This window comes from Cavia porcellus, unplaced genomic scaffold, assembly GCF_034190915.1.
Source record: "Cavia porcellus strain 051 isolate PalLab524CR breed Dunkin Hartley unplaced genomic scaffold, mCavPor4.1 scaffold_9, whole genome shotgun sequence".
Classification (NCBI taxonomy): domain Eukaryota; kingdom Metazoa; phylum Chordata; class Mammalia; order Rodentia; family Caviidae; genus Cavia; species Cavia porcellus.
The window spans coordinates 2,946,362-3,234,719 of record NW_026947492.1 but is presented as its reverse complement, the minus strand read 5'-3'; the positions used below and the strand labels follow the sequence as shown (position 1 = coordinate 3,234,719).

The 288,358-nt window shown below is 39.5% G+C and overlaps 1 protein-coding gene and 1 non-coding gene across 4 annotated transcripts; both read left to right on the top strand.

Annotated features, from left to right (window-relative positions):
• The first annotated feature begins 61,200 nt into the window (after positions 1 to 61,200).
• LOC111757678 (U1 spliceosomal RNA) lies at positions 61,201 to 61,362 on the top strand. Its single transcript, XR_002791967.1, has one exon. It is a non-coding gene; the product is annotated as a U1 spliceosomal RNA (small nuclear RNA).
• A 13,184-nt stretch (positions 61,363 to 74,546) lies between these two features.
• Positions 74,547 to 194,224, top strand: Arhgap20 (Rho GTPase activating protein 20). Of its 3 annotated transcripts, none has more exons than XM_063255724.1 (15): positions 74,547 to 74,827; positions 89,181 to 89,263; positions 147,397 to 147,561; positions 160,341 to 160,490; positions 166,255 to 166,296; positions 167,123 to 167,207; positions 169,708 to 169,785; positions 172,889 to 172,955; positions 174,770 to 174,958; positions 179,921 to 180,099; positions 181,151 to 181,312; positions 184,114 to 184,223; positions 186,161 to 186,350; positions 187,577 to 187,691; positions 189,346 to 194,224. In XM_063255724.1, the coding sequence occupies exons 1-15, from the start codon at positions 74,723 to 74,725 to the stop codon at positions 191,187 to 191,189; spliced, it is 3,564 nt and encodes a 1,187-aa protein (XP_063111794.1). In that variant the 5' UTR covers positions 74,547 to 74,722; the 3' UTR covers positions 191,190 to 194,224. The 3 variants fall into 3 exon arrangements, with proteins under 3 accessions (XP_063111794.1, XP_063111795.1, XP_063111796.1); XM_063255725.1 differs by lacking the exon at positions 74,547 to 74,827 and adding an exon at positions 74,945 to 75,327; XM_063255726.1 differs by lacking the exon at positions 74,547 to 74,827 and adding an exon at positions 140,651 to 140,737 and having other exon boundaries at positions 89,200 to 89,263.
• Positions 194,225 to 288,358: the final 94,134 nt, after the last annotated feature.

Sequence of the window (288,358 nt, the reverse complement as noted above, 5' to 3'; positions counted from 1 at the left end):
GTCCTAAACCCAAAGCCGCGTGGCAGTCTGGATGAGATCATGAAGGACCAGTGGACCAATGAAGCTGAGAAAGGAGAGGAATGACCACTGACTGAACAGCAGGTAAACATCCCAGGCCCAAAAAGAATAAATATGATGACCATAATGAGATTCTGAGAAAAAGAACTTCATGGACCTCTTTCAGAGAGGAAATGCAGTGAAATCTCAGCCACCTGTTTCTTCCTGGAGAGAAAATCTTCTGAGCCAGATTCTCCTCACTCCAGTGCTAACAGGCACTTTTCACTTGGTAAGGTGCAGCCAGGTGTAGACGACCACTTCAACAATTCTTGACTACAGAATAATTACCTCCACTTTAGTTAAACCTGGCCTTATCGCCATGTACTTATATGTACAGACTGGCTAAGCTACTTGAGTCTCTCTTCAACAGGCTCTAAGCAGTGTGAATAGGGATGGTTGAGATAATGATGTGCAGCCAGCTGATAGTTTCCTGTTTCCTCACCTCACATCTCCCTGTAAATTGTTGAGCTCAGTAAGATGGCAGAGCCACATAGCTCCAGGATTGTCAACTAGTTTCAAGTCTCAAGATGAAAAGCTATGACTTCCACAGGCTCAAAATTTACATATCAGAAACTGAAGCAACAGCCTCCTAAACATTTAAATGCTACTCCAATTGAGTTATGCAGACTGGTCCTTCTCCATACCCTTCTCTCTGCCTATTAAGAGGTGATTTCTGGCCTCCTAGTTAAGCTTAACTCGCAGACTCTCATAATTCTCACACAGCCATTCTCACTGTCACTCATCCTTGAGCCACTCCCTTCTTCACGAGTTAATAAATTCTGAGTGAGACCTTGGATCACGTCTTTGTCTCATGAATCCTCAGCTGGGGTGGACTTAGGACTCTGGCTGCTTATAACTATGAATATGTCTTAGTGTTTTTATTCTTACCATGGACTGCACTGGAGGTGGCAGATTGATCGTAACTCACTAATAACATTTCAATGGGATTACAAATACATCTTTCCTGATTGTGAGGAGGATAGGAAAAGAAGGATCACAATACTGGGATTAAAATAGCCAGGCAGTGACCTCAGCAAATGCCCTGGCCTGCTCTTGGTCATGAAGTGCACATAGGTTTGTCTTGCAGCAAGCCTCCGATATCCCACCCTGATGATGCTGGACCAGCTCTTCCTTCAGTGGTTTCCCATCCAAATAAAAGGCAGAACATCTCTGCAGATAGTGACCTCAAGGAAGATGAAATTCCATGCTACAAATCTGTAAGAACAGTTGTTAAGGGCAAGGAAATTGTTGCAACCAGTTCCTTACTTGGGAACCCAAGTAATACTGACCAACCAGCTATTCTCAAACATGAGAAAAGCCTTGCCATGCCTTGTAGGGGCAGCACAGATTTTGCTGAGTGCTTGAATGAATCCATTCCTTCTGTGCTGAGAGGCATTCTTCTGGCAGGTGCTCGCTGATTCCTATTACAAAAGCACCCTCATTCTGTATCAGCACTATCACATTCAAAATCTCATAGGACAGTACAGACTTTTGGAAATAACTGTGGACGGGAGCTATGCAAATTGAGTTTGGTCTTACCTATCACCACAGTCAGTGAAGGTGCAATTAAATTAACCAAGGAAAGACCATTGAATTCCACGTCTCCAGGAGCTCCTCAGAGAAATTAAAATCATGAAGATTTAAAACCATCCCAGTATAATCCAGTTGTTTGATGTGAAAGAAACCAAAAAGAGCATTTTACTTGGCAACAGAATATGCAAAAGGTCATGAGATGTATGAATATGTGGTGAGCCATGGGAGAATGGATGAAAGAGAAGCAAGAGCTAAGTTCTGACAGATTCTATCTACAGAGGCCTGAATGCATGCAAACTTTGGATCCAGCACAGAATTTACTTTTGACAAGAAACTAGAAACAGTTTGTGGCAGTCCTTTGTATACGGCCCTAGAGATCACCCTGGGCATGAAGTAACATGGTCTGGAATGCGATGTTTGGAGCCTTGGGATGGTGATCTACACTCCAGTCAATGCATCGCTCCATTTTGAAGGACAAAATGTGAAGGAAGTGGTGGTCATCAACATCACAGGGAGCTGGCTCCATCCCATAGTCAAAATCCCACACACCCCACCCCATAAGCAACTCTGGCTGATGCAGAAAAACAGGCTGTGATGATAGCTGATGAGGTAAAACACAACTTAGTATTTCTAGTGTTTCATGTTTCACTAACTTTGTAGGTCTAAAACCAGTAGTCTAAGCATCTATTGAGGATAACAACATGCCGTGTAGCATCTATGGGGATCTCCTTCCTTCTGAAGTTGGTGGCCATTGTTAATTCCCCACCACCTTGTTTCAAAATCCTGTATCATTCTCATTGCTTTGTTGAGTTGGTTTTATTGTTTTATCTTTTTTTATTTCATTATATCTGATGGCACAGGCAACTATTTCAAAGATAACAAGCTATTTTATGGTTTCCATTTTGGATTTACTATTAGCTTGTTTTGAAGTCCTGTATTGAATTCATTGTTTTGTTTTTATTGGTTCTGTTCTGTTCTGTTCTGTTTGACTTTACTATGTCTGAAGGTATGGGCAGCTATTTTGAAGACAAGAGGCACTGTGGTAATCACTGTTGATTTCCTATTATCTTGTTTTGAAACCCTGTGTCACTCATACTGTCTGGTTTTGATTGGCTTTATTCTGTTTTATTTTGCTTGGTTTTATTCTCTTTAAAGTAAAAATTTAAAAACAGAAATGTGATGAAACTTGGTTACTTATATTTTGCTGTGGAGAAAATGTTTTGAACCAGATTCCCTCACTCCAGTGCCAGCAGATGCTTTTGCTTATCAGATGTCACTATGCAGTGACCGCAGCAAAAGCACTGGCCTGGGTCCTGGCCACAACATGCACGCAAGCTTGTCTTGCAGCAAGCCTCAGACTCCACACCCTGATGGTGCTGGACCAATTCCTTCAGTTATTTTCTACCCAAAGAAGAGTCAGAGCAGCACTACAGATAGAACCTCAAGGAAGTTGAAATTCCATTCTACAAATCTGCAAGAACAGCTGTCAAAGGCAAGAAAATTTTTGCAACCAATTCTTTACTTGGGAAACCAAGTAATCCCGACCAACCAGCTATTCTCAGACATGAGAAAAGCCTTGCCATGCTCTACAGTAGCATCACAGACGTGCTTGAAATGAGGAGGCAAAAATCTTCCTTTTCTGATGAGAAACGTTCTTCACACAGGTCCATGGTGATTCACGATATGCAAGACATCAGTATCATTTCCAATGAGAGAACAATGATTGCTTCAGCTCACATTATTAGCTGTGCAGCCACCCACGCTGGCATCCACTTACCAAGAGGCAATACCAGTGCTAGCACTTTGTACTACCAGCCACAGAAGGTTGGAACTACCACACAATGACCCATCTCTACCACCAGCCTCTCCTAGAAAGGTATGCCATGTCCCAGACTCCATGCCTGGGCTCTACTAATTTTTTTATTTCAAGATTCACAAGGCATGGATATTTATTTGCCAAACAAATGTGTGAAATGAAAGAAGGGAAGCCTTGAGCTCTCCACTTCACTTGGGGAATAAAAACAACTAGTTCCATGGATCCCAGGGACATGCTGAGAGAAATCCAAAGAGTTCTGGAGATAAATAATTTTGGCCCCTCTGGCAAATAACTGGAGACAAAAAACTTCCTGTATGAGCAGAGGGTGCACTTCTGTCTCTTCTGCAGCAAGGTGATGGGCCTGGTGAGAAACCTGTGCAGTGGGATACAGAAGTCTGTAGGCTGCCAAGACAGTTTCTGAACGGGGTTCATTTGAAGCACAAGGCAGGCAGATCTGCAGCATTCAAAATAATTGCTTTGAAAATTGCCAGTAAGCTCTGGCTGTAGCCCACTAATCATTTAAATGTTTTCTTCGACACTGATGCAGATGTGTAGAATAATGGTTAGGGAATGAGAACTGTACCTTTTGAAGTATGACTTAAATCCTGAGGATAAGGGAAAAGACATTCTTTTAGCAAACATTCATATTTGGGTTCTCTGTCAGCCTGTCTTTCTGCTATACAGTGGTTTCCTATTCTAGGACATTGGTGCAAAAAGTTTATTCCTCATGTGATCTGTGGTTTCTAAGTCAGACGTGGCATGGGTAGATGTGTCAGGAATTTAATGGCCTTAACTCTCCAACAAGTGGTGGATTGGACACTGCACGTGGTGAAAGTCAGGGTGACGTTCACCTCAGAGTCACGGATGCTGTGGAACTACTGCAGAGGTCTGGTGCTGCAGCGGGCAAGCACGGGGATTGGCAGGTGCATGCAGGAACCTGGCAGGCACTGGCCTAGATCTCCACCCAGTGACCCGGACAGAACCCAAGGAGTCTGACCCACTGTAGCACTGAGAAAGGCAGGTTTTTTTTGGTCCAGTAACAGTATTTGTAATGTGTTTTTCTGTAGCATTTCATTTGGCCAATGAAGAAATTGAGTCTCTCCAGGCAGGTGAGCACATTGACCAGAGTTCAGGGATTGCTCGAAGTCACACAAGTAATAATTAAAAAGCATCAACCTGGAGCCATGATTAATACATTTGAAAGAAGATTGGTCAGAATGAGGCAGAAGAGTGAAGATACCACATTTTACTGATAGTGAGCGTAACAGCGCTGAGCTAACAGGTGTGTGCTGAGCAGAAATGTGCAAGGAGGTTCCCACAGAGATGCTCACTGCTTTCTGACTCAGTTATTTCATTCAACGTTATATTTTCTATGTGTATCTATTTTCCTACAAAAGTCTCAAATGTGTCATTCTTTCTAGCCAAATAGTGTTCCACTATCTATAGATAGATTTTTCCCATCCTGTCATCTGCTGAGAGACACACAGCTGCTTCCAGTATTTAGCTGTTGCATACTGTGCTGCCATATAATTGGTAAGCATGTCTCAGCCTTAAGCTCTTTGGAGAGGATACCTAGCGGGGTGATAGCTGGGCCATATAGAATTCCTAATTTTAGTAGTTTGATAACTGTCCATACTGATTTCTATAATGGTTGGTTTGCATTTCTACGTGTAAGGCAGGAGGGTTCTTTTTCCATCAGAGTCACTACAGCATTGGTTATTGTTTGATTTCATAATGATTTCCCTTCTTTCCGGAGTAACATGGGATCTTAGTATTGTTTTAATTTGCATTTCTCTAATGGCTAGAGACGTTGAACACTTTTTCACATATTTGTTGACCATCCACATTTCTTTCTCTGTAAAGTATCTATTCATTTCTCTTGCCCATTTCTTGACTGGATCTTTAGTTATAGATGGTTTAATTTTTTATGAGTTTTTTTTATAGCCAGGATGATTAGTCTTCTGTCTGAGGAGTTGCCAGGAAAATCTTTTCCCATTCTTCAAGTTGTCTCTTCATTTGTTTTTAAGTCTTATTTAATCCCATTTGTTGATTCCTGCTACTATTTCTTGTGTAATAGAAGTTCTGTTTAGGAAATCCTTTCCTGCACCTATGTCTTCAAGTGTTTTATCCATTTTATTGTCCAGAAGCTTTAATGCTTGTGTTTTAATGTGTAGATCTTTGATCCACTTTTATCGTAATTTACCATATGGTGAGATACAAGAGTCCAGATTCATGCTTCCGCAGACAGTTTTCCCAACACCACTTGTTGAATAGGCTATTTTTGCTCGAACTTAAGTTTTTGGCCCCTCTGGCAAAGGTAAAGAGGAATTAGGGTTGTGCAAATGGAAAAGGGAAAAAATGTAAGACAATCAACATAGCTGTATTATTAGTTCCTCTTAGTTTATTGAAAAGAAAGGTTAGTGCTAATATCATTTCGAAAATTTTTTATGCCCATACCTTATACTCTGTGTAACTACTTTGATGATAAAATATGCGATATATTAACTACTGATATTCTATTATTTTGTTTTGAAAGTTTGTTTCATAAAATAAAAAAAAATCACTGGGGGTAAAGAGAATAAGACCCCACCGGGCAACGGGCCCAGTCGGGGAACCAGCCCCATGTGTGGGCTGCCACCAGACTGGGAACAACCAAACACCAGCCTCTTCTGGTACACGGACTGGCAAACAAGAAGTACCAATCCCCACTCCTCTCCCCGTAAGTGACCAGCTTATCCAGAGAAACACAGGCTGAGATGATAGCTGTCAAGGTGAAATGCAATTGGATGCCTGTGGTGCCTTGGTGTTACACTAACGTTGTAAGTCCAGGGCTAATGGTCTCATCGAAGGGTCAGAGGATAGCGGTACACAGTGTGGCATCTAGGGGGATCTCCTTCTGAGGGTGGTGGCTGTTGTTGATTCCCTGTGATCTTGTTTTGAAGTCCTATATCTTTTCCATTGTTTTGATGGGTTAGGTTTTATTCTCTTTTGTTTTGTATGATTATGTTAAATCCGATGCAGGAACAGCTATTTCAAAGATCGAAAGATACATTATGGTACTAATTCTGGATTTCCTCTTGACTTGTTTAGAAGCCCTTTAATGCATTCATTGTTTTGTTTTTATTGTTTCTATTCTATTCTGCTGTTTGATTTTTACTAGGTCCAAAATTATCTGCAGCTTGTTTGAAGCCATCAACAGACATTATGATAACTATTGTTGATTTTGTAACGTTTTGAAGTCCTGTATCTTTTACACTGGTTTTTTAAATTGATTTTATTCTGTTTTATCCTCTTTAAAATAAAATAAAAAGTATTTTAAAAAATCAAATAGTTGAGTGTGTCTATGGAAGCTCCATTGTAGGAGAAACTCATGTTCACTAACTAAACACAACTGACTAGGATTTAAAGAATTCAAATTATCTATTGTCCCTATTGTAAACTAATTCTCATTTATACTTAATATAAAACTAAATTTTAAATGATTTTGATAGTGTATAAAATTCTGCTTTTAAAAAAAAAAGTCTGTCTTTGCACTGGCTACTCAAATGTTAGAAATTCTTTGTGGATATATTTCAAGAGTCTCTCCATAAAAAACAGATTTTATTTTTTCTATGCAAAATATAAACTTATCCTTGATAATCTCAATCTTTGAAAAACATAGAGGCAGTACAGTAGAATACAGTTCCAGTATGTCAAATTTCAGTTTAAAACTATCCAACATGAGACTTCCTTAATGTAAATGTGCCCTAATAAACAGGTAATTCATAGAATAAATTTTAAATAAGTGCTTAAAGTAACAAAATTATTTTCATAAGACGAATCGAAGATCTGCATAATGATTCTATGCATTTCCTTATATCATTTCCATTTTTCCTATATAATTTTCTTTCTTCATTATGCCAGGAAGGAAGTATTCTCCAGGACTTTCTCTCTTTGTAAATGTTCTTTATTAATCTGTCCATAATAAGCAACAATAATAAACAAAAAATGAAATATCAAATTTATATTTGATTTAGTTCAGAGGGCTTATAGACATTTTGCCAGTGACCTATGAGATAAAAACCATACTCGTGAGGCTACTCTGAGATTTAACTTTCTACCTTTTTTAAAGTCTCTCTCTCTCTCTCCCTCCCTCCTTTGCTCTCTTCCTCCTTCCATTTTGGGAGTTGATGAGGATATTTTTGTTTAAAATTGCAAAGCAATTTCCTCTTGAAAGACACTTTTCCAACACAGTTACTTTCTTGAGGGTTAGGGCTTCAGTATATGAATGAATTTGGGGAAATTGTTTCACCCATAGCAGACAAGCTTATTCCCCAAATCCAGGGAAGAAGAAAAGACAAACACTTTTATATCAAAGCCTTGAGTTTAACATTCTTTATGGCTGAGTAATATTCCACTGTGTAAAAATCACATCTATTTTTTATCCATTCCTCAGTTGACGAATTGTTTCCAAGGTCTGGCTATTAGAAATTGTGCAGCTATGAACATGAGTTCACATATTTCACTGTGATATGATGTTTTTAATTCTTCTGGGAAAATACAAGGAGAATAGCTGGGTCAAATGGAATCTCTAATCCTAGTTTTCTGAGGAATCTCCACACTGATTTCCACAGTGGCTGCACCCATCTACACTCCCACCAACAATGGAGAAGGGTTTATTCCCCCCTCCCCCACTCCTCTAGCATTTGCTATTGGTTAATTTCTTGATGCTGGCCATTCTTCTGGAGTGAGATGATATCTCAGTGTTTTGCATTTCTCTAATGACCACTGATGTTGAACATTTTTTCAAATATTTATGTGCCATTTGTATTTCATCTGAGAATTAACACAAACACTCTTAGTGTATTCTGCTCCCAATGTCCCTGCTAAAGCAAACAAAGTGACAAATAGCAAACAGGTTGCTGTGCTGTCCACTGTACCAGCAGAGCTCAGCGTCTCCCTCTTCAGCTGATCCTCCTGTCCTCATTACCACATAAAATACTACATGAGGTGAGGAGGAAATACATATTTTTCTTTTTTTGATAAACACTGCATCAGATTTTATAGTCTTTGACGTTTTTTCATGTTCATCCCATTCCTCACAAAATTACATGAGGTGAGTGGTACTTTTGTCTCTTTTTATATAGAAAGAAACTCAAATTAGAGAGTTACACAGTTTGCTGCGAATAACAAGGCTGACAAACGGGGCTTCCTGAATTCAGCTCACTCATGGGAGGAAGAAGCACCCAGGTTCTTGTCTTACTGGATCAGAACATTGTCTACTGGGTGCCTATCAGTGTGTACAGTGAGTGCTAGAAGCTTGCTTTGATATCAGAAATACATGAGTTTGAATGCTAGCTCTGCTACCTGCCAGGCTTATTATTTAGGTCACATTTCTCTTTTATTCTGGCCTTTAGCAATACTTACCAAGTCCCAGCTGCTAACCAGGATTTGGGAGCACAGCAGTGAACAAAACAGACATGAACATCACTCTCTCAGCGTCTGCAGTTCAGTGAGGAAGACAGGAATAAGCTGGGCTGCCAGAAGTATTCCAAAGAGTCACAAATGCTGGGAAGAAACTGATCCGGAGGAAAGAAAGCAATGGGGAATAATTCTGGGTAGAAGGGAGAGCTAATTTAAATTGGACTGAGAGAGCTTATTTTAGGAGATGAGATTTGACCTGCAACGTAACTGGCAACAGGGAGCAGAGGAGGAGGAGGCTGGAGGGAGGTTAGATGTGAGCGTCGAGCTCTTTCTGTGTGGTGTACTGAAAACTGATGGTCAGTTTAAACACCAGCTGAACTGAGTCAGCATGGTGCGAGTGTAGACGGCCTGCCTGAGGACGTTGTCAGCATAAAAAGGACACCTAGAGAGGAAGAGGAGCATTGTGGGTCCTCCTAAGTGTTGTTTGGAGTTGTCGGTTCTCCTGCAGCAGCTTGTCATGCTGGCTTCCCTGGTAGGAACTCAGCCAGGATCACTGGAGGAGCTCAGGACCTTGTCACTGAGAATGACTGCGGTTCACCTGGTGGGCACTCTGGTCCTTACACCAAGCATTGCTTTCTGGCTCCAGAGGGAAAGATACGTGCTCTTCAGTCTCCAGGAGAAGTCTGTCATGCTGGCTTCCTAACATGAATGTGGCTGTTATCATCAGAGGTGCTTGGAACCTCACTATCATTGAGAATGGCTCTGGTACTTTTTGGGGAGACCTAGTCTTGATTTTGAGCATAGCTTCTTGGCTCCAGTGCAGAACCCTCAACCTACTGGCACAGCTCCTTCACCCCTCTGACACAGACTTTCTAGCTTCCACCACTGACCTGTGGGCCTTCCCAGTGCAGATTCGTATAACAAACTTGCATGAGTCATCATAGGCTGTGGACCTCCAGTTGGACTCGTGGGAGGCATTGTCATGAGCTCTAGATCTTCAGCTGGACTGCTGCAGGTCAATCCTGTGGAATGCAGGCCCTTGACTAGATTCTCTAGGTCTCTAGTGTGTGGACAGATTTCCTGAGCTTCTTGTATTTGACTCTGGGTAACATAAAATAATATAAATTGTGTCCATTTGTAACTTTTCCTTGCAACCCTTGACTACAACACTATTCATGTACCAAAGTACTATATCTGAACCTTACTAATACGTACAATAAATGTGAATTAAGTTTTTAAATTTAAAAAGGAATCTAGACATTGAAAGATCTGGGCCTAAGATTAGAAAATTCAGGGGCTCTAAAACAAGGTTACTTTCAGGTTCAAAACAAAACTAAGGACCCCAGGACTACAGCAAGATTGGAATATATTGGTAAGGGAACAAATAAGCCAGAGTATTTAATTCAGGGCCTCTAGGTTAGGGTAACAGTGCTGAATTTTACTGTAAGCAAAAACAGAAACCAGTAAATTTTTACGTAAGATAGTAACATCTGACGTATATTATGGCTTCTAACCTATTTCTCTGAGCTTCAGTTTCTTCATCTGCAGAACTGTAACAATAGTAGGTACTCAACAGTGTTTTTAAAGACAGTATGTTTTACAATAACTCAATATGTGTTAGCTACTAAATAGTGGAGTGTACTGTCCATATATCTGACAACTTCAGTTTTTACAACATTAATTAAGCTTTCTATATTTTTTGGTCTTTTAAAAATACAATGTAAATCTTTATGCATAAAAAAACCTAAATAATGTATGTTACACTCTACCTTTAAAGAGATAAGCATAGTTTCCCATTTTTTTCATATGGGCTGTCTTTTGACTTTCTTCTAAAGGCAAAACGTAGATCGAAAGAATATAGTGCAGAAGCCTGACAGACACTGCCTGCACCAGAGACCAAGATAACAACAACCATGCTGGGTCGCATCAGGAGTAAGCGCCTGGGTGTCATGCCGTGAGAATGGCATTTACCCTCTGTGGCCTGCTTCCCCAGCGCCATACTCCCATCTAATCAGGAGAAACACAGACAGATCCCAGCTGAGAGGCACTCTGCAAAATCCCAGACTAACGCTCCTCAAAACTGTCAAAATCATCAAAAATAAAGTCTAAAATACTAGCATAGTAGAGCCTATGGGACAGCCTGTGGAGAAAAAGATGACTAAATATGATGTCCAGGTTGGGATCCTAGACGAGAAAAAAGATATTAGTCTAAGTGAAGATCTTTCATTAATGATAATATATAGGTAGTCGTTAATTATAACAAATATACCATATTAATGTAAAATTTGAGAACACAGAGGTAACTGGATGCTGGTATATGAAAACTCACTGTAGCATCAATATGTCAGTGTTCTAAAACTTTAAAACTTTTTAGCAATCACTGTACCATCTTCATTTCGTCAAGCTTTGATGAATCAATTTACATGCCCCACACCTGGAAATATCTAAAATTAGGACATCTGAATATGATTTTGTAATAATTACACTAGAATATATAGTACAGTTTGCATTAAAAGTTTAAATTGAAATAGACACGTATTTCCTGCAGACCTCATTTTGCAGACTTTACGTGTAAAATCCGGAGCTGTTTGCTGCTTGCAGAGGCAGGCCTGGTACATGGGAGCAGCGGAGAACTTTAACTACTTTAATGAGGTCACCATTTATTTTTTCTCTGCAATTGTTTTTTCTCTCCATTTGGCTACTCCGGTTTATTCCCGAAACCCCCATACATGGTTATAGCTCATCGAATTATTATTCTTTCTCCTGAACTCCACAGCTAGATCACCTTTGCCACGCACCCTTGCCCACTTAACAGTGGCTTAAAGACTGGAAGTGAGCAGACCTGATCCACACCCTTCCTGGACAGCTTACCTCGCAAAATTCCCTTATATCAGGTTTTCTATGCTCCTTTCCTTTACACTGCCCACGTAGCCATGGCTGGAGCAACTTTGGAGACTGCCTATTAAAGCACGTGGAATCCTATTAGACTGGAACCCTAACTGACAGCAGAGCAAAGTCCTCCAGACCTACCCGGAACTACCTTGGATTTGTTATTCTAGTTGTTACAATATCTTGCCTTCATAACTAACATATAATGGTGTGTTCCATCCCTATGATCTTATTATGCTAAAATTTCCTTGAAAACATGTGTGACCTAACTTCTGAAAACACAGTCTTTCATAAACAATCTGTAGTAGATATTCGTGTACCTGAAAGAGACCCTCCGCTTTGAAGGGATGTTTTTCGGTTTCCATCTGCATCTGTCTTCAGGTCTTTCTTTCAGACAGTAGCATAATGACCACCAGAGTGGATTACTGTCTGATTCGGAGATGAGAATCTAGGAAATGAACACAAGGCTTCCATGAGAGGCTTTTATCCGGGAACTCTTCCTTGAAGTCATGTTTAGACTCAGCCTGTCCTGTGCTCCCAGTGCACTGTGCTGCCCCCAGCAGCGTGCTTACCTCACTGTACCTGTTGCTAAGGCTCTCCCAAGGGAACACTGCTCTCTTAATCAACTTCCTGCCCCCAGTACCCAACACAATAACTGCTGCAAGGAGACAGTCAGGGGCTTAAATTAATTTTCCTTTGGGTGAGGTATGGGATCTCAAAACTATTTTGATATTGTTTTAATATTTCCAGTGTGCTGTAGTACTCATTAAATAACATCCAAAAACCATAACTAGTATCTTAAATCCACTTTAAGATTGTTCCTGGGGCAACACTCTCAGTCAACAATACAGCCAGCTAAACTTCAACACAGTGCTTGATGTCTCCTGCAGGCAGGCAGTGGTTTCCTCTGCGAACTGCTGCAGCCCTAGCAGGAGGCAGGAGCCCTGATTCACAGCAGGGGCACACTGTCACCCAGTACCTGCTGAGCACCCCTGCAGCCCTGGCCTCCTCTCAGTGCCCACAGAAATGACCGTGGTGCCTGTCTCTTCATGGGGCAACACAAGGATTCTGAACTGTTGGTGGATCAGCTAAAAAACAATATTAACCCCAATTACGACTATTTCAAAAAGAAATAGTAGAGGCCAGGAGAAGCAGTGGTTTAATTGATAACGGCAAAGCCTTGGGAATTTGATAGATCTTGATTTAAATTCAGATACAGCACTTTCTAGCTTTGCGAACCTGAGCATGTGACTGAACCTCTGCGCCTCAATTTTCTTATCGGTAAAGTTTTGTCCCGAAGGATGCTGACAACAAGCGTAATTCTGAGACTTACTCTGGAGTTCTGTTGATTATAGCATATTTATTCCCATGCTCAGATTTTGGAGAAAATGCAGGGCTTCCCTGACTTGGAATAAGATTCCACTCCTTTCAAGTATATTGTAAAAAAAGGCAGCTGACTTTCTTTCAAGGTGTTCATAATCTAAGCACCCTGTAAGACCTTTCAATGTAGACAGAAGTTCTTGTACTTAATTGAACAAACATGTTCTAACAAAATATCCAAATATCTATAGGAAGCAGCTAGAGATAAATTAGTGCCTTTCTTGTATGAGTAGGGTAGCAGATGCCTGTAATATCAGATATTCGAGAGGCTGAGGCAAGAGGATTGCAAGACTCTTCAGACACTTCTTTCTCAGGCCCCACTGGCCCTCTGGATGGCATTTCCAAGCTCCTATCATTAGAAATCTTTACCTCACTCTCAGCTCTTCTCCCTCATACACAGCCACCACCAAGTTCTGCTGCTCCAGCATGAAAAAAGGAATCTCCATTTGGCAGAGCCCGCCTTCTGTCTGCCCACAGCCACTGCCCTGGCAACGTGGGGAGCCGTCCTCGGAACTGGAACTCACCAATGGGTTTCACTTCACTCCCCTTCTTTCTAAATCCATCAGAGCAGATTCAGAAGACTGGCCTCCTTCAGGATCGCCAGGGCGATCTCATTCTTCCCTTGAGTACTTTTGCTTCAAGTGGAAAAGCAGACGGTGTATGATATCTGTAAGCTACTAGTCAGTGGGAAGGTTGAGTTCATCTTACTTTGCTTTCAAGTAATAAACATCTAAATCTGATCATGCAAGAGTATTTTGGTTCTTAAACTGCAGGAATAACTACCCTGTTAATATGAACTCTCCAGCTCCTCTTAGATCTGTATCATGACACAGCAGTAAGGACATTCAGTGGCTTTCGTGCGGCATGCAAATGAGTTGATAGAATAATCCTTCCGTGAGAGAGAGCATGTAAACCTTTTATCGAGTGCTCATTCCGTGTCTAAATGAACGCACTGAACTGCGTACCAGGTACCACAAGGAGGAAAGAGAATTTTAAGGCTTGGCGCCTGCTCTGCAAGACCCTACAACCTTGTTCTTCTGATGAAGCAAACACAGGTGACATTGCTGGAGACTTAGTTCACTACTTAACTGTATCAAGGCCAAGAAAAGTAAACAAATCCCCAGAACAGAACATGAATCTGAATCATGAACTTGTTCTGGCCTCACAATACTTCTGTCCAAAATATTCAAATTTTATGCAGGCCATTCTAAAACACTTCTGTCAATTTCAAGGCTTTTCTGCTGAATACTACGTTTTGTTATTTCAAAATGTTACAAACATCATCCTAAAAATATGTAGCAGAATCTGTCTAGAATTATGTTACACTGTTTTCATATAATTTTTATGAGAGCCTGATAATGGGAAAAATACTTATCTGTAGAGATCTAAAGTTTACAGCCACTATGGACACCTTGGTGAGTTGAACACATTTTAGAAGCAAATTTCATTAACTTTTTCCTTATTATTAAATAAATCTTCAGGATAGGAAAAGTTAGAAAATGCAGACAAAAGAAACATAAAATATTTATAATTATATTTTCAGTCATTTGCATATATGTGGTTAAAACAAGAAAAGGATAATACCACACACCTTTGTGTAACCTGGTGTTGTTACCCAATATATGATGAATATTTTCCACATCAACAAATGTATTTATATGATATTTTAATAATTATATAATATTCTACATTATACAGACTATGTCAATTCTACTGGTTTTTATAAATTTTGATCTCGGGACTCCTTTGCAGATAAAATTATTGAGGACTCCAAAAACTTTTTAAACAAGTTATATCTAACAATATTTATGATGTTAGAAATTAAAAGTTTTATTATTTTATTCATTCATTTTAACAATGACAAATCAATTACATGTTAACATAAACCATTTTATGAAGATAATTATAGTTTTTAAAATTCAAAAAAACTCTCTGAAATGAGAGAGAGGCATTGTTGTACATTTTTTTCAATATTTCTAAAGTTGGCTTAAATGAAATCAGCTAAATACTCATCTTTGCTTCTATGTCAGTCTGTTGTGATAGCACATATGTAGCCTCTGTGAGATGTTATATATCCATGGGAGAATTAGAGTTAAAAAGACAAATAATGTCACCACATTACTAAGAAGAAAGCAGTGGTCTAGATCCATGAAAGTATCTTAAGGATCACCCTAGTGGGTCCCCGGAATCTCATGGATGCCTGCACATTCTGAGAATTGCCAGTCTAACCAGTGTTGAATCTGTGAACGCTGTGCTACTTATAACCACATTTGGATAACAGCAATACTTTTAAGATGTTTGAGTATTTTTAATGAGATAATTGAATATTTAAATATAGCCTATAGCATAAATTTTAATGATAAAAACCAAAATGACTGCTTTCTACATAGAAGACCCTTTGTTAAGGACATAAGAGGAGCTTTCTTAATACATTCCTAAAGTTAGATTACTCCCAGTTTTAAACAAGGAAATACCCCAGAAAATGTTAGCAATTGTTCATGTTTCAACTTGAGTCCTTCTAACTGGAAAACCAGACTATCAATCCAAATGGTATATACTGCCTTCTCTGAGGCAGAAAACATGGATTGAGACAGAGTACAGGCGAGAAGCAGAGCTAAGTGTATAAAAATCCTGATTTTTAAAATTATACCTTTATGGAAATACCATGATGATTGCTCAGAACTTATCTAAATAACTGTGAGAATTTGATCTTTCAAAAAATTATCATTTTATGTACTAGATACTTGGGTTATTGTAGCAGTAATGAGATCAAAACTAAGTCACAAAGAGCCATCTACATGGTGCATGTCACTTTTGTGTAGATGCTTTCTGCTGTATCCTGCATGTTTTTATAGCACCCTTTATCTCTAATTAGGTGCCTTTACACACCAGTTAATAGATTCATTGATTTCTTTGGTGGTAATAATAATAGCAGTAATCACTTCCTCAGAGAGAAGTTCTTAAATGTCGTCTCTGTATGGATGGTGTCTAATTCCAGCAATAATTCCAAGGGAGAGGAATAAATTATCACCATTTTACAGAGGAAGAAACTGAGGTTTAAAAAAGAAAATTGAACAGGAAAGAAAAAAATAAGTAGAACAGATTAGGACTGAATCAAACCTGTTGGCTTTAATTACTTTCATTCCTAATTTCTTTCATATCCATGAGCCATGAAAATCACATTTTCTCTGAATTTTTATGCTCTGTTGCATAAAGAACTGTGCCAGAAAACTAAGTAAAAATGTAAGTTTGGTATAATTAGCATCCCTAAGTACTGTCATCATCGGTCCCAAACTCGTCAGCTACTTTCCACAGAAGGCAGCACCTCTGGGCTCGGGTTCTGTTTGAGTTGGCTCTGTGGCCAGGATCTGGCCAGTGTCTCACTTCTGGGCTCCTTGGTGACAGTCATAGAGCACAACGTAGACTTTGGTTACTTCTCTCTTTTAAAACAGCATCAGTCATTTCAGAAAGGTCGGATTATACACTGCACTGGAAATTCATAACATTTATTTCTAGAGTTGATGCTGACCATTGGCTTGGACATCTATATCAAGTTCTGGCATTAGGCCATGTTTGTAGAAGGAGAACAATTTCCTGTGAACACAACGAACGGGAGATGGTCATAACAGCCCCATGACAGCTACAGAACTTACGGATGGCGCTTCCAAAACAAGTTGAAATTTATAAAAACAAAAACTCTACTATCGTACTGTGAAAAGCTTTGGAAAGAAGGTTCTATGTAAAATAAAAGAATTTTATGCACAAACAATATAACATAACAGATAGAGATATTAATTTATTTTAACATGTGAACAAACTTTAGGGAAATGAGGGTGTATTTTAACAGAAGCTGTCATATATAGACCAGATATTATCTTGAGTTCTTTGTTCTTGGGAGGTCTGGGTCAACAGGACTGGAACCCTAAATTCATAACTACAGGAACATCTAACACCTCTCCTACATTTTCCATGAGTTCTAAACATTCTTCTCTTGGTCTTTTTCTGCCTTTCCATTTGTATGACACTAATTCTACATTGTATCAACCCAACTAGTAAGCTCAGCCCCTACACCAGGTTCTCCTCTATGTTCCTCCACAGCCCAAATCCAACTGCAGGACATTTGCCTTGTCATGGAGTCTCTGCACAGTCCTCCATGGCTTTCTCTGGACTTTCTAATATCACAGGAAAACCAAGCCTGCCTTAATCAAGCTGAGAGAGCTGGAGCTCTGTAAGATGAGATCAAACACAATCCTGTCTCATACACAGCCAGCTCTTAAGCAGCTGGACACATTACTTCTTTGAATCCTCAAAACCACTTCATAAGATCGGTGGAATGAGTCCCCGTTTGACAGATTGTAACACTGAGCCATATTAAACCATCTCCCAAATGGGAGGCATAGGCCAGAAAGCGAGGAAGCATAGAAAACTAATTTTTATGAATAATGACACAAAGTTCAGCATCTTATGAATTTAAATAGTAAAATAAAAAGTCAAAATGAAGATGGATGATAACGATCATCTTGCTTGTCTGCCAAACTCCTACGTAACCTGTAAGCTCCAGCTGAAATGCCAGCTCTTCAGTAAAATCTTAGATTCCTCCAGATATTGTCAACTCTTCAGTGTCCTCTCCTCCCATATCCCCTTATAGTAATATTTATGTTTTTATTATAATAGATATGCTTGAGTCTTTCTCCACCACCAAGAGACTGTAAGCAATTTGAGGGTAGTAGCCAGGACTGATTTTTTTAGATCCTTCCAGGGGCAGGCATAATGCCTGTCACAGTGGGTGTGGTGCTAGCTGTGAACTCACAAAGCCCTTACTAATAAAAATTTTTTAAATTTTTTTCAGTTTTTCAAGTTAAAACACAGAAAATGATGGAGCACCATGAAACAGTTCTAAGAACTGAAAAAAATTACAAATATAGCAAAACAGTGATTAGGAGGAATCAAGAAAGAAGCATATTGCAGACAAGCAAAAAAAAAAAAAACCAATAATGCCAATTAGAGATTTCCCAGATTTATGTGGAAGGACAGTGTCTTCAGAATTTGAGTAAATTAACATCATCTTTGGTTTAGGTTTGATTGTTTAAAAGACATTTTAGGAAGAGTTGTGGGCTCAGTAAGACCACAGTGGTGGAAGCTGTTTGCTTTGTCACTTTTGGCAAGGTCTATAAATGTAAATATTTGAAAGCTTTTACTTAACACAGATATCAGAAGTATACGAGATCACGTATCTTGTAGGAACATGGATGCTTTTATTACATAACTGAGAGTCGCCAGTTACGAATGGAAAACTGCCATTGGTTGGTGCTTCTGCTGAACACAAGACCAGTGAAGCCTGTTCTCCACGTGCCTGCATCATCTCCTCCCCCTGGAAGGAAAGGTGTCTACTCAAAGCCTGCGTCCACGCTTCTAGACCATGCCTGGGGTCCTTGGAACTCCAGAACTCCTGCATAAATGCTCTAATCCTACTTCCAGGATCAGTGCATACTTCTTGGTCAGTCCTCAGGCCAGACTAAATTATACAAAAGGATTACTGTAAGTAGCTACCAGAAGGCTTTACGGAGGTGAACAAAAAACAAACTAACTAACTAAAAACCAAAAGCCAAACCAGTGGGAATTTTGCCAATACAAGCTATCAAGGGCACCAGAGGACACACTGGCCACAGGCTGGTGCTGTCTCCAAAATACTGTGTTCCACCGCAGATCCCCAAGCTGTCTAACAACTGTAAATTCACATCTGGCCTCCCCAATTCTAATGGAATAATCCTGTCAAAGTGGGAAGACAGGCTCGTTTCACACAGTAGTTGGTCATCCTGATTTATAACTTAAAAATTAAGACCGGCGTGGAAGCCAGACTTTCACTTGCACACTTGCCCTGGGCTGGTGTTAGGAGACAGAAATGACAGTGGTCAGTAAGTAAAAGTGAGCCAGGAAAACAACCAATAAGAGACTAAGATTTTAGAAAACAAAACAAGCAAATAAACAGAACAAAAAAAGTTTTCCTTAAAAATTCACCGTGAATGTGCTCTTGCGGATGAGAAGGGCTCAGAACTTGGCCAAGAGCATATGACCCAAACAAAAGTTTGTTAAACACTGATGGGCTAAATTAATGGGGAGCAAATATACTCTTGGCATGTTCAGGGCCACAAATAGCACTGTGTATATGATGTAATCTCGGGGACTCAGGGAAGCTCAGCAAAAGCCACACCACTCGCAGCCCAGCTGCACGGAGCCTGCACACGGCCTCCTCTCCTTCCCCCAGTCCTCCGGCACTCTGGGTCCCTTCGTGCTGCCAATGGGAGCCTTGCTCTCTGGAGCTCCCAAGCTTGGCACCTCCACAGTCTTTTTGCCCCATCCTCTTGTTCTACCCAGAGCCACGTCCCTGAATAGCAGGAGCTCCCAGTCTGTTCTTGCCGTCTCCTCAATTTCTTGTGGCAATTACTGTGTATTATACCCTCGTAGGGACACTTGTGAATCCTTTTTCCCTACTATACACAGCAACAACTTTTACTTATTTTTGCTTCCCAGAGCACCTCGCATGGGACTTGGAACCCAGCTGGCATAGAAGAACATTTGTTGAATATTCATTGAATGAATTTTGGATGCCATCGAACAATTTTAAACAGTTTTATATTCTTAAAGTCCCACATGAATGCTTTGCCTTGAGAGTGCAGGTTCTGGCATCAGGCTTCGTGGACTCTAGCCCCTGCCACGCTATTCCCTGCACATGTCCATCCTTCTCAGTTTGCTCCTCTGTGAGATGTAAGTGGCCATAACACCTGCCTTACTAAAGCGGTTGTGGAGATTCGTGGAGTTAACACGTATAAAGGAAGAAGTGTTCAGAGCAATGTTTGGTACATAATGAGTGTTCGATATAGGCTGATTCTTGTGTTAATGTTAATTTTATTTAGTAGGCAACGTCTTCCCTCAGTATTGATGGGTCATTAGCTGCAGGTCCCAAACAGAAGCCAAAATCTGAAAATGTCAAGTCCCTTATATAAAATAACATAGATTTGCATATGACCTCCACAATCTTCCCGTATGCTTCAGATCACCTCTGGTTTACTTGAGTTATCTAAAACAGTTTGCTCCGTAAATAGTTGTAGTGTTTAAGGAATAATGACCAGGAAATAAATCTATAAATGTTTAATACAAATGAAATTTTAAAAATATCTTTAGTAGCTTCCATCTGTGGAAGCAGAAGCTACAGAGTATTATTATGTCCATTTTATACAGAAGGAAACGGGTGCTCAAAGTCAGGTAACACACCCATTCTTTTTTTTTTTTTTAATTTTATTTAAGGAGAAAAGAAAAAAAAAGCAGAGAAAGGGTACAAGTTATACAGATTTACAGAAAAAAAATAAACAGCAGGAAATCACTAGTTAATGGATTACATGTTGTCATCTTAGAAATAATTGTTCAAGTCACAAAATTAAAGCTTGTAAAGTGGACATTCCAACAATGATACTGCAAACAGTTCTGTTCAATGATCCAGTAAAACTCTGTGATATCATTTTCTATCTTATACACTTAAATATACATGCAGTTATATAGTTTAGAGCACTTTCTTTTCCTCTCTTTTGTACCATGACTATTACACATTTTGGGTTTCATTGCTCCCACGGTTCTTATTACTTTTTTGGAAGAGAGTAAAACCAAATGTGACATAACAGAACAGAATCGGTCAAGTCAAAAGGGTGGACATAATAGATAATGTAAAAACATAATACAAGGTGATCAACAATGGTTACCATAATGCCTCCCGCTATCTCTAATAGAATTGCCTATATCATTAGTTATAATACAATTGAACAAAACAGTAAAGAATAAAACCAACAAAACCAAAGCATTGGAGACATTGTAGGTCTTCAAAAGTAGATAAAAGTCAACGAGAATGGGCGTTATAATGAATCTCATTATCTTCACAGCTGATACCTAAACACACCCATTCTTGCAGAGCCAGCACGGCCACTGAAAGCTGAACCAGCATCAACCTCCACGCTAGACTGTTTCCCCTGGAAGGTGACGGCCAGTGCTCTGAGCCGGGCAGGGCAGTCACGAGGGCAGACACCAAGAGAGGAGCTGTACTGTGGTTTTACTCTCTGACAACAGGAAAGCCTAACGGGAGTAATTCCCTTGTGAGTCTCATCTGGGAATAAATGTAGACTGAACATTTGCTTCCTACCAGTCTTTGGACCTGCCCACAACTTCTGGCACCAGGAATGCACTAAGCTGGGGGGTCAAGATTTGCTTGCATGGCACCCCCATCCCAGCTCTGCACAGAGCCACGTGGCAGCCGCTGGGGCAGGGATGCCATACAGAGCAAGACAGCTTCATATTTAACAGTTTTAGAAGTATGGGACTGATTTTTAAAATTGTGCACATTCAGTCAATACCAGGGAACTTGCCTGCTTCTAGAATGCTCTCAAACTTGCACTTACCTATATATTTGCCTGGGTTTCACCATCACCGCCATACTCATCCATCCCCGTAATGCTGTAAATTAACCCGTTAATCAAACACTCATGAAAGTGAAAGTAGTTTTATCCAGATATAGAGTTTTAATTCTCCACATATAGAGGATTTGACTTGCTCAGAATATGTGCCCTGCATACCCCACAGCAGAAACACAGACAAGGGTACTTATAAAAGTAATTCTGAGCGCTGTTAAGAAGCAAACCCAAATAAGCAACAGAAGAGTAGATTCTAGAACAGTAATACTGAATCTAAAGCATGGCCTTATTTTAAGATAAAATATCCTAATGTATGAGTTGTTTTCAATATTATTTTAATTGTAGTGTTGGTACTTTGCTAAGTATGTGGGTTTGGGGTTTCAGTTTGGACAGTCATCTCTAAAACATTTGCCATCACTGCTGTAGAATGTGCTCAAATTATTTAGTGGTCCAAGAAGATACTCCCTCTAAGATTAGCATTGACTTTTAAAAAGTAGGCTAGAAAAGGATAAATATAATAGTAAGTATAATTTTTGGAAATTTTTGTTTCCACTATATGTATGAATGCACACACATATTTATTGGCAATGGGTTGTAAAATAAAATGCACTTTTAGTGCAGGTAGCTATTTTTAAAAGCCCTGCTGGAGAGGAAGGCACACTAGCACACGATTACAGTCCCAGCATTTGGGAGGCTGAGGCAAGAGGATCACTCTGAGTTGGAGGCCGGCTTGGACTACATAGTAAGTTCAAGGCAAGCTGAACTGTATGGCAGGACTCTGTTTCAAAAAACCAAAAATAAATAAATTTTTAAATAAGTAAAAGCCCTGCTTGAGAAGGCCTATTCTAGAGGATTTTCCACAGTTGACACACTTTCTGCCTGTTCCTCTGTGCCATGTAAATGATTACTTTAGTATAGCTGGTCAATAAATATTTCTTGAGTGTCTAAATGAGACTTAAAATTCTTGCTCAAGACCAAGTACTCTGAATTAGTTAAAACTCATTTATGTTAACCATTGCATGGGAAATTTCAGCATACATCAAAATGAAAAAATATTTGGATTAATTCAAAGGTAAGCCAAAAGTTAACTAGAAAACCCTATTGTTCAAACATACTGGTTGTTATTTATAATAATCCTTTGGAAAACTTGAAACTGAAAACTACTTCCTTGCTTTTTTCCCCATCCTGTACACACACTGATAAGTTAATGCAGGGCAAGTCATGTTTGGGAAGGATGTGAGTTAGCACAGAATTTTCATTCAAGGGGGAAAAAAAGTACTATGTTTGTTTTGAGAAGAAATGTCATCTAAAAATTACACAGATTTGTAACCTTTAAATGGTGTGTGCTTTCTAAAGCCCTACAATGTCTTTTTGGCACAATTTCTCAGGCTATTTAAATGCTACAAATATTTATCATTATTTAGAAATTTATTTTCCAGTAAAATTCCATCTCTAAGGTTCACTATTGTAGGCCTTAATATTTTCTCTTTAGACTGTAGGTTAGGGCAGTACCCAAACACACTGTAGTGGCTAAAAATAGAATTTGGGAAGTGTGTATCAGATGGTTATTAAAATTTATAAATGACATTTTGGAATTTAAAGTTATTTTGGAGATGCTTTTAAGTAGCTTAAGTAAAATGTCTCATGGAGAGCAAGCCCTCAATAGATGTTAATTAAATCATGCATTTAGAGTTCATAAATGATGGAATTGGACAGAAGCAAAAAACCAAGTAGCTAGAATGTATAGAATACTTGTTATGTGCCTGGAACAGAGCTAAACACTTTACATGAATTTTCTTATTTAACCCTCACAAAGCGTACAAGTAGATACTAACATACGTACCAACACAGATAAAACAAATAGGACTTAACTTTCCCAAGTTCTCAGAGCTAGTAAATGGAAGAACAGTACCCAGGATTTGCGATGGAAAATGAAATTCAACACAGAATCTAAATTCTAAGTTTTGTTTTGGAGTTTTCTCGCTGTGGGTAGTTGCTTTCGTTTTTTGTGTTACTAGGGATTGAATCAAAGGTTTTACACGTGCCTGACAATTGCCTACCACTAACATAAATCCCTGCTCAGATTCTAACAATCTTAAGGGAAATCCCTTGTGCTGCTTTGTCCTTTTTAGAGAAACTTCTCTCCCACTTCCAAGACTGGAATAGCATGCCCACTTACTTTGGGAGTATCTGAGAAGTTGAATATGTTGAAAGAGACTTGTCTCATTTAAAACAGTTATCGGTCAGTGCTCACTAGAGTCACTTACAGAAGAGTGCAAAATGTCTGTCTGCACACCGGATGATCCAGTCAAGGGCCTGGAACCCACAGAAGAATCCTGTGTAAGTTCCTATCAGGTATTTGTACTGGGAAAGCTTGAAGGCCGGTGGTGGAAGCTGGAAAGTCTGCAGCAACAGGGTGAAGGATCAATGCCAGAAGACTGACAGATGTGCTCTGGAAGCCAGGAGATGTCATCCAAGATGGAGACAGGCATTGACGCTCTCAAGAAAACAGCCAAAGCTCTTTTGAAGAAAAACCACCAAAAAGCAGCTTCTCCAGGAAAATCGACCAGGAAATCCTACCCTCCTGTTCTTTTACGCTGTTCCAACAACAACCCTCAGATGGGTCTTCCGCACCCCAAACTACACTGACTCACTTCAGCTGAGTGTTCCTACTCAAGGTGACCATTAGTTAATTCGCTATAGCGAGTAATCTTGCTCATAGTAGAGGTGGCAGGAAGAGTGTAACGTGCAATTGTGAGTCTGAGGGGAGCTCTCAAGCTAAAACATTCATCTTCTCAAAGGCATTTCTTTCCCTTATGTTCCATGACCCTGACACTTCAGGGTCCTGATCGGTCATTCATGTTTGTCTTCAGCTGGAACCCCGCAGACCCTTGGCCTGACTAAGGAGGCAGAGTCAGGCTGTTCTCAGATCACGGGCTGTTGGCTGAGTCACGATGAGGTGTCTTTACTCAAAGAACCTCACTCAACAAGGATAGTGACCTTGAGCCAAACCAGCTGATGTAAGTTCCTTTGAGATGTGGCTTAGAAAAAAATAAAAATGGGAATATTGGAGGAAAGCTAAGATGACAAGACAAAAGCTATAGGACCACGAGAGAGACAAGTTTGTCCAAAGGCTTCTATAGTGCTTCCTATTCCAAATCGAATCCATGCATGCTTGTAAATATTTAATTTAAGAAATTATACAGGTACACTTCTTTTTTCCTCAAAGAACCTAGCGTTCTTTTAACCCATCTATTTAAATTCTCATTGTGAACTTGAAATACAGAATTAAAGTCATGGACTCTACTTGAGCATCTATTAACAGTGATCTCAGAGTAACTGTGTCACAGACATTGTTCCTGTGCTTCTTCCAAAGGGTTCCTGGTGTGTGTGAAAATGTCATAACACTTTGGCACACTGGTAGAGAAGTTAACACTGGTGAACATTCTCACCTCAGGCTTATCGGTGAATCTCTATGGCCATGTAAACTGTGTCCAGAGTTTATATCCAAACTTCCAGCTCTGAGAGAATGTGAAGTTAAACAATACTTTGACGCCTGCTCTGTCAGGCCTCTAGAAAGGAGAGTAGAGTCACACCGGATGGGAAGGACACAGCGGGAAGTATAAGGCAGAGGGCGGTGACGTTCCCAGGGAAGAAAACACTATGTCTGCAGTACGGAGACCTTCAGCAGGTGGCTGCTCAGTTGTGTTGGGGATACAGGAGGGGTGGGAAGAAAGAGGATGTGCCTAATAAACGCAGGAATAGAAAGAAGCAGTGTTGAAGTATTCGGTTTACATTTGTGATGTAATGTACATGTAATGTACATAGTAGATGTGGGTCCTCATAATAGTCTTTGATAGTGAATTACCTCATAACTCAGGTTGTATAGCATCAACATCTGTGTTTGACCTCTAAGTTTATACAAGACTGTCATTTACATCACCACACTTACTTCTTATAACAGCAGGGATGGGGCAATACTGTTATTAATTCAGTTTGAAAATAATACAATGTAGGCCAAGGTTATTAACTTTGGGCAAAATTGGGACAATTTAATTCTAAATCCAGAGGTCATTTCCATAAGACCGCTTTGGAATCAGTCAGATAAAATACTTCCCCAAGACATCAACATTTCTGCCTATGTCCATCCATCCATGTGAACGTCAGACAGAAAAAAATCTCCTATCTCTGGAATATAGAGCTATATTTCAATATAAATCAATGTTTCCATTATAGTTATCCTATAGTCAGGACTTTTAAAGGATTCACCCATAAAAGACTCTATCTCTTTCTAGTTCCCAACTATGCATCAACCCTTATTTTGTCAGGAAACATGAATATTTCATTTAGGCAGGCTGACGGGAAAGGGTAGCACGCTATCTCAGTTGCCCTACTTAAAAAGAGAATCTTTATGCTGGTTTGAAGTTAAAAATAGCTTGATTTTGCAGCAAGAATTTGATACTGCATATTCGACAAATGAAGGATACCAAATTAGGCTACCAGATCTTCATTTCTCACTCTTTCCTATCTCATATTTAACTTTTAGGTATCTTTTCTGCCAAACAGAAACTTTTTAATATAAAATAAATAATTTTATTCTAGTTCTTAAGTGTCATTACTTGTGTAGGAATGACAGCTAACTCATCTGAATCAATTCATGGTTTATAAAACTTTCATATAAATCGTCATATTAATACTCACAACACTCAGAAATTATTTTTACTCTGTTAAATAAATTTACCACCTAGTATCAGAAAAGTTAAGCAATATGCCTGGAGTTTCACATTCTGTCAGTGGCAACAGTGGAGTAGATTTCCTGAATAGATGCTCACTGTCTTTTTAATATTCCATAATGACTTCTTCACCAGTAGGAAATTATAACAGGATATTTTTCTTAGCAATCAATCAGTGAAACTCCATTTATTCATTCATTCATTGAATATTTTGGGGCCCTTACTAATGCTCTTTTCTAGGTACCAAGGATTCAACAGCAAAAGAAATGGACAAATATCTCATATTCTTATTGTAGATCCAAGTAATTATTGAGATACAGATATATAATTACATGTGTGCACACACATAATTTTAAGTAGTGACAAAACATTAAGAAGAAAAAATAATGGGCATACAAGGGGGAAATTCTTAATTCACATGTACCGGAAGAGTATAAGATTTGTTCCTGACTGCTTTCATTTTATGATTTCAATAGTAACCCAGATGTTCCTTTTCCAGAAAAGAAATAAATGCTCTCGGGTATATTCACAGAATGAAGCATTATTAAACAGCAAAGATGAGTGATCTATATCTGCAAACTACAATATGGGTTCCTGATTAAAAACATAACATTAAGTTGCAAAAAGTAGATTATATACATTATAATATCATTTTAAAAAAATAAAAGGAAAACCCTAGGCCATATGGTGTTAAGGGATACATGCACATCTGTAAGGCTAATTTTTTAAAGTTAAAAAACACAAATTGGGAGGTAGAGGGCGGGATCTGAGAACACACCGAGCTACTTCAGTAATGTTGACAGTGTTCTAGTGCCTAGGATGGGTTATAAATTCATGGGTAGTCATTTTATCTTTATGCTTCAGATCTTTACACACACACGCACACACATCTGGTATGAGGATAAAAAGTCATGTTACTCTAGATTGTTAATATCACAAAATAGCATTTAATGTTTGAAAAGTTCAAGGATATGTGTATAATATACTGACATTTATAGTGAAAATGCCCCTAAAACATCATAAATAATAACCAAAAGCTGCTTTCTGGAGAAGGATAAAGGGTCTCATCATCTGAAGAAGCCCCAACTTGGGATATAACATTTGAGGTATGTAACATCTGGTGACAAGAGAATATCAGACTCTTTAATTTGCACAAGATTCACCAAAAATAGAGAAGTGAAGTGTTATATTAGTACTTTAAGAATGCGAAGACCCTCAATGGTCTTTCCTCAAGCTACTTGTCATTCGCAAGTGTTAAGGTTTTGAATGCATGTCTAGTGTGGAACCTGGGGCACGCGTGCCACAGCGGGCTGTTTGTGTGGCTGAAAGCTCTGAAAGGTTTGCCATCGCTGTTACCGTGGACAGCAAATGCATCAGCCTGGGAAACCGTGAGGGAATTGGAAAAGCACTGGACTTGGAACCAGAATGCCTGCACTTCGATGCCACTTCTGTCATTCATTGCTATGTGACGTTTAGAAAGTTGTTTAACTTCTCTGATTCTTGGTTTACAATATGTAAACTACTGATATAATAATAAGTACCATTCAGAATTAATGAACGAAATGTATGGGATTGGTCTCGTTAAGCCATAATGATACAAATATCCTCAGGGACTTTATGCAAATTTCTGCAATCCAATCATTTGACTATATAATCATCCATTCAATAAACATAAATTAAGCACATGTTCAGTGAGTAGATGAGAATTCTTGATGCTGTGGTGTTGGGAGCCGCGGCCAACACCGGTCGCTTTACTTGGCGGACGTGAGGCCTGTAGGAAGGAGCAAAGCCTGAGCTAAATTACCCCTCCCATCGAGTGAGCCAAGTTGGCGCCTGCTTCTTGCCCCCTGATTGCCCTGGTGACGTAAACAGCCCACGCAATAGACTGATCTACCCAGCAACTAATGACGATGACCAATCAGCTCACATGCCTGCTGTTGCCCTATTGGACAATGAGTCCGTATATATGTGTGTGACCCACGCTGCTAAGAGAGAGAGATAGAGAAAGTCCACCGGCGAGAAAGGGCTGGTGGCAGAGCAGAGGCCTCGCGGGGCCCACGCGGAGACAAATAAAGACAAGGTTGCACACCGTCAGAATCTGTCGTGTGTTTTTCCTGCCGGCCGGGAGCGACACCGACACTGTGGAGCATCTCAGGATACACAATATCTAGTCTGGGCCCTCCAGGGACAGAAGGGATTCTTTTCTTTTTGCTCATATGTATAAATATGAACTACAATGCAAAACTTCATGTGACGGCCCTGATGTGATTAGCACAGAATGAAACAATGTGCACAGTAAGGCTGGAGGATACCAGTTCTAACTAGAGGGATAACAAAAGCTTCCTAAGAGAGATAGCATTGGACTAGTCTTTTAAAATGTAGGATTTCTACTGTACTGAAAATGAGAAGATAACATTCCAAAAAGAGGGAAAGCCTTAAGTCAGTGCTTAGAACAAAAAGCATCCTGTCCATCATTACCAAAATCTTTGCCGTTTGCCTCCTGTGTCAGCCCCGGGCTTGAATGGGGGTACTTTGTCCACCAGTGTTCTTAGTGTAAGTCTACCAACCCCGCATACACTGCGGTGCTTGAGTGCCACAGAGTCTCACAGAGCCCACGGCTGTGCAGGGTCCACCGTGAGTGTTCAGGAAGTGAGTTGCTGGTATGTTTTTAAGAAAGGGTTTGTGTGTATTTTCCAGGTGAATGAGCACAGAATAAAAAAAAAAACTTCATAGAAAAGTGCTTTAAATTAATGAAACAACAGGTGTACACGAGCTCAGTCGTTTTTCTAGCCTACCGTTTCCTCATAGGTACTAGTCAGGTCTCCATCTCTGCAACAAGAACGCCGACACCCATAACTGGAAAGAGCTCACAGTTTCGTCCACAGGGGGCTAGCTTCAAAGCAGCAACAGCATAGAAGAGGAACAGGGCTGAGGAAGGGTGCTCGGCCTTGGCTGGCAGGAAGCAGAAACAGAAGGGAAGGGCCAGAGAATAAGTACACCCTCCTCCAGTGACCTCCCTCTTCTGACCAGGTCCCACCTCTTAAACTTTCGGAGAGGGGGGATTTTAGTTGTAAACTATAACACCGTAAGCCTGTGTTTTGTATTTTGCAAAACAATGGTACTGATTTAATTTGGAGAAGCTGGGTATGCACATACACACAAATGCATACACATGCACACACACGTGCATGTACACACATAAACACACTCTACAAAGGCAGACTTACTGTTGAAAGCAATGACTTGTGTTCTGCTTGCCAGTAATAACAAAACAACAAATTTGAGAAATTAAGCTGTTTGAAGGTCTAAAAATTCTTTTTAATAAAGAATCTGAATTCACAGATACTTAAAGCAACAAACCACTGACAGTTTTATACATACTGAAGTCTACAGCATCCTTCTCCTGGTTTTGAGTTCTTTTTCATAGCTGTATTTCATTATTGTCAGGGAGGTCTTTGATCTTTTCTCTGTCTTTTATGTGAGACAGTTAAAATAGTGAATTCCAATATTAAATCCAGACTACATGAAGCAGAAGCTATAAGAATATTCATCCCCAGTACAAAATCCCTGGTAGGAAAAATATTCCAAGGCACTCTCTTTTAAAGTTATTATCAAGTATATTCTCAGTGAATCTTTCTCCTGGTTCCATGAAACAGCAGGAAAAGTATGTTGCCAATAGAAATATTTGTGTTACTTTATTTATATTCCCTTTGAGATAACTCTGAGAGCACGAACTTTTTAGAAGATCTCCAGTAATAAAGAGCTATTTGTCCTATATACCACAAATTATTTTATGGCTTGACTTTATATAAAAGAAGATGAAACCTATATATTTGACAGTTGATATTTTTAAAAGAAAGAAATGCCAAAGCATCATTTATTATTACTCTAGAGAACTTTTCTCGCCTGTGGTTTTAAAAAAATATTCTTATTTATATAAAAGTACCAAGTATGACCAATTCTGTTTTCTTTTCATCAAATAGCAGTAGGTAATTTGTCTGTATTATGTTTGAGAGATGTTTGTCTTACCCCTGTTGGCAACATATGAAATTATCCTTAAAATGATAGCAATGGATAGGAAAAACAAGACATTTCTTCATATTTACAATCACACTGTAAATCTAGAAAAAATACTCTTGAAATGGGCTTCAAATTGATTTTTGACTTTCTAAAAGCAGCCTTTAGTGCCCAAAGTAAATTGTCCCATAATTTAAACTGTAAAACATTAAAGTTAGATAGCTTCACACACACACACACACACACACACACACACACACACACACACACACACACAAACATTTTCATTTACTAATTCTTTCATCCACTCATTCAGCAAATGTTTCCTTAGGGTGGCGAGTACCAGGCAGATAGCCCAACAGTGAACAAGATCCTGCCCACTGGATGCTACATTACCCTTTTAGGATTCTCATTCTTTCCAATCATATGAAAAGTATATTCTGTTCTAAGGGAGAAAGGATGTGGCCCAAAAAGCCAGCTAAAAATAATGAAAATGATAATAATAATTCTATAAGGAGCATTTGCATTTTACGTTTAAAAATATCACACCCTTCATACATTATTCAAAACGTACATTAGTTTGAAAGCTTATAGCTGCCAAATCAAGAGGCTTATGAGAACAATAAAGCCAACTATTAAATGATTGTACTTTGTATATTTGCCATAAATGTAGGCTTATGTTTTCGAGAATATCCTTATAGTGTATTCTATCATAGACAGAATCCTTTCTGTTTGGGCATCTTCCTTCAGGGAATGGGATGGGAAATTACACACAGCATCTAAGGGATATTTCTTTTATTTGTAATATACACATCCCTCTGTATCTGCAAAGGGTTCTTTCCAGGACCTCTAGGATTCCAAAACTGTTGTAGGCCCAAATTCCTCAAATATAATGCTACACTATGTGCAGATCTTCTTGTATACTTTAAATCACCTCTAGATTATTTGTTATGCCTAATGCAATGTAAATCTTATGCAAATAGTTATTATACTTATTGTCTATAGAACAATACGAACAAAATATCTGTAAATGTTCGGTACAGCAAAAATTTTTCAAAACATTTTCAATCTGCAGTTGGTTGAATCTATGGATACGAACTCATGAATGCAGACGGTGGCTATATGCACATAACTTCAGAATACCACCATACAGAGCAAGATTTAGGGAACTTATATAACATGTATTTCTTCTATCTCTAAACTTCAGTTTATGGTGCAGTGTTCTTTATCCTTATTCAATTTAACCTGATCTTCCCGACTTCGCTTCAAAGAGAAAGGGCTGGCATTACTTAGTATCCTGTTTCGTATCTGTTCTCTGGTGGCTGGGATTAGGGAGCTGCTGTTCCCATTTTCTAACTGTTCTGACTGCACCAGAGGAAAACCTTCCTGCTCCCTGACAACCTTGGCTATTTCCTCATGTTTTCCTCCACCAGATAACTATCTGTTTCCACTGTCAGAAGTATAAAACAAAATTTCCATGTTCCTTGAAGACTTTTTTAAGGAAATGAGACTCCTATCCAAATATTCATAACTCTCCTAATCTTGAGAACAGATCAACTAGCGAACTCTAAGTGCTTTAAATAAACAATTGGGAAGCGCAGGCTTATGCTTCTCCAATAACTTATTTTGGGGCTATTTGACATATAGTAGCTAGTATATTCTAAACCTGTAAGACTTTTTTTCACTTCTGGGGTTGAACCCAGAGCTATCACCCATGCTAAGCAAGTGCTGAGTTATATACCAAGCCCCTGACTGTCTCTTGAGCAGACTATCCTCATTGTTTCTCTATGACAGCTTTAACCCTTATAAAAACAGCAGAGGAAATTACTATGCACTATTACAATTTAAGAGCAAAAAGAAAAACTCAGCCGGTACTTTTCACAGATCAGTGATATACAACTGTAGTATAACACCTGTGCCAAAGTCAGATGCTATTTTAGAGTATGATTCAAAATAAGAAAGGGGGTAGTTTACTCACCTAGCATGCACAGAGCCCTGGGTGTCATCGCTAGAACTGCAGAAGAACAGGATAACCTCTTTCAGTTCAAACTGGACAGTCTAGTTTCAGGCCAATGTATCTCAAGTAATATTTTTATATAGAAGAAATATTTACAGACTAATCATTCAGTCTTTTGTTTTAAATGATAGCAGTAATAATATGGGAGTTATAGTACTATCAAGTAATGTTGATGAACATGATATTATTTAATCATTCCTGCACCATATTGAAGAAAGTGGTATCAATTATCTTCAATTTGTATAGAAGGAAGCTGAGGTGCAGATAAAGTAATTTTCCCATAGTCGATAAGTAATAATTTAACACTCAGGCCCAGAGGCTCACCCAGTCTACTTTCATTATGCAACACAGCTCACACCCAGAAAAAAACTTTGGAACTATTTTGTTACAATTAAAATAGAAGATAAAAGTAAAACTTAACACAACTTATAGTTCATGGAAACAAAGAAAAACTTCAGCATTTCTTAAACATTTTATTGAACACTAATTCATAATAGAGACTCAAAGCAGTCTGTGATTAAACATGTGTATGAAATACAGAACTAAGGCAAGTGAAAGTGTGCTTATTGTGGGAGTGTATATTGAGGTCTTCATGTTGACAGGCATAGTGAATCCCTGAAATGTACAAATAGTGAAAAGAAAAAATATTTAATCAGGAGCACTTTTATTTTTGTAGGACATGTCTGAAAAGGAGACCTAAAGTTTCCCAACACAAATTTGAAAAAAGCCGATCTACAGGACAATGCACGGAGTAGAAACTGGGTAAGAGGAAGGGGATGGAGGCCAAGCAAAGCCTCGTGAGCTGCTTCTTCAGTGAAGAAGCACGGCGGCAGGTGCAGTGTCGCCGTCTAACAGGATCACTGAAATGTGGCGATGTAACATGAACCACAGAAAGCTCTGCAGGCATCCGGGAGGTCCCAGAATCACTGCTTCTGCAGGTTGTTGTTCAGTAGGGTAGGATTGGGGCTCTTTGTCCCAACTGAGAGTGATGACAGTACGAGGTTACCCGGCATTCAGGGGTCAGCCGCCTGGGACACCCATGCTGCAGGGAACTCCGCAGCCACAGATGGTGACCGCAGAACTCCGGCCATCTGTGACCTCCCTGTCCCTCCACCCGCTCTCTCACTGCTTTCTCCACAAGGGTTCTGGGGGGCGTTGGTGACGTTTGTTTGTTTGTTTGTTTGTTTGTTTTGAGTCACTCAAAAAGGCCAACACTATTACTGTTAAGCCTTTGTGAGTGCCTCTACCAAACGGTGTGTTCTTATCCTGAATCACTCTTCCTTGTCACTTCGATCTCCAATTAAATGCCCCTTTTTCACAGAAGGTATCACTCTACTGTCCTGTGAAGGCTTCTCTGGTCATTAAGTCAAGCTCCTTAGGTTGGATAACATGATTACCATCACTGTCAGGTAATTCTCTGGCTGTGGAGTGTTGGATTTTTTTCTCCTAATTAGAATGTAAGAATGGATGCCAACCGAGACTATTATGTCCAGCAAAGCTATCCTTCAAAATTGCAAGAGAAATAAAGACTTTAAAAAACAGGCATAAACTAAAGAAATTCATAAACACTAGGCCAACATTGCAGAAGATTGTGGAAGGAATCCTACAGATAGATGAGGAAGGAAAGATGAACTATTTAGAATTTAAAGAGAATCAAACATTTATTTAAAACAACAGAAAATACAAGAACCTACATAACTTTCTTTAGTAACTCTGAAGCAAATGGTCTTAAATCTCCAATTATGAGACACAAACTAGAGGACTGGATTAAAAAATAAGACCCAAACTCTTTGCTGCCTGAAGTGAAATACATTACTAGCAAAGACACACAGACCGAATGTGAAAGGGTGGAAAATATCCCACACTAATGGAATCTAAAAGCTAGCAGCAGGGATATCTATCTGACAAAGTGTATTTTAAGACAAAATTAAGACAACAAGGTAACTACATATTGGTAAAGGGAACACTCCACCAAGAGGATGTAACTGTTTTAAAAATACAACAAACATTGGGATACGCAGTTTCACTAAATGAACACAACTCAACATAAAGGAACACATAAGTCTCACTATAATAATAGTGAGTGACTCCAGCAATCCATTCTCACCAATTTGTAGGTCATCAAGACCCCCCCAAATAAACAGTATAGTTAAACTACAGCACAGATCAAATGGACTTAAGAGATGACCACAAAACATGCCATCCAACAAATACAAAATATACTTTCTTCTCAGCAGTTCACAAAATGTTTTCCAAAGAAATCACATTTTAGCCATAAGCAAGCCTTAACAATACAAAAAACTACTTTCTTGTATCTTATCAGATCATAATTGAAATAAAAGTAGAAATCATCAGCAAGAGAATCTACAGACTGCACAAACACACGGAGATTGAAAAGTTCACTTTTGAAGTAAGTCATTGGAGAAATCAGAAAAAACAATTCTAGGGTATTCAAATGAAAATGAAGACATCTTACTGGAATCTCTTGGAGATGGTAAGGCAGTTCTAAGAGGGAAGTGTACAGCTATATGTCTATATCAAAAAATCAGGGACATCTCAACTAATCTAATGTTGAATCTCCAAGTCTTGGGAAGCAGGAACGAATTAAAACTAAATACAACAGAAGGAGGTGGCTGGGAGCTCCGCCCGGCCTGCGGGAACTTTCTCCCTGACTTGGGGCACCAGACCGGCTCCCCACTGGACCAGAGAAAAGGCCCAAAGGGTAAGGGTAACAGTGGCAGCTGGGAGCTCCGCCCAGCCTGTGGGAACTTCACCCTGACCTGGGGACCCAGGTCAGTTCCCCACCAGACCCGGGGACCAGGCCAGATCAGAGACTGTGGCAGCAGCAGCTGGGAGCTCTGCCCAGCCTGAGGAGACACTCTTCCTGGCCTGAGGAGCAGGCCATAGTTCCCTGCTGGGTCCAGTGAGTGGGGCCATTGCAGGGTACCCCATCCCAGACTGGTGGATCTCTCTCCCACACCTGGAACAACACTTGAAGCTTCCAAAATACAGGAAAATGACAAAACAAAAGTCTAAAATGCAATCTCAAACATCCAGCCCATCCCAAGAAAGCCCAGGAGCCATGTGCATAGAAGAAAACACACGCCACATGACTGAAATACCTGAAATAATGGTAACTGAAATAAAGAAGCAAGTATGGGAAGTCTTGAAGGAATTCAAACTAGAAATATTCTCTCAGATGAAAGAAGAATTGATGAAAGAAATGAAGCAGATGCTAAACATAGCTAAAAAAGAGGCAGTTAAAAAATTAGAGGAACTAAATGGAAGGATAGAATCCCTGGATGAACAGTATAGGAAGCAAACAGAACACATAAAACAGATGCAAAGAGATATACAGGTAATCAAAAACTCCATTGAAAGATGTAAAAACCACCTCAATGAATGTGAAGATAGAATCTCAGACCTCTAAGACAAGATTGCAACAAGTGAACAGAAAAGAAAAGATCTTTTAAAAATAAGAAATCAGGAAATAACAATTCAACACCTACAGGATGACGCAAAGAGAAACAACATAAGATTGATAGGGATAAATGAAAAAGAAGGGGACAACATAAAGGATGTCAAGAGGATATTTAGAGAAGTAATAGCTGAAAATTTCCCAAACATGAGATTGGAAACTGATATCAAGATCAATGAAGCATATAGCTCTCCAAATAGTCACAACCAAAATAAATCTACACCCAGACATATAATAATGACCATCTCAGAAATGGAACAAAAGAATAGACTGTTAAAGGCTGTCAGAGAGAAAAGACAGATCAGCTATAAAGGAAACCTATCAGAATTACAGCACACTTCTCAGCACAAACAATAAAGTCAAGAAGAGCATGGAGTGATGTATTTCAGATCCTAAAGGAAAATAATTTTCAACCTAGGCTGATGTACCCTGCAAAACTGTCCTTCAAATTTGATGGAGAAATACAATACTTCCATGACAAAGATCAGCTGAAAAACTTCATGATCACCAAGCCAACCCTGCAAAGAATACTGAAAGACAGCCTAGATATATTTAGGAAAAAACCACTAAACAAAGCAGACAGTTGAACAAAGCAGAAAGATAAACATGCAACACCAGAAAGATAATATGTCAACAATAAACCAACAGTTCTTACTATTAATGTAAATGGTCTCAATACACCAATTAAAAGAAACAGACTGGCAGAATGGATCAAGAAACAAAATCCAACCATATGCTGTTTACAAGAAACCCACCTAACTCAAAAGGATACTCACAGACTCAAAGTCAAAGGATGGAAAACAACATTCGATGCAACAGGAACTCAAAAAAAAAAGCGGGGGTAGCTATTTTGTTTGCAGACAAAGTCAACTTCAAGCCAATAATGATTAGAAAGGATAAAGAAGGTCACTACATACTGGTTAGGGGAAAACTCCAAGAGGAAGATATAACTATCTTAAATATATATGCACCAAACTCCAGAGTACCCAGTTATATAAAACAAGAACTAACAGAAATGAAAAACCAAATCAGCAGTAACACAATTCTGACAAGAAATCTTAACACACCATTGACACCAATGGACAGATCAACCAAACAGAAAATCAACAAAGAAATAAAAGAACTGAATTGCACCTGTGAACAAATGGACTTAATAGATATATACAGAGTATTCCACCCAACAACAACATAATACACATTCCTCTCAGCAGTACACGGGTCATTCTCTAAAATAGACCATATATTAACTCACAGAACATATTTAAATAAATGCAAAAGGGTTGAAATTATCCCTTGCATGCTACTGGACCATAGCGCCATGAAATTAATAATTAACGATAAAAGATACCGCAAAAATCCCACAAACACATGGAAACTGAATAACACACTCCTGAGTAATCAGTGGGTCACAGAGGAAATTAAAAAAGAAATTAAGCAATACCTACAAACAAATGAAAATACAGATACAACTTACTGGAATCTATGGGATGCAATGAAAGCCGTCCTCAGAGGAAAATTTATTGCACTGAGCTCCCACATCAGAAAACAGAACGAATACAAATAAACAACATGATGCTACACATCAAAGAGCTAGAAAAAGAAGAGCAAGTCAAGCCCAAAGCCAAAAGAAGAGAGGAAATTATAAAAATCAAAGCAGAAATCAATGCAATAGAGACTAAGAAAACAATCCAAAGAATCAACGAATCAAAAAGTTGGTTCTTTGAAAGAATAAATAAAATCAATAAGCCCATAGCCAATCTTATTTTAAAAAGGGAAGAAAGAGCTCAAATCCATGCAATAAGAAATGAAAAAGGTGAAGTCACTACAGACTCAATAGAAATACAGAAGATCAACACCTATTTCAAAAATCTCTACTCTCAAAGGTTTGATAACACAGAAGAAACAGATTCTTAGAAACATATGAAGTACCAAAGCTAGATCAAGAGGATGTAAAACTGCTGAATAACCCAATCTCTATCAATGAAATTGAACATGTAATTAATTCCTTACCTACAAAGAAGAGCCCAGGCCCAGACGGATTCACTGCAGAATTCTACAAGAAATACAAACAAGACCTAATACCGACACTCCTCAAACTCTTCAATGAAATTGAAAGGGAAGCAATCCTTCCCAAGTCATTCCTGGAAGCAAATATTACTCTAGTACCAAAACCTGGGAAAGACCCAACCGAAAAAGCGAACTACAGACCAATCTCCCTCATGAACACAGATGCAAAAATCCTCAATAAAATATTGGCAAATAGGATGCAGCAAATCATCAAGAAGATTATACACCATGACCAAGTGGGATTCATCCCAGGAATGCATGGATGGTTCAACATATGTAAATCAATAAATGTAATCCACCATATCAATAAAGCCAAAAGTAAGAATCACATGATCATTTCCATAGATGCAGAAAAAGCCTTCGATAAGGTCCAACATTCATTCATGATAAGAACTTTACAGAAAATTGGAATAGATGGTCTTTACCTCAATATAATAAAGGCTGTCTACGACAAACCAACAGCCAGTATCATACTAGATGGCCAAAAATTGAAAGCCTTTACTTTAAAATCAGGCACAAGACAAGGATATCCTTTATCACCACTCCTATTTAATATAGTACTGGAAGTACTAGCCAGAGCAATTAGACAAGAGAGAAAAATAAAAGGGATAAAGATAGGAAAGGAAGAAGTTAAATTGTCATTATTTGCAGATGACATGATACTCTACATAGAAGACCCCCTAAACTCCATTGAAAGACTCTTAGATACAATAAATGAATTCAGTATTGTGGCTGGATACAAAATCAATACTCAGAAATCAATAGCATTCCTTTACAGAACAACAAAATCACAGAGAGGGAAATAAGAGAAGCCACACTCTTCACACTAGCAACCAAAAAAATGAAATATTTAGGAATTACTCTTACGAAAGAAGTGAAAGACCTGTACAGGGAAAATTATGATACACTGAAGGAAGATATTGAAGATGATCTCAGAAAATGGAAAGACATCCCATGTTCATGGATAGGAAGAACAAGCATTGTGAAAATGGCCACTCTCCCAAAACTGATATACAGATTCAATGCAATCCCAATAAAAATACCATCAACATACCTTATAGATCTAGAGAAATCACTCCTAAGGTTCATCTGGAACCAGAAGAGACCTAAAATATCAAAGGCAATTCTAAGCAATAAAGGCAAGGCAGGAGGCATCAGAATCCCTGACTTGAAGTTATACTACAAAGCAACAGTAGTAAAATCAACATGGTACTGGAATCAAAACAGAGCAGAGGATCAATGGAATAGATTAGAATATACAACTATAATACAAACACACTCAACCACCTTATCTTCGATAAAGGAGCCAAGCAGGTTCACTGGAAAAACGACAGTCTTTTTAATAAATGGTGTTGGAAAAACTGGCTCTACATTTGCCGAAAACTAAAACTCGACCCAAGCCTATCACCATGTACTAAATTAAAATCTAAATGGATTAAAGATCTGAATATTAAAACAGAAACACTAAATCTATTGGAAGACAAATTAGGTAGAAACCTTGAAGACATAGGGGTAAGTAGAGAATTCATGAACAGGACTCAAACTGCACGGGAAATACTTCCCAGAATCAATAACTGGGATCACCTCTTATTAAAAAGTTTCTGTAAGTCAAAAAAAAATCTCCAGCATAGTGAAAAGAAAACCCACAAATTGGGAAAAGATCTTAGTGAACTTCCCCTCAGACAAAGGACTTTTGTCTAAAATATATAAAGAATTAAAAAAAATCAGACCCCCAAAATTCAAAGATCCAATCCAAAAATGGGCATCTGAGATGAATACACACTTCTCAGAGGAAGAAATACAAATGGCAAATAAATACATGAAAAAAAGTTCATCATCATTGGCTATTAGGGAAATACAAATTAAAACCACACTGAGATTCCATCTCACTCCTGAAAGGATGGCCAGGATCAAGAAAACTACCAACAACAAGTGCTGGAAAGGCTGTGGGGAAAAAGGAACTCTCCTACACTGTTGGTGGAGTGTAGACTGGTACAACCTTTATGGAGGTCAGTCTGGAGATTTCTCAAAAAGCTGGGATTGGAAGTCCCATTTGTTCCAGCTATTCCACTTCTAGGCATCTTCCCAGAAGAACTGAAAGCATCATACCACAGTGATATATGCACACCTATGTTTATAGCAGCACAATGTGTAATTGCCAGATCTTGGAAACAACCCAAATGTCCATCAACTGAGGAATGGATAAAAAAGCTGTGGTACTTCTAGACAATGGAGTACTACTCAGCTATAAAGAAGGATCACATTAAGGTATTTATCAATAAATGGGCACAGCTTGAAACCATACTCATAAGTGAACTAAATCAAACTCGCATCTGTGAACTCCGAATAGTTTCCCTAGCGTAGGAAATGAATCAAATATATAAAAGTACGTGATAACCATGATTCCCCATTACATGGCCTTGAAGCCTTATAAAATTTTCACTCATTAATTGGAATGGCTTTATTCTGGGCTGTTTGGTATTATGGCCGGTGATGCAATGAACAGCTACTTTGAAGAAAATAAGACATAATAATAGCTAGTGCTGATTTAATACCATCTTGTCTTAAAGCCGCACTAAACTATGGCTCTTCTGTCTCCATTGATTTTATCATGTTGTAACTTGCTGGATTTTATATGTGGTAGTATAAACAAAAATTGTTATAGGCAAAGAGATAATATAGAAACCATTGATCATTTTTTTCTGTTAGCTGGTTCTAAATACTCTACAATGCTTTCATCCACTTGAATAGTGTTACACTGTCTTGATATGTTTGATGCTATAGCATATGAAGTTATATTCAAATATTTCAAAGAAAAAGACTCTATGGTAACTAGTATTAAGTCGGGTTATTTGGTGGTGAAGCACTAGGTTGCTGAAAGTGTCATGCTTTAACCTGTATTGTTATGTTGTTATGCCCCCTTTTATCTCATCCTCTCCCTTATTCATTAAAAAATTATTTAATTTTAAAAAAATATCAAACAATAAAGAAATGCTGCTGGGTCTGTAAAGAAAAAGAAACCCTTTACAACTGTTGGTTAGAGAGTAGACTATTACAAACAATGTGGGAATCAGTGTGGAGATTCCTCAAAAAATTAGGATTAGAGGTCCCCTTCAACCCAGGTATTCCCCTTCTGTGTATCTTCCCAGAAGGACTGAAAAACATCACACCACAGTGACATATGTGAAACCATAAGGTTCAAAATATACAATAGTCACTGTGAAATGGGAGGAAAGTGTTCAATAAAAAGAAGAAACTACGATAGGGGAAAAGAGAAAGGATAGAAGGGGAAAAAAATGCAAGTTAGTTATACCATTAGTGTCACTTAGTTCACTGAATAGGAAAGGTTGTGCTAATACTGATTGAAGAAATTTTTATGCCCATATTTTGTACTTGAGTGACTAAAGATAATGATGTGTAATTTATCAACAATTGTTACTTTTTTATTATTTTGTTGTGAAAATTTGTTTTACCTTTTCTTCTTAATATTAACAAAAAAACAGAAGGAAAGAAATAATAAAGATCAGAGCTAAAATTAGTGAGATAGAGACTGAAAGAACTATGCACAGGATCAGGGAAAGAAAGAGGAGAGTCTTTAAAAAAAGAAACAAGATCGAGAAATCCCTAGCATACTAACAAAAAGAAAGAAGACCCAAATTAATACAATTAGAGATGAAAAGTGATGTTACCAGACACCACTGAAATTCAGAGGATATTAGGACTATTTTGAAAACCTATATTCTAATAAATTGGAGGATACAGAAGAAATGGATAAATCTCTAGACACAAATGACCTACCAGAACTGAACTGAGGATATTTAAAAAATAAAATAAACTTAAACAGATCAGTAACAAGCACTACAATTAAAGCAGTCATAAAAAATTCTCTCAATAAAGAAAACTTGAGGGCCAGTTTCATCACTTAATTTTACAAACTCTTAAAAAAAAAAACTAACACCCATGCTTCTCAAACTATTCCATGAAACAGAAAGGGAAGGAGTGCTTCCCAATTTTACTCAGTCAGGGAAACACACACACAAAATTAACACTATAAACTAATATCCTCAATGAACATAGATTAAAAAATCTCTAATAAAATACTTGTAAGCAGAATTTAACAGACATTAAAAAGATCATATACCATGATCAGGGTTGTTTTGTTTTGTTTTGTTTGGGGGGTAGTTTGTGTGTGTGTGTGTGGTGTGTGTGTGTGTGTGTGTGTGTGTGTGTGTGTGTGGTTTTTTGGTACCAGGAATCAAATGCAGGATCTCACATTTGGCAGGTAGGTGCTGTGCTGCTGAGCTACATCCTCAGCCCCAGATTGGGTTTTATTTCAGGGTTACACAGATGGTTCAATATGTGCAATAATGCAATACACTGCATAAATGAAATACAGGATGAAAACACATGATCATTTCCATAGATGCAGAAAAAGTTTCAAGAAAAATTCAACATCTCTTCATGGTAAGAGCCCTGAAGACACTAGTCATTAAAAGATCATAGTCCATTCTAGAACAGGTCATGTACAATAAACTCATAACCAACATCATTCTGAATGGGAATAACTGAAAGCATTTCTCTAAAATTGCAAATAAAGTACAGATACCCACTATCACTAGTCTCATTCAGTTTAATACTTGAAACTTCAGCTAGAGCAGTTAGGCAAGAGAAAGAAATAAAACAGCTTACAAACAAGAAAAGAAGTCATCAAGTTGTCCTTAATTCCAGACAATTTGATCCCATTCTTAGAATACTCTAAACAGTCCACCAAGAGAGATTTACAGCAGATAAATTCACCAAATAATAGAGTACAAAATCAATATTAATCAATATCTTTTATGTACACCAATAATAAAATAGCAGAAAAATAATTTCATTCACAATAGCTTCAAAAAATAAAATAGGATCACTCCAGCCAAGGAAGAACTCCTGTGTGTTCAAGAACTGGCAGGATCAGCATTGTTAAAATGGCCATAGTGCTGAAAGGAATCCATAAATTCACTGAAATTCTCATGAAAATACCAGTGAAATTCTAGAACTGGAAAAATAAATGTAAAATTCATAAAGAACTACAAAAGAGCCAAATAGTCAAAGCCATCCTAGGTAACAAGAGCAAGGCTGGAGGAAGCATATTGCCCAATTTCAAAGTGTATGACAAAGACACAGTAATAAAATCAACACGATACTAGCACAAAAACTGACTTGGACCAATGGATAAACAGATTCACAGAAACAATCCACCCAACTGTAGCGATCTTATTCTAGATGAGGCACCAAAATGTGTATTGGAGAAAAGACAGCCTCTTTAACAAATGGTGGAGAAAGTTGGCATCCAGGTGTGGATTTAAATTAGAACCCTACAAAAATCAGTGAACATGGATAAAGACCTGGGTTTAAGACCCAAAACTTTGAAACTGAGAAGAGAAAATACAGGGGAAATATTTGAGCCATAAGCACAACCAGACATCCTAAGGACCCCAATATAACAGGATAATAGCAAGAATCTAAATGGAACTACATCAAATTAAGAATTTCTACACAAGGAAAACAATTAATAGAGTAAAGAGATAGCCTACAGAATGGGAGAGAATATGTGCAGTTACTTTTTACCACACAGCTAGTATCTAGAATATGTAAGAAACTCAAAAACTTAACAATAAAACGTATCAAATAGCTCAATTAACAAGTGGAAAAATGAGCTGAATAGACCTTTATCAAAAGAAGTAAAAATGGTTCATAAGTATATAAGAAAATCCCAACATCTTTTTCCAATAGAGAAATATAAATAAAAACTACATAGAAATTCCATCTCCTCCCAACCAAAATGACTATTATCAAGAATACAGAAAACAAATATTGATAAACAAATATTGATGTATGGAAAAAGGAACCTATCTACACTGCTGGTGGAAATGCAAATTAGGACATCTACCGTGGAAATCAGTATGGTAGTTCCTCAAAAAACAAATCTAGGGCCGGGGGTTTAGCTCAGTGGTGTAAGTGTCAGCTTGGCAAATGCGAGGTCGTGAATTCGATCCCCGGCACCAAAAAAAAAATCTAAAAATACAGCTACTATTTGATCCAGCTATACCACTCCTCAGTGTACAGCTGAAAGAATTAAAGTCAGCACACTACAGGAACACCCTTTTACCTGTCTAAGTTACCTTCTCCTCGCTTGGGACAAAATACTCAACACCCACAAGTTAAAGAGGGAGAGGTTTATTTGGCTCATGGTTTGTAGAGGTTTCAGTCCATGGTCAGCTGTCTCTGATGTAGGACAGCATGGCAGAGGGGCATCACAGAGGAGAAACCGTCTGTGACACGCAGGCAGGAAGCACTACAGGAGAAAAGGGAAGAGGAGGTATAGAATATTTATATTTTTGGTCATTCCCTTAGTGACCCATCCCTTCCTACCAGGCTTCCCCTCCCAACATCACACCCAAGTATAAACCCATCTGTCCACTAATTCAACATGGTCCAGTCACCTCCAAATACCCCCACCTATGAGCACATGAAGCTTGGGGGGGGGGGCATCTAGATATAAAACACAACAATGCCCACGTTTATTGTGGCACAATTTACAGTAGCCAAGATACGGAACCAGCCTAGGTGCCCATCAACAGATGACTGAAGAAAAAATAGTCTATATACACAATGGAGTATTTATGTAAAGGTAAAGAAGAAAAAATTGTGTCATTTTCAGAAAAAAATGGATAGAAGTGGAATACATCGTGTTACCTGCAATAAGCCAGACCAAAACACAAGTGCTGTATCTTCTCCCTAATAGGTGGCATCTAAAAAATATCATAAGAAAGTAGTCAATCATTTTATTTTCATAAACTTCACAATTCACGAAAAAACAGTAATGACTATTATTAGACAAAAGGAAGAGAGTAAGGAAGGAAAGTGGAGTGGAGGGAGGATAATGAGATGGATATGATCAGTATAAATGAAATGAAACTCTATCTTATAAAATTAATATGCACAAAGAAAAATATTTATGTAAACATCCACAGATATTTGTATAAGGATGGCTATTTCTCCATTATGTGTAACAGAAATAATTAGAAAGCAGTGAAATATCATTTGTAAGGATCAGTTAAATAATCAAGGCATTTAAACAATGTACAATTGTGCAGTCATTTTTAAATTTTTTTTTACTTTAAAAAGGATAAAAACCAATCAAAACAAACCAGTGTAAGAGATACAGAACTTCAAAACTTTACAAAACCAACAATAGTTACCATCATGCCTTTTGATGGCTTCAAAATAGCTGCAGATAACTTTGGACATAGTAAAAATAAAACACAACAGAATAGAAAAGAAACATAATAGAAAAGAAAAAATAAAAACAAAAACAACAAAGGACTTCAAAACAAGCCAATAGTAAATCCAAAAATTTGCTACCGTAATATATCTTGCTATCTTTGAAATAGCTGCTCCTGCCCATGGGATTTGACATAATCAAACAAAACAAAAGAGAATAAACCCAACCCAACAAAACAAAGGAAACGATATAGGACTTCAAAACAAGACCACAGGGAATCAACAACGGCTACCCCCTCAGAAGGAGATCCCCCCTAGATGCCACACTGCACATTGCTATCCTCAAACCTATGATGAGACCGCTGGCCCCAGACCTGCAATGCTAGTGAAACACCAGAGCAGCACAGGCGTCCAATCGCACTTCACCTCCATAGCTGTCATCGCAGCCTGTTTCTCTGGATAAGCTGGTCGCTAATGGTAGCGGGTAGGGGTACCAGGGAGGGAGAGATTGGTACTTCTTGTTTGCCAGCCCACATGCTGGAAGGGGCTGGGCTCTGTCTGTTCCAGTCTGGCAGCAGCCTGCACGTTGCACAGGTTCCCACACTGGGTTTGCTTGCCAGTGTGTCTTTGCTCTCTCTACCCCTAGTCTGCAAATGGTGTTGACTCACAGGGCAGGCTGGCGTCTGTCTGTTGCAGTGCAGAGGCGCCCTGTGCATGGCACTGGTTCTCAGACTGGGCTTGCATGCTGGTGTCTGTGCAGTCATTTGTGGCAATTCTATGTCTGCTGATATGACATACTGATAATAGGAGAAATAAAAGTATAAAAGCATATGCACAATATAATCCCATTCATGTAGGGAAAAAGTTTATCTCCCTGTTTCTTTACATAGATAATATATCTAAGAATAGATAATAATTTTCCTGAGTTCTTAGAAGTTGTGGTAGGACTGCAACAGTGAGATTAGATTGGAAAGAAAAAGACTTTTACTTTCTTCATCTTTAGCCATATTTAGATCTTTCATAGTGAACATTTATCACTTCTTAAATTTTTTTCAAAACAATGATATTTTTATCCGATGGAAAGCTATTTTCTCCAGTGTACTTAAAACATTACAGCAGTTTCTGAAAAGTAATTTTAACAAAGAATAATAAATTAAAAACCTGAAAGTTCAACTGAAACATTTATTCCAGTGAAATTAATTTAATTAGTTCATTGTTTTAAGACAATGAAAAGCTTGTTGCAGAGAGCTTTCTAAAACTTCATATAACCTAAAATGTAAATTAAATGTGTTCATGAAATACAATTCACTGTAAACTTTAGTAATAATAAGTTACGTACGTATCAGAATTTACATGATCTCTTCTGGTTTAACATTGTATTTTATCTTAAGGTCACTGTGATGCAAAGGAGTACCCATCAATAGTATTTTTGGTGGATTTCTATTAAGGCATACTCTACAAAGGCACATGAACAAATAAATATTTTGGAACTCGTTTTTCCAATGAAATTTTCATATTATTTTTATAAAGAATATAAAAGCAGAATAGAGACTTTGTTTACCCAGCTCACTCCCTCATTTTCACCACTTAGAATCATGCCTGGCACAAAGTCAGTCCTCCACAAATATTTGTCAAGTGAAAATACAAAGGCGAAAATTGACATTTAGAGGCAAATCTGATGGCCTGTAGTGGGAAAACGAAACTATCCTTGTAACCCTTTGTATGGTTAGATATGGTCAGCCTACACACAGAGCAAAGACAGTCTGTGAAGAGGACAAGTCATGGAGACTCTTAGGAATGGACTATCCATTAATTTGAAAATTTAAAAAGAATATTCCACTGCAACAGAGCCCAAAACAGTGTTATCTAATTTCACTTTAGCCACGCTTGTTTTGACTCTCGGTGATGAAAGATGGCTAAGGAGTGGCACTGCCCAGGTCTCGCAGCCCACGTCGTGTTTCTGGCCAGGTCCCTGCAATCCTCTGTTTTGCCAGCGTCCACTCCGCTGAGGTTTTGCCCTGTCCAGTCTGGACCTGGACCACAGCCATGTTTGTCCTGAGGCTTTGGGGAAACATGGTTTATAAATGCTTGTTTCCTCTGAGTCACCGCACAGACTTGTCCCTTTAGTACAAACATTCCATTTGGTTTGAAAACTGGGGAAGGAGGACGTGTAAGTCAGCGCTAACTGAATCAGGTTTGAAAGGAAAGGGGAAGTGAGAAAATTAAATAGAGTTTTCTGTGCTAGTGAGAGCCACAGAGAGACCCTTATCTTGGCTTCAGACACACACACCAAGTTCCATCTGTATTTATTTACTTGCCTTAATAAGAAAAGACAAAGTTCAGAGGGTAATTTTCCCCTAAGTTTCCATAAGAATGCTGGAAATGCGGCCACAGTTTCACAAAACAATTTAAGACAATTAGAACGTATAACAATTTTTAAATGTCCTTTTTAAAATAAAAACAAATTTGGCTTCTAATTTCCAGGCATTGTGGATCATATGATCTTTTAAATAACAACCTGTGAGCTTTAGTCACCACTTTTTTTCTATAAATTGTACGTTTCAAGTAAAAAGAATTAACTTTATTTTCTGACTGTTAAATATATCATTCTGCCTCATATCTCAGTGCCAGATTTATCATCTGTGTAACATGGATTACAATAACAGGTACTCAGAATGTGGTTATGAAACCCTGATATAATTAAGATGGATATAAAATATGATTCTTCATTCATGTATTGTGTGTCTTTGTGTACACTATCATTATGATCAATGAGCTCAGGCATTTGAGAAGCACCAGTTGGGTACAGGGTCCAGTGTCTCACACTGGGACCACAGCAGGTGCCAGCCAATTCCTGTTCTCAAAGGAATTATACCTCAGTACTGAAACTAAATATGATTTCTCTAAACCCTAGGTTTTTCATTACTAATTAGAAGTAAATAGTTAATATTTAGATCTTTGGTCCATTTTGACTTTAGTTTAGTACATAGTGATAGACATGGGTCTAGTTTTAGTCTTCAGAAGGTGGAAAGCCAGATTTTCCAATACCATTTATTAAAAAGGCTTTCTTCCTGTGAATATGTTTGACCTCTTTGTCAAAGATGAGGTGGCTGAGTGTGTTAGTAGCTATGTCAGCATACAAAAAACTGTTTCACTGATGATCAGGGGCTTTTTGTTGTTGTTGTTGTTTTTTTGTTTGTTTGTTTTGCTAGTACCATACTGATTTTATAGCAGAAGCTTTGTAGTATAATTTCAAGTTAGGGATTTTGATGCCTCCTGTCTTGTCTTTGTTGCCTAGGATAGCTTTTGCTATTCTATGTCTCTCATGGTTCGATATGAATTTTAGGAATTTTTTTCTAGATCTGTGAGATATACTAATGGTATTTTTATAGGGATTGCATTAGATCTGTGTAACAGTTTTGGGAGTATAGACATTTTCTTATTGTTCTTCCTATCCAGGAACAAGGGATATCTTTCCATTTTCTGATGTCTTCTTTGATCTCTTTTTACAGAGCAATGACATTTTCAGTGTATAGATCTTTTACTTCCTTTGTTAGACTGATTTCTGTTTCATTTTCTTGAAAGCTATTGTGAGGGACGTGGTTTCCCTGATTTCCTTTCAGCGAGTTTGTTGTTTGTGTACAGGAATGCTATCAAGTTTTCAGTATTGACTTCGTTACTAGTTATACTACTAAATTTGGTTATTAATTCTAGAAGTCTTTTGGTGGAGTTTTTGGGGTCTTCAACATAGAATATCATGTCATCTGTGAATAACAATAGTTTAACTTCTTCCTTTCCTATGCTTATTCTTTTTATTTTTCTCTCTTGGCTAACTGGTCTGGCTAATCTTTCCAGAATTATACTGAATAAGGAGTGGTGATAATGGGCCTCCTTCTCTTGTTCCTAATTTTAGAGTGAAAGCTTTCAGGTTTTGTTCATTTAGTATGATGTTGGCTCTCAGTTAGTCAGAGTCGGCTTTCATCAGATTGAGGCGAAGACCATCTATCCCAATTTTCTGTAGGGTTCTTATCATGGATGAGTGTTGGAGTTTATCAAAAGCTTTTTCTGCATCTATTGAGGTAAACATAAAAAATAATTTGATTTTTATTGTTCCATAACACTGTAGAAAGCTATAGAGATCTAAAGCATCTTGATAGTCAACTCTAAGGGTCTTAAATTGAAGTATTTGAAATGTGAACAAATATGACAGTAGGACACAACTCAATGGCCACTTCCTCTTACCTTCTCTTTCATGAAAAAAAACCTGTAATAACACCTGCACTATTACTTTTTTGGTATATAAAAATATCCACAATAGAAAAATGTATATTCTCTGTTTTAGCTAGCGTTACTGAATACTTACTCTATTAATGGCGTGATTCTGGGGCACTCAGTGGAAAGGCATGCCAAGAACTCAGTTGAAAAGAACAGGAGCCCCCGAAATCATACGGGGGGCAGGAGGTTCCTGAGCTTCAGAATTTGTTGTCTAAATTCCAGGGTCTAAAACTATGGGTACTGCAGCATCAACAGTGAGTGGACCCAATAACAGAGGAGTCCAACGAAAAGTAACAGTACACTCAACTGGGCAAAAGCAAAACAGCTCTAGTAACTACAGAATTCCCTTCAGAAGCTGGGCCACAAGCTGGGCGAGAGGGCACCGGTGCCGGTGAAAACGGGCTTTGGGGCAGGAAACGAGCATAACCTAGTTTTTCTGATATGAGCTGTGTAGGAAGTCTTCAGGAAAGGGTGTACTAAGTAAGAAAGTGCTCAGAGCTCCCCCCGGGCATAAAATAAGTCAGAAGGTCAATCCATCACGATTATTTCTAGGTATAAAAACTGACTGAAAAGGGATAAAGTAGGAAGCCTCCTGATACACTTTGAGAAGGGACATTATCTCCCTTAATCTTTTTTCTTAACATTTTTGTTCAGTGGGTATTAATAGTATATATTAATGGGGCTGAGAGTGATATTTTAATACATACATACAACACCTGTTAATGAAATCCAGCCCCCCTTGTGTATCTCCTCTCCCTCACCTGAAGTCTCTAATTTCACTAGTAATCACTGTCACACAGATAAGTTTTTTAAAAGTGTTAACATCCATATGTGAAAAAGGGTATGTGGCCCTTATATTTCTGTGTCTGAATTATTTCACTAACATGTCCTTCAGCTTTGCCCATTTTATTTTATTTTTTAAATTTTTTTTAAAGAGAAAAAAACAAAACAGAAAAAGGGTACAAGTAATAAATTTCAAAAAAAAACCAGTAAGAAATCACTAATTAATAGATTACATATTGTCATCTTACAAATAGTTGTTCAAGTTACAAAATTAAAGCATACAAAGTGGACATTCAAACAGTGAGACTGCAAACAGTTCTGTTCAATGATCCAACAAAAACTTAGAAATATGGTTATCTATCTTGTACACTTATATATACATGCAGCTATATCCTTTAGAGCACTTTCTTTTCCTCTCTTTTTTACAATAACAATTACACATTTTGGGTTTTATTACTCCCACGGTTCTCATTACTATTTGCCCACTTTATTGCAAATGATAACGTTCTGTTCTCCTTGATGACTAAATACTATCTGTTGTATATGTATCCCACATTTTCTTTATCCATTCAGATTTTGGTGGACATATAAGCAGATTCCATATATTAACAATTATGAATAGCAACACAATAAATTGGCATGTGGCTCTGTCCATTATGCATATATATGTATATACACACATATGCATATACACATGTACACATATATACACATATATACCTCTTTTTTTTTTCATTCAGCAATGGAATGACCAAATCATACGGTAGAGCTGTTTTTAGTTTCTTGAGGAAACTCCATGCTATTCACCACAATTGTGCTAATTTACAATTCTACCAAAAGCGTATATGAGTTCTTTTTTTTCTCCACATCCTCAATAGACATTTTGTTTTATTTTTTTAAACAAAGTCTATTCTAACTGGGGTAAGATAACATCTCATTGTAGTTTTAGTTTGTATTTCTTTGATTGCTAATAATATTAAGCATTTTCATGTATATTTTTTGCCGGTTGTATTCTTTTGAGAAGTATATATTCAGATCATTTTCTCATTCTAATTGAACTATTTGGCAGGAGGCTGTTGTTGTTTTTTGATTTTCCTATATATTCAGGACACTAATCATCTGTGAGATGAACAGTGGGCAAATATTTCCTTCCATTCTGTCATTATCTCTTCACTCTGAATTTTCCTTTGCTGTTCAAATTTTTAATTTAATATAATTCCATTTGTTTATTTTGTTTTAATTTTCTATATCTTAAGGTCATAACCAAAAACTTATGGTCTATACCAATGTCTTGGGAGTGCTTACCCTACGTTTTCTTACAGTAATTTCATAGTCTCACACTTCATATTTACTGAGGTGTTTGCTATATTTTGAGTTGATTTTTGCCAGAGTGAGAGAGAAGAGTCAAGTTCTTGTCTTCTGTGTGTGCATATTTAGCTTTTTCACTGTCACTTATTAAGAGAATGTCCTTTCTCCAGTGCATGTTTTTGGCATCTTTGTCAAGAATCAATTGGCAGTATATGTGTGCATTTATTGTTTTTTATATACTGGAGATCAAACTCACGACCTCGTGAGCATATAGCATTGAGCTAAATCCTCAGCCCCTATTTCTCTGCTCTTTATTGTGTTCCATGATCTGCGTGTGCTTTTCTGCCAATTCCATGCTGTTTTGGTTATTTTATCTCTATAGTGTGCCTTGAAATAAAGCGATGCTTGCAGTTTTATTCTTTCTGTGCAAGTGTGCCTTTGCGATTCAGTTTTTGAGCTTCCACACAAATTTTAGCATCGTGTTTTGTTTTTGTTTTATTTTATTTCTTAGTTCTGTGAAGAATGTCATTGGTATTTTGCTAAGGATTGCATTTGATCTGTAAATCATTTCAGTATGGACATTTTGACAATATTCTAATCTATAAGCATTAGAGAGCTTTCCGTTTTTGTTTCTTTTATTTCTCTCGTAGGTGTTTTGTCATTTTCATTGTAGAGAACTTTCACATCCTTAAATTTATTTCTCAGTATTTTTATAGCTACTGTGAATGATATAACTTTCATTGTTTTTTGCAGCAATTTTATTATTTTGTGTGTTGATTTTGCATCCTGCAAGCCTACTGAATTTGTGTCTCAATTCTAATAGTTTGTTTTGCTTTGGTGGAGTCTTAAGGTTTTTCTATCTGCCAACAGGGATAATTTAGCTTCCTCTCTTCCTGTTTGCATTCTTTATATTTCATATTTTTGCTTAATTTCCCTCTCTGAGATTGCCAGCACTCTACTGAACATGAGTAGTGATAACAGGCAGAAGGAAAGTGCTTTGTGAGAACCATGAAGGAATGCATGCCGTGGTCCCTATGTTCAAGGAACTGACAGTCTCCTTAGGGAGAGAGATATGCACCAACAGTGTCAAAGACAATACTGAAGAATTTTAAAACTGAAGGCCAAACATAATGCTTAATGGGAGATGACAAACGGATGATTTTGGATTGTGGTAACTGTAGACAACTTCCTGGCCCTTTGGATTAGGCATGGGTGGAAGCAATAATTACAAACTATGGAAATAATCCTGGAAATCATCCTGGCAGCCAAGGATGGGTGCAGTTTGAGAAATATTATAGGATACCTGGTTCAGGATACCCAGCAAGTAGTTGGAAATGAAATACGCATGTTGAGCCAACAAGTGAAACCGTATTTGGAGATATAAGTGTGAAAGCAGTTAATACAGAGATACAAGTTGATACCGTGGAGGTAGGTAAAATCACCAAAAGTTAAAAGATTTAAGAGAAAATCTCAAAAAAAAAAAAAAAAAAACATGGAAAAGAATAAGCAAAGGAAAGAGAAATGGTCAGAAGAACTGGAAATTCAGCCACAAAAGCCATGGAGGTGCTTTCCAGAAGATTGGGATTGTGGGTTATTTCAAGCTACTAATGTGAATGCAGAGTTAAAAAGAGACTCACGTTGTGAAGTATTTCCACCACAGACAGGTACCAAGCAACAGACCCTTACAGGCCTAGATAGTAGGAAAATAACTAAGAACTTAAACATTTTGGCAGTGTATCACTTTTGCTTTTAACATATAAAAATTTACATCATTTAATTTTAAATAATGGTTATGTTTAATGAACTCAGATAACTTCTGAAAATATAATCACTGATCATTACAAGTCAAACTGAACATGCTCCAATACTCTGGTGATCCATCTTAAAATTCCACAATTAGTTCATTTATATTGATGCTATGCCTGCTGAGTGCCTGGTCTTTGCTGAGTCCTGAGAAGATGAATTTAAGTAGGAAATAGACTCTATATTTGAGAACCCCAGGTCAATGTTAACCTTAACCCCAAACAGACTCTAGTGCAAAGCATAATAAGGATTATAACAGAAGTCTATACAGCTCTGACAAAAGTGCAGAAGAGGGAATAGCCAATCCTGTTGCATTGAAAAAAGTGAGGGCATACTCCATAGAGTGAATTATAGGGACCTCCCTGAACAGTGCCTTTTTGTTTATTAGTTTCAGCTCCTTTAACTCTTCCACTTGCATCCAGGTGACAGTATAACATGATGTTAAGGGGTACAGGCCATGTAGTGAGGTAGATTTGAGTTCAAATTCACATTCTGCTACTTACCAGTATTCAATGACTAAGCAGTCTTCATTTGCAAAATGTAGCTAATTGTACCTGCCTCACAAGGTTTTTGAGAAGATTAATGGGGACAGCATCAATAATACACTTAGCAAGTACTTGATATATAACTTGCCGTAGATTGTGGCAGGTGTTGGTAATTCCTTTGGTCCCCCACTATCTTCCAACCATAGTGTACTGCTTGCAGTTTTCTCAGTACAACGTGATTCTCCAGGATCTGCATATTTTTGCCTCATAAATTTTTGGCCATTCTTTGATAGTTTATGCAAAGTTGTACCTCTTCTGTCATAAGTTAGACCTTCTCTTCTTAAAAACAGACTGTGTCATCACTTTGCAAGTGTATACAAGGTATGACAGACAAATATGTAGAGTGAATGTTTAAAATCTTAAAAATCTATCATAGTGAAATCTATCATACATTGCTTTTAATTTTCTTCAAAATAATCCTTCTTGCTTCGAACACACTCATCTCATTGTTCCTGCCACTCTCTGAGCACTTCTGCAAGTCCTCCTTCATGAAGGTCTTTAGTTCAGCTACCGGCCACTTTGAAGTCCTCAATGTATTCAAAACGTTTACCTTACATAGTCATTTTGATTTTGGAGAAGAGCTGAAGGTCACATGGTTCCCGATCTGGTGAGCACAGTAGATGAGGCTGCTTCCTACTATTTCTACAGCCTGCCTTGGAGAGCAGTGGGAAGCAGCACTGACCATTTTTAAATCACACCTCATAAAGCCTCCATGAAAAAGACTTTCAGAACTGTTTCCAATAGTGGAAAGGATGGTTGGATAATTGTCAAGCAAGAGGCCTGATGATAACATATCTTTTATTATAATAAAGATTCTTTATTCACACATTGATGGTATATTTTGATCATTCCTTGTACCTGATTTTAGCATTAATCAAAGATAAAGTCAAACTGAGGGCTTGACACATAGGGACCATGTGATGCTTATCTTGGCACTCAGGTACCTGATCCTAACTAAGCACAAGATAAATGTTCAATTAGTAGGTTAATTTAATAGGAAAAAGATTCTAAAACCCCAAACATTAAAGATTTTAGTGATTTCAAATGTTTTAAATATTGGTGTTTGAGCTGATAATTAAATTTTTAGGAGTTCATTCTTAACAGAAAATATAAAATTTTTGCAGTGTTATTCATGATATTGCAAATGATAAAAATAAAAGAAGTTAAATGTGTGGTACTAGAGATGAGATTATTTTGAAAATAGGTGTGATGTAACATGTGGTTCTTAAACATGATGAGTTTAAACTTCACTGGGACAAGGAATGTGGCAATGACATAAAGTAAGGGAAAATAGAAAAAAACTTAAAAGTATTATGTGAACGCACACTAAATCTCATACATGTATATATAGAAATGAGAACAGGGATCACAATCGAGTATACCAAATTGTCTAACAGAGCTTGGGTTATAGTCAGGAACTATAGATGATCTGGGGAGATGGATTTACATTATCAAGGAAGCAATCATTTCAAAATTTAGTTTTGATACTTTCTATAATAATGTATTGATTTTATAAAGTTTTTAAATTATACTCTTCAACATGTTGTCCTGAATTTCCCTGCGGGTTTAGCAGATCAGAGAAAACTGAGAGCTGAGTTTCCTCCACAGTAAAGAGATTTGAAGAGTCTAATGAAAGCCGTGGCATGGTTGACAGTGAACTTTAGTCTGGGTAAGGAAATATACAAAATAGAGTAGGTTCACAGTCTGAGAAAATGTGGTCAAAGAAGAAAATTTTGAAGGGTCATATCTTAGAGGTAAAGTCATTCTGACAGCCACGCTGAAATAAACAGGTTGTTTGGTCTTATAATATTATAAGACATTATTCTAAAGAACTGATTTACCTGATTTCCCAACTATAAAAGGTAAGAAGCAGTTAGATAATGAAAGTACAGACAGAAAACCAGGTTGTACGGTTCACACTGCCGGATACAGCTTCTCCAGCAATGAAAATTGGGAGCTGATTCAACAGAGGGAGGGAACAAAGAACAGGAGCACATCCAACAGAGGGGGACCTTAGCAAGGAACAAATATTGCACGCCTCCCAATACACATGCAAGACATCACTGGGTTGCATTGTAGTATTAAATAATAGCACAGTAACTCATATTTGAACCAATGGTTTCTACAAACAAGAACCTATTATTTTCTTTTTAAACTGTGAAAATCAATAACGAAATTCATGGGAAAGCACTCCGTGATGTGCAAACTGCGGCACAGGCGGTGCATTAGCATGTGAGTGCTCTTTGTGTAAGAAGATAGTGATATGATACTATATTGTAAATGTTATCCAGCCCAATTAATTTTTATTAACATTTAAAATTATGGTTTTTCATTTATCTGGAAATTTTATTTCTGTAGAAGTCTCATTTTGTAATACTGCTGAATAAAAATGACATTAATGACATTATTTTTCCACTGGGAAAGGGGTCATACTTCAAACAAATATCTTATTCAGATTCTTTCCTGAACAAAGGAGGAAAGACAGAGAGAGAGAACATGATATCTCAGGACACATCGGGAGAGGGATGCAAAAGATATGGAAAGAAGATGCAGCAAGGTTGTCTAAAATAAACTTTCCTCTCCCCCCACTTTTGCTAAGTACTAGCCAGTGACTGTCTGGCTGCTGCCAAATTCCAGAAAGACAAGTAAATAAACAGTTAGTGCAAGTTATTCTGCAAATTTGAACATGGCCACCCACACGAGCACTAAATTAAACTTTTCCCAAATGAAATTAAGCTGCGGGCAAAGAACTGTTACCTCATTCAATAACCTTATCGTTACTTTAGCTATATTTTGAATATCAAGAAAGGAAATAGTTAATGCGAGCATGCTTTTCCTCAAGTGAGATCTGTTCCTGCACATGGCAGGTTCACTCGTCCTTGAGAAGCTACTGACAATGATGTACTCAGATTTATGTTTATAGAAAAAAAAAACTAAGCTTGTCCTGATTTTGACCAGCTCAAACTGGATTGTATTACACCTGATGTTCATAGTACCATGTGCCTGCACAGTCAAAAGAGCAGACAGTGTTCAGGATGACTAGGGAAATACTGACTCACTGTCTTCTCTGATGGACTCCCAGAACTACCTGCTGCCTGGACTTTAGGGGAGCTGAAGAAGGGCTTTTAACTTAAAGACTCAGGCTAGAATAATTCTCTGTGGTCCTTTTCGACAAAATGAAGCTTCTGAAAAAGAGATGATGAGAAGAAGAGCCCCTATCAACAGTCAGCGGGAAGAGCGTCTGAAGGACAGGAGTTGTGTTGGCGGAAGAAAGCCTTGGGGAGCTGATTGCAGATCAGTGAAGCACATGGATGGTGTAAAGCTCACGGCAACTCAGCTTCTGTGCTCTTTAATGCATACTTTGTGAAAAGCAGAGGCCGCTCAGAGACAAGCGAATGGGCCAAGGATTCCCTAGGCACTTCTCTGAATACTGGTGGTTTTAAAGGTCATCCACCAAAAACGAGAAATAATTCAGCGGGCTGCTGGTAATTCTGCCTTGGGTAATGACAGACCAACTCGAGGACAACTGCGATATTTAGGGTCTCTCTTTCTGTAGTAGTAAATGAGAGATATTCTTATAAATTCTGATTGCTTCTAAAGGAAAAATGAAAGATAACAAATTTTCCTTACAGGGAAAGTACTTACCACTGGAGGGAAATGATCCCTGCTGAGGCACCTCCCAGGTCCCCATTAGGAGCAAATATCCTGTTCTTTTTTCAAGCAGTAGCATTTCACTTAATTTTGAAACTATATCATAATTTTTATAACGTGTATCACTTAGTACACTGCTCTAGAAGACCGCAAAGCATAGACAGGTAGGGCCTCACTTCCAGACAGGACTGAAATGCTGGCTCACACTGTGGCATATCCTACGGAGAGAAACTGGACCCTTGATTTGAGCCAAAGCCAGCACTGGATTTTCCTGTAACCATGGTAACACAATCAGAAACATATTAATGGTAAGCAAAAACAATTGGCAGTTTGCCTAGGCATCACTGAGAAGCATTAGCTTCCTAAGGTGAGCACAGCAAATAAAGTATCTCCAGCATGGCTGTTGATCAGACTGAGTTCAGCAGCATTCACTTGCTCTGCCTGAAAAAATACATCCATCCTACTTTCCAACAGTTCTGGAAGTGGTTCAGATGTGCACCATGTGTACGGGTACAGAAGGCATATGTGAGAGCAGGGACCAGAGTTCATGCCTGGGATTTTGTTCCTCTTCCTCAAAGCGTGTACTCCAAGTATAGACTTGTATTTCACTAATATGGTCTTTCCTGTAATCCAGATTCCGGACACCACTGGTAAGTGTTAGTTCTTGCCACGAGGAGAATCAAGACAGGTATAGTCCATCGAAGCCTAGATATTTGCCTTTGGGAATGCATTAAGTTTTAGACACCCTGTAGTGGAAGTCTACAGATCTGCAATCAAGGATTGAGACTGTCCCTGCGATGTGATGGGTAGACCACAACATTGTCTCCACAATGCCTGAGTTCAAGTCCAGGCTCATTCACTTATTTTCTGTTGTACAGCTCAGGGCAATCTGTCTGAGGCACAGTTACCCCATCTCTCAAATGGGGATAGTCAGTTTCTACTTTGATGATTTAAATAAAATCACGTATTAGGGCAGTTGGCTTTCCCCATAAGAAATAAAACTGCCTTTTCTTCTGTGTTTTCATTGTCCATTTTATTTATGCTTCTTATAAGGCCCTCTGCAATCCGGCTGTTACTCCTAGTTTTATGTAAGCCCATCTCATTAAAGTTTGAGTGCTTCAAAGGCAAGAATATCTTTCAGTTTTTTATATCCCCGGCCCTAGACTTTGTTCATTCATATGGATTAGCATATTTATATTATTTGTATTATAATGAGCTCAATAAATACATATTTAACTGAATTTAGTTCAGCTAAATTGGATTGATTTCAACAGAATTGAATTTATCACCATATTTTCCTTTCAATCAGCACCTCTAGTTGGGAGCGTCTAGACTGGGCCGTAGACAAGGTTAGGCAATTCAGGCAAAAGGGACCTTTTAGTTTCCAGTCAGTTTTGCCTGCAGCTGAAGCAGTAAATCATTCCTCTGGCGAGAGTGTATCTGCCATGACTTTCTGCACAGGTGGTTGTGCAGCCAAATTCCAGCATTTGAGCCATGTTTCTGGTGCCATCACGATATTTCCATCTTTCCTAATCTGTTTCTCTTTTTCTGGACTCAAAATATTATATTTCCTTGCCTCCAAGGAAAACTATACCCCATTGGGCTAGAGAGACAAGCTCGCAATGATAGAAGGGTGTTACGTGAACTGGCATCTTCCTTTGGATACTTGAGTTTACATTGTGAAATTTTAATAAATATATCTGCACTTTATCTTTCATGAGTAAATCAGTGAGATAATGTAAAGAGCTTTTGTAAACTTCAAAAGACTATCTCCAAGTTATTGTTGCGATATGAAGAAAAATGTAGCATGAATTGAACTGCCTTTTTTTCCATCAATTAATTTAAGAAATTTGCAAACTTGGATCCAGGTCCTGGAGCCAGACCCTCTGCCCAGCTGTTGGGAATGTCACAGCCGAGTCAGGGTATTCTCTGGGGCCATCCTCCTATCCCCAGGGTCTTCACAGTTCAAATCACTCATTCGTTGGATGCTTGCCTGCCTCATACCAAGTATGCTCTCAAGCACAGGGCAATTCTAAACCGCGTTCCTTGGGGGCACTTCTAAGGGTTAGACATTCTTGACTTTCTGATCATGTGGTACTTCATTATCATCTAAGAGCATTGCTTTGTGGCCAGGATCACCCCAGGAAGTAGAGTGCCCTGGCTGAAAGTAAGACCCCCCCCAGAGTATATGAGTTCCTCTAAAAGGGCAGTTGAACTCTTAGTAGTAGCTAATATTATGGACTTTGCATACAAGATTCAAAATTCAATTTTTGCAAATTAGTCATCACAATAGCGAACACTTCTACAACACTTTCTTTGTAGTAGGCATTATTTCAAACTATGTCTAAGGTGTGCATAGTTAATTCTCACTACAGCCATTTGATAGATAATAATGCCAAGGCACCTAAAAATTAAAAAAAAAATTTTAAAGTTTCCCTAAAAGTCACATAACTGTGTGGTAGCACTGCCACCATCTGAACTCAGATAGTACCTTCCATACCCTTTATTAATAGCTTATTCTTAAAAGGGGACATAACAAGCAAAAGACAGAAATTCAGGGCCTCATTATAACAAGTAATTTCACCTATTTCCTCCTCATTCAGACTCTTTCATGATGTAAAGTGTCACTTAATTTTTTTCTACCATCTCGTTGGCGATTATCAGCAATCAAATGTCCAGAGGAAAAAATACTCTCCCTGCCTTCCTTCCTGCCCTGCTTCCTGTGTTTACTGAATCTTTATATTTACTCAGAACTGACTAGAGACTGGAACCCAGGCCTAAATAAAGTGTGTTCTCAAATAGTTAACAACCTACAGGGAAAAGCAGACATGTAATAAATAGTTACATGTTAATGAGCATATTCCTCTTATTCCCTCCTTCCTGGTTTTAAATTTTAAGTGTGACCCCTGGCCCTCATCCCTCTCAGATTTATGTCATCGATAGATCTGATGTGCACACCTTTACCAGGTTTATTGAAGAGGACAGCGTGAACACCAAGCCCCATGGTGAAACATATCCCTTCATTTTAGCAGGAATTAATCACCCTGTTGTTATTCAGTGAAGTGTAAATGTTACCTCACTGTACTGCATTCAGTCCATGTTTTCAAGTTTTGCTGACCAGGAAATTTTAGTAGAGCGCCACGTCAGGTAGTAAGGGGTTACTATGTTTTGCTAAAATCAAGATACATGTTCTGTATAGTATTCTTCAATTTACTATGCCTGTCAGAGAGTGAAATCTTTACAAAATTTTGACTCCTAAACCATCACTATCATCTTTTCTAGTGCTATATTACTCTCCCACATCTCCAAGCCTCCATTGTATCCCCTCTACACAATGCGGCCTGAATTGTGAGTTCCTCTGGATCAGAAATATAATTCTTTGTCTAGAGTGCCTATTTACCAACATACAACAGACTCTCAAAACATTGTTGTTGAATAAATTAATGAAACATTTGTCCTATTCATTTATGTTCAAGTTTTGTCCAGACTATTGCTTTGCTAAGTTTCAGTAACATTTCCAGGCCAAATATATGATAACTCTTGGGAATTTATTAAGTTATGAGTAATTAATACTACTAATTCCAGGGATTAATTTAAGAATGATGGTGTAATGTTAATGATGATAAATGTTAACGAAAATAGAGCTCAATTTCTGTTTTACTTTAGTTTCTTCAAAGATAACTATCTTCTGGTTGAAGCGGGGAATAAAAGAGTCAGATGATGGTACTTAGCGGCAGGGGAGATGCCATGATCATGAGGGTGGTTTACCCAGGGTGAGGCGCATCCACTGCACTCCGTATGTGCTGGCCCCTGCGGTTTCCCCAAATGTGGGAAACTCGATGCATAATTTGTGGTAGTGGGGGACTGCATTTGTGCTCCCTCCTGTAAAAAAGAAAAAATGGTGAGATGAATATAGAGAGCATAAATAATTATCTGTTTCCAGAGAGCTCAAGAACCTCGGTTGATTAAAACCAGAGAACTCAGAAATATTGCAAGCAAAACTACTGTATCCATACCAGTGGATGGATATACCACACAAGTGTCTAATTTTTTGAGAAAGGGTCTTAGATAAGTAGAACAGTTATCTAGTAAGTGGGGGATATTATAATATCCTAAGGAGGAGAGTGATTCTGTTGCTGGATATGATTCTTGAACTGTTAAAGGAATACTTTGTAAACATCTAGGAATGGATAATGTTTTCAAGAGGTTCAGTTAAACTCCTCCTATCTCTTCGATGGCACTGGACTGATTTGTGAACAAGGTTTGTGCTGCTACTCCATGTTAGACATTGTGCTCAGTACAGGGAGACAACAGTAAGCAGAACAAATGTAGCCCTTCCCACCCCATCTTAACTAGCGCAAGAGTTGCACACATTAGCTCACAAATCATGCACATCAAACAAACATTGGCCAATACAATGTTTTAAAAGCATTTAAATTAGTTGTCATTATTTTAAATCGGAATATTTCACAATCTATATTTTTTAACATATTGTAAGACAGAAAAGCTGGGGACTCTGATCTCAGAGATCAGTTTTCCAGATGGCTACCCAATTTTCATATCCCATTATCACTACCCAGGTCTCAAAGGCAGAGCCTGGCATTCCCAGTGGTTTAGTGGTCCATCCTGACCTTGCCTCAGAGGGCCTCCCAAGTGTTTAACCTTACACTTGTGCATTGGCTAACGGACAAAAGACAGGACTGCTTTGAACCAGAGACAGCTCCGGTAGAAACTAAGAAATCTCATAGCTACTCATCTCCAGACTCAGAAGGATTAGGGGAAACCTGTAATTGGGAACTTCCTCTGATAAGCACAGTGGATCAATGACTGTCTACAGGAAGCGTATGAATGTCAACAGTGTTATCAAGGAGATCAACTCTGGATCCATCACACCTATTGACACACATAACTTACTAGCCTTGGCACTGTCTGCTCATGGTTGGAATCACTTATAGTTAAAAATTATATTATTAATATGATTACTTAGTTCTAATGATTTGGGGGGGAGGAAGATTAGTTTGTATTTTATGTTGTAGACATGCAATATAATCCTTTCGATACTGATCTTTTGGTAACTATTTTCCCCTCTGTCCTGCGGTAAAGATTTGAAAAGCTCTGTGTGTACTTGAGAAGAATGTAACTGATCACTATTTGCAGATAACAGCCTCATGAATTCATCAACTTACTAGAATCTCTTTGAGACATCGACATCAATACCTGTAGTGCATTCACAAATATCTGAGCATATGTAGGAGTGAAAAATTCAGGTTTCCTAACGCACACATTCCCAGCTAAGGGCAAATGAGGTGACCCCTGCCTATTTCAATTTCATGCTATTTTTTTAAAAAGGTCTTTTCACAACCAATTCAACTATATTTTTGGCATTTTTGTGTTTTTTGGTGGTGACTTTGCTATCTAACATGGTCCCAAAGTGTGGCATGAATTGTGCTCTAGTATCCTAAACACAAGGAATCTGGAATGTGCCTTGTGAAGCATACATGTGTATTAAATGAGCCTCTTCCAGATATGATTTATGATGTGGACCATGAACTCCATGTTAGTGAATCTACAACATATACTAACGTGTCATTAAATAAAAACAATATAAAACAAAGATTGTTGGTTGATGAATATGCTGAGAGAGCTGTAAGAACTTAACTTAGTATTTCCTCCGTACTCCAGTGATTCAGTAAGAACTGATCCAAAGTTCACAGAGACTCCATAGACCACAGCTACCACGAATAGCATTGACTGCATACTCTCTTTGATTATTGAGTAAACTTTCTGATATACCTACTATTTTGTTTTGTTTTGTTCTCTTTTTGAGACTGTCTTGAACTCACTACCTAGCACAATGTGACCTCAAACCCAGTGATCCTCCTACCTCAGCCTCCTGAGTGCTGGAATTGCAGTCATGTGTCATCATACCTGGCACTATGAAAGTTTTTATTTTATTTTGAAGGTAGTAAAATACAACAGAACAAGACAGAACAAAGCCAATTGAGACAATGCAGTGAAATTGGTACAGAATTTCACAGTAGGTTACCAGGATAACGGTAATCGGTATCACAGTATATCTCGTTATCTTTACAATAGTTGTTCTTTCAATCATGTGTAGCAAAATAAAATGAAATACAGAACATTATAGAATTTATTAAAGCAGCATATTGAATAGAGCAGTACCATTAATCAGAATAAAGCAAAACAGTAATAAAAATGTTTGCCTTCAAAGAGACAGTAGAAGGAAATCCCCCTTATTTGCAATATCGCATATGGTCAACCTCCCTAGAGATGCTCAGATCTCTGGTTCCCATTTGCTAATGGGGCAGGGGAAGTGGAATGTTTGATTTTCAGCCCTTGCACCAGTAGGCTCACTATTGCTTAGCACGGAGGGGAGCCGCTTGCTTGGTTTCCCAGCATCCTAAGTTCCAACATGGCGCAGATCTCAGGAGCTGCTGCTGGTTCTACCCCTGGAGGAGTCGCAACCTGCCACAGCACAGCCACTTACCAGGGAGGCAGCTGGTTGCTTGGTTTCCCAGCACCCTAAGTTCCAACATGGCGGGGATCTCAGGAGACGCTGGTGGTTCTCCCCTTGGGGCAGCTGCAGCCTTAGGCACCACACTTTAAGAGGCCAAAGGGCTCTCAGATTTCATCACATGGGATTTCTGAGTAACAGAGGTCACCTGGGCGAGCATCAGACAGGCAGGGAGCAACCCCATCCAGGTCCCAGTCCCTGGCATTGCTCCCTATGGAAGTTTTAAAAAAGAGACATGATCAACAGTGTTAAAGCCATTGTGTATCTAGTTAGTAATAAGCTATAAGGTCTCTTGTAGCATTGGGGATAAGATTGAGCAGGTCCACAATAATCAATTACATTAGCAAATTCAACAGGGGCAAGTTAATGCCCCTATCAGTAAGCATTTTACTAAGAGAGGTTTCCACAACTCATCCCTTAATGCTGACCCTGCAACATACCTGTCACAATATGAACAGGAACAGTTAAATTAAGCTCTCAATGAACTTTTCTAACCCTACTGGCTCCTTGTATTTTTTCATTTTATCTAAAACTCTATCATATTCACTCTCTCCTTGATACTCTTCTTCAGCTAAGACTTTCTACAAAGTCAGAGGCAGTTTCATCTTTTCTTGTTTCTAAGAAATAATACAAAGATTCTCTGAGATAACGGATTTTCAGGCATTATCACTACAAAGAAGATAATCACAAAATAAGTCTAAGAACATTATCTTGTTTTTCCAAGCCAGTAAAAGTTATGGTTTCTAGTCTGTGTTCAATTGTAATTCACTTTGATTTAATAAGCAGGCATCTGAACATCTAGTGTAAGCCAGGCACAGTTCAAGGTGCCTCCAGGGACATAAAGAAGATTAAAAGGTCACCCTGCCTCCAAATGAGCTGATCCATCTGCCTTGATTAAGCCTGTCATGCCTGAAGAGTGTCTAATACTCCTTGAGTGATTCTTCCAAAGGTTAGCTTATGAGCTTTGGCTTTCTGAAGACCTCAGGCTCTTGTGATTTGCTTAGCAAAGGACCCAGTCAAAGAATTGAAGGATTTCCTGTAGGACATTTTTCAGCCCTGTGTACCCATATGTAGATAACCAAGACACACACAAAACAATAATTTATAGGTGACTTGAACATGAAAAAGATGACAATATAAAATGAACATGTTAGGATCCATTCTTGAATCCCAAATATAACAAAACAGCTAGACAGCTACATAGAGTTTTTATTGTTTGATTTTTCTTTGTACTTTTTTGTTATCTGATTTTTGGTTATGTCACCTTTGTACTAACCTGTGTGCTTTCAGTAACGATTCTTTCAAATTACACCAGGTGGTTTCAGGGTCTTGGAGGATAAAGGAATGAAGACTTATTGTTTAATGAGTACAAAGTTTAACTTTTACAAGATGAAAACAGTTCTGTAGATGTAGTGGTAGTTGACTGTAGAGTGATATAGATGTACTTAATACCACTGAGTTGGTTAAAATGATTAGCATTTGATGCTTTATGTTGTAATTTACCTCAATAAATAAAATTTTTAGAAAGCTATATCAAATGTTGAAAACAAGGTAAATTTTATTGTTTTAAAAGTTCATTTTCAGTCTGTGGGAAGCTCCCTGCAATACGAGTTACCTAAACTTGTACTGATACATTCACTTGATAGCTATTAATACAGAGAATGCTTTCCATATTAAAGATCAACTACTCAGTAGAAAAGTAGGAAACTTCGCAGTCTTATGGGTTTTTAAAAACTATATAGAACCTTAATGCACTATGCTTAAACTATGTAGCATAGCTACCACAAGCGTGAGCTTTGGGGATAGGTTAAATTGACTTCATTTCCAACATGGACTTTTCTACTTTCTTAGCGACATTGAGGGCAGGTACTTAATGTCTCTGATCTTAGGTAAATTATAAGCACTAATTGCTACTACTTGGCATTGGTATAAGAACAGTTGAGATAATGCACATAAGGTTCATGGCCCAGAGTAAGCACCAAAAGCAGTGTTGGCCATTACTCACACGAACTATTCTTTATGTGTGGACTTTTCCCACCTCCCCACAATTATCTTAGCTATGCAGATACCTCCTGAAAGCTTTATTAAACCACGCACTCTCGCCCCAAGCCTAGTGCTCCATGAGTATGCTAACATCTGTACTCACAAACTCGAATTGTATATGTCTCTCACACTACATTGTGAAACCCGAAGGCAGGGACTGTCTCGTATCTTTATATTCCTAAGCTTTAGCCATATTTTCATTTAATCGTGAAAAGCTAAAAGACCTATACAGATATAGTGTGTCCTCTCTTTAAAATTATTGTGCATAAAACTCTGACATTGGATGGAACTTTGTAGAAGAACGTTAGCTGTGTAGTTGGATAAGAGCCACACTTCCCAAGTGCCTTCAGGTGTGGCAGGGAGGGGTGTGCTTTACAAGCATTCTTTCTTATGAAACTATTCTGAGACAGTATGTCCTTAAAATAAAGAGAATAATAGTATATGAATATTCAGGAGGTGGGGATTGTTTAGTTTGTTTCAGTGTTTTAACTGGCAAAATTTAAAAGTGCCAACTTTTTCTCCCAGCATTTCCAAATTTAAAAGATTTACTGGTCAGTGAAACCCAAAACCCAGAAACCAATGAACTTTAAATTCATTTCAACTGTAATATTCTGAATGTGATTTAAAAAAATGTGAGTACATGTAGCATCTAATTGAACATGCAGGCACATTTTACAATTTAGGAAACAGAGAAGAGACTTCTCAGTGATAAATCACCATCTTCAAGAGAAGTTAATCCTAGACTTTAGGCCAGTGACAGATTTTTAAAGATGCACTCAAGACATTAAACCTGAACTCTGTGGCAGCAAGGGACTGTGTTTTAGAAGGATGTACTAGTGACAGGAGCACACTGGTGAGGTGGCTGCCCAGCTGACTACAATAAGCCACAATTTTTGAGTTAATTTTATTTCCTAAAGTAAAATCCTGATAGGAAGAGAAACCAAATCGGGCATGATGTGGAAGAGCTGTAGGTGCAGACAGACATCTTTTTTCAAAACTTCATTAAACTGTTGTATGTTTTTCCAGTGTTTCCTTTCCTATCACACCTAACAAGCAAAAAATATTATAAAGGAGGAGGAGGAAGAGAAGGAGAAGAAAAAGACTGGATAGGGAGCAAAAAAAGTAAGAGGAGGAGGAAATGGAGGAGGGAAAGGAAAAAAGAAGAGGAGGATGAAGAGATGGGGGAGAAGAAAGAGAAGGGGTAGAAAAAAGAAGGAGAATGCTTCAGTAATCCTTTCATTTCAAGAACTTAAAGATGTTAAAAGCCAGTGCACGTGACATTTAAGTGACGGTCCAAACACTGAAACTGACTGATGATAAACAGTAGGATAAGGATAAACCTTAGCGTGTGGGGAAGTGGTGGAGGTGGGTTATACTTTAGAGAAACGTAGCGAAACTAGACTGTTGATAAGCACTTGAACACTTCTGATGTTTTAAAATAATCTGTCTGACTAACCCTTGGCCATGGAACGTGGCTTTGCAGATCTCTAAGAAGTTTACTGTGAGTTGTGGTGCCACCCTACCCCCTATGCTTTCCCCAAATCACAACTTTTGCTGTGGAGAAAAATAGGATTCTAGAACCACTCTTGCCTATGAAACTAATATAGGTTTATCTGCACACGACAGGAAGACAGTTCTGATACCCAATTAGATTTTTAGCAAGTGTCAGGAGACTCAGTAGTCAAACTACTTGTCCTGAAAATGATCCTATTGTATTTTCCTAAGAAAATACTTTCATTAGCATTTGGAAAGAATGTTAATGTTTGGTTAAGCTAAGTCCTGCTGATGCTTTTGTCAAGATAACATAAAAATGCAGCATCAGCTATAATTATCTTGACTTCTTTAACACATCCCTAGAGAGCAATAAAGTGCCCATAGCAGTAGTGTGGGAGACTCCAGATACATCTTCACTTGATGTTCTCGTTCTATAAATATTTCATTTTCACTTGTCCTTGGATTCATTGTGAATGTTACCTAGTATTTCTTCCTAACCAAAAGACTTAAAAGAAAATATATTACTGTGTAACTGCAGTGTTATGGTTTGTGTCTAGGTAGCCCCCAAAGCTTCATGCAGTCACAGGGGTTTTTTTTGGGGGGGGGTCAGGTGGCTGAATCTAGAATGTGTGACTGATTTGTAGTGCAATGCTGATTAAGGGTGTTAGGATTAAAGGTGGTTGATTGCTGAATCAGCCCACTGATTAGGTTGGCATCACTCTGATCCCAGTAGACGGGATACAACGTAAGAGACAGACAGAGGCTCGTCTCTCCCTCCATTGTTATATATGCTGTTTTCTGCAGCCATAAATGGTGGTCCATCTGCCCTGGAGCCAATCAATTATGGACTGAAGCCTCTGCAAACCACGAGCTTAACAAACCTTTCCTCCCTTTTCTTTGGACATCGGGTATTTTGTCCCAGTGAGAGAAAAGTAACAAAGAAAGGCAGTCGTCATATATTGCTCCAAAAACGACTGTGTGTTTCTCTCCTCTTGTTACCACACTCTGCACACATCAAAGGCTGTCTGATGTTCTGACCTGATGGGGCTAGCACTTAAGTAATGCCACAGGCTTATGCACATTTCCGTGACATCTAATTTGCTAACAATCCCATTAAACATTCATGTATATTTTATTTCTTTTCATTCCTTGCTGATTAGTAAAGTATTTCTGTGCATCAACATAAGCATTTCTTTTCTCATTAGGTCCCTTTCTGCTCTGTTCTTTGAGTTATGGTGCTGTTCAGTAATTAAACATCCCAGTATTTTAGCACTGGAACTGTGGAGGCAACTTTCAATGCCTTAATGATCGTCTCACACAAGAAAGCAAAATCTTTTCGTATCTAGTCCACAGGAAAATGAATTCCTATTTTTCACTCTGGCAGACTTGTTTTATTTGTTGTTTTGAGTACTAAAGACAGAATCCAGGGAGCTCTACCAGTGAGCTTCATCCCCAGACCTTCTGATTTTACATCTTGAAGGGTTAAGGAGTTAAGCTGCCTAGGCAGGCCTCAGCTTTCTATCACCTGCCTCAGCCTCCTGAGAAGCTGAGTACGGCGTGTAGGTGTGTACCCTGTGCTGGGCTGGTGCTCTGATTTTGTAAGCTTTTGTGCCTGGTTTAGGAAAAGCGAATGGAAGGATCCTTCCTTTTCTGCATCCCCCTTTTTCCCTTTTTCCTTCCTCCAATCTTCCCCTTCTTCTTTTAAGAACAGCCGGTACCTGTTACAAGGTTTAGAGAATCAGGGAACTCCAGAATTAACTCGAGATTCCCAACCTAGAGCTAATATTCAGGGACACCCATGTCTATATTAAACTTTATTTTTTATTATTTTATTTTATTTTAAAAAGAAAAAAGTCAGAAAGGAAAAACAAAAAGCAAAAGAGATAAACAACAACAGCAAACCCAAAACAATAACAATACAGGTTTTCAAAACAGAATGAAAGAAATTTAATAATGGTTGTTATATTGCATAGTGTTCTCTTTTTTTTTCCAAAGGAAGAAAATTAAATAAAATAGAAAAACAGAAAAAAACGTGTAGAACAATACCGAAATCAAAGAAAATTAACATCATAAAATGGCTAGCTGAAAGTTTCCATAATAGTAAATGTCACTTGCACAGTGTTGCTCACTACACAACACACTTTCACCCACATTCATCTCAGATGTAACAGGCCACAAACCTTTGAGGTAAGCACTAAACATATCCAAGTGGAAGTTCACAGCAGTTAAGTAATTTGCAGTATTTACACAGTAGAGTTGTGGATCCAGGAAGCAAAGTAAGATCTTTGACTCCAACTGGAGTTTATTCGCGTTGTGCTAGTGGTTCCTCAAAGGACAGTACCAGCACCAAATTTATAAACGTAGGCATGTTGTTAACTTTGACATTAAAAATTAGTTTCTGGTTTAAATAAAATGCTTGTAGCAAAAAATTATTGGATATAAATATTGTACATGAAAACGATAGTAAGATGCCAGTGACTGCAAAAAATAAATGTGGGTATTCTTGTATAGATTAAAAAATATTTTAGAGGACTAGCTACTTGTTCTTCCCCAGCATAAACACTACCAAGTTTTCTTCAATGTTTTGGAATAGTTTTTCAGATTCATATTTTTAATCAGTTATAAAATATTTCCATTCAAATGGCCACTGCATGCAATGCTTTTGTTTTTGAGCTTCCCACTTGCCTGGCAGGTGCTGTACTGCTGACCCCTGGGTAACGTTTTTGTTAGTCCAAATATCTAGGTCTGACAGTAATAAAGTGGACAGATTCAAGGTTAATTGCTACCCAGAGAAAAACCTATTTGCAAAGCTATAAACCTGAATTATGTAATCCACATTTACTATTCTAGGAAATCAGATCAATTTTTATATTAACCTAAACATAGTAGGATTAACAAAGAAAGTCTTCTGATGTTATCAAAATCAACAAATTTCTAAACTAAATATAATTGATTTTAGGAACATTTACAGTTTGGGGTTATTTATATGCTGGATATATTAATGGTTAATCTAAATTTTACTATTTTTCTGAAATTTGAACAAAATTAAATCTTACGTTCTTAAATTGTCAGAGACACAACTCTGATTATTTTTAAATCTGTGATTCTCAGGGGGCATAGAATTCCCCACAAGAAACTAAAGAAATTCATACCATGGTGAGAGTTTCTTTCTATGGCTCATTGTCTCAGAATATGGGTTTATAACACGGGAGGATAAAAATCAGAGTACAAAAAACTGATATGTTGATCTCTTCTACAACAATAAAATTTACATTCATTAATTTGCTGATTTCATAAGCAGTCCGATAGCGTGTGGCACATAATGCTAAAGACGTATTGTTTTTATTTTTACAGAATCCATCCCAAAGCAACTGCTTCTCCAAGTTATTTACAAACACGAGCTCTTAACTACTGCTCCGTAGAGGACTACTGTGAAACACGTCCACATCTGTCCATTTTGCACTAACTTGAAACCTTATTCTAAAGCTTAAAAAATGTGCATCTAGTGCAATGATGCGCTCTTTTAATCCCAGGACTTTCGGAGGCTGAAGCAGAAGGATTTAGAGTTCAAGACCCACATGGGCAACTTAGTGATGCCCTGTGTCAAAATATAAAAACTGAAAAAAGGCCAGGGTGTGTGTAAGTGGTAGTACACTCCTGGGTTGGATACCTGGTACCATTTTAAAAAGAAAAAAAAAAACAGACAAAAAAGTGCAGTGTATGTGTGTGTGTGTGTGTGTGTGTGTGTGTGTGTGTGTGGTGTGTGCCAAAAGAAAGGAAGAAAACAAAGAAAAAAAGTACCTAACAAGATAGAAAAACTGGAATTTATTAGATTTCTTTTATTTCATACTGTCTCTAAACTGAAGAATTAAGTAGCAAATTACCATTTGGCTGTATTGTATAAACTCCATTCTCTGCCCTTCTCTAATTTCTATCATTTCTGGGGCACACAGCTCTGTAAACCATGTGACCAAGAAGTTCAGTTCTGGTCTTGAGTGAAAACTGCTTCAGGTATGCTTACTAGATTATAAAACTGAGTTGCTAAGTAAAAGTGTGAGCAATCAAAGTTTCTCTTTATGGCATGTTTGCCATCCCCCTTTGGAAAAGGGAAAGAGAATGATGAGAAATCACACCAAATTACTAAATCACCGTAACAGGTACGTGTTTCAGAGGTAGCAAACGCACGGCTGTACAACACACATGCGATATTAACATTTGGCTCTTGGAAAGCTCTTGTGTGATGAAATAAAAAAAGACGTAACTTTAAGCTCTGTCATGCGATCTATAGAACATTATTTCACCTTTAATACTTCAGTTTCTGGTCTTATCAGGAAAAAAGCCACCACAGACTTAGCATGAGGAGGATAAAGGAGAGAATGAATATAAAGACCTCTGAAGTCATATAACCTGTATTAGGATCATGGGTTACAGGGTCTTGGTGAGACATTTAGTGTCACAGAATTCAACCTCCTCATTTTTAGAAGCAGAAATAATACCACTGTGCATCTCATAGGTTTATTGTGAAGACTGAATGAAAAATAAAGGATTTATTCTAGTGCCAAGCACAAAGTAAGGTTTCATTAAATGCTAATTTTTTCACTTACCCTCAGTTGTCAAATGACATCTTCTCACTTTGCAATCATTATTAAACTCTATCAATTTAACTTCTATCAAATACTCCACTATTAAAGTTTAGGAATCTAAGGCAAATTTCATTTTAAACTTTATTCTGAGGTTCACTTTTTGCAGAAGTTAAGCAAAGTACCTAGGTGAAGCGCTTTTTAAAAAAAATGAAATGAATTTCCTAAGATGATCTCTTTACAAAATCTTTTGCCACTTCTTTTTAGCAACAGGAAAAATGTGTGAAGTACAAGAAGAAAATATCCTACATATATTGTTACTACTAGTATTTTAATTACTATTAATATTCTGGTTTTCTGCATTTTAAAGAAAGATCATTCCATTCTTTCTGTAAAGATGATGTTATAATCAGGGTTTGCAAGGGAAAGGATTTAATACAAAACTCATGGTTTATAGAATTACTTTATAATATTCACCCCATGAGTCAAATGCAAAAGAGTGCAAGAGACTTGTCCACACACTAAAAACCCAAAGAATCAAGCTGAGGGCCCGGAGTCCAGCTGGAGGCTCATAGCCCAGGACACTGTCTCTTACAAGTCTATTTCAAGGATCTGCACTGGGAAGGCACAAAGGTCAGCGATGAAAGCTAGAAAGTCTATGCCAGCTGGATGAAGGATCTGCGCCAGCAGAATGAGAGATCTGCACTGCAGCCAGGAAGTGACATTCCAAGACCAGAGCTCCCCTCAAAAGCACGGCAGCCGTCTTCAGCAACAGCAAGGTCCAGGCTCTTCCAGTGAGAACAGCCGAGTTTATATTAGAAAAGCCAGCATAACAAGACTCTCCAGGAGAACCAACAGCACACCATCTTCCCCTCCCGTTCTCTATTTATGCTGTTGGCAGCAATCCCTAGGTGGGCCCTCTGCATCCAGGGCCACACTGGTTCAGCTCAGCTGGGTGTTACAGTCCACAATCAGTTATCCTACCCACAGATGATATATCCTGATAAGAGGGATTAAGCAATTCAGAAAATTTAAAATTTTAAAAATTACTTTAAGCTCCATTACCCAGAAATTACTAATACTGATACTGAAGTCACATATCTGCATTATTTTCTGTACAACTATAATGAATGAACACTTGTTTGTACAGATGGATGGATAAAATGGATAAAAAATTTAATTTCCCTTGACTTTCATAAAAGAAAACAAACAAGTTAACTAGAGAAATTAAGCAATTTAGAAAATTTAAAGTTTTAAAAATTACTTTAAGCTCCATTACCCAGAAATTGTTAGTATTTTATTAACTGTTAAAGTGTCTCTTCCTAAAAGAATTCTGGAAGGCTTTATGCAGGGGGCATATGAGACACTCTAGCATATTAACAAAAACTGTCATATTTAAAACCCTACAATTATCTACTTTAGTCACTACTATGCTTGAAAGACATTAAAAGTCTTTCCTCGACCTTTCAATGTTTAGTCTTTTTATCTATATATTAAGATTTAACTATATTTGCTCTTTGTCTTGTTGCAGTAACTTAATTATTCCCTGTTAGTTTTATCCTAGGATTAATTTGCTGTTAACCAGCCCATCATTTTACCTCTTACCTGTCTGTTGTTCTTAATCTACAGAGTCTTTCTCCTACCCACTACCACCACCATCCCAGTTGCCAGGTTTTGAGATGTTTTGTGCGGTCTACCTACAAAACTTTTAAAAAATCTTCGTATTTAAAATCACAATCTGTAGGCTATAACCTCTAACAATTAAATCAGACTCCCTAGAGAAAATGCCAAATAGTTTTAAAAGCTCCCAAGGTGGTGTCAGTGCTTGAGAACCAGTCTTAGATTATGCTCCTTTCATTCTTTGGTAGCTATAGATGATTTTTAAGAAAGAATTTGCTGCCCTCAAAAATCACCCCCCCCCAAAGTCCTTGTTCTTAAATTCTTTTTCTTATGTATGATACATTTTTCTGAAACTTCCTTCTGCCTTTCTCCTCACTCAGTACATATCTATTTATCCCAGGCAAACAGAACTAAACAAAACCTCTATATGCCATTTATGAGTCATAGAACAATTCTCATTTTTAACAGGAATCAGTCTAGATTACTGTTAGCCATATCCAGATTAGGAAAGGTATAAAGTGACTTGTTCAGCAAACATTTGTGTGGTCTGAGGTCACTGATCGTTCTCTTCGACACCCCGAATGCCCACACGTGTGTTCGCGGAGCACGGGGAGGGTGGGAAGAGGAAAGACTGCACCTCGGCCGTCTGCATTAAAATAGCGACGCGAGCGAGGGCGGGGCGGAGCGGGGCGGGGCCGGGGCGGGGCCTCGGCGGCGGGGCGGGGCCTGCGGGCCGACCGGCGGTTGCGCTGCAGTCCCTCCAGCCCGCGGCGCCGAGCGCTTGGCGGCGCGGCGGTACATGGCCCCGACGGGAGGCGCGGCGCCCGCACCCGGAGCTCGGCTCCCCGCCCGAGCGCGGCGGCCGCGCTCCGCCTAGCGCGCCCTCGCCCCTCCGGCCGCCCGCCCGCCCGCCCGCCCGCGGACATGCCCGCGTAGCCCTTCCTGAGCGGGGACTCACTGGAAGGTCTTCTTCATGGAAGCGATGTCTCCCCAGCAAGAGACCCTCGGGGGACAGCCGCCGCGCTCCTCGTCCCTGACCGGCGTGTCCCGGCTCGCGGCGGGCCCGGGCACTAAGAAGGTGAGCGCGCCGAGCGAGCCTCGCGCCCCACGCGCCCACGCGCCGCCACGCGCCGCCGCAGCCCCGCGCAGCGCGCGCCCCCCGCCCGGCCAACGCGGCGCAGCGAGGAGGCGGCCCGGGCCGGAGCGTTCGCCTCGGCCGCCGCAGCCCTGGCGTCTCGGCCGCGCGCGTGCCCACGGCGGCTGCCGCGCGGAGCTCGGGTCGCGCTGATCGTCCCTCGGAGCCCCTCGCGGCTGTCGCCGACGCGCCGCTGCTCCCCTTCAGGCCGGCCGCGGAACCCCAGCCCCTAGCATTAGAACTGTAATTCGCCTCCGACGAACCCTGCAGTCCCGTCTCCATCTGCCGCTGGGTCCGGGGGCCCCGGCGCTGGGTCCGGGGGACGGAGGTCGCCTCCCTCCGGCCCAGCACATGCCGGGCCCCAGGGTCCCCCGAGGTGGCCCTGGCGGAGTCAGCACCGAAGTCCTCGGAGCTGGTGCTACCTGCCGCGGGAGCGGAAGAAGGTAGGCGCGAGGCTTCGGCGCTGGCTCTGCCCCCTCACCTGGCTGCAGAGGCGCAGCTGCTTGGCTCACTCAGGAGGAAAGAGGGTTCTTATCGCGGGCCGGATGGGGTGAGGTTAGAATTGAAGGTGCGGGTAGGGGATGCTGATGGACTATTTTAAGGGAACGTGAAATTTGGCTTGGCCTAGAGCCGGCCGGGCGGGGATGGGGGAAGGGGGCTGCGGTGGAGAGTCCAGGCCTTGGCCCTGAGCTGGACCCTGGGCTTAGGGATTCTGGCAGAGCTGGAGAGGGTCCGGGCGTGGGCGTGGGCGTGGGGGTGGCGCGCGAGGTCCCTGTCAGAGCTGGGAGGAGGGGTCGGGTAACAACTTGTAGCCTTCCCTCCAGATAAACAGGGCTGCGGTGCGGAGGGAGGATTCCGATTGGGGTCAGGTTTCTTTGGAACGGTTCCCTGAGCCCGTTAGTTAGTTAGTGCACGTGGGCTGGGACCTCCCGGCCTTGGCTCTCAGTCTGCCTCTTAGGAATTGGTTTGGGTGTTTCTGGCCATGCCTGCCTCCCCTGGTCCTTCAGCACTAGACCTTCAGATTTCTGGCCATTTTTGTTCGTTGCCATGGTGGTCCCTTGTCAGCTTCTCCAGAAACAAATTTTGGCGAGAGAGATCGTCTAGCTCTCATGACATATTTTAAGGCATTGCATCGCCATAATTAGAGGCTTAGGAGGTTACGAGGCTCCCTGCTTGTCCAGATTGTACATCCTTCCCTATACCTTCTCACCAAGATGCTGGATTGGCTGAGAGATCAGTTGGAGAGAAGTGAGATCATGCTGCAGGTACAGACGTGTGTCTCTGTGCTCCCAAGGCCCTTGACCTTGTGGTCGATCCATCTAGGGGTGTCCTTCAACTTGATGCATGGGCTGCAGTGCCTGCACAGTCTTTGATGTACTGAGGCTGCTGTTTGTTGGTTTTTTCCCTCTTACAGAAATGGAGGGAATGTGTTTCCAAATAAACCTGTACGTTATCAGGTTAGTGGTACAAAAAAGATGTTAAATGAACGTTCGGTAATTGGCATATATTGTAAAGCATTGTTTATAATTTTGTAAATTTAAGGAATTGTAAAAAAAATCAGAGATTTATTTTTGTGAATATTTTTCTTGCACCCTTCCCCCCAAGGCTCATTAAGGATTCTGGCAAAGGAAGAAATACTAGAATAGCTTCGGCATTTGTCAAAAATGCATGTTCAATAAATGAAGGACTATTTTGCCCTTTGCCCATGTTCTTTTTACTTCTAAGATGGTGGCCTTTATTATAAAGCACAATGAGTTGATATACTACCAAAGCAGTGTCTTGTTCCCAACATAATTCGAAAAATTAAATGTGAATGAGTGGTGACATAAATAGGCACGAAAATGTTAGCACTTACTGTTTGTGATTTTACTATCTGTAATTCATAGCATTGTGTTCCAGTTCAAGCCAAAATTTTTGAATTCGTTTTTAAACTCATTTCCTCATTCTCCAGTAACCAATTCATCAGAAAAGCTACTCTCACTTGAAACAGGAGTTATCTCCACTGTTGCCACCGTAGTCCGAGCACCACCAACCCTCTCACTCCTACCTTTGCAGACTTCTTGTTTGACACTTTTCTTGACCTTCCATAATCCAATCGCTATTTAACACATCAGAAAGATCTTTGAGAAATGGAAAGTAATCGTGTTGCTGACCTGCTTAAATTCCTGGGGTACCTTTCCATCATATTTTTGAGAAAAGTCAGACTCCTTTTCTTTGCAACAGCAGGCGGCCTGCTTTTTTTCTTAAGTCCTCAAATTTGGTCCTGTCTTGAGGCTTTGGTGGTGTACTCCCTCTGCATCCCCCCACCCCCAGTTTTTAAAGTGTTGATTCACATTGTTCAGATCTTATGTCCTCCCAGAGGCCTGTCCTGACTGCCTAAAAGGAAGTTAGCCCTCAGTCATGCTCTGTATCCTCCTTCTTGTCATTTTAGCATTATACTTTGTCTCATCGTGTCCTCTTTACCTTATACCTGTCACTTGAATCAGCAGACCGTGAAAACTGTAAGACCAGGTGCTTCATCTGTATCGTTCCATGTTGTGGCCTCAGTGCACAGAAGTAGCGCCTTCTACCCACCAGGTATTCTGTACATGTTAATTGGGTTACGTGGAGCAGTGAACGGGACAGGCATGTCCCCTGTCCTGAGAATTGATGGGTTAGAGCAGAGTCAGCAAACCTTGCCACGAGGGACCAGATAGCAAATATTTTAGGTTAGCAGGCTGGATGGCCTCTGTTGCAGTTGTTTAGCTCTGCTGTTAAAGTAACGAAGAAGCCATGAACAGTACATGGGAGTGAGTTGACTTTACAGTGTTCCAATAAAACTTTATTTAGGAAAACATAAAGTGAGTGTCTGTTACCTGGTTTTCTGACTGCTGGTTTAAGCAGTCCTGTAGAGTGGGACTTGGTGCCATGATGCAGCTTTATTTTCCACAGTGCCTAGTTCAGTAGGCACTGGCCACACTTGCCTCTGAGCTCTTGGAACGCCCTGAAGATCTGATGTCTGGTGGCGTTTTGTTTGTTTTTCGTAGTGGTAGTAATAGTAGTAGTAGCAGTCCTGGGAATTGAACCCAAGGTTTCGCACTGAATTACATCCCTAACCCGTTTTAAGTCGGAGACAGGGTCTCACAAAATCCTTAAGTTGCCTAGGCCAGGCTTGAACTTGCAGTCCTCCTGCTTCAGCTTCTCAGAGTGCTGGGATGAAGCCACTTGTCACTACACCTGGCTAGGATTTATTAACATCTTCACCGAGGTGTAACTGATACACAGACTGCGCATACTTCGAGTATATAAGTATATAAATCTTTAAATTTTGATATAAGTGTAGTGCAAAACTATTTCCTTGGCAATCACTGTCCTAGTAACTGTAGGTTAACTGTGCATTTTCAGGTACAGATATAAATAGAACCATTCTTTCTTTTTGTCTAGCTTCTTTCATTCGATGTGTGTTTGGTATTCATCTAATCTGTTATGTGTATCAGTAGTGCCTATCATTGCTGAGTAGTAAAGGTTAAATATTCTTTATCTGAAATTTTTGAGATCAAAAGAGTTTTGAGTTTTGGAATTTTTTGGATTTTGAAATATATATGTGTAATGAGATGTCTCAAAGACGACATTGAAGTTAAACGTCAAAGACATTTATATTTCATATCACCTCACACACATAGCTATAAAGTAATTTGTGTAATATTTGTTTTATATAGCATGTTACATGAAATCTGGTGTAGAATTTCCCTCTTGTGAAATCATATTCATGCTTGAGGCACTTTGAATTTTGGATTTTCAGACTAGGAGTAGTCAACATGTGGACCACAATTTGTTTATTCATTCAGCTGTTAGTAAGCACTTGAATTATTTCCAATTTTTGACTATTTCAAGCGAAACCTTATTGAACACTCAAGTACTGTAAGCCTGCACGGACCTGTGCTTCCGTTTCTTTTTGATGTGTTGTAAAATTGGATTGTATTTTAGACATGCTTTTAACGTTTTAAGAGACTGTTCTGTTGCTCTTCTCCAAAGTGATTTTATATTCTGCTAGCTGTGTATGAGATTCCTATTTCTTAACATTCTTACCAACACTTGTTGTTAGGTCTTTTTTGGTCACAGTCATCTGGGTATAAAGTCGTGTCTAGCGGTTTTGTTTTACATCCATGTAATGATTGATGGCTGAGCCTCTTTCCTTGTGTTTGTCATCCATGTATCCTCTTTAGCAAAGTACTTATTTAAATATTTTCCAGTTTTGACTGGGCTATTTACTTTCTTTATAATTGACTTTTGATTTGCTGTGTTGTTTTCAGATGGTTGCCAGGTCTGTGATTTGTGAAATCTTCTCTGTGTCTTGTCTTTCTTTTCTTTATTAAAGTTTTGCGTATTTATTCAAGGATTACAAGTGTGTGCTACCATGTCTGGCTCCTTTCTAGTCTAATAACATCTTTCGAAGAAGAGAAGTTCTTCATTTTAGTAAAGTTTACCTTAGTTATCACTATTTGAATTTAAATATAAATAACCCTGTGTATTTAACGATTACTATATCAGACAGCACCGGTTCAGAGGAAGGGACAAAAGCAGTAATGAACCATGACAATTGCTGTTAAAGAAGCACAATGCTGGTGTAGATGAATATGGATGTGAAGTTGGACCACTGTGCCTTGGATTATTAAGTTAGGCCTTTAAAGTGACCCTTAACTCTTTTATCAGCGAAAAACAGTGTTTTATAAGTTATTTCAGGAAATGGAAACCATAGGTTTAAAGATTCTCAAGTAAATGTGTTTGAGGAACTAGTCTGTAAGTGCTATATAAAAAGTTAGTCTCTTTATTTTATAGCCACATTGATTATTTTAACCTCCAGGAGAATTACCTACCTGAATCACTTATCTTTACTTGCTAGTCAGACTGTCAGTTTTAAAAACTCAAACCCACTCTCAGATAACAAAGACTTTCCATCACTGAGGTTCTTTTAAAGAATATATAATATATATCTACAATACTGTCTAATTCCTATTATATTATATTCTAAAATATAACAGTAACATAAAAATAATACTTTAAATTCCTCTGGAATAATGTGTCCTTGGAGATATCCATATTTTAATGCAATGAAAATATGTCTTAGAATCATTTTACTTAGGGTTGATTTGTGTAAGATTCAAACACACTGACCCTTAAGTCTCACTTACAAATTGAAAAATCTTTAATAGTTGTGTGTTGGAATGGGAAAGAAAGATTTATAATATAGAAAGTCAGTCAAGAACAAATCATTTTAAAATAGCTCCAACAAATTACAATATCCCACTTGCTATTGTAAAGTCTTCATTCTTTTTTTTTTTTTTTCATTGTCTGCATCTAGCTCTATTTATAGCACTATGTAGTACACTCCAGGCACTGACTTTGACCATGTGTGTGTCTGGTACCGGGGTTTGAATGAAGCATCGGAGTGAGGAAGCTTTAATTCTCTCAGCACTAAGAAAAACAAGATGCCAGTGGTTAAGCCAGCATCCTACTGAGCCCTTGTTTGCTGGTGTTTACAATGTGTATGGCGTAAAATCAGGATTGCTTGGTTATATCCACTGCAGCCTCCAGGTAAATGTTAGGTCAACACTGGCTATTATTGACAATCAAGGACACAGTAACTTGCATCTTCATGGTTTTTCTTTGTGTCTGCCACTCTCTGATGTTTCGTGTAAAGCCAGATGTATCTCAGGAGCTCTTTCAGCCAGGACCAATCTCAGTGTCAGTACCTCAGCCCAGCTTGCTGTTGGAAAGCTTGGCATGTTCTCCAGACAGACTCATGGAGCAATATTTCAAAGTTATGTGTGGGTGCACCAAATCCTGTCTTAGGTAATTTTGCTATGGAAAGTCACGTGTGTTGGAAATCCAGCTGAAATGCATTGAGTTCAGTAAACATTTGTATTAGAAATCTTGAGTCTGAGAAATATATATCTTGCATCCATAGTTATTCTTAACATTTGAGCACAATAACACATGGCGAAATAAAAATTAACTTTATAACTCTAAAATTCATGTATTAGAACAGAATGAATCGGTTTTTTATAAAATCAAAGCTAAGGGTAATCTTACTTTATGAATTTATCTGAAAAGTAATTGTTAATGTTGAAAACTGAGTCTCCTAGGTTAAAATAGACAGTTTTAACTCATAGACTAAAAGGTCACACGCCACATGTGCTTAAAATGGTGCATTTTTTGCTGCTGTTTCTGAAATGGTCATCGTGAAGCCATTTATCACTCCCTTGTACGTTCTCCGAGGCTATGATTGGTCAAAGTTCTGTCAGACAAAATGTGGAACATGTTTAGTAGACTGAGAAGTGTGAAAACTGATGGTAGCTATGGGACAGAAATCTTATCCAATCGATAACTTACATACATATCTGAATTCTTTCACAGTTGTTAAGCTCATCTCAAGTGTGTAAATCACAGGACTCTGCACAGGTCCCGATGTGTGCAGAAAGCCTGCAGAGGAAAGTTTCCATTTGGTAGTGGAGAGGGTGATCTTTAGCTTCTGCTTGTGTCAGGGAGACTTCAGCGCCGTTAGGGAGGGTGGAAAAGCAGCAGAGGTCATTGCCTCGGCTCAGCCACCAGCAGTCTGGCGTGTAGGAAACACCATCCGGTTCATTTTAAAATTTTGTTTTAGTCTTCTATTTTTTGTGTAGGGACAAGTTTAGAAACAGCCAACCAATAGCAGAAGCAGCCCCACTGTCACTGTATGTCAGTGTAATGCTGAGTAGCTTTGACCTAATTTTGACAGACACCTGTCACATGGCACAAATGAAATGTAAAACCTGTTTTTAGATGTCTGGTCACTTGTATGTGGGCTCTGAAGATGGAATGTGTGTGACCACATCATCTCACATATCACAGATCTGGAAAGCCCAGCTGCTCTGTGTCCTTTTGCTTTTTCTTTATTTACCTAGGGCCTAATTTATACCTAAGAGAGTTTCTTCCACGCCTGCACTCACCTCCTTGAGCCTCAGGTCTGGTAATAGCCATTAATAGGTAGCATTATGTCTGAAGCTAGATAGACTGGGATTTGTTTTTTACTCTCATTTGATATACTTTTTACCTTTATGTCTTTTGAATTTGATTGCAGTATTTTCCCCCCTCTGTGTGAGAAAAGTGCCTCCTATAAGGCAGAACTCACCATTGCACATGTGTCTGGTATCCACCCCCTTGACTCTCGGGCAAGTGGGTGGGTATCGGGGTAGCCAGAGTGCCCCTTTATCATCGTGCATCACAGTTGTACAAATACTACCATTTCATGTGGGCCGCCATGTAAGCGGAGTGGTGGAGTCCTGCCCTGTAAGGGACTGCTGCATTAGAAGCCATATGGGTGATGGACACTGTACTAGGACTGCTGAAAGGAAATCATCACCAAAGGTTGGAACTGTTGGCTTTGCTAAGGAAGAACATTCGGCCAGTTTGAAGGCCCGTGATGCTACATCAGAATCCTGTATGGGCAGGGTTGGAGCCAGAGAACATGCATAATTTGTGGAGGACATTCTAATATTCTTATGTTTATGTGCACACAGTAGTTAAGTACTTTGAAGCTTACCACAATGTATATTATCATAGTGCGTTTCACTTCAAAGTATATCTTTATTTGATTCTTTGTGATAGGTAGACCAGATGTTATGTGCATTTTAGAGAGAATCTGGGAAATAATGTGGTAGTCCGGGGCCCAAAATTAAGGCTCAGTATCTGCCAGCCCAGAGTGCGTTTTTCTTCATCACATAGATTTTTATGTTTGTTATACTTCAAAGTGATAATTGTCTTATGGAAAGAGGAAAGAGCCAAAAGTAAAACCATTTCTTCCTTAAACTCAGAAAGGAATCTAGATTCCTTTACGTTATTTGTGAAAACACTGTTTTACTTAAATGTTCAGATTGATTCTGAGTAGTGTGATTTATGAGTGGACAGAGGAGTGCACTTACCGCAGGCCAGACGGACAGAGGGCAAGTTTCAGATTACCACGCGGCCAGAATCTTGTTGTAATAACAGCATCCAGAAACAAGGTGTAAGGTTAAAAATAATTTTTTTCCTTCCCAGAGCAAATGCCTTTGAACTATAATTGTTCAGAGGCTTCGATATATCTCTGCAAATAAACGCTGCAGGCATGCAGGGAAGGCAAGAGATAAAGTATTGCTCACTAAATGGCACAGACTAGCCACAAAAATTACCAGTCAAATTTGAACAAGTTAATTTGTAGTTTGAATAGTTTTTCCTAGCCTTGAAAATTTGGTGTTTTAAAAAAGCTTTCCTCAAAACCTTTGTATTAATGCTGTGTTTATTTATTTTAAATGCTTGAAAGTATCTCTAGCACCATTTCACTTAAAGTTGACTGAAATGCTTGGATTTTGTTTCTAAACAATGCATGAAACATTGCGGTAACCTCTGACTTAAATCTTTCATCCTGCTCCTTTCCTTTGATATGCTTTATTTTCTTTAATCACTATGAGAGCTAAGAATTACCAGGCTCAGGGTGATTTAGAGGTTTCAATATAGTGCTACATTTCTTGATTGAAAGAAAGACAACTTGTGGTAAGAGTCTATATGCAAGTTTTTATGTAAAAGGTATTTCCTGAGTTCTTCAAAATAAAAACGCACAACTTGTTTCTTAAGTAACCATGTTATGACCTCATTTTCTTACATAGGCACTCTTGTGCTCTCACCGTAAAATCTCATACACGGTTGATGTTGTTCACTTAATATGCAACGCTCAAGAATTTTTCACCCGGAAGCCCTAGATTGGCCACAGGAGGAGGAGGGAAGGAATGTTAGCAAATCACAACAGGCAGATGAGCAACTTCCTCAGGTTTCAGACGGTTCAAATGGAGAATCATTGAGAATTTTTGTACAAAAATGTATTAGACAAAAATCAAATAATTGTCCACTTCATACATTATACTTCAGAAGATTATTATAAGAAATGAATTTTAGCTTCTGGCTATGAACCAGTTAGCTGGGATAGGGCCCAGTAGGTTAGTATTTAGATAAATAGTTTAACACGTAACAAATATAATTTACATACCATATAACTCACACATGTGAAGTGTGCAGTTCAGTGGCATTTAGAATAGTCATAGACTTGTGTGTCCATCCCCAGTTTAAGGCAGTTTCTTTGCCTCAGAACGGTGCACCCTGCCTCTTAGTGATCGGCGCTAAACCCCTTACCCCAACCCTAGAAAACACATCTGCGTGGAGTGTGTACATTGGTTCTGAACGATTGGTATAGATGGCTTGTTTTCTAAATTATGATGTTAACCTTAAGGTTCATTGGATCTGTAGAATGTTTCAGTTTATTTCTTTTACCACCACATAACATTTCATTGTATAAATACATCACGTTTTGTTTATTCATCACCAGATGACAGGCACTGGGTTGTTTCCATGTGAATGATGCTGTTGTGGAAGGTTGTGCCCAGATCTTTATGTGGGCGTGCAATTTCATTACTCTTGGCCACCTATCTAGGAGTAAAGTTTCAGGATTTATATATGATAACCTTTATGTTTATCTATTTGAAGACCTGCCAAACTGTTTTCACAATAATGCACCATTTTACATTCTCATGTCGTGTATAAAAATCAAATTTCTTTCCACCTTCACCAGTAAATTCTTTTTTTGTGTGTATACTTTAAAAAAATTGGCTGTATAGGTTTTTTTGTTATTGTTCGTTTGGGTTTTTTTTTTTTTTTTTTTTTTTTTTTTTTTTTTCTCGTCTTTTTGAGACAGAGTCTTGCTGTGCAGTTCAGGCTGGCGTTGAGCTCACTTTGTAGTCCAGGCTGGTCTTGAACTCGCCGATCCTCCTGCCTCAGTCTCCTAAGTGCTAGCATGACAGGCGTGAGGCGCCAGGCCCAGCTTGGCTGTACAGATTAATGAGTTTAGTTTGGACAGGCTCCACATGCGTATCATGGTTTTTGACCCTCTCCCACTTTCCTGCTCTTGCGCTTCCCACATCCTAGTTTCGGGTTTGGGGGAGCGGCTCAGGGCGTATGTTTTTCTCGTTTTACAGTAAAAGGGATCTTGCAGTTAATTCCCTTCAGGGTAACTCCCCTCACTGCACACATACTTAGCCCATCATTTTTGCCGCTTCCTAAAGCAGTTCTGCAAGTCCTCTTTGCTGTCTGTGTGAAATACGATCAGATACTTGGTGAATGCTGCTGCCGAGAACTGTTCAGTGGAACGTGAGTGCGCAGAAACATTGCAGACTGTCCTCACCCGCCCTGCTCGCTCCATGTGGCACTGCGTGACCTCCACAAAGTGAAACAGCCGTGAATGGAAACATTTTCAACCCATTCAGGACATCAAGGCCATCACAGCAGTACAGCTAAAGGCACTTGAAAAAAGGGTTTCCCGAACTGCTTCAGAAAGTGGGACAAGTGTTTGATGTGAGGGAGAATATTTTGAAAGGGATCAATGTCAGTGTGTTTTTTATTACAATTTTTACAAAGAACTTAAATGTTCACCGTCATTTTCAGTCAAGCTATGTTTAGGGCCAAGCATGTGATATTTGTCTTTCTGAGTCCGTCTTGTTTTGCTTAACCCCAAGTGGTGTTCAGATCCATCCACTTACTTGCAAATAACGATTTCCTTCTTGTGGCTAAATAGTATTTCGCTGTTATGTGTAGTGGGCACCCAGACGGCGGGCGCCGTGTCCTGGTTGTTGTGACCTGCCCCACGTTAGTCGTGGGTGTGCAGGTGTCCCGCAGGTGCTGCTTTTCGTTGCTTTAGGTACATACCACGGGCTGGGGCAACTGGATCAAAGGGCAGCCCTGTGTTAGGTGTTGTCGTTCTTCCCTGAGGAGCACCCGTACTGGTTTCCGCAGTGGCTGCATTAATTTACATTGCAATCAGCCGTGTAGGAGGGTTGCATTTTACTTACCTCCGCCCAGGATTTATTTTAGTGCTCTTAATGATAGCCATTCTGAACGAGACAATCTCAGTGTAGTTTTGATTTGCATTTCCCTAATGGTTAAAGATGTTGAGCATTTTTGCCATATACTTACTGGGCATTTGTATGTCTTCTTTTGAGTATCATTTTTTTTTTTTTTTTGCTTATTTATTAATTTTTTAGTTTTATTTGATTTTAAAGGGGTTTTTCCTATTTGTTTATTTTTAGGATTTTTTTTTTTAAAGTTTGTTGTGATTCTAGCTAGTAATCCTCTGCCAGAGGAGTTGCTGGTAAAGATTTTTCTTCCATCCTATAAGCTGTTTCTTAACTTCATCTGTTTCCTTTGCTGTACAAAACTTTTAAATTGATTCAGTACTGTTTGTTGACTCTTGCTATTGTTTCCTGTGCTGCTGGAGTCCTAAGCAAGAAAGGGTTTGCCTGTGCCTATGGCTTCTTTTCTTACTATAGTCACTCTAATGTGTATGAAATGAAATCTCATTGTGGTTTTTTCCTACATTTCCTTTGTGGCTAATAACGTTGAACCATTTTTCATATGCTTAAGGTGTTTGTGTAGCTATGGAGAATTGCTTATAGTTAGACCCTTGCTTGTGTTTTTGTTAGATAATTTGTTAGATAGATTTGTAATATTTCCTTATGTAATTTAAATAAGTCACTTATTAGATACATAATTTGCAAAAATTTTCTCCATTTTGAGCATTGTCTTTTTACTTTCTTAATGGTGGTCTTTGAAGCATAGAAGTTTTAAATTTCAAAGAATATCTAATTTGTTTTTATTATTTGTTGCCTGTGCTTTGGGTGTTATATTTAGAAAACTATTGATTACTTCATGAACTTTTTCCCTATTTTTTTGACTCAGATTTTCAGAGTTTTAGGCTTTTTCCTCTAGGCCTTTAATCAGTTTTAAACAATTTTGATATATTAAGACTTAGAAGCCCAACCTTATTCTTTTTCATGTACCCATTTATTCCAGTAGCATTGGTTGATAAGCACTTAACTTTTACATTATCAGCAGATACACGTTGACCATATAGTTTGCAACTTTCGTAAATTCTCAACAGATTATATACCCAGGGTCAACTTGGATGCTTATTCTGTACTTCTACTCATTTTTTTGTTTTATCTTCTTCAAAAGATGCTTACTTTCCTCCATGTGATAATGTTGCATTTTCATGTGATACTGTTTCCAATGAAGAATCTCAGATCATTTTAACTTTTTTCCCACAATCTTTCCTTTTTTTAGGTTTACTCATCGTAAAGCTGCCCTTTCAGCCCTCCCAATTCTTTGTACATCTGAATGCCAGGTAGTCTAGCGTTCGAAGTCCTGCTAATGAAGGCCTCGTTCTAGGCCCTACTGACAGCGATGTCAGAGTTAAGGAAAGCAGAGGTCTGGAAAAGGCCCCCAAGATAGATTAGGCAAACCTTCAAGGTCAAAACAGACAGGAAGTAAGGGGCTAAAATAAAGCTAACACAATTGGGCTCACTTCTAATTTTAAAGAAAAAAGTGGGTCCTAAATAAAAGGAGTAGAATCAAGCCCAAGCCTGACACGGAACAGAGTCCTGCATAAGTCTGGGACATAGCTTGGTACATACGAACAAACTGCCCCCCACATCGTGTTAAAATCAATTCAGCCTTCCATTGTTGAGGGTCTTCATATGGATAGATGCTGCTGCACCCTGAAATGTCAGTATTTTCTCCCAGATTTCCTTTCCCTGCAACCCTTACAGTAGTCATAACAGCCTTAGTATGTTGAGATTCCTGAAGGTTATGTTTCTTTTATTTTGTTTTTTTTTGGGGGGGGGGTTTGGTAACGGGGATCGAACTCACGACCTCGCACTTGCCAGGCAGGCGCTTATGCCGCCTAGCTGAATCCTCAGCCCCGAAGGATATGTTTCTAAGGGCTGCAACTAATGAAAGCCTTGCCCTGAAGCTCGTGAAGCATGGGATATAAACCAGTTATTGCAATCACTACTGTTGAGAGGGGTTAGGCTTTTGGGGGAGTCAGATGGTAGCTGTGACTGTTTCTGTATAAGAAAGGAACTAAATTCACATGCAAACATTTTTCAGGAAGTAACCTGGAGCCTAAAGCTGGTTCATGGTTAGTTCTCTCTGATTAAAGTGTTTGATAGTGTCTGTTTCTTCACCTGTTCGTTGCCTGCCCTTTGATAACGTTTATCTTACCAACTTTCATATAGTGGTCTCTGCTGCTAGGAGATTTGGAGCTGTAGAATCTGCATATAAGCCAAAGGTCAATGAGGGAACACTGAAACTGGGACCAAAATAGTGGTGACCGCAGCCATTTGAGAGCAGTGCCCGGGAACCTGGCGAACCTGTGGGAGAGGAATTATGCTGTGAAGTACAGCATCTCGGTCCTAGTCTAGTGTCTGTGTTTTATTTTACTAACTTAACTGGAAGTCCTTTCGTGAGTCATGTAACAGGATGCTGACCTGAGTCTGCGCATTAGTTTTCTATGGTTCCTCTGAGAGCAGTGTTCTCTTCCTGAGATTGGCTGGCCTGGGCCCTCAGGCCATGGGTGAGACCTGGGAGTCTCGCAGGAGACTCTAGTCTCATAGGAGGGACAGGATGGGGTAACCGGCGTGGTGACACAGTCTCAGCTGCACTCTGGACTAGTGTGGCTGTGACTGTCTTACTAACTTTACTTGTCTGTCTCTAGTAGACCTGCTGGCTCTATCTAGTGCTGTTAGATATGTAAGACTGAATTCAGAGAGTAACTAGCTGGTTAATTCAAGTGGAATAAAGCCTCATTTACCATAAAGTTCAGATCACTGGAAACAAAGTATTCCAAAGGATCTGATGTATACTTATGTATCACTTAAAAAGAAGAAAAATACTACAGAAAAACATCCTTTTTGAATAAGCAACTCTAAAATGTGTATTTAAATTTAAAATAAAATTTAAAGGTTATATATTTATGTAAGAATCTGTCACCATTGGTTTTGCTTTAACTGGCTCTCCTCCCCTTTACTTGACCTAAGTTTTCTTTCTTGAGACTCAACTTGAGACTGTCCTGCCTAAGAGGTACAAACAATACCACTGTGCCTACTCTGATGATATTTGTGGATGTCAGCGAAACACTTTCTGGCCAGTTTTCAGCATGGGACCTGACACTGGAAGCAATGGTTATGATGGTGCTTTTCCTAGATTCTGTAGTCAACTTTTAATCTCTATTCTGTGATCGTAGAGAGTACTATACCTATTAACACTTATTATCCTGTTTTGTGTATTATAGTGTAGTAGCCGTAATGAAATTATAATCTTCTTGATAAGCAATACAAAACTTATTGAATTGGATTGAAAAAATCAACATTTGCCTCTCTCACAAGCCAACTGGTCTTCATCTTGATTTTTTTCTCAATAGAAAATGAAAACACTAGCAGAAAGGAGGAGGAGTGCCCCATCTCTTATCCTGGATAAAGCCCTCCAAAAGCAGCCTAGTACTAGGTAAGTGCAAAGCCTGCAATATGTATTTGGCATGTGTCAGAACTTTATAGGACAGGGAGAGTTTTTCAGATTATGTATTTTTTTGTGTGTGTGTGTGGGGTTGTTTATCAGCACCAGAATTCTCTGCTTAATATAATAGAAACTGTGACTTATGCTGTAATCATAGAAACTTTTAGAGTGCTGTTGAATGCCTGATTGCTTTAAAACTGGTTCAAAAGTGAGTATCACATAGTATACAAATATACAGTTTCCACATTCTGTCAAAAATTTGTAGAAACTGCTAAGTCACAATATTAAAAATTTGCAACACAAAAATTTGATGGTTTTATCACAAGGTGATTTCTATGTGCGAATGAGGTAAATTTTGTAACAGTTTTAGATATAAAGAAAAATAATCATGAAGCTTATTTTTAAAATATTGATTTCTTTTAGGTGTTATTGGCTAACAAGTGACAGTAAAGTGAAAAAGCAGGCAAAAAATGTGTAGAAATTCAGGAGTAATTTAATATAAAATCTGTTGATATATGGAAGTTTTTCAGTGCCAAAAATAAATTATATATCCTAATTCCAGTAAGTGAAACTGGCCAAAATATTTAGGTCGCTATATTTGCAGTTCTCAGATTCAGTATTTTTTTCAAAAAAAGTACCAAAAAGACATACACTTTAGTCATTGGTTTGATTAGGAAATGTAAATTACTTGTAATAGATGCCTAATCAGATTTTAATGGGAGATATTCTGCCAAATAAATATGCAAGAATACATTTACGTGTCATATGTAAATGAGTTTTGGATTTGTTGCTTCAGTGTATTCTTTTCAATGGTGTGTATAAAAGAGAATCTTTTATCTCTTCAGCTTGACCATGATTACCTAGAAAATGCAGGGGAAAGTATTTTTAGGGGCAGTGGATAAAGAGAGGAGGCAGGATCATCAGGACAACTGTCTTTAATTCTCTACTGTATGTATAAAGGTAACTTTATTGTCTATGTTTTTAAAAATGGATATCATGTTAGATGAAGATGCTTATTAGGGGATTCTAGTTTGGAAATGTACTAGGGTTTTTGGTTAAAGGTACTTTTTATATCAAAGAAACTTTAACCTGAGCTCAGGGATCAGAGTTCACCTGCTCCACCAACGTGAAGAACCTATAATAGCATGCATGTAGGTCAGTGACATGTGTGCTGCAAGGGGCAGTTAACACTGGAGCTCTAAAAAGTTTCCCATCATTGATACAGGTCCTGTAACTTATTAAAGTATTTAGGTTGTTATAGAGCAGTTGTTAACAACTAGATGGTAGGAATCTGTATAGAGGACTTTGGGATTCTGTGAGTTACTGAGATTTTATCAGTTATTTAGTGGAAAATGGCCAGAGAGAGTAAGCAGCATGTAAAGCACAGAGCATCCTATACAGCAAAGAATTGTGTAGTTACTACATAGCTTTTGAATATGTCATGTGTGACATATTTGTGAAGGGGAAAAATTCTATACATAATTTTCTTTCTTTCTTTCTTCAAATAATTCTTCCCTCAGGAACTGCTCTGACTCTTCCTAAATAACCTTCAGGCTCTTGTAGCACCCTGTGTATCTTTTAATCATGCCACTCACACCCCATTCCTCTTTAGTGCCCCACCACAAGTTTATTCATAAAATAATGCCCATATCTGCTTGGCACCCAATTACTATTTATTGGATGAATTTGTGAATGAACGAGTGGCTCTATTTCCTAACCAAAAGAGGAGTTTATTTATAATTTGTGACTGTCCTGCCCTCCTGGAGGTAGCCAGCGTACGAGACTTCCTTGCTTGCTGGTTTGTTTCAAGAAAACTGAAGGTTGCTTTTAACAAAATGATTCTGAGTTATTGTTAGGAAGTAATTTTTGTGGCACAATGCTATAGGAATATCTTCTCTCTATATATAGATATAGATAGCTGGACATTCTAGAAATATCACTATATTGGACTTTTTATGGTATTTCTTCATTGTTTAGGAATGATTTCAGACTTGGGTTTTTCTGGTTTTGTTTTGTTTTGGTGGGGTTTCTGTTTGACCAGGAGTCTGTCTGATACCAGGGATTGAATTGATGACCTGGCCCTTGCCAGGGAGGCGCATGGCCACTGAGCTGAGCTCCTGGCCCTTACAGACTTTTCCTCCAGAAATTCATCCTTCTGTTTTAGTAGTCGGCTATCTTGTAGAACTTGTACAGAAATGTATCCACTTTTATTTTAGATAACAATAGATAGCAATATATTACTTTATTATAAATAACAATATATTACCATTTTAAAGTTGGCATTCACTTGTCTCTGTATTTGTGATTTTTGCAAGATTTGTGATACTTTTAAATCTCTGCTTACTGCTGCTGAGAAGAGAGGAAGAGTGACACCAGAAAAACGCTGTGGTAGAGCAGTAAATGCTTGGGCGTTAGATGCATTCGGATGTTTGCTTTCCAGCCTGTTTTTTTTTAAATAATTTCGAATAAGTAAGTCAATTTCTGAGTCTCAGTGTTTTCCTCTATAAAGTAAGGATCATAATGCTTGCATCATACAATAGAAAATGAGAAAATGTTTACAAGATTAGTGTATTTTTTACTAATTACCTTCCTCGTTGCCCTTAGATACACTTCCTTTTTAAGCTTTGAAGGCTCCCCCTCCCCATCTAGTAATGTCAGGTCTGTCAATAAAAAAGCACCTGCTTTGTCATTTTGTAACTTGAACTGGATCATTGAAGCTGGTTCATTTTATAGTAGATATTGAGGCAGAAATTTTCTGTAAGTCACACGGTTCATAAGTGGGAGACATAGATGTCAAATCAGGTTTCTGGTCTTGATCTTTGCATTACAGAAATGGTCTGGAACCAGTATGCTAGGGCTGAACCCTGGTGAATTCCTTCCTCTCTGTGTAATCCTGGGAAGGGTTCTTGGCAAGGGCAATAATGACCCCAGCTCATAGGACTTCAAGGAGGACTAAATGAGCTTTAAATATTTAGAATTCTTAGTCTCCAGCACGTATCGGTGCTACATACATACACATACGCAAGTGTGTGCGTATACGAGTATATCCATGTGTATATATGCGTCTGTATGTATGTAGGTTATTTAATATTACAGTGATAGCTGTAATAAAAGTAGAAATAAAAGTGCACGTTACTCTTGTAGAGAGACTCTTTGAGGACCATGGCTATGGGGAATAAGAAAAATAAAACATGCAGAATATAAAAGCAAGCTAGTATGTAGTATAAATTTTTTGCTAGATAGTTGTATTTTTAGGTCTGGCCTGAAGTAAGTTCTTTGCTTCTAAAACTCTGCTTTGTAAATGTTAGCTGTATTGTCTGTGAGCTCACGCTCTTCTTGTAAGGCTGGGCTCGGTCTTTGGCTTCCTCTTCACCCCGTAGTGTGCCACCTCTGCTGGTGGCATGCCTTGTTTCCTTTCTTTAGGGATCACTATTTCCTGTTCCAGTTAGTCCACTAGTCCATGTTCCATTGTTTGAAAATGCTTCCTTCATATAGTTTTTCCTATTTTTTTTCTTAGTTTGTTATTTTAAGCATAGTTGGGAACAGAAATCTCTATTTTAATCACTTTTGCTGACTTTATTATTTCTTTCAATTGACGTAATTTGAGTTTTATTTCTTTTCCTAGGTCCTAAAATGAAAACTTAGATTACTGACTGTAGACCCTCACATGAAATTTTTTCTAAGCACAGTTTTAGATGCATTAACAAATTTGGATATGTAGGCCTTTTGTTTACTTTCACTTCAAAGTGTTTTGTGACTTCTCTTTGATTTCTTGTATGTATAGATTGTTGTTTTTTGTTGTTTAATTTCCATGTATTTGGCCACTTTCCCAATGTCTTTTAGTTATTATGCAATTATAATTAGAATATCTATTGGGTATTACTTCTGCAGATTAGTAGGATTTTGATTGGGATTACAGTGAGTCTGTAGATCATTCATGATACTGAGTATCCCAAAACATGAATAAAATTTAGCTCTCCATTGTTTAGGTCTTCTTTCATATTTATCAACAGTGTTGTGTACTTTGCAGTGTTGGGTATATTACCTCTTTTGTCATATTTGCCCGTAAGTATTCACTATTTCTGTTTTACTTTTCAAGTATTTGTTGTATGTATGTCGAAAAACAGTTGATTTTTCTATCTTGTCTTATCCTCAAGTTTTGCTAAATTCATTTATTAGTTTTAGTAGATTATCTTTATAGGCTCCGTTAAACTCTCTCCTAGATTAACCAAGTAATCTGCAAATAAGGATAGTTTTAGTTCTTCCTTACGGTGCACATAGTCTTTATTTCTCTTTCTTGCCTTAATCATCTGCAGTGTTGAAGAGAATTGTAGTAGTTACACATCTTTGTTTTATTCACAATATTAGGAAATAAAGGAGAAAAATTTATGACTTTTAGTCATAACTACTGAATTTTGTCGTGTTTTTCACCATCACTATGGAAATGACCATATGCTTTTAATTAGTGCTATGCAAATTATATAATTTTTTAAATGTTAAAGCAACTCTATACTCATAGATTGTTGAATTCAATTTCCTGAAAGGTGTCTTTAAAATTTTTGCCACTGGATTCATAAAAGATGCTTATCGGTAATTTTCTGTGCCCATAGTATCTCTGGTTTTGGTATTAAGGTAATGTTTGCCCCGGGGATTAGTTAGGAAGTTCTCTCTTCGGTTTTCTGGAAAAGTTGGGTAGAACTGTTAGTCTCTGTCTCTCTTCTTCTTTCTTTCTTTCTTCCTTTTTCTGTGCTGTAGAATTCACTTGAGTAACTATTTGGGCCTGGTGTTTTGGTTTGTTTATGTGTTTTGTGGAAATGCTGTGAATACACATACGGTTTGGTTATTTACTTTTGAGTAAGCTACAGAAGTTTATGTAGTTAGGGGTTTTTCCATTTTATGTAAGTTGTCAAATTTATAGCCATGTATTTTTTTCACAATATTCTCTTGTCCTGTTAGTATCCATGAAATTTGTAATCATATTTGTGAAATAAATACTGAATTTTTCTTTCTCTATATCACTTTTAAAGTATTATTTGGTTGTATTAATGATGAAAAGGTCCCTGAATTTTTTTTTCAGCTTGGTGGTTTACCCAGGTATTGCTTTCATACCAGGATTACAATAAGAAAACTTTACTAAATTTAGAAATTCAACTCACTGGCTTTAAAGGGTCTTTTCCAGTTAACTTCTGAGAATGAAATCCTTATCCTCTTGTTAAGTTTTCTCTGCCTTTCTTTTCCCCTTGTGTTTTGATAGACACGTTTTTTTCATTTATTTTTATAAAAATGAGTTCATGGTTATGTTTGTACACCTGTATACTGAAATGGGCTAATTACTAATTTCTGTTGGGCTTATTAATTGTCTGCTTTTTATTAAAAGAAAAAATTGAAGAAAATAAGTTGAAGGAATCAATAACAACTTGTTAGAATTTAGCCTCTGTGGACAGATGGGATAACTTTTAAGTAGAACTACTGGTTCAAGAGTGGTCTTCTGATACATTTCTTTGGAATTGTGCAAACTTCTGAACTGAGTGTCAAAAGTCTATGGTGTAGAAATCTGTATTAAGTTTCCCGTGGGCTAGAATTCTTATGATCTAGTGATAATAACAGGTAGCTGTAGTTTAAGAATGGCATTCAATTGTTTTTCTAACATTTTAATTAAGAAAAATTTTTAAAGTTTATACACTGATATAGTAAACACTCATATTACCTAACTATATTTTATGTGTAATTATTGACATTTACCATACTTCATCTGTGCTTATCTAGATTTTCTCATTTTCCCGAGTCACTTGAAATTAAATTGCACAGAGTTGTTACTCCAAAATAGTTCAACAAAACTCCTAAAAGTATAGCACTTTCCTGTAAAAAAAAAAAACCATTATCACATCTAAGAAAACAGACATAATTTCCTTAATATATAATACATGTTTCTGTTTGAACTGTCTAACAGTTCTTATTTCTTAGTAGCAATCATTTTAAAAACAGGATTTAAGGTTCACAGTTTCATGTGGTTGTTAAGTTTATTTATTCTCTTATAGAATTGTCTGTGCAGTTTTTCCTCTAAAGACCTGGTTGACTACCTTTTTAAAAAGATTAGTACTAAAATCTAGTTTTATATGTAGAATAATCAATGTATTAGTTATCTGCTTCTGTGTAACAAATTATCCCAAGCTTAACAACTGAAAACAACAAATATTTATCATTTCATATAGTTTCTGAGGATGAAAAATTTACCCTAGTTGGGTGAGGATCTCTCCTGAGGGTGCAATCTAGATATCCACTAGCACTGCAGTTTTTATGAAGCTTTGACTGAGGCTGGAGGAGCCACTCAGTCATGCATGTGGCTGTTAACAAGAAGTTCAGTGTTTTTCTATTTGAATTTTTCCATAGCATTGCTAGCAATCCAGCAATACAACATACAGTCTCCTCCACGATAAGTAATCCAACACACACACACACACACACACACACACACACACACACACACACTTGTATATGCTGATCCAGGATGAAAGCTAGCAGGTCTTTTACTATCTAATCTTGGAGGTCACATGCTGTCATCGCACCTACACACTGTTAATTAGAAGGACCACCTTCTGGCACAGTGATGGATAGAATGTATGAGTATAAACATCAGTGGGCATATTATTGTGGCGTGGTGATTTGGAGGCTGACGGTCAGAGCCCATATTCTGAAATAAATATTCCGTTGTTATTATTTATTTCTTTATTTTAATGTTCTTATAAGCTGGATGTTAAAACTTTATATTGTTAAGTAATCAATGTGTACAAGAATGCTGTAGATGATACAGAATGTTTTATATCACTTCACTCCAGGAGACAAATAATCTCAAGTTTTTCCATTGGCTAAGATAACTGAATTTTTAAAAAAAATTTTACTTAAAGAAAGATTAAACAAAACAGAAAATGGGTAGAAATAATACATACTTTCAAAGAAAAAATAAACAGTAAGAAATCACTAGTTGATTATTGCACATTGTTCTCTTACTATTGAACAACTATTTAGTTGTTCAAAATACAAAAGTGAAACATACAAAGTGGGGATTCAAACAGTGAGACTGCAAACCATCCTGTTCAACTATCCAACAATGACCTAGTAATATGATTATCAACCCCATACACTTAAACATACATGCAGTTATCCATATCTTCAATTATGTTGAGGTTGAAGAAACCCAAGCAGGCTAATATCACTCAGAACAATGAATAATAGTATTGCTGGATTTCACATCATGATAACTGCGGGATCAGCACTAGGTACTGTGGTGTCTCCTTTTCTTCAAAGTATTTGTTCATTTCAATGTGCATTATAAGATCAGTTCTCATAATCTGTTTATAGGTTCTACGCATGCATGAGTCTTAACATGTATTTCTATCCTTTCTATATTAGAGGGAGAAACAAAATAAAGCAAGAAAAAACAAAACATATTCCTATAAACACATGAAATGAAAAAGACATATAAAAACCACTATACAAGGAGTTTCTACAATGGTTACTGTGTTCTCTTATTATCTTCAATAGAATTGGCTATATCATCAGACATAGTATAATTGAATATAGCAGTACATAACAATATTAATAAAAATACAACTTTGTAGAGAGTATAAAACTTCAAAAACAGGTAGTAATAAAACCAGAATGGGTATCATAGTGAATCTTGTCATCTTCAGTGTAGTTGCCTATACTCTCAGACTTGATACTATCAATCATGTCAGTTTTGAATAAAATCTGTGGATACCAAACAGCAATCAAACCAATCAGATTTAACTAAGATCAGTCATGATAAAACAGTATAAGTTATACAGTGCTCCAGATTAAGTTAATAGGAAAGTAAAGATGAATACTGTTATTTTTTGGATAGCTGTCTGTGCCCTCAGATTTAGTGCAAGTAGACAAACTGGGCCAGAATAAATCTATCTAAGCAGAGAGGTGCGAGTAATATGGGTTTCAAATCCTGATATACTATTAACAATATCTTCTGCCATCTTTTTAAAGACTATTCCTCCCCTTTCACTCCCCAGGGTGCACAGTACCTTTTTAGGTCTGACCAACACCCTCAGTTTTTAGATTGAGTGGGAGCAACCTGCTGTTTACCTAAGTGATTCCGAACCTTCACCCTCCTGGACTTGCTCTCTGATTGTATTCCTTTACCTATTAAAGCCTGTCTTTCCAACCTATCCACAAATACTGGCCTAGTTGCCCCTATTACTCTCTGGTTCTCTGTCACATAGAGCATTGTTTTCTCATAATTGATTTTCAGTCCATGTACTCTTTTTCAGGTTAATTATATTTCCTATAAAGAACATCTCAGTGGACCCTGCCTCCTGATCTACTCCACGTGTGGTTTTTTGTTTAATTTAGTGTATCAAGGCCATCTATATTAGGGATTCTAGCCAACCTTCTCTGCTTCATTTCTGTTATGCTCTTTTTCTGCCATTAGTTGTCTGCTTTTCTTCTTTATTCTACTTTCTGCTCCATTCATTGAGGCCTCTCTGCCACTGTTCCTGGAATCCTAGTACTTTCCTTTCTCTCTAGAATGTCCTTCGGTATTCTCTGTAGACTTGGACTGGAGGTCACGAATTCTCCCAGTTCCTCTTTGTCTTGGAAGAATCTTATTTCTCCATTAATTTCTAGAGACAGTTTTTCAGGGTACATCAATCTGGGCTGGAGGTTATTTTCTTTCAGGGCTTTGAACACTTTACTCTGAGCCTTGATGGTCTGTGTCGAGAAGTCTACCATGATTTTGATGGGTTTTCCTTTTATAGGTAATCCGTTTCTTTTCTCTGATGGCTTTTAATATTCTGTTCTTATATTGAATTTCCGGGATCTTGATTATTACATGCCTGGGTATTGCTCTGTTTTGGTTGTAGGTGGCTGGAGTTCTGTATGCCTCATACATCTGAGTATCATTTCCTTTTCCTATGCTTGGGAAGTTTTCCTTAATTATTTCTGTGAGTAACCTTTGTAGTTCCTTTGTTTGTACCCCTGCTTCTTCATTCACATTCTTTATTCTTAAGTTATAGATCCTCTTATCGTCTTCTAGCCTTTGTATTGTTACTGCCTGTTTCCTTGTTATTTTTAAGAAATTTTTCCTTTCATGATCCCACATTGCAAACCTGTCTTCCAGTTTGGATAATCTATCCTTAGTTTCTTTCAAGCAGCTTTGCCAGCTTTCAATGGAGTTTTTTATTTCCTAGTAATCTCTTTGAACCTGCTCAGTGTTCTATGTTTTCTTTATATTCTTCATCAAACATATCTCTCCTTTTTTTGTGCTCCTCCATTCTTCCGTCTCTGTCGTCTTGAGAGGTGCTTAGCATTTCTTTCATTCATCTACTTATATCTTGCTTTACTTGGTTAAAGATTTCACTTTTAAACTTGTCTATGAGGTCCCAAAGATATCTCTTTATGTCCACTGGTGCCATTTCTGATATTGCCTGTTTGTTGTCCTCCTTCTCTTTCGTATTTACCTTTCCTGGATCACTGTTCTCAGGGCTGGGGGCTAGGAATTTTTTCTTGTTGCTTCCTCTTATATTTTTTGTTTCTTCCATACAGGCATATAGAGGAGGTCCGAGTCCCTTTCCTTGTTGGTTACTGTTCTGAAGCATGCTGGCTAGGTGATCTTGCCCACTCCAGTGTATATTGAAGTGCAAACAAGAATAGTGTATGCTGGCTCCTCCCCTCCAGGTCAGTCAACCTGCTGAGGCCTTCACTGCATTAGTGTGTGCTGCACGTAGGGAATTGGTTTGGGACAGCTTATTGGGTCTCAACCAGGGGCGTGACCCAGGCCAAACATACCCCAGCAATCTCGTCTAGGAAGGGAACAACTGACTGAAGTCACTGCTGTTCCTTGTTTCTGTCAGTGCTGCTCGATTGCAAAATGTCGTCCCATTGGTGCTCCTTTCCCATGGAAGGGTTTTATTCCTGGCATTCACCGCGGGTCAGTGCAGGTCCCTTGCTGGCTCCATCCTCCATTGGTCTTGCCGACCTCCAACTTCAGTGTGACTGTGGTTCCAGTGAGTCAAAGTGACGGGAATTCGGGCACGCGAGAGCATGGAATCTTAGCTGTCTCAGTAGTAGCCCTGGGACTGCATGTTGACTGGTTCTTTTTGCTTTAGTTTCTTTCTGGGTTGAGAGGATCCCTCTCCCTCTGTCCAGCACTTCCCATGCTATGTTATTTTGGCATCTGAGTTTCTGTCTCAGGGAGCCTCTTTAATCTGCTCTTATCTATCTGCCATCTTTACCAGAAGCCTCAAGATGACTGAATATTGTAAATTTTTTTTCCTCTGTGCAATAAATAATCTGAACTGGTATTAAGGTATCCACTAGATATCCTGTTCAGTCTATAAGACAGGCCTCTTAATGCCCATTTGCAAGTTAGAAAAATTTAGGCCACTGGAGTTTGAAGGTTAAAGTACACAATTTAATGAGAGCCAGGATTTAAAATCAGACCTCTCTGATGCCAGAATCCATCTTATAAGCAATACTATTTGTAGGACGAATGAAAACTTACCACATAGAGTTTTCCACATAGTGTAAAAGGTTTTTTGAAAATATAGGTAAGAACCCAGAAATACAGGGGTAAGGATATTGAACTTGATATCTGTGGTTCATCTACATGGCATAATAAGCATAGTTATTAATCTAAACCCAGAATAATGTTTAAAATGTTATGGGTATCTTGAGGTTCTATACTATTTTCAAGCTTTCTACAAGATACACTTCTCAAGAACTCATTGTTGCCAAAACAAATCATTATCATTTTTAGAAATAGAATTTTATTATAAATTTACATCTGATTCATAGCTCTTGCTTTAACTAAAATAAGGCAGTATTTTGCAATGAGTTGCACAACAAGAAAGAAACACTACCCATCACCTTTCTGCCAAGCTGGGAACCTCAGTGAGCCCCTGAAGGAGAGAAATACCACCCATCACCTTCTACCAACCCAGGAACCTCAGTGACCCATTTGGAAGTGCATAAACCCCACTCATCACCTCTCTACTATCCTGGGAACTGGGTCTGGTGTAACTCAGGTCCCTGGCCCATTCTCCTACATTGTGAGACAGGCAACCAACTTAGGAAGCTTCCAGGACTCAGTAACCTGTGGTCCTACAGTCTAAAGTATAAAACCAGTAGTTACCACAGATTATCAATTTCTAAATTGTGCTTGATGCTGTCATTGTTGCTAACTGTACTCCTGTAGCTAGGATGTCATATCAGTTACAATCAGTTATTCTCCCTTGTATGACAACATTGGGAAGCTCTGGGATAATGACCTCACCACAGCTCTACACCAAAGGATTGGGGACCAAGCCAAACAAAAAACAATATTCAACTCTCAATTAATTGGGAAGGTAGGATCTTGGATTAGATGTAGTTTGGTTATAGCCAAAAATCTCCTACACACAAAAGATAACCCTGAAGAACAAACTTTTCTTAGGCTTTGATATTAGTGATATTGCTACCTGCCACCATAACTCACAAAGATTGTCATAGAAAACAAAATAAAAATTTTTTGAAATGAAAAACGCAGTCTTAGACCTCTAGCCCACCTACAACAATGCCAATACATCAACATAGAGAAAATTGGAAATCACACACCTGAAATTTCTGAAATGATAGCAACTGAAATAAAGAAACAACTCCATGGGCTGTAGAAGTAACAAGATTAGAAATAATCTCTCAGCTAAAAAAGGAAATGACAACCATAATGAAAGAATTGCTGAGCATATCTGAAAAAGGCACAGATAAAAAAAAATAGAGGAGCATAGGAAAATGATGGAAATCTTGAATGAACAGTATCAGAAATAATTAGAATGCATGAAACAGATTAAAAAAGATATCCAGGAAATTAAAAATTCCATTGAGAAATGACAGAATTACTTAAACAAAGCTGAAGATGGACTTTCAGACCTGGAAGACAGGATTGCAGCTAGCAATCATGAGAAAGAAAGATCTCTTAAAAATTAATGAATATGTAAGTAACAGTTCGACAGCTGCAAGATGATACAAAGAAAAACAATACAAGCGTGGTAAGTGTGAACAAAAAAGCAGGTATCAAATGAGTAAAAAAAAGCTTATTTGCAGAAGTAATAGAAAATTTCCCAAACATGAGAAAAGAATCTGACATACAGATGAGTGAGGCATATAGAACTCCAGTTAGCTATAACCAAACTAAATCTACACTCAGACATATAATACTGAAGATCCCACAAATTCAGCACAAGAACAGAATATTAAAAGTCGTTGGAGAAAAGAACCAGATCATGGATAAAGATCACCATCAGGATCACAGGAGACTTCTCAACATAAGCCCTTAAGTTAAGAAGAGCTTGTAGTGAAGTATTTTCAACCCAGACTAATATAACCTGAAAAATTATCTTTGAGAATTAATGGAGAAATAAGATACTTCCACAAAAAAGAACAACAGAAAAAATTGATGACCAACAGACCACCAAAACAAAGAGTACTGAAAGATACTCTAGAAAGAGATAAAAATAACCAGAATTCCAAGAACAACAGCAGAAAGAAACCACCAAGTAATGCAAGCAGTTAACCAGAGTGTCAAAGTAGGTAAGCAACAGCATGAAGGTAACATGACAAAGATAAGCCAATACATATCAGTTGTAGTCATTAATATAAATGGCCTCAATTCACCAATCAAAAGCAATGAGCTCCCAGAGTGGATCAATCAAGAAACAAAATTTGACAATACAGTGTGTACCAGAAACACAGTTAACTGAAAAGGAAATTTATAGACCAAAAGTCAAAGGATGGAAAACAATACCAGTAGCATGCAATAGGAAACCAGAAAAAACCAAGGCTAGCTATTCCATTTGCAAATGGTATAAACTTCAAATCAAGAGTAATACAAAACATAAAAAATGTTACCACATTTGTCAAGAGGAAGAGATAACAATCATAAATATATGCACCAAATATGGGAGCACCCACCTATATAAGAAAAATACTAAGAGACATGAAAAATCAAATAACTAATAACAGTTCTAACACCCCATTGCAACAACAGATAAATCAATTAGATAAAAAATCAGCAAAAAAAAAAAAAAATAGAGCTGAACCAAACCTGTGGCATATGGACTCAGTAGACATTTATGAAGTATTCTAACCAACAGCATCAGAATACACATTCTTCTCCGCTGCAAATAGGATGTTCTCCAAATTAGGATACATAATATCTCATAGAAATGTTTAAGTAAGTGCAGAGGAATAGAAACTATCCCATGCATATTATCTGATCATGGTGCACTGAAATTAGAAATTAATGGCAAAAGAAACCACAAAAACCCAATAAACACAGAAATTCAATACCACCCTTCTGAACAACCAGTGGGTCACAGATGAAATTATAGAAGAAATTAAATGATATCTACAATCAAATGAAAATGCAAATAGAATTTAAAGAATCCTGTAAGATGCTATAAAAGTAGTCAGAGGGAAGTTTATAGTGGTGAATTCTCACATCAGGAAAATAGAACGAGTACAAATAAAACAACCTAATGCTATACATCAAGCTTCTAGAAAAAGAAGAGCAAATTAAGTCCAAGGCCCTTAAAGGCAAGAAATTTTAAAAGATCAGAGCAGAAATTAATGCAATTGAGACAAACAATACAAAGAATTAATGAATCGAAGAGTTGGTTCTTTGAAAGAATAAGTAAAATGATAATCCCCTAGAGAACTTTATCAAAAAAGGAAAGAAAAAACTTAAATTCTTGCACTAAGGAAAGCAAAGGGTGAAATCACTACAGATTCTGTGGATATTCAAAAGACCATGAATAGCTACTTTTTGAAAAGCTTTACACATAATAGGATGGAAAACATAGAAGAAATGGACAGAGCCCTAAAAATGTATAAATGGTCAAAGGTGAACCTAAAAGGTATAAAAATTCTGAATAACCCAAAATAATTTAATGAAATTAAAAGCATAATTAAAAATTACCAACAAAAAAAGCCAGGTCTTTATGGATTCACAGCTGGATTCTACAAGTAATTTAGAGAAGATCCAATGCCATTACTCCTCAAGCTCTTTAATGAAATTGAAAGGAAAACAATTATCCCTAACTTATTCCTAGAGGCCAGTATTACCCTAAAATACCAAAACCACAGAAAGACCCAACCAAAAGGCAGAACTATAGGCCAATCTTCCTAATGAATATAGATGCAAAACTCTTGAATAAAATGCCAGCTAACAGAAGACAGGAAATCATGGAGAAGATTATGCACAATAAACAATTGAGATTCATGCCAGGAATGCAGGCATGGTTCAACATATGCAAATCAATAAATGTAAGATACCATATCAACAGAGCCAAAGACAAAAATCACATGATCATCTCAATAGATGCAGAAAATACCTTTTGATAAAGTCCAACACTCTTTCATGATAAAAACTATACAGATAATTGAGATAGTCTTTGTCTCAATCTGATACAAACCATCTATGACAAACCAACGGTCAGCATCATATTAAATGTACAAAAACTAAAAGCTTTCACTCAAAAATTAGAAACAAGATAAGGATTTCCATTATCACCATTCCTATTCAGTATAGTTCTAGAAATATTAGCCTGAGCAATTTAGATAAAAGAAATAAAAAGATAGGAAAAAAAATTAAATTACCATTGTTTGCAGGTGACAAGATACTGTATGTAAAAGATCCCCAAAAACTCCAACAAAAGACTTCTAGAGTTAAAAACAAAATTCAGTAGCATAGCTGGATACAAAGTTCAACATTCAAAAATTAATAACATTCCTATATACAAAAAAGAAATTGACTATAAATTAGGAAAACCACACCCTTCTCAGTAACATTTAAAAAAATAAGGCTCAGTGTAAGAAAAGAAGTAAAAGACATACATTAAAAATTATATTACTCTGAAAAAAGAAATCGAAGAGTATTTCAGAACATGGGATGATATTCCTTGCTCATGGATAGGAAGAACCAACATAGTGAAAATGGCCATACTCCCAAAACAGTTATGCAGATTTAATGTAATCTCAATGAAAATACCATTAGCATATCTCACAGAACTAGAGGAAACATTCCTAAAATTCATCTGTAACTACAGAGACCTAGAATAAAAAAGGCAATCCTGGGCAACAAAAGCAAGGTTGGAGGCTCCACAGTTCCTGACTTGAAATTGTACTACAAAGCAACTGTGATAAAATTAGCATGATACTGGCCAAAAAAAACCCCACCAGGACTGAGGATCAGTGGCACAGAATATAAGATATAGACACAACTATAATCACATTCAACAAAATTATCTTTGACAATGGACCCAAACATGGTCACTGGAAGGAAGATAGGCTCTTTAATAAATCGTGTGGGATAAACAGGGTTTCCACATGCCAAAGACTAAAATTAGACATATTCCTATCACCATGCACTAAAGTGAAGTCAATATCAGAGATCTTAAAAATAAAGCAGAAACACTAAATGTACTGGAAGAGAAAGGAGAAGACATGGAGTAGACAGTGAGTTCATGAACAAAAACCAGTCTGCATAGGAAAAAGCTCAATGAATCAACCACTGAAGTGTTATCTTGCTACAATGATTTAGTTACTCAAAAGAAATCAACAGAGCTAAAAGAATACCCAGAAATTGGGAAAAAATTTTAGTCAACAAAACATTTCTACCTAGAACATATAAAGAATTAAAAACCATGCTATCCAGATTCAAAGACCCAACCCTAAAATGGTCATCTGAGATGAATATATACTTCTCAGAGGAAGAAATACAAATGGCAAATAAATACATGAAAAAATGTTCAGCATCATTGGTCACTGGAAAAATGCAAATTAAAACAACAATGAGAATCCTGTCACCCCAGAAAGAATGACTATTATCAAAAAAAAAATCCAATAAGAAATGCTGGAATGATGTGGGGAAAAAGGAACTCTTCTCCAATTTTGGTGGGAGTGTAGACTGTTAAAACCACAGTGTATTCAAAGATATAGAGGAAATCAAAAATTCCATTGAAAGTTGGCAAAACTAGTTCAATGAAAGTGAACACAGATTTGAGACCTCACAGACAAGATTGCAGCTAGTGAACAGGAAAGGAAAGATCTTTTAAAAATAACAAGGAATCAGGAAGTAACAATTCAGCCATTGCAAGACGATGCAAAGAAAAACAACATAAGATTGATAGGGATAAAAGAAAAAGGTGGCAACATAAATGATATCAAAAGGCTATTTATGGAAGTAATAGCTGAAAATTTCCCAAACATGAGAATGGAAACTGACATTAGGATTAGTAAAGCATATAGAACTCCAAATAGCCAGATCCAAAATAAAACTACTCCCAGACGTATAATAATGAACATCCCAGAAATCCAACATAAAAACAGAATATTAAAAGTTGTTAGGAAAAAAAAGGACATCACCTATAAAGGACAGCCTGTGAGAATCACAGCAGACTGCTCAACACAAACAATAAAGTCAAGAAGAGCATGGAGTGAAGTATTTCACATCCTAAAGGAAAGCGATTTCCAACCCAGGCTGATTTACCCTGAAAATTGTCCTTCAAAATAGGTGGGGAAATAAGATACTTTCATGACAAAGAAAATCTGAAAAAATTAATGACCACCAAATCAACCCTGCAAAGAATACTGAATGACATAGATATGCATAGGAAAAAAACCACTAAGCAAGGCAAACAATTACATAGAATGGAAAGGTAAAGAATCAACAGCAGAAATATAACTGGTCAAAAAGAAACCAATATATATCAGTTACAACCATTAATGTAAATGGCCTCAATTCACCAATTAAAAGAAAAAGATTGGGAGAAGGAATCAAGAAACAACATCCAACCATATGCTGTCTACAAGAAACACATCTAAACCCTATACCTCAAGCATCTAGAAAAAACAAGAACAAGTCAAGCCCAAAGCCAAAAGAAGAAAAGAAATTACAAAGATCAGAGCAGAAATTAGTACAATAGGGTGCAGTATTTTTAGAACCCTGAGAGGTAGCTGTTAATACCTGTGTTTGACAGACTGGTTAAATGAAATTTAAAGGATTGATCCAACTATATGAAGTCAGAACTTTAAAGTATAGTACCAGGTTAAAATCTGAGGTCTGTTTTGTTTCACAGAATTGATGCTGTTCATTTTCATCTCTTAGCACTCCTGCCACAGACGTCAGCCTGGGGCGTGTGTAAAATCTGTCTCTGTGTTAATAGATTCCCTCCCGTGTAGGTGCGGTTCAGCTCGTGTCTAGTAGTACTTTTTCTGGGCAGTCCTTTCTGTCTTCCCTTTGCAGGCTCACCCCACTCCTCACCCTGAATTCCTGTGATGATTTTCATTTATCTCTCACTGCACCTGTGACAATCATCCCTTTCCGTACTTGTCTCAGTGGCCAGTGATTATGTTATAGCCTGGTTTCCTATCCTCTTTTCCTCATAACTGAAGCCTAAATTTGTGTTTCTCTTCTGTGATCTTTTCAGAATATCAGAACCTTAGGACTGTATTAGTTATAGCTAAAATAATAAATTGACTCATCTTACAGGGTCAAGGACTGAAAAAACATTAAATAGCTGTTAACTCTTGCTTTCCTTAATAAAATAAACCCCCTGGAGACCCTCATTCTCAATTAACCTTCAAAATTATAACTTTCTTGAACTCATAGAGATCTGACTTTGTAAGACAGCCAAGTGAGTGGAATTCTAGTGATAATCCCGCTGAATAAAGCCAGGTCACATGAACTATTTTACTTTTGGAAGAACTCTGGAAAAAGTAAGAAGCAGGTGGAAAGAATGTAAGCTTTGATGCATTTCACGAAGGCCCGAATGTGGACCGCCATGGTAACAGAGGGACACTATCCAGAGGAAGGACGCCGACCGGAACTTTGAATGCAATCTCTTTATCGCTTGCCTTCCATCTTCCTTTGGGGACCCTGGTTGTTGCTGCAGTCATCACAGTTGCTGCTTTACATGCTGGACCAAGCGTCCCCCTAATGGCAGCCTCACGGCCAGGGCAGATGACGTGTGCTCCTAGGCACGGGCCAGACTGCACTCTCAGTGTGAGGCAGCTGTAGGAACTGGCCTTGTCAGTGTCTGGGCAGAGTGAGGAATAGTACACTGCAGAGTGAAAGCTCTGAATCGTAGCGGGTAAATTATTCCTTCCAGTGCTTCGCTCAAAGTCCTTTCTCCTCATACAAGTCGAATGAACACCTTTTGTGTGAAATGCTCTGGACTAGAAACGCTTTTGGATTTCAGCTTCTTCTTCTCACTTTTGGAGCATGTACACATTCAGAATAAGTTACCTTGTGTATGAGACAGTAAACCCAGAATTCACTTAATGTTTTTTATACACCTACACACACAGCCTAGAGATATTTAATGCACCTGTGTTTTGACTGCTGCCTTTTATATGAATCAGGTGTGAAATTTTCCACTTGTAGCATCATGTTGGTACTCAAAACCTTTAGATCTGTAGGCATTTTGAATTTTAGATTTTTGGATTTGTGATGCTAAATTCATATTGTATAAAATGCTTTCACAAAATCTGGGTTCTGGAAAGAATACACACTTTGCCTGTCTCATTTGTCCCCTAAAACTATTCCTGAGCACTGCAAATATTTTAATGATATTGATGTATCAGGCACTTGATACATCATTCCAAATGATTTTGGTATCACTTTTAAGGTTCCTGCTTTTGTGAAGTTTATATTCTAATGAGTGATAACAAAACACACAAATTAGGAATATTAGAACGACATAGTAGAACAGTAATTAAAAGAATAATTAGGATATTGGAAGGCCTTTCTGATTTGAGGCACTTGTTTGCCTCCCATGGCAGATTATTAGGGCAAATGCTGGGCACCAGGGGAAGTAAAAATGTTCATATACCCTAAGAAATCCCATTATAAATTAGGACTTATTCTTCCCCCTCCTTGGATGCCTTCTCATTGCCAGTCCTAAGGTGTGCCAGTCATCTATCAAATAGTGAGGTGTTGGGCATGGGCACTCCTACCCACTTCGGAGCACTGCATTTTGCTCAGTCACTAACTCGGACAAGATCCCTCCAGAAGATATCTGTGAGTGTCTATAAACAGCTTTTTGAGGCCATGAAAAGATACGTAATCATCATCATTCAGTTGGCAAATATTCATTGAGTATTTCCTGTCACCAGTCACTTGTAGTTATATAGCAATGAACATGGCAGACAAAAACCTTGACATTGTGGAGCTTACATCAGTGTTCTACCCAAAACCCTATTAATCCAACTGCAATTCATTGAACTCCAGTGAATATTACTCCTGTTGCCCCCCCACACACCATGTTTCAATTCTAGTAATTGATGACTAGAAATAAACTTTATTCACTTAATTTTGGTCTAGTACTTCTTTGTTAGAAGACAGTGACTCTTCCTGCAGTACTTGTAGTTGGTACCGTCCAGTTTACAATACTCTCGTCTCTAATCACTTCTCGTGTGCTAATCAATAAACTGTAAACTCCATGAAGACAGGGCCCTCGTTGGGCCTGCTGTTACTTTAGGCCCAGGCTCCAGGCTAGAAGCAAGCTTGCTTGCCACCCCACTTTGCTTTGTCGTAAAGCTGTCTGCTTAGTTTCATGGGTGGGGAAGGACGGCGGGAGCTGGGGAGGCGGGGCAAGAGAGGGAGAGAAGCAGGTCACATGGAGGCAGAAAAACTTTTGTGGGACACTAATTCATTCTGCAAATGTGCAGTTGAATTCTGAAAAATAAGAATGAAACTCCCATCAAACTTAATCGTGTTCTGCTTAAAGATTTATTTTCAGATCTCCAGCCCCTGGATTCAGAAGACTCTGGAATTTATGTACATTATAATCTTACTGGAAATAATACAGTTCGGTAGAGTATTTCTCACTAACGGCTCTCCAGCAAGGCCCGCTGGCAGGGACTGTCCCTTCAGCACTTGCTGGGAAGCTCAGAGCAACCACCTCACTGCGCTGAAGTTTTCACAGGCTGGAAATAGATCAGACCTCATGTGTGTTCTCTTAGCTTTACAACCGTGGATGCAGTGCATGCTTTTTACTTTGTTGAAGAAGAGGTCATTTTAATTGTGTGAAAAATGGTTTAAAATGTGGTTTGGTTTTTAACTGAGCCTGTCAGTTTTTATTTGTATAGATTTGAAATGTTGGTTTCACATTTTAGCATGTATTACCAGTTATTTATAAGTATTTATTACTTTTTTAAGTCAGTAAAATAGAATTAAGATGCTTATTATTTAATCTGAGTATATGATCATTATGAATCTCTTGCTAATTTAAACATGATGTGAGAAAAAACATTTTTGAAAACGATGAAGATTTTTAAATGAAGCTTTAACATGGTCCCCCAGGACTGATGTCCAGTGGGTAAGTACTTTAATATTTTATTTTCTTCTTCAATTCATTTTGGATTTTAGTTCAGGAGCTGTTTATACAGTACACATATATACCAGATTGCATTTTATGAAAAGGAGAACTGAGATACTGCGTGAAAATTTTAAAGTTCCAACACCAAGTTGGAATCTTACGTCACTCTTTGTGAGGTGCAGCTCAAGCCTTTGAGTGGGGGGGGTGAGTTAGGCTGTTGGCTTGAACAAGAGAAACAGTTGACTTGTTACTTCTAACAGCTTTTAGGATTTTCTCATTGCAGGACACCTTGATCATTTGAGACAATCTCACTACTGTGGACTAATTACATGTGGTCAAAACCATGTTTCCAGAATTCTTTCCTTCCTCTTTTAATTCTGTTTAGAATTCCAGAAATAGAGCAGCATGGGTTTAAAGATACAACTACTATCATAAAGGTAGATGTAGGTGTGTCTCTACCAAGAAAGCTATATTCTTTGTCCTGTGTTATACTGGCTAGGCCTGTAGTATCATTACCAAAAGAGTAATCTCTCTTACCCTGCCTGTAACAGTTGGCAACTGGAGAATATTAGACCACGTGTGGTGGCACATGTTGGCTTGTAACACTAGCACTCTGCAAGACGATTGCAAGTGTGAGCCTAATCTGGACAACTGAACAATTTAGTGAGATCCAGCGTCAGAATAAAAAAGGGGCTGTGGTTCAGTGTAGACAGATGTAGTTCAGTGTAACGGCCCTTGATTCAGTCTCCAGTACTGTCCCCCCAAAGACCACAGCTTCAAACCAAAGTAACTTTGAGGTTTGACTTTGGTCTGAGTGATTGGAAGAAATTGAGTGATTTCTCTTTTACTTTTGTAGATAAAACAGGAACTAAGGACACTTTTGTTTAGGTATTTCTTCTGCAGATATTTGAGTCCGACTAGCCACAGTTATGGGAACAAGAGAATCAGAAATAGGACATGAATCCCATTGTGCTACACAATGTAGTTAAAATGCCCACCACGGACTGTCCACTCAGTTAGGGAAGCGTGGCACCAAGACACAAAATAGAGAATAGAAGGTAAACGATATAATTAACTGCTATGTAGCACAGTAATGGCTTATATGTGCAATCAAGTATTTATGACTCCTAGTAAAGTCAGATAGCACTGATATATCAGGGACAAGAGAATTTTTTAAGGTTTCACATAAGTTTCTATGTTACTGGAGAAAAAGAGCAAGTAATATATTAAAACTAAACTATGGTATTTTTCCTCTCCCTAGTGTTCTTTTAGCAAAAACTCTTTTAAAATGTTTTGGTCTGTCCCAACCAGAAAAATGGAAAAATAGACAAAGATCATTTACTTTAAGTAAAATTAGATGAACATACATTCAGAAGTACTACTTTTGTCCAGAAGTTTTGCCCAATTCAAAGGCTCCTTGCTTTGCACGTTTAAAAGCATTGTTCCAAGTGTGCCTTTGCAATGTGTAATACTACGACCTTCAGCAAATCACTTGATATTTAATGCTACAATTTTTTATCTTTTGTCTGAGATATAAGAGCTCAGGCTCTTTGTGGGTTCCTGTATGAAACATTTTTTGATTTCTTGTTTTCTTCTTACCCAACCCTCCCTCCCCATTTGTACCACATAGTTGCCTGGAAAGATCCTTTCTGATTTCTAAATTTTAACAGTGTATCATTTTTACACATAATTCCAGTTTTTCAATACAGAGTGATGGCAGTCAACATTTGCCTGGTCAGTTTTGAGTTTTGTTTTGTTTTGTTTCCTGTTTGGATGACAGTGAAATGAAATAAAAGATGGTAAGGCTGTCCAGAGTTACTTGATGTTTGAGGTCTTTTAAATATATTGTATATTTATATCTTATTCCATTCAGATTTTTTCACAGTGGTGACAGCAAAAGGTGAAGAAGATTACTAATTAGAAAATAGATATAATTTCTTGTACAATAGTAAATATAGATCGTTAGTAAATATAGATTGTTTCTCTTTACTGCTTAAAAATCCTTAACATACCATGTGTTGACAGTATAGTTTAAATATATTCTACTTAAAAAACTTTGGTGTTTGGATTTAGTTTTGTTTTAGAATGCAAGTATGCTGAACTTTAATATTTCAAAGGGCAAATGTCACAATTGCATTTCCCTGCAAAGCTTTTCGAAACATCTGAGATATGTTAAAGCAGCCTGATCTAAAACTAAGTTGTCTTTTTACTCTGTTACTGCTTCTAGTCTGTTTAGAATAAATGAACTTTAATACCAAACTATTCATGAATCTCAGACACCAGATTGAATTTTGGGGGTACTTTTATCAGCAAGACCTAAGAACACATTACAAGTTAACATCAAACATTTACTCATTTAGAAAGTATTTCATCTCATGGTGCAGGAGGTCTGAGTCTATTTCTGTATCCAGAATCATAATAATAGTGTCATGCAACTGTTTAATTCTCACTTATAAAGGATTCACACACAGACACATAGTTTTTTCTATTAAGGATTCACACACACACACACACACACACACAGGTAGATAGGCACATCATTCATTCCCAAACATTGAAACAAAAACATCCCTGGCTTTTTGGTAGTTACTCAAATCTTTAAAATATAGGGCAGTTTTAAAATATTAGTTTAAAAAACAAAGGAGACTGGCTGTCAGTAACATGTTCTCTATTCCTTCTTCAGCTGGTTCTTAACTTCAGCACCAATTTACAAAAAGCTGCTAATGTTTTGTAATTTACTGCTGCTGAGCAGAGGAAAGCATGCTTTGCATTTTCAAAGGGGAGATACATTCTTGGCACTGTGGAGAATTTTCTAGAACACATGAAAATACTCCTCTGCTTTTATGTTGTACTAAGTCTGTTTTTATCTGTTACAGGGAGAGGATACTGATAGGGCTTCGCAGGTAATCCTGTAACAGCCAAGTGATTTTATTAGAACTTCCTTGAATTGAAACTTTTTATGTATGTTGTTTTATTTGATATCTTTTTCAACAATTTTTGCAGAAATTGAATATAGTTTTGAACAAGTTGATGACCTTGCAGAATCAGTTACTTAAAATTTGATGTTAACATGAAACCAAATTAGAACCATTTATGCATAAATAACAATTGGAATATTTTATTTTAAAGAGAAAAATCAAGAAGCAAAATGACAACAACAAAAAACAGTGGTGATATAAGATTTCAAAACAAAATGATAGGAATGTAACAGTAGTTATTATGTTGCATATTGTTACCCTCAAAATAGGGCGACCAGATACAAGCATGTACGATTGATTAAACAATATAATTTCTCTTTGAGTAGTTTCTTTCCCTTTTACTATATCTTTTGTAACTTTTGGATCTCATTTATGTTTTCAGTGTTTTACGTTAGTGAGACAATACAGTGTCTGATTATTTATGTTTTTTTGTTTTGTTTTCTTTTTTTATCGGTACTGGGGATCGAACTCATGACCACCTGCTTGCAAGGCAGGTGCTTATGCCGCTGAGCTAAATCCCCAGCCCCTACTTACGTTTTTTAGCTGCATCCATTTACCTATGAAAGCCTCAAGTTTATTGTTTTTTATGACTGAGTAGTATTCCATTATATAAAAACACCAAATTTTTTTCTTGTTAGCCATTCCTCAATTGATGGGCATTTGCGTTGTTTCCAAGATTTAGTTATTACAATTGTGCTGCTATAAATCAGGGCCCTGGAGGTCTCCATAGTGCTTGGTCCAGTGGTCAGATCATATTCTCTGACCTGCTTTCCTCGTTGGAAGCCCTAGTTTCCCCCTTCTCCTGGCTTTTTGGTTGTGTTTACTGATAGGCAGATCATTCTACTGTCATAGTTTTTCCTTCTTTTTCTAAATTCTGGAGTGGACCCAGGACTCGGGGCTTCAGCTTGTTCTTCATCTGTACTAACCGCTCGGTGAACCAGTATGTTTCTGTAGCTTTAAATTCCCCATTTTGATAAATTACATATTCTAAGATGACAATATGTAATTTATCAACTAGTGATTTCTTAGTGTTAATTTTTTTGAAATTCTGTATTATTTCTACCCTTTTTTGTGTTTTGCTTTTTTTCTTTAGATAAAAAATATATATAAAGTCCCCATTTTGATATCTTAACGATACTTCAAATTATGACAAAAACCAAATTCCTTCTCTCTACCCTTAACCTGCTGAAACTAAATCTTACTAAGTTCTATCTTTGCAATGCATCTAGAATAGGACTTAGGTGTATTTTTCACTACTTTGATACCTACCTTCCTTTGCAAAAATTCCTAATATCTTTCAAGACAGTAATATGCAAAACATTCTAATAAGTTTTTACTCAAGGGATTTTTAAAAAATTTTTATTTAAAGAGAAAAAAAAGCAAAACAGAAAAAATGGTAACAACCGGCTAGTTTCTGTGGTTTTCTTACTCAGTCACTTAATCCAAGGTTGAAAAGAGAGAGAAGTTCCTTGTTACTGCTACAAGATGTTGAAAGTGCCCAGAATGGTGGCGCCCTGCTGGCTGAGCTCCACAAAATGCCCAGACACTGAGCTGAAGCTGTGTCTTGAAAGTTACTAAGTCATGCAGAACTACAGGCTAGCAGCACTCCTGGGCCTCCTGATCATCCTCCCTGTGTGGGCACTGCGCAGACAAGACAGCTCGCCAACTGCCTGCTGTTGTGACTGGCTTCTTCCCCGCAGTCAGGTCCATCTGTGTTAGAACACAGCAGAGTTGGTGACAGCAGTGTGAAAATCCCCCAAACACCTCACTGATTCTGACCTCAAGAAGCAGCAGCTGCAGAAATCCAGTCACCAGGGAGCTGAGGTCTTTACGCAGAGAGAGACGCGAGATTACAGAGCAGGCGGTTGGTTGGAAAGCTGCAGCCTCACCGTTTTACAGAACTGAGGGTAGTTCTCAGCAGCAGGGTCACATGCAGTCTGTTTTGGCTCTGACAGATGAAATTTAGCTTCACAAATTGCCTCTCTACATTTGTTACACAGAATCTAATTAAATAACATGCATTTAAAAGATTATAAAGAATAAAAATATACGAATAAATTGATTATACAACCTTTAATGGGGGTTTTCCCCCAAGAAACTTCAGTCAACACATTGCTGTGATTTTCTTTTAAAGAAAAAGTCTTCATGTAGTAGTTCTCCATTATTTGAGGAGGATACATTCCTAGACGCCAGTAGATGCTGAAACTGGATAGTATTTATTCCCATATATCCATAGTGATGATAAAGTCTAATTTATGAGTTAAGCACAGTAAGAGATTAACAACAATCATGAAGTAGAAAAGTTACACTATAATAGAATGTGTGTAAATGTAGTCTTTCAGAATCGCTGCTTTATGTATCTTTGTGTGGTGATGACGTGAGGTGCTGTACTACCTGTGTGATAAGATGAGCATGCTTGTGAGGCAGCAAGGGTTAGAGTCAGTCAGATAACCAAGATAAACACGGTATACTGCTAGACAAAGGAAAGATCCATGTCCTAGACAGGCAAGATGGAAGGGAGTAAGTTATATCCACTACTCAGAGTGACACACTATGTGAAGTTTAGAAACTGTTGATTTCTGAAATTTTCCACGTAATATTTTTGGATCAGGTAACTGAAACCATGGAAAGTAAAACCAGGGTAAGAGGGAGCTGCTCTGTGTTGTTTCTTACCCTGCAGTACACTGTGTACGTAACACTGGGATAGGAAGGTGAGGTTTCCTAGAAATGCTAACACTGCTCCTTTAGCTACAAATCCACGAGTGGTGAAATGGGGTGTGCCTGTAGAGGGTGAAGCTGAGTCCAGGAGTTCTAGAGCAGCCTGGCCACAGGCAGGACCTTACCGCCAATGTAAAACAATGTACTGTATGATTTTTAACTTCAGCAATTTCATTCAGGTGTGGCTCCTCTGTCCTTTCAGTAGATGCTACATAGTTACCACCTGAGCCAAGCCCTAAGGCTACTGGGATGTCTGGGAGGCATGTTAGTAATTTGGTTCATTGTTAAATCGTAAACAAATACCCGTTTGTCCTCTTTATTGTAATATCTTGTCCGATACCATGTACTGAGCTCCTAAGAAATGCTGTTGAATAACTTTTGTGTCAAGGCTATGAAAAAGTTACATAATTTACTCCTTTCTTTGAAAATAATTTGTGTGTGAGTCTCACTCTGTTCCTGTAACACTTTATTAATATCTGTCTCTGACCTTGACTGCCTTTCCATCCTGCTGTTCTGTTTTTATTTAATGATTATATCTTTGTTGGTCTTTAAGTGTTTCCTTTGTCTTTAAGTATTAGCATGATAATTGGTGTAAGGTTGTTGATCTCAGTATATCACATACACTGACTGTTCTGATTAGCATTTTGGTGGTAATTTACAAGTGTGCCTGTATGCATTGATTGCTTTTAAGACCTCCTTCATTGTCGTTCAACCGTTTGTCCATCTGTACTACCAAGCCCTGGTCCTGTCTTGTTCATTTTGATCCTTGTATTAACATCATCGCTAGGCTTTGTTCTCATAATCTAAGTAACAATTGAAACTCTAGTCACTGAAGTTGATTTGGAAGTAGAATTACAATACACTTCATATACTACATCAGGATATAATCATTATATGTAATTTCCTTTGGTAATTGAGTGTGATTTGTATTAAGATAACTATTGAGAACTAACAATACCTTCTTATGTTTTACTCCGTCAATGTGACTCATAATTCCTTTAGATTGTATTTCCAAATAATATGGTTTTAATGCTGAAATATTCAAGATAGCCATGAATGTCACATAAACAAGATAGGTTGATGTTAACTGTGACTTTATAGCTTCAATTGTCATATCTTTTTTCCACTTTGGTTCTAATCTAATTTATTCTCTAAAACTTAGTTATTCCTTTCATAGGCAGTAGTTTTTTTACTTGCTGTAACCAGGTAGGGTAAAACGGATGCTGGGGTTTGCAAGGCTGTTCCAGACATGTGCAAACTGTTATCCATGGGCCACTTGCCATCCTTTATAATTCTTATTTTTTAGTATTATAAGAAAAGGAAGTTTTGTTATTTATATAAAATTTATTATTTATTTTATATGTGACCCAAGTTCCACTTCATTTATTGTGGACCAGGCAAAAAGGTTTGACACCCAGTACACAGCATACACATGAAGATCGTTGGTGCCGTGAATCAAGATTAATTTGATGGAAGGCAGTAACAGATTGGAGAAATCAACACAGTGGGGGGGTCAGTTGGCATTTCAGATTTTCAGAAAGGTTATGATGACCTAGAGTGAAAACATTTTACTTTTAGTTAACATAGCCTTGAAATGTAAGAAGTGACTTTGTATGAGGAGAAAAAGAAGAAAGAGGTCAAAGTAACAGGAGGCTTTTCATGTATTGCTGGTGGAAATACAAACTGGTACGGCCACGATGGTGAGCATTTTGGTGGTTTTTCAGTAAGTTAATCATAGAATCACATGATTCAATGATTCTACTCTTGAATATTTCTCAAAAGAACTGAAAACAGGTGCTCAAACAAAAAAGTGTACATGTATATTTATGACAACACTATTAACAATAGCCAAAAGGTGCAAACAACTCAAATGTCCATCAGCTGATGAATCAGTGAACAAATGTGGTTGCATCTGTCCAATAAAATGTTAGTTGGCCATGAAAGGGAGCGAAGCACTGAGGCAGGTGAGCACGTGGATGCACCTTGAAAAGATTTGAATAAAAGGACATATACTTTATGATATGAAATATTCAGGGTAGTCAAATCCATAGAGACAGAAAAATTAAGTTATTGCCAGGAGCTGAGGGCCAACTTGGGCTCCTGAGGAGGTGACTGCTTAATATATATGTTTTCCTCTAGGGATGGAAACCCATTTGGGGGGTAGATTTGGTAACAGTTGCAAAAATGGTGAAAGCCAAAATGGAAATTTTTTATGTATTTATCATAATTTTAGAAAATAAGTAAAATTAAGCTAGCTTTAAAACAACAGCAAACAAGAATCATAAATGCTTTTGGGGCTCAAGGAGGCACAGTAAACGAAGTAAAAATGTGACCGAGAGGTCACATAATAAACTAGGTCTTCAACATGAAGTTTTTGAGAACTCCGTGTGGGCCAAACAGAGTATGTCTGTGAGCCATGGTTCCTAACCTCTGCCAGAAATTGAACTGAGCAGCTGTACTCAGAATTTCATAAAGGCAGAGAATAAATTAGCTTCTTTATCCCGTATCATCACCATTTAACACAGTGTCTAGCCAACACATATCAATGTTCAGCAGAAATATGTTAGATGAAACATAAATGGATGTGGCGGTGAGACGGTTTTTAACCCTCTAACTGTGTTTTCTTCTGTCTTTCCCATCTTGCTGTCAATTTGGGTCTGCGGTATCTGTTGCCTAAGATACGTAACTGCCTAAGTAACTTGCTGATGGTCTTGTTTCTCTAATTTACCCGCAACTATTTTCCCCAGTATACCCGGGGTACTTTGGTTCATGAACTTCTTTCCACTATTCTGATCACAAACCAAACTGAAAGGACATTTTCCTGGAAGTGGGCTTGGAAAGGTGATTCACGTTTGTTTTCAACAGTGGAGTATTCACTGTGTTCCTGTCACTGTATCAGGCTCTGAGGTTACCCCGCTACTATCTCGTGTCAGTCTTCATAACCTCTAATTGATCACTTCTTATGAACACTAATAAACACTAGCTGTAGCTCAGCAGTTCCCTCGACTGTGCCTACCTAACCGCCTGGTCCTGGGGCTTCTCATAAACGTAGGTATTTCTAATTTCCAAATTTTAGAGTATTTTTTTTTTCTTGAAGCAACAGTACCTGAAAAACTATACCTAAAAGTGAATTCATTTTAAAAATAAGCTTTAGTAATTAACGTGAAGGAATATTACTGTGTCCTGGTTTCATAAAAGCTTTTTCCTAGCTTTAGTAAAAAGTAGATTTAGGATCCTAAAACTCCTTTTTGTATTTCAGGAATAGTTTCACAAACCCAGTGGAAAATGAAGTATTGATACAAAAGTGGCAGCAGCAGATTAATTCTCAGATTGTTAATCATGTTATTTAGATCACATTGGAGGTCTGTTAATTGTAACTTGTAAATCCTAATCAGGCTATATTAAGAGGCAAAACAGAAGGCTATAATCTTATTCCTCTCCTCATTTCCGTACTGCAAGAGAATAAGACACATCTCCACTGCACTGACAATAAAAATAAACACTTCAGAGTCATACAATTCAGAAATACATTTTAGAGTTCTCAAAATGGGGAGAATTGAGTTCTCAAAAACTTCATGTTGAAGACCTAGTTTATTATGTGACCTCTCGGTCACATTTTTACTTCGTTTACTGTGCCTCCTTGAGCCCCAAAAGCATTTATGATTCTTGTTTGCTGTTGTTTTAAAGCTAGCTTAATTTCAGAAATACATTTTAAAGCTAGTCATACAATTCAGAAATACATAACTGTAGTTAGTTTAGTGTTTATTCTTTTAAATCTACTTTATTGGGACATTTTAGATTTACATAACGGTCACAGTAACCATAGGGGATTCTGTTGTCCATAGGGATCTGGATTCTTGGCCCACCCCATCCTTCCCCCATCCTTTCAAGCCCTCTTCTCTCCTTATATACAAAGGCTTGATTTCCATTTCTTGCTCCCTTTTTTGGCCCCTTCCCCTCCCTTTTTCCTCTTTGCATTTTCACATTTTTTACCTGTTTCTCAGTGTCTGTTACACATTTTAGTCCTTACACCTTTTCAGTTTCTCACACCAAAGAAACAATGCAATATTTAAACATTTGTCTGATTTGTTTCACTTAAGAGTATTGGTCTGCAGGTACATCCCTTTGTATAGAAGTGTCTCAAGCTTTTCCTTCTTAATGGCAAAGTTTAAAAAAAAAAATACCCAAGTGAAGTGGAGAGGTGGGTTTGGGGCCTCTGCATCCGCCTCCCCATCCCGGTTGCACTTGGAGAACTGTGGAGCTTCCAACAAGTAGGCGGGCGCACGCTATCCCCTGAGCCCAGCCTCTTTGGGACTCCCACACCTCACCATCCGTGTGCGGAGGGGGGGCTGGGAGGATCTGGGGCGCCTGCGTCAGCCTCCCCATGTGTCTGGAGGACTGTGGATATCTCAGCAGGCAGGGGAAGATCTTAGGTTCCAGAGGCACCGTGGCCAGTGGTGAATGCTCAGCACACTCTGCCCAAAGCCCAGACTGTTTGGGACCCTCCAGGCTTCCGGGTACAGTGAAGTGGAGAGGTGGGTTTGGGGCCTCTGCATCCGCCTCCCCATCCCGGCTGCACTTGGAGAACTGTGGAGTTTCCAACAAGTAGGCGGGCGCACGCTATCCCCTGAGCCCAGCCTGTTTGGGACTCCCGCACCTCACCATCGGTGTGCAGAGGAGGGGCTGGGCAGATCTGGGGCGCCTGCATCAGCCTCCCCATGTGTCTGGAGGACTGGGGATATCTCAGCAAGCAGGGGAGGATCTCTGGTTACAGAGGCACTGCGGCCAGTGGTGAGTGCTCAGCACACTCTGCCCAAAGCCCAGACTGTTTGGGACCCTCCAGGCTTCCGGGTGCAGTGAAGTGGAGAGGCAGGTTTGAGGAGGCTACATCCACCTCCGCATCCCAGCTGCGCTTGGAGAGCTGTGGAGCTTCCAAAGGGCAGATGGGCGCACAGTGTGCCTGAGGCCCAGCTTATCTGGAACTGCAGAGTTCTGAACAGGCAGAGGAGGGCCATTGGTTCTGCAGGCCCAGAGGCTTGGGGTAACGGGGTGCCAGAGTCTCAGGAGCTGCAAACATAGAAGGAGATTTCCAACAGACCCTGAGGAAGCTTTCAAATAACACTTGAAACACAGAAATATAGGAAAATGACAAAACAAAAGACCAAATTACAACCTCAAACCTCCAGCCCATCTCAAGAAACCCTAGGAGCAATCTATATAGAAGAAAATATATGCCATTCACAAAAAAAAAAAACCTCTCCACTTCACTTGGGTATTTTTCAAGTATCAGACACAATGGCTACTGAAATTCACAAGCAACTCCAGGAAGCTTTAAAGAAATTCAAACTCGAAATAATCTGCCAGGTAAAAGATGAAATGATAAAAGAAATGAAAGAGATTCTGAATATATCTAAAGAAAACACAGATAAAAAATTGGAGGAACTAAACAAAAAGATAGAATCCCTAGACGAGCAATATAAGAAACAAACAGAATACATAATGCAGATGCACAGAGATATACAGGAAATAAAAAACTCCACTGAAAGTTGTAAAAACCGCCTTAATGAAAGTGAAGATAGAATTTCAGACCTTGAAGACAGGATTGCAGCTAGTAAACAGGAAAGGAAAGATCTTTTAAAAATAACAAGGAATCAGGAAACAACAATTCAACAACTGCAAGACGATGCAAAGAAGAATAACATAAGAACGATAGGGATTAATGAAAAAGAAGGAGACAACATAAAGGATGTCAAGAGGATATTTAGAGAAGTAATGGCTGAAAGTTTCCCAAGCATGAGATCAGAAACTGACATGAGGATCAGTGAAGCACATAGAACTCCAAATAGTCATAACCAAAATAAAACTACACCCAGACATATAATAGTCACCATCCCAGAAATCCAACACAAGAATTGATTATTAAAAGCTGTCAGAGAGAACAGACAGACCAACTATAAAGGAAAACCTATCAGAATCACAGCAGACTTCTCAGCACAAACAATAAAGTCAAGAAGAGCATGGAGTGAAGTATTCCAGATCCTAAAGCAAAATGATTTCCAACCTAGACTGATGTATCCTGCAAAACTATCATTCAAAATTGATGGGGAAATACGAAACTTCCATGACAAAGAACAGCTGAAGAACTTCATGAACACCAAACCAACCCTGCAAAAAATATTGAACGACAGTTTAGATACACAAAGGAAAAAACCACTAAGCAAAGCAGATAATTAAACAGAACAGAAAGATAAAAATGCAACAGCAGAGAGAGAACATGTCAACAATAAACCAGCATTTAATAGTAATAACCATTAATGTAAATGGTCGCAATACACCAATCAAAAGACGCAGACTAGCAGAATGGATCAACAAACAAAATCCAACCATATGCTGTTTACAGGAAACCCATCTAACCCAGAAGGATACTCACAGACTGAAAGTCAAAGGATGGAAAACAATACTTCATGCAGCAGGAATCCAAAAAAAGGCAGGAGTAGCCATTCTGTTTGTAGACACCGTGAACTTTAAACCAACAATGACCATAAAGGACAAAGAAGGTCACTACATACTCGTAAGGGGGAAACTCCAAGAGGAAGAGATAACTATCTTAAATATATATGCACCAAACTCCAGAGCACCCAGTTATATAAAACAACTATTAACAGAAATGAAAACTCAAATTATCAGTAACACAATTGTAACAGGGGACCTCAATACGCCATTGACACCAAGGGACAGATCAACCAGACAGAAAATGAGCAAAGAAATAACAGAACTGAATCATACCTGTGAACAAATGGGTTTGATAGACATATACAGAATGTTCCACCCAACAACATCAGAATACACATTCTTCTCAGCAGTACATGGATCATTCCCCAAAGTAGACCATATATTAGCTCACAGAACATATTTAAACAAATGCAAAAGAGTTGAAATCATCTCTTGCATGTTATCGGGTCATAGCGCTCTGAAATTAGAAATTAATGATAAAAGATACTGCAAAAATCTCACAAACACATGGAAACTGAATAACACACTCTTGAGTAATCAGTGGGTCACAGAAGAAATTGAAGAAATTAAACAATACGTAAAAGAAAATGAAAATGCAGATACAACATACTGGAATTTGTGGGGTGCAATGAAAGCCGTCCTCAGAGGAAAATTTATTGCACTGAGTTCCCACATCAGGAAAACAGAACGAATACAAATAAATAACTTGATGCTACACCTCAAACAGCTAGAAAAAGAAGAGCAAGTCAAGCCCAAAGCCAAAAGAAGAGAGGAAATTATAAAAATCAGAGCAGAAATCAATGCAATAGAGACTAAGAAAACAATCCAAAGAATCAACGAATCAAAGAGTTGGTTCTTTGAAAGAATAAATAAAATCGATAAGCCCCTAGCCAACCTTATTAAAAAAGGGAAGAAAAAGCTCAAATTCATGCAATAAGAAATGAAAACAGTGAAATCACTACAGACCCAATAGAAATACAGAAAGTCATCAACACCTATTTCGAAAACCTCTACTCTCAAAAGTTTGATAACACAGAAGAAATAGACAGATTCTTAGAAACATATGAAGTACCAAAGCTAGATCAGGAGGATGTAAAACTGTTGAATAACCCAATCTCTGTTAGTGAAATTGAAAATGTAGTTAAGTCCTTACCTACAAAGAAGAGCCCAGGCCCAGATGGATTCACTGCAGAATTCTACAAGAAATACAAAGAAGACCTAATGGCAACACTCCTCAAACTATTCAATGAAAGCAGAAGGGAACCAATTCTTCCTAAGTCATTCTTTGAAGCAAATATTACTCTAGTACCAAAACCTGAGAAAGACCCAACTAAGAAAGAGAACTATAGACCGATCTCCCTAATGAACAGAGATGCAAAAATCCTCAATAAAATATTGGCAAATAGGATGCAGCAAATCATCAAGAAGATTATACACCATGACCAAGTGGGATTCATCCCAGGAATGCAAGGATGGTTCAACATACGTAAATCAATAAATGTAATCCACCATATCAATAAAGCCAAAAGTAAAATCACATGATCATTTCTGTAGATGCGGAAAAAGCCTTCGATAAGGTCCAACATTTATTCATGATAACTTTACAGAAAATTGGAATAGGTGGTCTTTACCTCAATATAATAAAGGCCATTTATGACAGACCAACAGCCAGCATCATACTAAATGGCCAAAAATTGAAAGCCTCTACTTTAAAATCAGGCACAAGACAAGGATGTCCTTTATCACCACTCCTATTTAATATAGTACTGGAGGTACTAGCCAGAGCAATTAGGCAAGAGAGAGAAATAAAAGGGGTAAAGATAGGAAAAGAAGAAGTTAAATTGTCATTATTTGCAGGTGACATGATACTCTACATAGAAGACCCCCTAAACTCCATTGAAAGACTCTTAAATACAATAAATGAATTCAGTAATGTGGCTGGATACAAAATCAATACTCAGAAATCAATAGCATTCCTATACAGAACAACAAAATCACAGAGAGGGAAATAAGAGAAACTACACTCTTCACATTAGCAAGCAAAAAAAAATGAAATATTTAGGAATTACTCTTACAAACGAAGTGAAAGATTTATACAGTGAAAATTATAATACATTGAAAAAAGAAATTGAAGATGATCTTAGAAAATGGAAAGACATCCCTTGCTCATGGATAGGAAGAACAAACATTGTGAAAATGGCCATTCTCCCAAAACTTATACAGATTCAATGCAATCCCAATAAAAATACCATCAACATACCTTATAGATCTAGAGAAATCACTCCTAAATTTCATCGGGAACCAGAAGAGACCTAGAATCGCAAAGGCAATTCTAAGCAGCAAAGACAAAGCAGGAGGCATCACAATCCCTGACTTGAAGTTATACTACAAAGCAACAGTAGTAAAATCAACATGGTATTGGAATCAAAACAGAGCCGAAGACCAATGGAATAGATTAGAAGATACAACCACAACTACAAATACACTCAACCACCTTATCTTTGATAAAGGAGCCAAGCAGGTTCACTGGAAGAACGACAGTCTCTTTAATAAATGGTGCTGCAAAAACTGGCTCTCCATTTGCCGAAAACTAAAGCTAGACCCATGTCTATCACCATGTACTAAATTAAAATCTAAATGGGTCAAAGATCTGAATATTAAAACAGAAACACTAAATCTATTGGAAGACAAATTGGGTAGAAACCTTGAAGACATAGGGGTAGGTAGAGAATTCATGAACAGGATTCAAACCGCACGGGAAATACTTCCCAGAATCAATGGCTGGGACCACTTCTTATTAAAAAGTTTCTGCATGTCAAAAGAAATCTCCATCATGGTAAAAAGAAAACCCACAAACTGTGAAAAGATTTTAGTGAACTCTCTCTCAGACAAGGGACTCTTGTCTAAAACATATAAAGAATTAAAAAAACTCAGACCCCCAAAATTCAAAGATCCAATCCAAAAATGGGGATCTGAGATGAATACGCACTTCTCAGATGAAGAAATGCAAATGACAAATAAATACATGAAAAAATGTTCATCATCATTAGTCATTAGAGAAATGCAAATTAAAACCACACTGAGATACCATCTTACTCCTGAAAGAATGGCCAGGATCAAGAAAACCAACAACGACAAATGCTGGAGAGGCTGTGGGGGAAAAGGAACTCTCCTACACTGTTGGTGGGAGTGTAGACTGGTGCAGCCTTTGTTGAGGTCAGTCTGGAGATTTCTCAATAAGCTGGGATTGGAAGTCCCATTTATTCCAGCTATTCCACTTCTAGGCATATTCCCAGAAGAACTGAAAGCATCATACCACAGTGATATATGTGCACCTATGTTTATAGCAGCACAATTTGTAATCGCCAGATCTTGGAAACAACCCAAGTGTCCATCAACTGAGGAATGGATATAAAATCTATGGTATTTCTATATAATGGATTATTATTCAGCTATAAAGAAGGATTACATTGAGATATTTATCAATAAATGGATGCAGCTTGAGACCATACTCATAAGTGAAATAAATCAATCTCGCATATATGAATACTGAATAGTTTCCCTAACGTAAGTAATGATTCAAATAATAAAAGTATGTGATAATCATGATTGGCCATTATGTGGCCTTGAAGCCTTATAAAGTTTTCACTTATTAATTGGAAAGGCTTTATTCTGGGCTTCTTGATATGGAAATACTTGAAGCTATAGTATATGAAGTTTTATTCAAATATTTCAAGGAAAAAGACAGACACTATGGTAAGTACTATTAAGTCGGGTTATTTGGTCGTGAACCACTAGGTTGCTGAAACAGTCATGCTTTGACCTGTATTGTTATATTGTTATGTCCTGTTTTATCTCAATCTCTGCCTTATTCATAAAAAAATTAGTTATTTTTTATGGTTTTTAATTAAGGGTAAAAATTTAAAAAATTAGCAGGGTATATAATAGTAACTTTTTTGATTTCCTATTAACTTGTTTTGAAGTCCTGTAATACTCCCACTATCTTGTTTTGACTGATTAGACTCTGTTCCATTCTGTATGATAGTATCAAGTTTGAGGGTATAGGCAACTACTTTGAAGGCAATAAGATTCACTAAGATGCCCATTCTGGTTTGACTATTGTCTCCTTTGGAAGTCCTGTAATGTTTACAATGCTTAAGTTTTATTGGTCTTGTTCTCTACTGTTTTGTTCAACTTTATAATATATAATGAGATAGACAATTCTTTTTAAGGAAACAAGAGACATCGTTGATAACCATTGTTGATAACCTTGTACTCTGTTTTACATCATGTGCTATGTCTATCCTTGGTTTGACTGACAGCTTTGTTTTGCCATATTTGACTTTATTCCCCCCCCCAAAAAAAAGTAATAAGAACTAAGGAGTAATAAAACCCAAAATGTGTAAAAAAAATAAGATAAAATAAAAAAACCCACATTCTCTTTATCCCTTCATCCATTGATGGGCATTTGAACTGTTTCAGGATGTAGCTATTAGACATTGTGCTCTATGAAAATGGTTGTACATGTATCACTGTGGTATGATGCTTTTAATTCTTTTTGGAAGATAACAAGAAAGGGACTAGAAGGGTTATATGGAGTTTCCAGTACAGTGTTTTGAGTAATCTCCACACTGATTTTCACAGTGTACCAGTGAAAATTCACATTGTCACCAGCAGTGGAGCATGGTTCCTTTTACCCTACAATCTCACCAACATTTGTTATTGATTGATTTCTTCATAATAATCATTCTTTTTGGGGCGAGAGACAATCTCAGCATTGTTTCAATTTGCACCTCTTAAATGACCAGTTATATTGAACTTTTTCATATATTTATTTGCTGTTTGTGTGTCTTCATCTGAAAAGTATCTGTTTATTTCAGATCCCCATTTTTTAATTGGGTCTTTAAATTTGGAGGAGTGTGATTTTTTTTTAAGTTATTATTCTAAATACTAATGCTTTTCCTGGGAAGCAGCTGGCAAAAATGTTCCCCACACTGGGATGTCTTTTTACTCTGTTGCTGGTTTCTTTTGCTGTGCAACAGCTTTTTAATAAGATGAAATCTCAGTAGTTGATTCTTCATATTTCCTATGTCCTCGGGGTTTGTTCATAGAATCTCTACCTGCACCAATGTCTTCAAGAGTTCTACCTATTCTGTCATCCAGCAGATTTAGTGTTTCTATCTTAATATTTAATTCTATCTTAATTCTATATTTAATTCTATTTCAATATCTTAATCTTTAATCTATTTTGATTTCAGAGAAGTGCATGAAGAGAAATATGAGTCTAGGTTTATGCTTCAACATGTGGAAAACTAGTTTTCAAAGCACCAGTTATTAAAGATGCTGTCTTCCAGAGAAGGTGTTTGGCACCTGTATCAGACATAAGGCAACTCACTGTGTTTCAAGGTGTTTCTGCATGTTTTGCTCTGTTTTGATCCTTGGAGCTTTTTCCCCCCACTACCACGCGGTTTTTATCACAGTGGCTTTGGAGTATAATTTGAAGTCAGAGGCTGTAATTCTCCCTAAATTGCCTTTGTAACCTGAATTTCTTTCACTATTGTAAGTGTCTTCTGGTTCCAAATGAGCTTTAGGATTGTTTTCTCTAGTCCTGTGTGATATGCTATTGGAATTTTGATTACATGTCTAACAATTTTGGAACTGGAACCATTTTCACTATATTTCACATTTGTTGTTCTTATGTAAGAACAAAGGACATGTTTCCATTACTGACACTCTCTTTTCATCTCCTTTTTCAGAGTGCTGCAGTTTTGAATATAAAGGTTTTGTACTTCCTTCATTAGGTTGATTCCTAAGTATTTCACTTTTTAATGCAACAGTGAAAGATATAGTTTCTCTAATTTCTCTCTCTCTCTGAGTTCACTGTTTACATACAGTAAGACTTGATTTTTGAGTGTTGACTTTTTGTCCAGCTACACTGTTGAACTTGTTTATGAAATGTAGAAGTCTTTTGGTGAATTTTGCAGATTTTTCTATATAGAGGATCAGGTTGTTATGGTTTGTGACTGGGTGCCCCCCCAAGCCCTATGCAGTCATGGAGGCAGCTACATCTAGTGTTTGTGATTTATTTGTCGTCCAGTGCTGGGACTGATGTGACTGCTGCATCCTCCCAGGGAAGCAGCCTGCGTACGTCAGCTGGAGTCCAACAACCAATGCAGCCTTTCTTGCCAGCAGAAACCTCCTAAGCCTATTTTTGACAGGCAGGCTGTCTGTCAGCCTTCTGGTCTCCTGAGCTCTGACCAGAATCTCCTATGCAGAACAGCCAAAGGCTTTCCAGCTCAGTACATCCAGGTGACATCTCAGAATCTTCCCAAACTCTTCCCACGAGCCATTCCCAATGGCTCTTGAGCCACATGGTCAGGTATAGTCACAGCAACAACCCCACTCCCAGTACCAAATTCTGTCTTGGTTTCTTTTCTCTTGTTGCTGGGACAAAATACCTTTTCTTGTATCCTTTACTTATTGGATACCAGAGTAATGCTTGCTTTCAGGAAAGAGTTTGGGATTATCGCTTCTCTTTTAATTTCATTAAAGAGTTTGAGAAGTAGCGATTCTAGGTCAGCTCTAAATTTCTTGTAGAATTCAGTGGTGTATCCATCAGGACCTAGGATTTTATTTCTTGGTGGATTTTTAATTACATCTTTAATTGTGTTGACTGATCCTGGATTATTTAGAATTTTTATGTCATCTTGATTCAGGTAGGTAATTCATATCTTAGAATTTGTCCATTTTTTCTCTGTCTTCCATCTTATTAGAATACAGGTTCTTTTTTTTTTTAATTTTTAAAGAGGGTAAAATTAAACAGAACAAAACAGATCATAAGGAAACAATTTTAAGAAACAGAGATTTCAAAGCAAGACCACTAGAGATCTTCACTGTCTATCATATTCTCTTGTTTTCTTCCAAATAGTTGTCCACGTCTTCACACACAGTGAATACATATTGAACAATATAGTACTAAACTAATCAGAACAGGATGATGAAGGCTTTTTAGGTCTTCAAAACCAGACATTAGGGAAGTCAACAATGGCTGCCATAATGTCTCATGTTTTCTTCGAAATAACTGTCCATATCTTTACGTATGTTGAAATTAAACATAAGAGACTAGACTATTATCACTCTAAACAGTGAATAATAGTATTGCTAGATTTTATATCATAGTGCTACAGAATTAGCACTGGGTATCTTAGTGTCTCTTCTTCAGAGTATCTGTTCATTATATAATCTGTTCCTGTAAACTGTTTAGAAATGAATTTCTACATGTATACCTATCTTTTCTGTAGTATACGGAAAAACAGATCAAAACAAGACCACAAAACAAATTCCTATAAAAACATGAAATGAAAAAGACATATAAAGCCCAACACTAGGTGATCTACAGTAGTTACTGTGCTGTCTCGTTATTTTCAATAGAATTGTCTGTATCATCAGGCATAATACAATTGAACATAGCATTACATAGAAACTTTAACACAACATTGGAGACATTGTGGGACTTCAAAAGCTGTTAATAATCAAACCAGAATAGGTATCTTCTTACATCTTGTCATCTTCAGAGTAGTTGCCTCTTCTCTTAGACTTGATACTGTCAAGCATACCATTCAAATAAAATCAGTCAAGACAAAACAGCGGTCTAACAAACCACATTCAAGTAAGATCAGTCATATTAAGACAATGTAAATAATACAGGGCTTCAGTTTAAGTTAATAGGAAATTAGGGATAGTTATCATAGTATATCCTGCTGTTTTTAGGATAGCTGTCTGTGCCCTCAAATCTAGTATGAGTAGACAGACTGGAACAGAATAAAATCAAACTAAGACTAATGTGGCTTTTAAATCCTGATACACTATTAACAATGTCCTCTGCCTTCCTTTTTTAGGCAGTTCCTCCCCTTTCCCTTTCTCAGAGGGCTTTGTATATTTTGGGTTCCACTAGCTCCTTTAGTTTTTAGATTGGGGGGCCAACCTGTTATCTAAGTGGTGCTGAACCTTTTTACCCTCAAGCTTGATCTTGAGCTGTATTCCTTTACCTACTAAGGTCTCAAGGTTTTCCTTCCTTACAGCTGCTGGACGAGCTGCCCCTATTTTTCTCTGGTTCCCTGTCACATAGAGCATCATTTTCTCATCTTTGACTTTCAGTTTATTAACTCTATTTCAGGTTGAGTATATTTCCTATTCAGAGCATCTCAAGGGATCCTGCCTCCTAATCTACACTGCCTGTGTTTCTTTTTGTTAGTCCATCTATATTAGACATTATAGCCAACCTTCTCTGCCTCATTGCTGCTATTCTATTTTTCTGCTATTATTTGTCCACTTTTCTCCTTCATTCCACTGTGTGCCCTGTGAGGCCTCTCTGCCACTGTTGCTGGAATCCTGGTATTTTTTTCTATCTCTCTCTAGAATGTCCTTCAGTATTTTTTGTAGGGTTGGATTGGTGGTCACGAACTCCCACAGTTCCTCCTTGTCTTGGAAACATCATGTCTCTCCATTAATTTTGAGAGAGCGTTTTTCAGGGTACATCAGTCTGGGTTGGAGGTTATTTTCTTTCAGGACTTGGACTATTTCACCCCAAGCTTTTCTTGATTTAATAGTTTGTGTTGAGAAGTCTGTCGTAATTTTGATGGATTTTTCCTTTATAGGTAATCTGTTTCTTTTCTCTGTCTGCTTTTAATATTCTGTTCTTGTGGTGAATTTCTGGGATCTTGATTATTATATGTCTGTATAGTTTTGGTTGTAGTTGTCTGGAGTTCTGGTGTGCCTCATTTTTCTGATTATCATTTTCTTTTCCTATGCTTAGGAAGTTTTCCTTAGTTATTTCTGTGAATAGCCTCTGTATTTCATTTGTTTTTACTTCTGTTTCTTCACTCGCTTTTTAAATTAAGTTATAGATCCTCTTGTTGTCTTCTAGACTTTGTATTATTACTTCCTAGTTCCTTGTTATTTTTAAGAAGTCTTTTCTTTCACAATCACACATAGCAAATCTATCTTCAAATTTTGAAAGACTAATTTTAGTTTCTATCAAGGCATTTTGCCAGCTTTCAATGGAATTTTTAATTTCCTGGTAATCTCTTTGGATCTGTTTCATGTACTCTAGATTTTGTTTATATTCTTTACCAAAGATTTCTCTTCCTTTTCTGGGTTCTTCCATTCTTCCATCTGTGTCTTCTTGAGAGGGGCTTAGCATTTCTTTTTTAATCTTTTTGTATCTTGCCTCACTTGGATTAGAATTTCAGTTTAAGTTCATCTATGGGGTCATGAAGGTATTTCTTAATGTCTGCTGATGTTGTGGCCAATATTGCATGATTGCTGCCCTGGATCTCTTCTGTATTGACCTCTCTTGGACTTATTTTCCCAGGGTCAGTGTCTGAAGGCTTTTTCTTGTTTCTTTCTCTTGTCATGTTTCTGGTTTCTTTCAGACAGGTGTGTGGTGTAGGTCTCAGGCCCACTCCGTGTTGCTTACAATTTTTCTGAAGCGTGCTGGCTGGGGACTTGCTGCCTTCTCCAGGTGGTTGATATCTGAGGTGCACGCAGGGACTGTGGGCTGGCCCCTCTTCTCTGAGCCAGTCAACCGGCAAGTGCCTTCAGCGCCTTAGTCTGTGCTGTGTGGACGTCACAGGTTCAGGACAGTTTTGTCCCTGGCTATTGGATCCCAACCAGGGGCGTGACCAGCCCAAGCAGGTCCCATCAGTCCTCTTTAGGGCAGGGGCGGCTGACTGAGGCCACTGCAGTTCTGGGTTCAGGCCTGTCCTGCCCAACTCCAGTATGTCCTCCAGCCAGCCACACCCGCTGCGGGATCCAATTTCCAGCACTCACCGCAATTAATGCAGTCCTCCACCTTGGCTCCACTCTACACTGTGCCATATTCTCCTGCCAGAGGCCCCAGACTCACCGGCTCACTTCAGTGCGATTGTGAATCGTCTGACTCCAGGGTGCGCCCAGAACAGCGTGGGACCGTCCCTGTGAGCATGTCTGGTTCCAGCTTTTCACCCATGTGTTTCCTTTCTTTTTTTCTTTCTTTTTCTTTTTCCTCAGTTTCTTTCTTGTTGAGGGGTCATGAGAATACCCTTCCTTTTGTCTGGTCTTCTCCATGTTGTTAATTCTAGCATCTGAGTTGTTTTTCTCAGAGAGGCTCTCTACCCTGCTCCCTATCAAGCCGCCATCTTCAGAACTCCAGAATACAGATAGGTTCTTTAATCAGTGTTGATTAAAATCTTCTGGATTTCTGCAGGGTCCACTGTGATTGTACCGTTTTCATTGCTAATTTCATGGATTTGAGTCTTTTCTTTGGTGGGTTTTTTTTGTTGTTGTTGTTTTTTGTTTTGTTTGTTTGTTTGTTTTTGTCTTTTTCCTTTTTATCGGTACCGGGGATCGAACTCACGACTGCCTGCTTGCAAAGCAGGCGCTTATGCCACTGAGCTAAATCCCCAGCCCCTTTTTCTGTGGTTTTTTAAACTTAATCTTTAAAAGGACCAACTCTTTGATTCATTGTTTACATTGTTTTCTTAGTCTTCATTGCATTAGTTTCTGCTATGATCTTCATTGTTTTCTCCTTTGTATGAGTTTTGAGCTTTTCTTTTTCTAGAAGCTTGAGGTTTCACATTAAGTTTTCCATTTGAGCTTCATTTTCTTGATATGGATATTCACTGCGATAAATTTCCATCATAAGACTACTTTTATTGTATTCCATGAGTTCCTTCCTGTATGTTGAATTAGCATTATCATTTAATTGTAGAAACTATTTAATTTCTTCTTTAATTTTATCTGTGATCCATTGGTTGTTCAAGAGGGTATTATCTAATTTCTACATGTCTATGAATTTTTGTGGTTCCTTTTGCCCCTGACTTCCAGTTTCACTGTGCTATGGTTTGATAATATGCATAGAATAATTTCAGTTCCTTTGCATTTACTTAAGCATGTTTTATGAGATTGTATGTAGTCCGTTTTAGAGACTGTCCTTTGTGCAGCTGAGAAGAATGTTTATTCTGTTGTTGGATGGAACACAGTATAGCTAGCCTCTAAGTCTATTTCTTCAGTTTACTTCGGCTCTGATATTTATTTGTTGATTATTTTTCTCTCATTGATCTGTGTATGACTGTGGAGTATTGAGGTCTCTCCATTACAATTGTATTGATGCTGATTTTTTAGTATCTATTAATATTTCTTTTATATAATTGAGTGTGCTGGTATTGAAGGATATGTATTCATGGTTGTAATGTCTTCTTCTTGAATTGTTACCTTGACAAGTATATAAAAAATATGTTCTTTGTCTCTCTTGATCAGTCTTGGCTTGAAATCCACTTTGTCTGCAAATAGCTACCCCTGCTTTTTTCTGGTTTTTTGTTATATGGAGTATCATTTTCCATCCTTTGACTTTCAGTCTATGAATTTCACTTTGAGTTACCTATTTCTTGTGTGCAGCACATTATTGGGATGTTGTTTTTCATTTATTCTTCCAGTTTGTTTCTTTTGACTGGTGGACTGAGACCATTTTCATTGATGGTTTTAATTGGTATGTAATGACTTATTTGCATCGTATTTTTCCCTCTTATTGGTTCTTTTTTTTTCCCCTCTGCTTAACTGATTGCCTTGCTTAAGGATTCATTCTGTTGGGGTTCATGGAATTATAGTTTTCCTTATCTCTTTCTAGAATATCCTTGAGAGCATTCTGGAGTGCTGGTTTGGTGGACATGAATTCCTTCAGGTGTTCTTTGTCATGGAAGTATCATTTCCTCATCAGTTTTGAAAGAGAATGTTCAGGGTATATCAATCTGGGTTGGTGATTGTTTTCTTTTAGGACTTGAAATACTTGACTGTGATATCTCCTTAACTTAAGGGTTTGTGTAGAAAGTATGCCATGATTCTAATGGACTTTCCTTTGTGATTTGTTTCTTTTCTCCTAACAGCTTTTAATATTCTATTCTTGAGTTTAAGTTTTGGGATCTTGACTTATATGCCTTGGTGTAGGTTTTTTTTTTTTTTTTTTTTTTGGTGATTCTTGTTTTTATCATGACTAACAGGTCTATATGCCTCACTTATTTGTATGTCGAGTTCTTTTTCCATACTTGGGAAATTTTCTGCCTACTTTTGTGAACAGTTCTTTTTTTTCACTTTTTTTCTTTTTTTAATTTGTGCTATCTCCTGCCTTTTCATTGACTCTTACCAGCCTTATATTATTCTTTGACTTATCTAGCAGCTGTTGGATCTTGTGTGTGTGGTTCTTTGCTATTTTTAAGAAATCTTTCTTTTCATGATCGCTAATTGCAGTCCTGTCTTCTAGATCTGATATTCTGTCCTCAAATTTGTTCAGTCTGCTGCGTTTGCTTTCAAGGAACTTTTAATCTCCTGGCTATTTGTTGAATCTGTTTCATGGATTTCATTTCTTTCTTTTTGATCATTCATTGTTCCCATCGTTTTCTTAAACCTCTATTTTTTAAATCTGTATCTACTCCAGGTTCATTAAACATGTCCTTCATTACGGTCATCCTCTCTTTAGTTATCTGAGAAATTCTACTTTGATTTTTTCTAGAGCCACATTTATGTGCTTTGTTATTTCCAATATTATCATTTCTAGGAGTTCAGGTGGGTGATTTCAGATTTGTTCCACCTTACTGCACCTCAGGTTTGCTAGAGGTGCCTGGGGTTGCATATTGTTTCCTTGACTTCTCACTTTGTATTTTAAAAAATTTATTTTCTGTATTGTTGCTTGTAACTTTCTTGTAGTAGGTAGCTTTGTTACTAGTATCAAGGACTCTTTAGCAAGTAACTACTTTTCAGAGATGTTTTTTAGGTATAGCTGGAGTTTGGCTTTGAGTCTGTTGAAAGATCTGACCTTTTCAGGTTATTGGGAATGAGAAGCTGCTGCCTATTTGGCCTACTCCCTGATTCTTTTGCACTAGATTATAGTAATGTTTATGACCCTCAGACAATCTCAGTATTGGCATACCAAGAAGAACAACTTATTAAAACTATGTAACTGTGGCTAACATAGTATAATCACTAATAACAAAAGGATGTAGCACAGTCTTGAAAATGACAAGCTGGGTAACAATTTGCCACTTTAACCTTAAAATTTATACTTATCTAACAAAATATAAAGCCATATACTTGCATACATTAGATATCCCCTCAACTGAGTAATTTTACCCTCTGGTGAGAATTTAAAGGTGACAAAAGGAAAAAATAAATAGAAGAGAAAGAGATTAGAAGCAAAGTTGAAGGACAGAGGAAAATTACCTAAGTTTCTGGAGAGCGCTAAAAATGACAGAGGGAAACAAGAAAGAAACAAAAATAAGAATTAAACAGAGGCCTGAAACTAAGAACATGTTCACAAACATGAAGTATATACATACAGAGAGAGAGAGAGAGTTCTCCTGAGATCTCAGATCTGTAGTTACCTTCTAGGGTCTACAATTCTGTGCTAGTGTCCACTTCAGAACATATCTCTGCTGTCACTGGTAGGTGGACAAAGGAGGCAGAGGGAGCCCAGGTCCATCTTGCATTATTCCAGCAAGCCTGCAATAGGATTAGGGCGGGTTGCTGTATAATCCCAAGGAGCCTGCAGTAGGAATAGGGCGGGACGCCAGTTCCGCTCCGCAGAAGTCCAGGCTGACCCTGGTCTCTGGCTTGGGCCTCTAAACCCAAGCTGTTCATCTCATAAAACTGGGTGTTTCTTGCTGGCTTGATCTCTACTCCCCAACCCTGGGCATCTCCCAGGGATGTGCTTTACCGAGACACTGGTAACCCTTAGCTGGAGCCACCCCACAGTTGCTCCAATTCGCAGGCTTAGTGACCCCACCCCACATGGTGTGTAGTCAGTCACCCCGTCTGATTCCCTTAGGGCCAAGCCACTCACCAGCTGATGCAGGCCGCCACACACTGCGCCACTCCACTGGCATGCTTCTCCTTGGAGACCTTGGGGCCTCCGTCATGACACACCTCTGGGAGCTTAGCTTCTCCCTCATGACACCAGCCAGGAGTGAGGGAGGCTGCAGCTTGCCACTGCAGTTTGCCACCTCCCTCTGCCGCCTGGAGTCTGTCACCTGCTCCCCTTGTGACTCCCATCCCCCTTGAGAGCTTTCCTGGCTCTTGTCTCGGGCTCTGCCGCCTCTTTCTGTTCTTCCTCACGATGCTGTGCTACAGTGTCTGGGCTCCCAGTCCTGGAGAGGCTGACTTGCTGCTGCTCACCATTCCACCATCTTCCTGAAACCGGGGAAGCCTTTCTTAGAATGTGGTTTTACAAAGCATATTTGTGCTTTTTTTCTTACTTGTATTGTTTCCTATATTACAAAGGATTTTAAAATGAGATACCACACCCCGTAAGCCAGGTCTGCATTTACTTTTTTTTTAGTTTCTCAGACAAATTCTTTTTAAAATTCTTTTTTTTTTAAATTTTTTTTATTTTAAAAAGCAAAACAGAAAAAGATAAAAGTGATACAGAATTTCAAAAAAAAGTAGAGAAATAACCCTAGTTAACATATTGCATATTGTTATCTGACAAGTAGTTGTTCACATTACGAAATCCAGGCACAAAGTGACCAAACAATACAGCACAAACTGTTCTTTTTCATGAACTGATAGAGATCAGTAGGACAGTTATCTACATTTATAAATGTTTATATATGTCTGCCAGCATACATGTGATCCTGTCCTCTCTTCCTTCTTTCCTTCCCCGTCCTGGTAGTTCTGTCCTTTTGAGCACTTTCTTTCCCTTTCATTATTACAATATCTGTTGTATATTTTGAATCTTTTTACTCTTTAAGGTTTTATACTAAGGAGACAATATAGTGTTTACACATGTGAGTGTGACTCATTTCACTCATGAGTGTGGTCCCAAGTCGCCTCCATTACCTATAAAAGTGCTCTAAAGGGTACAACTGCAATGTGTTTAGGTGTGTTAGAAGAGATGACCACATTACTGAGTTTTTGTTGGATCATTGAACACAACTGTTTGCAGTCTCAATGTTTGAATGTCCACTTTGTATGCTTTAATCCTGTAACTTGAACAACTATTTCTAAGATGACATTATGTAATTTATTAACTAGTGATTTCTTACTGTTTTTTTGTAATTCTGTATTACTTGTACCCTTACACTGTTTTGTTTTGTTTTGTTTCCTTTTAAATAAAATTTAAAAAATTTTTTTAAAAGATTATCATTTTATAACTAATATTCCATTGTATAAAAATATCACTTTTTAGAAAAAATCCGTTCTGTGGTTGATAACATTTTTGTTGTTTCCAAGGTTTAGCTGTTACAAATTGTGCTGCTATACACATGGGTGCACATATATCACTGTGCATGACATTTTCAATTTTTCTGGGAAAATACCAAGAAGGAGAATAGCTGGATTAAATGGAACTTCCAATCCTAGTGTTTTGAGGAATCTCCATACTGATCTCCACAGTGGCTGCATGTCTGCACACCCATCAACAGTGGAGCAGTGTTCCTTTTTCCCTGCAGCCTCACCAACATTTGTTATCATTTGATTAGTGTTGTTTTAATTTGTATTTCTTCATCTGAGTAGAGTGTTCATTTCAGATGCCCATTTTTGGATTCAGTCTTTGAATTTGGGGGACCTAATGTTTTTCAATACTTTATATGCTCTAGATATAAGTCCTTTGACTGAGGGATTGCTGCATAACGTTCTTTCCCATTCTGTGGGTTTTCTTTCACTCTGTTGGTGACTTCTTTTGAAGTGCAAAGACAGAAGAGATCCCAGTTACTGACTCTTTGAAGTACTTCACATGCAGTTTGCATTTTGTTCATTCAACTCATTGCCTATGTCTCCAAGATTCCTGCTTACCTTGTCTTCCCAAAGATTTAGTGTTTCTGTTTTAATATTTAGATCTTTGATTCATTTTAACTTTAGTTTAGTGCATGGTGATAGCCATAGGTCTAGTTTCAGTCTTTGGCATGTGGAGAGCCAATTTTTCCATCACCGTTTATTAAAGAGGCTATCTTTCTTCCAGTGAACACGTTTAGCCTCTTTGTCAAATATAAGGTGGCTGAGTATCTTTGTAGTTGTGTCTGCATCTTCGAATCTGTTCCATTGATCCTCAAGTCTATTTCTTTGCATGAAGATTTTATCATTGTAGCATTGTAGTGTAATTTCAAGTCAGGGATTGTGGTACCTCCTTGCTTGCCTTTGTTGTTCAGGGTTGCCTGTGCTATTTGAGATCTCTGCTGAATTTTAGGAGTGTTTTCTCTAGATCTGTGAGATACGTTACTGGCACGTTACTGGCATTTTGATCGGAATTACATTAATTCTATATAACAGTTTTAGGAGTATGGCCATTTTCACAATGTTGGTTCTTCCTAACAGAGAGCAGAGATATCTTTCCATTTTCTGTTATCCTCTTTAATCTTTTTTTTTTTTAAGAGTAGCATTTAGGTCTTTTACATCCTTTGTTAGGTTGATTTCTAAGTGTTTCATTGTTTTGGATGCTAGTGTAAAATGTGTCACTTCCATAATTATTCTCTCAGTGAGTTTGTTGTTTATGTACAGGAATGCTATTGATTTTTGAGTGTTGATTTTGTATCCAGCTACACTGCTGAATTTGCTTATTAACTGTAGTAGTCTTTTGATAGAGTTTTTGGGATCTTCTATGTAGAATAGCATGTCATCTACAAATAGTGATAATTTAATTTCTTCCTTTTCTATACTTCTTTCCTTTATTTCTCTCTTATCTAATTGCTCTGGCTAATGTTTTCATAACTATAATGAATAGGAGTGCTGAAAGTGGATATTCTTTTGTCCTGATTTTAGAGTGAAAACTTTCAAATTTTGTTCATTTAGTATAATGTTGGCTGTTGGTTTGACATAGATGGCCTTTATGAGATTGAGGTAGATACTTTCTATTCCAAGTTTGTAGGGTTTCTACCATGAACATGTGATTTTTTTGTCTTTGGTTCTGATGTGGTTATTACATTTATTCATTTGTATATGTTAAGCCATCGCTGCATTCCTGGGGTAAATCCCACTTGGTCATGATGTATAATTTTCTTGATTTGCTACATTCTGTTTGCCAGTATTTCAATGAGAATTTTTTCATCTATAGTCATTAGGGAGATTGGCCTGTAGTTCTTCTTTTTGGTTGGGTCTTTCTCTAGTTTTGGTGTTAGATAATACTTGCCTCCAGGAATGAGTTAGGAAGAATTGCTTCGCTTTCAATTTCATTGAAAAGTTTGAAGAATAATGGCATTAAATCTTCTCTAAATTTTTTATGGAATTCAACCATGAATCCATCAGGACCTGGGCTTTTCTTTGTTGGTAATTTTTAATCACATTTTCCATTTCAGTAGCTGATATTGAGTTATTCGAAATTGTTATATCTTCTTGATTCAGCCTTGGTAATTCATACATTTCTAGATAAGGTTTCTAGATAAGGTTTGCTAGAGGTTTATCAGTTTTGTTTATTTTTTCAACAAACAAGCTCTTTGATTCATTAATTTTTTGTATTGTTTTCTTATTCTCAGTTTCATTAATTTCTGTTCTGATCTTTATAATTTCCTCTCTTCTATGAGCTTTGTGCTTGACTTGCTCTCTTTTTTTTCTCGAAGCTTGTGGTATAGCATTACATTGTTTATTTGTGCTCATTCTCTTTTCTTGAGATGACAATTTATTGCTATACATTTCCCTTTTAGGACCGGTTTTATTGCATCCCACAGGTTTTATTATGTTGTATCTGTATTTTCAGTGAATTAGAAGTATTGTTTAACTTCTTTATTTTCCCCTGTAACCCATTAGTTGTCCAAGAAATCATTTAATTTTCATGTTTTCATTTAGGTTTTACAGTTTCTTCTGCCATTGATTTCCAGTTTCAGTGTACTATGGTCAGATAATATACGTGGGATAATTTCAGTGACTCTACATTTACTTAAGAATATTCTATGAGCTAGTATATGGTCTATTTTAGAGAATGCCCCATGTGCAGCTGAGAAGAACGTGTATTCTGATGTGGTTGGTGGAATGCTCTGTAAACATCTGCTAAGTCCATTTGTTCACAGGTTTGATTTAGTTCTATTATTTCTTTGCTGACTTTTATCTAGTTTATCTATGTATGACAATGGGGTATTAAGATTCCCTGTTACAATTGTGTTATTATGCATTAGGTTTTTAATGTCCATTAGTGTTTGTCTTATATAGTTCAGTGCTCCTGTATTTAGTACATATATATTTATGATTGTTAGCTCTTTCTCTTGAATTTTTTCACTGAGACCTTCTTTATCCCTTTTGAACATTTTTGGTTTGAAGTTTACATTATCTAAAAACAGAATAGCTATCCCTGCTTTTTTCTAGGTTCCTGTTGTATTGAATATTGTTTTCCATCCTTTTGACTTTTAATTTGTGAGTTTCTTTCTCAGTCAGATGTGTTTCCTGTATACAACATATTGTTGGATCCTATTTCTTGATTGATTCTGTCAACCTTTTTTTTTTAATAGGTGAATTGAGGACATTTAAATTGATGAATATAATTGAAATATAGTGGCTCAACTTTGTCATGTTATTTTCCTGTTGTTGGTTTCCTGCTTTCCCCATTGTTGTAATTATTTGCCCTGCCTGGTGATTTCTTTCTGTTGTTCTAGAAATTGTGGTCATTTTTATCTCTATCTAGAATGTCTTTCAGTGCTCTTCCTAGGGTTGGCTTGGTGGACATGTATTTCTTCAGTTGTTCTTTGTCATGGAAGTATCTTGTTTTCTCCATTCAATTTCAAAGAAAGTTTTACAGGGCACATTGATCTAGGTTGAAAGTTGTTGTTTTTTTTCAGGGCTTGAAACACTTCACTCCAAGCTCGTTTTGACTTGAGGGTGCGTGCTGTGAAGTCTGCGTGATTGTAATAGGCTTCTCTTGATAGGTGAGTTGTGTCTTTTCTCAGACATCTTTTAGTATTCTTTTTTTATGCTATATGTCTGGGATCTTAATTATTATATGTCTGGGTATAGATTTCTTTTGATTATGACTGTTTGGTATGCTGTGTGCCTTAGTTATCTGGATATCAAATTCTTTTCCTGTTTGGGAAATTTTCTGCTAGTACTTCTGCAAATAGTTTACTGATGTCATTTGCGTTGACTCCTGCATCTTCGTTGATGCCTATTGTTCTTATATTGTTTCTCTTTGCATCATCTTGAAGATGTTGAATTGCCATTCTGTACTGCCTTGTTAGTTTAAAAGATTGCTTCCTTTTAGGATTACTAGCTGTGATCCTGTCCTCAAGCTTCATTCTGTCCTCAGCTTGGTTCAAATGGTTTTGGCAGCTTTCAATAGAATTTTTATTTCCTGGATATCTCTCATTTTTAAGGGTAGAAATAATACAGAAATTTTTAAAAAGTAAGAAATCACTTTTAATAAATTATCTTAGACGCAGTTGCTCAAGCACAAAATCAAGTCATAAAAAGTGGACAATCAAAAAATGACAGTACAAAGTGTTCTGTTTGGTGAACTAACAAAACTTGGTAGTATGGTTATCTATCTAGCACACTTAAACATACATACAGTTAGATATATCTTTCGCACTCTGGATATCTCTTTGAATGTGTATCTATGTCTTCTCTAACTGTGCTGAGCAACTCCTTTATTAAGGTTGTCATTTTTGTGCTTACATGAGAGATTATTTCTAATCTGGTTTCCTCTATGGCCTCATGGATTTGTTTCTTTATTTCACTTGCTATCTTTTCAGAAATTTCAGGTATATGACTTTTAATGTCCTCTATTTTGATGCCTCCTGTACTTGTTCCTGATAGACTGGATGTTTGAGATTGCAATCTTCTTTTTCATTTAGTCGTTTTCACCTCTTGGATTCATATTTTGGTGTTTTCAATCCCATTAGTCTCAACTGTCACTAGTACGTATCTTAGGGTCCTGCTGTGTGGTAGATGTTTGTCCAATTGCTTGGTCCCACAATGAAGGAGAGGGGCAGTCTCCTGAATTCCTCCTGCAGGGTCTGTTAGGAGAGTCCTATATTCTTCCTAGGGTGACTAGCTAAGAGTATTGATGTAAGTGAACCCTTAGTTCCTATTGTTACTACAGCTTCAGGCTATTCCAGACAGCCGAATCAACCTGACTATAGTGTGCACCTCAGCTGGGACCCTACTGTGTCATTAGGTATCTTGTAAGCCTATTTGATTTTCTCCAGGTTGAGGGAGACCTTGTCAGAACTCTCTTCAACCCACCTGGTGTTCTCTGTATGGAAGAAGGACTCACCCACACTCTTGTCAGACTTGCCAAGATCCTACAGCTTGGGGTGGAGGGTGGGCAGGCAGTTTACTGCTTCTCTTATTTACCCACTGAGGTCCTCTATTTGAGCAGGAAACTCGCCACATTGTCAAAAACCTGCTGAGATCCTCTGTAAGTGAGGGTTTGCTGAAGCTCCCACCAGGCCACCAAAGTTCTGCATGTGGTGGAAGGGGTCACTAATTGTCTATGAGCTACTGTAGTCTTTGGGGTGGTAGGGAGGGTGACCAATGATCCCACCAGTCTATGAGGTCATAGGGCAAGGAGGAGGGGAGACCAGTGAACCCGCTTGTGCCCTAGGTCTGTGGAGCCTGGAGGTGTGCAAGGCCAATGATCCCACTTGTCCCCAGGTCCATGTGCTAAGGGAGGGTGAGCCCGATGATCCCTAGGTCTGTGGAGCAAGGTGGGGGCAATGCCAACCATCCTGGTGGCCCCTAGGTCTGTGTGGCAAGAAAAGAGGTGAGGCCTACTATCCAGCCAGCCTGAGGTCCGTGGAGTGGGGGGTGAGATGACAATCCAGCCAGCCCCTAGGTCCGTGGAATGAGACCAGTGAGGCTGATGATCCTAGTGGCCCCTCAAATCTCCATTTATTACAGCTGCCAAGTGAACCAAATGGTTGAGGAGAAAGTTTGTGGTCTCTTATACACTAAAATCAACATGGACCCTTCAAACTTCTTGAATTTTTCTCAAAAATTAGATTGGCAGGGTCTGGGGATTTAGCTCAGTGGCATAAGCACCTGCCTTGCAAGCACATGGTCTTGAGTTCGATCCCTGGTACCGATATAAAAAAAATTAGATTAGCCTCTTATACCCTAAAATCAGTATTGACCCTCGTAAGTTGTTGTTGAATTTTTCTCAAAAATTAGATTGGTTTTAAAAATCCCTTTGTTCTTATTGTTATTCCCTTCACTTGTTTTTTATTTCAACTCTAGATTGTTTCAGGTGACAGTCAAGTACACTGTGTTTATAAACAATACTTTAAGATAGGGTTCATAAAGATGCCTAATGGTATCCATGTGTTGTTTTCCTCTCATTGGTAGTATTTTTGCCCAACAGGTACATGTTATTATAGTGAAAAAAAAAAAAAAAATATATATATATATATATGTAAAATACAACAGAACAAAGCCAGCTGAGACAGTGTAGTGAAATTGGTACAGAACTTCACAGCAGGTTACTGGGATAACAGTAATAGGTATCACAGTATATTTCATTATCTTCACGATAGTTGTTCATGTATAGCAAAAAAAATGAAATACAGAACATTATAGAACTTATGAAAACAGAATATTGAATAGAGCAGTATCATTAATCAGAGTAAAGCAAAATAGTAGTAAAAATATTTGCCTTCAAAGAGATGGTAGAAGGAAATCCCCCTTATTTGCTACATTGCATATGATCAACCTCCCAAGAGATGCTCAGATCTCTGGTTCCCATTTGCTAACAGCGGGCAGGGGTAGTGGGATGGTTGACTCTCATCCCGTGCACCGGTAGGCTCACTATTGCTTAGCAGTGAAGCAAGCTGCTTGCTTGGTTTCCCAGCATCCTAAGTTGCTTGGTTTCCCAGCGTCCTAAGTTCCAACATGGCATGGATCTCAGGAGACACTGGTGGTTCTTCCCCTGGGGCTGCTGCAGCCTGCCATACCACAGCTGCTTACCAGGGAAGCGAGCTGGTTGCTTGGTTTCCCAGTGCCCTAAGTTCCAACATGGCACAGATATCAGGAGTTGCTGGAGTCTTGTATATATTATAAAGAAACTTAAAGATTTTATAGTCCTATTCAACGACCTTGCCTTAGAGACGAAGCTGAGGCACCCACATGTCTGGCCATCTAAGGATACTAAGCACAAGGTTTGAGTTAGCTCCTCCTTCCCCCAAGCCTTGAAGTCCTCAACTGCTGAGCTCAGTAACCGTGGCAGAGGAGAGAATTGGGTCTGTTATTAAGTGCTTGCCCTTTTGAAAGACTACATGGAATTTTCAGTAAAAGTACATGTTCTAACGCCACACTTACTATGAGTCATTTTCATTCAGTAGCGCTATACTTGGCTGCTCTTGCAGCCTCAGGTCTGTAAAATGAGGAATAACGGGACTTACCCTCCAGGCAGATGGAGCTTCTTTTGCTTTTCCCTCCTCGCCAGCTCTAGCATCCACCCCGTTAGTATCTTTACTGTCAGCTTCTGGAAGGTGTTAAAAGAAACCAAAGTTACTGCTGCTAGTTTTTCATATTTTGTTCTTTTATTCCTCAGACCCCAGGACATTTGAGTTCTGCCTTCACTGTTTTCCTGGAATTGTTTCCCTGGAGGTCTTAATGGCCAAATGATGTTTTTTCTCATAGATGTCTTCCTGGACCGCCCCTTGTCACACCCTCCCCAGGGCCAGCACTCCGGATGACCGCTGCCTTTTGTCCCTTTTGTCTGCTGTGTCTTTCCGCACTCGTCTTGTTTATAGGTTCTCTTTCCTTTTCCACTGATATCTTTTCTCAGTGATGTATCTACCTTTTTTCTTACTTTGGGCTCCTTCCCTGGGAAATTCTGGTCATTCCTTTTTTTATTTGTCCACCTCTATGAGGTTATCAGATGTGTATATCTACTTCTCATGCCTCTTTGAGTGCTAGATGTGTGCCCCATTTTCTTGTATCATCTAGCCTCAGATAATGCATAGTAGGCAGATTAGAGCCTGGGATCATTTTTTGATCCCTGATCACAATAGATTTTTTCCTCCTTTTTTCTTCCTCTTTGTTAATCTTTACAATTTATTTGGAAATACAAAAGACCTAAATCACCCAAAGAAGTCTCAAGGAAGAAAACAGTTGGTGGAATTATACTGCATACTTCTGTAATTTATTGGAAAGAGAAACAGTAAGAGAATGTAATTCTAGCATAAGAATGAATAAGAGCTAAATGCGGCAGAATAGACACCATAGGAAAAGATGTATTATTATGGTCATTTGATTTTTAACAAAGGTGCCAAAGCACCTTTATTCTGACATTTCATCCAAGGGCTAGACACCTGTTTTAGACTGAGGCATCATTGTGCAAGTGATGCTGGAATAAATAATGCATGCAACTAGAGAAACAAAATTAACTGCAGCCTCTGCCTTGTACAGTAGTACAATAGCCAGAATTAGAGATAAAGCATAGACCTAAATGTAAGACTGAAAATCATACCTATTTCATTGGACTACATAGGAAAATAATTAATGATTAAGTTTTCTTACAGCCATACCATACTAAAAAATTAATAAATTAGACTTCATCAAAATTATAAGCTTTTTATCAAAAACACAGTGAAGGTGTATAAATAAGCACCAATCTAAGAAAATATTTTTCCAGAACACATACCTGACAGAAGACAGATATCCAGAATGCATAAAAATATTTTACAATTAAATAATAAAAAGACACATAACCCTTTTTTTAAAAAAATGGGCAAAAGACTTGAGGATGGCTTATTCACAAATGAAGATATACAAATGTCCAGTTATCACGTGACAGCATTCATCATGGGAATATAAATTAGGATCTTACTGAGGTACTGCTGTATGTCCACTAAGTTTCTAAAATTCAAAAGGCTGAACAAATGTGGTAGTGTATATTTGTAATCCCAGCACTTGGGAAGCTAAGGCAAGAGGATTGCTATGAGTTTGAGGGCAGCCTGGGCTACATAGTGAGCTCAAAGCCAGCCTGAATTACACAGCAAGACCTTTGTCTCAAAAAAAAGCACCACATGCATACTGCTAAGGTTTGTAGAGTGACTGAAAGTTTCCTGTAGTATTTGTGACAATACAAAACTAGTGAAACCATACTGGAAAACAAACCAGTAGTTTTTTCTAAAATTAAACATAGACCTACTTCATGCCCCACCAGTTACATTCTAAGTTAAACTACCTGAGAAACATAAAAGCATAGCTCATACAAAGACGAGTATAACTTTTAGAAACAGATTTATTCATAATAGCTAAAAATAAAAACCAGAAAGCAGTTCATCAACAGTAGAAATAGAAACCTGGTAAGTCTATGCATTGACTGCTATTTAGTGTAATCTTCTAGTGGCTTCTAGACTGGATCCCACCCAGACACAGCTTGTGCAGCTCGTTCAGAAGAGTATGTATAACTTCAAACAGGCAAAATTAGCCTTCAGGTTTCTTAGGAAGCAAAACATCAGGATGGCGGTTGCTCCCGGAGTGATGGGGCAGCGATTTCCTGGGAGAAGCAGTTCGGGAGATTTGGTACTGGCCAAGAAAAATGACAAACTGTGGGACTAGTTGTGCAAGAGTGGAAGTCCATCAGGCATGGCGATACACATCCGTTACCCCAGCACTCTGGGAAGTTGAGGCAGGAAGGTCACAGTGTGAGCACAGCCTGAGCAACACACCTTTTTCAAAACGGAAAAACCAAATTTTCTTTGTTTTACAGGGTGGGATGTAGCTCAGTGTGGAGCCCCTGGGTTGAACCCCCACTACTGGGTCAGCAGAGGAAATCCTCATAACACAAGACTGTGTGGAGGCTTGTGGCAAGGAGCCACTATCTAGAAGATGAGGAGAAAGAGAGCCCGGGGAGAAGGAAGAGGAGAGGGCCAGAGAGATGCAGTGAGCAGCAGTGCAACTGACCACATGCAGGACTCTGTTTTCACTGGCCAGATATGCTGGACACTAAGTAGACAGGCCAGTATTGGTTAAAATCTGCTTTCTCTTTTTACATAATTGGGAATGTAAAAATTTGAATATAACAAAGAAAGGACAAGGCAATTCTTTGGAGGAATGATACTTTTATATACCATAATAGAGATACAGATTACGCAGTTGAACACATTTGTCAAAACTCAGTGAATATCACACTTCGTGTTCATTGTGTGTTTTATAACAAGAGAAAAATTTTAAATAAAAACTGTGCTCTAGTTACCGACATATATGCTGAAGAATTAACAGTTTAAGCAGTTAATACTAAAATGCCAAACATAAAATAAAGACTGGATAGAAAGATAGATAGTTGGCTCAGGTAAATGGAACCAGCAGGGTTCAATTTCAGGGATAGAGACTTGGATGGATGGGGTATGCGTGTGTTGTTAGTATAAAATTGTCAGCTTTATGTTTCAAAAATTTTATAATGAAGTTAAAGACTGTTATGTGAAGAATAGGCTGGAAGATCAGTAAGATACTACGACGTTGCATTTAAAAATTACAGTTTTCTATTTCTCGACCAACTGTAAGCTGTAACTTTTATTTTTTAAAACAGGTTAGTAATAGTTTCTTGTTGGACTGATCCACAGTGTCTGATTTGTCGCAGGGAAAGTCCTTCCGCTGGTGTTGACACTTGTGCGTTTCTGTCATCATTCATGTGCGCCAGTCGCACTCTGCTGATCGACGGCCGAGTGGAACTCAAAAGAGGCCTGCAGAGACAGGAGCGGCATCTTTTCCTGTTCAGCGATCTGCTTGTTGTCGTCAAAATCAAGTGAGTATACTGTACACTGACTCCTCATTATCCTTTAAAAATTGTGTTTCTGTTGACACAATTCTCTTTCTACTCAATGCTTTTCTAGTAAGAATGTCTGGCCTCTATTACTAAAGTAAATTTTGTGTTTGTTCTGTTTGTGCAAAAAGTTTCAATACTTTATTCATCCAGTAAACATTCACTTAGATCTTGTTTGTGCCATACCCTGAATAAATGTAGGAAATACAGTGAAGAATGTGATAGTTATCGTCCCTGCTGTCATAGCCTACAGTGTAACATAGGAACTTATTACACGGGGCGGGGGGGGGGGTTACAGGCTGTACTTAGTACTATGAAGGAAGGAGGGTGCTGGATGAAGTGATCAGCAGGGTAGACAGCCAGGTGCAGTGGCACATGCCTGTGAGAACAGCTCCTGGGGTGGCAGGGGCAAGAGGATTTCAAGTTTGAGCCCAGCCCAGGCAACTTTGTGAGACCCTGTCTCAGAATATAAAGGGCTGGGAATGTAGCTCAGCGGTAGAGTTTACTTAGTGTATGTGAGGCCCTGAGTTAAGTCTCCTCTGTCATATACCCAAAAAATCTGGTATATGCCAGCTATAGTCAGGAGCAAAAAATTCACTGAAGGATGCAAAACACTAACCATCTGGACCCTGGGAAGATGAGGCATATGACAATTACTCTAAAACATAACCATTTAAAACTAAATTTCTTGTGCAGTTTCTCTGAGTGCCCTAACTGGGAGTGTTTATCTAAGTTATTTTGGATTTAGGGAATTTACAAGGTTTGACTGGAGAATCCACTTCCAAGCTCACTTGTAAGGATGCTAGCAACTTCAGTTCCTCACTGGTTGTTGGCTAAAGGTTTTAATTCTTCTCCACAAGTCTCTCTGCACTACTGCTCGTAGTACTGTGGTTTGCTTCCTTTGGAATTAGAGCTCTTTTGGAAGTGGTGTATCATCATTTCTGATTTGTGCTGTTGGCCACATAGACAATGCAGTGGTGTGCTATAGAAAATAAGTACCAAGAAGCAAAGAGCTGGAAAACTCAGCTGGCAGCTGGGGTGAATCCGCATGCCAACCTGAGCCCTGGGAGACTATTAAGATCATCCCTCCCAGAGCTCAAGAACCCGCCCAGCTCGCAGCCACACTAGACTAGCCTTGGGAGGTTTGGCGGGCTGAGTAAATTATGCCCAGTGACCTTCTTCAATTATGGGAGTTGAGAGCAGGTGAAGTGAGTTTCAGGGCATTGATCTTTGCCCAGGAAGAGGTTTAGCCCATCATCCACAGTGGTTAGGTGCCTGCCCAGCTACCTGGAACACTGAAGGTGGCACAGGAGGGCCTGAGGGCCTGACTGGACCATGCTCAGCAACCTCCATTCAGTCCCAGGAGCCCAGGGCATAGGAGACGATTCCCAGCACATTCAGGGGAAGCTTTGGAACAACACTTGAAACACAGAAATATAGGAAAATGACAAAACAAAAGAACAAAATGCAATCACCAGCCCATCCCAAGAAAGCATAGGAGCCATGTACATAGAAGAAAATACATGCCATGCACCTGAAATACTGTAATAAGAGCAACTGAAATAAGCAACTCCAGGAAGCTTTAAAGGAATTCAAACTAGTAATAATCTCCCAGGTAAAAGAAGAAATGATAAAGTAATGAAAGAGATGCTGAACACATTTAAAGAAGACACAGTTAAAAAACTAGAGGAACAAAACAAAAAGAATCCCTGAAAGAACAATTTAAGAAACAAACAATACATGAAGCAGATGCAAAGAGATATACAGGAAATCAAAAATTCCATCGAAAGTTGTCAAAACTGACTCAATGAAAGTGAAGATAGAATCTCAGACCTCAAAGACAAGATTGCAGCTAGTGAACAGGAAGGGAAAGATCTTTTAAAAATAACAAGGAATCAGAAAATAGCAATTCAACAGCTGCAAGATGGTGCAAAGAAAAACAACATAAGATTGACAGGGATAGATGAAAAAGAAGGAACAACACAAATGATACCAATAGGCTATTCACAGAAGTAATAGCTGAAAATTTCCCAAATATGAGAATGAAAACTTACATTAGGATTAGTGAAGCATATAGAACTCCAAATAGCCATAACCCAAAATAAAACTACACCCAGACATATAATAATCACCATCCCAGAAATCCAACATAAGAATAGAATACTAAAAGCTGTCAGAAAAAGACAGATCACCTATAAAGGAAAGCCTATGAGAATCACAGCAGACTTCTCAATACAAACAATGAAGGAAAGAAGGGCGTGGAGTGAAGTATTTCAGATCCTAAAGGAAAATGATTTTCAACCTAGACTGATGTACCCTGAAAAACTGTCCTTCAAAATGGATGGAGAAACAAGGTACTTCCATGACAAAGAACAGCTGAAGAACTTCATGATCACCAAGGCAACACTGCAGGGATACGGAAAGACAGTCTAGATACACATAGGAAAAAACCAATCAGCAAGGTAAACAAGTAAACAGAATGGAAAGATAAAGATGTGACAACAGAAAGATAACCTGTCAACAATAAGCCAGGATAGAACAGTTATAACCATTAATGTAAGTGGTCTCAATTCATGAATTAAACGAAACAGACGGGCAGAATGGATCAAGAAACAACATCCAACCCTGTGCTGTCTGCAAGAAATCCATCTGACCCAAAATGAAACTCACAGAATGAAAGTCAAAGGATGGAAAATAATACTTTATGCAACAGGAACCAAAAAAAAAAGTGAGGGTAGCTATTCTGTTTGCAGATAATGTGAACTTCAAGTCAAAAATGATCTTAAGAGATAAAGAAAGTCAAGATCTGTGCTATGTTGGAACTTAGGACCCTGGGAAGCCAAGCAAGCACCTCCCCTCCCTGGTAAGTGGCAGCGGTGTAGCAGACTGTGGCCCTTCCAGGGGGGAGAACCACAACTGTCTCCTGAGATCTGCGCCATGTTGGAACTTAGGACGCTGGGAAGCCAAGGAAGCACCTCCCCTCCCTGGTAAGCGGTGGCAGTGTGGCAGACTGCAGCCCTTCTAGGGGGAGAACCAACAGTGTCTCCTGAGATTCACACGAGGTTGGAACTTAGGACAATAGGAAACAAAGCAAGCAGCTCCCCTCCCTGGTAAGTGGCTGCAGTGTGGCAGACTATGGCCCCTTCAGGGGGAGAACCAGCAGTGTCTTCAGAGATCCACACCATGTTGGAACTTACGAAGCTGGGAAACCAAGCAACCAGCCTGCCTCCCTGCTAAGCAATAATGAACCTACTGGTGCCTGGCCTAGAGTCAAACACCCCACTTCCCCTACCCTCCTTCTACTGTCCCCCTGTTAGCAAATGGGAACCAGAAATCTGAGCATCTCCTGGGAAGTTAACCATAGCAAATAAGGGGGATTTTCTTCTACCATCTCTTTGAAGGCAAATATTTTTATTACTGTTTTGCTCTATTCTGTTTAATAGTACTGCTCTATTTTTAAAAAAAAACCATAAATTTTAAAAATAAAATAAAAACAAATAACTCTGCTCTTTTAAACATAATTGTAAAAGAAAAACATCTACATTGAAGTTTGTCAAAGTGACTTCCATGTTAAAACCTTAGCTAATGCCTCTTACTTTATAAAGTGTAGGTTGCATTGAGAATTTTTTTAAAGTAAATAAAATCTAGTTAGAAACAAACAAAAAAAAAGAGATAAAGAAGGTCACTACATATTGGTTAGGGGAAAACTTCAAAAGGAAGAGATAACAATCTTAAATATGTATGCACCAAATTCCAGAGCACCCAGTTATACAAAGCAAGTATTAATAGAAACAAAAAATCAAATTAGAATAACACAGTTACAACAGGAGACTTTAACAGACCACTGACACCAAGAGACGGATCAACCAGACAGAAAATCAGCAAAGAAATAACAGAACTGAATCACACCTGTGAACAAATGGACTTGGTAGACATATACAGAGTGTTCCATTCAGCAACATCAGAATATTCATTCTTCTCACCAGCACGTGGGTCATTCCCTAAAATAGACCATATACTAGTTCACAGAACATATTTTTAAAAATGCAAAAGAATTGAAATTATCCCATGCATGTTATCAGATCATAAAGCCATGAAACTAGAAATTAATAAGAGAAACTGCAAAAAACCCACAAACACATGGAAATTGAATAATACACTCTTGAGCAATCAGTGGGTCACAGAGGAAATTAAAGAAGAAATTAAACAATACCTACAAGCAAACAAAAATACAAATACAACTTCAAGGAAGCTGTGGGGTGCAATGAAAGCAGTCCTAAGAGGAAAACTTATTGCACTGAGATCCCATACCAGGAAGAGAGAAGGAATACAAATAAACAACCTGATACTACACCTCAAACATCTAGAAAAAGAAGACCATACAAATCCAAAGCCAAAAGAAGAGAAGAAATTATAAAAATCAGAGCAGAAATGAATACAATAGAGTCTTAAGAAAACAATCCAAAAAATCAGTGAATCAAAGAGTTGGTTCTTTGAAAGAATAAATAAAATTGGTAAGTCCCTATCCAACTTTATTTTTAAAAGGAAAGAAACAGCTCAAATTCATGCAATAAGGAATGAAAAAGGTGAAATCACTACAGACTCTGGAAATACAGAAGATCATCAACACTATTTAAAAAACCTCTACTCTCAAAGGTTCAGTAACACAGAAGAAATGGACAGATTTCTAGAAACATATGAATTCCAAAGCTGGGTCAAAAAGATGTTAAACTGCTGAATAACCCAATTTCTATTAATGAAATTGAAAATGTAATTAAGTCCCTACCTACAAAGAAGAACCCAGGCCCAGGTAGATTCACTGCAGAATTCTACAAGAAATACAAAGAAGACTTAATGCTGACACTCCTCAAACTCTTCAATGAAAGCAGAAGGGAACCAATTCTTCCTAAGTCATTCTTTGAAGCAAATATTACTCTAGTACCAAAACCTGAGAAAGACCCAACTAAAAAAGAGAACTACAGGCCAATCTCCCTAATGAACACAGATGCAAAAATCCTTAATAAAATAATTGGCAAACAGGATGCAGCAAATCATCAAAATTACATGACCAAGTAGAATTCATGCCAGGCGTGCAGGGATGGTTCAACGTATGTAAATCAATAAATGAAATCCACCATATCAGTAAGTCAAAAATAAGAATCACATGATCATCTCTATAGAAGCAGAAAAAGCTTTTGATAAGGTCCAACACTCATTCATGATAAGAACCTTACAGAACATTGGAAGATGGTCTTTACCTCAGTATGATAAAGGCCATCTATGACAAACCAACAGCCAGCATCATGGCCAAACACTGAAAGCATTTACCTTAAAATCAGGCAAAAGACAAGGATGTCCCTTATCTCTGCTCCTATTTAACATAGTACTGGAAATACTAGCCAGGGCAATAAGACAAGAGAGAGACATAAAAGGAGTAAAGACAGGAAAAGAGGAAGTTAAATTATCATTATTTGCAGATGACATGATACTCTACATAGAAGACCCCCAAAACTCCATTGAAAGACTCCTAGCTATAATAAATACATTTAGCAATGTAGCTGGATACAAAATCAATACTCAAAAATCAATAGCATTTCTATACACTAACAACAAAATCACAGAGAGAGAAATAAAAGAAGCCACACCCTTCGCACTAACATCCAAAAAAATGAAATACTTAGGAATTAATCTCACAAAAGAAGTAAAAGATCTATACAGGGAAAATTATAATACCCTGATAAAAGAATTTGAAGAGGATCTCAGAAAACGGAAAGACATCCCTTGCTCATGGATAGGAAGAATAAATAATGTAAAAATGGCCATTCTCCCAAAATTGTTATACAGATTCAATGCAATCCCAGTGAAAATACCATCAACATACCTCATAGATCTAGAGAAATTAATCCTAAAATTTTTATCTGGAACCAGAGGAGGCAAAGGCAATTCTAAGCAGCAAAGGCAAGGCAGAAGGCATCACAATCCCTGACTTGAAGTTATACTACAAAGCAACTGTAGTAAAATCAACATGGTACTGGAATAAAATCAGATCTGAAGATCATTGGAATAAATTAGAAGATACAACTACAACTATCAACACACTCAACCATCTTATCTTTGATAAAGGGGCCAAACATGTTCACTGGAAGAACGACAGTCTCTTTAATAAATAGTGCTGGAAAAACTGGCTCTCCACATGCTGCAAATTAAAATCAGACCCATGCCTATCACCATATACTAAACTAAAATCTAAGTGGATCAAAGATCTGAATATTAAAACAGAGACACTAAATCTGTTGGAAGACAAAGTACGTAAAAATCTTGAAGACATAGGGGTAGGTAGAGAATTCCTGAACAGGAATCAAACCGCGCAGGAAATACTTCCCAGAATCAATAACTGGGATCACCTCTTATTAAAAAGTTTCTGTATGTCAAAAGAAATATCCAGCATAGTGAAAAGAAAACCCACAAACTGGGAAAAAATCTTAGTGAACTGTCCCTCAGACAAAGGACTTCTGTCTAAAACATAAAGAATTAAAAAAAAAAAAAAATCAGACCCTCAAAATTCAAAGACCCAATCCAAAAATGGGCATCTGAGATGAATACACAGTTCTCAGATGAAGAGATACAGATGGCAAATAAATACATGAAAAAATGTTCAACATCATTGGTAATTAGAAAAATGCAAATTGAAACAACACTGAAGATTCCATCTCACTCCTGAAAGAATGGCCAGGATCAAGAAAACTACCAACAACAAATGCTGGAGAGGCTGTGGGGAAAAAGGAACTCTCCTGCACTGTTGGTGGGAGTGTAGACTGGTGCAACCACTGTGGAGATTAGTCTGGACATTTCTCAAAAAGCTCGGGTTGGAAGTCCCATTTGCTCCAGCTATTCCACTTCTGGGCATATTCCCAAAAGAACTAAAAGCATCATACCACAGTGATATATGTGCACCCATGTTTATAGTAGCACAATTTGTAATCACCAGAACTTGAACAACCTAAGTGTCCATCAACTGAGAAATGGATTAAAAAAGCTGTGGTATTTTTATACAATGGAGTACTACTCAGCTATAAAGAATGATCACATTGAGATAGTTATAAATAAATGGATGCAACTTGAGACCATACTCATAAGCGAAATGAATCATACTCACATGCATAAATACCATATAGTCTACCTAGTGTAAGAAATGGTAAGAGTATATAAGAGTTTATAGTAATCATGATTCCCTATTACATTGCTCTGAAGCCTTATAATGTCTGCATTCCTTAGTTGGAATGGTTTTATCCTAGTTTGTTTGACTTTATTATCTGTGATAGTGTAAACAGCTATTTTAAAGAAAAGAAGACATTAGAATAGCCAGAGCTGATTTAGTATCATCTTACTCTGAAGTCCTACTATGCTTTTGTTTTTCTGTTGCCTTTGATTCTATCCTGTTATATCTTATTGGGTATTATTATGTGTGATAGTATAAACAAATTTCTTTGGAAAATAAGATAATATAGTAGCCATTATTCATTCTCTGCTATTTGGTTCTGAAAGCCCTGTAATGTTTTCTTTCTCTTGAATAGTTTTATACTGTTTTGTTAGGCTTGATACTGTCAAATGTGAAGCTATGCTCAACTATTTCAAAGAAAGAGACACTATGGTAGTTACTGTTAATTATGGGTTGTCTTGTGGTAAAATGCTGTGTTACTTGCATTGTTCCGATCTGATCTGCTTTGTTATGTCCTCTTTTGTCTTAATTTCTTTAAAAATAAAAAAAAATTTTTTTAAATAGAAGCAAAGAGCTTTGGATCATTGAGAGCCATAGTAGAGGCTTGAAACCACAAAGGTTCTGATAGGGAGTGTTTATTTTATTTTATTTTATTACACGGGATTTTAGTTTGGGATTGCTATAAGATGATTTGTACTTCTAAAATATTTGCTTATGTTAGATCATTGGTTGGAGGGCACAGGAGTAGAAGCAAGGAGGCTGAGCAGGGGGCTGCTGCAGTGGTCCCAACTAGAAGCAGTAAGGGCTTTACCTGGAGAAATGACAGTGGAAGATGGAATATATTTTAGAGGTGCCCAACAAGAGTCATTTTCCACTTATTTGTAAATGCCAGCGCAGTTGACACCAAGCTTACTGGGTGATTGCTGGGGCTTACTCCATCCCCCACTTTTTTAAGTTATCAAACATCATGAAAGGTAAGAATATTTTAATCTATTCTCAGCAAATAGATTGAGATACCTGGGGAAGGTACTATCATCTGTCTTGGTTACTTTTCCTCATTGCTGAGACAAAGTACCTGACTCCCAAAAATGAGGGAAGGAATGGTTTATTTAGATTATAATTTTTGGAGATTTCAATGCATACTCATGTGTCTCCAAGGCACGGTGGCGTGGCTACGGGGCAGCCATTCATGGCAGCTGCAAGTGACAAGAGCCAAGAGGGCAAAAAAGGGGAAGGCACACCTCCTTCCCGCCCTTAGATTATAAGCTGGCTCCTGGCCCCTGCACAGGTGCGCACTCACACCCCCAATCCCAGTGCTACACAGTGAACCATCACAAACGCTAGATTCACTCACCACTATGACTGCATAGGCTTTGGGGGACATTTAAACCACACCATGCCACCTCTGTCCCCCAAAGACTCATATACATCCTTTATGCAAAAGACATTTAGTCCATCTCCCAGTGTTACTAAAGTCCTAATGCTTTTAGCATTGTTGAAAAATCTATGTCCTGAGTCACCTCTGAGATCTAAGGCAAACTCTTTACTCTAATTCCCTGTACAAATGAAAACAAAGGTAAACACTTCCAACATACAATCGTACAACATAAAAATTCTCGTTCCAAAAGGTACAAACAGGGGGACACAAAGGAATGGGATCAAAGGAAGTCCGAACTCCAGCGGAGCACACATTAACTTCTATAGTTCCATGTCCAGCATGTCAGGCAGTCTGATGGTGACCTCCAAAGGGCTCAGGTTATCCACCCCACAGTACTTCCCGTGGTTGTAGCCCCCATGGCTTCTCTCTTAGGCTTGCTTTACTGGCTCCTTGCAGCTTTCCTCAGATGACTCAGTTCTGGCTTTTCCAAACTTTTGAGGGTCTCCGCTGCACCACTGGCTTCATACTCACAGCTTTACATACTGCCCTCTCAAAGGTGCGCTGCCTGGCCTTCTAGGTCTTTTGAAATCCAAGTGGAAGCTTTTTTAACCCCATTAACTCTTGCATTCTGCATGCACTTAAAACCAGCACCATGTGGGTAATCCAGGTCTGCGCCAGCTGGAGCAGTAGCCAGGCTTTCCTCTCTCTTGGCAACAGGGATCGAGTTCCTGGATTGTTGAGTACTCTGCACCTGATTTGAAGAACATAATTTTTCTGCTGACACCATTGTGGAACCTCGTGTGACCTCTGCTGCCATTCTGGAACATGGCAGTCTGACTTTCTGTTTCAAGCAAACTCTTTCACTTTTGCAGTTTTGAGCTTACAAAAGGTGGAGACCCACCTTTACTCCTTGTGATGTCCCCAGGCCATTTTTTTAAATTTTCCTCTTCCTTCTCAGCAGTGAACATCTCAGCACTATCTTTGCAATCCACAGCTTTACTGAAGCTTTCTTTCTAACCAAACTCACCCTGCTTTTAAATCACCCTGCTGGGCTCTTTGCTGTTGATTTGCAACGTAAATATGGCTAAAAGCCCCCATAATAGCCATGCCACTGCCTCAGTATTTGACTGCCTTGAAACTTCTTCTGCCAGATTAATTAGTTCACCATCCTTAATTTCAGTCTCAGGGAAAGTCTTTGGACACAACTAAAACACAGACAAGCTTTTTGCCAAGCCATAGCATACATCATCTGGAGTCCAACAACCAATGCAGTCCTCTGTAGCAGAAACCTTCTGAGCCTGTACACTGGTCTTCTGAGCCCTGACAAGAATCTCCCACACGGAACAACCTAAGGCATTCTAGGCTGTTCTTTCAGGTGACTTCTCTGCACCTTTCTAAGGTCTTTCCACAAGCCATTCCCAAAGGCTTTTGAACCACATGGTCAGGTGTAGTCACCACAGTGACCCCACTCTTGGTATCAAAGATATGTTCCTCTTGTTGCTGGTACAAAATACCTGACACTCAAAATAAAGAAAGAAAAGGTTTTTTTAGCTTACAGTCTGTGGAGGTTTCAGTCCGTACTCAGCTGGCTCCAAGGCAGGGGTAGTGTGGCTGAGGGGCACATGCGTGGCGGCCACAAGTGATGAGAGCTTTCAAAAAGGGCAAAAATGGGAGGCACGCCTTCTTCCCTCCTTTTTATTGTATTCTGGCTACCTGCACTTACACCACCAGTACCAGTACAGAACAGTACTGGACAACGAACCAATCACAAACACTAGATTCACTTGCCTCCATGACTGCGTGAGGCTTTAGGGCGACATTTAAACAAATCAAAGCATCATCTTGCCCTAAACATAAATGTAACTTAGAATGGAGGAAAATGTCTCCACAGTACTGTGTATTCCAGCAGTTCACTAGAATTCCTTCCAGTGTAAAGATCAGAGGGTAGGAGGGCAAATTATATTTGCAGTCTTAATGTTTTGGTAACAGACTACATTTGGAAATGAGGAATTGAATTTTAGAGGTTTTTTCCAGCTAATTCACATTAGACTTGTACTTCATTTCTATTGTTAGAAATGGAGATAATACCAGTAATATAGTTAGAGCCAGTTTACACTGGATTCACATTTTTAAATTTGTAGTTTAATACTATTAGAAATTGAGAGTAAAAATTAGAAGTAGTATACTATTACCCAGAGTTGTACTTGGAATACTGTTTTAAATACTTTAAAGCTAATCCATCTAGCCTTATACATGTTCATGAGATTTTTCTCACACTCCATAGTAAGAAAACACTCCCATCTGAAAGTCTGTATCTGTATACACGTAAACACACGTATAGACTGAAGACAGAAAAGCTGAAAGAGACTGCAAGGAAAGATAACTCCTTCCAGGTGCTTTATAGAAATGGTGATTTTCAGGGCTTTTTGTGGACACATAATGATTACGAGCATAAATAAGCTCACAAATAATCCCACGTTCTCTAAGTGTCTTGCTCTAGTACTTAAGCCATTTTACTTGGTAAGTTAACTTCTCTGTCACTCCATTTCATATGAATATCTGGAGATAAAGCTAAATGACATATATAAAATATTTACAAAAAGGACTAGCATATGATAAATTCTCAAATATTAGCCATTACTTTTAATATGTAAGAGCAGAAATACTGTTATATTTTCAGACAATTTCTTTTTCACATTGGAGTGGATATGCTTTGTCTAGGGAAAGGAAGTGATCTCTTGTCTAGGCCAACAGAGACAGAAATTCTCACGTGTTATCCGGTATCTAATGTATTGAAAAGCATCATTTAGAAAACACAAAGTACATGAAAACAGATAAGGAAAAATACCTCTCATTCCAAAATACCTGTACTATATCTCTAGTTTTATTTTACCTAAATAATTGCATCAAGAATAAAACTTTGTTTGTAATCAAATCTGTTTCATGAAAACACTATAAAGATTCATAGTGGGGCTGGGGATTTAGCTCAGTGGCATAAGTGCCTGCCCAGCAAGCATTAGATTGAGAGTTCAATCCTCGATACCAAAAAAAAGATTCGTAGCAATAGGACAAAAATGTTGAAATAAAATACAGCAAGAAGCCAGTATGCCTGGCTTTTTTTTTTCTTACACGTCAGTGTACTCAATGGAAATAGATGAAGCTTTGAATCTAAATTAGATATTAGGTACAGTTCTTTCAAAATCCCTTGTCATTGCATGAAGTCCACCAGAGTGCTTTGGTTTGAACTGTTCTATGCAGTTACAGAAGTTTTAGAGCCATTTTCATAGGAGATACTTTCTATTTCATTCCAGCTTTTAGTGTTTACACAAATGGTTCTGAATGGTAGGAAGACCCCAGTTTCCTTAGACATACTGTGTCCTTTTCCTTTTTTCCTTTATGTCATATCCATTGTGCACATTAACTGTCAGTTAGGTCAGTTAGGTAGATTCCATTGTCAGGGCCCAAAGGGAAATGAAGTAGAAATTGTCAAAAGGAGATTTTAGTACTGGGTTTAAAGTAGGTCACCCAAGCCCCCAGAGATTAATGTTAATTATATCAACGCTGTTCTTCTTTTTTTTCTTTCTTATAATTTAGGTCCTGTTTTAGGCTACAGTTTCATAGTCTTTGCCAGAATACAAGGAAAAACAGTTGAACAAAATCATAAGGAAATTTAAAAATACTTCAGAAGGCTAGAAAGTCTTGTAATCACTCAGTTGAAAATGTATTATAAATTTTTCTAATTAAGTCTGAAGTTTTTTATTATATCACTCATAATTTTATAAACATTTTAATAATGTGTTTTTATGGTCATCCATGCATGTTTTTGAAAGTCAGCATATTACAAATAATATAGTTTATAAAGCAGTAACTTTAAATTATGTTTTGATCCGAATGTACTCACCATAGAGAAGAATGGGCGTTTCCTGCTGTAACAGACCTGAGGACTGAATGTCTCACCACACGTCCCAGAGTCCTCTGGGAGCTGACTCTGTGGACCTCGCCTCGTTCCATGTGGCCTCTCTGTAGAGGCTCTGAAGAGAGGAGTAGGACATTCTTTGCTCATGACCAGTGGAAACCAGCCTCATACGACAGGCCTGGCTACAGATCTAGTAACGTTTGAGAAATAAAGTGACGTGATATCCTGTTTGATTTCTCTGTCTCCAGATACAACAATAACTTTAAGATAAAGAATAAAATCAAGTTAACTGACATGTGGACAGCCAGCTGTGTGGAGGAAGTGGGGGAAGGCAACACCAGCGCTGTGAAGTCCTTCGTCTTGGGCTGGCCCACAGTGAACTTCGTGGCCACGTTCAGGTAGGAGCTGTAGTTTGTCCTGTGCTTGCTGGGACTCTGATAAAATCTAGATTCTTATCAGATCTTTCCCCCAATCTTTAAAATGAAAAGGTTTTATTCTGATTGTTTATTGGCAATAGCTCATTTTTTGACACACATACACAACAAACATCTTTTGACAAACCCAGTAAAAAGGTGTCTCTTATATTTCACCTAAGACTCCTTGATTAAAATACGTGGACACTAATAGTAAACCCCAGAAACTTTTGGGGTCAGTTCACCTTCCTTTGACAAAAGACTTTTTAAGAGGTCCTAGTGAGGCAGCTGGAGGAAAGGGGGGAGACGTCTGGGATGTGGAGGTGCTTTGTCCGATCTCCCGGAGCTTCGCTCTTCAGTGTGGCCCTCCCCAGTGTCATCGAAGTATTTGTTTTTCGTATTGAGCTGTTGAGCTTTATCAGTTCTTTTTATATCACTAGAGTGGACCTTTACTCAAGCAATTTTTATATAATAGCCCACTTAAGTAACTGGTCCATAATACTGAGTTTTCTAAGGAAATGTTTTTTATTATACAGATACAATCAATATCATGAAATTCTGAATTATCTAATGAGATTCTGATTTGGTACCTAAAAAGATACACAATATTTGTCATTTTATTCTGAACCTACTTAGCTGAAACTTACTGACTGGTGGTGAGTGTACCAAGACTCACACCTTGACTCTGAACCCCAATGTCAGCATTTGTTTGCACAAGAGGCTTCTCCTTTGCCTCTCTCCCTACTGCCACTAACTCACTTGGTCATCACCCTGAACCCGGATAACTAAAATTTTCCAAGGTGTTAATCTTTTAATAAAGCCATATGCATGCCACTAAATTCTATTATATTCTGTTGGCTGTCTACAAATTTTAAGAGCTTATTTGGAGGAAAACATATGTTTATATCATTCACTGTATGTCTTCTTTTCCATAACAGATGTCTATAAAGATGGTCATTTCCTGTTATTTAATTTCCATGGAGTAATGGGTTTTATTTAAAAAGCCATTTCCAGTGAAGAGTGACTATATATTTTTCAATCAAAGAATTTCTGTGAAACTTTTTAACTGGGGAAAATGCAGAAACATGTTTTATACATTTTACTGTTTGCATATGGTTTTTAAATCAAACAGTCAAGGTTAGTATCACCACTGATGTCCTATAGATGTCATGTGCCCCTTAATATGATGAAAAGAGCAATTCACCTCTAGTTTTCCTCTTAGAAAACTCACAGTCTTAACATAATCATGAGAAAAATATCTGGCAGATACAAATTCAGGAATATTACGAGGATACCTGACCAGTACCCCTTAAGAGCTGTCGAGATGCAGCATGAAAAGAGGCCACACTGCAAAAGTGTTTTAGACCAGTCAGTAAGGAAACGTACTACCGGAGTGTGACGCAGCATCCTGATCAACTCCTGGACCCAAAAAGCACATTAGTAGAGAAGCTTTCGTGATGAAAGTTTTATTGATGTTAAGTTCTTACTTTTGACAAATAGGCCGTGATAATATAAGGATAACATTACAGGAAGCTGAAATTGGGTGAGACAGACACAGGAACTTCCTGTATTATATAAGTAATTTTTCTGGAAATCTAAAATTATCTCAAGGTTAAGGTGGTTGTTGTTGCTTTTTTTAAATAAAGTACTGAGTTCTGCCTCCGGTATGGCAGAGTGAGGTCTCAACAGAAACAACACTCAACAATAGCAGTGTAAAATCTGAACAAAATACAGACGCAGCTCCCTGTCAGTTCTGAAGAGCGGACAAAAGCTGGGAGACTGCCGAGAAACTGTAGGAAGGAAGAAAGCATCAATATTTGGTGAGTTTCCCGTCGTTTAAGGCTTTAGATCGGAGGCAGGGTACATCACACCATAGAGCAAGGTGACTGAAGTTCCCAAAAACCCTTATCTCTTTGGAAAGTAAGAAAGGGCTCTCACAAGGGAACGTGGCAGAGAAGGAAAGGTTTGCATTCTGTGTGCGGATACCAAGTCGCTGTCTGACCGTTGAACCCCCACATGCATGGGATAGACTCAAAGTAGTGTGAAGCCTAGACCAGAACAATTGAACTGAGTTGATGACCACCAAAGGTGAAATCATTCATAACTCGTGTTGAGTTAATCACACTCATCATCAGCTTAAACAAAAACCTGAGTTCTGTTTCGGAAATATAACAGAACTCAGTCTCTGAGACAAAGCATGTGTAAAGTTCAAAATACCACCCAAAACGCTTTGCCATCTAAAATTGTTCGATGTAAATAACAAGTAAAAAATCGTAATAGGTAGAGGCCAACCCTGAGATGAGCCTTGTGCCGAATACCAGGAAAGAACTCTGAAGCAGCCTTACAATGAGCCTGGAAGGCGAGAGGAAACGCCAACTGAAATTAATCAGAAGGTGGGAAGTCTTGGCAAAGACAGAGAAAATATTGGAAACGGCTAAATGAATATGCTGCAACTGAAAACTGCAGTGCTTTAAATAAAATACCTTATATGTGACACGAAGTGGGAATCTGAGGTGCAGCATGCACACGCACAATCTGAAGGTCAGAGAAGCTGCTCGTGACAGCGACATGGTGCATTGTGTGCTTGTGGGACAAGATCGGAAGATGCTGTCCGAGTAGTCAGGAGCCCAGAAGCACAGAGAGGAGCGAGACAGAAGAGTGCTTGAGGAAGTAACAGCTTAAACCTCCTGTATCTGATTTAAAAAAGAACATAGAAGTACATATTTGTTAAGTTCAGCAAGCCCCAAGCAAGAGGAGTATGAAAACAAAATACTGCTTGTCATGTTATAGACCAGGCGTTCTAAATCTAACACAAGAGGAAAACCATGAAAGCAGCCAGAGAAAAGCAGTACATTCCATGGAAGAGAATAGCAATTGGTGTTACTATAATCTTCTCATTAGAGATTGTGGAGGTCAGAAGACAGTGGAACATCTTCAAATACTGAATTTCTTTTATCTTTAAATGTTGAAAGGAAAAGCTTTCAAAGTAGAATACAGTACCCTAGAATAATATTTTTCAGAAAGATAAGGACTTTTAATAAAAATTTTAAAAAAAGAAAGATAAGGACTTTTAAAAACTTCCATTTCCAACAGACAGTTTCTACAAAAATAAGTTAGTGGAAACTTTGAAAGTTGAAGTGAAATGATAAAAGGAAACATGGACTTAGGAAGGGATTCAGACCAGTGAGGGGCATATATATACCTCCGTAAACATCAGAGAACTCTAAGTCATGATCTGCCCTCCCCAGCTAGTGGACTGCCTATAAAGAAATAAATAATAAGGAACTGATTGCGCTGCCAGACATGGTGGGGCTCAAGAGTCACCCCAAGTAACACCAGTGTCACCGCAAGTTCAAGGCCACCTTGAGCTGCACACTGAAACCCCATCTCCAAAAACAAACAAACAAATAAATAACTGATAGCGGCAAACCGTAAGAAATTTTTTAGCTGGGGAAAGAGCACACAAGTGAATGTTCCGTGCTTTACCTTGGGAAACAGGTAGATTGCCACATCTCAGAAAGGTCAGAGAAATTTCCCATTTTGCCAGTATGTCTACTCTGATTGACAAACCTAGTGATCTGTGAGTACCAGAAAGATAGGTGCTGAATCTGATTTTACAAATAAACTACATGATATATTTGGAATATTGTGCGCTTAGGTTGGGGTATTTGAACTAACAACACAGACCTCAGCTCATGCCGAGGGACAGCAGACCTCACTGCTCCTATAATTTACAGGGATCTTCTGGTTTGCCTCGCACTTCACTTTTGCCTAGATACACTGCATTATTTTAGCCTCTGTCTTATTAATACCTTTTATATTTATTTATGTATTTATTTTGGTACTGGGGATAGAACTCACAACCTTTCGCTCACCAGGCAGGCACACTGCTGAGCTGAATCCCCAGCTTAATAATATCTTTTTAAATGTGCCATGAAATACTGAGAAATACATTGACTTTGGAGTGCTTTGGGGGTTAGTCCTATAAAAATGCCTGTGACTAAACAGTACTGAGGAATGGGGCATCCTGGATTCTTACATAAAGAGGAAGATAAAATACAAAGATGGTACAAATGCATATACACAAATTAATCTGAAGCATTTATAATTAACTTAAAATAGGATGTGCTATATGCTCAAACAATGAACTCTGTGTATCTATGAGAATGACCTAAAATTACTGTAGTATATGGAAAATGTCGCAGACATAACATTGAATTCAAACAAGCCAGACACAAAATATATGGTGTATAGTTAAACTTAAACAAAGTATCTGAAGGAGCAAAACTCCTCTGTGCTTTTGGAAAGCAGGGTAGTGAAAACAAGTTCCTAAAGGGGGGCATTTTCCCAAAACATGTCATGATCTGTGTGCTTACTGCATAGATGTGTTCACACTGACAGCTGATTTCAAGCTGCACAGTTAGAGTTTGTACAGTTTTCTCCATTATGCTATGTGTTCATTAAAGGAGCTTTTAAAAAGTTAATGGTTCCAAAGAAAACATCTGTTTTCCAGCATAGACTTATGCTAAATATTTAATCCAAGATTTAACAATAATGAACCTAGAAAATCTGTTTTAGAAAGAGAATGTACCAAAAGATAGGGACAAATTGTGAAAGATAGAAATTGTATGGGTCAGTGCTTTATTGATATAGAGAGACAGACAGACAGACAGACGAGAGAGGGGGAGGGAGAGGGAGATTTGATGACCAACCTTGGAAGATTATGGAGAAAATTGCCTAGCAATAAAGTTAGAAACAAATTACAAAAATGTATTAAATGTATTTTTCTGGAACATGTCTTTAGTTCCTGGAAATGCGATTTCTTGTAAATGGCAAGATTATATAAGTCATAGAGGTGCATTCCTGTAATCCTAGCACTCCGGAGGCTGAGGCAGGCGGATAATGAGTTTGAGGTCAGCCTAGGCAACCTCGTGAGTCAAGGCTGGCCTGAACCACCCAGTAAAACAAAACAAAATAAAGTAGAGATTATATGGGAATTGAGATTAAAAACAACAGTGACAGCAGCAGAAACATTACAACTAGTAGTTTATTGTAAACTCAACCAGAAAGTATAGTAATTCTAAGAGCTTTTACTAAATTGAGGTTGTGCTTTATGTATTTAAAACACAGGTTTTGGGCCAAAATACTTTTATCTAGATGACAAATTTCTTATTAAGAATATTTTCTATTTATATAGTACTTTTAAGTGCTGGGGATGTAGCTCAGTGGCACAGTGCCCGCCTGGTAAGCACAAGATCCTGAGTTTGATTCCCAATACCAAAAAAAAAAGTCTTCTATGACACTTTATGCTGAAAAGATACTGAGAAAAATAACCAGTTTTACAGGTAGGGAAACTGAGGCCTGGTCGAATGACTTTCCCGTCATCTCTATCTGCATGTAGTACTGTGGTCAGGTATTTGAATTCCTAATCAAGTATACTTTCCACCGGAAGAGCAGCCTTCTGCTGTTTTTAATGCCACTTGTAAAAGGACCAGTAAGATATAAAAGTGGGCCTGCTTCAGGTACATCCGAGAGGATTTAGTAAAACTGTGCTTGACTGTGTAGCCTTTGACAGGGACGGTTGCCCCGGAGCCTTCCAGAGCACAGTTCTGCCAGCTCGCAGCGTCCATGTGCAGCCAAGCCCAGACCGCGTGCTGCTGCTGTTTGCATGTGGACTCGCAGTCTTAAAATACCTATGCCAACATTTTAATGTGGTTTAATTTTTATTTTCTATTTTCTTTGATTGCAGTTCTCCAGAACAAAAGGACAAATGGCTTTTCCTCCTTCAGAGGTATTTTTCAGTATGTTTACTTTTAATCCTTAATTGCCAATAAACAAGCTAAAAACTTTTCTGCAGAGATATACCCCAAACTATTCCCCTTTTAGTGGAAATTGTCCCTTTGTCCTCAATATAGGCTGTATGTAAGCTATACACTAGCTACTACTTGTTGTAAATAATGTTCTCTCATTATAAGTGTTTCTTTCTAGGAAAGAGAACATTAATATCTAGATCATTTTAGACAGAAATTAGTAATCTGTTGTTTCTAAGCTACCCTTTGGAGCTAAAAGGAGCTAACAGGTTCTTCAAAATATGTATTGCTTTCATAAATACAAGGTTTTTCACACAGCACCTCTCAAAAGTCAATAGTTATCCCTCCCATTGAGCCTGTGGGCTAAACGAGCCACTCTGGACTCACTGGTTAGCCCCACAACACTCCTGCAAGCAGGGGAAACCAGCATTTACATTTCACTGGAGAACAAAATGAGAAGAGATAGCAGAGTATTGTATGTCATCTTGTACTTACCTGCGCGATCCCTGCCTCATCAGAGGTGGCAGACACTAGGGGTGAGACGTCACCCAGAGGTGCTTTAACCTAATTATGTTTCTTAGCCCTCACTTGACATGGATGTCCCATTTTGTGTGTGCCCATGCCTAATGTCCTGAAATTTATTCTTTCAACCCATAATATAATCTGACTTTGCTGAGTCCTTGATGTCTTCAAAAACAGCCTGTACATATATTTAAAATATTAACAAAATAGCTTGATTTAAAAATAAGCCATTAGTGAATACCATCTGACTCAGTGTTGTTTTGGGTTGTTGTTGCGTTTGATTAGATACATCAATCTAGAGAAAGAGAAGGACTACCCGAAGAGCATTCCCCTCAAAATCTTCGCCAAGGACATTGGGAATTGTGCCTATGTAAGTGTTTCTCAGCCAGAAGATTAAATTCCATGTCCCTGCATTAGGCAGCAAGCTCCGTGGTTATAGTCAGGCAGGTAGACAGTGTTTATGCTGTGACAGGTAGGCTCTTAAAAATACCATAGGGGTCGGTGCATTTTCTTGGCGTCAGATGGACATCATTGCATGTCTGAAAATTAAACCCTAGAGAAAATGAAACAAGCATCTGTGTTAACCGCAGCGTTGAGCACCGGCACTTAGGAAGCGTGTTACCTCTCAGAGGTCATTGTCTTTGCTCTGGCTTGTGTGTTCCTCTGGAATCTCTGTAGTAAAGCTGTTTCCAGAAGGAGGCACTTCCTATATAGGCAGAGTTTTCCAGCTTGTAACTGGAGTGACTCTGAAAAGTTGCTCGTTTTTTAAGGTTTTAGGGATTAGATCCTTCTGGTTATAATGTGGATGATCCGGGACAGATGACGTGTTAAGAGCCAAGATATGATAAAAACATTTCTGTGACTCTGTGGACTGTCATTCTTCACAGCCACTCTAGATCACATGGAAGTTTTATGTGTGGAGAACTATGTAGCACAAAAGCTATGTTTGGGCAAAAGATACACGAGTGTTCTGACTCCTGAGAGCCAGTTGTCGCTGCTCAAGGGAAATACTCAAAATTTTGTGCTATGAGACGACAGAGATAGCAAAAGCAAAGCGGGGTGGAAGGGAAGATTCCCTTCCCTTCCCTGATTCAGAGGTGGTGGCAGTGATTCCCGTAGGGATTTGCTGGAAGTGCCGCGCTCACTTTGCACACGGAGGGCGTGTTCGAGGTGCCGCACTTGGCTTGGGTGGCCAGATTGGTGTTGGGCTTTATCACTAGTGTGAGTCAGGACAAAGTGACACCTATTGTTTTGCCCTCTTAAGTAGCATGCAAGGAAGGACACTCTTGGGGAGCCCTGCTTTCAGAGAATGATCCCCTTAAAAACAGCAGTGTGTATTTGTAAAGTATGTTTAACCTGGGCTGGGAATTGCGCACAACCTGTCAGTGAATTCTGCTAATACGGAACCGCATAGTGACGCTTGCAGTTCTGTCGGCTTTGTTACTTTTTACTAAAGAGCCTGAATTCTGAAATTAGTTTTGTTTAATCTCTCAGAAAGGCATGCAACATGTATGGTCTATAATGATTATTTTTAACATATGTGCCTAATGATAAGACAAATTATCTTTTTTTAACCCCATTCGATTCCATGGGAAAGACAAATTATCTTAGAAGCCAGATAATTGGAAGGAAGGTTCTCATTTGAGAGGGTTTCTTGAAATCCAATGAAAGTGATTTCAAGCTCTTAAAAATTTTTGAAATTACTTTTAAAATTTAACTCCTGTAGATCCGTGTCACACCGGTAAAGGTAGATTGTGGTCTGGGTACTTCAAACCTCCCTGTTAGGCTAAGACACTCTTGCATAATATTTGGAGCTGCAGGGAGCACATTTTGAAATTAATGCATTTACAGTGTTTAAAATTTAATTAGTAAGAAACGTTTAGAAATACTTGGTCTTGTCAAGTAGTTGGCATATAGGGAAGTAGTACTATAACAGAAGGACAAGTGTTAAATTATCCATGGATTTTACTTAGCTTTACTATTTATGTCCTATTTTTGGGACATTTTGTTATTTATACTACCTTTCCATTTGGCCAATGTTAACCTGGTCTGCCAGCCATGTGATCCTGATTGCTGGTTTATCTGATAGTCGACATATGTAAAACCTTCATGCAGAGCAAGACATTATTTTTGATAGGGTAGCAGGGCATGAAATGTTTTTTGGAATTCAGAGACCTTTATAAATAGCTCAGAATGTTAATGCCTTTTCTGTTTCTTAGACATTATGTGTTTTTAGGTAGTAATCTCAGTGTAATTTAGCATAGGACTGTCATAGATACCCAATTCAGTGATAGTTGGAAATAGAACAGAACTTTATGAAAGTTTTAGTTCTTTTTCCTGTATTTATCAGTTTTAAATCTTCTAAAGATGTCAGCAGTGAAAACCTGAGTAGCCACAATAACAAGCAACCAAAAAATAATAATTAGAAGCTTTAATTATTATATTTTGTAACTAGTTCTTACAGTTTTTACTTTAGCTGATTTATAGCATGCAAAGAAATAAAGCCCCATATTGTAAAAACAGTACTGAATAAAATTTTGTCTAAAATTCCCACTGCGTTATGGAATTGGGGGAGAGGGAGAAGTGTTGTGAGTCCTTTCCTCGCTTTGAAATAAATAAAAGTTACTGAGTCCAAGTTGTTGTATTCTGTGAGCCGCACGTGCTTTTAGAGAAAGTGATTTATTAAAGAACTTAAGATAGCAGGGAATAAAAGTAACTCACAACCAACAGTTGGTGTTCTGCTTAAGGCTTTGGCTTTGCTTGGTCCACACTTGAAGTCCAGATGCTCACTTGAATAGGATAGCCATCTGACAAGATTATTTGTTCACTTGCTTTAAAATTATTATATTTGTATTTCTTTTTTTCTACAGTCTAAAACTATAACAGTAACGAATTCAGATACAGCGAGTGAAGTTATCAACATGTCATTACGAATGCTAGGAGTAACTGTAAGTTATTCTGCTAGATGTTCTTAATTATAAATTTTGATACTTTAGATTCAAAGTAATGCTTATTTAGATGTATTATATCCTTTGTTCATAAGACAGCTCACTATTTGAGATACTAAAGTCATATTTTGTCCCCCAAAATACAAAAAATAAGGACAGGAAAGCTTTAATATTACCATAATATATTATTACCATAATACCATTTTATATTTTAAAACCTTTAGGACGGCCGGGAATATAGCTCAGCAGTGTATGTACCTGCCTGGCAAATGCAGGGTCCTGAGTTCGATCCCCGATACAAAGCAAAACAATAATATAAAACCTTTAAGGGCTGAAAAGTGTGATTGGACTCTAGTTTTACAGTAATATATTTTTATTATGTTATATATACACAAAAAATTTCATGGGATAAGCCTATTTCATGATGTAAGTGCTCTTAGTAAGGAAATCCAGCCACCATCACCCCTTCCTTCTCCATTCTTCTCGCTGATCTGCTCACCCTGCTGCTCTTACAGGACTGGATCTCAGGGTGATGGATCCTGATGGGTTTGCTCCGTGTTGGATTTTTCATAAGCAGCACCTGGCTGTGCGCCACATTAGTGTCAGCAGGTCCTGAGAACGAGGAAGCTGGTGCCTTGCATGAATTAGTAAATTTTAAACCATGGCTTTGAATTAGAGCATGGGTTTGAAGGCCCTTAGCATTCGTGCCATACACTTCCCTGGTTTGCTTTTGTTTTCTGCCCCTTTCTGTTTTTTGGTTAGAGGTGAGTTTTTGAAATATTATTAGTGGAAAAAATTAGAATACTTGAGGATGAGGTGTAGGGAAAGAGTGGAAAGGCTCTGCCAGCCTGCCTCCCTGCTGGTTACATAACTTTGCATGATAACCCCTTGTAGTGAAGAGCCTCTGGAAGGATGGAAACGGAGGAAAGCACTTGAACATTTTTAGTGAGATTCTCTACTATTAAAACACTATTACTATGATGTGACATGACACATTTAAAACATTCCATAATATTATTGATTATATTTAGATATGCTTTTACATATTGCTACACTAAGCCCTTAAGAACTCAGGGCAACCACACTTTAGGATAAGGAATCTGACTTATTAGTAAAATTCAATAATATATTTAAAATAGAATTAAATTAATACACTGTAACACGGGGTCAAGCAGGCATCTCTGCATCAATTTCTAATATTATATATATCTTAGAGGAGAGTAAATAGTTTTAGGGATAGGAGGGGAAATTAATACATCTTAGAGAAGAATAGTTTTGGGGGTGTGAGGGGAAATTAATACGTAACTCATTTTCCTATCTGTGCTTTTTCTAAGAGTTACCATATTACACAGATCAAAAAAGTACATTAAATAGGAATAGAAGATACTTGTTATACCTATTATAGGGAACTTTTACAGTGTTCTCAGATATTACATAAATCTTTTAAAAAATCGGGGGGATTGAACCGAAGATCTTCTCTCTGAATTACATTCTTAACTCTTTGTGTTTTGTTTTGAGATTGTCTCGTTCACCGTGTTTCCCAAGCTGGGTTTGAACTTGCAGTCCTCAGGCTCCCAGAGTGCCTGGATTACAGTCCTGCACCACCACACCTGGCTAGAAGGAAGATTTTTATTAGGTTTCTGTTCTTCCGTGACGGGGGATTGGGCAGGGAAGATACGACAAACTGCAAGGGGCAGGAAGGGGCAGGCGGCCGTCTGTATGGTTCTCTCCCTAGCCAGGAACTTCTGTTAAAAGATAGGGTCATGATTTGAATTAGAAATTAAAGACAAGAATGTGAAATTTTGCCAGAAGACCTGACTATCTGTTCTAACTTTGTTTAAAACACTTTTGCTTTATCCTTCCTAGAGGATTCAGCAAAGTCATATAATTTACTATTATTTCTTTCAAGTGGGGTTTATAGTGTTGCTGGGTTATAATTCTGCTAGTGAAAAATTTTATTGTTTTCCCTGACTGGCCTATTCTCTAGCGAGAGTTCTAATTATTTCTGTCCCCTAGACTAGCTTGCCCAAAGTAAAGCCAGTGCAGCCTGTGCCGGCTACCTATCTCCTCAAAACCTCTTGGTCATTCAGATTCATAAAAGACTGGCTTTTCCGAATCAGAAAGTTTATTCTTCCTTTGAAAAAGGTCCTTACCTACCATTTCACACATTCCACAGGTTTTCTGATACAGGGAGGGTCCAGTTCAATTACAGGTTGTGGCTCCCTGTTGAGCACTTGAAGGATAGGATTCCCAAGTCCTCTTGGAGAATGGGAGCCTAGATTGCAGAAATCAGCATATTGTCTATCTTAAAAACCTATAACATTCCCATGAACCTTGTCTGCAGGTTTTTCTTTTTTGCAAAGCATAAAAATGTAATGATATAAAATCTAGCAATACTATTATTCACTGATCAGAGTGATATTAGTCTAGTCTCTTAAGTTCAATTTCAGCATATGTAAAGACAAGGACAGCTACTACGAAGAGAATGAGAAATGCAATGGTAGTTATTATTGTCTTCCCCAATGTCAGATCTTGAAGACCTAAAAAGCCTTCATCATCCTGTAATGATTTGATTAGTTCTATAATATGCAGTATGTATTTAATGTGTGTGAAGATGGGGACAACTATTTGGAAAAAACTAGAGACAATAAGATAGACAGTGAAGATCTCCAGTGGACTTGCTTTGAAATCTGTATTTCTTTAAATTGTTTTTTTTTAAACTGTTTTGTTCTGTTTTGTCATGTTTAATCTTACCCTCTTTAAGATATAAAATAAGTGTGTAGGACTGATAACCATATTACTGAGTTCTTGTTGGATCATTGAGCAGAACTGTTGGCAGTGTCACTATTTGAATGTCATTTTACATACTTTAATTTTGTAACCTGAACAGCTATTTCTAAGATGACAATATGTAACTTATCAACTGGTGATTTCTTACCATTTATTTTTCTGTAATTCTGTATTATTTCTACCCTTTTTTATCTCCATGTATTTTTTGTTTCTGTCTCTTTAAATTAAAAAAAATGTAAAATGTTGTTTCCTTCATTTGAGTACCAAATGTATTAAAATGTATTTTAACTTTTAATTTTTTTTAATCCTCCAGGGTTCTGAGAGAGATTTCCAGTTATGGGTCAATTCTGGAAAAGAAGCAGCACCCTACCCACTCATTGGTAAGTTTCTATGAAAATCTCAGAGAGCATTGTGTTTTACTTTAATTCTGAATGTCTCAGAAATGGTCAGACACCCCAAGCTTAAATCCTATTAAATCTCATGTGATACGTAGTTAACATCTGTTAAGCATTTATTTTGCGCCAAACATTACTATCTTTTCACTTAGGCAGCTAAAACACGTAAGTAAGAAAGAAAACAAGTTTTTTCCTTTAAAGTCAGAACAGTCTTGCCAACTGTTTTTTCTTAAGAAAACAATATACATGCAAGTATTACTTTCTCTCCATACATTTTTTGTATTCCAATTTTTGATTTTCATGTACATTCTCCTGCCAATTACACTACTTTGCTAGGGAAGTAATCCAGTTGTTCATCTCAGCCCAGCACCTGCCCTGTTCCCAGAAGTTCCCGAGGTGTCGTAAGGAAAAGATTTAATTCGTTTTGACTCCTAAAGGTCTTTGCAGACTGATTTACCAACTAAGTATTGCTTACTGCACCGGCCGATGTTTCTCTAGCCAGATTTTCCAGCATTTGTTTTGAGAAAACATTAGAAGATTAGATCTCATACAGAGATGAATGGAAAACTGACCATATTTCAGGTGCACTTTTTAAATGTTGCCATTTTTATAAAAATAAATGAGCAAAGTGAAAGTTGTCATTACTTACAATTATTTAGATCAGGTAATTTAATTAAAACTAGGTGGCACCCTGTAGGTCTGCAATATTTTCAACTTTCATTACTAGCTCTTACTGAAAAACTATGAGACATGTTTATCCTCTTCCTGGCAGCAATTCTTTTATGTTTGCTATATATAAAACATATGTTCATGGTGAAGTATTGCTACATATACATATTGCATATTAATTCTTTTTTCATTCCCTTTTATGTGCCTTGTAAAACAATTGTAGATTAGCTGCTGGCTATTTGATAAATGAATTTTGTATTATTGCTGTTATAGAAGCCTTTTAACTTATTCCCGGAAATTAGTATAATGTCTAAATGTTAATACATTTACAGTTTGTGCCTGTGCCACTTAAGTTAAGAGTTTATTGAGTTACATTCAGTGATCAGAGAACTTACTCTCTAAATTTAGAGAATTTATAGCACATAATATTTATAATTACACTGCAAGGATGCAATTACTTAAATACTGCAGAAGAGAAATCACAGTTTTAGTCAGACGTCCGGGGTTTAGTTTTTCTGCTTTGTAAGTTCTCCTTTGCATGTGTGTGTCTCTAACTCTCTGTGGTCTTCCTTATGATTGTGGCCTGTGAACACCAGCACCAGCAGCAGGTGGAGGAAGCACAGAGCAAACGAGTCCCAGATGCTCTTGAAAAGTTTTTTTTTTTTTTCAGACAAGCATACTCAAGAAACACAGTAGTGATGCTTGATATCTTTAGTTTTTCATCCTATTTAAATAATTTCAACTGCTCATATGTATTTATTTGATCCTCATAATGCTTGAAACAGAGGATAAATATTTAAATCATGAATCTGAAGTCCAGCAAGCTCGTGGAGCTGGTGAAGATTTATAGATCTAGTTGGTGGAAAGGAGAATGCCTTTAAATTTTGTTACACAAACACAAAAAGTGAACACTCTACAGTTCACACACTGATTTATGCCATCGTTCCAAATAAGATATTCTTTAACATTTTTTCTTGCCCCTCCATACAACTACTTTGCTAACCAGCGTTATATGGTGGCTTCCAGCTCTTTACAACAAAAGTCCCAGGAATGAATTGCAGTCATTGCAGACTATCTCATGTGCTTACCCACTCAGCTGGAAGTCTACACTTAGATTTCTGTCTTTATAGGACATGAATTTCCCTATGGAATTAAAATGAGCCATCTTCGAGACACTGCACTTCTGACACAGGGATCAAAAGACTCTGCCACCCTTTCCAGTCTTCAGGAGCCCTTCCTTATGGAACAGCTGCCCCGAGAGATGCAATGCCAGTTCATCCTGAAGCCCAGCCGCCTGGCTGCCACCCAGCATCTAAGTGGTGAGTCGCTTCTCCATCATAGAGCATTTATTCAGCAAAAGTTCACATTCCTGAGCACAAATTTAATGCAAACAGAAAGACTGGTTTTGACCCAGATGAGGTATTTTTAATTTACTAATAAGTATCTTAATAAATATAAGATAAATATATCTAATAAATATCTTAAAAAGAAAAGATGGAGTTCTAGACAGTGGTTTTATAAATCAGCCACAGGCATCCCTGACCTGTAAGCAGCATCAGACAGCAATGCAGTCTGTCCTTCTGTCCCTGTCCTTTTGCCCTTTAACTTCATGTGAGTCAGAGGCACAGGCAGTGCTGTAGATGCTCCAGTACCTGTGTGGTACTCCAGTACACTGCGCTGTATGGTCATATCATAGGGAGGAAGCTGCCAGTGATGGTGTCACAGGACTGATGCCCTGTGTGGACCTTCGGTGTTGTGAAGACTATCATGGCTTCCACAGGACTCTCTCCTTAGCCTGCTAATCTGCGTTCCCTGGGAACATGACATCTGATGCCCTGCTTTATTCAATGAGCTGTTTTCAACGAAAGGCTAATAATCTTTAATTTTTCTGGACATGTTTCTGCGTCTGCTACAAGCATGCAATATTTAATCATCGCACCATTTGTAAATGACTTTCCTTTAACTGGATAACAAATGAGCCCTGAGACTTTCGTTAGCACTTCATTTTCATTATTTGGGTCAAGTGCTGCACTGATGAAACTTTCCATTTTAAATGTTCTAATTTTTCTGACCTTTGCTTTCTTACATTGATGTGTACTTAGTGTACAGTGTAATGTATTCTTTTATCACAGCCATTGTACAGTAAGCACGATATAATCGTACCTTGTTGCACACAGTTGTTTTGAAACTCCTCAAATTTGATACCCAAAAATTGCATCTTGGCTGAGCTTGGTGGCACATATCTGTGATCCTGGCATTTGGGAGACTGAGACAGGAGGATCATCATTAGTTCAAGGCCAGCCTGAACTATGTAGAGAGGCTCTTTCTCAAAAACAAAATAATGGGGCACAAAAAAAGAAAATACTTTGTGCTGTTACTAGTTCTTTGTTTAATATGCAATGTGCAAGTTAGAACTTGTGAGTGCCGATTGCCTTGTGGCCTGCTACTTTTTCCAGCCAAAACAATTTAATACCATTTAATGAATGGCAACAAGGTACCGCTGTACTTTGTCATTTAATTCAATAATAGAATGATCCATAATTCACTGTCTTAAAAAGTCAATATAGGAAATCCACTTTACTCATCATACCAAAACAAGGAAAATGAACAAGATGTGACAGTGTCATGGTGCGTTGAGACAGTGTGGATGTGGAATGGAGTCGTTGGAGCTTGCAGAGCCCTGAGCACAGAGCGAATAAAGCACCCTGCACACCAGTTCTGTCCCAGCTGTTCAGCGCTCCGTGGAGTGGAGTGGAAAGCAGGCACATGGGCAGTACGGGAGAAACGAGGTGGATTCCAGTAAAACCGTCACACACAGCAACATTCCAATTTAATGTTTAGGTATCACAAGGTATAAGCTAGATTTTTGTCAACTTTTTAAAGGCATAAAAACCACTCTTCATGGGTTTCCAAAGGGATGCCCGACCAGCGTAGCACAATCTTTGATTCAGAAGATTAAAATGCAAATTTAGTCAAAAACATTCCAGCCAAATTCTCGGTATCTACTAGACTTAGTAACAGAGCTTTGCAAGTAACATAACCATCTCGTTTGACTTCAGTCTCTTACATCTCTGGAGTGCTTTAATTAGAAATGGTAAAGACAAAATGCATCTCGAAAAGACTGAAAAACCATAAAGAGTCTAGAAATTGTACAAATGAAGTTACTGGCCTCTGGGTGGTACTTTTCATGAAATTATCCAGTAATTTCTACGTAGACTTAAAAGTTTATAAATACTTTTTTAAGCTTCAACAGCACCACTTGAGATGACATCAGCTTACTCCGTAGATGAGCACACTGTGTCTGGCGTCACCGAGTGTGGAGCAGCGCTGCTCAAACTCCACTTGCATCTTCTGTCCTCGAGCTCTGTCCCTGTCGCTGGACCTGACCACCCCCTGTGTAGGCCAGCTCACTCGGTCAGACAGAGCACTTCCACTGCTTCTGCTACTGCTCTTTACGTTTAGTTTGGTGCCAGTGTGAAGATGAGAGATTTTCATTACTCACGGAACTTTATATTGCATAGAAAATAGGACTATATAATTATCAATGTGCTATACATTATTTAAAATCCATAGAACTCAAATTTTACATTGGTTACTCTTAGGAAATAGATGTTTTGTGTAGAAAATTGTACCCTATTTTTAAGGTTCACAAAAAATGAAATCAGCAGCTAATTTCCATGAGAATATTGGATGACAGCAGTAAGCACCTGAGTAAAATAAAACTTCAGGTCTGCTTCTAACAGGGCTTTTTCTACCCGTTACCCTGCCTCACCTTGGGTGAGCACAGTCATCCCCAGGCTCTTTTCTTTTTAAATTCCTGCCTCAGTGTGAGAACTCTTCCTACTGAACAGCCTCACACTGCAGATAAACCAGAAATTGATAGGCCATCCCTGAGACTTGGATCACCCTAACTTGTCTTTGGGGTGATTGGTTCCCAGTGAGACAACTCCAAGTGCAAATGCAGAGTTCAAAATGTATACATCCAAATTTCTGACTGCAAGACCCAACTCAGACGTCACTTCTAGGAAATCTTTTTTCCTTGCAGGTATTTGCCCTGCTTCAGTGTCTTCAGAGCACTTGACACTTACATTCAGAAAGATACATTTTTTAAAAATTATGCCTGTTTATGTATCTGTGTGTAGTTTTAGAACATGTGTTTCTTAAAGCCTGCAACCCTATTCCAAGATTTATTGTAGTCTATAAACAGAGCCAAAGTTACATGAAATATTGTATAGCTTAGTTACAGCTAATATGGAAAAACTGGAGTAGAGCAGAACAGTTCTGGAAATAAGTGGGGTGTGGTCTCTCTTGGTGGCGTTCCAAGCCTGAGCTGTGCCCCCAGTTCTGTGCCGGCAGCAGGTTCACTCTCCACATTTGCTTGAGACCCCGAACCGCGCTGGAATCAGACAGACTCTCATGGGAGGAGGCAGCTGACCGGCACAGGTGCTGCCTTTTCCCTGTATCAGTGTCCCACTCTGGGAGAGAAATCGATTCTTAATTAGAGAGCTTATGGCCAGGATAGCAATCTGTTTGTTGTTGTAACAATTATTCTATAAACAAAGTTCACCAATTATATTGTTTTATGATTTAAACATGACAAAGAACACCAAGCCTGGATCTTGCAGGGCTTATTTAGGGAGGCTAGAATGATCTGAATTTAGTGTGCTTCATATTTTATCATCTTTGTTTTTTCTGACAATGCCATGTTTTTATTAGCACTAGACATTTAAAAATAATCAGTACACATTAAGAGGTCTGCAACAAAGTGAACTTTAAAGCACTCTTTTTCTTTAGGTCTCAGAACCAAAGTTTTCAGATCAGATGCTATATACAATGCAAGATATGGCTCCAGCTGAAAGTATTTAGGAAAAACCAAAGAATTCAATTTCTGCTTTATTTTGGCTTACATATAAGATAGGTTAGTATGTAACTTGTTGATAGAACATTCTTCTTGGGTTTTTTGTTTGGGGCTTTTTTGTTTTTGTTTTTTGTTTTTCTTTTGTTGGGTACCGAGAATCAAACTCAGGACCTTGCACTTGCCAGGGAGGCGCTGCACCACTGAGCTGTGTCCCTGGCTCAAGAACATTCTTCTTAAGCAGTGTGTGAAAGCTAAAACCCAAATCCGATAATTTTAGAGTAAAACATACCCATAAACCAGTCTCAGCACAGTAATTCACTTAACATATTAAATAAATTACTAAACATACAGGAACTCCTTTCTGAATTAAAGAAAGCATTTAGTTTCTCCTGTTTTGTGTTTTAAAGATGGTGGTTGGGAATGTCAGGGCAGGAAGAAAGTGCTTCAGTGAAGCAGAGTACCCCTGTTACCCTGCATCACCTGGGGTGCTTGGTTCAGGTGGTAGCCAGAGATATGAACAGAATTTATCCACAATATTTGAAGATCCTGCAACAAGATTTTCTCCATTGTGGCAGTTCCTTTCCATTTCTAGCTACGGTGGCTACATTCTCTCTCCTCTCTCTTTCAATCCAGTAAAAAATACAGTTTTCTCTCAAGATTTTGTCCCTCCACTGTCCCAGTGTCTGTCTTCATAATAAGAGCTGGAAGAGAGAAAAGTCACCCAGGCTCCAGGCCATCCCCCTCTCAGGTGTCAGACTTGTACCTCAGAGTCTGCAGTCTGCAGATACTCTTGGTGCCTTTAAACAGGGTCATTTTGCTTGTCCCGGGTTAATAGTTATCTGTGCTTACGTGCTGAGTGGGTGGGAAGGAGAAAAGTGTCAATCACGTTTAGAGGTGAAACTTTAAAGAGCTGTCTTTTATGTTCAAGTTGAAAGCTCAGTAACTTCTGTGTTAAAACTAGATACACATGATGTCAAAAATGCTTTGGCACTGTGGTATCATGAAGTCATTTTCTCTCAGGCTGGCTTATTACTGTTTGGCTAATGTTATTTTTTTCCACATAACCCTTTCCTCAGTTTCAGTTACTCAGCAATGCTTTCTTAAGTTCAGGGTGAAAGGTGCTATTCTGGGTTCTCCATTTATTGAAATCTTCATTCAGAATCTAACCCAGTGGAGTGTTCCAGAATTCCTCGCTTTCCTTCTGTTAGATAGGTGTGATTTACTGCCGTCTGAACGCCTTTGATACTGCGCTCCTCCCTTGTGACATTTATTAACATATTTTTCTCCCACAACCACTAGTCTTGTTCTCTCTTATAAACTTCAGTGTGGCAAGGGCCTTTCTACTAACTATACTATAAACTGGAAATTATACAAATGAAGTTAAGTGAATTAAACTAATTTTCTTAATAATCCCACTTCTTAGATTCGGGTCAGAAGACAGTTAGGAGGAGGAGGTCTATCATAAACTGGGCCTTTTGGCGGGGTTCTAGCACTCACCTGGACAACCTGCCCATGTCACCAACATCGCCTGTACCAGGACAGCTCTTTGGAGTTTCTCTGCAAGATATTTGTGAAAACGACAATCTGCCCAAGTCTGTCCTGGTAAGTCTCAGTTGGGCCCGTAAACTAATGAGAAAGGAGGTTCAGGTACGGTGAGACTTGGGAGGCGAATCCGTGCCAAATGGAAAAATTATAGCACACCCAACTTTGACTAAAAGTTTTTATCTTCAAAAAAAAATCTGAGTTAGCTATTAGCAAATGAAAAGGAAGACATAAAGAGACAATCAGTGGACTCTACTAGCTTTGAGAAGACAGTGTAAGCCTGCCGGGATAAATTGGAACTTGCTCCCTACACAGAAAATCCACATTATCCCTCACAAATCATTTCTTGAAACTCCACGTTGTTCTGAAAATACCATTTTATCACTAAGCAGAGACTTCTCAATCTTACTGTTTAAAGTTTTGAAAACTGCTTTTTCTTCAAATGTTTAGACATCAAAATTTATTCTCTGACAGTTTACCATCTTCTATCAGTTGAGCTGGTGATGCAGCCCAGAGTCTGCTGTGAGTCTCCAGTGGGGCCTTAGACTGTAGTAAGTGTGTGCACTGATGCTGTGTTGTGCTTGTGTCAGTGCTGGACGCCGGGTAGCCACTTTAGTATCATAGCAAAAGTCAGACAGTGGTTTTCACTATCATCCTTACTTTACAAACTAAAAAGAAAAAGACTTGGTATCTTAAAGATGATTACACAGTAAATAAGTGGCATAATTGGCTTTAAATCACAGGGGTTGGTTTCCTCAAAATTCATTCTCTTCCTGTACTGCAGGGAGAGCTGATAAACAGCAACATTAGAGAAAATTAGCAAAATCAGCAGTTTTCAAAAATGTATTTTTATTAACTATAGTCACCGCGTTATGCAATAAATCACCTGAAAGTTTTCTTCCTAACTCAAATTCATACCCTTTGACTAGTGTCTCCACTGCCCCGGCAGGCCATCAAGCCCCTGGCAAACACCGTTCTTTCCTCTGAAACAGGTCTGGCTCTGGTCGTTCAGGGCTTTCACGCTGGCCTCTGGCAACCACAGAAAGGGAGCACTTGTCCCACTCTCGTTGTATGTGAAGGAGTCATTGTGTGCCTTCCTGCTTTCCCGTAGGATATGCTTTTCTTCCTTAATCAAAAAGGACCCCTTACAAGGGGTATCTTCAGACAGTCGGCCAACGTGAAGTCCTGCCGAGAGCTAAAGGAGAAACTGAATTCAGGAGCCGAAGTACACCTGGACTGCGAATCAATTTTTGTGATAGCATCTGTCTTAAAGGTAGGAGAAGTTCACCTTTTATATATCCCACCATGCACTTCTGGAACAGGGTGCTTTGTTTGTCTGTTTATAAACAGTAATCCCGTGTGCAGAGAATAATAGACATAGAGCCTAGAAAGTGTGAAAATATTCCACGAAATCATCATTAGATTTGAAAAGCAGCCACCACTGAAATGTCCAGTTAGATGTACTTTCTCTTCTAATTTCTTTATCTTACCTCCTGCTCAAAAGCTTTCATCATCTTACTGTCTTTCTAATGAAAGCAAAGTTTTCAAAACTAAACTTTTATTAAGCTACTGAAAATAGTTACACAAGTTTACCATAATAACTATTTATTTGCCTTAAAACTGTAACAAAAAATTGCTGAGACCATTAAAAATTCCATTCATATCTGTGATCATCATCCCCATAAATATTCCCTCTCCTGGATCCCTGATGCTCAGGTGTTTCTTGGGAAGAGCATGCTGTAGATTCTTACAATAAAACATCACTCGAGAACTGGAGCTAGGGTCATCTGGTCTGTTTTGAATAGGATGTTGATTGAATCCTGGTTTATGATTATGGTATAATAAATATAAATGCACCGTGACTTTTTCCCTCACATGACTGGGCCTCCTCTCCCTTAACACAGGAAGGGTAAAGCCTTGTTTCAGAAAAGTTTCCTTGCTGTTCTTCACAGCCAGCACCGCACTTATTAAAAATTTATGCTAAATTATTGAAGTATTGCAAAGAAATATGGTTCTGGAAGAGCTAAGTTGTGTTTCAAAGTGTGAATTTCGTGTTTCCAAAGAAAAGACTCCTCCCCCAAAAATGACATAAATGATTGAATAAAGTAGTTAAATGGATTTTAAATAACTGAAGTTTTGTCATTGAATAACTACATTACTCCTCTTCAAGTGATTTCAGAAGATAATTTTTGCCAAAAATTTGGACTTTTTTAGGTGATACAACTTTCTTGTTTTTAAGACTATTTGGAAGTACTACTGATGATGTCCTTTAACTTTTTCTCATACACTGGTTTTGCTTAAATACAAGCCTAATTCTTCATCCTATAATTGGACCCAAATTGCCTGAGGTACCAAAATTTGAGGAAGAGTTTGTATTTCATCCACAGCTTCTTAGACAAATTGGAGAATTCTAATGACCGGGCGCCAGAGTAGAAGATGAGACCGTCCACGGAGTACTGCAGGCCTGTTTGTAATTCAGAGCCAGCTCTCAGACACCTCTCAGCTGTGCTGGTGGTTGTATTTCATAACCTGTTATTCCAGCTGCGGGAGAGTTCACTGAGAAGTTACAAGTTAGTATCTTCAAGGGTCAGTTTAAGATTTAGTGATGTTTTTCTTCAAGAGAGATCATAAACATGTTTTCCAGCGATCGTTTTTAAAGAGCAAGGGTCACTACCCCAATTTGAAATAACAGATTTTATGTCTTCTAAATCTGACATAAAGTAAGTGCAGCATCTAAAAGTAGTTTGGACTTAGGAGAACTTTCCAAAAAAGAGGAATTTTTTCATGATAATGTGTCTGAACCACAAGTAACTAGGTACATCTCTGTTGGGATCTATGTTAAAAAGACTTTGGATCAGCCCATCTCACTAACTGGTCTTAAAAAGGACGGTGATAGACTGTCTTAGCCCCTCAGTTGGCCCCTTCCGTGTCCCCCTTTAATACTACGCCTGGAGACATGGTGTCCGGTAATGGCCTGTAGTATAGCTGGGGCTGTGCCTAACATTCACTGTGCAAAGGCGAGCCCCTGCCCGGCCCTGAAGGAGCCTGTGCCCAGGGAGGGAGATGCCTGCATGATGGACTGACTGTTGTGGTATGCTGTCCCAGCTCCTGAATTAGTAATAAACATGATACAAAGTAACAAGCTTCCACAAGGCATGTAAATAGTCACTGATTTGGTTTTGTAGCAAGAGTATTTTAGATTTTCACCTCTAAAATAAGAATTTTCAAGTGGCAGCCAACCATGTACCCATTCAATTGAGTTCTCCCTACCTAAAGTTTACTAAAGTGAACATCTAAGAGCCATTCCAAAAGCAACAGAGCTTTGGCTTCAAACCAAGGCTGTCAGACCAAATTCAGTTTACTTTTAAGCTTTACACAGGCTGTATCATGTGGTTTTATCACACCAAGTCCCACTCCGTGTTCTCCAGGAAAGGATAATACACTTAGATATGTTGTTCAGTGTACGTAAGGCATACTGGTGCTCCTGTAAGTTCTCAGATCCTGTCCATCACTGAGAATATTTTCTTCCCCAAAATACATGCTAGCCCTTCTATGGGGAACACAGGGAAAAGTCAGTCATAAAGCAATACCACTGGAATAGATATCCCAAAGTAACCAAGACTTCGTATTTTTTTTTTTTTTTGAAATGTACCAGACATTGTTTGATTGTTTGGGATAAAGAAGCAAACAAAATTTGGAATGATTAGATTAATGGTTACCTAATTGTGAACCTCACAGGCATCTTTAATGAATTTCCTTGACCTTGCTACTTGAGGGAGAAAAATATTGGGCATGCTATTGCCAGTCCTTGACGTGCTATTCTAATATAAAATGTATTTAAACAGGATTTTTAAGCCCAAAAAATTGTCCTTTATTTTTCTCACCATAATGCAGACTTAAATTATCCCAATGGGTTTTGTTAAAAAACAACTGAAATGTGATTTTATGTGGATCAAGTCAGTGGAGAGTTAGCACAGCCTGGTACTTTAAAGAAGACGACTTTTCAACAAAATACTCCATCACAGTTTGTACGAGAATGATGATTTAAAATCTTTGTCTTTTCATGTGTGTAAGGACTTTCTACGAAATATTCCAGGAAGTATTTTTTTATCAGATATCTATGATCACTGGGTCTGTGTCATGGATCAAGGAAATGATGAAGAGAAAATAAATGCAATTCAAAGGTAATTGTTCTAATTTCCTCATGTCTCAAAAATACTTGTTTTTTAAGCTTGCCTGTTAAAATACTGCGAAGTCATTTTAAGACAGATTTGTGCTCCTTCTGTCATTGTGTTCCTTGTCTACTGTTGCTGACGTGGAACACTTGAACGTACACCTTCTGTGTATCTCAATCCAAGAGAGATAAACCGTTAATCCACTAAATAATACCATAGACCTAATCTACAGTTCATGAACTTAGCCTAGGGAAAGGCGTAATCACACAAACCCTTATCTGTTTCATTCAGTAAGTGAAACCATGCACAGAAGATGACCGGTTCCCTCCCCTCCTCTCTAGTAATTCACGCTCTAACACTAGTTGAGTAAACCCATAATGACAGCTGCAGTGCGGTGTCATCTGTGCTGTAAGAAAGGGTGGAAGGGGCTGTGTGGACGCATGGCAGAGAAGCAGGCGGCCCCTGGGGAAGTGACGCAGGAGAGGGAGGTGCATGGTCATCTGCTCACGAAGAACGCAGTGTCTCAACTCAACAGGGAAGTTGCCGGTGAAAGTTACAGAACAGGAGGGTAGGAAAGAAGGCACAAGACGGCACTCCAGTTCTTGGAGCCTGTGAGTCTTGGTGTTTATTTGCATGTGCCTGTTTTTTCCTGGAGCAGTATTTAAATATCTACACACTGCTATTGATAGATTTTTTTTTCATCAATATGACATTGTATAGCAATTGAAGGCTCCAGAACCCAAAACCATGTAACATAATACTACACCTGCTTATGCTACAGCTCGGTAAGAACCATTCAGGTAGTTCCATCAAATTCCGTGTTGTGTTGCTCACTGGTTGAAACATTTTATTAGTAAACATCAAAGATTTAAGTCATTAATTAATTAAAGATCCAGTAAAATATTACAGTCAGTTCAAAGGAGATTTTAGAATACTTAACAAATTAATCAGCAATGCTGAAGTGAGTTTACAAATAGATACAAAACCAGCTTTTTAAAAAACCGGGACAGGGTGTGTACCAGTGTCTCACTGCCAGATAAGATTTCATTCTGTAGACAAGTATTAGATGTACTGCCCTCAGTTATCTATAACTTTCAGAGTTGTAAGCTGGATCATAGATTTAGGGCCCCATTAGAATTAGATAACCCAAAATCATATACTGGATTGAATACATTCAATCTTTTGATCTTGCTTAAACTTTCCTGATTCGCCCTGTCAGTGATAGACGTAGTCAGTCCATTGTACCAAAGAAAGGCACGGGAGCGAAGACTGTCCTGTTGCCCTAAGGTTGTAAATTCTCACAGAAAAAAGCAAATCAAGAGCATCAGTATTTGAATGCATGTTTTCTGGACAGCAGTAAAAATCACTTACAGTGAATGTCATTTGAGAATCATGTTTCATTACACAATGTTAACAGTAGAAAATAGACTTTTATAAACGTGACTACTATGTGAAAGTGATAGCGATGGACAAATACCTGAAACAAAATTGATGTCAGAAGATGTAGAGCGGAGCACAGCTCTCATGGTGGAAGTCTTAAAGATTGAAGTTTGGCTTCTCCTCAAGAGACGGCGCTTGTCTGCTGCTGCCTGGAAATGAAGAAGCATTTTAATCTTACTAGACAAAATTTTGTGGGTTTTGACTGAATATTGCAGAATTTGCCTAAATTAAAGCATGTGATACTAGTTCCAAAGAATATTTCAGGAAGCATTTTTGAGATACTTTTTTCATTCTTTTACATTAAATTTTGAAAACAGTGTACCAAAAAATAGTAATTCCGAATGCTTGTTTTCTTTCTGCGTAAACACTGCTCACTTTGCATGGTACCATAGGAACTGAAACTCCTGCATATCTGAACTTGTGCTTGATTTGCATGGTTCTCTATGCAGATTGTCTGTTTTTAAGTGGAATGTCTTGCTTCAAGAGGATGTTTTTCTGTCTTTTAGACTATTGGACCAGCTTCCTAGAGCCAATGTCATTCTCCTAAGATACCTGTTTGGGGTATTATACAACATTGAGAAAAATTCCTCAACCAATCAGATGAACGCATTTAACTTGGCGGTATGTGTCACTCCAAGCCTCATTTGGCCTCCTACTTCCTCCAGCCCTGAACTAGAACATGAATTTACAAAGAAGGTAATGACTTTCCTTCATTTGTATGCTCTCACAGACTAAAAATCCATTTTGAAACTGAAAATAATGATCTTCTGAAAAACAGTCCATAGAAAACCATACCTCCCTATATAAAATCGAGCTTCCTGGCTGTGCAGTGTTCTTTTCTATCCTGTAGACTCCCGGAAGGTATACAATATAAGCAGAAAAGTCATAATTTTGCTTTTCCCTGTAAGGAAGCTAAACAGTAAGACAACTCAAAGTATAGACTGATAAGAAAACCGTTGTTTAAACAAAATAAAAGTAAACTTTAGAGTTAAACAAATAGAAATTAAAGTCTCTATGCCACTGTTTGTCAGATGTACGATCCTGGTTAAGTTGTTAAACTAGCTTACTAAGTCCTCATCGTAAAAAGCGGACATGGTGGTGATGCAGTGGTTACTTAGCCTCAGCCCCCTGCAGCGCCTGCTGCTAAGGATTTGGGATGCACTTCCCTTTGGTCCCCACATTTCTTGTGCCTCTTGGCTTCAGCTGCTGGAGCAAGAAAACTGCAGAGAGGTTCTAGTGCGTCTGCGTGGAGGCACGAAGCCTCCCGGCAACTTAGCTGTGCGCACCATGCGGTAAGGACTGTGGCCTTGGGCAGCGTGCAAGTTAGAAACCAGCCAGCAAATCACACATCTGCCTTCCACTCATCTCTCCTCCATGTACACCCACGGGATCCCTTTTACCACACTGTAGCGATCTGCCCTTTACATAGCGTTACCTGTTCATACTTTATAAATTTTACTAACAAAGCATATTCACCCCCAAGAACTCAGGACGAATTACCTTGAAACTGCTCTAACTTTAAACACAGAGCCATTGTATAGTATTAGCATTAAGCCAAGGCTCCAAATAATAATTTGAGTCTGCTGATTAAGAGTATTTTAAAGAAGAAATGGTGGTGCATGCCTGTATCCCAGCTCCTGGGGAACTGAGGTAGGAGCATTGCAAGTTCAGGGTCAGCATAAACGACATAGCAGGATCCTGTATCAAAACAAGAGTAAAAATGACTTGGGCATAGAAAGAAAAATATCCTAGTCTTTTGGGGAACCTTTTGTATACTTTTAAGGTGCACAGCATATTTTTCTGTACTTTTAAAATGTTTTTCCTATGGATTTTTGCTTTTTGCTAGAAATCAGGATTTAAATATGAAATGTAATTTATGAACATGATATGAAAAGCAGCACTTTAATTTTGTCTTTGTATAGGTTTCTCTGCTTATACAGTTTCTGATTGAAAATTGCTGTAGGATATTTGGACATGAAATCACTTCCCTCTTTGGAGAGATTTCAGTGAGATGTGACACCAAAGAGAATTCTTCAGGTAATGGGAGAAGTTGATGTTTTACTAGTACATCTGTGCAGTACATGAAGTTCACATGCATCTTGAGGAGTAGTTCAGGTGCATGGACATAGCAAGCTTGATTACTTTTTAATCGCCTTCCTTCCCACCTGGCTCCCTCCAGCTCTAAATCCTCTTTCCCTGTTTCATTCTTACTATTCTCCTTCCCTCTTAGGACACACAGTATCTGTACTCACTGTGGGTGTTCGGTACGTGTCCATAACACATCTGAAACCTTGGCATTTCTTTACCTGCCAGCCTCCCCTCGGTCTCCTGGATCCCTTCACACCTGCAGCAGATACTCCTCCCTGCTTCCTTCTATGAGTACTTTATTTTGCCCTTTATTGTACTTTGCCTTACTCAAATGAGGGCTACCACGTGGTATTTAAGTTTGTGTGTCTGAATTATTCACTTAACATTTTTCCAGATATTTCTATTTTCCTATAAATGTTGCAAATGTATTCTTCTTTATAGCAAAGTAGTATTCCGTGGTGTCTAGAGAGCGCATTTTCTTTTCTGTTCACCTGTTACTGGACAAACAGGTTACTTCCAAGAGTTAGTCACTGTGAACTGAGTTGCAGCAGCCTCGGTGTGCCTGTGCCATGGTAATGTGATGTCTTTAGCTCTTTGGGGCAGATACCGAGGTGAGCAGCTGGCTCCAATGGAATTTATAATCTTAGTTATTTAAGGTACTGTTTTTAATGAATAGAAGCAGGGCTGTGAACATGCCAGGCCAGTGACTGTCAGATGACCGTAGCAGCTGAGGTGAAGGGAGCCTGTGACATGGGCTGTTGGGCCCCAGAAATTTCATTTTTCTGTTGGAAAGCCTGCTGACAGCACGGCGAGGCTAAGAAATGTGTCAGATGAGGTCCCAGCCTTCAAGAAGGGTAGCTATAAAACCTTTTAAAAAGGCTTAATGAGGACTACTGTGTATAGAACTGTTCACTGAAAACGGAGTAGGGGGCAAGACCACAGGAACAGACCTGTCTTCCTGCTCCCTGTGGCCTCTGAGACAGCTCCGAATCGTAGCGTGCTGTGAAACAGTTTGGAATCACCTGGCACTGTGTGTGTTGGGGGAGGTGGGAGGGGGCGTATTCTTAATTCAGAGACACACAACCTTCACAGTAGGAATTTTTGTGCCATCAATATCTGTTATTAGCTACAGAACATACATGATCATTTCTAACTATAGTGGTTGTTGTAGGCTAAGTAAGGAAATAATTCTCAAGCTCTTTGTTCAGGAAAAATTGATAGGATTAGTTTCCCCAAGACTAGAATTAATTATGTACTTAACCAACAATCCACTTTAAGAGGCAGAGTCTGATTCAAAGCTATACCTGGTACTAATTTCTTCCTGATTTTCACCATTTCTGTTTGATGGTATGTTTGTTGATTTGACACAATCCTGCCTAGGAAGATCCCACTTCATTGGGAACTGGAATAAACCCGTTATACCCCAACAGATTTTTTTTTCCTACTAACATTTGGAAAGACTGCAAAAGATACTTTCCCTATTGGGAGTAAGTATTCAAGCACCACATAAAAGGAGGATTAAACTAAAACTTTTTTTTCAGGCAGCATTTGCTGTATTTGTACCATTTAAAAATGTTGACAGTGGTTTAATTTTTCTTGACAGACACCTCTTGTGTCCAGCTGAACGATTCCTCTTATGACAGTTTGGAAAACGAGCTCAATGAGGATGCTGATGCTCCATGCAGTGACCTGGTAAGGAAACTTGGCCAGGGTAGCAGAAGCATGGACTCTGTCCTAACACTCAGTGACTATGACATCGACCAGCCAGAGGTGGAAGGTCTCTTAGCCCTGAGTGAGTTTGACCTAGACCGCTCTAAGCATCAGGACATTCAGGTGAAACGGCCTGCGGGGTCCAAGCAGGTGAAAGTGTTAGTGGTGGGCAGAAATGCCCCACTGGTGGAGCGCCCCGGGGCCTCGTCCAGCGTGTGTACCCCCAGCTACCGGTCCACGGCTGCAGCAGAAGCTCCACAAAGCCTGCGGCGACACAGGCGCTGCTCAGAGCCCAGCATTGACCCTCATGACTCTAAGGGTTCCTATCTCAAGGGGTTTTACCAGAAAAAGCTACGCAAGTCCAGCTGTGATGCAATCCTCTCTCAAAACGATGAGGATGATCCGGAACAAAATCAGCCCCTCCCAGAAGAGGATAAGACGTGTTTAGAACAGAGTTTAGTCACAAATACTGATCCCAGCAGGAAAAACGCCACTAATAAAAACATTAAGAAGAGCAGCTTGTCAGCTACTGAAGGAAACCATGTGAAACTTTCCACGAAGTCCAGGCCAGTGGCCATTTCTGTGGCACCTTATAGTCACGCATCCCCCCGGGACCATTCCAGGAGCCCACATTCTGATGCAAACACATCTGGATACACCCCCACACACATCAGAGATACACTCAAGAGCTCAAGGACACATCGGCGCTGTTCAGAGCCCAGCATAGATGACCAGAAGTGCAAACTGACCTATCTCAGGGGGATTTATTCAAAGAAACAACATAAAAGCAGCTGCCAAACTGTCCTCTTGCAGGGAGAGGAAGATTATCTCAGACGGCATAAGTCTTTGCAAATGGAAGGGCAAAAACTTATTAATCAGAGTTTGGTCATGGGGATTGAGGTGGGCAGAAGCAGTGCCACTCACCAAAGTGCTGAAAAGGTTTTGCCCCCCAGACTGAGCCTGTGCCCGAGCAGCAGCTCTTCCAGCTTATCCTCCCCAGGCACTTCCCCGTCCGGCTCATCCGTGAGCTCCCAGGACAGTGCCTTTTCCCAGATCTCAGAACACTCTGTGTTTACACCCACGGAGACTTCTTCCCCGATAGATTGCACTTTCCAGGCTCAGAAGAGACAGGAAAACCCTTCCTTCAGCTTCATTTCTAAAGTGCCTGGCCCCTCCATAGGGCAGGCTAGCAGCCATCTGACTTACATGAAAAAGGACACCATAGAGTGGCATTCACAGATGCACTCTGTGACTCTTCATCCCAGCGCGTGGCTGAAAAATAGCGTGGCCAGTTTGAAAAACTGGTCCCTTAAGAAAAAAGCAAAATTAACCAGGCCAGAGGAAAAGAAACTCAATCTCCTGAAAGGACCTTTGGAGTCACCTCCACATGCATCTGATGTTTCAGAAGCCAGTTCACTGCAACAGAGTGAGAAAGGCCCACCCCCAACAGCCACTGAAGGACCTAGAACCTCGCACACAGCCCGGCCGTGGAGCTCTGGTTCCTGTCAGGACTCGGACAGACACTGTAGCTCTCCATTCAGCCTGCAGGAGAGCAGACTCAAGTTTTGCGGGAAGTCCTACGGGGGAGGGGAGACTGAAGGGCCATGCTGTTCTGGTCCTTTGCCGTGGGAAAAAGCCTCATCTAGTCCTGGGACTGTAAATGATATGACCAGCCCAGATGAAGAGCCCACAGTGGTTCCTGATGCTGGGGATAAACACTTAGCCAAAGACATCTAACCACAGTAAGAATCTACTGTCTACAACAATGGAAACTGGGCTGATCACACAAAATAATTATAACCCTTTTTTAAAAATAAGATATTTGGGAGAGGTAACCTAAAGATAATCTTACTAATACTTAGGACAAAAATGTTTTCTTTACTGAGACTACTTGATAAAGACTTTAGGTGAAAAAAAATCACCTAAGTTTAGAAAGCTTTTATTTACTAAAGCATGGGATTGGTACTGCCCTGAGGTTTTAGTGATAGGAGCAGAGGACTTAGGGAACACCCCTTCCATTGAAGAGGGTTGCCTTTTGTCCACTGTCAGTGACGTCAGGTCCTGAGTAGGCTATGCTTTCATAAGTGAAGAATCAGGACAAGAAGGGTGGCACTGTGAGAAACCACCCACATTTACTTTAGGGAATTCTTTTAGTAATGAGGTGAGAAAAATGCCACTAATCAAAATATTAAGAAAAACTTGTATATAGTAATGATCAAAATCATGTAAAACCTTTTCCTGAATCCAAGCCAGCTGTCATTGCGGTGGCATTTTCTAATCACACGCCCTTCCAGGATCACTCTAGGAACATTTATATAGCTGAAGTGGAGAAAATCAGAGTGATTCAAAAACACCACAGTGTACTGGTGCACATTTAAGACAACAGAGAAGATAAGCTCACAGATACAACATAAACTAAGGAAATGTAAACCATCTCTCAGTTATGAGTCGTTTTGCACAAAAACACAAAATTTTCTGAAAACTCAAAGCCTGTGATCACTGCTGCCATGTGAGGGTACCATGACATCATAATTCTTTTGTTGGTTGTGTTGATGATTTTTTTTCCCTTAGCACTATTTTGTAAAGGTTCCGAGAAACAGCTGTGATAAGGGAGAGAGTGTTCACTCCTTCTCCCTTTTCAAAGGTTTCTGTGCTGGGAACATGCTTTAGAAATACAGCTTTTCCTGTTTAGAACAGATCCATTTCCAACAACATTTGCTATCATAGTATTAAGTAGAAAATTCCACTAGCAGTCCATTCTCAGTTGCGTGAATAGTGTTAACACATAACAAAGCATAGCATCTCTTTGCTGAACTATTTTTCTGTAACCCTGTCTCAGATAACAGTGTATGATTAAAAATGCAGTGAATGGCTAAATTTTTTAAGTTATTACAGTAAGAGATTCTCCTCAAAATATTCCTAACACACTTACACCATCATTGGTGCCACTTTCTGAAGCAATTCTGTACATCCTCTTCTGTGAGCATCTTCTTTTTGTCAAAAAAAAATTTTTTTTTTATCGGTACCAGGGATTGAACTCACGACTGCCTGCTTGCAAGGCAGGCACTTATGCTGCTGCTCTGTGAGCATCTTAGTTGCACTGGTGTGTCTGCCTTGCTGTCCTGAATCATTTCAAAATATTTACCTATTACGCTCATGTTGACTTGGGAAAGACCTGGAAGCTGCACAGTACCAGATCTGATGAACAGAATGAGTGAGGAAGACCTGTAATACGATCACAGCTCTGCTGTTTAGTTGGATGTCACTCAACATATTTTTTATCACATGAAAGAATTTCCAGAACTGCTTCAGAAAGTGACAAGAACCATAGGATAAGCATGTTCGAAGTGAGGGTATTTTTAGGGAAATTAATGGCCATATGTCTACTCTAATAAATTTTTAAAACATGCACTTTTATTCATATATTTTCATCTTAATCACAAAAACAAGTCACCTTTGTATAATTTTTATAAATTGTAAATTAAGAGAGCACTTTAGAGGTTGGCAACTTACAGGGACTCATAGAATAGAATGTTCAACAAAACGGTTACCAGACCTCCTCGGGTGGGTCATTACTTTGGATTTTCTTATTTGTGGAAATGTTTCCATATTTTTGTCCCAAGTGACTCAATAGTTGATAGATGGTTTAGACTCCATTAATTTTGGTGGCATGACTCTTTCTCTTCTCTCTTGCCTTAAAATTTACAACAGTACAGCTGCTCGCCCAGGAATAAATTCCCAAGCCTTCCCAGCTAGTGTGGAGGGACAGTGCTAAACCACATTTACCTTCCTCCCCTTGACGACTCCCTGGAAAAGCTGCTCAGCCATTTGACCTCTGTCATCTACCGTCAAATTGATCTTCCTCTCACAAACTAGCTTATTTCTGATTATTTTTATTAATCATTAGGAAACTTATAGCAGATATTCTTCTCTTGTTCTAACAGTTACATTTTTGGTTATGGGATTAAAAATCAGTGTTTTCTCTAAGAAGTTATTTCAGTATTCGCTATAGGTGCTACCTACCTCTTGGATCCATGGTCCTGTTGCCCTAATCATTATAGTAACTTTTAGAATTCTGTGTCCAGAGAGCCCCTCCATGACACTGGCCCTCTCAGTCACAGAGGTGTAGTAGACTTCAGTTCATAACTGCTCCTGTATTTAGACTTCTGAGCACCCGTACGAGTCTTTCATGGTATAATACATGAAGTCACAGGGAATCCCCTTACCCTTAGGGCATACTACTGCAGAACTACAGGATGTGAATGAAGCTCTTATGGTTTGGAGTGTATTTCTGGAAAAATTACTTAACTACTTGCAAAAATAATAGTTTAGCCTTTTTTTTCATTTCATAATAGCCACTAGAAAATCACCCCCCCAATTTGAAGCATAGAAGAAAATAGTTACTGTACTAAGGTTCTTCAATAACCACCCCCACTCCTCTGTTCCTTAGATACTCCTGTAATACATAATGTGAATAGTTTAATATTGCTGTAAAGTATTGTATTATTTGAAGACAGACTACATGTCATTTTATTATGCTCCATCAATCTATAATATATTAGACCAATGCTTTATCTAAAATGCTTTGAGTTTGTATAATATATCTGGACAAATTTTATTACCATATGTTATGTAATAAATGTGTATTTTTGTACTTGCAGAAATTGCTGCTAACTTTTCAAGTTGTTTCCTTTTCAAGGCACTGATAATGGATATGTATGCAGTCCATGCTGTCTGTTAAATAAAATACCATTCTGCAGAGGTGACAGTCACTTCAGAGCATTGTTGACTTTGAAGAGTTGTTGGAGTCAGTGAGCCCTGTTTGTGCTTTACACTGGGAATTTCACAGAGTATAGTTAATGCTGAGTTGAAGCTTTGAGATTTTACTCATTAGTTACAGTCCCTCTAGAAAGAATGGGTTTTTCCTTTGTTACCAAACAAACTGTGTTAGATACCCAGTCTTCATTTATCTCGGCACTTTGTTTCCACTGTGCTCCTAGAATAACATGTAGTCTATGTTATCATATCAGAATGATGATGAAATTTGCTTAATGAACTCTCAACCGTTCTGAACAGAGTACCTAGCTGATCTCAGATACACACCAAAATATCAGTGCTTCTAGGTTCAGTAAGTTTCTCATGACTGTTTCATCTTTGCCTCTCAGAGTTCACTGAGATCTGCTTATAAATTTAACCACCGTTTCAAAAGGATTAAAAAGATTATTACCTTATCCCAGGAAAAAATTTTCTCAGACTGGGTAGACCACAACTTTGCTTTCAGAAATGTTACTGCTTATATTTAAGCAATGTACACATACACTGATGTTAATTTCTATCTAAACGTTATAGAAATTCAATTTGCTTTAATAAAAAAGATTCTTAATCTGATGTTACTAATAGATTAAGATTTTTTTTTTTTTTTTTTTTTTTACTGTTCAAGGCAAAACATTTACTCAGGACCTAAAGGATCCTCGTCCCAAAGGAGTATTTTTTCTGTTGAAAAGAAATTCTATCGCATATCTTCATCCAGATCCTGTTGCTAAGCTTTTAGCTCCTGTGCTCCTACCAGATCAAGGTTTAATGGCTTGAGAGATTATTTTACAAACTGGTTCTTTTAATTCGAAGAAAAATTCATTAGCAAGATACTCATAAGTTCTATTCCTGGAAGGTCTTTAGGTAAAATGTTCACTTTCTGTAATATCTGATCTGACTGTGAGAATTTCTCATAAGCAGGAAACTGAAAGGAAATGAACTCAGGTTCTGTGCTGTTTCCCGTGAGTGAGTCCTTTTTGTAAAGACTTTCATGTTTCATTCAACTTCTTTTTCGTTTTAAATACAGTGAACTCCTAGAAGTTCAGCTTTGCATTAAAATATCAGATTTTTTTGGGTAAAATTGGCAGAAGGCTCTAGAATGTAGTTTGGAAAATTATGTTTTGATTTCCCACAGAAATATAGTTGATGGATTTGAATGAATATTATTATTTAGTTTACATTCACATTGGGCAGCAACAGAATACATGCACATTTTTAAGTAATGCGTAGTGTTACCTAATATATTGTTATTTGTTAAAGCAAACCAAATAGGTACCCTAGAGTTAATTTTTCATGGTGATATAAGGTACAGCTTTTGTAGATTTAAAATGTCATTTAAGCTTTAAATGCTAGTTGTTTTTAGCTGGTTTTGATTTTAGATTACAATAACTTGGAATTCAATTTAGAATTTTATTTTCAGGATTTCCTTGAGAAGTGAATAAATTGGCTAAAAACTCGTGAAGTCATCCAATTACTCTGAGCAAATAAAATGGAATCTATGAAGAAAGACATCTACCAGATCATAGGAGCTATAGCTATTACTGCCTAAAATTTCAGTAAGATAAAAAATATTTTATATCTTTGCCCAAGAATAGAATGAGAAGCAGAGAATCACAGAAGTTTGTGAACACAGAAAAGGTTATTACTTGGTGACACAACAAATGAGTAGGAGGGAAGAAGAGCCTTAGATGAACTAATTCAAGCAAGAAACCAAAAACTAAAGCTCAAAAAAATGAAAGGGGAAAGGAGCAAAGCAGCTGGAGAAAATGGAAGTGCTAAAATGCTCTTGAGGTGATTAATTTTTATTGCTCGATGTTCTTGCTGCAGATGTATGAATGTCAGACTTACAGCTTGCCTGCACCACACTGAATAAAGAGCCGGCTCAGTAGCAAACACATGTCTTCACAGACTTGTATGCATGTGTGTGTAGGCTGAAATACTGTAATCAATAATCACTGCGTTTTACTCACCAAGTTGCACAAGCACATGTAACATCTGATACAATTTCAACTGGAGTGTACAGGTACTGGAGGCAGAGTTAGCACCACACTGTACCCTACACTAGACAGTGCCGTTATCACCTATACAGTCCATGCTGGAATACCATGCAGTTGGAGTCATGGATACTACTGTCAGAAATCACATTATGATATTACATTAAAGATGCATTACTGGCTGTCCAGGCCTGCATGAAGTCCACTGGCCGCAGTAGTACAGATGAAAAGCAAATTGTACCTGTATTTGAGTCTTGAACCAACTAAAGGGAAGACTGAGCTGAGTAAAAAATGATTATTAGCATTTATTGGGCACTTCCTGTTGCCTGCAAGTGTTGGTGATAAATGCGTTTTATATACTACTTTAATGCTGATAATAGCTCATTTGGTGCATACCTTTGGCTAGAATCTCACTCTGACCCTATTCCTCCTCATTCACTTTAGAATAGAGATCATAGTCCTTCAGTAATAAAGCAAACACAATTATATGTGCAAGAATTACTCCAAGCTTTACTAAATTATTTTATCTAAACTGGACTCTCCAATTTAAGAAATCATTCAATGTCAGAAAAACATTTAAAAAGCAATGATGAATGTAAATGACATAATTTGACAAAATGGTATACTTGTATTCCTTCTCTTCACTGTCCAATTTTAAATCCTGTAAGTATGCAATGTAAGACACAGCCAAAGGAGAATACTGAAAGGTGGTACAAACAAGACGACTTGGTCAAGAATCCTTAGACGAGGGGGATAGCAGTTTCAAAACATCTTAGGTCTGTTCACTCAGACCAAGGTGGTGACCCAGGCCTAATTATTCCTAATCTAGCAACAAAAAAGAGGGGAGGGGACTCAGGGAAGTTCATGCTTCTTCACGTAAACCAGAGACCCTCTGACACCATTGGGTGGGGCTTCATGCAGCCCTGGACAGCAAGAGGAACTGATGGGAGCCCCTCTACTAAGGGGGAAGAAGTTTTTGCCTGACAGACCTAGGATTTACCTTCTCCCCTGGAGATAGCAGGTTCTCCAGACAACAACAGGAAGAAGAACTTGGCCACAAGCAAGCAGCTCAACCTATGAAACGACCTGGCCCCAGCATTTGTGAGACTCCTTCCTTGTCCAAAGATAGAGCAGCCAAGTGGCAGATACAGGAAGTGTTTCACTGATCTAGGAAAGTTGCAGATCTGCAGAACAAAGAGGCTTCCCTGGTTACAAATAGGTTATAGTAACATACCAGAAAAGTTCTAAAAATTAAGATCCCATTGGATCGACAGCCCTCAAACATAGGTCAAGACATGAGTGCTGAGCTAAATAAGATAATTGCCTGCAGAATGTCCAGAGGTACTATTTTCAAAAACACCTACAATACCAAGGGTATGGAAAAACACAACTTCAGTAGGACAGCTGATCCAAACACAGATGATTTTAAAATATGTAAAAAAAAAATTGTCTTGAAACAAAAATGTAAAGAAATAGAAGTTATAAGAAAAAAGAAAATGAACTGGCTGCCCTCAGGGGAAGCTTCCAGCTGGTAGCCAGGACAGGCCAGGAGAAGCAGCCAGCCATGCCCCAGCACACCCACCACCATCTGGGCAGTCTCTGTAGCCCACTCCACACACACTCCCTACAGGAACCTAGATTCAGAGAAACTCAGGTGACTGAACCGTTCCCCTACACTGCAGATGGGCAGCCAACATGGAAAGTGCCTGGGACCCTACCACTAGCTTGTCCACCAGCTAAATGTTAAGACACCAGAAAAATGTTAAGACAAAGGAGAAAAAGGTCAAGATGAAGGAACAAAATGTAATCTCAGACCTCCAGCCCACACAGACCAAGTCCAGGAGACACTGACAGAAGAAATTGGAAATTGCACACCTAAAGTTTGTGAAAGAATAGCAACTGAAGAAACAACTTCATGAGGTTGTAAAAGAAACCAGATTAGAAATATCTCAGGTAAAAGAAATGACAACCATAATGAAATTGCTGAGCATATCTAAAGAAGACAGTTTTTTTTAAAAGCATAGGAAAATATGGAGGGGGGCTCCAGAAAAGATGGTGGATAGATAACAGCAGCTACACGGGCTCTCTGAGATAGCCAACTTAGATTCCAAAAGTAATACAGCCTGGGGAGTCCCAAACAGAGGGAGATACACCCTGCTGACCCAGGAACAAACTAAGCTGAGAGAAACCAATTAAAAATATTGTCCCAGTACTATGATTGGAACAGCTAAAGTCTTGGTGCCACTGCTTGAACTCGTGGTTTGCATACCCTGCCGCTGTCACGTCTGAATTGGCGCAGTCTAATTTCAACTCACTGGAGATACGAATGCTCTGAGAGCGGGAATCGGCGAACCAGATTGAGAGCAGAGCTGGTGAGGAACCCTGAACCCTGCATCGACCTGCAGTGAGTGAGGGGGAAAAAAACCCTTCCATAGACAGGCTCCAACAAATGACATTCTGGGATCAGGCAGACTGGCCGGAACAAGGCGCTGCAGTGACTTCAGTCAGATATTCCCTTCTCAAGCAGGATTGGTGGGGAGCACTTGACCTGCGTGACCTCGCGGACTGAAGCCAAATAGGCAAACCATAACCAAGTCCCTACACTGGACAGTGCACCCTAATGCAGTGAAGCCTTCAGTAGGTTGATCTATAGGGATGGGCCCAACATAGGCTGCCTGGGTCTGTACCTCCTAATACACTGCAATGGGTAGGACTACCTAGTCAGCACTCTTCAGACAAACTGAAACCAACAAAGAAAGAAACTGGGCCTCCTATATACGCCTGTATGGAAGGAACAAAAGGTATGAGAAGAGGAGGCAACAAGAAAGGGTCCTCAGTCCCCAATCCTGAGAACACTGATCCAAGGAAGGTAAATGTAAAGGAGAATGAGTACAGAAACCATGCAATATCAGGCACGGCACCAGTAGACATAAAGTGATATCTTCGGGACCTCATAGATGAATTCAAAAGTGAAGTATTTAACCAAGTAAAGCAAGATATAAATAGAATAATTAAAGAAATTCTAAGCATCTCCCAAGAAAAAACATGGTAGAAGAACAAAAATTAAAAAGAGGAGGAAAATTGTTTATTGGAGAAAATAGAGAAAACAGAATATGTGAAGCAGGTTCAAAGAGATTACCAGGAAAACTAAAAACTATTGAAAGCTGGCATAACAGCTTGAAAGAAACTAAGGATAGATTATCCAAACTGGAGGACAGATTTGTAATGTGGGAACATGAAAGGAAAAACTTCTTAAAAATAACAAGGAAAACAGCAGTAACAATACAAAGACTAGAAGATGACAAGGGGATCTATAACTTGAGAATAAAGAATGTGAATGAATAAGCAGGGGTACAAACAAAGGAACTGCAAAGGCTATTCACAGAAATAATTAAGGAAAACTTCCCAAACATAGGAAAAGGAAAAGATGCTCAGATGTATGAGGCATACAGAACTCCAGCCACCTACAATTAAAACAGAACTATACCCAGGCATATAATAATCAAGATTCCAGAAATCTAATATAAGAACAGAATATTAAAAGCTGTCAGACGCAAGAAACAGATCACTTACAAGGGAAAACCCATCAGAATTACAACAGACTTCTCAGCACAAACCATCAAATCTAGAAGAGTGTGGGGCAAAATAATCGAAGCCTTGAAAGACAATAACCTCCAGCCAAGATTGATATATCCTGCACAATTGTCCCTAGAAATTAATGGAGAAACAAGGTGCTTCCAAAATAAAGAGGAACTGGGGGAATTCGCAACCACCAATCCAACTCTACAGAGAATACTACAGGACATTCTAAAGAGAGAGAGAAGTACCAGGATTTTAGAAATGGGCAGAGAGGCCCCAATGAATGGAGCAGAAAGCAAAATGAAGACTGATGATGGAAAAGGAGCACAACAGAAATGAGGCAAGATATAATTTCTAATATAGATGGCCTTGATACACTAAATTAAGAGAAAAAAGAATCATAGGCAGAGTGGATCAAGAGGTAGGGTCTACTGAGAGGCTCTTTGTAAGGAAGTATAATTAGCCTCAAGAAGGTTATATGGACCAAAATCAAATATGAGAAAACAGAACTTGATGTGATAGGGAGCCAGAGAGTAATAGGGATAACGGGACCAGTATATATGGATTGGTTGAACAGACAGGCTTTAATAAATGAAGAAATATAACTAGGAATCCAGTCCAGGAGTGAGAAAGTTTGGAAACACTTAGGTAAATAGCAGGTTGCCCCCACCCAGTATAAAACCATGAGTGTTGGGGAGACCCAAAAATACACAGTTCATGCTAGGGGAGTGAAAGGGGAGGAATAGTCTATAAAAAACAGCAGAAGATCAGCTAATAGTATATCAGGAATTAAAAGCCTTATTACTTGCATCACTCTGCTTGGATGGAACTTGTTCCATCCTAGTTTGTATACAAGCACTGGATCTGAGGGCACAGACAGCTGTCCTGAAGATACCAGGCCATAGCACAGTGGTCATCTTTAATTTCCTATTAACTCAATCAGGATCCCTGTATGACTTATACTGTTGTATCATGACTGATCTTAGTTAAATCTGACTTGTTTGATTACTATTTATTATTGACAGATTTTATTCAAAACTGTTAGGTTGCTGGTATCAAGTTGAGTATAAACAACTATACTGAAAAATGACAATGATTCACTAGGATATCCATTCTGATTTGATTACTACCTGTTTTTGTAGCTATACACTACCTACAAAGATGTATTTCTATTAATTCTGCTATGTACTGATATATTCAATTATACTTTATCTGATGATATAGTCAATCCTGCTGATGATAACAACAAACAGCACAGTGATCATGGTAGAACTCCTTATACAGCAGTTTTATATGTCTTTTTAGTTTTATGTGTCTATAGGAATATGTTTAGTTCTGTCCTGCTTTGTTCTGTTTCTCCCTTTAACATAGAAAGGATAGAAATACATGTTAAGACTCCTACTTGCATAACCTATAAACAGTTTATGAGAACTGATCTTATAACACTTGATGAAATGAACAAATACTTTGAAGAAAGAGCACTGCAATACCCAGTGCTGATTCCAGAGTGTTATGATGTGAAATCCAGCAATATTATTAACCTTTGTTCAGAAGGATTTTAATCTAATAAGTTTGGTTAGGTCTCAACATAAATGAAGATATGGATAAATGCATACGTGTCTAAGTGTATAGGATTGATAGTCATATTACTAAGTTTTTGTTGGATAGTTGAACAGAACTGTTTGCAGTCTCCCTGGTTGAATTCCCATTTATATGTTCCACTTGTGTATCTTGAACAACTTTTTGTGGGGGGACAATATGTATACATCAACTAGTGATTTATTACTGTTTATTTCTTTACTTTGAAAGTATGTGCTATTTCTGCCCATTTTCTATTTTTTGTCTTTCTTTAAATAATAATAAAAATCTTTTTTCTAAAAAAAAAAAAAAGCATAGGGAAATGGAAACCTTGAATGAACAATATAGGAAAGAATTAGAATGCATGAAACAGATTCAAAGAGAAATCCAGGAAACTAAAAACTGTTCAAAGCTGGCAAAACTATTTGAATGAAATTGAAGATAGGCTTTCACACCCTGAAGACAGGATTGCAGCTAGCAATTGCAAAAGGAAAAATCTCTTTCAAATAGCAAGGAACCAGGAAATAACAATTCAACAGCTGCAAGAAGATGCAAAAAAAAAAAAAAAACAATTCAAGAATGATAGATGTCAGCAAAAAAGCAGCAGTCAACACAAATGACGTAAAAAGACTATAGAAGTAATAGAAAATTTCCCAAGCATGGGAAAAGGACCTGACATAGAGATAAGTAAAGCATATAGACTCCAACTAGCTACAACCAAAATAAATCTACACCCAGACATACAACAAATCCCAGAAATTCAGCAAAAGAACAGAATATTAAAAGTTGTTAGGGAAAAGAAACAGATCACCTATAAAGGAAAACTAATCAGAGTCACAGAAGACTTCTCAGTACAAGCCCCCAAGTCAAGAACTGTGGATGAAATATTTCAAGTCCTGAAAGAAAACATCTTCCAACCCAGATTGATGTACCCTGCAAAACTATCTGGCAAAATTAATGAAGGAATAACATGCTTCCATGACAGTGAACAACTGAAGAAATTTATGACCACCAAACCAACCCTACCAAGAATGCTGAAAGATATTCTAGAAAGATATAAAAATGACAATAATTCCAGTAACAACAACAGAAATGACCAAACAGGGTAAGCAATTAAATAGGAAAAATAGAGGACCAACAGCTGGAAGATAACATGACAAAGACAAACCCATACATACGAGTCAGAACCATCAATGTAGATGATTTCAGTTCACCAATAAAAAGAAACACAAGCAGAGTAGATAAAGAAATAAAATCCATCAATATGCCATATACAAGAAACATTTAACTCAAAAGGAAATTCATAGACTCAAAGTCAAAGGAGAGAAAACAATATTCCATGCAACAGGAACTCAGCATCAGGGGTAGCTTGACCATCAATTGCAGAATGGATAAAAAAGATATGGTATTTTTATACAGTAGAATACTTCTCAGCTCTAAGAAGGATAATCTTGAGGCTCTTGTAGCCAAATGTATGCAATTTGAGATCATGCTTATGGGTGAAATGTTTTAGACTTATACGGATGAACATCTCCCTAGTATAAAAAAATTGAAGGATTAGTGGGTACAAAATATACAATACATACTGTGAAAGTGAAAAGGGAACAACTGGAATGGAGGAAAGGAGAAAAGAAAGATTACAGGGAGATGGATGATACAGTATATATATATATATCCTCTGATCAATGTAGTCCCCCTAATCCAGTGTGGCTTCCAAAGGCCCCCACTTTGGAACACACAAGGGCTTTTTATTCATTTCAAGACAATGTTTTTTTGACACATTTTTAAAATAGCTGTTTTAAAATCATCTGTGGGGATCAGCTATCTTACTGAAGTTGTGTTTTTCCTTATTTTCAGTATTATAGGTGATTTTTAATTGTATCCCTGAACATTTTTCAGGCAATTATTTTGTTTATCTTGTTAAAAAATCATTATAAAGAGTTGTGATGATACTCAAGACAGTTTACAAAATTAGGGAAACCACACATGATATAAATGGCAAGTCAGCAGAAATCTTGGATAAGAACAAAACACAAATCTTGTAGACCTCAGTAGTCAAATAGGGTTAAAAGCTTCAGCAGCACAAAAATCAAATAGAAAAAAATAATGTTTGAAATTAAACAACTGGTCTTTTTAAATATCTCAGTCAAACAAATGAAAAATATAAGAATTAAGCAACCTTTAAGACCTTTGGGACACCATAAAATGAGCAAACATCCACATTTGGGAAGTGTCTGAAGGAAAAGAGAAAGGCATGAAAATCTATTTGAAGAATTAATAGCTGAAAACTTCCTAAATATTGGAAAAGATACAGATATCTAGATATAGGAGACTCAGCATAGACCTGCCTAGACAATATATTCACACCAACATGTTAAAGTATCGAAAGTATAAGACAAAAATTTTTAAACTGCAACAAGAAGCAGCAAGTCACATTTAAGGCAACCTACGGTAGACTGACAGTAAGTTATCAAGACCTTATAGGTCAGAAGAAACTGGAATGTCACATTCCATGGTCTGAAAGGACACAGCTCTCAGTTATAAGTGCTCTACCTAGAGGCTATTCTTCAGAAATTAAATGGAAATAGAGATTTTGGTAGACAAAACTAGGAAACACTGAGGGTATCACTCAGTAGTAGAGCACTTACCTAGGATGTTCCAGGCCCTAGGTTTCATTATGTTTCAAAATGGAGAGACTCTACCACTGTTAGATCAGCTGCCACCATAAAAACATGGAAGTATAAGGTCCACAGGCAAAGGAGACGTGCAACAGAGAAACAAATAAATAAACCTTATGAATACAATAAATCACCAAACCAGAGATGAATAATGACAGAAAATAAACAATAATGAAAAACCAAAAAAGTGACAAGGTAAGTCCTTACATAACAATGATAATATTGAAGTAAAAGACTAAAAGTATTTCTGGGAACATTATACATAAGAAGAGTGACCACTTTGACTGCTTTTATTCAGTATAGTACCGGAAGCTTTGCTAGAGCTATTAGCTAAGAGAAGGGAAAAAGTCAAATGATCTCTGTTTAATTCTATGTATTTAAAAAAACCTAAAGGTGCCACCTAATGCTTGTTTGTTTGCTAATGAACAAATCAGAAAAGTAGAATATAAAGTCAGTATACAAAACTCGCATACCTGTAATGAATTGCTGATAATCATTTTAGCAATACCATTCACAATAATTATAAACATGTGTGCCTAATATCCCGAGTACTCAGTTTTATAAAGTAAACATCATTAGATCTAGTAAAGCCCCAATACAATAATAGCAAAGAAATTTCAATACTTCACTTTCATCACTGAATATTTCCTCCAGATTCCCTTCCAAAAAGAAAAAAAGAAATCTAAGTTAAACAATACTATAGATCAAATGAACTTAGACCCAAACAGGCCAATTCATCCAAGAGCAACAGGACTTGGAGCATTCTCTAGTCTAGTCTATGTAACAATTGCTGAAGACAAGCTCTCAATAGATTTTTTGAAGTCAATTTTACAATCTCTCACCAAAATGGAATAAAACCACAAGTAACAACAAACAAAACTTCAGCAACTATACAAATTTATGGCATAAAACTTATGAGCAAATAATGTATTTTTGAAATCAAGGATGACTTGATAGCAACTAAGGTACATAAAGCAACTAGGTGCTTGTATTGTTTGGTAAATTATGCAGGCCTGGGGCCAGTAGTCTGAGCATCTCTTGGGAGGATGACAGTATGCAATATAGCAAATATGGGAGACTTCCATCTATCTTTTCTTTGAAATCAAATGTTGTTTTCACTGTTTTGCTTTGTTCTGATTAATTATTTTTGCTTTATTCAATATTCTGTTTTGATTGGTTTTGGGGTGGGTTTTTTGTTTGTTTGTTTGTTTGTTTGTTTTTTAACCAAGGATCAAACTTGTGACCTTAAGCTTGCCAGGCAGGTGCTTATGCCACTGAGCCAAATCCCCAGCCCTCTTTTGATTGGTTTTATTTTGTTTTGTTTTTGGTTTGATTTTACTATACCTGATGGAATGAACAACAGTTGTGATGGTAACATGATATACTATCAGATCTCGTGTAGTGCCTTTTTCTTGAGACTGGACACTCACAACTGAATGGAGAGGTTTATTCTGACCCACAGTGTAGAAGTTTCATACCTTTCACATAGTCAGCAGGTGGAAGAGCCTGATGCAGAGGAAATCTACGCTGACATGGAAGCAGCAAAGCACAGAAAGATCAAAGTAAGAGCCCAGAAGAGAAATACAACACACACTTCCAAGTATTCAGTGACTGACCCCTTCCAGCCAGATACCACCTCCAAAAAGCAAGTTAGTTATAGCCCCCATAGTCGATCAACTTCCAAGGGATCCACCTGTGAGTACATGAGGCTAAGAGGGGACTGCCAGACATAAAACATAACATTCTGCTCCTGCTCCCCAAATGATTTATGTATGTTTTTTATGGAAAATTCAAAAACATTAGAAAGTTTCAAAGATGAGAAATTTCTATAAAATTGAAGTGTCACTGAATTATTTAGCAGTTAAGTATTTAACACACAGGTCTTGCACAGAAATATTTTTTAGAATGAATGTTACTTATAATCTAGTTTTCCATAACAATTTTAATAGTGTACACAAGAGAGCTCATACCACTTTTATTAGGTTTATTTGCTGATATGTTGTGTGTATGTGAATGGTTACAGATATACCATAATCACAAACCCACATAGTTGTTCTTACAAATACTATTTTTTCAAGTTAAATTTTCCAAATCTTTACTGTGTATACATAGAAATGTAGTTTTTAAAGTACAAATATTCAATATCTATTTTGAACTCTCTCATTCTAATAATTTTAGATATTTGTGTGTGTATGTTTGAAGGAAGGAGACAGGAAATTATATGTTGACAGTTGCATCATTTATGAATACTGACAGGTTTTATTTCTTCCATTATGATCTTGATTCCTATCCTGATTGCCACATTTATCACATTATTGGAAGCTATGCTATATTGAAAGTTATACTATAGGGGATCCTGTACCTCCACCTCAGAGGATAGCTGCTTTCATGCCTGCCCTCTCACTATTGGGGACCCCTCCCACCTTCTGGACCTAGAACTGCTGTGGATCTTTGGCTGCCCTCCTCCTCCCAGAACCTTGCACTGCAGTGGATTAACCATGCTGGGTTGATGAGAGACTCAATAACACTTCATCCAAACAGAGGACCTCAATAGGCTTCCATCAGTGTGGTAAGTTTGCCCCTAAAATAGAGATACTCAGTGGGTAAACAGGAGCAGTAGCAAAGTCCCCTCAGCTATAGAATGTTGGTGAGCCTGACAAGTGTGTGGTGAATCCTTGCTCCATACAGAGAACATAAGGTGGGTTGGGGAGTGTGCCAATAAGGCCTCCCCCAACCTGAAGAAAATTAAAAGGGCTTATGAGACACCCAATGACACAGTAGATCCTAGCGGAGACAAACACTATAGATAAGGAGATTTGATGGCCTACAACAACCTGAAGACAGTAACAGTGGGAACTAAAGGTTGAATTACATCAATACTCGTAGACTAGTCAGACTAGGAAGAGTATAGGACCCTCCCAACAGGCCCTGCAGGTAGAACTCAGGTGACTGGCCCTTTTCACTGTGGCACCCAGTTGGAAAAACATCCACCTTACAGTAAGATTCTAAGATATGCACTACCAGAAGTTGAGACTAGTGAAACTGACAGAACCCAAAAGGTGAAAATGACAAAATGAAACAGCAAAATGCGATCTCACGTGCAGTCCATCAGGAGCAAGTACAGAGGACATTAAAATAGTAGACTTTAAAAGTCATACACCTGAAAATTCTGAAAAGATAGCAAGTGAAATAACCAAATCCCTGAGGATATAGAGGAAGTCATATTAGAAATAATTTATCATGTAAAGACAGAAATGATAACTTCAATAAAGCAGAGCTGGGGAAGACATAGATTTTTTTTTAAGTGTAAGAGCATGGGAAAATGATGGAAACCTTGAATGAACAATATAGAAAACAAATAGAATGCATAAAACAAATTCAAAGACACATGCAAAAATACAAAATTCTGTTCAAAGCTGGCAAAACCATTTGAATGGAGCTAAGGATAGAATTTCAGACCTAGAAGACAGAATTGCAGCTAGCAATCATGAAAGCATAAAACTTTGAAAAATAATAGACAGCATGAATGACAATTCAACAGCTTCAAGATGATGCAAGGAGAAACAATATAACACTACTAGGCATCAACGAAGATGCAGGACTCAATGCAAATGATATAAGTAAACAATTTACAGAAGTATCAGAAAATTCCCAAACATGGGGTAAGAATCTGATATGCAGATAAGTGAGGATAAAAAATGCCAAACAGTGATAACCAAAATAAACCTACACCCAGACATATAATAATTAAGATCTCAGACATATAGCATTAAAAACAGAATAGTATTACATGTTAGAGGAAAGATACAACCCACCTATCAAGAAAAGCTAACTAGAACCATGGCAGACTTTTCAGCACAAACCTTCAACTTAAGACAAGTGTGGAGTGAAGTATTTCAAGCCCTGAAAGAAAACAACTTTCAACCTAGATTGATGTACCCTGAAAAACTTTCTTTGAAATTGAATGGAGAAATAAGATACTTCCATGACAAAGAACAACTGAAGAAATTCCTGTCCACCAAATCAACCTTGGAAAGAGTACAAAAGACTTACTCAATAGAGATAACAATGACTACAATTTCCAGAACAACAACAGAAAGAAACCACCAGACAGGAAAAGCAATTAAACAATGAGGAAAAGTAGAAAACCAATAGCAGGAAAATAACATGACAAAGTACATGTCAGTTATAGCCATCAATGCAAATGGCCTCAGTTCACCTATTAAAAGAAATAAGCAGACAGAGTGAATCAAGAAACAGGATCCCACAATATGCTGTATACAAGAAACATATCTGACTCAAAATGAAACTCAAAGACTAAAGGTCAAAGGATGAAAAACAATATTCCATGCAACAGGAACTCAAAAAAAAAAAAAAAGCAGGCATAGCTATTCTATTCACAGACAATGTGCACTTCAAACCAAAAATGATTAAGAGATAAAGAAGGTCACTACATACTTGTCAGGGGAATAATTCAAGAAGAAGAGCTAACAATCATACACACATATGCACCAAATACAGGAGCACCAAACAATATAAGACAAATACTAATAGATATGAAAAAACAAATAAGCAACAACACAGTTGCAACAGGGAACCTTAATACCCCATTGTCCTAAAGAGATAGATTGATTAGAAAAAAAAATCAGCAAAGAAATAACAGAACTGAATAAAATCTGTGAGCAAATCAACTTAGTAGACGTTTACAGTGTTCCATCCAACAACATCAGAATATACATTCTTCACAGTTTTGCATGGGGTATTCTTCAGATATACCATATATTAGCCCATAAGACATTCCTGAGTAAATGTAAAGGGATTGAAATTATCCCATGCAAATTATCAGATCAGAGAAATTATCCCATGCACTGAAATTGGAAAATAATGCCCAAAGAAATTGCAAAACCTGCATAAATACATGGAAATTAAATAGCAACCTCCTGAACATCAGTGGATTACAGGTAAAATTAAATTAAGCAGTACCTACAATTCAATGAAAGTGCAGATACAACAAACTGAAACCTGTGGGATGCAGTGAAAGTGGTCCTAAGAGGGAAATATATAGCAATAAATTGTTATATCAAGAAAACAAAACAAGCACAAATAAACAACCTAATGTTATATCTCAAGCTTCTGGACAGAGAAGAGCAAGTAAAACCTAAAGCTCATACAAGAAATGAAATTATACAGGTGAGGGCAGAAAGTAATGCTATAGAGACTAAGAAACAGTATAAAGAATTAATGGATCAAAGAGCTGGATTTTTGAGAGAATAAAATTGATAAACCTCTAGCCAACCTTATGAAGAAAAAAAAAACTCAAATTCATGCAATAAGGACTGAAAAGAGAAATTACTACAGATTCCATGGAAATTCAAAAGATCACAAATACCTGCTTTGAAAATCTTTACTCACATAGGGTGGGAAACACAGAGGAAATGGACAGATTTCTAGAAATGTATGAACTACCAAAGCTCAGTCAAAAAGATATAACAATTTTGAATAGCCCAATATCAGCTATTGAAAGTGAAAATATGATTAAAAACCTACCAAAAAAAAAAAAGCCCAAGTCCTGATGGATTCATGACTGAATTTTACAAGAAATTTAGAGAAGATTTAATGCTGATACTCCTTAAATACTTCAATGAAACTGAAATGGAAGCCATCCTCCCTAATTCATTCTGGGAGGCAGTAGTGCTCAAACCAGAGAAAGACCCAACCAAAAAGCAGAACTATAGGCCAATCATCCTAATGAACATTGATGCAGATTCTCAATAAAATACTATCAAATAGAATGCAGCAAGCATCAAGAAGGTTATACATCATGATCAAGTGGTATTTATTCCAGGAATGCAGGGATGGTTTAACATATGCACATCAACAAAGCCAAAGGCAAAAATCACATGATCATCTCAATAGACACAGAAAAGGCTTTTGATAAAGTCCAACATTTGTTCATGATAAAAACCCTACAGAAACTCCAAATAGACGGTATCAACCTCAATCTCATAAAGGCAATCTATGACGGACCAACAGCCAACATTATATTAAATGGACAAAAGCTGAACGCTTTCACTTTAAAATCAGGAACAGACAAGGATGTCCACTATCGCCACTCCTATTCAATGTAGTTCTGGAAATATTAGCCAGGACAATCAGACAAGAGAAATAAAAGGAATAAAGATAGAAAATGAAGAAGTTAAATTATCACTATTTGTAGATCACATGATACGCTACATAAAAGGTTCCAAAATTCCATTAAAAGACTGCTAGAGTTAATAAATTCAGCAGTGTAGCTGGATACACAAAGTCAACACTCAAAAATCAATAGCATTCCTATCACTCACTGAGAAAAATTATGGAAATGATACCTTTCACAATAACATCTAAAAAAATGTAATATTTAGGAATCAACCTACCAAGAATTCAAAAGGCCTCTGTTGGGAGCCGCAGCCCCGAGCCCGGTCGCCTCACTTGGCGGACGTGAGGCCTGTAGTAAAGAGTAAAGCCTGAGGTAGATTACCCCTCCCATCGAGCACGTTAGTTTCCTGCTTACCGCGTAAACAACCCACTCAATAATATAGTCTGCCTGGCAACTGATGATGTTAGCCAATCAGCTTGCCTTGCTTACTTTAACATGATTGGACACTGTATCCGTATATATACTGGTGCCACCCCTGGGGGGGAAGAAGAAGCCCGGAAGTAGAAGCCCAGAAGGAGCCGCGGGGAGCGGACCAGAGGAGGCTTCGGCTGGGAGCGATCCCAGGGCAGGCTGTACGGAGAAGGAAAATAAAAGAAAAGGTTGTCCACTGCCAGGCTTTGTCGTGTGTCCTTCCTGCCGGCCGGGAGCGGACATCGACATTTGGTGGCCCGCACGGGGACTGATCACCCCCAAGACGTGACAGCGGACAACGCTCCAGTACAGAGCTGCGAGACAGGTGAGTTGGGGATAAGCCTGGGCTCTGGGTGGCGCGCACCTACAGGGCTTTTAGACTCCCCTCAGGCTCACGCGTAAGTGGCGGATTCCTTGGGCCTCACGCGGTGAGTAACATATTAAAAAATGGGAAACATGCTAGGTAGCAACACTAAGAGCGAGGGTGGTTGTGGAGAAAGCTCTCAAGATCTTACAAAAGTACGCAGGGTATTTGAGCAGGCCCAGTCGGGGAGCTCCCGAGAGGGGCCCGTCAAGGGGAACAAAGATGCTAAGGAGAAGGACGGGGCTCTAGCCTCGGAGTCGTCTGACTCCGAGGACGAGGGAAAGTTGAATGGCAAGGAGGCCAAAGAGACCAGCTGTCAGGAGCCTAAGTCGCTCGATAAGGAGTCGCAGGGTTCTTTCCCAGTAATTCAGGGTACCACAGAGCCATTTGTTGACTTTGTGGCCCGAATGCAAGATGCTGCCGATAAGATATTTTCTGATCCGGGAGTGGCTCGACCGCTGGTAAGGCAGCTGATTTTTGAGCAATGTACAAAGGAGTGCAAGGCAGCGATAGCTCCTCATAAGAACAAGGACCTCAACGCCTGGATTAGGATATGTAGAGAGATAGGGGGGCCGCTCTCCAACTCGGGAGTGGCTGCTCTCCTGGCCGCGGCTGTACAGCAGAGGGGACCTCGCGGGTTAGAAGGGGAATGTAAGGCTAAAGGGTGTTTTGCCTGCGGGGAGCCAGGACACATTAAACGTCATTGCCCAAACAATGCAGATGCTAGGCCTCGCCCTAGGAATGAAGAACCATATGTTTGTGGGCGATGCAAGAGGGGATCACACAAAGCTGAGGAGTGTAGGTCGGTCTTTGATGCTCAGGGCAACCGTATTTGTGGACGAGATGCTAGAGGGCCAAAAAACGGCCAGAGGGGGCCCCCTTCACAGGCGGGCCCCCGCCCCAGAGACAGGACAGCTCAGGATGGCAGCCTTCAACAAGGGCCACCCCTGGGTCAGCAGGTGTGGACCTCAGTGTCGCCTCCAGACTTATACAGAAGGTCACCATTAGGACGGATGGCGTTAGGACCCTAAATGACATGCAAAAGCTATTGGGAGACATTAATTGGATTAGGCCATATTTACATATACCAAATTCAGATCTCAAACCCCTGTTCGACCTTCTAAAGGGAGACCCAGATATAGCCTCCCACAGGAGGCTCACTCCTGAGGCAAGAGCTGCCTTACAGAGAGTGAAAAAAGCCTTAGGTGGGGCTACCTTACACAGAATTGAACCAGGGCGACCCTTTGATGTCTGTTTGCTACAGACTAGTCTACAGCCCACAGCGGTGATTTGGCAGAAAGGACCACTACTGTGGATACACCCTAAGGTCTCACCTGCAAAAGTCATAGAGCATTACCCAGAGGCAGTCGCTTCATTGGCCCTTGAAGCGCATGATAGAGCTGTCCAACATTTTGGCTCAGGACCACAAGCCATCCGAGTACCCTATACCGCCAGCCAGATCAAGACCCTGGCTGCCTGCATAGATACATGGGCCATTCTGAGATGTGTTTTCCATGGGGATATAAACAATCAATACCCTAAAGACCCTATCTTGTCATTTGTCACTCAGCACCCTATAATTTTTCCAAAGGTTACTGCCTCTGAGCCATTAGTCCCAGCAACTACAATATATACAGATGGCTCCAAGACGGGGATAGGCGCCTATGTGATCCTAGGCAAGCCCCCGGTTACCATACAATTTGAACCTGATCAGCCTCAGGTGGTGAAACTGCAGATCGTTAAAATGATTCTTGAACGGTTCTCAGAAGCCATTAATATTGTCTCCAATTCTAGGTATGTGGTCAATGCTATGCAAGTGCTTGAGACTGCCGGTTTAATTAGATCCACTTCCACAGTGGCTGGGCTGTTCCTGTCTATCCAGACATTGCTTCAGAACAGACACCATAAGGTCTTCACCACCCACATAAGAGCACATACATCCCTGCCAGGGCCTATGGCACAGGGGAATGCGGCTGCTGATACTGCCACTCGCCCGTTATGGATTTTTACCTTACTAACACCAATCGAGCGAGCCCGTGCCTTCCATGATAAGTTTCATGTCAATGCCAGGACACTAGCAAACCATTTCCATGTTTCCAGAGCAGATGCACGAGATATCGTGCGACTATGTGACTCCTGTGCCACATACAAACCTGCCATACCGATGGGAGTAAACCCTCGAGGTTTGATCCCTGGTGATGTTTGGCAGATGGACATCACACATATACAGGAGTTTGGGACTCTTAAATATGTTCATGTTTCCACAGATACCTGTTCTCACGTCATATTTGCAACAGCAGAAACAGGTGAAAAAGTGTCTAATGTGATCAATCATTGCCTGGCGGCTTGGGCCGCATGGGGCAAACCAAAAATATTAAAAACTGATAATGGACCAGCCTATATAGGCAAAGCCTTCAATGAGTTCTGCAAAATGATGGAGGTTCAATTAAAACATGGTATCCCATACAATCCCCAAAGTCAAGGAATCATTGAAAGGGCTCATAGAAGCCTCAAAGAAATTTTACAAAAACAAAAAGGGGGAGTAGGCCAAGGCCTGGCCCCAAAGGCACGATTATCCATGGCACTATTCACACACAATTTTTTAAATTTAAATAATGATAATTGCTCCCCAGCTGTGGAGCACTGCAACCCTTCCCCCAACCATAAAGGGTGGGTGAAGTGGAAAGATGTCCTGACAGGACAATGGATGGGCCCGGATCCAGTGGTCAGCTGGAACCGAGGCGCGGTTTGTGTTTTCCCACAGGAATCGGGACGAGAACCACTGTGGGTACCGGAGAGACTGACACGGGCGACAAAGCCCTCGACTGAAGATCAGACCTGCCCTACCGGAGATCCATCACAGACCAACCAACAAGATGAATAGAAATAGCGGTAGCCCGAAATGGACAAGAAGATCCTCAGGCATATGCATGGCTCGCTCGCCTAGCCTACGACCGAGTCTAGGGGCGGTGAGCTTCCCACACTCCTCCTCTAAAAAATTATGACATAGCTGGGTAGGAGAGTCAATGACGGGTAAGAGCGTACTTCCCCGGTGCGACTCAACCTAAGCCAGGCCCTACCCCATCCTGCACGTAAGCCGCTGGACTGTTAGATGCTGCCCAGGTCTAAATTTCTCTCCGAGGGGATTTCTTTACGGAGAGGAAATGAGTGCAAGCTTGTGTGCATCCAGGTTCCGTCCAGTTTGTGCCTGGCCCTAGAAAAAGGACGAGGGCCTCAGGGCCTTGGCAGACCATGGGACAGCCGACCAGGGTCTAAGCCAAGGACCTACGGTGGGCCTACGCATAGGGCATAAGCCTCTGCACCCAGTCCAGGAAGGGCTACGATGCGCACATTTATAAAAAAAAATAAAAAAGGGGGAGATGTTGGGAGCCGCAGCCCCGAGCCCGGTCGCCTCACTTGGCGGACGTGAGGCCTGTAGTAAAGAGTAAAGCCTGAGGTAGATTACCCCTCCCATCGAGCACGTTAGTTTCCTGCTTACCGCGTAAACAACCCGCTCAATAATATAGTCTGCCTGGCAACTGATGATGTTAGCCAATCAGCTTGCCTTGCTTACTTTAACATGATTGGACCCTGTATCCGTATATATACTGGTGCCACCCCTGGGGGGGAAGAAGAAGCCCGGAAGTAGAAGCCCAGAAGGAGCCGCGGGGAGCGGACCAGAGGAGGCTTCGGCTGGGAGCGATCCCAGGGCAGGCTGTACGGAGAAGAAAAATAAAAGAAAAGGTTGTCCACTGCCAGGCTTTGTCGTGTGTCCTTCCTGCCGGCCGGGAGCGGACATCGACAGGCCTCTATGCTGAAAATTATGCTGCACTAAAAAAGGAGATTGAAGAGGTTATTCAGGCCAGCCTGAACTGCATAGTGTAACGTTTCTCAAAAAGATAAATCAATATATCAATTCAGTTATCTCATACTGGATATACATCCAGAGGAAATAAAGTAAGAATATTAAAGAGACATTTGCCCTTCCATGTTTATTGCAGTAGTGTTCACAGTAGCCAAGACATGGAAACAACACAAATATTCATTAACTGATGAATGACTTTTTTGAAATGTGGTACATGTGCATAATGATATACTGTTCAGCAAACTCAAAAGAGTGAAATCCTTTCATTTGTGAGAATAGAAGTAGAGATGAGTAAAGAGGAGATCATTAAGAAATAAACCACGTATAGAAATGTAAGTGCCATATGATCTAAGTCATATGTGGAGTGTAAAGTTGACCCCTCAGAAGTGGCAGGTAGAATAGTGGTTACTAAAAGTCGGGGTGAGCAGGGAGAAGGAAGAGATGGGAAGGTCCAGCAGTGGACACAGTAGGGCAAATTATTACTAGAGTAGGAAGCTTTGGTGTGGTATTTCTGTCAGATAGCTATAACTATTATGTACTACATACTTGAAAATCTAGAATAAAAGATGCTGAATGGTTTCACTATAAAAAAGGTAAAACACTGAGGAGATACATATGTTGAACCTGACAACATTATACTATAAAATTGTGTGTGTGTGTGTAGACTTGTGTACGTATGTATGTATAAAAACATCACATGGTGACCCATGATTATGTGTAATTTTTATGTTTTTATGTATTATTTGAAAAAATTATAATCTCAGGAGAGTGAGAAACAAAGAAATTCAAATGAAAATGATCAAAAGTTCGCAGTACTAAAAGTCTGACACCAGTAAAATGTGATAAGGTACATGTGCATATTGTAATAACCTACATATTTGGACATTTTATCTATCCAAAACAGCATAAACCAAGATAAAAATTTTAAAATGTTTAACCTATAGGATGACAAAAATAGGAAACAGACAAAACCAGGGGAAACAAAAAGTAAATAATAAAATGGCATACAGTAGATCTACTGTATCAAGAATTGCTTTAAATATATGTGATCTCATATACTGATCAAAAGACAGAGATTGATGAAGTATAGTATGGAAGAGGAGGCAATAAAAAAGCAAAAACGTGACACAATATGTTTTTGTCTATATTTTGTCTATAAGAAACTCACTTAGAAATTCAATGACATAAACAAATGGATGAAAATATATGCTATGCCACATGTAGTGGCTCATACCTCGAATCCCAGCACTTAAGAGGCTGAGGCAAGATAATAATCATGAGTTTCAGGCCAGCCAGGGCTGCATGATGAGAACTTGTCCCCAAAAATAAAATGAAAAAAATATATATATATATACATATACATATATATATATACTTTGATATTAATCTAAACATAGCAGGAGTGGCTGTATTAAAACTGAACATGGCAAACTCAAATCAAAGAAAATTACCTAAGGAAGGGACATTGTATGACAAAGCATCAGTCCACCAAGAAGATATGACAACTCCAAATGTGTAAGCACAAAAACAGCTTCAACATAGGCAAAGCAAAAAATACCATTAAAGGAAAACTGGACAGATCCACAATTAGTGACTTCAACAGTGTTTTCAATAGTTCAAAAAAATAGGCAGAAAACCATCAGTGATGTTATTTGTATTAGTTTTCTATGACTTGGGTATACTACCACCCAAAATTTGAAGACAGGTTTAATTTGGCTCCTGGTTTTGAGGTATTCAGTTCATAGTCTGCTGGAGCCAAGAAAGAAATACAACAATGGAAGGGCATAGTTGAAAAAGATAGCTTCTGGCCAGCATACTTCCAAAACTGTTACACAGGTTTACTGCAATCGCAATCAAAATACCATAGCATACTTCACAAAACTAGAAAAAACAGTTCTAAAAATCATGTAAAATCAGAGGAAACATGGAATCGCAAAAGAAATTCTTAGTAACAAGAGCAAGGCAGAGGACATCACAAGCCCCGATTTGAAGTTATACTATAAAACTACATTGACTTAAAACAACATGCTACTGGCAAACACACACACACACACACACACACACACACACACACACACACACGCTCATAGATTCAAGAATTAATGGAAGAGAATAGAATAGACACTCAGCTACCTTTTCTTTGAGAAAGGGGACAAACATCTTCACTGGAAACAAGATAGATTCTTTAATAAATGGTGCTGGAAAAACTGGCTTTCTGCATGCCAAAAACTAAAACTAAACATACATCTCTCACTATGCAGTAAATGAACTTCAAAATAGATCAAAGACATAAATATTAAAACAGAAACACTTAATATGCTAGAAGATAGAATAGTTAATATTGAGGACATAGGTATAAGCAGAGACTTCATGAACAAACCCCAATTGCATAGGAAATATTACAGAGTCAACAAATAAGATCTCATTAAAAGTTTTACACAGCAAAAGAAACCACTAACAGTGAAGAGACAACTCACAGAAAGGGGAAAAAATTTTACCAGCGACTCCTTAGACAAAGGACTAATATCTAGAATATATAAAGAACTTAAAAAAAAAGACACTGCCCAAAGTTTAAGATCCAATCCAAAAATGGGCAACTGAAATAGATACTTCTCAGGTGAAATACAGTCAATAAATATATTTTTTAAATATTAGCATCACTTATCACTTGAGAAATGCAAATTAAAACAGCACTAAGATTCCATTTCACTCCAGAAAGATCCAGTCCTCACCAGGAAGCAGTCCCAGCCAGGAAACCATATCATTTTCGTTGTTTTGTTGGGTTGGTTTTATTTTCTTTTGTTTTGTTTAATTATGTTAAATCCGAAGGCAAGAGCAGCCCTTTGAAAAACAAATATGGTACATATTATGATAGCCATTTTGGATTTACTATTGGTTGTTTTGAAGTCCTTTAGTGCATTCACTATTTTGGCTTTATCCTCTTTAAAATAAATTTTTTAATCTGTTATGGGAAAGAAACAAATTGCCTATAAAAAATCCCATCAGAATCATAGCTGACTTCTCAATACAAACTCTCAAGTCAAAGAGTTTAAAGTATTTGAAAGCCTAATGGAAAACAACCTGCAACTCAGATTGACATACTCTGCAAAACTCTTTCAAAACTGATGGACAAATAGGGTATTTGTGTGACAAACAACACCTGAGGGAATTCATGAACACAAGAACAGCACTCCAACCTCATTAACCCCAACAGGATGAGTTCATCAGGCAAGCTAAGCAGTTAAACAGAGGAGGAAAAAAAGGAGCCAACAGCAGGAAATTCTCATGACAAAGATAAGTCAATATGTATCTGTTATAACCATCAGTGTTAATGGTCTCAATTCACCACTCAAAAGAAACAGATTGGCAGAATGGATCAAGAAGCAGAAGCCAACAATATGCTGCATACAAGAAACACATTCAAAGATAAATTCATAGACCAAAAATCAAAGGGTGGAAAACAATACTCCATGTGACAGGAACCTGGAAAAAAGCAGTGGTAACTATTCAGTTTTTAGACAAAGGGGATATCAAGCCAAGACTAATAAAGAGCGATAAAGAAGGTCACTACATCCTTGTAAAGGGAACAATCCAAAAGGAAGAGATAACAGTCACAATATATCTGCACTAAATACTAGTGCACCTAACTATATAAAACAAATGTTAATGGTCATGAAAAATCAAATAAGCACTAATACAAATATACTAAGGGATGTCAATCTCCCACTGTCACTACTAGACAGAATGACAAGACAAAAATTAACAATGAAATAATACAATGAAACCAAACTTGAACAAATGGACTTAGTATTGTACAGACTGCTCCACCCTACAACATGAGAATATACATTCTTCTCAACTGCGAATGGGACATTCTCCAAAATAGCTCACATACTAGCTCCTGGAACATGCCTAACTAAATGCAAAGGAATTGAGATGATCCCATGCATATTATCAGTCCATTATGCAATGAAACTGGAAATCAGTGGCAAAAGAAAACACAAGAACCTCATAGTTGCATGGCAATTAAATCACACCCAAACAATCAATGAGTCACAGGTTAAATTGAAGAAATAAGACAATTTCTACAATTAAATGATAATGCCAATACAACACACTGGAACCTATGAGACACAGAACAGTACTGTGGAGGAAATTTATAGTTGTACCCATATCAGAAAAAAACAGAGTGACCTTAAATAAACAACTTAGTGTTGAACCTCAAGCTTCTAGATAAAGAAGATCAAGTCAATCCCAGAGACAGTAACAGGGATTAAATTATTTGGATCACATCAGACATCAATGCAGTGGAGACTAAGAAAACAATAAAAAGAACTGATGAATCCAAGAGTAGGTTCTTTGAAAGATTAAATGAAAATCAACAAACTGTTAGCCAACCTAATCAAACAAAGGAAAGGAAAGATTCAAATGCATGAAATTGGGGTGGGGGAGGTGAAATCACTGCAGAGCCAGCAGAAACCCAGAGCATCAGTTCTTACTTTAGGAACTTGTATGCTAGTCAGATGGAAAATGCAGAAGAAATGGACTAATTCCTAGATACATATGAATTACCAGGCTGAATCAAGATATGAAAATCCTAAATAAAGGAGTACAAGCCAATGAAATTGAAGATCTAAGTAAAAATCAACCAACAAAGAAAAGCCCATGCCCTGACAGACTCACTGTTGAATTCCTAAAGAATTTAGGGAAGACTTTTACCTCCTTCTCAAACTCTTTAATGAAATTGAAAGAGAAGCAATACTCCCAAATTCATTCCTGGGAGCAGCAGTACCTTGATAATAAGACCAGTGAATGACACAACTGAGAAAGAGAACTACAGGCCAATCTCCTAATGAACATAGATGCAAAATTTCTCATTAAGATACTGGCAAACAATACAGGAAATCATCAAGAAGATTATACATCATGACTAAACAGGATTCATCCCAGAGATGCAGGGATGGTTCAACATATGCAAATCAGTAAATGTAGTATACCATATTAACAGAACCAAAGACAAGAATCACATGATCATCTCAATAGATGCAGAAAAAGCATTTAACAAAGTCCAGTACCCATTCATGATTTTAAAAAACATACAGAAAATTGGAATAGATGGTCTTTGTCTCACTATGATAAATGCCACCTATGACAAACCAATAGCCAATACCATACTAAATGAACAAAAATGAAAGCTTTCAATCCAAAATCAAGAACAAGGTAAGGATTCCACTGTCACCACTCTTATTAAATACAGTTCTGGAAACTTCAGCCAGAGCAATTAGAAAAGAGAAAAAAATATAAGGAATAAGGTTAGGAAAGGAAGAAGCTAAATTATCATCATTTTCAGATGTCATGATACTCTATGTAGAAGACCCCAAAAACTGAACCAAAAGACTAATTATCAAATTCAGTAGCATAGCTGGATACAAAGTCAACATGCAAATATCAATAGCTTTCCTATACATAAGTAACAAAGTCATTGAGGAGAATTAGGAAAACAACTTTCACAATTGCATCCCCAAAAAAGAAATACATGGGAATTAATCTACTGAAGAAAGTAAAAACTTATGGGGCTGGGGGTTTAGCTCAGCGGCATAAGCGCCTGCCTTGCAAGCAGGCAGTCGTGAGTTCAATCCCTGGTACCGATAAAAACAAAAAGACAAAAAAAAAAAAAAAAGTAAAAACTTCTACATTAAAAATTATAGTACTCTGAGAAAAGAGTTTGAAATGGGTCTCAGAAAATGGAAAGATATCCTTTGTTCTTGGGTCAGAAGAATCAATAAAATGAAAATGTTTATACTTCCAAAATTGTCATACAGGCTTAATGCAGTTCCAATCAAAATACCAATAGCATGCATCACAAAATTAGAGAAAATAATCTTAAAATTCATTTGAAACCAGAAGAAACCTATGATAACAAAAGCAATTCTGGGCAACAAAGGCAAATCAGGGGGCATCACAATCCCTCTCATGAAATTAAACTACAATGCTACTGTAATAAATTCAGGGTAGAACTGGCAAACAAGCAAACTCAAGGATCAAGGGAACAGATTAGAAGGCACGGAAACAACTCCAGACACACTCAGCCATCTTTTCTTTGACAACAGGGCAAACACCTTTACTGGAAGAAAGATAGCCTCTTTAATAAATGGTACTGGAAAAACTGGTTTTCCACTTGCCAGTTTCCACAAGCTACACCCATGTCTTTCACCATGCACTAAATTAACATTGAAATAAATCAAAGATCTAAGTACTAAAACAGAAACTAAATCTGCTGGAAGGGAGAATATGTAGAACCCTCGCGGATATCAGTGTAGCCAAAGGCTTTATGGATAAAACCCCAATTGCACAGAAACTATAACAAAGAATCAACGAGTGGGATCTCATTAAAAAGTTTGCAAAGAGAATCCACCAACAGAGTGAAGAGACAAACCATAGTGTAGAAAAATTTTGTCAGCTGTTCCTCAGACAGTGGATTCCTATTCAGAATATATAAAGAATTAAGAAAAATCAGATCCCCAAATTTAATGACCCAGTCCTAAAATGAGCATCTAAAATGAATAGACATTTCTCAGATGAAGTAGCAGAAATTGCAAATAAATACATGAGAAAACGTTCAACATCACTGGTTTTTCAAGAAATGCAAATTAAAACAACACTGAGATTCCATCTCAGTCCAGAAAGAATGTTACCATTAAGAAATCAACCAATAACGTGCTGGAGAGGATATGGGGAAAAAGGAACCCTTCTCCATTGCTGATGGGAGTGTAGATTGTTGCAACCCTGCGGAAATCAGTGTGGAGGGTCCACTTGACCCAGATGTTCCCTGCAGGTACCTTCTCTAAAGAGTTAAAGGTATCTAAGCACAGTGACATATGCACACTCATTTGCACAGCAGCACAGTGTGTAATGGCGAAATGTTGGACACAGCCCAAATGCCTAATGGTGTGGGGCTAAATAATATGTGGGGTTTCACACAGTGTAGTACCACTTTCCCATAAAGGATACGTTTCAGACATTTCTAGCTAAATGGATGTACCTCGAGGACACACTCTTAAGTGAAAAAAACCAGACACACATGTAAACACCACATTGTTTCTCTGGTATGAGAAACCAAAAGTATAAATAAGGACCAAAATGTAAACAGATATCATGAAACTGGAACCAACCCTCAAATGGGGAGGGGAACTAAGGATGGCCAGGGGAAAGGGAGAGAACTGAAGAGCAAAAGACAGGAAAGGAAACCGTGAAACAAAGCTTTGTAAGAAAGGAAGAGGGACTGAAGAGAGAGTGGGGGCGACGGGGAAAGAATCAAATTTTGTCCTGTCCAGGTACAGGTTCCCTGCGCTGGATGTGATCCTTACGTAGACATAAACGTACCAATTAACTTAATAAAAAGTAAGTAAGAAAGTGAAGCAGCAGCAGCAAAGAAAAACTCACTTTCCTGGTAAAGACGCACCGACTGGAAGGGGAGGGTTGTGGGAAAGTGACTCGTACCGATCAAACACAAGTAACTATAATGAGCACAAGTAACAGTACTCATATCAGGTAAAGCGGATTTTAAATCATCACTGTAAAAATACTCTTTACTGATAAAAGTCAATCCAAGAAGATTATATGACAATTGAGCATATATGCACCCAATGCATGTCTACCTACAAACATAAAGCAAATACTATTAAATCTAATGGGAGTGATAATATTCTGCATAATGAAAGAAATTAAATGAAAAGGAAAATTTCTACAAATTAACTAAAACTATACCAATTATGAAATACATCAAAATAGTATTGCATTTTATAGCAATAAATGCATATATCATTAAATAGAATATTGTCTCAATACCTAATCCAGATAAAAATAAAAAAGAAGTTTATAGACTCATATCCCTGGTAATCCAGATGCAAATATTCTCAGTAGTCCTGTACACAGTACTGGCAAACTGAATTCAGCAGTATATCCAAAGTCAGACACGATGACCAGTAAGACTCATCCCAGGAATGCAAGGATGATTTGACATACACACATTGATAAATGTAATACAACATAGCAACAGAATGAAGGACAAAACCCGTATGAAAATTTCAACAGATGGAAAAAAACATTTGATAAGATTCAGTATACCTTTGTGACAAACTGGTATAAAAAAAACTTACCTTCTTGCACTATAATACAGACTTTTCATGTACACTGTATTTTTTTAATCACACCACATATTTTCAATATTAGATGATGGTAAACTCTCAGGAGAAAAACAAAGCAGGGAAGAGAGATGTAAGTGACAGGCACCGAGGTATGCTGGGCGAGTTTCAGCTCCGGCATCCAGGAAGGACGCTCTGAGCCAGGCAGAGAGTCACGAGGTATCTAGGGTAGAGCAGTCGTGGCACTGTGCAGACGGGGAGACTGCCCACAAGCTCGAAACCTTGTGTGTGTGTGTGTGTGTGTGTGTGTGTGCAGGTGAAGGAGAACTCACCCGACATCTTAGGTATTTTGTGTCTTTTGTCCTTCTGTTGCCTCCAGGTTTTGTCAAAAGATTAATATCTAAACTCAGAGTCATTCAATATGAACTAACAAAGCAACAGGCCAACTCAACCCCCAAGAGGCCACATCTGGCAAAGTGCACGCCAAGCAAGCCGCTGGGCATTTCTTGTTTTCTCCACAGCCTTCATTTATCCTGGCTCTTGCTGGCCTGAGAGCTAGTCGCTGGGTACTTACTTAGAAGCCAACACGGGGTGAAGTCGTGTCCAGGTCACGACCCAGAGCCTGGCTTCCTAAGATAGTTCTTAAATGCCAGTGCTGTCTTGGCTGAGGAACTGTGTGGCTCAGTTTTGGCCTCTAAGCTGCAAACAGCCCTGTCCTGCTTCTCTGTACTCTGCAACGCTGATGGAGATTATCCAGAGACGGCCACTGATGTCACGCAATGCTCAGAGCTGTGACTGTTGACAAAAGCTCTTGGTTCCTTACAGCTGTTGCCCATCTCTGCCAGAGTAGTGGTGCTTGCCTCAGTCTGACTCTGAGGACTTTTCTTCCACGTGGCTTTATTTCCTTCCACCTAGTACCAATGCGCAAGTGGCTGGTCTCAGTTTAAAAAGTGCCATGCAGCACCTAACTGAATAACTGGTCAGTGTGGTGCCCTCTAATCAGAGCCACATTTGATGCACCGAGTTTTCATTTTTCGCTCAACTCAGCAGAAGGAACGTGAGTGGCTGCCCTCAGATGGGCCTGTCCGGGTGCTGCTGGTGGTGCTATGTTCAGAGCCAGAGCAATCCCCTTCTCCTCGTCCTTCTGTCCTTCTGCGGCGCGACGACGTTCTTGGGAGAGGAGAATTAGTTCAAGGGTCTAATTTGGAGAAGCGGAGAAGTGGAATTTCAGTTCTCCCACCCAGAAGTGGCTTCTCCAGGTTCACCCTCCTGGGCGGTGACCGCCAAGGTGCTGACATTCATCCCCGTCCATGCCGGGCGTGACACACCAGTACAACAAAGGCTTTCTCAGAGTCTGAGTTAAGAGAGGTGAAGAACCTGCCGCCTGTGTGTCTGCAGTGGGCATGCTGATGATAACAGCTTGCTCTGATCCGTCTTGTTGGAGTTCTTCACTTCTTTCTCTGAGTTCTGTAACAGAACACCCTTCCACCAGCTCCTTATCTTTACTGCCTTTTCCCTTCCCCTCCCTTTTTCTCTCAGATGCATGCAGAAACCAGCGGCCACTCCAGCTGGACAGCCAGAACTGAGCTGCAGCGCTCAGTGCCCATCTTGCTTTTTAAAGAGGAATAAGCATAGTTCAAAAACAAACACATTAGAAGAGGCACCTCTGGAAAGTCGCCGAGAGGGCTGACTGAGTATGCAGGGACCTTAGCAGTGATGCAAGAAACCACCTCTTGTTACAGAATAGAACTAGGCACAGTGAGCACAAGTTGCAGAGAGACAGAATGGGTCAGTATGACCAGCGACTTTCTAGTAAACAGAGCTCACTACTCAACTGGGGACTCAGCACACCTGTGTGATTTTGAGCTTACAGGCGACAGTAATTGTGGGAAGAAAGACTCAGTTCCCTCTGGCAGGATGTGAGGGAGAGGCCCCCGCGTTACTAGGAAACAGACTGTATGACCTAGCGGACTTCTCTCAAATCCTTGCTTTATGGTTCCTACAGATGAACATTTTTATAATGAGCAGAGGAGCACTTTGGGATCGTTTCTCATCCCCTTCCCGTCTCTACTTTGGCTTGAACAGACACACGAGATGCCATGCAGATACAAGAATATGACTGCCTAGCATTTATAGGAAAATAATCAGTATTGTTCTTAGAACGATATTCACTTTTCCATGATAAATGCCGTAATCACAGTATAGAAAGTCTGAGGAAAAAAGAAAATAGAAAAAGACATCTATAATCCTAGCCAAAAAATTGTGGCTGTATGTGATTTTCCTTCCAACTGTTTACTTGTGTGCACTTTTTTTCTAAATGAAAATAACTAATTTCTTCCAACTGTAAAGAGAACACTCGGCATGTTCAGTCAGTATAAGAAACATTAAAATAGTAATAAGAACTGTGGGAGCAACAAAACCCAAAATGTGTAATTGTCATTGTACAAAAGAGAGGAAAAGAAAGTGCTCTAAATGATATAACTGCATGTATATTTAAGTGTATAAGATAGATAATGATATCACTGAGTTTTGTTGGATCATTGAACAGAACTGTTTGCAGTCTCACTGTTGGAATGTCCACTTTACAAGCTTTAATTTTGTAACTTGAACAATTATTTCTAAGATGACAATATGTAATCCATTAACTAGTGATTTCCTACTGTTTATTTTTTTCTGTAAATCTGTATAACTTGTACCCTTTCTCTGCTTTTTTTTCTCCTTAAATAAAATTTTAAAAAAAAGAAACATTAAAATAAAGATTGTCTAAAATGTCACCATTTCAAGCACTTTGGAACACATCCCTTGGGATATTGCTCTCTGCATAAACATGAACACATCTTAACTGTTTATATGAGTGGAATACCACTGCAAATGGGTGGTTTGTGATTCTTTTGTCACTGGGGTACGTCATGAAGCTCATTTATTCCAGTAAATACATAAATATTGCCTTCTTTTTCAGGTGACCTGTTAGCATTCTGTATATGGCTGTTTCATAATTCAAATGGTACGCTGTAGATGAACATTTATGTTGTGTCTAAGTTTCATATTTTTGGAACAGTTTGTGTTTGCATTCTTGTTTTCTTATCTTCTAAAGATGTACTCTCTCAGAATAACTAAAACACGATCGACCCAAAAGCAAATTAGAATAGTAAACTGTATTGGGAAGAAAAGCTGACTGAGTCCAGCAGATGTAACAAGGGCATATTTTGCATAGAAGAAAAGAGAAAAAACACTAATTCTTAGCCATAAGTGGACACTTGTACACTCCTAAGAATCTCCTGATACACCCTTGACAGAAGGCTTCCAGCCTTCCCATCAGATTTCCAAGGTGCTAACGGTCCCATACTCTGTCTCTTCCTGCCTCCTGTCCTGCTGCACCCTGAGTCCAGCTCTCCTTACCCCTAAGAAACTATCACCGCCATCGCTGTTTTCTTTCTCTGTAAAATGAGAATGAAGACCTGCTCTCTGTCCTCAAGGCCAGCTTCTCTCTCTCCAAACTGCAGAGCAAATTAGTGCATCCTGGTCACATTCCATCTTACAGTACAGGGCAGTGCCTTGCTGCCAGCAACCAAGAAGTCAGAAATAGCCCTGGAGGAGCTGATGGCTTCTGAGTTACATAAGAGAGCTATCTTTATGGAGTTCGGGTTTGAAAGTCAGCTCATGAAGCAAAAGACCATAGTAGAGACTGATACGTGCCTCTCCAACACTTTTAACTCTGGACACCTTTTCATGCTTTCTTTTTTCTCTTGTCATATCTGAGATTGAGCTCCAACCCTACCCTTTTATCATGTTTTGTTTGAGACAGGGATTTCACTAAGTAGGTAAATCACCCAGCCTGAGCTCTAGCTTGCTTGAATTACAAGCATGAACCTCCACTCTTGACACTTTTGTTGGAAAGAAATAACACACTTATTTAAGTTTTCTATTAACTATACCTAAAACTAAACTCACAAAATTGCAAATGATTAAAAGTGCTTTGTAAAGTTCGTTAGCACAGCAACATGTTGGAGACTTTGTCACTACGCTCAACAGATTCAAGTTTCCTCCACTGTCACAGCAGAGCCATTGCGGCTGTACAAAACAGAGCAGATGGACCGTACTGAACAAAACTATCAAAACCAAAGTGAAGAGATACTCTGCACAAAGTTCACAGAAATGAGACATCCCAAAAAGGCGCAGAATAGCAACAGAGAAAACAGCCTCTCCAAGAGAGGAAACAGCCTCTCCAAGATCTGATTCCGAACACTGGAGTGTGCCAATGTATGAAAGAGCACAAGAAGGGAAGTGGGTTTCTGGGATCCAGCAAGGATCTAAAGTGATGACTGAAGCTCATGAGCAGAGAAAAGAGAGAGACCTCGATACAGAAGAAGGGGTGACAATTTCTTAGTTTATATAAAGCAAAAGCCTGTACATGATGGTATAGGCAGCACATCATAAATACAACCCCGATCACACAGGAAATATCACGGAGAGTCAACACCTGAGTGGGATCTCTTCTTATTAAAAACCTTTCGCACAGTAAAGTGAAGAGACAACCCACAGTACGGGAAAAAATTTTTTCAGCTGTTATTTAGACAAAAGATTAATGTCTAGAATATATAAAAAGCTAAAAAAATCAGACTCCCTCCCAATTTAAAGACCCAATCCAAAAATGGACGTCTGAAATTAATAGATACTTCTCACTTGAAGAAGTATAAATGACAAATAAATATATATAAAGAATTTTTCAACATTACTGGTTATTGGAAAGATACAAATTAAAACAATACTGAGATTCCATCTCACAACCATTAACGATCAGTAACAAATGCTGGGGGTGCTGTGGGATAAAGGAACCCTGCCCCGCTGCTGGTGAGAGTGCAGGTTGCTGCAACCACTGTGGAAATCAGTGTGGAAACTCCTCAAAAATTTAAAACTAGAGATCCCATTTGGCCCAGTGGTTCCCCTCTTTGTGCCTTCCCAAAGGAATTAAAAGCATCATCCCACAGTTTATACGCACACCCATCTCTATAAAGGCACGGTTTGTAATGGATAAACCTTGGAAGCAACCCAAATGTCCATGAACTGATGAATGTGTAAGGATGATGTGGGGGTTTCTTATACTGTGTTGTACTATTCTCCCATAAAGAGGGATAAACTTGAGGCATTTCTAGGTAAGTGGATGCACCCTGAGACTATATGCTTAAGTGAAATAAATTGGACACATATTTACCGCGTTTTTTCTCTGATATAAGAAGCTGAAAGTGTAAATAAGGATCAAAATGTATGATAGATATTGGGAACTAGGAATAAACTGTTCAAATTGGGAGGGAAAAAAGGGAAGGGAAAGGGGAAAAAAGAAGGAACAAAAAAAGAAAACGGAAAATGGAGACAAAGCTTTTGTAAATAAGAAGGGGAAAAAAGGTTAAAGGGAAATAAATAAGAATTAAGATGTAGCGTATGCAGGTACAAACTCCCTATGATGAAATATCATTATGTGTATGTAAAATGTACCAATAAAATTAAAACACTTTTAAAGTTTCATAAAAACTAAACCTAAATGAAGAAAGGCCATATTCTAGTTTCCTGTTTATGTTCAGTAGCTCTGAAGTCATAAGCAGATCTGCAAACAGAATAGCTGAGACCGCTTACATATGCATATGTGTGCTTGTGCAACTTTTCCTGGCTATTTTATCTAACACACTATTAAATTTTCACATATTAAATAGGTGATAAAATTTTATTGCTTTTAGAAATTTTTCTGTCGTTCAATAATTGAGCTTTTAAATCCCCCGACAAATCCCTTCTCAGAGTCTTCTCTCAGGTCTGCAGCAGCTTTTCCCTTCGAAGACGGCACGGCCACCGGTCTGACTTGTAAGTGCTCAGGCAGAGGTCTCACAGCTGTAAACCTGGCCACAGACTTAGCAGGAAAGATCCAAACGCACCTCCAGGGAAGTTATCTAAAGGTCCATATGGCCACAGCACAAAAGAGCACCACTAATTTGTGGAATTATTGCATACTGATAAAAATCTAAGAGAAATAAGGTAAATACTGACATCACATAAGAAGCTCTGCCTCGTACTTAGGTGAAATGGAAATAGTTACCACAGTTCCAGATAAAAACAGCTAGTCTTCACCACGTTCGCTGGGAGAGCAGAGTGCTAATTTACACAGACGAGTCGGTTACATGAAAGTCGGTTTCCTTCTTCACAGGCAGAAAAGTATCTAAAATCCAAAACACAAGATTTTGAATACATTGCCAACCACTTTTCCCTTTGGTTCCCTTCCCCAACCAAACATCTTATTTTAAATACTTTTTGCAATACACTCAGACATTGTGACCCTGAGCATCACTGACCGAAAATACTTCAAAACTGTGTTGTGAGGATCAAAAGAGCGTGCAACACCCAGCGTAAGGCCTCAGGACACAGCGCTGAACGCTGCTGTGAAAGCTCCCTCTGCCTCTCCAACAGCAGATTTCACTCTGTAAATCCTCTTGAGGAAAACCTCTCTTCTTAAGACAGTTTTGAAAGACACGGGAAAGACTCCAGAAGAGAGCGGAGGAGGCTCAGAGGCAGAGAAGGAAGCCAGGAAGGCAACATGGCCCTGTAACAAAGACGAGCACAACTAGCCACTTAGCTCAGTCGTTATCCCTGTTTGACACTTTCAGTCAAGTTAATTTCCTTGCATGCACTTGGAAATTTTTATTTTTATTTCTTTAAATTTATTTTAAAAAGCAACACAGAAAAAGGCTACAAATGATACAGAATTTCAAAAAATAGCAATAAGAAATCATCACTTTCCTGGCAAGCGTGAGGTCATCAGCTCGATTTCCCCTTCATGTTACAATGTCTATTGTACCTGGGAGAACATGGCAGACAGATAACAGCAACTACCGGAGGCTCTCTGAAAGGCTCGGCTCAGAGGCCAGGAATGATGCGGACTAAGGAGACATGAGCCGGTAGAGATATGCTCTGCTGACTCAGGAATGAACTGGGCTGAGAGAAACCAACTTAGAATACAGTCCTGGCGCTAAAATAGGAACAGAAAAGACTCGGTGTGGAGGCTCGACCCCGCGCCATTGGAAGCCGAGATTTGGGTTTCCCGCTGCCCGGCGGCTGACTACCTCCACAGCGGCTCGGCAAGGAGAGACACGCAGAAGCTCTGGGAACGGGAGTCTGCGAACGGAGTCGAAAACAGGACGGACAAGGAGGCGTACACAAAAACTGACTGGTGGCGAGGTGAGTGAGAGAAACTGACCCCTACCACAGTTTGACTCCAGCAGAGGACTTTCTGGGCTCGGGCAGTCCTGTAAGAGCAGGGCGCGGTGGCGACTCCAGCCACACATTCCCCTCTCGGACGGGATTGGTGAAAAGTGCCTGGCCTGCGTGACGCTGCGGGCGGATTCAGTAGGCTGGCCTAACCCAGATCCCAGAGCCTGACGGTGGCCCAGAGGAGCGACTGACTCCCGCGTAGGCTGCCTCCTCCGCAACTCCCTGGTGCGCAGTGGTGGGCGGGAACACCTAGCCAGCACAATTTGATCAAGCTGTGGCTGACAGGCAGGGAAGCTGGGCCTCCTATGTAAGCTTGCATTTTATAAGGAACAGAAAATATGGGGAAGGGAAGCAACAAGAAAGGCTCCTTGGCCCCCAATTCTGGCCCCCACAGGCAATAGTGGACACCGCACCAATAGACATTAAGCGCCATATAGAGAGCCTCATAGACCAATTCAGGAATGAAGTTATCAATGACCTGAAGCTAGAAGTATGCAGAATAGTTAGAGAAATGCTAAGCACCACCCAGGAAAAAACAGAAGGTGGAATGGAAGAACAGAAAAAGAGGGGAGAATTGCTTGATGGAGAAAACAGAGAAAGCATTGAGTATGTGAAGCAGGTTCAAAGGGACTATCAAGAAATTAAGAAGTCTATCCAAGACTGGCATAACAGCTTGAAAGAAACTAAGGACAGACTATCTGAACTGGAGGGCAGACTTGTAATATGGGAGAATGAAATGAAAAACTTCTTAAAAAATAACAAAGAAACAAACAGCAATAATACAAAGACAAGAAGATGATAAGAGGAGCCATAACTTAAGGATTAAGAACATAAAAGAAGAAGTAGGGACACAAACAAGTGAACTACAAAAGCTACTCACAGAAATAATCCAGGAGAATTTTCCTAATTTAGCAAAAGGTAAAGATACTCAGATGTATGAGGCATACAGGACCCCAGCTACCTACAACCCTAACAGAGAAACACCCAGGCATATAATAATAAAAATTCCAGAAATTCAATACAAGAACAGAATATTAAAAGCTGTAAGAGACAAGAAACAGACCACTTACAAGGGAACACCATCAGAATTACAGCAGATTTCTCTGCACAAACCATCAAATCACGAAGAGCATGGGGGGAAATAATTCAAGCTTTGAAAGATAATAATCTCCAGCCAAGATTGAGATATCCTGCACAACTGTCCCTGGAAATTGATGGAAAAACAAGGTGCTTCCAGGATAAAGAGGAACTGGGGGAATTTGCAACCACCAATTCAACCCTACAGAAAGTATTGCAGGATATTCTAAAAAAAGAAAAATACAAAGAACCCAGAAATAGTGGCAGGAGGCCACAACGAATGGAGCAGAGAACAAAATGAAGAAGACAAACTGACAGCTACTGACAGAAAAAGAGCTCAACAGAAATGAGGTAGAGAATATTGGATGATAGGAACAGCTATTTTGGAGAAAATGACATCTTAATAGGTAATACTGATTTAGTATCATCTTGTTTTGAAGTCTCATCTAGCTTTTGTTCTTCTGTCTCCAATGGTCTAAATAGGTTGTATCTTATTGGATTTTATTATGTACGATAGTATAAGCAAAAACCTTTTAAAGACAAGGAGATTATACAGAAACCATTGTTCATTTTCTGTTAGTTGATTCTAAATACTCTGTAATGCTGTCATTCTCTTAAATGGTTTTACATTGTTTTGATATACTTAATGCTACAGTATACGAAGTTGTACTCAAGGACTTCAAGGAAAGAGTCTATATGGTAACTACTTTTGGGTCGGAATTATCTGGTGGTGAAACACTATTCTGCTTAAATGGTTATGTTTTGATCTTCCCTGTTTTGCTGTTATGCCCTCTTTTTTCTCAATCTCCACTCCATTATTTACTTTTTTATTTTTATCCGTTTAACTAAAGGGAAAAAATAGCAGGATATAATATAGTAACCCACTTTGACTTTCTATTATCTCGATTTGAAGCCCTGTATTACTCTCACCATCTTGTTTTTGACTGAGGTTCCTCTATTCTGTTTTGCTGGATAGTATCAGGTTCGAAAGTTTAGGCATCAGCTGAGAAGATAATGAGATTCATTATAACGCCCATTCTCGTTGACCTTTATCTACTTTTGAAGACCTACAATGTCTCCAATGTTTTGGTTTTGTCGGTTTTGTTCTTTACTGTTTTGTTCAATTGTATTACAACTAATGATATAGGCAATTCTATTAGAGATAGCGGGAGGCATTATGGTAACCATTGTTGATCACCTTGTATTATGTTTTCACATTATCTATTATGTCCACCCTTTTGACTTGACCGATTCTGTTCTGTTATGTCTCATTCGGTTTTACTCTCTTCCAAAAAAGCAATAAGAACCGTGGGAGCAATGAAACCCAAAATGTGTAATAGTCATTGTACAAAAGAGAGGAAAAGAAAGTGCTCTAAACTATATAACTGCATGTATATTTAAGTGTATAAGATAGAAAATGATATCACAGAGTTTTATTGGATCATTGAACAGAACTGATTGCAGTATCATTGATGGAATGTCCACTTTACAAGCTTTAATTTTGTGACTGGAACAATTATTTCTAAGATGGCAATATGTAATCCATTAACTAGTGATTTCCTACTGCGCATTTTTTTCTTCTGTAAATCTGTATAACTTGTACCCCTTCACTGTTTTTTTTTTCTTTTCTCCTTAAATAAAAAAAAACAATGTCTATTGTACATTGTGGATATTATTACTCTCAGTGTTTTATTACTTTTATTCATCTTTTACACTAGAGGAACAATACGATATTTGCAAATCTGAGTCTTATTTCACTTCTGAATATAGTACGAAGTTGTCTCCATTTACCTAAGAAAGTCTCAAGATGGTCCTTTTTATAGCTGAGTAATATTCCATTTTATAAAAATGCCAAATTTTTTCATCCATTCTGCACTTGCTAGGCATTTGGGTTGCTTCCAAGATTTAACTATTACAAATTGTGGTCATATAGGCATGGGTGCACATGTATCACCATGACATCACATTTTCAATTTTTCTGGGAAAATACCCCAGAAAGGAACAGCTGGATTGAATGGAACTTCCAATGTTAGTGTTTTGAGGAACCTCCATGCTGACTGTCACAGCGGCTGCACCAGTCTGCACTCCCAGCAACAGTGGAGAAGGCTCCTTTTTCCCCACAGCCCTGCCAACATTTGTTACCGGTTGATGGCAGCCATTCTTTCTGGAGTGAGATGAAATCTCAATGTTGTTTTAATTTACATTTCTCTAGTGACAGTGATGGTCATGTATTTATTTGCTGTTTGTATATCTTCATCTGAGAAATGTGTGCTCATTTCAATGCCCATTTTTGGAGTGGGTCTTTGAATTTGGGGAGCTTCATATATTTCAGTTCTTTGTATGTTCTGGATAAAAGTCCTTTGTCTGAGGGGTTGCTGGCTAAAGTTCTTTCCCAGTCTGTGGGTTCTCATTTCACTTTGTTGGCGATTTCTTTTGAAGTGCAAAAAATTTTTAATAAAGTGAGATCACAGTTGTTGATTTGTTGAAGTATTTCCTGCACAATTTGCATTTTGTTCATGAATTCTTTGTGTACCCTTGTGTCTCTAAGATTTCTACCTACTTTGTCTTTTGACTTAGTGTTTCTGTTTTAAGATTTAGATCTTTGATCCATTTAGACTTTAGTGCATGGTAATAGACATGGGTCTAGTTTCAGTCTTTGGTATGCGAAAAGCCAATTTTTCCAACATCATTTGTTAAACAGATTATCCTTCTTATAGTGAACATGCTTAGCCCCTTTGTCAAATATCAGGTGACTGAGTGTCTTTGTAGTTATGTTTGCATCTTCTAATCTGTTACATTGATCCTCAGGTTTATTTCTTTGCCAGTACCATGCTGATTTTATTCCTGTAGCTTTGTTGTATAGTTTCAGGTCAAGAATTGAGATGTCTCCTGTCTTGCCTTGACTATTCTAGGTTTCTTTTGTTTACAAATGAATTTTAGTAATGTTTTCTCTAGACCTGTAAGGTATGTTAATGGTATTTTGATTGAGATTGTATTAAATCTGTATAACAATTTTGGGAGTATGACCATTTTCACAATTTTGGTTCTTCCTAACCAAGAGCAGGGGATATATTTCCATTTTCTAATTCTCTTCAATCTCCTTTTTTATAGTAGTACAATTTTCAACTTATAGGCCTTTTACATTCTTGGTTTGGTTGATTCCTAAGTGTTTCATTTTTTGGATGCTATTGTGAAGGATAGTGTTTCCATAATTTCTCTCTCACTGAGTTTGTTGTTTGTGTACAGGAATTCTATTGATTTTTGAGTGCTGACTTTGTATCCAGCTACTCTGACGAATTTGCTTATTAACTCTTGTAGTCTTTTCATGGAGTTTTGGGGTCTTCTATCTAGAGTATTGTCATCTGCAAATAGTGATAATTTAACTTCTTCCTTTTTTATCTTTATTCCTTTTATCTCTCTCTCTCTTTCTCTCTCTCTCTCTCTCTCTCTCTCTCTCTCTCTCTCTCTCTCTCTCTCTCGTCTGATTGTCCTGGCTAGTATTTCCAGAACTATATTGAATAGGAGTGGTGATAGTGGACATCCTTGTCTTGTTCCTGATTCTAGAGTGAAAGTTTTCAGTTTTTGTCCATTTAGTATGATATTGGCTGTTGGTTTGTTATAGATGGCCTTTACCTGAGTTTCTGTAGGTTTTTATCATGAACAAGTGGTGGACTTTGTCACAAGCTTTTTCTGCATCTACTGAGATGATCATGTGATTTTCATCTTTGGGTCTGTTGATATTGTGTTTACATTTATTGGTTTGTATATGTTGAGCTATCCCTGCATTCCTGGTATGAATCCCACTTGGTCATGTTATATGATCTTCTTGATGATTTGCCGCATTCTATTTGCCAGTATTTTATTGAGGATCTTTGCATCAATATTCATTAAGGAGATTGTTCTATAGTTCTCCTTTTTGGTTGGGTCTTTCTCTGGTTTTGGTATGAGTAATACTTGCCTCCAGGAATGAGTTAGGGAGGATTGCTTCCCTTTCAATTTCATGGAAGTGTTTGAGGAATATCGGCATTAAATCTTCTCTAAATTTCTTGTAGAATTCAGGCATGAACTTATCAGGACCTGGGCTTTTCTTTGTTGATAATTTTTTAATCGTGTTTTTAATTTCAGTAGTAATATTTGGTTATTCAAAATTGTTATAGCTTCTTGATTGAGCTTTACTAGTTCATACATTTCTAGAAATCTGTCCATTTCCTCTGTGTTTTCCATCCTATGTGAGCAAAAATTTTCCAAGTATGTATTTATGATCTTTTGAATTTCCATGGGATCTGTAGTAATTTCTTGCTTATGGTGTGAATTTGAGTTTTTTTCTTTCTTTTTCTTGCTAAGGGTGGCTAGAGGTTTATCAATTTTTTATATCTCAAAAAACCAGCTCTTTGATTCATTAATTCTTTGTATTGATTTTTTTAAGTCTCTATTGTATTAATTTGTGCCCTGATCTTTATAATTTCCTCACTTCTGTGAGCTTTGGGTTTTACTTGCTCTTCTTTTTCTAGAAGTTTGAGAAGTATCCTTAGGTTGTTTATTTGTTTTCATTCTATTTTCTTGATGTGACAATTTATTGCTATACATTTCACTCTTAGGACCATTTTCACTGAGTCCCACAGATTTCAGTAAGATGTATCAGCATTTTCATTGAATTGTAGGTATTGTTTAATTTCTTCTTTCATTTAACCTGTAACTCATTAATTGTTCAAGACATTGTTATTTAATTTCCATGTATTTACTCAGATTTTGCAATTTCTTTTGCCATTTATTTCCAATTTCAGTGCACTAAGGTCAGATAATACACTTGGAATAATTTCAGTCCCTTTACATTTACTTAAGAATGTTCTATGAACTAATATACAGTCTCTTTTGGAGAATGTCCTGTGCACAGCTGAGAAGAATGTGTATTCTGCTGTGGCTGAATGTAATACCCTGTAAATGTCTTCTAGGTCAATTTTCTCACAGGTTTGATTCAGTTCTGTTATTTCTTTGCCAAATTTTTGTCTAGTTGATCTGTCTCTTTGTGACAGTGTGCCCCCTGTTACAATTGTGTTGTTGCTTATTTGGTTTTTCATATTTATTAGTATTTGTCTTTATATAGTCTGGTGTTCCTGTATTTGGTGCATATATGTTTATGATTGTTAGCTTTTCTTCTTGAATTATTCCCCTGACAAGTATGTAGTGACTTCTTTATCTCTTGATCATTTTTTGTTTGAAGTTCACACTGTCTGTGACTAGAATGGCTATGCCTGCTTTTTTTCTGAGTTCCTGTTGCATGGAATATTGTTTTTCATCCTTTGACCTTTAGTCTTTGAGTTTCATTTTGAGTCAGATGTGTTTCTTGTATACCGCATATTGTGGGATCCTGTTTCTTGATTCACTCTGTCTGCTTGTTTCTTTTAATAGGTGAATTGAGGCCATTTACATTGATGGATATAACTGACATGTACTGGCTCAACTTCATTATGTTATTTTCCTGCTATTGGCTTTCTGCTTTTCCTCATTGTTTAATTGCTTTTCCTGTCTGGTGGTTTCTTTCTGTTGTTGTTCTGGAAATTGTAGTCATTGTTATCTCTATTGAGTATGACTTTTATACTCTTTCCAAGGTTGATTTGGTGGACAGGAATTTCTTCAGTTGTTCTTTGTCATGGAAGAATCTTATTTCTCCATTCAATTTCAGAGAAGTTTTTCAGGGTACATCAATCTAGGTTGAAAGTTGTTTTCTTTCAGGGCTTGAAATACTTCACTCCACACTTGTCTTAAGTTGAAGGTTTGTGCTGAAAAGTCTGCCATGGTTCTAGTAAGCTTTCCTTGATAAGTGAGTTGTGTCTTTTCTCTAATGTCTTTTAGTATTCATTTTTATGCCATATGTTATGTCTGGGGTCTTAATTATTATATGTCTGGGTGTAGATTTATTTTGGTTATGACTCTTTGGCATTCTTTATGCCTCACTTATCTGCATATCAGATTCTTTCCCTGTGTTTGGGAAATTTTCTGCTTTTACTTCTATAAATAGCTTACTAAAGTCATTTTGTTGACTCCTGCATCTTTGTTGATGCCAGTTACTTGTATATTGTTTCTCTTTGCATCATCTTGAAGCTGTTGAATTGTCATTTCATGCTGCCTTCTCATTTTTAAAAATTTTTTCCTTTCATGATTGCTAGCTGCGATCCTGTCCTCAAGGTCCAAAAATCTATCCTCAGCTTCACTCAAATGGTTTTGCCAGCTTTCAATAGAATTTTTTTTCCCTTGGGTATCTCTTTGAATTTGTTTCATGTACTCTACTTGGTTTCTATATTGTTAATTAAAGGCTTCCATCATTTTCCCAGGCTCTTTTTTTTTTAATCTACGTCTTCTCTAGCTGTGCTGAGCAGCACCTTTATTAAGTTTGTCATCTCTGTATTTACATGACAGATTATTTCTAATTTGATTCGCTATAGCCTCATGGATTTGTTTCTTTATTTCACTTGCTACCTTTTCAGAAATTTCAGACATATGCCTTCTAATGTCTTCTATTTCAGTGTCTTCTGTACTTGCTCCTGATGGATGAGATGTTTGAGATTGCATTTTGCTTTTTCATTTTTGCTTTGTCATTTTCACCTTTGGGCTAATATTTGGTCTTTCAATCCCACTCACCTCAACTGTCCGTAGTGCCTTCTTCAGGTCCTACTATGGTGTTGATGTCTGTCCAGTTGCTGGGTACACACAGAGGAGGGCCAGTCACCAGAATTCCTCCTTCTGGGTCTGGGGTGTAAGTCCTATATTCTTCCTAGGCTGAGAGTATTGATGTAAGCCAACCCTTAGTTCCTGCTGTTACTATGTCTTCAGGTTGTTCCAGGCCACCTGGTCTACCTGGCTGTAGTGTTTGCCTCGACTGGGACCCTCCTGTGTCACTGGGTGTCTCATAAGCTCTTCTGATTTCCTCCAGCTCGGGGATGCCTTATCAGCATTCTCCTCAGCCCACCTGATGTTCTCTGAGTGGAGGAAGGACTCACCCACACTCGTGCCAGGCTCACCTAGGTCCTACAGCTGGAGGAGACTTTGTTACTGTTTACCTACCGCAGTCCTCTATTTGAGGGGAAAACTCACCACACTGACACAAGCCCACTAAGGTCCTCTGTTTGGATGAAGGTTAACCGAGTCTCCCATCAACCCAGTAATGTTAATTCACTGCAGTCCAAGGTCCCTGGGTGGGGAGGAGGAGGGACAGCCAAAGATCCACAGCAGTACTAGATCTGGGGATTGAAGGGGAAGGCAGCCAAAGATTGGCAATTTTTGTGAACAGTATTAGTTACCAAGCTAGGAAAATTGCACAAGAAAGGAGAGGCCACTATGATTCCAGATAAACAAAATTCAATATTTGCTCTATGTTGTTCTCAGATTAATGTGACAACCAGTCGTCAACAGTCACAGCATAAACAGCCTCAAAATAGCAGCGTAGGTATCAACAGCAGTTGGAATGGTACTTTGAGAGCCTAAGAGAGCATATACCTCAACTGTTTGTGTTTTTCAAATAGAAATGAAAAGTATTGTTCCATATCAGCATATATTTAAGTGTTTTATTCACAGGAAATCTTTTTTGAATAAAAAATTAACTAATTAATCAATTCATGGTTGATCTTCGGGAAACTTACGTATGTTTTGGTCTTACTCTGGTGATTATAAATTCTTGGCCATCTACTGCTAGATTGGGAGAGCTTGGTAAATATTTGCTTCTAAGATGAAAAAGACTTCCTCAGACAGCATTAATTCTACCTAGCACTTCTGACCAAACAACCACTCCCCAGGCTGTAGGCTGAGTGTGTTTCACCTACAGAGCCTGAAAGGGGCTCATGTTACTTCCCGGCCTACCCCTGGGTGCCTTAGATTTGGCCCATGTGTGTCCCTAAATCATGCCCCTTTAAGATCTCCAAATTGTGGGTGCCTGCTCCCTGCAGTCTTCTCCCTGTTTTTCATTAGATAGGAGGTGTCTCACAGAGCTCACAAGAGTTGGCTGCCCTTTCCCAGAGCGCTGAACATTTTGAAGATATTTGTAATTCTACTCACAACGGGAGGATATAATTCATTGCTTGCTGAATCAAAGTCCACTGCCTGCCAGGGGAATTCCATAGACTATTGTGTTATACTTAAAAGTAAAATCAAAACACAATGATTCAACTTCACTCTATTCTCCCCCATGTACAAATATAGGCACTCACAACCAAGAGAAGGGTTCTTTGCTCTCAGATAAATAAGCCACACTTTCTGTTTCCCCAGCCTCACACCCCTTGATATCCAAGGAGAGATGGCTTAACTTGTACTTGGGAGACACAGACTTTGTAGATGCAAATCAGGCTCAGGAAGAGTGTAAGGTTAAAAGTGATACATGGTCAGCAATAAGAGGCTTGAGGGGCAGAGGGAATCTCAGTCAAGGAGAGGAATAAAGATTTGCTGTCCTGTGCAGTCAGTCATGTTTAAGTGCAAGGGGAGGACCACTGCGAAGACAGGCAAGGCGCAGCCACCTTCTTTGTCACTGTTTTCTAGCTAGGGGATGGGGCCAGGGAAGTTTGACTAAGCTTTCCCGCTAAACCTTTGGGGCAAAGGAAGGCAAAGTTTCAATCAACCTAAGGGACTGGGCCTGTGAGGGGCTAGCAGACACTGTCCTGGCCACAGCTAATCTGGTCTTGACCCTCGCTGTTGTTTCCATGTGCAAAAACAGGCTTAGAGTGCTCTTTTCTGTATACTTTTGTAGAATGATATGAGAAACACGGACATGGGGAAAAACAAGTGAATGCACAGAGATAATGGATGGTTGGCTTGACAGATGAATAAATGGATGGATGGACAGACATAAGTCGGCGAGAGGGTGGACAAAAGAATAGACAGGTAGAAAGATGGACAGATGGATAATTTACCAAAACAAACAGAGATGGGCTTGTAGATAAAAAGATGGAGAGAGCTGCCTTGACTCATGAGAAGGTGACTGTGACGTCCACACCAGCCCTCGGAGAGAATTACAGCTGACCCAAGGTAACAGCACTGCAGGGTTTGGGGTGAGGGTCTCTGAGGTCATCACTTCGGCCCCTGTCACTGAGAGCTGCTACTGTCCTATGTGGCTAGCAAAGGGGGGTGAAAAGGACTTCATACAAAACAGGACTGCGGTACAAGTCCACCTCCTCCAGGCCTTCCTCTGCTGTCCTTTCTCTTGCCTTTCCCCTTCACTATCCCCTCCAGACAGCTGACATTGCCATACCTGGCTTTTATCTTTCGTGTATGGACTTTTTTCATACCTCCCCATCTGCTATTCTGAGCCAAATTATAAGTGCTCTGATGGCAAGACACATGTCCCTCAGCCTCTGTTTTCCCAGCACTTACCTCAATATATTACTGATGGCGTGACAAAATTATTTTGTGGAGCACATCATAAATAAGCATAAATCATGGTTTCTGTACTAAACAGTCTCTGTCTGCTCAGAGACACTGTCACAAGACACCTGTAGTTCTCAACGACTCTATTCCCAAACAATAATCACTGTATGAAATTGTCTCACCACCACCACAGAGGGGACCTGTGAAGCACTTACCAAGTGCCTCATGCAATAGCAATAACTTTAGACGATCTACTGACTTAGGTACTTTACATTTAACAAATCAGTTTTCCTCAAGTTAGAAGTGGGTCTTACTATCTATACTTTGCAAAAGAGAAGACCTTCGCAAAGCAAGGGGAAACATGTTCCAGGACATGCATCCGTAAGAGGCAGAGCTCACACCCTACCCCAGGTCAGATTCCAAGCCTGGAGTCTTACCTGCAGCTGTGGAAGGGGACAAATGGAGTGGGCTCTCTTGATTTTGCAGGAAGTGGTTTGACAGCTTTAGTGGGCAGCTTCTGCCTGGTTCTGCCCACACAGTCTCTCTTTCTGATCAGACAAATACTACTGGAGTCCAACACAAAAGCATCAGCTGACAATAGCTTATAAGGGCATTTTCAATCCTGTAAATGACCTGTCAGCCTCTGCTTAACTCCCCAGGCAAGAGAAAGGGTACTGAGTTGGGGGTACACAGTGACCATTCAGCGCTTCTGTGATTTTGCCCACATCACTCAACCTCAGTGAGTCTCAGGCTCCTCTTTCAAAAGGGAAGAGCAGTTCTTCTGCTCAGGACCCTGCACAGGGCCCCTGTGAGAAGCAAGTGAGAAAGAGTAAAAGATGATTTTTAAAGGAAGGGGCTGCACTAGACTCTGTCAAAGCCATTGGCAGCATCTCTGCATCCAGGCTCCTTAGGAAACATGATCTAATAGGGTGATTCAAGCAGGCTTCCCAAATGCATTACAGAGCATTGTAGGAAATGCTAAGTGGTGTCTGCAAGGCCAACCAGCCCTAAAGGTCACTCTCAAGGCTCATAAGTAAACCGCGGTTACATCACTTTGGGCTCCTGCCATTTGGCTGTGGTACTGGGAATGCTGCAGGCTTGCTCCGTTCAGTCTTGGTTTGACCACAATCATATTAAACATTAAATCATCCAGTGGAATAGCAAAGGACAAGAGCTCTGTCAGGCACTAGCTATTCTGCTTTTATTAATGTTCATAACAACTTCTGAAGCATTTAGAGTATTCTAACGTCAAGCCCAAGGCTTAACAGAAATTACATCAAGCCTCAGAGGACTTTGCCCTAATTTCACTGAAAGTAAAAACCAGGCCTGCAGATACTGACACGGGCATTTCTTTTGGCAAGCGAAAGGCGGGGACACATGCAGGCCCTCTGCCCCAGGGAGAGAGACCGCTAGCTGCTTTGCAGGGCCACAGTTTAGTCCCTTTGCCGTCCTGTGCCACTTTTGACAATAATTCCTGGCCCTTGCAGCTGTCCCAGCCCTGGGTCTCTTATCTCTGGCTGACAGAGCTCCCTGAGAGCAGTATTTTAACCAAAGAATCAAGTTAACATCCCAGCAGAGAGACAAACTGACATCACACACTTTCTCTTTGCATACAAAGGAGGTACATACACAACTCGCCTGTGCTGTGATCCCTGCGAAAGCTTTCCCCGTGGCATAACCACAAGGAAGCAGTCAGGCAAATCTAGAACATGGGCATTCTGAAAGACAGCTGGCTTGGCCTCTACGAAGGTGTTGATGTCATTATAAAAGGTGGGAGATGGTTACAAATTAAAGGAGACTAAAGAGAAATAACTAAATATAGTATGGGGTGAATCCCAAACGTGAATTCTGGTCCCTTAAAAAAATAGGCCTTTTAAAATTCTTGAAGAAAATGGGGAAGTTTAAATACGAGCTGCATAGCAGATGATTTCACCGGATAAGAATAGCTCTTCATGTTGGGATAATGGCCATGTAATTACGCTACAGAATCACCTTATTCCTAAGCGATCCATCCAGGGGTGAAGAGATATGTTGTCTGCAACTTTAAGATATGTGTATTCTAAGGTTCTGTATCTGCAGATCTCAAATCAATATAATGCTTTTGTGGTCACCAGCAGACACAGAGCAGGGTCACAGTGAGGCCTCCCAGTGGGCACCTTCTGGGCGAGGGTGCACCAGCTGGCCGATCTCTGCCTGCTTGTTCCCTCCCTCACACTGTAAACAGTGTTTGGTGGTGTCTGCTCAGGGTCACAGAGGGGTGGGATTTCTGTGTTTCAGCTGATGATTTTGTTATTTAAAATGGTTCCAAGCAGGGCTACAGACAAAAGCTTGTGCTGTGTCTCATTGAGAGAATTCATTAGAAGCTTAGCTCAGGCACAGGCATTGCTGTCATCTGTGAGCTCAGTATTAGTGAATCAACAGTGTAAGGTCAGTAAGCTGTCTTTAGGTGGACACAGGTAAAACAAGGTTAGTGAAAATATGAGCTCAAATCCCCAAGAATCCCTTCATTTTCCCGAGGGGCAGTGGCTCCACATTCTCTTGCTTCATTGGTCAAACTGACATCATAGAACACGACTCCTGCCAGGAGTGGGAGGGAACTGTGTGCATACAGGTATAACAGTCACACAGGATTCATAAATGTGGCAGAATGTTCACAATTGGTCAAGCTGGATAAAAATATGTGGATGTTTTGATTTTTCACCTTTTAGTTTTCTGTATAAAGAGCAAAATAAAAGACAGGAAGCAGGGATGGAGGTCCGTCTTTTTAAAAATAAACAGAGATAAAAGGAGCGGGAGGGAGGGTGGTGAGAGGGCTGAAAAGGAGGTAAGGTGTGTTAGGTCCACGTCCCGACTCCACACGAGGAGTGTAAGCGTGTGTACCGCCCCTGTGTCCTAAGAAAAGCATGTAAATAACATGGAGTGTTGGAAAACATACAGAGCAGAGCAGAGCGGGATAGACTGGCATAGGCCAGCACTTCACACGCAGCACACTGAGTACTGGCTGGTGAAATTTGTTTTCAGGTAGCACGTGAATTGTGTTTTCTGAGTTGCGACATAAAATGCTTTTTGGATTATGATTCAAACAGACTTCAAAGTCAACGGCCTGAGAGACACAGACGTCCGCCTGCCAGGAAATCCTCCTTCACCCCTCCAAGGGTCTTTGTGCTTCCTGAGCCCCTGAGTCAAGAGCTAGTCCTCGTCCTCCAGGGTGGCATCCTCCGGCCCTTGCCTTCCCTCATTCACTGTGCTCTGCTTCTCTGTCGCTGGCCATTTCCCCCAGGCTGCTTCTGGGGTGCAAGGATTTGAATGTTTGTTCCCTAAAACTCATCTACCCTCATAAATGGACCGATGGGTTACTGAGGGGATTTTGTCAAAGAGCGAGTTCTCCCTAGCACACTTCCTGTCTCTGGCACCCTTCCTCTCTGGAATGTGACCCTGTGTGCCACCTCAGGACTCTACAGAGTCCCAGTCAACAAGAAGATGCAACTCCTTGACCTTGCAATGCCCTGCCTGCAGAACTGTAATAAATAAACAAACCTCTTTCCTTTGTAAATTATACAGTGTCAGATATTTTATTATAGCATCAGAAAGCCGAGTACGTACAGGGCCTCTACCATCATCCTGGCTGACCCTCCTAACTTTTGCTCCAGGCCCGTGCCAGGCATAACCTCCCCTCCGCCAGGCCCTGGAGCGTGTCTACGATTAGTGCACCACAGACAGAGGTGTAGCCTGCCAAGGCGGAGGGAGGGGAGCTCCTGGGGAGCCTCCAGGGATGTCAGAAGTTTCTTTCACTCAGTGACTATCCAGCGCCCACATGGAAAATAAAAACGCTGGTTCATGTTGGGGCTGAAGAGGGAACCGGTGTGGTGACAGATGACCAGTGAAGGGAACAGGGAGAGCGGCAGTCGGGAATGACGATGGGGAGGGTGTCAGAAAGCTGGGAGAAACCGGGAATCCGAACTGTGGGCGCCCTCCCTGGTGTGGCAGAGCCCAAAGGGCACCGTTTCAGGCAGCTGCCAGGGTAGGATGGGAGCGAGGTGCTCCTGCCGGAAACAGGCGCCTTCTAACTGAACACGGCTCGTTTTGGTTTAAGATGGTACTATCAGCTCCCTGTAAGTGTCTGTTTATGAGATGCATGTGGACACTGTTAGACTCAAAACCATCGCTTAAACAATGACATGGACGTGAAGGATGCATCAGGGAGTTCGCCCTTCTCCAGCCCTCAGTTCAGCTCCGTCAGCAGAGCAAGGATCCAGCCACCGAGGCAGCGGCTTTCCTTGGGGCTAAAGGACCCGGACTGGATGACACAGAGAGGAAAGCGGTGACGCCCTCCCTGTGGGGACAGTGAAGGGTCCAGGAGATGGAAGGGAGCGGGGGATGGGAGCAAGGGGGGCTGAGCTGGAGCCCGAAAAGGTCTGGCTCCTCTTGCACTTTCCCAAGAGCAGTCTAGGGCATGGAAACCAGGTCACTAGATTCCCTCATCCATGCTAGCACCCCTGTCCTCTGCATAGATAGATAAGGAAGGACGGGAGTCAGAGGAAGGAAGGGAGAAAGGAAGGAAGGAAAGAAAGAAAGAGAGAGAGAGAGAGAGAGAGAGAGAGAGAGAGAGAGAGAGAGAAAGAAAGGAAAGAGGAAAAAGTATGGAGCTCTGAAACAGGTGTTTGGAAGGGGAAAGGGGCCTGATTAGCGCCTGGAGTGGGGTGCAGAGGGAGCTGCTGTGGTCTGAGGGGAGGGGGCTCCTGTAACTGCCAGTGGGTGACTGAGCCTGCCTGTCCCCACCAAGGTAATCCCAGGCTGAGTAGTCTTGTGTTGCAGAGTCTCTGCAGGGGAAACGGTTGCCAGCAGTATCTGGTGTCAAGCACATCAATTCTGAGCCGGGACTGGAGCAAAGTGATAGTAGAGAGGCTTGGCGGCCAGCACGGAAGGTGATGTGCCCGGAAGGGCCTGGAGCTTTCTTCCTTAACACAGTGCTCCTGATCTTGCCTGGACTTCTCAGCTGTGGAGGAAGAGCTTTAAAAATATACCATCCAGTGCCTTTTAAGACTTGCCTAATTAAAATCTACGATGTTCAGTGAGGTATTTTATCTCCACTGATTGGTTACAAGCCTGCTGAGGGATGACATTATGTCTTACAGGTAAGTAGGTTACAAAACCAGCTGGTTCAAGTAGCCAGCTGGTCCCCAAGGGTGCAGACATGGTATTAGAGAGCCACGAGAAAGACAGCTGCGTGGGTTACGCGATCTTTGCTTCACGCCGGCTTCTCCCCACAGGTTTGGGCTTCCTCTTCCTGGCTGTGTTTTGATGCTGAGTTCTCTAGGTCTTATTGCTTACCTTTTAGCTTGCACATAGCAAGATGATGAGGAGGAGGAAGAGGAGGAGGAGGAGGAGGAGGAGGAGGAGGAGGACAGGGCTACACTGGTGTGGCAGCACACACCTGTAATCCCAGCACTCTGGAAGGTGGGGAGGCAGGAAAACCCAAATCTGAGTTCAGTCTGGGAAATTTAGTGAGCTCCTGTCTCAAGATCTAAAATTACAACATGGTTGGGCAGGGATATAGCTCAGGGATAGTGCCTTGGGTTCAGTCCACAAAATGGTAATAATAATAATAATAATAATAATAATAATAGCAATTTTTCTCTCTATGAGCTTCTCTTTGAAGACCTCATTACATCTCGCCACGCAGCTTCTGAGTCTCTTGGTAACACATCTCGAGGGAGACTCCTTGGTCCTGGCCAGCTGATGGATGCTCTACTGCGTGCTGAGTAAGTCATGAATTGAGACTGCTGTGAGCACAGACCTGTTCCCTCCCCACCGTGAATCAGCCTGAACCCTGGCCCTGCAGCCCTGCACACAGTGTGTCATGAAAAGGAGGACGTGGTCTAGAGAAATTCAGCCTTTTAGGAAACTATACTAGCTCTACATATTGAAATCACGAGGAAGGTATAAACCATGCTCTGAAGACAGACTGAATGAGACGTAAAACTAGCAAAAGGGACCGACTCACAGGAAAGGTGAGGTGAGCTGAGTCAGTTGTTCACTAAGAGCCTTTCTTCTGTCTCTAAATTAAAACGCTGGGTGATAAAGTCTGTTCTTGCTCTAACATTTAATGTGTTTACAAACGGTTCACGCTCTTTACTAACTGTGGCTGATGGGGATCCCCTATCAATGGATTCTGGAAACAAGCCACACATAGGACAGCAGAGCTTGCCCCGCGGGCTCTTGCCCTGTGTTCCTCTGAGTCCGCACAGCCTTGTTTGCACAGTTCTGTTTGCTGTGCCGGCGGCCCCTGTCCTGTCCATTACAATGTTTTCTCCTAGTTCCACCCAGAAAAAAACTCACAGTGTAGCTGTACCAAGGATGAAACAAATTGGAACCCAGACTGAGACGCCCTGCAAGGAAAAATATTTTTGGTTCTTTTGGATTAAAAATATCCCAGAAGGCTTAAATTTATGGTACATGACAAGCCAACGTATTCCAGATTGGTTTGATTTTCTGAGCTTTATTTAGTTAATATTCCCTTTTTTAAAAACTTCTGTAATTCTAAGTGTTCCAGTAAGCACTGAGCCTGCCACATCTCTGCAAAGAAATCTTTGCCCTCCATAATGGTTTTCTTTAGGTTCATTTATAATTGACCACCTACCATTTGTAATTCATCTAAACTGGGGTTTCAAACTGGCGTCCTATGCAACAAACAGTAATTGTGTCTGGCCCAAACAGTATTAACTAGCATGCAATATCTTTGCTGTTTTTTGGCAGGTTTTTTTGTTTTATTTTCTTTTTAATTGACACGTGTAATTGTACATACTTGTGGGGTACACTGTTATGTTTCCATATGTATAAACAAAACATAATGATTAAATTAGGGTAAGTAGGTTACCCACCATCTCAAAAATTTATAATTTTTTTGTGATGAGAACATTCAAAATCCCCTGTTCTGTTTTGAAATATAAAACATATAATAGTCAACTATAGTTATCCAACTGTGCAATGAAATATTTTTACCACTTTTATTCAACATATATTAGAACTACTAGCCAGAAGGACGAGGAAAGACAAAGAAATAAAGAGCATTAAGACAGCAAAGGTGGAAGGCAAACGGCCACTGTCTGCAGGCAACCGACTCTGAATGTGTGAACCTTAGAAAGGCCACAAAAAGAACTTCTGAAACTAGTAAAAGTATCTAGTAAAGTTCAGGATACAAAAGGAACACAGAAAAATCAGCAGCCTAAAAAAGAAATTCCATTTACAGTAGCTACATAAAATAAAAATAAAATAAAATGAAATACCCAGGAATAAGTTTAACCAAGGAGATGAAAACCATCTATAAACAAAGTAAGAAAACACGGATGAAAGGAAATGAAGGGAACACAGATACATGAAAATACGTTCAATTTTCAAGTACTAGAAAAACTGATATTGTTAAAATGCCTATATTGACCAAAACGGTCTAATATTTGATACAATCTCTATCAAAATGGCACTGGCATTCTTCACAGAAATAGAAAAAATCATGAAGTTTGCATAGATGCACAAAAGACTCTGAATAGCCAAAACAGTCTTCACAAAAAGGAATAAAGCCAGAGGCACCACTATATCTGACTTTAAAATACACTACAAAGCTATAGTGATCAAAACAACATTGCATTGGCCTTAAAAACAGACAGATTAACCAATGAGATAGAATAAAGAAACAAAAAATAAATTCACAATTTACAGCTAACTGATTTTCAACAAAGTCACCAAGAACACACGCTGAGGAAGAGATAGTCTCCTCAATCAGTGGTACTTGGAAAACTTGATATCTACATGAACAAGATTGAAACTTGATCCTATCTCTTATCTCATAAGAATCAACTGAAAATGGACTTCAGGCTTACATATACGACCTCAAATTCTATCACTACTAGAAGAAAACATAGAATCAATTTTTTATGACTTTGAACTGGACTAGAATTGTTGAGGTAAGACCTCAAAAATACAGAGAACAGAAGTAAACGTACACCAACTGGATTACAACAAACCAAATCTTCTGCACAATAAAAGAATCAATCAATAGAGTGAAGAGACGCCCACAGAATGAGAGAAAGAATTTGCAAACTATTCACCTCGCAAGGGATTTATGTCCAGAATATATAAGGAATCAAATAACTCAATAGCAAAAAAAAAAAAAAGACAAAATAATATAAGTTTTAAATCTTCAATTAGGTGTTGCCTTTAAAATTTAGAGACTGCAATGTTCTGGTTCTCTCTTCCTGCATAATAAACCACACAATCTTGGAGCATAAAACAACAATCTGTCTTGTTCATGAAGGTCAGAAATACGGCCGTGGAACAGCCTGAGCGACTTGTCTCTGCTTCTCGTACTGGGGACGTCAGCACCAATGACTGAAACGGTTTAGGTGACTTGAAGATCTAGCTGGGACCCATGATGAGTCTCTATGAGCTCCAGATTATTAAAAGTGTATCAGAGGAAACCAGAGAGCACCAAGTCACCTTAAGATGTAAAAGATACATTTCTTCGATGGTGAGGAAGTACAATGGGCAAATATAGGCTTGTGAACAACTCGATTCCACATCATCCTCTACAGGAGGTTTCGATGAGAACCCATGTTTCAGGCCTTGGTAGTAGCATTTTGCAAGTAGCATATTTGCCTAGAAAATAACTCAAAATTAACTTTAAGCTCTTTGTCCACACATACTGAAAAGGAGACCTCCTAACATTTTAAAAGAATGCCACTTCTCTTTCACCCTAGTTCCCCTGTTCCCCTCTACCCAGGGGTGAATTATATTTTTGTGCTAATTTTCTGGATTCTTCAACCTTTTGCGACAGATACTAATGAATGTGTCCAAGAGCAAAAAGTAAGGAGGTTGGTGTTTACTCAAATTTTTATTCACGCCAAGTATCACGCCCCGAGCTGTCTGTTCATCATTGCCTGATGCTTTAATAAGTAGTTCACATTCTTCCTTTAGTGTGTCACAACCTAACAAGCTTGTTGTTCTATACTGAATTTCATCCAATGAGACTTAGGAACTGTAAATTAGAGGCTGCATATTTATCAGTGGGCTCGTGAGACTTATTTGTTTAATTGCAAATGGTTTTCATAATTTCAGAGAGCTGAAATGACTTTCTAAATATGAGGTGTGATTGAAAACATAGCATGTGTTTAAATTAAAAATTATCCTTGTAAAAGACACACTGAATCGCCCTCAAAATACTCCCCCTTGCTTCAGACACACCTGCCCTGTCCCCGCCACTGTCTGACACTGTCTGGAAGCCCTTTGTCGTGGTTGTCTTGATGTCTTAACTCAAGCCTTGTGCCCTTCATGGACACTATGACTTTGCCAAAGAGCCAGATGGGTCACAGAGCCAGATCTGATAAATAAGCCGGATGAAGACACACCATATTTTTTAAATTTTATTTTACAGAGGGTAAAATTAAACAGAACTAAACAGATCAATAGAAAATAATGTAAGAGACACAGATTTCAAAGCAGGACAGCAGGAATCTTCACTGTCTATCATATTGTCTCCTTTTTTCTTCCAAATAGTTGTCCATGTCTTCACACACAATGAATTCATACAAAACAAAATAGCATAAAACTGATCAGAACAAGATGATGAAGGCATTTTAGGTCTTCAAGATCAGACAATAGGGAAGTCAACAATGACCGCCATAATGTCTCTCATTCTCTTCAAAGTTGAAGAGAATGTTGAAATTAAACAACACAAACCAGACTAAAATCACTCTGAACAAAGAAGAATAGCATTGCTGGATTTCACATCATGACGTCACCGAATCAGCACTGGGTATCTTAGTGTCTCTTTTTATTCAAAGTGGCTGTTCATTTCACCATACATTATGTAATCAATTCTCATGAACTGCTTAGAAGTTCTACACATGCATGAGTCTCTACATGTGTACCTGTCCTTTTTGTATTAGAGGGAAAAACAAAACAAATTCCTAGAAAAACACGAAATGAAAAAGACAAATAAACAATAATAGCAAGAGCCCAGAACACCGACAATGTAGGCCTTCAAAACAAGGTGGGAGGAGCATGACTAGGGTTGTTATTTTACATAATGATCTTCAAGAGCTCCTCAGATCACCAGACCATAATATGCACAGTTATCCCAATCCTATGAATGTTAACTATTTTTCTCAAGAACTTACACAATTTGTAGCACAATCATCTTAGCTATCCTAAGTGTGCTTATATAATTTTAAATATTTTTTACTTTCCCTTCCTTTTTCTTTTTCCTCATTTTCCTTGAGATATTATTTTTCCCCTTTAAGCAAGTTCTTCTCCTTTCACTGTATTTATTGAGTTTTTGGTATCTTATGTACTCATACCATTTCTTACACCAGGGAGACTATATGGTATTTGCACATGTGAGTTTAATTTATTTCACTTATGAGTTTGGTCTCAAGTTGCATCCATTTACTTATAAATATCTCAATGTGATCATTCTTTATGGCTGAGTAGTACTCCATTATATAAAATACCACATCTTTTTTTATCCATTCCTCAGTTGATGGGCATTTAGATTGTTTCCAAAATCTGGCTATTACAACTTGTGCTGCTTTGAACATGGGTACACATATATCACTGTAGTATGTTTTCAGTTCTTCTAAGAATATGCCTGGAAGTGGAATAGCTGGAACAAATGGGACTTACAAGCCCAGCTTTTTGAGAAATCTCCAGACTGACTCCACAAAGGTTGTACGAGTCTACACTCCCACCAACAGTATAGGTGAGTTCCTTTTTCCCTTTCCAGCATTTGTTATTGGTAGTTTTCTTGATCCTGGCCATTCTTTCAGGAGTGACATGGAATCTCAGTGTTGTTTTAATTTGCATTTTTGTAATTACCAATGATGCTGAACATTTTTTCATGTATTTATTTGCCATTTGTATTTTTTCATCTGAGAAGTGTGTATTCATCTCAGATGTCCATTTTTGGAAAGGGACTTTGAATTTTGGGAATCTGATTTTTTAAAAATCTTTATAATTAATATTCTAGACAGAAGTCCTTCATCTGAGGGACAGTTCATTAAGATTTTTTCCCGATTTGTGGGTTTTCTTTTAAGATAGCCTCTCTAATAAATGGTGCTGGAAAAATTGGCTCACCATATGCCCAAAATCTAAAACTAGACCCATGCCTATCACCATGTACTTAACTAAAGTCTAAATGGATCAAAGATCTAAATATTAAAACAGAAACACTAAATCTGCTAGAAGACAAAGTAGGTAAAAATCTTGAAGACATGGGGGTAGGCAGAGAATCCATGAACAAGAATCAAACTGCACTCAAAATACTTCACAGATCAACAACTGGGATCGCATCCTATTAAAGAGTTTTGCATGTCGAAAAGAATCCCCAGCATAGTGAGAAGACACACCATCTTTGTACACACCTGCGGGTCCACGGGATGGCAGGTGGCAGCACCACACCCCATATTTTTTAATCACAACTTATAAAGACAAGAAAGAAACCTCTTGAACTGCTTCAAAAAGCAGCAACACAATGGGACAAGTGCATTAAGAGGGTGGAGAGTACTGTGGGGTGCTGATGGTAATGTGTCTTTTGCTGTAATAAATTTTTAAAAGTGAAGCATTAACTGTGTTTTTGACCATCCTTGTACATTACCAACAACTCCTTCACAAATGCTTTGCTTCCACTTGATGTTAAATTGCTTTTCTGAATGGTCAGTGATATTCAAAATAATTAAATTTTTTCAGTCATGCAAGAACCACAAAATTCCACATGTGCATGCCCGGCTGAGGGCAGCCCTGCGGCTTCCGGGAGCAGGCGACAGGCAGGGCCTGCACTGAGGCTTGCTCCGAGAAGACCCCAGCTCCAGTCTCCGGCACAAATCCCCGGGAAACACAGCAGGAAAATGAGAACAACGATGCCTACACCTTAGGACGTCGTTGCAAGAACTGAATCTTCCCTGGATGCCCCACATGGTTAAATTGTGAAGTCAGAAAGGCCTGGGTTCAAATCCTGATGGCAAGACTCAGTAGTTGGGTGACCTTGGGAAGGTCAATTATGCTCACAGGCTTCATGTCTTCATCTGTAAAATGATGCTGGTAATAATGATTATATCACAGGATTTCTATAAAATAAAAATAGGGTAAGAGTATACATGAGAGCCCAAGTGCAATGTCGGACAGTTAGCGGACTTTGATACGTACACTAACTCTGTTCCTCTTTCTTTGTTCATGTTCTTCTGGACGCTGCTGAGCCCACATCTCAAGGCCTGGATTTCAAAGGATTATTATAGCCCCAAGAGTCTGATCCAAACAGGAAGAAGCCACTCACAGCACATGGTGGGCTCCTGGGGCCAGGGATGACCATACCTTTACCGGGGAAGGTGCCACCATGTGCAGTGACTTGCCCAGAGTCAGCTGGTAAGTACCAGAAGTAAAATTAGAATTTCACCTGAGTGTCCCAAAGTCTTTTTCTTGCAAATTATAGGGAAGGTAAGAATCAGAGAAGGTGATAAAAATAAAAATGTTCAAGTATTGAAAAGTAGAAAGCAGTATTGTTAGAGTCAGAGGTCAGAGATGAAGACTGGGGGAGCCTGAGCCAGGAGCCCCCAAGAGCACAGCCAAGCCGGGGATCATGCGGCTCCATCGGGGAGCAGGCCCAGGGCTCCCCAGGAGCGATGAGCACAGAGGCTACTGAACAGAGTAGCCTGGGGCCTTGACACTCTGTCCAGGGGCATCTTTCTCCTCTCATTAGCTGGCCAGCAAGATCTTACCAGCAGTAGCAGGAAGGTAGGCCATCAAAATTCGTTGCAAAGTTACCCTAAATCATGAGTGCCAGAAACTGTCCTGGGCATGTTATGTAAGTAACTTTATTATTTTGCAAGGAAAGTTTTAAAGCCCCAGTGACGTCTCTGGCTATAAACAGGCTTCCAGAAAACGCGTCAGTGAGCGGCAGCATGTATTCACCCCTGCACCCGTGCTGTGGACGAAACGTTGGCCCCCACCGGCTGTTGGCTGTTGATGTGTCACCTCTCTGAGCAAAGAGCTGCTCTGGCTTTAAGGAAAACAATTTATCTATGAAGCTCTCCCCGCCTTTCTGTCCACTCTTGGGTCAGCTGCCCGCCAGCCTGGTCTCCACCTAAATTCACGGGCTCTGACAGACTGGCCTCTTGTTAGTCCCACACCAATTGATAGATTGGCCTTTTCCTGGAGTCGTACCAAGAATTTCTCCATCTGTCTTTGCCAGAATGCATGTTTCCAATTATGTGAAGCTCTTCAGGATAAGTTAAGCTCTTTCTGAATTGGTTAAGTGACCACGAGATATTTGGAAAGACCCCACCCCCACCCTACAGCCTGGCTCCTGGGACAAAATGAGCCACATACTGGCTCCCAGCATGCAGGATGCCCTCAGTAGCAGCAGGATTGCACTACATGCCAGGTTCATTATTTTATGCTCAGTATTTTCCCTTGTGAGCAAGACAGAAGTGTCTATGGCGGGCAGATGGATCTCTGTGATTGCCACCCCTTGGTAGCGAGCCGGAGGCAGGAACTGTGGGTGGACACCCTGCTCCTCACCTGCAGTCCTCAGCTTTTCCAAGATGGTTTAGGAATAGGACTCTGGATTTCTAGTGCAAGAAAGTGTGAGCCCTGCTGGCGGGAGGCTGGCATGGAGGTTTTACACGGGGTGACATGCGTCCTTCCCGCTGGCACTCAGAGAATGGGCCCTTTCCTCTCCTGTGGGTCTCCCTTCTTTCCCTGGTGCTTATGCCCAGAATCCTTCTGTTTCTGTTCCCTTTCGTTCCTGCACTCCCACGTTTGCTTCCTGTTTGCACTGAGATTGCCACAAACACTAAACCAAGAAGCACCAGGGTAGGAAGTCTCAGGAGGATCCAAGGGCTCAGGATCATACGTGGCATCTTTCGCTGTCCCTCTAGAGGCGTCCAGCCAGTAACCTCATTCTCCTTCTGCTTGAATCGGGCTTCCTGTAATCCAAGGAGGGCCAAAGCGTTGGTGCCAGATCCCAAGCAGAGCCAGTCCTGGAGCAGACTCTTCAGCTGAGCAGATCTCACAGAGCAGGGCGGCAGGCTCAGCCCCACCCGACCCTCCTCCCTCGCAGTCCGCTGGGATGGTCAGAAAGGCTTCCGTAAGTGTCTCAACTCCATCTCCAGAGTTTAAGGTGCCTTTGAGCGGGTGTTCATGGCAAGCTGGAACAGCCAGGAAGAAGAAACTCCCCAGGCAGAGAGGGCGGTGTGGCAGGAGTACTTGGGGACCACACAGCCTCATGCAGGAGCCACACGATAGTGTAGATCTCACACAGCCAGATTGCAGGGTGTGTGTGTGGAGGGCACCCCAAAGGGGGCGCCTACAGAGGATGGAAAAAACCATCGCCAGATTCCTGCTCACTGGCCAGGATCTGGGGCCGGTTTAATAAACTAAAGGAATCGCTGGGGGATCGTTACAGGAGTGCGTGTTGAGAGATGTAATTGAAGCAGAGAGACTCCTAGGAAACCGGCCAGGGTAGATGACAGGAAGAGGCGTTAGTCAGCAACACCAAAGCAGGAACAGTGTGTAACACAGTGGAAAAGACTGATCACATGCTGGTGCACAGGATGCAGTGAAGGGTGCTGGACGGGGTTTATAGGTTTCTGGCAGGAAATGGATGGTCAATCTATTAATTCTTAGGGTTAGGAAATGCCAGAGGTGGAGAGGGCTTGAGACAGCCCACACGAGTCTGACTACAGACACCTGGAGTGTGAGGTGCCCACAGGAAATGCAAATAAAACGTGTAGTTGGTAACTGGCTGTTCAGGTCTGTCATGGAGGAAAAGGGTCCAGGCTGGACAGCGGTCCTGGAGCTGACTCCTGACTGTAGAATCTTACCTGGTCTTCTTCCCTTCCACTTCTAAGCACTCTTGCTCAATGATCCCAATTACAGTGATAGCTCAGTTCACAAATTTAAACCCGTCCACACTTCTGGTCACAAAGTGAAATAGAAGTGAACCAAGTCAAATCTCCCCATAAGATCAACACTGAATCTAGCTGCTGGATTTGATTTGATTCTCATCCAATTCAGTTTGTGGCCAGAATTCTGGAAAGAATTGAGTTTGTGAACTGAGGCACCAGTAATTGGAATGTTTTGAAGAACCACATGGACAGTGTGGTCTTCACTGACTGTAAACCAAGCTCCGATGTGACTCTCCAAACCCCACTCACTTGCTCTGCGCTATCTGTAACCTCATAGGAGAGAAAGCTAGTAAACCTTTTGGATATGCTCGGTAGAGGACTGTGTCATTTTCTTTTCAGCCACAGTCAATCTGGAATTAGAAAGCTGTGTTTTTGTTTTGTTTTGTTCAGTTCTGTTTTTAATGGTGCTGGTGTTTTGGTGGTGTTTCAGATGTTACATGATATGAAGCAAAGATAAAATTATGTGCAAGGTCAAGCGATTAGGAAGAGATGATCATGTTCAGAAACCACAGATAGGTGTTGCAGGGAGAGAGAGTTGGAATGGCAGACAACAAGAGATCTTCCAAGTGCTTACAAACCATTTTTAAAAGTTTGTACAAGAAAGTAGAATTTAAACTTTTGGAAAATTTTTCTGTTTTCAATATCAGGGCATAGTTGAGCGAGGGGGTAATCCTAGGCTCAGATAGGAAGCTACTGTGATAGTTCAAACAAGAAATTATGCTAGCGTTGCTTGGTGTATCAGTTTTAAAGACAGAATAAAAGAGACAGATCCTCGTGAGGATCCTGAAGCACGAGGTCCTCACTGCCTCCTGAGATCTCAGGACCTCGGGATCTTCCCTGGGAAGACGCGATCCCCAGGTGAGACCCAGTGTGTCCTGCGGCTCTAAGCCACGGACGTATGTAAGTGGACAAGCCCCGCTCCTGACTGTACAATGCAACGGTCAGGAGATTCACACTGGGACCGATTCAGAGATAAAATCAGCTCCTAAGGAGCATCTATTATTTCTCATCCTTGGAATAGAAGACTATTTTCTGGGTGCTGTCAGATGAGACAAAATGAAAAACAGAGTTTCCATTTAGTTAGATCAACAGGTATCTGCATAAATAGTGAACAGATAATTACCACAAAGTCTTAAAAGGATGGAAAATGAAAAGAATGTTCAGTGTGCACAAGACTTTAGTAAAATAGCTAACATTCTTGGCCAGAAACTTTAAAAACTGATACAGTAATTTGTCACCTTGGGAGAAAAGAGAGTGAGGTTCAACCATGTAAAGCTGCTTCCTGCATCATTCTGTGGGTAGCTGGCTGTGGCCTTCGATAGCTTTGGAAATGATAGGTTCTTGTTATACGTAGCCTGTTTGGCTTCTTTATCTTTTGAAGGTTAGATGAGATGGTCAATATTCCTGCAGAATTTGTATGAACTCAAATAACTGATTTCAGAAGATTAGGAAAACCGGCTTTATATTTGAAATTTTAATGTATCCACATGCTAAATTTGGAGTAATGCTAAAGTAGGCCTAACAAATGCCCACGAAAATTGTCAATGCATTTACATAAAAGGATATTTTGTAATAGTATAGTAATGCATATAAATTTCAAACTCTAAATGGATTTTGTATAAATTCACAATAATGTGATATAAACGAAGACTTAGAGGTATAACATGATGAAGACTTATGTGTAACATGAGACTGGATTCTTTATCATACAGCTAAGTCACCTTACCTGCCTGTCTGTCTGGGGTGCTGCTGCTGAGCCCCAAGACTGAGCTCATGGTGGTAACCAAGGATCACCTAAGGATATTGCTTCAGTGTGATCCTCCTCTGCAGCTAGAAATGGAACACAGTTACCAACATTTCTAACAGCTACTCTGAGACTGGAAAGCTGTTCAGTAGAACCACTCCGGCCAAAAATATGATTTCTGTCACACAGTTGTATTCAAGAAGTAAAATATGTTTAATATTTGTGATCTCATGAATGTGACCAGCACACCTCTAGGGAGAATATAGAAAGTATATAGGGTAGAGTGATATTTATATACTTTTATATACAAGTTTTTAAAAATATAAATAACTTTTCCCTTGAAAGTGACTGTTATTTTTTTTAAAAACTTGTGTAATTAAGCTTTAAGTGTATCAGATATTTGTGGAAGATGACAAAAAATTCTTTTAAATATCAAATAATTTGTTCTAAATAAGAAATAAAAATTTTGCATCAAATGTACTACTTCAAGAGACTGGGAATTTGGCTCAGCAGCACAAGTGCCTGCCTGGCAAGCACAGGGTTGTGAGTTTGATCCCTTGTACAAAAAAAAAAAAAGCACTATTTCATTATACATTTTCAAGAAGGTACTAAGACGTGTTGATGGCCAAGGTCTCTTCAAGGTGAATAAAAGGGTGATTTTTCTGCCTTCGGCACCGTGTCCTTAAAGCTATCTCTCTCGCTTTACAGGAATACCTATGGGATGTGTGGCTCTGGTTACTAAAGATTAACTGGCAAACACTCAGTAGTAACTATTACCAAAAGGTGCTTCTGCCTTTCAAAATATGACGTGTCAGCAGGCTGAGGATGTAGCTCAGCAGCATAAGTGCCTGCCTGCCAAGCACAAAAGCACAAGGCCATGAGTTCGATCCCTGGTACCAAAAAAACCCCAAAATATATGATGTGCCAGAGACAAGTTAATGGGGGATTTTAGGGTTTGGGAAATTTCACCTGATTTCTGGGTTACACTGAACAATTGTAAGTGAATGTAGCAGTAAAAGGTACATAAAAGAAGCAACTCTCCTGACGTCGGGAAGTCATCTGAAATTTTAAAGCAATAAATGTATATTATTCTTTTTAAAAACTGATACAATAACCTTATGAAGAAGGTAGTGTAATGCTCTCTTTATGAGTAAGGAAACTGAGACCCAGCGCTAACCCTGCATCCCATATGTTAGTCACCTATTGCCAGCTAATAAATTACTCTAAAACAGTTTCTTAAATGAATAATAAACTTTTAGTCACTTTGGTGAATGTAAACAGTGCCCTGTGGTCCTTTAAGTTTAGTAAACACTAGTTTTTAAGTTACATATTGTATCTCCCCAGAGACATACACTATGATTCTCCAAAAGCAATTGATTTAGGGTCTAATTTAGGAATCAGTGTCTTCTCTAGACAGCTCGAGACAGATTTGTTTTGGGGTAGAAAGAGAAGATAATGATCACTTTCCAGAGCAGAGCAGAGAGAGAATCAAGAGACAGTGGCAAGATGCCACACCATAAATATAGGGACCATCCACACGATGCTGGCCAAACTGTCAGGGGACTGAGACCTGCAATGCTTATTTCAGTATAGTCAAATCCAAACAGACAGCAGATGACTTTACCCAGACGCTTCAGGGAGAACCACGGCTATTGTTCAGCTACTCTCAGAGAGTAAACTGATGCTATAATGTAAAACTCACACTGTATACACTGTAAGTCAATGCTTTTGCACCCCAATGCAATTCAAGGTAAATATTTTGGACTCTTAAAAACCTTAGTCATCACCTGGCTACACTTACCCAGAGACCATTTTAAAACATAGACCTGGGCTCCAGTCCAGGTCAACTCACTTCCAGTGTGTGAGGCTCAGAGACCAACAGTTTTTAAAAGCTCCCTAGGCAATGTTAATGTTAACGTGTGGCCAGAATTAAAGATAGCTCCCTACTGCTATTGTTCTAGCATATTCTGTTTCTTCCTCCTCTTCCCCAAGCCAAAACACTTAGCCTTAGAACTTCCTTGAAATCATTTTATTCTCCTTCTCAGGGCCGGGCCCAGCACTTGGCCATCCTGTGCCACTGAGCTGAGCTGAAGGTGTATCCGAGCAGGACCACTGTGCTGTGGGTTTTCTACTTTGCTTGGTAGGAACAAGTTGGTTGGCAGATTGGGACTCTGAAGAAGCTGCAGATAAGACTGGCCAGAAATCCTTCTTGCAGCTTTTAACATCTGATTGCCATGGGGGATATTTTTTATATAATATTTGTTATGGATCATTGGCTTTGAGACTCCAATTTGATTCACAACAAATCTTTCTGGGGTTTTGACATACTGAATTTATCAGGCAATCTGAAGCCAGTAGAGACTCTGGCTAAACACCAGAAATGAGAATTTCAAATATAGCAACACAGCATTGGGGATGTTAGATAAAGTATTTTAAAATTATTTTTAAAGTAGTGATCATCTCAAAAGCCAAGGTGAGAAAATACTTTTTGCTCTATGGGATAAAATTAAGTTTAAACCTAGGGAAGCACAAAATATTTGTTTGAACAATGTGGGTCTTTCAAAAATATTAAATTACTATTATTTAGAAGGCAGGAAAGATGAGAAACAAAGTTGGAAATCACACTTACCTTGGTATGCTTTTACAATTATAGATGTGTAAAGTATGTGCGGAAATCACCTATTCAAATGTAATAAGAAAAGCATGATGGTACACGTCTGTAATCTCAGCACTCAGGAGACTGAGGCAGGAAGATCACTATGAGTTCAAGGCTAGCCAGAACCACAGAGCAAAACCTAGTCTCAAAAAACAAAAAACAAAAAAAGAAAAAGAGGAAAAATAAAAGTGTGACCAATCACAGTCTGTAACAAATGAAAATAAATGGCATCATAAGATTAATGAATTAATTTGAGCAAAGATGGTGGATAGATAATAGCTGGCTACAGAGGCTCCTTGAGATAGTCAACTTAAGAATTCAACATAACACAGCATGGGGAGTCCCGAACAGAGGGAGATGAATTCTCTCATCCCAAGAAGAAACTAAGGTGAGAAGAACCAATCAAACATACAGTCCTGGTGCTACTATTGGAACAGCTAAAGGTTCAGTGCTCCTGCCACAGTGGGTGACTTGCTGAGCCATCCGAGGTCCCGCTGCTTCAACTCACTGGAGATGCAGCCACACTGAGGTCGGGGGTTGGCCAGCCAAACGGAGAGCTGAGCTGGTGGGGAGCCTGCATCAACCTGTGGGGAATGACAGGAGTGGAGCCGTTCCACAGAAAGGGGGGCTCCAGCACACGACATTCTGGTACCGGGAAGGACTGGCAAGTACAAGGGGCAGCAGTCACTTCAGTGAGTTGTTTCCTTCCTGAATGGGATTGGTGGAGTGAGCTAGGCCTGGGTCATGCAACCTGGCTGAGACCCAATAGGTTATCCAAAATCAATTCCCTACAGCAGTGGCGCACACTAACGCAGTGAAGGCATCAGAAGTTTGACTGATCAGGAGGGGAGGCGGTGCATAGTAATACAGTGCAGGCCTCCCCAGCTTGACAGATCTGGAAGGGCGGGGCCAGCATACACTGCCCCTGTTTGCAACTCACTGGCACACTGCAGTGGGAAGGGCCAGGTACCAGCGTGCTTCAGAAGAACTGTAACCAACAAAGAAAGAAACTGGAGCCTCCTGGAAGAAACAAAAAAGATGGGAAGAGGAAACAACAACAAAAAGCCCCCAGGTTCCAACCCTGAGAACACTGACCCAGGACAGGTAAATACAAAGGAGAATGAGAACAGCAAACATGCAATATCAGACACGGCACCAGTGGACATAAAGAGATATCTTCAGGACCTCATAGATGAGTTCAAAAGGGAAATAATTAGCTACGTAAAGCAATATATAAGAAGATTAATAAAAGAGATGCTAAGTACTCCTCAAGAAGACAGTCAGAAGAAGGGAGGAACTCAAACAAAGGAGAGAACCATTTGATGAAGAATATAAACAAAACATAGAATACATGAAGCAGATTCAAAGAGATTACCAGGAAATGAAAAACTCTATAGAAAGATGGCAAATTAGCTTGAAAGAAACTAAGGATAGATTATCCAAAGTGGAGGACAGTTTTGCAATGTGGGATTATGAAAGGGAAAACATTTTTAAAATAACAAGGAAACAAGCAAACAATACAAAGGCTAGAAGATGACAAGAGGGTCTATAACTTGAGAATAAAGAATGTGAATGAATAAGCAGGGGTACAAACAAAGGAACTACAAACGCTATTCACAGAAATAATTAAGGAAAACTTCCCAAACATAGGAAAAGGAAATGATATTCTGATGTATGAGGCATACAGAACTCCAGCCACCTACAACCAAAGCAGAGCTACACCCAGGCATATAATAATCAAGATCCCAGAAATTCAATATAAGAACAGAATATTAAAAGCTGTTAGAGACAAGAAACAGATAACCTATAAAGGAAGGCCCATTAGAATAATGGCAGACTTCTTGACACAAACCATCAAGTCAAGAAGAGCCTGGAGCAAAATACTCCAAGCCCTGAAAAAAAATAACCTCCAACCAGATTGATATACCCTGCTAAATTGTCTCTAGAAATTAATAGAGAAACAAGATGCTTCCCAGACAAAGAGGAACGTGGGAAATTCGCAGCCACCAATCCAACTCTACAGAGAATACTGCAGGGCATTCTAGAGAGAGAGAAAAGTACTAGGATTCCCGCAACAGTGGCAGAGAGGCCTCAATGAATGGAACAGAAAACAGAATGAAGAAGATAAGCAGACAACTGATGGCAAAAAAGAGCATAACAGAAATGAGGCAGAGAAGGTTGGTTATAATCTCCAATATAGATGGCCTTGATACACTAAATCAAAAAAAAGAAAGAACCACTCATGGAGTAGATCAGGAGGCAGGGTCCACTGAGACGTTATTTATAGGAAACATAATTAACATGAAAAAGAGTACATGGGCTGAAAACCAAATATGAGAAAACAATGCTCTGTGTGACAGAGAATCAGAGAGTAACAGGGGCAACTAGACCAGTATTTGTGGATAGTTTGGAAAGACAGGCTTTAATAGGTAAAGGAATACAATTAGAGATCAAGTCCAGGATAGAGAAGGTTCAGAACCACTTAGGCAAATAGCAGGTTGCCTCCTCACAATTTAAAACCAAAGGTCTTGGTCAGACCCAAAAATGCACAGTGTACCCTGGGGAAGAGAAAAGGGGAGGGAGAGTCTTAAAAAAGATGGCAGAAGATATTGTTAATAGTGTGTCAGGATTTAAAACCCACATTACTTGCACCACTCTGCTTAGATAGATTTTATTCTGTCCCAGTTTGTCTACTTGCATTAGATTTGAGGGCACAGACAGCTATCCCAAAAAAAATCAGGATATAGCACAGTAATCATCTTTAAGTTCCTATTAACTTAATCTGGAGCCCTGTATGACTTATACTGTTTTATCATGACTGATCTTAGTTAAATCTGGTTTGTTTGATTGCTGTTTGGTATCAACAGATTTTATTCAAAACTGATATGATTGATAGTATCAAGTCTGAGAGTATAGGCAACTACACTGAAGATGACAAGACTCTGTGATACACATTCTGGTTTGATTACTGCCTGTTTTTGAAGTTTTATACTATATACAAAGTTGTGTTTTATTAATACTGTTATGTACTGATATATTCAATTATACTATGTCTGATATAGCCAATTCTATTGAAGATAACAAGAGACAACACAGGAACTATGGTAGAACTCTTTGTACAATGGTCTTGTATGTCTTTTTCATTTCATGTATTTATAGGAATATGTTTTGTTTTGTTTCTCCCTGTAATATAGAAAGGATAGAAATACATGTTAAGACTCATGCATGTGTAGAATCTATAAATAGTACATGAGAACTGATCTTATGACACATGATGAAATGAACAGATACTTTGAAGAAAAAGAGACACTAAAATACCAATTGCTGATCCTGGAATGTCATAATGTGAAACCCAGCAATAGTGTTATTCTTTGTCCAGAGTGATATTAGCCTGCTTGGGTTTGTTCAATCTCAACATAACTGAAGATATGGATAACTGCATGTATGTTTAAGTGTATAGGATTGATAACCGTATTTCTAAGTTTTTGTTGGATAGTTGAACAGAACTGGTTGCAGTCTCGCTGTTTGAATCCCCACTTTATATGCTCCACTTTAGTATCTTAAATAACTGTTTGTTAGAGGACAATCTGTAATCATCAACTAGTGAATTCTTACTGCTTATTTTTTTCTTTGAAAGTATGTATTATTTCTACCCGTTTTTTGTTTTGTTTAGCTTTTCTTTAAATAAAATTTTTAAATAAAAAAGATTAATGAATTGATTTCCTCAGTCTATTAGTATTTATTTTCCTTTTCAAGTTGAAAGTAATTGAGGACTAATCTCGTCCACACTGTGGAATAAGTTCACAGAATCACACACTCTTTTCTGTCTCTCTCTCTGTCTCTCTCTCTCTCTGTCTCTCTCTCTCTCTCTCTCTCTCTCTCTCTGTCTTTCTCTCTCACTCTCTCTGTCTCTCTCTCTCTCTTTCTCTCTCTCCCTCTCTCTCTCTCTCTCTCCCTCTCTCTGTCTGTCTCATAGCTTTTTTGGGGGGTGGGCTCTGAGGCCCTATCTTTTATCCTGGGCCTCTGGATGTGGGATTACATAAAATCTGTTGTCCAAGAGATGCTCCAGAGGAAAAAAAAATAGAGTCCCATAGAAGAATGTCAAGTCAGGAAAGGAAACAGAAACATACCAAAAGAAAGAAAGAAAAGAAAAGAAGAAAGAAACATCCCAGATGGAAAATGATCTTTTAACGAAATGGCTTATCTAACCAGCTGATCTGGCCAGTTGGGAAGAATAGTCTTTAATGCAATCAGAGAAACCAGCCAACACAGGTGCAGGAAACACAATCGCTTAGGAAAATCTGTGACCACCAGAGCCACAATCGGTACTCACCCCGGGGTGTGGCTGCAGTCCCCAGCTGCAGCCCCTCCCTCACTTGCTGTCAACATTATATCCCTTAGCCTGAAAGAAGGCCTCTCATTCTAGAACAGTGACAGACAGGAAACTGCTGACCACAGAGAGTGTCACATCACAGCTCATATGGCTGCTAACAGGCCCTTGTAGGAGGGAACCAGGAAGGAAACCAAAGGACACTGTAGGTAGGACAAGTCAAAGCCAGGACCTGAGAAATTTCCAGGGACCATCCCTGGAACTGAACTAGTGGCCTGAGCAGGCCATAACCACTGGGAAATAGAACCAAGGTCGTCACCAGCACATTTTACTCAGAAGAAGTAAATACAGCTGCAGTGGTGGTCATATGACTTAGATGCTTTGGATTCTACATCCTAATGAACAATGATGACATGACATGGGATGGGAAGGGATGGGATGGGATGGGATGGGATGGAATGGGATGGGATGGAATGGGATGGGATGGAATGGGATGAGATGAGATGAGATGAGATGAGATGGGATGGGACAGGATGGGATGGGATGGGGTGGGCTGGGATGGGATGGGGTGGGATGAGATGAGATGAGATGGGATGAGATGGGATGGAATGGGATGGGGTGGGGTGGGGTGGGCAGGGATGGGATGGGAAGGGGTGGGATGGGATAGGATGGGATAGGATGGGATGGGATGGGGTAGGGTGGACTGTGATGCACTGACACCTCGTGCTTTCCTCTCACGGCCTCCTTAGCCCTTCGTGAGCCCTTCCTTCTACGCCGAAGGTTCCCAGGGTGAGAGATGTTGCGGCTGCTGCCCTTGTCAAGGCCTCCCCTGGCAGGACAGTGCAAGCGCCAGGCTGTTTGGGTTCCAGTCCTGCTGCTTGTTTGCCAGGCTCGACTGTGCCACTGAATACTCAGTGGTTGCAAGTGTCAAAACTTGTCACCAAAGAAAACGTAGTCCGTGGGTTCTGGTGGCGGCTGATAAGCCAGGCAGGCAGGAGCTGGGGTGGCCCGAGAGCTGTGCAGCAGGGCTCCGCAGCTGTCTTGGCCTGGATCAACGAGCCGCTTCCCCGTCCCCATAACACGCTTCCCCTGGAGGCCCAAGAAGCGCATCTGCTTACCCAGACTTTGACCCCTTGCCCGCCCTCTAGATTGGGAAAAGCAAGCATCGAGACTAAAACTCCCTCAGACGCTGCCCACAGCATTTGAGATGCTTCCCCCAAAAGGGGGAAAGGAAGTGTACTCTGAGGAAGAGGAGACTGAGCTGAGGATTCCAAAATCCAAGCTGTGATTACTTTCACGATTTATGTACTTATTTACAAAGTCCCCAGTGTATTTCCTTTAATAAGGTAATTAACAGCTACTTTCCTCATTCAAGCCTCCATTTCCTGGTGTGTACGATGAAGACATCACTAGTGCACAGTATGCAGAAGAGGTTACTGTGAGGAACACAGCAGGGTGGGCAGATGCTTGGTGGGTATTTGGTGCTCAGTACACTGTGCTGAGTCACTAGCACCTTGCATCTACAGCTGGCCCAACACTGCGTTCAGAAGTCCTCGGTCTGCCTCCAGCTGCTGCTTCCTAGAGTCCCTGCAGGGTCCTATTTTTTGCAGGATTACCTGGGACATTTTGAGCACAGCAGTGATCAGGCTCTGTGGTCACCATTCCTCTCAGATTCTGTACCAACGGGGACAGGAGCCGCTGCTGCTGGAAAGTGAGTCTCAACATCTCTGCACCTTCCTTGGGACCCTCAAAGGGTCCCCCCTCCATCCCAGTCCCAGCAACATCTTCCGTTTTGGCAAAAACACTTCATGCCAACATTTGCATTTTTTAAGTGCACTGATCCCCTGTTGTCAGCAGAAAGAAAAAGCATGACTCATGTCTACCACTCATAATCTTCACACGGAGGGTGTCAACGTGTCCTGGCCTTCCCTGCCTCAGCGTCTGTGTCTTCTGTTGTCTCCAAAAGGCAATCAGACCTCTTGAGCTGCTTCTCAGACAGCTGCTCCTCTGACTGTGGAATTCCTTTGGCAGCGTGGGGAGTCACATGCCCAAGGTGCACTACTGACATCTGTTCTGCTCCAACAGGTGCGGACACACGTGTGTGCCTGCTCGGTCCCAGGATTCTGTGTCCAGCCCAGCGTCCACCTCTGACAGCAGACTCTCCAGAAGTCCCGTGCTCAGGCCCTTAATCAAGTCCCTGCCACTCCCCTGCTTCAAATGCAAGCAGCCAGTGCTACTGCCTGCAAAACCGTTTTCTACTCCACAGCATCACAGAAAGAGAGAGAGAGAGAGAGAGAGAGAGAGAGAGAGAGAGAGAGAGAGACTATATACACACACCCAGGACACTTCCTTGACTCAGCACATCAGAAAATAGTGTCTAAAAAGAACCCATTATAATCCCTACCATAGAAATACATAGATTTAAAAGAATCTGTTATAATTTCAGCCAGAGAATCAAAGAGGCTGCTGAATTCTCAGTCTTTCTGCATAATATATCCAGTCCACCAAACTCTGACCTGTTTGAGGACTGGACTCTGCTCTCCAGACCCCTCCCCCCCGCCCTGCCCCCACTTTGCAGTGAAAGTGAGCTGTCTGTGTCCTAATCCCACCACGTGAACTCCACTCCTCTCCCGACAGGCTTTACCCTGGTGTGGGTAGCACCACCCTAAAGACTTGAGGCCTGGATGGAATAAATGGCTTGCCACCGGCTGTACACTGCCTTCTGCGGGCCACTCGTGGACTGTTTGTACTTTGCCAGGCCGCTCTGCCACCCACCCTGCCTTGGAGCCCACCACCTACGGACTGAAACCTCTGCAAACTGTGAGCTAAGTAAAGCTTTCCTCCTTTAACTTGTGGGTGTAGGGTATTTCGTCTCAGCAGGGAGAAAAGTGACTAAGATACCCTCTCCAGGTCAGGGTTTGGGTCACTCCTGAGGGCTCGCGCCAGTCAAAAGGAAGATGGAGACTGTGTCTTTCTTAGCTGTACTGCCAGATGCTAACTCATTTCCTGACCCAAACAGGTTCTGACTAATAACCGACTGAATTGAAGTGTGTGGCTGCAGAGGCAGTGTGTGTGTGTGTGGTGGGGGGTGTCTCTGCTTCACAAGAGCACTCGAGGCTGAGCGCTCAGTAGATCATGTCCACCTGGGAATGACTTATTTACAGAAGAAGAACCTTAGCATAACACCCAAGTAACAATGAGGGGCAACACTGAAAAGAGGGGTCAATTTATCAGCTAGTCGGTTCATTCCACGCGTATTTGAAGAGAATACATCATGTGCCTAGCACCATAGGTCTCTAGGAGGAAAGAAAATACTGAAAGTCTTTCCTCTCAAAGAAACCAGGATTTACTATGAACAAACAGATATGTAAAGAAATCAACAATTACAAAAAAGGATACTAACAACCAAAACATTCCAACTCCCTTTTTTGAACAGCCCCTGTATTTGCATCCTATAAAATGTGCCAGGCAGTTTCCAGACCTTCCCCGCACATGAATGAGCTCTGTGTGGGAAGGAAGCGGGGAGAGGAAGGTCATCAGAACCGGGGAGTGTGAGCCCGACCTGGGCACGGGGAGAGGAAGGTCATCAGAACCGGGAGTGTGAGCCCGACCTGGGCACGGGGAGAGGAAGGTCATCAGAACCGGGGAGTGTGAGCCCGACCTGGGCACCGGGAGAGGAAGGTCATCAGAACCGGGAGTGTGACCCCGACCTGGGCACGGGGAGAGGAAGGCCATCAGAACCGGGAGTGTGACCCCGACATGGGCACCGGGAGAGGAAGGTCATCAGAACCGGGAGTGTGAGCCCGACCTGGGCACGGGGAGAGGAAGGTCATCAGAACCGGGAGTGTGAGCCCGACCTGAGCACGGGGAGAGGAAGGTCATCAGAACCGGGAGTGTGAGCCCGACCTGGGCACGGGGAGAGGAAGGTCATCAGAACCGGGAGTGTGACCCCGACCTCGGCACGGGGAGAGGAAGGTCATCAGAACCGGGAGTGTGAGCCCGACCTGGGCACGGGGAGAGGAAGGTCATCAGAACCGGGAGTGTGACCCCGACCTGGGCACGGGGAGAGGAAGTCATCAGAACCGGGGAGTGTGACCCCGACCTGGGCACGGGGAGAGGAAGGTCATCAGAACCGGGGAGTGTGAGCCCGACCTGGGCACCGGGAGAGGAAGGTCATCAGAACCGGGAGTGTGACCCCGACATGGGCACGGGGAGAGGAAGGTCATCAGAACCGGGAGTGTGACCCCGACATGGGCACGGGGAGAGGAAGGTCATCAGAACCGGGAGTGTGAGCCCGACCTGGGCACCGGGAGAGGAAGGTCATCAGAACCGGGAGTGTGACCCCGACCTGGGCACGGGGAGAGGAAGGCCATCAGAACCGGGAGTGTGACCCCGACCTGGGCACGGGGAGAGGAAGGCCATCAGAACCGGGAGTGTGACCCCGACCTGGGCACGGGGAGAGGAAGGTCATCAGAACCGGGAGTGTGAGCCCGACCTGGGCACGGGGAGAGGAAGGTCATCAGAACCGGGAGTGTGACCCCGACCTGGGCACGGGGAGAGGAAGGCCATCAGAACCGGGAGTGTGACCCCGACCTGGGCACGGGGAGAGGAAGGTCATCAGAACCGGGGAGTGTGAGCCCGACCTGGGCACGGGGAGAGGAAGGTCATCAGAACCGGGAGTGTGACCCCGACATGGGCACGGGGAGAGGAAGGCCATCAGAACCGGGAGTGTGACCCCGACATGGGCACGGGGAGAGGAAGGTCATCAGAACCGGGGAGTGTGAGCCCGACCTGGGCACGGGGAGAGGAAGGTCATCAGAACCGGGAGTGTGAGCCCGACCTGGGCACGGGGAGAGGAAGGTCATCAGAACCGGGAGTGTGACCCCGACCTGGGCACGGGGAGAGGAAGGTCATCAGAACCGGGGAGTGTGAGCCCGACCTGGGCACCGGGAGAGGAAGGTCATCAGAACCGGGAGTGTGAGCCCGACCTGGGCACGGGGAGAGGAAGGTCATCAGAACCGGGAGTGTGACCCCGACCTGGGCACGGGGAGAGGAAGGTCATCAGAACCGGGAGTGTGAGCCCGACCTGGGCACGGGGAGAGGAAGGTCATCAGAACCGGGAGTGTGACCCCGACCTGGGCACGGGGAGAGGAAGGTCAACAGAACCGGGAGTGTGAGCCCGACCTGGGCACGGGGAGAGGAAGGTCATCAGAACCGGGAGTGTGAGCCCGACCTGGGCACGGGGAGAGGAAGGTCATCAGAATGCGGGAGTGTGACCCCGACCTGGGCACGGGGAGAGGAAGGTCATCAGAACCGGGAGTGTGAGCCCGACCTGGGCACGGGGAGAGGAAGGTCATCAGAACGCGGGAGTGTGAGCCCGACCTGGGCACGGGGAGAGGAAGGTCATCAGAACCGGGAGTGTGAGCCCGACCTGGGCACGGGGAGAGGAAGGTCATCAGAACCGGGGAGTGTGAGCCCGACCTGGGCACGGGGAGAGGAAGGTCATCAGAACCGGGGAGTGTGAGCCCGACCTGGGCACGGGGAGAGGAAGGTCATCAGAACCGGGAGTGTGAGCCCGACCTGGGCACGGGGAGAGGAAGGTCATCAGAACCGGGAGTGTGACCCCGACCTGGGCACGGGGAGAGGAAGGTCATCAGAACCGGGAGTGTGAGCCCGACCTGGGCACGGGGAGAGGAAGGTCAACAGAACCGGGAGTGTGAGCCCGACCTGGGCACGGGGCAGGGCCGGCTGCCTGTCTGGTCCAGCGCGGTCCCTTGAGCGGCTGCAGGCCGGTCAGCGGTGCCTACCGCAGCTGGACCTGAGGCTGAGCCAATCAGTCTTGCAGCGCAGGCAGTCAGCACTCGGGCCCCCGCAGAGCCCTTGATTAATCTGCCTGGAAACAGAACTTATTTTTATACCTCTTCACGTCAGTCCCCACAGACGGGGCCTGAGTGCAAAGTGAGAAACGTGAATTGGTTGCAGCTGTGTAATTAGCGCTGCGTGCAGAAACTCCCGCTTCTGTGGCTGGAGCCGCTGCCTGCTGCCTTCCCGGCCACAGTGATCATTCACGCCAATACTGAGGTCCTGAGGCCTCAGGCTTCACCTTGGCACAGGCCCCTGCCAACCTCCTGGCCAGTGATGGCCACCTCAGGTTCCCTGATGGGCTCTGGACTCTGCAACAAGCTGCAGCAGCTACAACCAGAGGCCAACTGTCTGGGGGGAGCGTGGGTGGGGTGAGGCTCAAAACCTTAGGGCTCACAGCGTGCTCCCCAGTGCCAGAGAGTGAAGTCAGGTACTGAGGCCAAATCCCAGCACCTAACTTGGTAGCACTCAGAGAGGTAAGTGATCTCCCTGAGTCTGTTTCCTCACTTGTCACGTGGAGATGATATTATAGAACTGTACTTCTTAAACTATGTGAACTGAAAGACCAAGTTTGGTTTATTGTTTTTTGCTTCTCAGAGTTAGACTGATATTATTTATAAGGACAATGAATATAAAGCACTAGAATAGTGAACCCATGCTTAGAGGTTGCAGTAAGGTCAAATTTCATCAAAACGTGTTTCTGTGCTTCTCCTAAATGTGTGTACTGATAACCATTAACAAAGATCATGAGGGAGCCCTGCCCCACAGATCCCACACTAAGAAGTATAGCCCGCAGAATAAGCCTATTAGTTGCTGTGATTATTATGAGTTCCCTTGTACACGCGTAGATTAAAGTTGTCTAGTTGTAAAATACTATTCAGCAAATGCACCATTAATGTCTATTTATTTACTTTTCACTTCAGGGATTTGACTAGAAGTCATGGCTTAGATTTCTCGGCATTTCTATTTGAGAGTGTGTAACACCTACATGTTCAGTGGTCTCTGAAGGAGATACATTTCCTTTCCTAAGGATCCCCAGATGACAAGACGGATAGAGTGATGGGCAGGCTTCTGCAGCCCTAACAGGCTGGCCCACCTCCACAGGGCTGAAAGCCCCCCAGAGGAAGCTAGAGGAGCCTCTGTAGGCTGGCCTCTGGGCTGATTTCCTCTCAGCAGACTGAGATCAACTGGTTCAGAAGTGCACTGCGATCTCTTACAAAGTCAGTGGTTTCAAACATAATCCGAACAAGCAGGTTTGAGCTATTTAGGGCCTGCCTGCTTTGCACGCTTCGGGTACTTCACTCAGAGTTTCCTAGTCGCAGAGAGGACAGATCCTGTGGCCAGAAAGACTCTGAGCCCCTGCTTCCCTTCTGAACTCATCTCAAATGTTCCTGTGCCCTGCTGAGTGCTATCACCTGGACTCCGGCCCCTCTCTGAACCCCTCCGTCCAGTCCGCCGGTAGTTCCCTTGCCCTGCTCCCCTTTGGATGGTGGCCCCCCACGGGCCTCTCCCAGGCAGTCTAACCCTGGGCGACCTTCCCCCTTCTCCCACCCGTGCACCCAGGAAGGCACAGTATGTGTGCACTGCTGCCACCTCGAGGTCCCACGTGCAGCCCCGGACCCCGTGAATCCTCAGCACTGAGGACAGTCAAGTGGTCTGTGCTTTGAACTTTAGCACTTAGCGCATAAGGCCCCAGTAATATGTAAGACTGGTCCTGAGAACAGCTGCCACAAAAGGAAAACCTGTTTAGCTGCATCTTCCTACTACAAGAGGCTTGAAACTGAAGTCAGAGACGTGTCTTCAAGTCCTTGTCTTGCCCTGCTGGCTGTGTAGCTATGAGCAAGCTACGTGCCCACCTAAACCTCAGTTTTCTCAAGGGAAAAATGAGAGACACCAGCTGCTTCACAGAGTTGTTGTTGGGTTACGTGAATGCCCACGTGGGTACAACATAGTTCTAGGCAAAAGACCCCATAAACAGTCATCACAGTCATGGTTATTAAAATTTCTCCTTCTGTAGGTGATGGGCATCACCCTCAAGATCAAATCTATTTTAAAAGATAAAAAGATCAACAAAGTTGTTAAAACTTTAGCTAGATTAACCATGAAAAAAAACAAGACTCAAAATCTCAAAACACTGAATCAGAAATGAAAGTGGGGGTATTACTATTGTTACAGAAGTTTTCAAAACAAAAGAGGATCAGAGAGTGCTGTGGATAACTATACACTGAAAAAGTGAGTAAATTAGATGAAACAGAAACATTCCTAAAAACTTAAAATTTACCTAAATTATGAAGAAATACAAAATAAATACATTTAAAATTAGTAAAAAGATCAAATTAGTAATTTAAAATCTCCTAACAAAGAAAATCTCTGAACTGTATGGTTTCACTGCTGATTTCTATACAACGCTTTAAAAATAGTACCCCAAATCCTTTTCAAATGTTTCTAACATATTAAAGACCGAACACTCCCCAACTCATTCTATGAGACCAAAAGTCAGACAAAGATGTACAGGCCAATTAAACTTATGGGTATTGATGCATAATTTTTAAACTATTAATTCATCAGCATATTAAAATATGATTTACCATGACCAAGGGTCATGTGTTCCTGGAATGCAAAGATGGTTACATCATACAAAAATAAATCAGTGTTATACTACCATGAAGGAAGAAAATGATTATGTCAGTGGTTGTACCAAAAGCATTTGACACAAATACCCTTACATGATTTTAAAAATGTTCAATAAACTAGAAAAAATTCCTGCAACACAGTAAAAGTTGTACAGTATACGAATAAACATGGCATCATATCTTTTCCTTTCAGATCAGGAATGAGACCAAGATGCCTAAATGTTACTGTTTCTACTAGACATTGTAATTAAAGCTCTTAGTTTAATAATTAGGCAATAAAGCCATGTGTGGGGCACACACCGGTAATCCCAGCTCTTGGAAGGTCAAGGTAGGAGCACCACTGAGAGTTCAAGGCCAGCCTAAGCTATGTAGCAAAACTCTGTCTCAAAAAATCAAAATAATAATGTAAGAACAAGAAAGAAGGAGATTCTCGCTCAGTGCTGGAGTACTTGCCGACCACGTGTGAGATCCTGGCTTCAAAACTCCGGAAACGGTAGCCAAATTTTAAAAGAAAAAGAGAATATCTGTGTTCTCAGATGATATGATTTTGCATGTAGAAAACCCAGGTATTACCCACAAACACAGACTCAAACACACAATAGTCACAGCTAATGGATTCAGCAAAATTGCACAATAAAATATCAGCCTGCAAAAATCAGATACATTTCTATTCACTAGCAATGAACAGTCTGGAAAAAAAGAAAGAAAGAAAATGACGTCATTTGCAATCTGAGGAACTAGCCAAGGAAATGAAAGAGTTATATTGTGAAAACTATAAAACATCGATGAAAGAAATTAAAAATTACAAAAATAAATGGAAAATACGCCAGGTTCATAGATTAGAAATTTAATATTGTATTTCAATACTAGTCAAAGCAATCTATAACTCAAAGAAACATTTATCAACCACAGTGATATATGTGCACCCATGTTTATAGCAGCACAATTTGTAACAGCCAGATCTTGGAAAAACCCTAAGTGTCCATCAACTGAGGAATGGATAAAAAAGTTGTGGTATTTTTATACAATGGAGTACTACTCAGCTATAAACAAGGATCACATTGAGATATTTACAAATAAATGGATGCAGCTTGAGACCATGCTCATAAGTGAAGTAAATCAAACTCACATGTATAAATACAGAATAGTTTCCCTAGTGTGAGAAATGATAACAATACATAAAAGTATATGATAATCATGATTCCCCATTATTTGAAGCCTTATAAAGATTTCACTCATTAATTGGAATGGTTTTATTCTGGGCTGTTTGATATTATTGTCTGTGATGATATGAACAGCTATTTTGAAGAAAACAAGACATCATAATAGCTAGTTCTGATTTAATATTATCTTATTTTGAAGTCCCATCAAACTGTTGTTCTTCTGTCTCCATTGCTTTTATCTGTTGTATCTTATTGGATTTTTTATATGTGATAGTATAAACAAAAATTTTTATAGGCAAAGAGATAATATAGAAACCATTGTTCATTTTCTGTTAGCTGGTTCTAAATACTATATAATACTTTCATCCTCTTGAATGGTTTCACACTGTCTTGATATGTTTGATGCTATAGTATACCAAGTTATACTCAAATATTTTAAGAAAAGAGACACTATTAATTAGACATTATTAATATAAACTACTAATATTAGTATAGTAATACTAATAGTATAATTAGTATAGTAATACTAACTATTCTTAAGTTGGGTTATTTGATGGTGAAGCACTAGGTTGCTTAAATTGTCATGCTTTGACCTGTATTGTTATGTTGTTAGGTCCTCTTTTATCTCAATCCCCCCCTTATTAAAATTTATTTATTTTTTATTTTTTTTTAATTAAGGGAAAAAATTTTTTAAAAATTAGCAGAATATATTATAGTAACTTTTTTGATTTCCTATTAACTTGATTTGAAGCCCTGTATTGCTCTCATCATCTTGTTTTGACTGATTTTACTCTGTTCTGTTTGATAGTTTCAAGTTTGAGGGTATAGGCAACTACTTTGAAGGCAATAAGATTCACTATGATGCCCATTCTGGTTTGACTATTATCTTCTTTTGAAGTCCTGTAATGTCTCCAATGTTTAGGTTTTGTTGGTTTTGTTCTGTACTGTTTTGTTCAATTTTATTATAACTGATGATATAGGCAATGCTTTTTAAGGTAGCAAGAGGCATTATGGTAACCATTGTTGATCACCTTGTATTCTGTTTTTACATCATGTACTATGTCCATCTTTTGCTTTGACTGTTTTGTTTTATCACATTTAGTTTCATTCTTTTCCAAAAAATAAAAGTAATAAGAAATGTGGGAATAATAAAACCCAAAATTTGTAAATGTTATTGTAAGAAAGAGAGGAAAAGAAAGTGCTCTAAAGGATATAACTGCGTGTATGTTTAAGCATATAAGATAGATAACCATATTACTGAGTTTTTGTTGGATCATTGAACAGAACTGTTTGCAGTCTCACTGTTTGAATGCCCACATTATATGCTTTAATTTTATAATTTGAACAACTATTTCTAAGATGACAATATGTAATCTATTAACTAATGATTTCTTACTGTTTTTTTTTGAAATTCTGTATTACTTGTACCCTTTTACTGTTGTTTTTTTCTTTTCTCATTAAATAAAATTTTAAGAAAAGAAACATTTATCAAAATCTAACACTTTTTTAAAGTAAAAAAACTCTCCTAAAATTTATAGATTTATAGAACCCCAAATTGTCCAAATAACCTTTAAAATGAATAAAATTAGATGACTTAAATGTTCTGATTTCAAAATTTAATGAAAAGTTACAATAATCAAAACAGTATGACACTATCATAAAGACACACATACAAACCAGTGAAATAGAAAGTCCAGAAATAAAACCTCAGATATACGTCAAATGATTTTTTTTTTAATTTTATTTAAATTGGGGAGTGACCTGGCAGGATTAGGGTTTTAAAAAGATGACTGCGGCTGAACTGGGAAGAGCCTGAGTGCTAAGCGGTAAGAATGGAACAGAAAGGCCAGTGAGGGGTAATCGCCGTCATCCAGGAGAACTTCTGGGACAGGCTGGTCCCTCTGACTGTCCCTGAAATCCTATGTTAAGACTCCATTTCTGTGAATCAGTAAGGGTAGTTAGCAAGGGAGTGGCCAGTGCACACGATAAATGAAGAAATGGCCACATGCATGCAGTGAAGACAGAGGAGCGTCAGGACCGTGGCAGAATCAGCTCCTCAGGAAGGCTTGCCTCCTGCTCCAGCTGACCCGCCGCTGACTGGGTGTGCCCACAGTGGATCAGGCCCAACACGATGGTTGCCTTGCAACAGCTCACTCCAGCTTTTCTAAAGCTGAGAAAAACCTATTCCAAGTCAGAAAAGCAATCCTTGCATCTAAGACACAAACTTGCAAAGGAACTGGGAAAGCCCTTCGTGTGTGTGAAGGAGAGCTGTGCCCCTTTTCGGATGTGCTGACTACTTTTTCAGCATCGATGCAGGTAGTGCCAACCATTTCCCCTTCAGGAACTGTCTGAATTCAGGGCCTCACCTTGCAGGCAGATGCTGGAGACAGTGAGGAGAGACGGGGACAGTCTGTTCTCCTGCTCCCCCACTTCAAGTCCCCAATCGGCCTTGCCTGTCAGCCTAGCACTGCCCCTCTGTGCACACACCCTCCCTCCCAGAGAGGAGACCGTCTGGGCTCTGGCTCTCACCAGCAGCAGGGCGCAGACCAAGACCACATTTAATGCAGATGTAGGCTGGGCTGTGACAGAACATCACCAATTGTAAAATATCTGAGAACCTTCTATTATGCGATAGTCCCTGTGACGTGAGCTGGAGATGGAGTGGTTAACAACAAATGATGGGTACCTGCCGTCATGGCGCTCACTCTCCAGCAGGAGGAACGAAGAGGGAAAAGTTCTCCATGAATAACCTTGTACCCGTAACCAATTTTTTACCTCTTGACTCCCTGCAGACAGAGCCCCAAGTGATGCCTCTTCTGCTCAGTTCGTGTGGTTTCACCTTGACATCCATGTCCCCAAACACTAACTAGGTCACCCCCTGAGTACACTCTGTGCAGAACCAGAAAGTCACTACCTTCCTCACCCCACATGAGCTACGTTTACCCTCCCGAATGCCAATACTGACTCAACTTCCCTCCAAGTTTTTCAAGGCCTCCGCCCACCCAGATTCCACACAGGCTAATCTGGAGCTTTCATGCTCATCCCATCTGGATCCACCTGGCTGCCAAGAAACTCAGCCCCAGTATGCTTTCTACTTGAGCCTGTGCTAAAATAGCATTTGAGTATCATTTACTCACAATAGGCCATTGAATTCTCTGCTCTTTCCCCTTGATTATTAAAAAAAATCAAACTAGCACACTGCAGAGGGAAGGGTCACGTAACCAGCGTTCTTCAGAAGAATTGTAACCAACAAAGAAAGAAACTGGGGCCTCCTGGAAGAAAGAAAAAATATGGGAAGAAGAAGCAACAACAAAAAGTCCCCAGGTCCCAACCCTGAGAACACTGACCCAGGTCAGGTAAATACAAAGGAGAATGAGAACAGCAAACATGTAATATCAAACACAGTGCCAATGGACATAGAGATATCTTTGGGACCTCATAAACAAGTTCAAAAGGGAAATATTTAGCCAAGTAAAGCAAGATATAAGAAGATTAATAAAAGAGATGCTAAGCACCCCTCAAGAAGACACAGATGGAAGAAGGGAGGAATTCAAACGAAGGAGAGAACCATTTGATGAAGAATATAAACAAAATATAGAATACATGAAGCACATTCAAAGAGATTACCAGGAAATTAAACTCTATGGAAAGATGGCAAATCTATTTGAAAGAAAATAAGGGGGGCTGGGGGTTTAGCTCAGCAGCATAAGCACCTGCATTGCAAGCAGGCAGTCGTGAGTTGGATCCCCAGTACCAAGAAAAAGGAAAAAGACAAAAAAAAAAAAAAAAAAAAAAAAAAGAAAAGAAAGAAAGAAAATAAGGAGAGATTATCCAAATTGGAGTACATGTTTGCAATGTGGGAGTATGAAAGGAAAAAATTTTTAAAAATAACAAGGAAACAAGCAGTAACAATACAAAGGCTAAAAGATGACAAGAGGATCTATAACTTGAGAATAAAAAATGTGAATGAATAAGCAGGGCTACAAACAAAGGAACTACAAAGGTTATTCACAGAAATAATTAAGGAAAACTTCCCAAACATAGGAAAAGGAAATGATATTCTGATGTATGAGGCATACAGAACTCCAGCCACCTACAACCAAAACAGAGCTACACCCAGGCATATAATAATCAAGATCCCAGAAATTCAATATAAGAACAGAATATTAAAAGCTGTTAGAGAAAAGAAACAGATAACCTACAGAGGAAGGCCCATCAGAATAACGGCAGACTTCTTGACACAAACCATCAAGTCAAGAAGAGCCTGGAGCAAAATATTCCAAGCCCTTAAAGAAAATAATCTCCAGATTGATATACCCTGCTAAATTGTCTCTAGAAATTAATGAAGAAACAAGATGCTTCCAAGACAAAGAAGAACTTGGGAAATTCACAACCACCAATCCAACTCTACAGAGAATATTGCAGGGCATTCTAGAGAGTGAGAAAAGTACTAGGATTCCAGGAACAGTGGCATAGAGGCCTCAATAAATGGAGCAGAAAACAGAATGAAGAAGATAAGCAGACAACTGATGGCAAAAAAAAGAGCATAACAGAAATGAGGCAGAGAAGATTTTATTCAAAACTGATATGATTGATAGTATCAAGTCTGAGAGTATAGGCAACTACACTGAAGATGACAAGACTCTATGATACACATTCTGCTTTGATAACTGCTGGTTTTTGAAGTTCTATGCTATATACAAAGTTGTGTTTTTATTAGCCAATTCTGTTGGAGATAACAAGAGACAACACAGGAACTATGGTAGAACTCTTGGTACAACAGTCTTATATGTTTTCATTTCATGTGTTTAGAGGAATATGTTTTGTTTTGTCTTTGTTTTGTTTCTCCCTCTAATATAGAAAGGATATAAATACATATTAAGACTCATGCATGTGTAGAATCTATAAAGAGTACATGAGAACTGATCTTATAACACATGATGAAATGAACAGATACTTTGAAGAAAAAGAGACACTAAAATACCAATTGCTGATCCTGGAATGTCATAATGTGAAACCCAGCAATAGTGTTATTCTTTGTCCAGAGTGATATTAGCCTGCTTGGGTTTGTTCAATCTCAACATAACTGAAGATATGGATAACTGCATGTATGTTTAAGTGTATAGGATTGATAACCATATTTCTAAGTTTTTGTTGGATAGTTGAACAGAACTGGTTGCAGTCTCACTGTTTGAATCCCCACTTTATATGCTTCACTTTAGTATCTTGAATAACTGTTCATAAGACAATCTGTAATCAACTAGTGATTTCTTACTGTTTTTTTCTTTGAAATCATGTATTATTTCTACTCGTTTTCTGTTTTGTTTAGTCTTTCTTTAAATTAAATTTTTTTTAAAAAGATACTACAGTACCCAGTGCTGATCATGGAGTATAATGATATGAAATCCAGCAATACTATTATGCTTTGTTCAGAATGATTTTAACTTGCTTTAGTTTTTTTAAACCTAACTGAAGATATGGATAATTGCATGCATGTTTAAGTGTACAGGATTGACAACCACGTTGCTAAGTTTTGTTGGACAGCTGAACAGAACTGTTTGTGGTCTCGCTGTTTGAATTCCCACTTTACATGCTCCATTTTTGTATCTTGCACAACTATTTGTAAAACAGCAATATGTAAACATCAGCTAGTCATTTCTTACTGTTTATTTTTTTCTCTAAACGAATGTATTATTTCTACCTATTTTCTGTTTTGTTTATTCTTTCTTTAAATAAAATTTTAAACATATCATTAATGGATCCAGAATTTTCTTTCTCAACAATATTTCTCTCTCTAACCATAACTTGAATATACATCACCATCTCCCAGGGTAGTGGTCCTCAAATCTGGTTACATATGACCTGGGGAATACCAAGTAATGATGCTTCTATCTTGTCCCAGACTAACTCAGAATTGCTGGGAGAAGACCACAAGCAAGAGTATTTTTTGAAAGCTCCCCAGGGGAATCTGCTGTGCATCCTGAGCTGTGCAGATCCCAGCTGAGATGAGTAAAGTGGGGTTAGGGGAGGTTTCCAGAAGTGCTGGGTGGGGACAGGCAATGGAGCACCCAGGTGGCCAAGGACAGGCAGCAGGTGGGTAAGGACAGGCACAATATGACCAGAACAAAAAAAAAAAAAGCAAGCAAGCAAACAAACAAAAACAGAGTCTGATTTCCCTAGAGGAAGCACATACTACTTTGCTCTGATTTGGTTTTAGCAAGGTTTTTAAAAAGTTCTACATCGTGAAGCCCCAGCAGAGAAGCAGAGCTGTCCGCTGGGGTCTGAGCCAAGCATCCTCATGAATCAGCAAGCTCCAGAAGGCATGAACAGGAAGCCGTGTGTAAGAAACAGGCCATCCCCATGTTTCCCGAACGCCACCACCGGATCAGAGTTACTACCTGGAGAGCCGAAGACATTGCAGATAAATTCGGCTCCAGTCTGGACTGCAGAAGTGAAATGGCCCAGGGATCTTGGAGTTGGGGTGTTTTTCAAACTGATCTGCACATTAAAATGTGAAAGATCAGAAAAGGGTGAGGAAATAACTCCTTGTCTCCTGCCACACTAGGAAAAGAAAAATACCGGAGTGAAGTACTAGCAAGCCCGGCCTCACAGAGTGCCCCGGTGATGGAAGAGCAGTGAAGGTTAAACCTCACCTCGTCCAGTCTCTCATTGTGTACATGAGGAAACAAACCCAGAATCTGGCCATAAAAGCCACTAAGCCAGTGTATTAGCAAGTGTGGAAGAAATCACATCGACCCAACACCCCCCCCACACTAAGGTTAATTCTAGAAAACTAAATGTAAAAATCTCAATCCTGTAAGAAGGAAATGGTGGGGGAGGTGTTAGTGAATATTTATGTACTAAAAAGTCAAGAGGAGTGCCGGGGTGGCACAGGCATTTGTACTGGGCATTTCTCCTTTTGTGAATTGTCAGTTGATGTCATGATACGTGTTGCTAGTGGAATCACTGTTCAGGTTTTTGAGAAGCAATTCAAAAGTACTATCAAAACTTTTGAAAACATTCTAGCCAAAGAATGTTGTATTAGTCAGAGTTCTCCAGAAAACCAGAATAAAAAGGATGTACACACAGAGAGGTTTATTTTAAGAAATCAGCTCATATGATTACGGAGGCTGGCAAGTCCAAAAGCCGCAGCGTGTGCTGTCAGGAAAGAGCTGACAGCACAGTCCAAGGCCAAAGGCGTCTGCTGCTGACTCCCTCTTAAAGAATAACCTCTTCCTTTTTTCTATCCCACCGATTGGATGAGGCCAACCAGCATCATGTGGGCCAGTCTGTTTTACTGAAGTCCAGCAATTCACATATAAATCTCATCCAAAAGCACCTTCACCATTTAGAAAAATGTCTGGCCAAATATCTGGGCTGTGTGGTCCACTCAAGTTGATACATAAAATTAACACCATGAACACATTTTGGAATTAGACAAAACTGCAGATGCAGGTCATAGCTCAGGCGGAGGCAGGCTGGCAAGTGCAAGTGCTGAGTTGGATTCCAGGTACGAAACGAAGAAGACAAACCTGCATTTGAATCCCAATTTTGCCACTATTAGTTGGGCTCTGCTTCATCTGTAAAATATAAATAATTTTGCACATCTTGCAGTTCAGTTATAAAAATTAAATTCCAAGATGTAAAGTGTTTAGCACGTAGTGTGTACCTAGTAGATGGTACTAATTTTAAAAACCACCAGTTTGTTTTTGTTCTTTGTTTTTTTGGTACCAGAGATCAAACTCGCAACCTTGTGCTTGTCAGGCAGGTGCTTATGACGCTGAGCTAAATCCCGGCCCTAATGGTAGTAATTTTAATATCTTCATTTAGAAATTTCTCTTTTGATAACTTACACAGAAATTACATGAAATGTGAAAAAGTTTTATTAGCAAAAAAATGTTTATTACTGAAAAATTCATAAAACTTTCTAACAATGATTAAAGAAATTTTATTAGATAAGAATATTAAGCAGCTATTAAAACTAATGATTGCAAAGTACTCTCAACATTATAGGAAAATACTCATGTTAAATAAAGTAACAGATGCAAGATTGAAAAATTTATACTATATGCATTCATCAGTTTAAAAAGAAATGTGTTTTTTTAGTATCCCAAAATATTAATAATTTATTTATCTGGCTATTTTTTAATTCAACAATGAATTTGTATATTTTAGAAAAAGTCAGATTGATTGTGTTTCTAGACGCAGCCTTAGCCTGCCCTCGGGGACGTTCTTCTCTCAGGCTGAGTGGCAGAGAGTGATCAGGAATAGCTCCCCACTCTGGCTAGGCTGGTGCAGCCCTTGGGTAGCCCGGGTAGGCACCCTAAGGCTGGTTGCCAGCATTATTTGGGTGATTTCTATCCAGGATGCCGCGGGGAAATGTTTCGATTTTTTTCATTAGTTGGCTTCCCTGAAAAATGAGATCTATAACATAAACAATGACAGCTGTATGTTTGATTCACTGAAAAAACTGGAAGAGGATCAACAGGCATGAGGAGCGTCTCGTTTCCTAGTCTTAGAGGTACAGTGTGCAGACAGAAGTCCATAAACAGAGTCCCTGGCAGACTCCTGTCAGTCTGGTCTACACGTTCATCCACAGAACCTTGTTAGTCTAATTAGAATGAAGATTAGATTCAGAAAGACACCAGCTAAAATTACCCGCCACACCAGACAGCAAGGCCTGGATGAACAGAAACTAGAGTTTAAGAACCAAAATAATTTCTTGCATTGCCTCATCTTATGAGCTGCATGTGATTAAAAAAAAAATCACACACACACACACAGAGCCACACAGAGTGAGTCAATCAGGGAGGAAGGAGAAAAGAGGCAGTTGTTTCCCCGCTGCAGTTAATATGCCTAAATGAAGCCCCAGCTGGGGTCCCCAGTGTCATGTGGCCGACTTCAGAAGAAGACGTGTTTGCAACCCTTTCATCAGCGTCTCTGCAGCTATGATCATTAAAAAGTGCTATCTTCTCCCAGAGGCACAGCCTCAAGCCAAGGAGAAATGTGTGAGCCAGCGGCAGGCACGGCTGTCCCTACCCCAGCGGTGTCCATGTGCGCGGGCCCCACTCGGTGTCCTGCCTGCCTGGGGTGGGGCCCTGGAGTGAATGCTCCTGACTCGGGGTGCACAGGGGGACGGACGTGAAGCTCCTGTTTCCCACCTTCCCTGCGGCCCCCCCTTTCTCTTTCACATACCTCTTCTCTTCTCCTCCTTTATCAAGCATATTCCTCCCCTGCGTTTTGCCTCAGTTTCCTGTTCAGACATGGCCAGATGATGGTTGACTGATGGAAGTATGTACTGTGCACAGCTGCCTAGCAGAGTTCACTGTAAGACATCACTTCTGCTCATTAGGCAAGATGAAAGGTACCACCACTAATAGTTCAGAATAATTCCCTTCAGTCCTTACTCTGTGCATAACTTTTGTTGAGGCTTTTGCATGTAGTTGAGATCACACCGTGTATGGATATGGAGGCTGCCTGTGTTCACTCGGCAAGCATTTTCTCCAAGGTACTATGGACTTCAGGAAAGGTTCTTCTCATGACGTACATATCATACTCCGCGGAGATGATGTGCCACATGTCCTTAACTCTTCACCACTGTCTAATTTCCTACTAAGGAACTTAGAAAAAAATGCCAAACGTAATAATAATCATTATGGACTACTTACGGTAAGCCAGGTATTTACTTATGTAACCTGCCTAGCAAGTGGTGTCATACAAGTTCTATTAATTTCACGGCTACTTCGTAGATAATTTAAGTGTGGAGCTGGTAAACAGCCAGCCAGGAAGTGAGGATGGAGCTTTCACTCATTTTGTTGCTAGAAGTTGTGATGTGAACCACAAGGGCCCAGTCTGAGCTGGAGTCACAAATGCAGAACACAAGAACAGAACCGCTCAGCATGAGGTCAAAGAGGAATGTGCAGCTTCAATAAGTAAGAGAAGCCAGGGAGAGAGCAGAGCAGAGAGCGGACAAAGCCAAGAGAGTGAGGAGAGAACCAAGGGTGGGCATTTGGAGAACAGAAATAGCTAGTGTGGAGTTTCCCCCATCGTTTCATCGAGTATAACACAGCAAACAAGAGGGGCTTTGAAATTCCTTGTTTACTGTGCTTTGGGTTGCACATTGGAGGTGGAAATGCCTTGGCCTGCTCTTAGAGAGAGCCCACCTAACCTGGCTTTCCTTCCAGAGGTGTACTGGACTTCCGTTCACACCAACGGCTGATTTCAAAGCAGTTCTGCAACCAGAGGTGTCAGGGAAGCATTTTCTCTCTGCTGAGGTTCCGCCCTAGTTTTATCACGAAGAAGCAGGAACTCTTGGTAGGAAGCCTGGAGGTGGATTTGATCTGAGTCACCAGTTATATAACTCTGTGTCCTTCAGAAATCACACTTTAGTAAGAATATTGGCAGGAGTACCCCCCTAATAAAGGCATAAAGCACTCGCCCTGCCTCCCAGGTTACCTTAGCTCTCCCTTAGAGCAGCCACCAAGGATTCAACAAGTGATTACAAAGACTCTTCACAGGGAACTATGACCTGCCGATAGCTAGGAAGTTGCACCTTAACCGTATTTCATCTTTTACAAAGATTAGTTCCTTTTTGGAGCGATGCAAAATGCATCTATTTAGAGTTAATTGCTAACAGAGCAAAGTAAGCTCTGAGAGAAAAGAACAGCAGGATCTTTTAAGCAGCACATTAGTTTCAGAATGGCAGAGCCAGCCACAATGAAAAGGGAAAACTACTCAGAACAGTTTCTTCATATCGTAGAACTCGGGTATTTTACAGTTCTTTTAGGTTTGGGATGTGAAGAACTTTTTACGCATTAATCAAAATGATAGCCTGATGTGACAGAAATGAGTGAGGATTCTAACTGGACTTTGACTGTTTGTTCCACTCTGTCTGAGCAATTTCTAAAGCATATTGCTGTTACTTAAAAGAGATCAGGCCTGATGAGGTTGTGGTGCCCCGGAAGAGACCCCTGCGGAGCAACCTGACTTCTAGGCCGCCATGGCAGCGTGCTGTTTACGGAGGTTTAGCTCCAGAGGCTGGAACAGCCATCACAGCTCCCTCCTCCGTATCTATCTGCACATGGCGAAGGCACATGGATAACTCCGTGGAGTGTCCTCAGCTCGGGGATGGGATACGTAGCTGCCATTCCTTCTCTAATTCTGGCTCCACTTGCAGCCTAAATGGGATCAACTCATTAGTAGGCTGACAAGGATGGTCCATAAACCGAAAGGCAGATATGCAACAAGCATCAGGCAGGGCGATGCACGCATGCAATCCCAGGACTCAGGAAGCTGAGGCAGGAAGATTGCCATGAGCTTGAGGCCAGTCTGGGCTACATAACGAGCTCAAGGCCAGCCTAAACTGCATAATGAGACCCAGCCTCAAAATTAAAAATGCAACAAGCAGGCTGTGGTTCAACTATGTACCTCATCCAGAATCACATTTGTTTACTTAAATTAAAAGTAGGCTAGATGCAGTAAAGCTACCAACACTTTAAAGATATATTGACAAAAGGAGTAATAAACTATTGGGTTACTTGAAAATTTCCAGGTTATATGGAGGGATGCGTGGAGAGGTCAGAGATTATAAGTGAAGCAATGGTCACTAGGAATTGATATTTGTCAAAACTAAGTGAAGGGTACATGGGGGTGATATTCTTATAGGGCAGTTGTGTGTGTCACATCAGCAAATGGGTACAAATGCCTGACATGTAGCAAGTGCTCAGTAAATAGGAGTTCTTAACCCTTATTTTACCCTTGAAGAAATGAGGCTCAGAGAAGTGAGATCACTGATCTGGGAAGTGGTACAGCTCCGCATCTAAACCGCATGTGTCTCACTCACTCCAAAGCCCACGCTCAGCCTCTCTTGTGCCTGGCAGATTGTCTGTATTGAGCAATTTGTATGGATTACTGTATTTAATTAGCGTAACAGCCCTCTAATGCAAACTGTCAGAGGAAGACCAATCAGCAGAGAGCTCAGAGTGGAGCCCGAGCGTGCTGGCTCGGCATCTCCCTCCTCCTCCCGTGCTGCTCCCTCTGTGTAGGGCTGTGAAGAAGGCGGGAGACAGGCTGTGGAAATGGTATCAGTCCCCGGGATGTCTTTGGGAACTATAAACAAAAGTGGACGGTTAGAAATGGCCGGCACTTAGCCCCTTATTAATGCTTTGCTTACTTCTGTAGAGTATCCAAGAGCAAACTACATACAGAAGCCGCCCGCTCAGGCTTCTCTTCACACTGAGGAGGAGAAAAGCAGAAACTGTATGGAAGAAATAAAGCAGAAAGTAGGCGAGTAGCAAATACCTAAGTTACAAACACTGGGAGGTGACATGCCCTTGTAAGAAATGAGAGCAGAGCATTCCAGAAATGCAGGGATGTGAGCTGCCCCTCAGGCTCAGCAAGCCTGGTAAAGAGGACAGCAGCCCCCTGGGCAACATCAGCGCCACAAGCAAAGGCCAGTCATGGCCCTACAGGGTGCCCAGCCCCGCAGTGTGTCTGGGGTTGACAGCACCCGCAGAAGCAGTCACAGGAAGCCTTGTCTGCAGGTGCGTGTACCTAGACTCTGCCTGTCAGCTGGTGGATTTTCTAAATTGCCTGGTAACTTGCCTGTTAAAAGCTATTTCCTAGGTTCTATGCCAACTGACCAGACCAGAATCCTCAGCAAAGATGCTTTGAATCATTATTTTTAATAAACTCTCAAGTGATTCTTATGATCAAATAAGTCTGAACAGCCTGGGAAAGAAATGGAATTATGAACTGAGCCTGGACCAGTGTTCACCGTGAGCGTCCCCATTTCTCCAGGTTCCCCCACCACCTGCAGAGCTCCACATCCTTGGCGCTGGCCTGCAGACTGATCTAGTAAGGCTGTGTGTGACCTCTGCCACGGGAAGCATCTGATCTTCCCAGGGCAAAAGCAAACAGGAAGAAATGGAGCATACAGTGTTTCCCCTTCCCACAGTTCTCTTTTTATTAGGTGATAAGGGCTTCCATTTGCAACATGCACTGACCATGGGCCGAAGCACAGTGAAGTGATAAAAGGTGTGGAAGGAAACAGAGGATTTATCTGAGAAACAGGACTGGAGGACTGAATAAAAATTGTTATGGGTCAGAAAATCATGTGTGCAGCCACTTGGCAAACTGTGCCTGGATGAAGAGACAAATGGAATCTCCTTTTAGCATTCTTCAGAACGCTGGCAAAAGCTGCCTCAGAGTGATGAATGATTTGACAGTCCAGAGTCTGTACATGCTGTACGAGTGGCCTGGGATTAGGCTTCGCAATACTAAGTCAGGGCCGCTAAAGCTTCCAGGATGGAAAAGCGCTTTCTACAGTGAGTACCTTGGCCTTGGAGCATTCAGAAAGGATTAGGGAGAAACTATTGCAGTTCACGGTTGACACAAAAGAGGGTGGGGAGGGAAGAGAGAGGAGAGAAAAGAGAGGCAATGCCAAAACACGAAAACTTATTTTAGCTCTTCTATTAAAGCCAGATGTATTTTAGGCTCTGTTTCTAGGCAACTGCATAATGGTAATGCTGAATACTTAAAAAAAAAAAAAAAAAAAGAAGACTTGAAACTGTCAAAGTCAATAAAGGTCAGAAGTAATTATAAAGTAATAGGGATGATGTATGAGAGGCAGAATCACCCCAGCACTGCTCAGGGAGCGGTGACATCTCAGAGTTTGCGTTCATTTTCAGGGACTCTCAGATCTTCCTCGAGGCCCTTAGGCAGGCCCCTGTGACAAGACCCAGGCTCAGTCAAACCAGAAGAGGGCACCTACCCTGACCACGCTGTCATCAAACCTGCCAAGTCACTCATCAGGCACCGATACAGTTCCCCGCACGACAGCCGCTCCGCTTGGTAAGGAGGGTGTGCAGCAAACACTGCAGGACCCCTCAGCATCAGTACACGTCACACCCGGCGGTTACCGCGGTGAGCAGGTGAACAGGCTTCATGCAGAGAGAGGAACAGCATGCGGGGGCGGAAAGGCACTCAGACCCGTCAAGCACAGCAGTGTGGCTGTTCTCGGCTCTGGAAAGGTGACGCAGAGAGAGCTTCTGTCTGTTGACTGGTAGTGTGTGTGCGTGTGTGTGTGTGCATGTGTGTGTGCATATGTGTGTATGTGTGTGAGTGTATGTGTGTGCATGTGTGTGTGTGAGACCTTGCATAAGAAAAGAAAATTAATGTTGAGTTCATCAAGAACTTCGCTATGCCCTGTACTCAAGGATCATTTGATTTTTCAGGGCTGCGTAGGAACCCTGCACAGC

Coding starts and splice junctions, on each gene's coding strand:
- Arhgap20 (XM_063255724.1), top strand. CDS start 74,723: ATGGAAGCGATGTCTCCCCAGCAAGAGACCCTCGGGGGACAGCCGCCG. Junction 74,828..89,180: donor CGGGCCCGGGCACTAAGAAG/GTGAGCGCGCCG, acceptor TTTTCTCAATAG/AAAATGAAAACACTAGCAGA. Junction 167,208..169,707: donor ACATTGGGAATTGTGCCTAT/GTAAGTGTTTCT, acceptor TTTTTTCTACAG/TCTAAAACTATAACAGTAAC.